Source organism: Strix uralensis, chromosome 3 (genome assembly GCF_047716275.1).
Source record: "Strix uralensis isolate ZFMK-TIS-50842 chromosome 3, bStrUra1, whole genome shotgun sequence".
In the NCBI taxonomy this organism is placed as follows: Eukaryota; Metazoa; Chordata; class Aves; order Strigiformes; family Strigidae; genus Strix; species Strix uralensis.
The window spans coordinates 20,223,447-20,511,804 of record NC_133974.1 but is presented as its reverse complement, the minus strand read 5'-3'; the positions used below and the strand labels follow the sequence as shown (position 1 = coordinate 20,511,804).

The 288,358-nt window shown below is 38.6% G+C and overlaps 4 protein-coding genes and 1 long non-coding RNA gene across 12 annotated transcripts; 1 reads left to right on the top strand and 4 right to left on the bottom strand.

The window, feature by feature from the left end:
* Positions 1–65,203: 65,203 nt before the first annotated feature.
* On the bottom strand, positions 65,204–81,574 carry LOC141940572 (uncharacterized). The gene is made up of 3 exons (XR_012628016.1): positions 81,272–81,574; positions 79,518–79,650; positions 65,204–69,760 (listed from the first exon to the last, which is right to left on the bottom strand). It is a non-coding gene; the product is annotated as an uncharacterized LOC141940572 (long non-coding RNA).
* Positions 81,575–111,952: 30,378 nt separating this feature from the next.
* Positions 111,953–203,328, bottom strand: EIPR1 (EARP complex and GARP complex interacting protein 1). 5 transcript variants are annotated; one of them, XM_074861632.1, is made up of 9 exons: positions 203,221–203,328; positions 189,083–189,166; positions 181,197–181,329; positions 157,986–158,142; positions 140,936–141,035; positions 129,396–129,532; positions 125,830–125,997; positions 124,421–124,588; positions 111,953–114,208 (listed from the first exon to the last, which is right to left on the bottom strand). In XM_074861632.1, the coding sequence occupies exons 1-9, from the start codon at positions 203,260–203,262 to the stop codon at positions 114,034–114,036; spliced, it is 1,164 nt and encodes a 387-aa protein (XP_074717733.1). In that variant the 5' UTR covers positions 203,263–203,328; the 3' UTR covers positions 111,953–114,033. The 5 variants fall into 5 exon arrangements, with proteins under 5 accessions (XP_074717733.1, XP_074717734.1, XP_074717735.1 ...); XM_074861633.1 differs by lacking the exon at positions 125,830–125,997; XM_074861634.1 differs by lacking the exons at positions 157,986–158,142; positions 181,197–181,329; positions 189,083–189,166; positions 203,221–203,328 and adding an exon at positions 154,578–154,737.
* A 50-nt stretch (positions 203,329–203,378) lies between these two features.
* TRAPPC12 (trafficking protein particle complex subunit 12) lies at positions 203,379–258,843 on the top strand. 4 transcript variants are annotated; one of them, XR_012628015.1, is made up of 13 exons: positions 203,379–203,453; positions 204,117–205,321; positions 210,564–210,680; positions 219,219–219,332; positions 220,171–220,309; positions 232,317–232,429; positions 239,147–239,219; positions 242,911–242,984; positions 250,743–250,841; positions 256,144–256,244; positions 257,036–257,123; positions 257,944–258,041; positions 258,551–258,678. XR_012628015.1 is itself a non-coding variant. In XM_074861631.1 (12 exons), the coding sequence occupies exons 2-12, from the start codon at positions 204,122–204,124 to the stop codon at positions 258,743–258,745; spliced, it is 2,313 nt and encodes a 770-aa protein (XP_074717732.1). In that variant the 5' UTR covers positions 203,379–203,453; positions 204,117–204,121; the 3' UTR covers positions 258,746–258,843. The 4 variants fall into 4 exon arrangements, 2 of the variants coding, with proteins under 2 accessions (XP_074717732.1, XP_074717731.1); XR_012628014.1 differs by having other exon boundaries at positions 258,503–258,634; XM_074861631.1 differs by lacking the exon at positions 257,944–258,041 and having other exon boundaries at positions 258,551–258,843.
* Positions 258,844–267,681: 8,838 nt separating this feature from the next.
* On the bottom strand, positions 267,682–274,424 carry ADI1 (acireductone dioxygenase 1). Its single transcript, XM_074861629.1, has 4 exons — positions 274,228–274,424; positions 273,675–273,794; positions 270,870–271,049; positions 267,682–269,164 (listed from the first exon to the last, which is right to left on the bottom strand). The coding sequence occupies exons 1-4, from the start codon at positions 274,345–274,347 to the stop codon at positions 269,042–269,044; spliced, it is 543 nt and encodes a 180-aa protein (XP_074717730.1). The 5' UTR covers positions 274,348–274,424; the 3' UTR covers positions 267,682–269,041.
* Positions 274,425–277,199: 2,775 nt separating this feature from the next.
* RNASEH1 (ribonuclease H1) lies at positions 277,200–286,508 on the bottom strand. The gene is made up of 8 exons (XM_074861628.1): positions 286,345–286,508; positions 286,114–286,241; positions 285,369–285,563; positions 284,691–284,790; positions 284,157–284,211; positions 282,937–283,021; positions 280,166–280,290; positions 277,200–277,671 (listed from the first exon to the last, which is right to left on the bottom strand). Exons 1-8 carry the CDS (start codon positions 286,452–286,454, stop codon positions 277,585–277,587), a joined length of 885 nt encoding a protein of 294 aa, XP_074717729.1. The 5' UTR covers positions 286,455–286,508; the 3' UTR covers positions 277,200–277,584.
* Positions 286,509–288,358: the final 1,850 nt, after the last annotated feature.

Here is a 288,358-nt window from a genome sequence, read left to right as displayed (position 1 = left end):
AAAGATGAACCAAGCGGTTGCCCTTTTACTACCAGCAATTTTATCCGGGAATGGATTATATGAGAGGTTTCAGTCTGGCTTCAGGAAGTACCACAGTCCTGGGATTGCTTTACTTAAGGTCACAAATGATTTATCACCAGCTGCTGATTCAAGTTAAATTACAGTACTCCTGCTGATGGATCTTTCTGCTGCTTTTGATACAGTAGATCTTGGAACTTTGCTGAATCGTTTGAAGCAATTGCTTAGCTTATGAAGCACCATCCTGGATTGGTATCGTTCAGAATTGATGGTGTATTATCAGGTTGTAACTTGGCAATTGTGGATCAAGTTCTGCCTCACTGGTCACATTGCTCCTCAGAATATAATATCCTATAATTCTCTCTCTTTTTTTATTTGCTACAGATGTGGACAGAATTCTCTAGCAGCATAATATTAATTTTCACTGCAATACAAACAACATATAGATGTATTTGTCTTTTACAGTTTAGCTTCTTGCTGCAGTTTGGACCACACCGTTTGTTTTACCAAAGAGTGATCTTGGATGGTCACAAATGGTTTGAAACTGAACTGAGATAAAATATAATTGCTTTTGGCAAATCCTCCCTGTCTACTAGGTGGTTCTTTCTAGGCAATCAAAACTATCTATGCATATCTAAAGTATGCATCTGGAGCTGATCAGAACATTTCTATTGAATGAAATCTCATCAAAATATGCTGCTTTGTCACACCCAAAACATGTCTGCTTAGGTGAAGGTTTAATCAGGGAGGTATTCAAGATTCAAAGCTATTGGTCACTTGTGATGGCAGAGACAGGGAAAGCATGCAGTCCAGTTTGAAAACCCAAGATTTTTCCTCTCAAACAAAGCATTTCATAAAAACATTCAAGAGGTTCTGATTTTTTTCCCATGCAAACTCAAAACAATGTTGACACCACAAAAGCTGCCATGAAACAGAATTACCATCCTCTGAAACGGAGGCTCAGAAAAGCTGTACCTGCATCATCACATCAGCTGTGTGGTCCTCCTCCACAGAGCACCACATGTAGGTTACAGTGAGTTCAGAAGCTGGAGGGCTGGAATGGCGTGGGGCTCTGACGTGGTAATTGGCAGTTTGTTGCTGATCTTTCACTGCCTGCGAAATTGTAACCAACAGAAACATCTGCATTGTGATGAAAGATTCAGGAAAAAACACTTTCCATCTCTGAAAAAATAATTCCTAGTCAGAGAAAAGATAAAAATTCAACATCTAATCTTTTCCAGAAATTAAGATCTGGAGGAAAATTATGTGGTCTATCAACATGCACCAGTACTTATAAATTTTAAACATGTTTTTGATATTCCAGTGGTTTTTAACTGCTCAATTAAAGTTTTAAAACTCGCTGTTATAAACTTTTAAGAGAGAGAAATTATCACATAAAAATGCTTAATCTCTCAAAATCTCTACCAACCTTTACAATTTGCCACCTTTTAGCATTTATTCTTAGAGGTTTGTGTCTTTCCTAATCTCAAAAGTATGCCCACCTGAATTCTGCCAAAGAGAAGTAATAGACACTTGTCTCCAGGAGAAGGGTCTAGCTATGACTCATTTCCCCAAGTTCTGGACAAATGGGATTCTTCAGACACATTTCTGTTTCTGCTGCTCTTCATGGAACCCAGCTTGATGAGCCTGTTGATCACCCCATGGGGCACACTGCCCTCCCCAGATCCTGCAGCCACAAACACAGACCTTGTGAATCAGGGTGCCGGGACTGTGCAGCACTGCAGTGCTTCAGGAGCTGCAGCTCCGTGTCTGGAAAACCAGCACCATCTGTTTCAATAGACCGCTGAGATCTTCAGGTCAAGTGCTCACCTTCAAGCAGAGGAGCATGACTGCTTCACAGTGTTTTAGGTAGATTTATCTCCTTTAGAAATGGCAGGTAGTGCTTTTAGCAAGGCCACTTCAAGATCAGCCAGTGAACAAAAGACCTGAGCAGCAGACAAGGGTGGACGCAATCACAGTTTGAAGCACAGAACTGATTGCTTCCCCAGACCGATGCTCGCTCTTGAGGCACGGACATACATAAGTCCCTTTTATCCCTACACTGGGTCAGTTAACTGAGGCACTTTTCTTGTGGGACACAAGGGCATGTTGGGAGAAGGGCAGGAAAACCCCTTAATCCCCATCCTGCCCCTTCCCCAGGATGGGTAGAAAGCGTGCAGTTCATGTGCTTTGTTGTACACTGTTCAGCAACAAAAATATCTGTATATCAGATCAAAACATGTAAATAATTGCCATTTGGAGCATGTCACAAAACACACAGCAACAGGCTGCTTGGGCAAACAGCTCTCTGAATAATTTTGAAAAACCAAGATTGCAGAGGAATGGAAAAATAGTTTATCTTTACATACATGCCACCCCCACATAGCTGCTGATGGCCACCAAATGCACAGTTCTGCTTTGCATTAGCCACAGTCTACAGGGTCAACTGGTTGTTACACACTGGAAAAACATTGCAGATGCCTCATTATAACTCAGTGCATTAACACTAGCAGTCCGCCACTAATCCAGTTATCCACATTGCTCAGCACCTGATCTTGAAAGGATTAGAAACATGAAAAAAAACCTAAAACAAATTGCACTAAAATATTTAAATATAATGACTAAGAAATTCATAAGCATATTAAAATATTGCAGGGGAAATATCTCTAACGCATTTTTTAAAATTCTTGCAGTGGCTTTATTATTTTTTCTTTATCTTGACTGTTGTACAGTCCTGAAGATCCTCATGTTTTTCTTCCTGGTTGTATACAAGGTGCTGCAGAGCCCACGCTTAGTTTCAGGTTGCTTGATGTCAATCACTTCCTTCTTGTAGTTCCAGAAAAGACTACCCACACCTACTACACTGTGAAACATAACAAATGCCAATAGTAATTCATTACACTTCATTAACAGGCATTCGTATTCTACTTTATAATAATTTAAGGAAGCATAGTTTAAACAAACACAAACTGTATAGGGGACTGGCCATATTGGGTTTATTCTAAATACTGGATTATTAGACTAGCTATAGTCCAGAATATTTTAGAAATTAAAATCTCCCTATTCCCACAAAATTTAAATATCATTCTGTACCAGGTTGAACATGCACTTTCTTTTGTAAAAAATGAAGGAGTTAAAATCTAAATTACTAAAACAACAAGCACTTACCAGATTTATTTTTTTTCTTGCTACATGTATGTAGAAATAAACAACAAATCATCTTGATTCTATGAAACTAAGAGCAACTTGACATGAGATGAATCACAGGAAGAAACCTTTTCATAATTCCTTACCCACCAAGTACAAATTGGTGATAGTAGATATATTTTCCCTATATACAAACCTTACTCTTACTGCATGATGGGAATAAGTCCATTAATAGCAAGATGCATGGGGTTAGTCCTGCCAAAGACTGGGAACACAGCTGCACAAGTGGAATTAGTCAAGTGGAAGATTGCACAACTCTCTTGCTGCTAGATACTATATTGTGTTTCAGCAACAAAGCTCATGTCTTGTACCCTACATTACCCCATCTTTCAAAACAGTTTGATTTTTAGTACTGGTTGAATGGTTATGTTGACTCCAGACCATCTGAGTTACCCAGTTTGGTGCACAGAACCATAAGTATTTACTAACACATCTGAGGGGGCAGTAAACTGGTCATGGATCTTGGGAACTTTCAAGCCAGCTTTGCTGCCAAAGACAACATATCACATAGTGACACCTCCACATTTCAAACCAAGGGTGGTGAGGCACTGGAACAGGTTGCCCAGAGAAGTTGTGGATGCCGCTGCCCTCCCTGAAAGTGCTCAAGGCCAGTTTGGATGGAGCTTTGTGCAACCTGATCTAGTGGAAGGTGTCCCTTCTCATGTCAGGAGGGTTGGAACTAGATGATCTTTAAGTTTTCTCCCAACCCAAACCTTTCTATGATTCTATGATAAGCACTGGAAGGGCAAAACCCTTATGAATTGTCTCCTTGGTTAGCTCACTGGCAGAAACAGTATGTCACCCTTTGGACATTTTCTGTCCTTATATTTGCTCCCCCCCATTCTAATTCATAGTTTTCCCCTTCGGTCTGTTTTCCCCTTCAGTCTCTGAGATGATACTCTTGCTCACTGGCTAAGTCTAGCTTGATAACACATAGTCCAACACTGCTATCAAGAGTACTGATTTAACTGCTATGGACAAAGCATGTATTTTATTTTTACATCAAGTGGTCCTTTCTGCCCTCTGTCTTCACTGTTTGCTGCCTTGATCTGGTTTTACACTCTGTTGTTCTAGTTTTATTATTGCATTGCCTAAAATCATCGCAGAGAGCAGTATTCCCTGTTCTAATGCCTCATCTTCTCAAAGTTTTCTATTGGAATATGTAAGTGGGATTTTCCAGAAGTATTTAACATTGACAGTACCTTTGACATCATAATTTGAAAAAATAATTTTTGTATTTTAAATCTTAGCTATGTATTTGAGGGTGTGAATTGATCAAAACTTGGTTTTGTCTTTGTTGTGCATTTTGATACTCCAGTTAGGCACTCCGCTGATAATGACTTGATTTGCTTATTTATACAAATTACTTCTTATACATTTCTCAAAGCCATTTACAAAAGTATCAAGCATTATCATGGTCTCTGCAGATGTGGAAAGGAGCTGGTAAGAACTGACTTTTTTGCACAGTGCCTGAGTAGGAGACTCCAACGCTATTGCCAGTCCAGTACTTTAACAGCTTTTGAACTTAATTTGTAAAAGTCCTTCCCAAGATTTGGGTATGTCAAGAAAAACAGAAATCAATGAAACTTTCTCCATTTTGAGAAGAACATAACTAGTGTATTTGTGGGGGTTAGGTGAGCAGAGTAATTTTCTGGAAAAATAACTAATCACTGAAATGCCCAGTGGAAATAGAGTCCACATAGGATGGTTAAGCATCACTGTCCTACACAAAAGACATAAGGAAAAACATCTGACAAGCAGTTTTCTGTACTCTTCTCAGTACTGCTTAGTAAAAATAATTATGGAAGAAGCATAAGACCAGAAACTAAGCAGAATTTCACTCTCGTCTCCCAGATATTTTTCCTCTTTGGGATCTTGACTTAAAGCCCAAAGCACCACAGGGCAGGCACTGCTTTAGGATGATTCTAGTATCATAATAGTGTTAACGGCTCAGAAATGAATAGCATATGCCTGGCTGGACCAGGCTGGCCAAACAGCTTTGAGCATCAGACTACCTGACCCTTGACACTAGACAGGTTGATTTATTATACTGTTAGGCCTCCTGACAACATGCACTGTGGGCTTGGCACTGTCTGGTCATTTTTCAAGCTCTTTGCACATTACTGGCACCTATAGCCTCTAACATATTACATCAGACAGCTCAGCTACAGAATGCTAAAAGCCCCTCTCTTCCTCCATCACTCCCTCTTTCTCTCTCTTCCTGCATCCCTCCCTTCCTCCCTCTCTGTTTTTTTCAAGTAGTGAATGAATATGTGAATCTAGTGCAGGATAGGAGGTTAATGTTTGTATCAGTGGAAAGAATAAATATGCATGACGTAGGTAAGGTCAAAAGGATGAAGTAGAGGGTGTTATGATAATGTATTTGCAATGATGCTTATTAAGTGATGTCCAATTACCCATAAAAGATGTTCCCTGATCCAGGAAACTCACAGTCTCATAAAAAGTCCTACTTTTTGTCTACCAGAGAATAATCCAAGACAGGGGCAACCCAAGAATAGATTTGTGAGTAAGAGAGTCACAATATCCTCTACATTTCAAAGGATTAAAAACTGCTACTGTTCTGTAGGAGTAAGAAAATACATTTCATCAATGGCCACAGCCAGAAGTACCAAGTTCAGAGACCCTAAGGATAAAAAGGCTTACCTCTACAGCAAGGATGAATATCTTATAGCTCTTGAACTACACGCAGCTTGTAAATGTGGTTTCAGTATTCATCATACACACCATGTTCCTGTGCTACATCACATGCAGGGCTGGCACAGGGCCTGCTGAAGAACATCAGTCCACAGCTGCAGGAGGAAATAAGTCAGTTGCCGCTGTTAAGACAACCATCGTTGGACCATCCTCCAACTCATTTTCACATGACCAGGCCAACCACACACCATAACAGAGTTGTTCCTTGTGTAGCCACTGTTTAAGTAATGAACATCCTCGCTCTCTGAAGAAGACTTTGCACCAGCCACACTGACATCAACTGAAATTCTGGCCACCACTTGCTACAAAAAAGGCACAAACCTTGGTGTGGTCCTGGACAAGGCATGCAACTCAGTTTAGGAAGTCACTGCCAAAGAATTGTTCTATAATGCCAGGGTGAACTTCAGCATCCTTGTAAGAGTGAAAAAGAAAAAAGAACCACTCTCAGTCTAACAGCACTGAGATTAAAAGTAAGGAATTGCATAGAAATAAAGAAGTCCACTGAAGGCAAAAAAGAAGCAGCTAAAGGATAAAATGCTTGTAAACAGCAAAAGAGACTGTTTTAAGACATCTCAGTGAAAGCACACTACACAGCAAAAATAAAGTCTTTTTCCCTCAGCCCCACATATATACATATCACAGAAGGATGGTGAGAAGACAGCCTGCTGAAAATAGAAGCTTTGTCCGAATAAGGAAAATATGAAATAGAATAAGCTATAAATGTGAATGTAGAATGGCCATAAGGAAAGCCAAAAAGAAAGCAACTTGTTAAAGGCATGAAGAGTATGAAAAAACACCTCTTTCCCAATACAGAAGTAGAAAGCTTGCCAACAGTCACGCAGTGGTGATCAAAGTGTCAAGGCGAAGTAAAAGAAGACAAGACCATAGCAGACTAGTTAAATGAATGGTTTGTATTACTGCTCATTATACAAAAGTTTTCCATTTTGCAGCCCTTCTCTGCAGAGGACTATGCTAAAGAACTCTTCAAGGCTGAGGGTCAGCAGAGAGATTCCCAGAACAGACCAGCCCAGACTGTACTCATTCACACCTTCTTAAAAATCTGGGTATTGTGAACTGTAATTTAATATTTACATTAGCTTTGGCACCGAAACATGATGCTAATTTTTTTAGAGATGTCAGAGGAACTGGAACCTGCACATACCAATTTTCATACTAGCTAAAGTGGTTACACCGAAAAGAAAGCACAGAATTAGAACACGTGTTCTATTACAATACAACAGGTAAGTGTCTAATTGACTTTTGTACTAGGAGTCATGTCTCGCAAATCGATTAAAGTTCTTTGAAGGAATAACAAGCAGGTGGAGCAAGATGATAAAAAAGGATCTGAAGACATCCATTTGCAGAGACTCTTAAAGAAACTAAACTGCCACACATTACAAGGGAAAGTCCTTGCATACATAAATAATTTTTGAAATGACGGGGAAAAATGATCAGGGACAAAAGGCCAGTTACACATTGGAGGAATTTTACTAAGGTAGTCTCACAGGCTGTGCTGCTCAATGTATGTGTAAACAGCCTTTAAAAGACCGTTGATAGTGACAAAGTTTCAGGATGACAATACATTCGCTATCCTTACAGCAGAGGCTTTCAAAACGTCTCCAGTCTTCAGCAAGTGCCCAGCTGAACTGCAACACTGACACGTGAAATCATCATCATGGGAAAAACAGCACTGATATATTGATGGTATACATGTTAACTACTGCTGCTCAGAAACATGTCATAAGAATGGCCTTTCTGAGTCAGGTCCATCTAGCCTAATATCCTGCCTGACTGAGGCCAATAACAAAAGTTTAGAGAGAAGTATGAAAAGGCAGTTAATGGTCCTTTCTCAGCATAGTCTCCCAGCTCCTGACCATCTGTGATGCATGAACGTCCTGAAGCAGCAACATTCCTTCTGCATTATTTAATAGCCATTTATGAGTTTGTCTTTCATTAATATCTTTATTTTTTAATCCATGTAAATTTGCGGTATCTGTACTATGCTATAGTAACAAGTTCCTCAGTGAAATACTACATTTTATGAGAAGAAATTAGGACAGTTCTCTGAAAATGACATCTCAGTGGCCTGCAGTCATCAAATGAAGAAGCTGTTATTATAAAGGGAATTAACTGGAAAGGTGTAGCAAGCAAAACAGGAAACATCATAATGCCACTGTGCTGATGCGAGGCATACCCACATTTTGATCTCTGGACCCAGTACTGGACATCCCAGGAAAGATAAGTTGGAACCTGTAAAAGAAGAGTGTAGGGCAACAGAAAGATTACCATATGGGAAGTCTTTCATAGGAAGACATTTTAAATAAAATAAGATAATTCAGCTTGTAAGAGAGATGAGGAAGGAATGATGTGATAGAATTATATCAGAACAGTTTGAAAAGTTTGATTCAAATGTAGGAGTGAGAAACATCTCTTTGGTTTCCATAATTCTTAAGTTTTCACTTCTCCTAGAGACTGGGTTTTTTTTAGATTTTTCAAGAAGAGCTGGAATAAGAGGAGGACAAAGCTGCAAGCAGTTGCCCCTGACACTTCAAGTTCTACTGCAGGAATTGGGAAAAATGGAAAGAAATCCTAGCTGTAGTTTCTAGTATTCCAGAAAGCTCACAGTGAGACAAAGGGTTTCATTAACATGGACTTTCAAAATATTTTAATAATCAATATGTTTAATTTAACAAATCTCCATGCCTCACTAAAGGAATGTGCCTTCTGATTTGAAAGTTCTTGTCCCAGACAGCAACAGCTTCACAGTACTTCTAACCCAGCAGTGTATACAAAAGTGTTTTACTTTTTCAGTATATTTTTTCATTCTGTAATAGCCATGCAAAGCACTCAATGGGAAAAAAAATTACCTGTTCTGCTTGAAACTTGGGTACTGTGACTATATTTGGAGATTCCTATCATGAATCAAACCAGATGAACCACAGGATACCAGCTAAGGCATGGCGGGGAAGCCAATAATCCCATCATTTATGCAACACAAGAATCACTATATGCCTGAAAGAACTGAGGTAAAACTATTTGCTGAAATCCTTAAGAAATACCCATTTGATGTGTTTAGAAATACAGCATTGTCTCTGCTCATGAACTTTTATACAAATGTGATTTTGTTTCTTCATGAACAAAGTAAATTATCTAGCTAATCTAAAATTCTCTGAGGATTAAGTGCATTTGCACTACACGGAAGAAATAATACCATCAAAAGTTATACATACTAAGATATAGAAAATATGCTGAATGGACATTACAAAATCATAGACATGTTTTGATAAAAGATGAACATTCAAGCCTTTATCATTTAGTGACAAAAGTCCTGAGGAAGAGATTCACAACTATGGATTTTGATGTATGTGTGGGGACAAAAAAGGAGCATGTAAGTATCTTATCCCCATTTAATAAAACTCTTAACTAATCGTAAGGCCCACAATTTAGAAAGAAAAGCAAATCCAGTCATTGTTTGGTCTGGGCCCTGCCAAAATGATGTAACAACACTCTGCAAAATCCATGCTTGTAGACATGTGCTAGTCCATTAACCCCATTCTATTGACAGTGAACCTTATGTCCTTGGAACACTGATTTCCACTAACTATTTCATTCCTTTGCATGTATTTCTCTGGTCACTCTGTGCTGTTTAGTCACAGTCCATTTCTGCATTCTGTTCCATCTTTTGCCCTTCAGCTTCTCTCTTTTACAGTTTTCCATGGATACTTGCTAACAGCTGACACTTAATAGTTTAACCTGGAGCTTGTGCATCTTCCCTGTACACTTCCTTTTCCCTAGTTCCCTCTCCCTGATAATACCCTGGTCTTTAGAATAGAATAGAACAGAACAGACTAGAATAATTCAGTTGGAAGGGATCTAAAATGATCATCTAGTGCAACTGCAACTTTGTTCTTTCTTCTGGATCTATCATGGACAAGCAACATTCAAATCATATTACTCCTTCTCTTCCTAGTCATATTCAAGTCCAATCCATGAATGGTGCTAAGAACTACCTCCATCTCTGATATTTCTGGCATTCTCATCAGCCCCATCAATCCACCTAGAACATTAGCAGTCTTTCCTCCTATAAATACTGACATATTTTCCTCCTCCAAAAGGTCACACTCTAAAATTTTTGTTATGGTCCTTTGTAATTCTGCCTCTGCTGATATGATAGAAATTCACCTCAGTCCATTTGTACATGTATACACAGATCTTCCTGGGCAATGTCACTTTGGGAACCTACTGCCTGTCTTCACTTTTGATTGTAGTTTTCCACACTGCCCGGACATAGAACACCTTCCTTCCCTCATGCTCTTACTGCCCCTTTCCCTCTTGGTAAGCTGATTTCTGCTGTGATGAATATAAGCAGCTACTTTAGAATCTAGATTTTTCTCTATGTTCCTCCAAAAGGAGTTGCTCTTTGGGGCAACTTAATTTTGTGTGTACTGGACAGATAAAGCACTGTTTAGAACAGTGACTGATAGCAGGAGTAGTAGCAATAATAATAATAATAATAATAATAATAATAATAATAATAATAATAATAATAATAGATTTGTGATCACTCCATTCATTTATATCTCTAAAGCTCTGATGATAGGCAGCTTTTGAAAATGTTTCACTAGTTTTATCTGGTCTCGGCTTTGTTCACTATATATTTTAAAATGCCTAGTTTGCATTTCTCATTTTTGTAAACTAAACCAAATTCTTCTGAATGTGTTATGCAGTCATGAATCTTGCATTTTCTATGTGACAGATTCATTCAAAGAGTTTGTACAGAGCTCAGTTCTCCAACAGGGTATTTGCTGCCCTGTTTTTCTAGAGGGCACCCTCTTGATCCCTTGGAAAGAGAAAAGAGGTTGGGAAATTGAAAAAGGAAATACCCATATACAGCTGTGCTATGAAACTTTCTGAAAAATCTCTATAGTCCAGCTGTCCTCCACACAAACAAATATTCAGAGAAGGTTTAGCTAAAGTAAACTGTAGCATTACTGGGATGTAGTAAGAGGAAATGTTTATGTATTTAAAGAAATTTTTTCAATGTAAATTTAGTATTAGAGGTGTGTTTCTGAATCATTGCCATACCGAAAGCACAAAGCACTGGGGAGGAGTGTATAACCAAAAAGGCTTTTTCTGTCCTTGCTAATTTAAATTGTAAATGCATTTAGAATCACTCTTTTAAAAGAGTGCAATATGGTCAGGAAAATATGTAAGGAAACATTTGATTCATGTCAGACCAAGATGTGACTCTAAGAAGATATGTATGATGTGAATGTTGTGTATCATGTGTGATGTGCATCGTGTGAGTGATGGATGATTGTGACCAACACTCCAGTGTATTCTATTTCTCTTCTCCAAAAGCTACTAATAACTTTAACAGAATGGTGCTCCCTTCTCTAGTCTCATGATGATTTTCAAAATGATAAAGATTTGTGTTCACCAAAGAGTTTGACTTTTTGTTAACCAACTGCCAATTAGCTGAAGGTCCTTTCCATGTTTGTAAAGGTTAGGTTCTCCCCATGTATGTGGTGCAAGCTACAACCTATATTTTTGTTTCACTTTTACATTTCCTTTAGCTGCTGTTACTTGGGAACTGAAAGAAGAAAAAAAAATCTACTGCAGATGATTTTTATGGCTTCGAACACCAGCTGTCATTGAACAAGTTATTCACGTGCTAACATTATAGCAAAAAAAAGTAAGAAGAGTACAAAGAAAATTCATAATGCCCAACTTCCGTTAACTAAGTCTTTACATTTTCTATACATATGGCTAAAATATGTCTGAACTCTGATGATCAAAAATGCCTCCTAACCCTTCAGTATACTACTTTGTCCTGACCATGTGTGTTATGACAGGATGGGGATGGTTACCATCCCTCCGCATGCCTCGACAGAGACTCATGTGTCTAAGTTGGAAGCAATTTGTGGTCCACTGAAGAAAGATCCACTCCCTTATCTGGTAGGATTGCAGGACACACAGGTGTCCTCGTTTCAGCCAGGATAGAGTTAACCTTCCTTGGGCTGAGAGGGAGCAGAGCTGGAGGGCCAGGTCCTGACTGATCATTGGAGCATTCCATATCATGTGACATCATGCTCAATATAGAGGTGGACACGTGCTCTCTCACAGGTGTCTTTTTCAGTTTCCAGGTCAGCATGGTGGGATTTTTTCTCATGCGGTTGGATCACTGCTGGGGATGGGCTCCATACCAGTCGCCACTCGGTGAGCCACTGCTGCATTTTACCCATTTTGGACTACTATTGTTACTGTTGGTTTTGTTAGTATTACTAAAGGGTTTTTTATTCAACCTACAAATTTCTTCTTTTGTCCCTCCCCTATTTCACCGGGGCGGGGGGTGGGGGGGAGTAAACAACTGGGCACATGGCGATTTGCTACCGGCTGAGTTCAAACCACAACAGTTTTTGGTGCCCAACGTGGGGCACAAGGTTTGAGATAATGACAGAACGGGTAGTAATGTTGATTGCTTGGCTCCTTAAGATTTTATCACCTCATTTGCAATATGTATTTCCCATGCTGTTGCTCACAGTCTGTGAGAGTTGGGTTAAGATTTTGGTTTTGCTGTACTATGTGATGCTAATCTATGATGGGGTGCTGTCATCGGCCCTGGGGCTATTTACAATTGTGTTTGAGAAATTCAAGAATTTCAGATACCTTTGGAATGTTGATATTAACATGGTCATCTTACTGCTAGGAGCTAGTGTATTTCTGCATGTGGTTCAGGTCTTGTTCAAGGTTAAGCAACTATTTAAGAGTATCCCTTGGAAAGGGTTGGAGAATTATGAGTGGCTGGGGGTGTGGAGTAGCATGGGCAAGTACCTAGAAAGTGGGCACCTCTGGTGTATTGGAACTTCACTCCTGCATAGGTGCACAATCTTGACTAACTAGTAAAATATTTTGAAAAAGTATGTTATCAGCCGGGTAATTCCAGAGAGGCACAGCTCACTGCTACATGCTGGGGCATAGCCCATGCTTACCGAGTGCTATTAAACACTGTTCAGCACCCTCAAGAGGAAGAGAAGGGCTCTGGATCTGGTAACCAAGTAACAGAAACTGCAGCCACTACAAGCCCGAGGACAGGCGCTGCAGCTGAACCAGAGAACCAGCCCATGACGGTGTCAGTTGCTCCCATACATAAGAAGAAATACACAAGAAAATCCCTTCACAGTGTACAGCGTGACAATGAACCAAGCCCATCACAAGAACAGGAAGAGGAGGCAGACCCAGTAATAGTCACCTGATCTTTATCCCTGAGTGAGTTGCGAGACATGCGAAAAGATTTCAGCTGCCATCCAGGTGAGCAACTCGTTACCTGGATGCTCCGATACTGGGATAGCGGGGCCAGTAGCGTGGAATTAGAGGGTAGGGAGGTGAGGCAGCTAGGATCCCTGTCTAGGGAAGGGGGCACTGACAAAGCCATTGGAAAGAAGACACAAAATCTCAGTCTTTGGAGGCGACTTCTGTCAAGTGTGAGGGAGAGGTATCCCTTCAAGGATGACTTGACATGTCGACCAAGTAAGTGGACCACTATGAAAAGAGGCATTCAATACTTAAGGGAGCTAGCTGTGCGGGAGATGGTTTACTATGGCCCAGATAATGCATGGCTATCCACAGATCCAGATGAAGTCCAATGCACCCGGCCCATGTGGCAGAAGTTTGAACAGAGCGTGCCATCATCGCATGCCGATGCATTAGCAGTAATGGACTGGAGAGATGAAGAGGGACCAACAGTGGATGAACTGGCTCGCCGACTATGACAATATATAGAAAGTCTCTCTTCCTCCCTCGTCACAGCTGTGGAGAAATTATCTCAAGAATTCCAGCAATTTAAAGAGGACATGTCCTACTCCCCACCTGCACGGACTAGAATCTCAGCTACTAGGAGTAGTTGTTTCTCTACTTGAAAAAATCGATACACACCATGGGGGAAGCTGTGACATTGCCTGCGTGACTATGGAGAAGACATGAAGAAGTGGTATGGAAAACCTACCTACTTCCTAGAAGAGCAGGTATGTGAGTTGGAAGGAGGAACAAGTACAAAACCGGGTTCTTTTAGGAGAAATGCTGCTCCGGTTTCCAGTAATCAAGTGCCCAAACAGAGCACAAAGGTCGAACCTATGAGAAGAACTTATGACTTGTATTCACAAGAAGTGAGTGATCAAGATGAGACCGAAACCCGTGCACACCACACTAATCCATTTTTCATTAGCAGGTATTATGACCAACATTAGAGGGCCTCCAGCCAGGTGAAGGACAAGGACAATCAAGTTTACTGGACCATGTGGATTCGATGGCCTGGCACATCTGACCCCCAGCAATACAAGGCTTTAGTGGACACTTGTGCTCAATGCACCCTAATGCCATCAAATTTTAAAGGGGCAGAATCCATCTGTATTTCAGGAGTGACAGGGGGGGTCTCAACAGTTGACTGTATTGGAAGCTGAGGTGAGCCTAACTGGAAAAGAGTGGGAAAAACACCCCATTGTGACTGGCCTAGATGCTCCATGTATTCTTGGTATATATTATCTCAGGAGAGGGTATTTTAAGGACCCAAAAGGGTATCGGTCGGCTTTCGGTATAGCTGCCTTGGAAACAGAAGGAATTAAACATCTGTCTGTGTTACCTGGTCTCTCAGAGGATCCTTCTGTTGTGGGATTGCTGAGGGTTGAAGAACAACAGGTGCCAACTGCCACTACAACAGCACACCAATGACAATATCGCACCAGTCGAGACTCTGTAATTCCTATCCATAAACTGATTCATCAACTAGAGAGCCAAGGAACCATCAGCAAGACGCACTCTCCCTTTAACAGCCCCATATGGCCAGTGCAAAAGTCTAATGGAGAGTGGAGACTGACAGTGGACTATCGTGGCCTGAATGAAGTCACGCCACCTCTGAGTGCTGCCGTGCCAGACGTGCTAGAGCTTCAGTATGAACTAGAGTCGAAGGCAGCCAAGTGGTACTATGCCATGATAGATATTGTCAATGCATTTTTCTCCATCCCACTGTCAGAAGAATGCAGGTCACAGTTTGCTTTTACCTGGAGGGGTGTCCAATACACCTGGAATCGATTGCCCCAGGGGTGGAAACACAGCCCCACCATTTGCCATGAACTGATCCAGTCTGCACTGGAACAGGGTGAAGCTCCAGGACACTTACAGTACATTGATGACATGAGCATATAGGGTAATACATCAGAAGATATTTTTGTGAAAGGGGAGAAAATAATCCAAATCCTTCTGAGAGCTGGGTTTGCCATAAAGCGTGGTAAGGTCAAGGGACCTGCACAGGAGATTCAGTTTTTAGGAGTAAAATGGCAATATGGACGTCGTCAGATTCCAATGGAGGTGATTAATGAAATAACAGCTATGTCCCTACTGACCAACAGAAAGGAAATGCAAGCTTTCTTAGGTGTTGTGGGTTTCTGAAGACTGTATATTCCAAATTACAGTCAAATTGTCAGCCCTCTCTATCAAGTGACCCGGAAAAAGAATGATTTTATATGCGTCCTGGAGCAACGACAAGATTTTGAACAAATTAAACAAGAAATAGTTCATGCAGTAGTCCTTGGGACAGTTCGTACAGGACAAGATGTTAAAAATGTGCTCTACACTGCAGCTGGGGAGAATGGCCCTACCTGGAGTCTCTGGCAGAATGCACCAGGGGAGACTCAGGGTCAACCCACAGAATAGTCACAGAATCGTCTAGGTTGGAAAAGACCTTGAAGATCATCCAGTCAAAGCATTGACCTAACACTGACAGGTCCCAACTACACCATATCCCTAAGCACTAAGTCAACCTTACTCTTAAACACCTCCAGGGATGGGGACTCCACCACCTCCCTGAGCAGCCCATTCCAACGCCTAACTACCCGTTCTGTAAAGAAATGCTTCCTAATATCCAGTCTAAACCTTCCCTGGCACAACTTGAGGCCATTCCCTCTTGTCCTATCACTTATTACTTGGTTAAAGAGGCTCATCCCCAGCTCTCTGCAACCTCCTTTCAGGTAGTTGTAGAGGGCGATGAGGTCTCCCCTCAGCCTCCTCTTCTCCAGACTAAACAACCCCAGTTCCCTCAGCCGCTCCTCGTACGACATGTGCTCCAGACCCTTCACCAGATTTGTTGCCCTTCTCTGGACACGCTCGAGTAATTCAATGTCCTTCTTGTAGTGAGGGCCCAAAACTGAACACAGTAATCAAGGTGCGGCCTCACCAGTGCCGAGTACAGGGGTAAGATCCCTTCCCTGTCCCTGCTGGCCACGCTATTTCTGATACAAGCCAGGATGCCATTGGCCTTCTTGGCCACCTGGGCACACTGCTGGCTCATGTTCAGCCGGCTGTCAATCAACACCCCCAGGTCCCTCTCTGACTGGCAGCTCTCCAGCCACTCCTCCCCAAGCCTGTAGCACTGCTGGGGGTTGTTGTGGCCGAAGTGCAGCACCCGGCATTTGGCCGTATTGAAACTCCTACAGTTGGCCTCAGCCCATCGCTCCAGCCTGTCCAGGTCTCTCTGCAGAGCCTCCCTACCCTCGAGCAGATCAGCACTCCCACCCAACTTGGTGTTGTCTGCAAACTTACTGAGGGTGCACTCGATCCCCTCGTCTAGATCATCAATAAAGATATTAAAGAGAAGTGGTCCCAAAACCGAGCCCTGGGGGACACCACTCGTGACTGGCCGCCAACTGGATTTAACTCCGTTTACCACAACTCTTTGGGCCCGGCCAGCCAGACAGTTTTTTACCCAGCAAACCGTGTGCCCATCCAAGCCGCGAGTAGTCAGTTTTTCCAGGAGAATGCTATGGGAAACAGTGTCTAAGGCCTTACTAAAGTCAAGGTAGACAACATCCACAGCCTTTCCCTCATCCAATAAGCGGGTCGCCCTGTCGTAGAAGGAGATCAGGTTTGTCAAGCAGGACCTGCCTTTCATAAACCCATGCTGACTAGGCCTGATCCCCTGGTTGTCCATTATATGACTTTTAATGGCACCCGAGATGACCTGCTCCATGACCTTCCCTGGCACCGAGGTTAGACTGACAGGTCTATAGTTTCCTGGGTCCTCCTTCCTGCCTTTCTTGTAGATGGGTGTCACATTTGCCACCCTCCAGTCCAATGGGACCTCCCCAGTTAGCCATGACTTCAGGTAGATCATGGACAGTGGCTTGGTGAGCACATCTGCCAACTCCCTCAGCACCCTTGGGTGTAACCCATCCGGTCCCACAGACTTGTGTGCCTCCAAGTGGTGTAGCAGGTCTCTGACCATCTCCTCTTCAACTGTGCTGATGTCAGTCTGCTTCCCCTCCCCATCTCCCAGCTCAGGAGGCTGGGTGTCCAGGGAACAGCCAGTTCCACTGCTAAAGATTGAGACAAAGTAGGTGTTGAACACCTCAGCCTTTCCTCATCCTTAGTTACCATGTTTCCCTCTGCATCCAGTAAAGGAGGGAGATTTTCTCTAATCCTCCTCTTGCTGTTAACCCCTGGGGTTTTGGAGTCGGGGATACAGAGGATCTGAGGACCACTATACTCCAACCGAAAATGAGATACTGGCACCATATGAAGGGGTCCGAGCTACTTCTGAGGTGATTGGGACTGAAGCACAGCTCCTCCTGGCACCCCGACTGCCAGTGCTGGGCTGGATGTTCAAAGGGAGTGTCCCTTCTACACACCATGCAACTGATGCCACATGGAGTAAATGGGTTGCACTGAACACACAATAGGCTCGAATAGGGAGCCCCAGCTGCCCAGGAATACTGGAAGTGATTACAAATTGGCCAGAAGGCAAAGATTTTGAAATGGCACCAGAGGAAGAGGTAACACGTGTTGAAGAGGCCCCACCATATAATAAACTACTGGATAATGAGAAGCGATGTGCCCTGTTTACTGGTGGGTCCTGTCGCATTGTGGGGAAACATCAAAGGTGGAAGGCAGCTGTGTGGAGCCCCACACAACTGGTCGCTGAAGCTGCTGAAGGGGAAGGTGAATCGAGTCAGTTTGCAGAGGTGAAAGCCATCCAGTTGGCCTTGAATATCGCTGAGCGAGAAAAGTGGCCAGTACTCTACCTCTATACTGACTCATGGATGGAGGCAAATGCCCTGTGGGGATGCAGAGCAACCGGCAGTGCAGAGGCAAACCCATCTGGGCTGCTGAATTATGGCAAGATATTGCTGCTCAGGTAGAGAATCTTGTTGTGAAAGTATACCATGTTGATGCTCATGTACCCAAGAGCTGGGCCACTGAGGAACATCAGAACAACCAACAGGTGGATCGAGCTGCTAACATTAAGGTGGCTCAAGTAGATCTGGACTGGCAACATAGGGGTGAACAATTTATGGCTCGCTGGGCCCATGAATCCTCAGGCCATCAGGGAAGAGATGCAACATATAGATGGGCTTGTGATCGAGGGGTGGACTTAATCATGGATGCTATTGCACAGGTAATCCATGAATGTGAGACCTGTGCTACCATCAAGCAAGCCAAATGGTTGAAGCCCATTTTGTATGGGGGACAATTGTTAAAATATAAGTATGGGGAGGCCTGGCAGATTGATTATATCACGCTCCCACAAACTCGGCATGGCAAACACTATGTGCTTACAATGGTGGAAGCAGCCACCGGTTGGTTGGAAACTTATGCTGTGCCCCATGCCACTGCCCGGAACACCATTTTAGGCCCTGAGAAGAAAGTCTTATGACAGCATGGCACGCCAGAAAGGACTGAGTCAGATAAAGGGACACATTTCCAAAACAACCTCATAGACGCTTGGGTCAAAGAACATGGTATTGAGTGGATATATCACATTCCCTACCATGCACCAGCCTCTGGGAAAATTGAGCGATACAATGGATTGCTAAAAACTACACTGAGAGCAATGGGTGGTAGAACTTTCAAACACTGGGACATGCATTTAGCAAAAGCCAGCTGGTTAGTCAATACCAGAGCATCTGCCAAGCAAGCTGGCTCCGCTCAATCAAACCTCCTACATACCATGGATGGGGATAAAGCCCCCATAGTGCGCATTGAAAATATCCTGGGGAAAACTGTCTGGGTTACTCCTGCATTGGGTAAAGGTAAACCCATGCATGGGATTACTTTTGCCCAGGGACCTGGGTGCACTTGGTGGGTAATGCAGGAGGACGGAGAAGTTCATTGCGTGCCTCAAGGAGATTTCATTTTAGGTGAAAATAGCCAATGAATCAAACTGCCAAATAACCCTGTTATTGCAATTGGTGCCTCGCAACATCCTCCTGCCACATCCAAAGCCTCCTGCTCCACTGACTGAGCCAACTACACCTCATTCATCCAGCCTCAAAGACTGTCATGACAGATGGAACCCAAAGTCATGGACTAAATGAACTCAGTAGACATTTAGGAAGGATGGCCATAGACTGAGGGAATGATATCTATGAAACCTGGGAAACTTAGAACGTATTTGGAACCTGAGCATAACGTAAATGGTATAGAATAAGGGGTGGAGACTGTCCTGATTTTGTCCAGGATAGAGTTAACTTTCCTTGGGCTGAGAGGGAGCACAGCTGGAAGGCTGGATCCCGATCGATCATTGGAGCATTCCATATCATGTGATGTCATCCTCAATATATAGGTGGACGCGTGCTCTCTCACGGGCATCTTTGTTTTCAGTTTCTGGGTCAGCATGGTTGGATTTTTTCTGGTGTGGTCAGATCGCTGCTGGAGATGGGCCCTGTACCAGTCACCGCTTGGTGAGCCACTGCTGTATTTTACCCATTTTGGACTACTATTGTTACTGTTGGTTTTGTTAGTATTACTAAATTATTTTATTCAACCTACAAATTTATTCTTTTGTCCCTCCTCTATGTTACTGGGGCAGGAGGGGTGGGGGGTAAACAGCTGGCCACATGGCAATTTGCTACTGGCTGAGTTCACAACAACAGGAAAGTGTATTCAGCATATATGATAGAGAGAGACAGAGATAATCAACTCCCTGAAGTTATTTCTAAGTAACAACAATTATGAAAAAAGTACCAAAGAGTCAAGACTTTGAAAACCTGGAAAGTTTGAAGTTCCATCACACAGTAATGTATGCCTATGGTGCTTAACATTAGAACAGATATTGCTGTAAATGTTACTAAATTATATCAAATGTTTTAAGAACTAATCCATAAAGTAAAGAGATTAGTATTTCCTTCTGAAACTTTTGTTAGTGATTTCTCACATTATGTAGCAATCTCTGTCCCTCTCTCGCCCTCCACTCTAGCCAACCTTTTTCTTTTTAAAGAAATCCCTAGATATATTTATCCTACTTCTCATATAAAAACACCAGTGAAATTACAGTATACTAGTCAAATTATAATGGTCAAACTGGGCATCAAGACAATATTCCATTAAGTCACCAACAAAGAAATAGACAGAAAAGTAGTGATGTCCAGAATGGAGCCTACTATTTTTCAAAATAATTACAATGTTCTTGTTTTCAAGCAAAGAAGAGGCAGTGATCTAACATATATGGATTTCAGTATCATGTGGGGAATTGTTCTTCAAATTGAAATATGTATGGATTGCTGTGAAGTCTGTGAAGTTTGTCAACAGCGATTTCACTTCATCTGCATTTTCTTCCAGGTTCATTTGAAATGGATGTTACCAAGCCAAAGAGAGAGAGAGAAATAGCAGAATTTGCTAAGTATAAATTTATTTAATAAGACAGATTCTATTTAATATCTTCATTAAGGACTTTTAGAGGGGAAAAAAGGAGGATAGTGGCCATGAGATTTGCTGATTAAACAAAAATGAGAGTCACCATTGAAGCAGAAAAGGACAAGGAGTGATGGATGACCCTGGAATAATAAAAAAGCCGAACAAAATATGAAAGACTAATGACAACAATTTTTGCCATTAGCCCATCAGCTGGATGCAGTGAAGAGCAGGGTAGTGATATATTGACTGATCACAGAAATATGAACCATCAGACAATGTGTCTCCATCATCTGCAGTCTACAGGCAGATGATGTCTAAGGCCTGATGTCCATGTTTCCCCTCATCCCCCACTTGGCAGCTCACAAGCCCTGGCAGCTGCAAACCGACTGCGGTAGTCCAGTGGAAGTGCATGGAGAGAACACAGATATTGCATGGTGCTGCATAGCACTGTTCAGAGGCAGAAAGAGATATGGGATATGAATTGTCTCATCCAAGTTAAAACTGTAATGAAGGCTTCACTCGCCTGGCAAGTGCTGCAACTACAGGGCTACTGCTCATAGAGGTTGAGGAGGATGAAGTATCTGAAAAGTGTCTTTGTAGATGTCTGTTCTCAGAGGACTATGACCTGCTGATAGCAGCATGACCTGGAGAGGTGACCAGGTCCACCCATACTATGTTTTGCTGCACTCCACCTTTCACATTATCTTGGATGTTGCATGACATGCATGCATACAAGCAGACTCTGTACTGACCAGTGCCTGAGACAGTACACCCTCACAGCATCTACCTCAGTGGGACTGTGATATGGTCATCCAATTAATCACCAGGAATCACTGAGTCCAGGAAGAACTATCATCTCAAACTCAATTCTATCAATAGCAGATCTAAGCTGGTAGCACACAGACTTATTCAGAGGTCTCTCTCTGCCATATGCTCCACAGTACCTGTGATATCCAATTTATACCATTTTCCAGGATAACCTCCTCATTACCAGAGATAACAGAGATTGATGGTATTGTTCCAAGGACATCAAACAGGTTTTGAACTTATTAAAAGGTGAAAAGAATGAGGATGGCAGAATTTGAGACATTGATGTTGGGATATTACATGTTTCTACAGTATTGCACAGAGGCTTTCCTTACCAAATGTGGGAGAGCTTATTTATTCCTGGTATACAACATATCAGAAGACGAAATACACCCTTTAGTGTATTTGATGATATTTATTTGACTGATGAACTGATAGCTGGGTCATAGTTTTTAATACCAAAATCATTTTAAAAATCTATAATTTCTACTTTATCTGAAATGGGAAATATAGAGCTCATTTGTCATTTGCTAATCTAACTTTCTGTTGCTGTCACTGTACAGAAACGGCATGTCTTCCAAAAAAGAACAGTGAGCATCCATCTAAGGTCTCTACAAAGGAGATGCAAAAGGTGTAATTCAAACTGGTGTAAACCACTGAGATTGCATTTCAAGAGGAAGCACCTTGTTCAAGGCTTTGCTTTCTACCCTAGTGTTTGCAAAGGGATGGAATTCTTCACCAGCTAAAGAGAATCCTGGCCCTTCTGTCCAAAAATATATCCTCAGAGGTGGCGGTCTTTGGAGACAAAGATGCATAAACCCCCAATGATTATACTTGAAGCTGTTTTAGAACATACGGATGCCAGATTAACAAGGACACATCAACTACTATTCACAAGGTTTCACACCTGGCACTGGTTTGACAATGAAAAGAATGGGCCTCTATAACAGTCTGCCAGATGATTTGACATGTATATTGAGTGAGGAGGGTAAAGAGAGCCCCCACCTAAGTAAATGGTTTTGAAATTTCCCTTTAAGACTGTAGGTTTCATAACCCATAACCATACTCCAGCACATTTAACTTACATTAACTAAACCTCATGGAAATATTTTCCAACTTTTTTTTTTTTTTAATGTAGAGGGAGAAAAAAAAGCAGATTTGTCAAACCTGGAACATTTTGCAGAAATCTTTGATTTCAATAAAAGAGTTCTTGGCCTTGGGATAGATTCTTCTGTCCTTGCGGCCCAGGACATCCCCTCCTGAACAACCAGTGGACACTCAAGCACCACAGCCTCCATGGAGTCCCACATCTAAGTACCTGTGCTATCAGACCATCTCTAAATGAACTTTTTGAACAACGAATATGTAGTTATTCATTGAAAATGAAACAGCACTGACAAGAAAGATTTGGATGTTCCACCTGGAAAACCCAGAGATACTTCAGAAGCACGTTCTTCTTTGTGGAAATACTGTTCTAATTATCTAGTGAGGTGGCATTACCCAGTACAATTTTTAAATATGTATTTTATTCCCTTCCAGCACCAGTGATAGAGCAGGTGATTAGATTAGGCTAGATTTTAAACCAGATAAATAATAACCATCTTACTGATGAGATGTCAGTCTTAGGTAGGGGGATTTTTACTCAGTTTTGAAATACACTATTTATTTTGACAGTCTCAGATGTCACTCAAAATCTTAGACTGGGAGTGGCAGTGGAATTTTAAGTTATTTTTTGAGGTATGCCACAGCTACCCTGATCTGAGAAAATGAAAGTCAGAAACACTACAACCACAAGAAAAATGAGAAACTGCAATACACTAATTTGTAATAGAGCAAGGAGGATTCAGAAGAATGCTATTTAATGTAAACTGTTATGTGAGGATGATATTTCATTTTGATTTACTTAATTAAAGAAGATCCTAGAAACTCAGTAACCATTAATGTCCTCCTAGAGAACTCCAGCAGAAATTGTAGTAGTTGACTGTTCACAAGAGATCATAATTTCTTTCGTTCTGATCAAGTGTAAGTCATACATCTAATTTGTCCTTGTTTAGGTTTAGAGAAAGAGGTCTGTTTAATTCCTTTAGGTTTCAGAAGGAGGAATAACTTTCACTGACACCATTTAGTCTGTTTTTAAACCATAATAGGGTTTCACTGAAACCATTTTGTCATCATAACCTTACATTGTAACGGCTTCATAATGGCACCGTCAAAAAGGTCCTTATAGACTTGCTGTGAAATAGTTTTCCCATAATAACTTCATATCTCTGACTGCATTGTAATGATTCCATCACGAGGTCATGGACTAGCAATGAATCCCTTTTGCCATTGAAATCTTACAGTTCTTCATTATAGCCTCAGTCACTATAGCATTGTTATGGGGGCTCCACTGGATAACAATGAAACCATTTCCTTGTGATACATTAGGCTTAAATAATATTATCACCCTAATGATATAGTCAGGGGTTAGGAAAGAGTAAGCCGTCCCCTTGCTCATTTCAGCATTTCAGTTCAGCATTTGATTCAGGGGGCTGAAGGTGTGCAGAATGGCTACTGAACTACCATCCCTTCTCTCATAATGAAAGTGAATGGTGGCTACGCACCCTGCAGGAATAGGGAATTTTAAAAGAAGAACAAAAAATGTGAAAGAGCTTCTTTACTGCTTTTGGGCCCCAATTCCACAAGCACTTAAGTTCATTCTTCTTCAGCAACAAGTCTAAGTACATGTTTAATTTTAAACCTGAATTCAAATCTCCTTAACTCTAGTGAAATCTAAACACATGGGCAGGTGCTTTCTTGTATCAAGACAGACTCAGGAACATTGTCTGCAGCACTGAACTCATGTTTTCACAGGTCAGACATCTCAAGCTAGCTGGTGCAAAACAAATCCTGAAAAGTGATGCAGGTTCTGAACTCTCACCAGGTGCAGTGGAACTATCAAACCCTACAGATACAGATTTACAGGGAGTGTTCTGCAACAGCCTCAGCTCTCCTGTCAAATCCACAGCTGTCCGATCCCACAGCTCTCACTTCTACAGGAAATGGTACCTACTCTGTTTGTTCAGCTTTTCTACAACATGAATACTCCTGATACAACTTACTTAATCAAGCTGACCTAATGAAGCAGACTATTCCTTCTAGCCTCTCACCACAGGCTAATGTTCTGACAAACTCCTAAACTCCTTGCTGTCCCATTTTCTCTTCCTTGTGGACTTGGAATAGTATAGTTGCAACAGACTTGCAATTTATGCTATTGAAATCTCGAATTACAATGGTTCTGCAACCCTCCCAGTACAAGTTCCACACAGATTGATATTCCTTATGCTGCCACTGCTGTTGCACTAAAAACCTCCTACCTTCACATCACTTGCTAGTGCTGACTACTCTTAAAGCGGAGGAAAACCAATTCCCAAGTCAAAACACAAGTTATATCTACATTATCTGCTCCCTCAGAGAATAAGAAAGTACCCTAGGGATGCTGCTGCATGTGAAAGCCTCTTAGAGCTAAGAAGAAAAGTTAGAACAATATAATTGTCTTTACATCTCCTCAGCTTCTCTAAAACTGATGACAGGGGAGCGGGACAACGAGGGCAAGCGTGGGCACTGCCATTCTTGCCATTGCCTCCTCCAGTTTGACACAGACAATATTATTAATGGAAGTGGTAATGGTAGATAATCTCTAGCTGGTTTTTTTTTTATTTTATTTTACTGTTGAAGCCATGTTAAATGTTATTTTTCTAGGGACAAGCATGGTTAAGCAAATATGTCCACAATAACTTTGCAAACCTGTGTATGCCTTTACAACTGGCATCCACCAAGAAAGTGATAGTCTGCAGAATACACTGTGAATAAGGAACTTTCTAGTTAGTTGCCAAGCTGAAAAATAAAGCAGACTCAGATCGACTTGAACAGAATATTTTTCAATAATTTAACCTAAAAAAATGTAAATGTTGTTTCATCCAACATAAAATGTCTTTTTGAAATCAAAATGAAATGCTTTCTTTTCAGATACCTGCTAAAAAATTATACCATTTATTTGAGGGACATCTTTAAAAAACCTGCATTCTCATTGTTCATTTATTTGCCCAATGGTTCAGCAACCACTGGATGAGAAAAGCTTGGTTTGACAGCTCCCATCAACTCCAAAGAAAATGTTGTCTACTCAGTTTCACTAAGCCCACTCAGGTTTTCTCAACTTCAATGCCAAATTTTTTCCTTCTTTTCTTCAAACTCTTTCCCAACACATTTCTAAAAAAAAAGATAAAGTGGATAGTTTACCTAATACCTTCATTGTCCTTTCTGCAACCTGCAAACTTCCTGAAAAAAACATACATTCATTTACCAAGGACAGTAAGTCAAATTTATGTCTCTTCCAGAATAAAAGAAGAAGACAGAAAACTAATGTTCCTCCTGTGGTTTAATATGATCTACTGGCTCACTTATAAAAAGATTGTTTTAAAGAAATTATATGTAAATCCATAAAGTAAACAAAGCTGCCTCTTTTCATGAGCTCCAGTCAAATAATCTGAAAATAATCCCATGAAAATTTTATTTAGAGAGCTGAGCACTTCCCTGGAAAAACACACACAGATGCAGACAAATGACTTTTAGTTTCAAAGGTGTATCTACACAGTTTTAATCTTTGTATTGACTTTATAGCCAACAACCTTAACTCTGCTCTAATATTTGATAACAATAGTCAATATTCATTATCACCACATGAAAAGAGTCTTCCTGGGCCAGCCACCTACTTAATATAAGCTCTTACCAAACCCTGTTACATTTGGCTGCATAGCTTTAAATATATATGGTTTAAACATTTTCCACTATAAATTGTAGTGCATGGTACATATATCGAAGTCAGAATGGCTATTACATAAAATGGTATCAGCAATCAAAATCCCTAAAAAATTAGATAAATGAAGTCTGAAGTCCAAAATCCTTCTGATCTAAGTGAAAAACACTTTCTCTTTTAACTATATGCAGTTGTATTGACTCAGGTGTCAGCATTCTTCACCTCTGCCATTTTTATGATTCAATGTATTTTTAAACAACAACAAAAAGAGTATAACCCCAGCTGAAAAAAGCCTGGAAAACTAAGGGTCAAAATAATGCAGGATGCCCAAACCCTGGAAGAGGTAAAATGTATTTAAAAAGAAATGGAAATTCTGTAATACTTCCAAGTGTACAGAGAATATAAAGTACTGCTAGACAACAGCATCACCCAAAGAATATTATATAAATGACCTTATGGCTAAAGTACCTGTAGTGAGACTTAATATCAGCCTTTTCTACACACTCCATGGTATTAGACAAATTGAGGAAAAGAAAAAAAAAAAAAAAAGGACCTGTAGGCCAGAGTGTGGGAATAACTAGATAAAGAATAGTTAGATAAGCAAGACGTGTTGAAGTAAGTTGCATATTTGCTGCAGGGTTAGGAAATTCCAGTGCCTTCCTTGGAGTGTCTGCAGGGAGTATTACTTGTGTGTAATTTTGCTTGAGTGTTTACTATCTCTGAGCAAAGCAGCCAAGACTTATGAGCATCTTCAGGTTACTAATTTCTTAACCAGCAGAAGCTGCCACTGGGAAGTGCCCTTTCATACCACCAAGCAATGTTCTGAAAAAGCACATTCCAGAAACAGAAAATATTTGAGACTGCCAGTAGTTGACATTTTAGTCCTGGAGGAATGATATACCAAAGCTCTGCTTCAATTTGAGCTAAGCTACCAGTGAATCCAATATAAAGAATCCAATATAAACAGGCATATCAAATATGCTTTAGCAGCCTAGAAGCACAAACTTCTTAGGTTTTCAGGGAGACCATGTACCTTAAATCATGTAGTCCTTTTAAAAATCTCAACTAAATAGACTTACTAGAGGTTTGTTTTGCAGGTTAGGTGTTTTGTTTTGTTTTTTTGGTTTTGGTTTTGTTTTTTTTTTTTTAGCATAGAACAAAGGAAGAACTGCTTTCTTAAATACAAAACCAAATATATTTTATGATATTTTATGCCCTTCCACCTTTCTGCCCATATCTGTGTACTTCAACACACTGAGATTGGTCCCAGACTGCAAAATCAAATGAACTGAGTCTAAAGTCATACCATAATGACTTAGAAGTGACTTTGCTGACATCAGAGCCATATAAAAGTAGCTTGGGGGAAAAACTGAGACCATTGCAGAGATTTTGAGCTCTATATTGCATATATGCACAGCCACTCTTAATTCTGCACCTTTTACTAAGAAAAGTATCTAAGTGAGGAACAGACAATGAAAACCAATCCCTCCATGTCTCCCTTAAAGTTAAAACAAAGACATGATTTTTCTTGACGAAATTCACATCCTAACAGCTCCAGTTTTGGCAGGTTCTTCCATTCCATGATGCTCAGCTGTTCCCTCTTTCTGCACCACTCATTCTGACACCCACTGCGATGAGATGTAGTGGACATGAGCAGAGATTGCAAAGACAACGTATGCTGAGTATGAGGTAGGAAAATATATTCTTTCTTGTCTTTTCCACCCCAACCAATCCTTAACCTCCCTTTTACGGACACTCAGTAACAACCTCTGTTCTGCTCCAAAAGATGGCTAGTGCAATCCTGCCAGGTGACCAAACATGGTGCTATCATCTCACACATCTGAGAAGCAACATTTGAGGCATCCATACCTTTTCTCTATTTTAGGAAACAAAAAAGCTGGAGGGAAAAAGGAAGGTAAAAATCTCCCCAGGCTGAAAGTGCAGATCAGATATCTTACCTTTACTGTGCTTACCACTCCAAATGCAAGTGGTTGCTAGTAAAACAGTGATCACCCAGAAAAAACACCCCACCATAATATCTTGACAGTAAATATAAATATTAGAGAGAGATGCCGAATATCCAGTGACATGGTGGCCTTCGTAATTTCTGTGAAGTCATGGTGCTTACCTCCTGGAAGGTAAGTGTTAATTACAGTATGTGGACAAAAGCTAATTACTTGTTTTGGAGTTAATGTCCCATTCGAAAAGGATTACTATTGTTACCAACCACATCAAGCAATTAATGGCACCCATAATGCTTAAAAAATTAACAGGGGCAGCATAGTTGAGTGACTATTTTGAAAAACTGGTCAGTCCTTGGAGATTAATGAGCAATTTTCTGTCAGAGTGCAGGATGTACTCTGGTAGAAAAATGACAAAAGAGGCACCATCCTCAGGGAATTATTTTTAACAACCCATTTTGTTGTGCATATTTTAAAGGAAATCTGGTAGATATCACTGCCATTCCAGAAGTATATTCTCATTTATTTTTCACTTTAAAAATTATAATAATAATATATGACAAGTTACACTGGACTGGTTATCAAGAATCTAAAACGACTAATTACAGAGGAATAACCAACAAGGTGTAAAACACTGCATACGGATTGTTTTTCCAATTGCTTTCATTTAGGTTTGTTAGACAAATAAGTATCAGCAATGAAGGCAATTAGGTTTCACTTAAATCAGTCACAATCGATTAATGTGAACTGTTTCACTATTTTTGTATAAGTGTCTCTAAGCAGGTATTCTGTTTAAAGTACAAAGTTTCAGAAGAGACGTGTCTGATTAAAGACATGTAATTAGGACTATAATGAATGTGATTCTTACTAGAAACTTGAAATGTAGTTTTTAATAACATCCATATATTCTTTTTATGAAGAATTGCCCTACTTTAAAACTTTGATTTTTTTTAACCCAAAACTTAGCCAAGATTCTATTTTGTTTCTCCACTTATCAAATTGGTCATTGACTTACACCTGCACAGAGTAAGACTGATCAGGTGTGTAGCACCCAATATTAGTTATTACTTAGCACAAAGTATAGAATGGACCAGCAGCTCCCAGCCATCCCAGCTCACAGTGATATTTCATACGAAAATACTGGCTGTGTCCCAGAGCTTGTGGGGTTACAGTTCGGGTCCAGGTCTGAGTCTTTTTTTTTGCCTGAGGGCTGCTGCTGCTCCTTATTTCTCTCCCAGAACTCACCAAATTCATTAACTTCGGCTCTCCAGTCCATCTGTAAAAAAATCATACATCACCACCAAGGGCATCCTCTGTGGGCCTAGAACAGACTGACATATATAATCAGTTTACAGGTAGGAGGGGAAAAGTTTCAGAGTGAACATACTGCAGATCGATTTCTGTTGTCTTCACAAACTAAGCTACTCTTCCAGAGGCTGCAGAATTGTTACAGCTGTCCACGTTGTTCCTCTGAGCAGACCCCATCCTGCCATTGAGCCTAGGTCACAGGAGAAACAGTAATGAACCAGCTTCTGGAGAAAGAGGAGTAAGGGTGGAAAAGATGAAATAAAGAAATCAGGAGCTACTGACTCCCTCAGATAAAATTCTGTAACTGTCTAGGCTTTCCTGAGAATGACCAGGCAGTGAGAAAAGGAAAGCAAAAGGGAACTAGGCAAGTTTTAACAAGGATGTTCAGGGCCACTTGAGTAAATTACTTTCTTTTCCAAGGACCTTTCTGAAAACAAGTCATTTTTCCTTCTTTCATTCAGGATTTATACATTGTGGTCCCTAAAAGTAGACCAGCACAGGGTCCCTGACAGTGTGTTTCTGAGTAGCCTCTCTCCACCCCTTGCCTTGGCTGTTGTGGCTTTAACTGCGAGTCTTGGCAGTGGTCCACAGCTTTGTCCCAATGTTCTGGCGGCCGCTCTCCAGCATATGGTCTATTCATTTTTCCCCAGCTGTTGCTCAGCCAGGGAGAGCATGCTCTCTCCTAGCTACAGACCTTTGTTCAGAAACAGGGAATCAATTTTCCCCTTATTAAAGGGGCATGAGGGCAGAGAGGAAGTGAGCAGATATTTGCATCAACCTTACGCATCTAAGCTGAGTGCTGATACTTTTTTGCTTTCACTGAATAGTCAGTCAAGCCTTCAGAGGGTGATTCAGACTATTTGGTGTGGAGCACTGTTTAGGAGTATGTGGCAACCAACCTCCTCCACCTCGCCCCCTATTTTTCCAACTCATTTATCCTTCACATTCTCCTTCCTCCAGATCCTTGGTTGTCCTGGAGGCTCCAATGACTCTTTGGAAGCTTAGATTCCTTGGGGACTAAATTGTATGGTGCCTATGCCAAAATGAGTGCTCATATGAACCTAAAGTAGAGGGACCTTCTGTGTCTTTCTATAGTGGGCAAGGTCACATGACCAGAAATAAAAAATTGACTCATCTGTCCTTGAATTGCGGGGATGTGATTTGACTAACCAGTTAAAGTAAAGCCATAGAGCAACAGTGCAAGAAACTTATCAGACCTTACCTAAGAATTGCCTTAAGCACTCTGCAAATAAGGACAGCTAGTTAAAACATATAACACCAGTTGACAGCTGGAAAAGGTACATTGAAAGGCTCTCTGACTGGCCCACACCTCACAAAGCCAATGGAATAAAATTCCAAGGAAGAAAAGGTTGGGGGTGAGTTGAAGAGGAGAAAAAGTTGGTGCAGCAGGGGAAAACAGATCAGGTCTGGAATAAGGGTGATTTTTACAAACTCCCATTAGAAAATATTTTTTCTACATAAAAGAGGGATATTTCATGACTTGCTCACTCAGCAGCTTGCCACTAAATGAGCAAGACTAGTAGCTACTGGAGTTGTTGGAAACTTCTTTCAACCAAGAACTTTTTTGTTTGTTTTCAGTTCCTTCTAAATAAAATTTAAAAAAATATATCAAGCACCAATAGTCAAATAAAAAAGGGTGAAATTTGCACATAGATTAATAGGGTGTTGAATTAAGAAAGAGAAATTACAAGCAACAGAATAAATCTCCTCTTTCTCTCAACCATATAGTCAGAAAACAGAAGGATCTGAAGTATAACAAATATCAAGAGACAGTACCTGGGATTTTTACATTGTTTGGGACAGTGCTGTAAGCATAACAGCATAAGAGTCTGCCTGAATAATAAGTTTATGAACAGAAAAATGCAAGGGAAATGGATCACAAGCTTCACAAACAGTTCAGTTGTAGCTGGAGTAAACATTTTCTTCCACTCTTAAAATTTTCACATGTGTAAATGTGTCTTACATCATACATGGCAGAGGCTGAATGAGAGTCAAAGGGAAAGCCCCTAGTATCTCCCTGTAACTCCACCTGAGGTGACCCAGAATATAACAGTACAATAGTTTTTCTAGAATTTATTATATATACTATCTGGAAAATGTTCCCACTCTTGCTGCTGTTTCTTTAGTAACAGTCACAAAGTTAGTGGCAGCCATTTACTGGTCTGTGACTTTGACTCTGCTGCTTCTTTCTCCCATAGATATCATCTCCAGTAGGTCCTTAGTACCTTGCCCAGCATAACTTCCAGGTCATCAGGTCATGTCAGGTCTGTTTCTTCTTCCTTCTTCCTCCTGCTATGAGACTTGTCAGTGTTGACCCCAGATCTTCACCTGAAAGGGAGAGCAGCCCCAAAGTTTGTGGATGATGGTACATGGAACAGTAAGGAAAGACTGTTCAAACCCTTGGTGGATGGTCAGTTGCCAGACTTGTCCATTCCTATGGTTTTCAGAATTTACACCAACCCCTATTTCTTTTGTCCTAAAACAAATTGAAGGTACTTTACCATCCATATACATTTCTGTGCTCTCACTAAATACATGCATTAGAATGACACTGTGCTTTGCTTTGACAGTACACAGAGATGAAACCAAACTACCAGGATAAGAGAGCGGGACAGGCCTATGTGAAGTTGCAGTGAATAAAGCAATAACTCCAGAGCTGAGTGCATGCACTGGAAGGACAATGCTCTAGTTTTCATTATTAGAAGACAGCAAGACCACAAGAGTCAGTGACCAGTAGAAAGCCAGTGGGGAGGAAAGAAATCTTCTCCTTGGAGTGGCAGATTAATTTGTGCTGCAAGAACCATGTCAGGTTCATGATTCAACAGATAAAGGTTTGCTACTGAAAAGTGTACTGACCTTTTCCAAGGTGTCTTGAAGTCCTTGGCAGGATGCACAGTGACAAATTTTGCCTGAGTCCCTGAATCCCTGAATTAGGAATCTTGGCCTCTTGTACAATCAGTGGAGGGTCCAGAGCACAACTCAAAACATTTTGTTATGAAATACTGTGTGGGAGCAAATGGCAACAATTATCTTTAATCGTGAAGTATTTTTTCCCTGTCATCCATTTCGCTCTTCCTGCCCCCGGCTCATTTGCTGCCCATCTCCTTCTGGATGTTCCACTTGGGAACTCAGGCTTCTAACTCAGCTTTCTAAATTAGATGGCACAGATAAGATACTTCAAGATGTGTTTATGTGTGCCTAGTGCACAGACCAATTTTTGTCTTTCCTTTAGAGGTTGGCAGAGTCATTCATATGCTTTACCTATAAGTAACATCATGACTGACTTGCCAACCAGTGTTCTGGTCAGCAATCACCAACCTCAAACATCCTTTTTTTTTTTTTTTAATGTCTGGGCTGAGACAGATTCTGCTGGTTGAATATGAGGCAGAGCATCTGAAATTAAGGTTTAAATGGTAACCATACAGAAACACATATGCATTGAGTTTCTGTTGCAGGGGGAAGGAAAAAAGTCAGAAATTCTCAGATATAGAATAGAATAGAATCAGAGGAACAAAGTGAGTTTCACTCACATGCTCACTGCAAAGTAGATGGGCTAGAACTGTTCTTAAAGCACAGCACAGACTTTATCCTATAGCGCTGTCTAAGCAAATATGGCAATATTCAGTGGTCAGGCAGGCAAGAATTTAAGGGATGTGAATAGCAGGGGGGGGATTTGGAGTAAACCTCAGATAAGAATGCAGATTTCGCCTACTATGAAGGCATATCTGTAGGAACTATTGAGATTTCTTCCCCCCTGTACTTTTTTCTGGCTCCATTCCTTTTCAAACACAATTAAATCTAACCAAGACTGTGGAAGTTTCACTAAAATTAGTCAGAACTCTCTCAAGTAGTTCCACTAGTCTCAGTGAATCTGCCTGCAGGAGCAGGTGTTTGTTAGCAAGAGAAGGCTTTTCATAATCTGAACTCTACTTATTGAAAATCAATTTGCTGCCAGGATTATTAGAATCCCTGCACTGAGGATAGAGCACAACACTGGACCTTAGAAAATCTGTTTGTTACAGAAATAGCAAATACACAAGTTCACAGGAGATATGTGAACCAACACAGAGGTTTCTTTCACCTCTTCCAGATCAAACCATTGTATCTTAGATAATGTCTCAAAACTTTCAAAGTTGTGTATATACAAATTTGGGGCATATTTCCTAATTTCTCCCTTGTAAGATAATCAATGAAATCTATTCTCACATCTCTCTAACCTTCTCCCTGTACTATCCAGAACTTCCAACAGTAAATATACAGAAATCATCTGGAATTCAGAGTCCATCACTTCTGTGAATCCCATAGTTCTACTGGAATATTAAATGTCTGGGTAGGAGTACACATTCAGCAACGTTGCTTGTTTTCATTTTCTACTTACAACTGGAGTTTGCCATGGCCAGTCTATTTTCTAAGGTTCACTGCTAGAGATATTCTAGATTAAACATCTCTGACATATACCCTTGTTTTACTGTGCACCACAATAACATGCTACTAAGTCAGTTTCCTCCAACAGTTCTACCATCCCTCCCCAGTCCCCCAGGCTTTAACACTACTCACTGAAGGCCACCTTGCTCAGACTGCTTTGGAGAGACTTCATTGAGCAGACTGCTTCTCAGTTTTATCAGAATGAGTATAAATACAGACTATCTCAACCCAGCACGCTAGCTGTTCCTTAAAGTACTGAATTATCTCTGTTGTTCACTGTGTCAGCAGACTGAGAGATAGCAGCCCTGAGAAAATGAGTCCATCTCGGTATAACTCTAGTTTCCATGAACTCTTGGATCCTTGTATTTTGAATTAAATTAAAATACACTGATTGATACTGGCATACTGGAAAAAAATCAATATTTAACACAAATCCCTTCAACAGTAGCATGCTCAAGTGTTACAGTGGTTTCCTCTGGAGAGCACAGATTAGATTTTGTATTCATTCAGTCCAGAAACTACAATATTAATGGAATATAAATGTTAAGAGTTGAACCCACAAATGACAGGTAGATCAGAAATAAAGTTGCTTCAGTCCATGTCCTTGCTTTCTGTCAGATGTTAGGGTCTGAGTCTATATAACCACAAACCAACAAGCATAGTGTTCAGTGCAACTGAGCAAGCACTAATTGGTTTATCAAGTTAACCAGGAGAAGATATAGGAGTCCTTCTTGTGCTAAACATGCAAACTAAGTAAACTAGTATAAAAAGATCCCTCTCTAGTTGCCACATCATGATGAAAACACAAGAGGAAATAAACACATCACAAGAGAGGGAGGAGGGAGGCACAGGGGACCATAGTGTGAAGAAGAAACAGAAAAAAATCCATCCTTCAACAAAACTCCACAAAATTCCTTCACCCCCTTTGCCTTGCTGTTTGTGCTGTTTTGCTTTGGCCTTGTTAGCAGTTGTCTTCCTTTTCCTGGTGCCATTCTTATTTCTTCTCTCCCTCCCCTTTTTTTGTCATTGCCACAGTGCACAGGCTAACAAGTTCTGCTCCCTGAGGCCTGGAGCATGTGTTTTTCTTCTTTAGTTTTTGAATATTCAAAAAAAAGGGGATTATAACTTACATCCTTTCTCTGCCTCATGCAGTGTCCCTCTCTGAAGCCTAATATATATTTATTTACACAAAACAGAACAGCTTTGATAGAAGATAGTGGGGGAAGCAGTCTGCAATAGCAGCAGTTGCATGGTTAGGGCACTTGTTCTACCTGATGTGCACCACTAACTCGAACCAGAGACCAAGTCAGTCCCCCTCACCACATTTTTTTCTCACTCACAAGTTGAAATATTTTAAATTTTAAATTGAAATAAAAAAACAGCATTTCCTTTTTGTAAATGAAATTTTAAAATTAATGACCAGTTCTATTCACAGGAGGAACAGAAACATAAATTAATCCCTGCTTTTTAGATTCTTGTCAGTTACAGAAATGATTAGTATAGATATTGCAACCCCACTTCTTTTTTTTTTTCCCCTAAAAATCTTCTGGGATTGGCTGGTGTGCTGGAGAATTAAGAACATCTGCCAATTATAAAGCGTTAAAGCAGTCTTCAAGCAATATTCTATCACACTGGTTTTGATATCAGAATTACTTAGCTAAATTTAATTGACTGCTTTATAAGTGGTTTGTAAACTTTTCTAACATAATTAGTTAAAGTCATGTTCCTCAAAAAAATTTAAAGTTCTTCAAATCAGAGGTAGGCACAGACATCTTGTGAACTCCTACCCAGGCTGCCTCACTGAGGATTTCCACAGAATCTAAACACTATATATATATGATTGCATATAAATAGTAACATATTTGTACTATATAGTCTTACTATATATTTTGTGTGTGTGTGTGTATGTATATATAAGTATTTGACACTGTGCCATACAACATCCTTGTCTCTAAATTGGAGAGACATGGATTTGAAGGATGGACCACTCCGTGGATAAGGAATTGGCTGGATGGTCACATTCAAAGAGTTATGGTCAACGGCTCGATGTCCAAGTGGAGAGCAGTGACGAGAGGCGTTCCTCAGAGTTACAGTGTTGGGACTGGCACTGTTTAACATTTTTGTCGGCGACATGGACAGGGGGATTGAGTGCACCCTCAGCAAGTTTGCCAAGGACACCAAGCTGTGGTGTGGTCGACACACTGGAGGGAAGGGATGTGCCATCCATAGGGACCTTGACAGGCTGGAGAGGTGGGCCCGTGCAAACCTCATGAAGTTCAACAAGGCCAAGTGCAAGATACTGCACATGGGTCAGGACAATCCCAAGCACAAATACAGGCTGGGAAATGAGTGGATTGAGAGCAGCCCTGCGGGGAAGGACTTGGGGGTATTGGTGGATGGAAATCGGACTATGAGCCAGCAATGTGCGCTCACAGCCCACAAAGCCAACCGTATCCTGGGCTGCATCAAGAGATGTGTGGCCAGCAGGTAGAGAGAGGTGATTCTCCCCCTCTACTCTGCTCCTATGAGACCTCACCTGCAGTACTGTGTCCAGCTCTGGAGCCCCCAACATAAGAAGGACACAGACCTGCTTGAGTGGGTCCAGAGGAGTGCCACAAAGGGCTGGAGCACCCTGAGGACAGACAGGGAGAGTTGGGGTTGTTCAACCTGGAGAAGAGAAGGCTCTGGGGAGACCTTATAGTGGCCTTCCAGTACTTAAAGGGGGCTACAGGAAAGATGGGGAGGGACTCTTTATCGGGGAGTGCAGTGATAGGACAAGGGTTTTTAAACTGAAAGAGGGTTGATTTAGATGAGATATTAGGAAGAAATTTTTTACTGTGAGGGTGGTGAGGCAGTAGAACATGTTGCCCAGAGAGATTTTGGATGCCCCCTTCCTGGGAGTGTTCAAGGCCAGATTGGATGGGGCTTAGAGCAGCCCATGCCAAGGTGTCCCTGCCCATGTCAGGGGGGTTGGAACTAGTTGACCTTTAAGGTCCCTTGCAACCATTCTATGATTCTATACATTACTATATATATAGTATGGTAATATACATCTATTTATAACCTGTATGTCTTCTAAAACATTAAATTTACCCAGGTACCTATGCTCTGCTCAAGAACCATCTTATGTGTGGTATCATTCAACAAACACTCATTAGTTTGGGACTCCTATGAAATGCATCATTGAACACTTCTTTCATAGAGTGTTTGTCACACAAGAACTATTTTTCACTTGCCTTTGTTTAGGATTCGAAGCCTGGCTATGCTGTGATCTGTTACGTGAGCTTAGTCGAGTCATCTCAGATCTCTGTGCCAATGTAAAAGAAGAATGACACTTTCCTATGCAAACCACTTGGTCCAACTCAGTAAAGCAGTCTACAATAACAGAAAATTCAAAACCATTAACATTGAAAAAATAAATAAGCAAATTCCACTTAAATATTAATTTTCTTTCACGAGAGTTATTCCTCATCCTTTCAGATTTTGGACTGTATTGTAGTGCATCCTCTGAAACAACTCTCTTTGTTTTCAAAAAAACCTTGAAGGTTTCTCTTCCCTACCACAGAGGTGATCCTGGGTTCTAACTGCTTCTTCACACTGGTTTGTCACCCTGTCAACTGCAGCTCATAATTACAGAAAGCCTAGTGCATTGGCATATAGGTGCTATTGGCAAATAGATCCCACCAATATGTTTTAAGTGCGTTGGTAGATCAAGGCCAAAGTAGCAACACCCTGTAGGATCACATTTGGTGGGCTTTAATAATGCAGGAATCCTGGAAGCCCAGGATGCAATTGATAACAGGAATGCCTTTGCTGACTTTCCAAAAGGCACTTCTGCATTTGCATAGTAGCTTAAATACCTTCCAACCTGCAAATAAAAAGCAGATGGAACATTTATCTTATATATATATAAAAGGTGAGGTGACTGTTTCTTCTCGCTTTTTTTGTTTATATTTTTCCCTAAACAAAACAGTAAGTGATTTGGTGCAAAGGACTTTAAGAATCAAAAAAATAAGTCCTTAGCTTCAGTCATTGTAAAGAGACATGATTTGGGAATGAGAGATTCCCACCACAGTCTCAGAAGGGCATTGATTGAATGGGCACAAGGTTAGACCTTCTATGCAGGCATGCATACATGTTAAGTGAAACAGGAATTTATCCAGTTTGAGAGCTCAGTTCTGAGAGTATGGAGAATGAACATCAAAAGGAAATTGAACTAAATAGAGCTGAAACTTGCAGACAGCAGTACAGGGTTTTTTGCTTTAACTTAGATGTAGGGATTTTTAGGGATTTTTTTTTTGGTGATATATCCAAATTAGTTGAGGATCACTGCCTTATAATGTCAATGACCACTTGAGACATTACATAATTTTCCTATCTGATCAGGGAATGGTCCATTCTACTATAGGCTCCTGCTCCTGTCAGGAACAGATGCATCACAGAAAGGGGGAGAGTCACAAATTATTGATTTGTAGAATAAAACATGTGAGTTTATACCTATCACAGACTGCTCCTTAACAAAATTCACACCCATTATATTCAAGTCTTTCTGATTTTTTAGGATTTAGTGGCATGGGTTTTTAAATTTTCTATTTTTAATGTGGAAACAAACAGCAATAAAACTTCAGCCACAGTTTTGTTGTGCCTAAAACTCCCCTCTGAGAAGTGCATTACCCAGCTTCCTGGTTTTTCAGAAAGCCTCTCTTTAGGTCACTGCTACTTCTGATGCATGACAAGTTATGAGTCATCAGGAACCTACCATTAGTATAGCTGGGTGAGAAATGACATCCTCTGCCCCTTGACAACTTCAGGATTTCAAGAACTGCTCCACATTTTAGGGATATTTTTTCCTTATGTTTCTATGTACTCCTCCATAGCTAATAGGCCAGTGATTTAAGGGGACCACAACCTGAAAAAGGACAGACACGAATACTTTGTGTCTTCAAGGAGACCTGGAACACCTGCTATGAGTGTAGCTCAGCATTCACACATGTGCTGTTATTTTGAATGAAAAAGAGCACAAAAACCCTACCTGTGTGTTTGAAACCTTATAGTGTCAATAAAGTGTAAAAATCTCTGCAGTTTTGATGCAATGATATTGCAAGTACCACTTGTATTATTTTTGTGCAATGTCTGTCTTTCGATATTCCTATAGTGCTGTTCTACTTGCAGCAACAGACAATAGGAGTTTCTTAGCAAAATCACATACTAACTACTAGCACCAGTCTGGCTCTAAAGTACAAGGTCATTCAGATCCTTTGCAAATATTTTCTTCACCAAGGGCAACCACTACTAGAAGCAACCCCCTAGGTTGTTAAAACAGCAGTTCATTCCTTATGGTACGTTAGAGGCACTGACATTTGGGGGAGGAAAAAAAAAAGACAACCTCATTAGGTTTATTTGCATGAAAAGAAAATCACAAGTCTTTCCTTTGTGCTTCTAACAGAAATGTTTTAATTCCATTAAAGGAAATTCACTTAATATCTGCATATTTATCAGCTACTATCAGTTCTCCTAGCATATAAAGGCAGAAGATGCAATATGTTTTTTTATCCATATATATATATAACATGAGAGATCTGGAACACCTGTTACAAGTGTAGCTCCACATTAACTTCTCAAAAGGAGTTAAACTATGCACAGATCACTTTGAACACCCTGAATAAACACTTGTCAAAATAGAAAAGGTGCAGTATTTTCACCAACAAGAAAGGGTTTTTACAAAAATTCGTTCCATTTTATAACATACATAATTAGAGTAAACAAAGGGAAAGACAAGATATTGGAATTCTTTTCAGTTTGTGGACTTTTTTATTTAGGGGGTTGCATTGAAAATACTTAAATGCAAGGTATGATCTTTTTAGTCTATTGTATTTCATATCACAAAAATATAAGCACATGAAATAAAGGTATTATCAGGGCTGATATGTGATATTTTAGGCAGAGCTGGTGAGGGATGACACTTGGGGTTTCGTTTTCATGTCAGGGACAGAGTGGCTAAAGAAAGACCAAGGCAGCTTAAAATAACCAAGTTAGAAGAGTTACAAGCACTGTCACTTCTATTAACAATTATCGATGAAGCCCAGTGAAGATCATCAGCCCAGTCACGTGGCAAGAGCCTGTTACTACCATCTGCATGCTCTTTTCTTGCTATGACACTGCTCATATTGCCTGATTTGGATAAAACAGTTCCACACGAACTATGCTTTTTTACAGATATTTTAAAAAAATACATGATATTATATTTTTATATTACAAAGAATTATAAAGAATTTAATATAAAGAAAAAATTAAGACTTTTTTCCACCTCCACTGTATTCAATGCCAGCCCTCTACCTGTTCAGAGGGCTGTGGGGTGAATCAGATTCCCACTCACATCACTCACTACAGAAGCCAAAATCTGTTTAATGAGTGTGACAAGGAAGTACAAAGAAAGAAACATAATTCTGCATGCATTACCTTGAGGAGTTAGGTTTTACCCTTCTTTCTGCTACGGAGTTTCTGTGTTACACTGTCAGTGTACAATTCACAGAATCACAGAATCATCAAGGTTGGAAAAGACTTTGAAGATCATCTAGTCCAACCATTAACCTAACACTGACCGTTCTCAACTACACAGGTCCCTATTACAGAGGTCCCTAAAATCAGACCTCTCTTAGGTGATAGCATGCTGCTCATTTTATGGCCCCCTCATGGTCCATGGAAACTGTTTTATAGATAAGGTAAGTGCTCAGGGTTACTCCTCATAGTCCATGGGATCTTTGCTGCCAGCTCACACCAATTATGAAAACAAATTATGAAAACTAATTATGAAATTGTATTATGAATACAAATGATGAAAAAAACACTTCTTACCTTGTTTTAAGCATGTTTGAGAATCTTGACTATAGTTTTTCTTTAGTTTAGTTCTTCCACCTGTAAAACAGGGATAATAACATCCTTTAACACAGGAACACAATGAAGTTAAATTAATAAACAGCTAAGAAGCACTAGGACACTAGGCAAGAGTACCATAGAAAGTATGCCTACACTGACAAGGTCAGTATTTCTACATTCAGGATTAGGTTTGGATCTTGCAAAGGAAACAAAAGGGAGGGCCATAACTCAAACAAAGAAAACTAAAGTAATATTAAATTACTACTCATTTTGTGGGTACCAACCATTCAGGGTGTTAAATTATGCAGGGACTGTTATATGAATTATATGAGGTCTTATAATTTAAAACACTTTCGCATTATACATGTTGATTGCAAAGCCTTCTAGCATTTTCCAACATTTGTGTTCTTGATTTTGCATCCTCAAAGTTCTCCAAATGAAATCTTTCATAATGCTATAGGATTTAAATAAATTATAAAGGTGGAATAAACCAGAGTCCAACATGTTCATCTTTCTTCCACTGATGGGGATTTCAACTCTTCACAGGAAGTCTCTATGCTCTTACATCTCAAAATTAGTTGAGAGTACTTTGATATTCATTGTCCCCTTCTCATCATGTTTTGATCATGGAAACAGCTTTGAATCAATAGGTACAAATATATTCCACCATAACATGAATAATGCCAGCCTAGAGGAAAATTGATAAATTGGACTTTTGTATTCCACTGAATAGATAAAATATACTAATGCCAATAGAAGTACAATAGCATAACTTAGTGGAAAATTAAATTCTATAGCCTAGATCCTCAAAAGCATTTTAGTTCCCACTTCTCACTGAAATAATTTTGGAGGGATTTTGCACCTCAACAACTTAAAAGATATGTGCCTTTAAATTTTTGTTGCTATTTTGCATTTTATTTTTGAATGAGTAACTCAGACTGTTAGGCAGTAAGACCACATTGAGAGGGAACATACTATTTTCTGTATGCCATAAGGTAAACACATGTGGCAAAATATCTTTTCATATTTTTGTTGACCATAACCTTTCTGGAAGGGCAGAAGGGAGAGGAAAACAAATGGAAGATCCAAGAAAATGATAATCTAGAACACACAACAGTCTGGTAAATAAATGCAAAATACCTTAAGAAGATGGAGGGAATGAATTTTCTCCCACCCTGCGGCAATCAGGTTATTTCCGGAAGGATGGTATTTCATAGATTGCCAAGAAATAAAAATAGTATCTGTTGTAAAATTATCTATCCCTGTTATTTTTACTGGTTCTTTTCCTGGGTAGTCATTTCAACAAAATGTGTATAATACATCCATGAATATTTTAAAATTCAAGTTTCTCCTTCACCTTTTTGCTATCTGTCAATGTATGGCTATTTTAACCATGACTCACGTCAATAGTTGAGTGTTTTGCAATCTTCTGTTTCCAATAACCCTAGAGATAAAACTATATCCATTTTATAGACCAGACAAAAAAATACATTGAGAAGACTAGAGGGGCAAAGGCGATAGGTGCCATAGCACTTATGGAAAGTCATAGACTAAAGTTTGGCATTAAGCTCCTAAAAAATGCATGGAAAGAGCCTGCCATCCCACGCTGGGATCTGTTGGGTCAATGTCCTAGTCAGGAGTCACTTCAAGCTAGCTGATACTGCAGAGGTGTGCTAAGTCCCACCACTCTCTAGTGATGAAGGAATGCTATTCTTTCTCTCTCTGACTGCATGCCTTGGTCCCTTTACCTTCTCATGGAGTAAAATCAGCCTTTTCTCCAAAATACAGTTGGAAGACTGTTGTACTGTAGATTCTGCTGTCCTTTATCCAATGCCAGTGGTTAAAGTGCTCAGCTACCCTGTGGGAACATACTTTCAGTTCCTTTCTCTAATTGTGAGGAATTTGAAATTCCCAGGTGAATTCTTCTACTACAGAGTTGCATAATGTCATGATATATGATGTTTGTAGCACTGTTTGTTGAAGCTGCATAATTTTGATTGGCAAAATATAGAAGGAAATAGTAAGCGTGAGCATGGCTGGTTAAGTGCACTCATATGAGGAAAGGCTATGAACCAGCTTCTGCTGCTCTGAATACTTAATACAAGAGATTTAAGCATTCATTGAATTCAGATAATATTTACTTAAGACATTAGTCAATATTTTCCTCATTAAGGATGGCAGAATTTGACCCAGTCTACAATCAATCCAGTGGCACCATGTAAATAACATAGTTTTTAAAATCACATCTTTCAGACAGAAGGATTCCTTAAGCAAATAGAATGAAATTTACAGATGCAGCACACATAATATTTAGATGTAATATTAGCTCCATCAGGAAGAAAAAATCCTGAAAGTTAACAAAAATTGATTGATGCTCCCTGACTGGAAGTGTCTGTAATTCTTTGCACAATAGCTATATGGAATGTGTTAACTCCATGAACACCAGTGTCTCCTCTGTAACTGCTGTTGCTATTCTAACCACATTATCAACCTCACACATGTTTACCTCAGGGATATTTAGCCAGCCATAATTGACTTTTGCACAAAAACAAAGCTGCAGGCAAGGTTTAATCCTTTTGGGCTTGCCCTCTCACTAAAATAAATAAGTATCTAAGAGAATTGTAAGTAGATCAAATATAAAATCAGAGGATGGGGTGAACCTGTGCAGTCTTTTTCAATTTCATATTTCTTAAAATTTTAATAATTAGAATGTCTGGAAGCAAACAACCTCTTTGCGTGTAAGATGGTACAAATAAACAGAGAACTCAGCATTTCCACTTCCAATAACAGTATTTCTCTAATTGTTATTTAACCATGTCAGATTCCTTCATGGAGGTGGAATTTAAAAAAGCCTCATTGCTATACTGATATCACACTAAAATTCAGCCGATAGGGTTAATGCCAGGTAGTGCTGATTGCACATAAACTCTAGGTGAGATTAATCTTGCTTAATATGGTAGGTGGTGTCATGGTTTAACCCCAGCTGGCAACTAAGCCCTACACAGCCACTCGCTCGCTCCCCCTGGTGGGATGGGGGGAGAGAATTGGAAGAGTAAAAGTGAGAAAACTCTTGGGTTGAGACAAGGGCAGTTTACTGGGTAAAGGAAAAGCTGTGCACAAAAGCAAAGCAAAACAAGGAATTCATTCACCACTTCCCATCAGCAGGTAGGTGCTCAGCCATCTCCAGGAAAGCAGGGATCCATCACGCATAACGGTTACTTGGGAAGACAAAGTGCCATGACTCTGAATGTACCCCCCTTCCTTTTTCCCCCAGCTTTATATGCTGAGCATGATGTCATACAGTATGGGATATCCCTTTGGTCAGTTGGGGTCAGCTGTCCCGGCTGTGTCCCCTCCCAGCCTCTTGTGCACCCCCAGCCCACTCACTGGTGGGGTGGTGTGAGAAGCAAAAAAGGCCTCAGTGCTGTGTAAGCACTGATCAGCAATAACAAAAACATTCCTGTGTTATCAACACTGTTTTCAGCAAAAATCCAAAACATAGCCCCATACTAGCTACTATGAAGAAAATTAACTCTATCCCAGCCAAAACCAGCACAGGTGGCTAAGACTAGAGTTCAACAGATCCTTTAACCTGGTGCTACCAAGGGAAAGAAAGCAGTCCTGCATTACTTTTACTCACACCTATTCTTAGTCCTGCACAGATTTGTCTCTTCTGCTGATACCAACATTTGTACAGCTGTGTGGTAACTTGTTTCAGGGAGTTGATCTGGCTGAAAACTAGTAATTTTCCCCCCAGGTTAGTTTTAACTCAGATCCACTCACCACACAGTGCATCACGCACTTTGTGATGAATACGTGAAGAGAGGGGAAGACTCCAGGACTGCTTCTTCTGACAGCAGAGCCAGCTTGAACTGATAATTCATCTTTGTCTTCAGATAGGTGGAATGAAGCATATTCTGGACTTGCATCTCTTTTCTTCATTGACAACCATAGAAGCTCAGAAAACTATCCTAAACAATTTTCTACATGCAGATAGTTGAAGTGAGAGGGATCTCATCCATGAGCACAGCTGTCCATACTAGGATAAATATTTAAATCAAAGTATTATATTAAGAGTTAACATCCTATGTCAGGTCAAGTATCTCAAGTGCAGGTAAATGCAATGAGTGCTAGGCTATGCTGTCCAATAGCTAAGAAGGTAGGACACTTGGGATAAAATTGTTGCTCCACAGAAATGAATGGCAGACTTCTTATTGACACAAAGCACACAAGAATTTTATCCTCGTGTCCTGTGTTTGATCCTGCTTTTATCTGTTGCTTGGCTTTTAACAAATCTCTAGCTGTAAAGTGGTCATTACTGGGACTGTATTTGTAAAATGCTTTCTAATAGTACATATGAAAGAATTATTTAAGTGTTAAGTATATTATTATCTACTGACAAGTCATCTGCTGTGCTAGGAGAGCAATTACAGAAAATGTTCTATATGCAGATAAATCTAGATTTAAGTGAGAAGATTGGAGGGGGAAAAAAAAAGAGTGCTTTCCTTCATTCAGTCTTTCATATATGAAACTTTGTATAAAAGCCTTTGTAAACTGTTCTCTGACCTATGTTAAGAATTCTATTTCATGCAGGAAAAAGGAAAAAGAAACAACTCAGGCCATATCCTACTCGGGTATATGGACAACTTTCATCACTATAGTCAAGTAAGTGTGGTCCAACTGAATACATATGTGGAAGTAAGCAGCAGGTTAATCAAAGAATGATGTTCTACACTCAAAGAGATGAGAAGAAGTTTTATTTTCTAAATATAGCAATTTCAGGTGTTCCTAGCAGATATAATATTTTTAAGCAAAGGTGTGTGTTTTGGGTGAAATGTTGTAATGAGTCATGACATTAATGTTTTAATCAATAAGCAACAACCATGGTATGAAAGTCTATAAAAAGTTGTTAGATACCATGGGCTTTTCCTATTTTGTTTTTACTCATTTATCCCTGAAAATCTATGAAGATGTCAATGAGTAAAAGATCTTTGAACTGCATGCCTTAAATTATTACTGTTGCTCTGCATAATGAAGAACAATTTTGCTTTATCATTAGTATACTGCACTCAGAGTCAGTGTTAGAGCAACTGAGTAGCATTGGAGAGGGAGTAGAATGCCAGTACCATGGGAAGTCCATGACAAAATTCTGCCTCCCTTCAAGGAATTCAGATACTACTCAAAGCATGACAGGAATGGGTCACAAATATTTGAATATTCAAGGCTGGAGGGGGCTGAAACTAAGATGGAAGCTATAAGAAGGGCAGTAACAACTGTACTGTGGTTCAGAAATAGAAATCTTTTCTAAAGGATGGAGTGACGTATAAGAAATCCAAGAGTCAAGCTGTAGAAAAAGTAGTCAAAAACCAGTATGCGTGAGTACAGAAATCCATAAGGATGTCAGCTCTAACAAAATGTACACCTTCAATATGTAGTTACAGCTGAAATCTCAGAAAAGTACAAAGCACAGTCTGGTATGCATGTTAGAAGAAAATCCATGTTTCTCTCACTGAGTGTACTCAGTAGTGATGAGAATCTCAAATAACCATATCTGATGAATGAAAATAAGCCAGTGTTCTCATGAAATGTATATCCACACACATCTTATTTTCTTTCATCAAAGTAACTATAGGTTCATAGAAAGGTTGAGGTTGGAAGGGACCTCTGGAGGTCATGCGGTCCAACCCCCTTGGTCACAAAGGGTCACCTAGAGCTGGTTGCCCAGGATCATGTCTAAATGGCTTTTGAGTATCTCCAAGGATTGAACAGATAATTTAATGCCACAGCTCCAGAACTTGTGTCTTCTCTACAGATACATTTGATTGTCATTCAATAGAAGGATGAGGAATACTTTTGAAATTTCCTCAAAATCTTCTTACAGTCCTCCGAAAAATCTAGAGTATACTAAGCCACTATGTCAAATAGTGTTGGGACAGGTTCTTTCTCTCATTAAGGGTGCAGTAGAACCCCTTGCTGACTATGAATCTGGCAAATGAATGCTGTAGAATATATGTAAGGAATGTGAATATATATCTCAGTCCAAAGCCTTATACAAAAATGAGACTAGGTGTATTGAAATTAGAGGGATTGAAAACACAAGAAGTTGAGCCTGCATTGAACCAAATGTTTCACAGAAAATATGAAGAGCTGATACTACTAAAAATACTGAATTAAAGATAAAGACATATTATTACTCATCACCAATGTTTAATATGTCAAGATTTTTCTCATGTTTTTATGTAGTGCAGACAACTGGAAATAATTTTTGCTCAGGTTCTTAACAGAAGGATTACTCTTATTTTGGAATCTTATATGTCATCACCAGCCTAAAATCATTAAGAGATGGTCACCTCTTTTATTACTGTGTTTCTATAGCAGGCCCACAGTACTTGCAAAGCTAAAGTTTGTTTTCTTGTATATGAAAAGATAACAAACTTTTCACTGTATTTTAAATCATATGTGAAGTTGTATTACATTTTAAAATATTAAATCAATCACACATCGGTTTAACAAGTTGTCATTCACTGGACTGCTGTTATTTAGCAATGAAAAGGCAGAAGCAGCAATTTAGCTAAGTAACATGTAAAATGTTCCTGGTTTGTGAACAATACTGCAGGTTAGCAAATTAGGGCCATTTTCAACGTAAATGTCTAAACATCAGAAACACATGCTGGTTGTAGCACGCAGTGGTAAGTAGTGTAATGGAGTACATATTCTACTCAGCATCCTCCAGTAAGCAAGGACACAATAGCATCCTGAACATTCTCTAGAGCAATGCACAAGGTTCCTTCAATATTCTTTACTAAAGTCAGTCTGCTGCCATGCCTATCTGTTTATTAGCCACACTGAAACTGAGGACAGCATGGCATTGCTGGTATTTCATTTGTTATGGAAATATACCCTTTAATGAGCAAACATATGAGAAAGTTACACTTTCTTCCCTCTCCAAACCTTCCCACATGAGTTATAACATATTTTGAGCCTATTTTTCATGTAGGTTGTAAAACATCCAGTCCCTTGGGAACTATTCTATGTATGAATAAATAATCAATTCTCTGTATGCTATAATTTATGTCTGTTAATGGCACCACAAATCTATTGATCTCAACCATCTACTTATCAACATGGTTTTCTATGTCAACATGTGTGTAAAAAATTGCAGTGGACAATAGCTGGCCAACCACTTAAGACAGAGAGAGGAGAAACTTGTAAGGAAAGACTGTCCCTGAATTTGCATAACTGCAAGCTTCACAGACTGTTAAGTCTCCTGTCTCTGCTTCTCTTTTAAATTTCTGCCCCATAGCATGATCAAGAGGTTATGTGTCTGGATCCTTGTTTTCCCATATGCTAGCCAGAGTTCATCTATTTGTTTGCTGGGGTGGCTGCTGGCTTTCCCCTCCTTATAGCCTTTATTCCACTTTCAGCTGCCCTGAACAGTGATCAATAAGTTACCAGTCTATGCTGCAATCAGTTTCCTATCTCATTTCTGCTCCTACCAAAAAAAAAAAAAAAAAAAAAAAAAAAATATCTTTTTCTTATTCTTTTTAAATTTTTTATTACTCAGATCAATACAATCAGAGTTCTGTGTCTGTCTAGCCTCCACTCACCAGAGCCAGCCACTGTGGGGACCTGCCAGTCTCTTAGTAATGTTCATGTCAAAAGGGTGATTTTTCTCTCCCACACTAAGTTCATCTTAATTACTTCCTCTGAGATGCTAGGGGTGGCCTCACTTCCCTTTGCCACGACTCGCTGTCTCTGTCCTGCCATGTCTGCTTTATAAAATGACGCCTTCCAATTTTAGGCCCATTTCTTTTCCCACAAGTAGTGAATGCTCTGTTAATCTTTAGGAATGATCCTCCCAAGAAGGCTGTAACTTCTATTTTAAGGAAGATTTCAGTCTGGGTGGATGATTTTTATGACCACAGTTAGTACTATTTCTAATCTGCCTTTGTTATCTAAGGTTTGGTAGAAGGTCATGGAAGTTTAAATTCTGGACCACCTTGTCAGAAATCATCTGCCTGAAGAGTTTTAAACTGCCCATTCTGTTACAGAGCTGACTCTGCATTACTCTGAGTGTGTTCTGGGTTTACAGAAGCCCTCATCTCGATAGCAGAATTTTCTGTTAATATTCCGCACACTCATCAGACTTGGTATACTTTCCTCCTCTCTGCACATTTGGAAAAACTATTTTTTTCATAATCTCAATACAAGATTCTGCCTAATAGACAGCAACTAAGAAATACAATTCTAGGCATTTAACACAGTATGTACAATGTTTTCATCAGAGAAATTGCATAACTATAAAAGCAGCTGAAAAGAATCCATGGTGTTACAACTCAAAATATTCTGGAACAAAATCTCCTCTTCCTCTCTTCCAAAGAATCTGAACATAAAGCTTGCAAAAAAATAGAAGTTCCTCAAGAGTTAAAGGCATGTCCTTTATTTACAAGCATTTAGGGAAAAAAAAAAAAAAAAAAAAAAAAACCAGAAATCATGCACTTAGAACATTTAAGTAGGAAGAAAAAAGTGCTTTCATTGCTGTCCCAACAAACAGTAAAGAAGTGATGACAGATAAATTGAGTTTCAGTTGTGTTTAAGCACTCTCAAGATTACTTCCAGTAACACAAAAACCAAATTCTGAAATTAGAGCTGAAATTTAATTGGGAATGGAGTATCATTTTCCCTGAAAAAAAATGTACATTTTCAGTACATCTACAAACTGAAAAGAAACCTGTTTGAAAAAATGATCCTGGATTTGTATAAACACTACAGTTTCTTAAAAATGGGGTCTGATTTTTCCCAGCATCAGCTTATTCAGTGAATTATAACTCCTTTCTTATATAGTACATTTAAAAGAGATCCAGTTAATCTAGCAAATCCATAAATATATTATTTTTTAAGATTTTGGTGTTAATATGCCAATAACATAACAAATATATTCTATCATTTTTTGCCTGTTGTATTCCCAGATTAAATATAAACTATAAAAAATAAATAGCTCATTTAATGCTCAACTTTTCTTGTATAAACTTGATATTTGAATTATATTTTAAGGAAACTCATTGGAAATCCTATAACTTCCTAAAAACAATCAGTTCAATTCGATGTCTAACAAAAGGCAGAGCACTATTTCAAATTTAGGAGATTAAATCTACTGGACATCTGAATCTAATCCAGTATTTACATGATTAAAATTGATACCAAGAAAAAACAATTAATAATTTATGTATATAACTTTAGGTACCAAATTTTGAAAAATGACCTAAAAATCTACGTAAAAGGATGAAAAAACCCCCAATCAGCATGCATAAGCCTTGGCTGTCTCTGATAGATGACTGTGGTAAAATAAAGGCACTAGGTCAGGAGAATATTTTTGCCCTGAGCTGTCCACCACCAACCTGAAAGCCCAGGTGGTAGTTTGAGGACCAGAAAGACAATTTTTTTCCGTGTCAAGTGTGTTATGCAGTACAGGTATTCTCATATGCATTGATCTCGGATTAACAAGTAATTAATTTCAAGTTGAAAAGGGTGAAGTAACCTGCAAAGCAGCACAGGATCATTGTTTACTGCACTTCAGGGTGAGCACAGGCAAACACAATTCAAAAAATTACTCTTCCAAAATCAACTAGAATCAATCTTTAAAATGATGTCACAGGAAAAAAATTTCTCATGAGCAACTAGATAGGATTTCCTCTCAGTTTTATGTAATGAAAAGCAGCAACTGTATCTAGCTTCACAGAAGTGTATGTCACCATACAGGAGAAACCCACATCTAATTATTCACCAGAAAATGGCCTCCCTGACATAAACAGGGAAAATTGTTTCATAAATCAATTTTGCGCTAACCTTCTAAACAAAAATGCACCACACATTTGAGATGCAATTACTTTGCCTTGTACATCACAGGATAAGGTGACCTGATATTCAAGGGAAGAAGAGGTGAGAGTTGCTCTTTGTTCTCTACACTGAACATGACAATCTATTTTCAGAGAAATTATAAACATTCACAATAAATACATCATCCTCGACCCTCATGCACAGGCTCTCCTGTAACCCCTCCATGTAGTATTTCTTCTCACCAGGGCCAGTGACAAGCTCGGCACTATCCTACAGCATCCTACACCTCCCACTGATCATGCCACATTAATAATTTAGGCCTAGCCCTTTCTGTTGTGTATATGGTTAAGGGACAGTTGCATCTGCTTTCCAGAAGCTTCTGGAGTGAGGACTGCTTAAGTCAGAAGCCCTGATTTTTACTATTTTATTATTATTTTTACTTATTATCTTCTTCAGATAAGAAAATAAGCATAAAGACAAATCAGTGCTTGCTTATAAAGAAAGAAGAATGATGCAAGCACTACTATTTATACTGTCTTAATACTACTGTACTATTTTTCCCACTTTCCAAAATTGTGTTAGGGAATTTCAAAAGAGGTACCTAAATGAAAAGCTCTTGCCTGGATTTCATAGAGCGGTATGAAAAGACAACCAGGGATGGGAGGTGGGAAGTCAAGCTAATGGTGTACAGCAATCAAACCCAGCAACTTCAAAGGGGTCTGGAATGCTTTTGCTTATTCATGTTCAGTTTAGATGTATTTTTTTATTCTGGGAGTGTGCTCTAGCCATCATGCTCTTTTGCCCCTTTACCGCACTTGTTTCTTTATATCACATGGAAACTTGCTTGGCTTGGTCACTCCACATGACAGGGACAGTTTGGCTCAGATTCTCATGGAAGTGAGGTTATTTAAAACCTGATTTTCTCTCACATCACCAAGAGCGGGCAAGAATGAGTCCTTGACTCATGCCAAGAGCCAGCCATGAATCCAAGCGCTGAAAGTCCAAAGCTGCCTTGGGAAGAGGTTGCTTTTCATCGTCTTGTAGCCAACAGAAAAGAAATAAGCTGTAAGGAAGTGTTTTCTTGATGAGACGGCTATAAATCAATAAATAAAGGATTAAAGGGATATTCAAAACTAACGTGTCAACATGGGAATGCACAGACAAGTCAGTGTGGATGAAGGAGGCTGGTGGGCTTACCAAAGACGATGCCATTTGCATAATACATCAGTTTATACTTTCCTGAGGATAAACATAAGCAGGGAAATAAATGTCTGTGGCAAGCCTTGTATTTGCTTAAATCCAAGCTTGTTAAATAGTAAATATCAAATAGCAATAGTTAGCTTAGGTAATGTTTGTGGAGGAGGGGTTAAATTTACAAAATTGTTCGGTTTCGTCCTGGCAAATCTGACACCAGCACACTAACAATTTCTTTACTTCATTACTAATTTTGGTTTTAAACCTTGAGGCCATGATTTCTTTAGTGCAGTGTTGTGGTAAACCCACCACTGATTTTGAATATATAATTCTGCATCTGGCTATACTATTTGCAAGTTATAATATTAATCTTTTTAATGCTGAAGATAAATTAATAAATACCATTGCTGGCATGAAATAGGTGAATGACAAGGGTTGAAATATAGGGATTGTGGCCACTTCATCATCCAGTGTCAATGCAAAAAGCACTGTGCCTTTCTCCATAACGTCATCCTATTCCACTTTTGTCCTTATATATATTATGTCTGCTTTTTTTGGCATGTGGTATGCATTCAATTAAGTAATAGCACTCCAGATGTGGTAAGTGCTCTGCTCTAGTTTTACATCTCAGTACAATGTGCCATGTATTAGCAAACTAGACAATGATCTGATTTACTATGTGTATTACTCTAAATGTGAAAACACTGCTCATAAATTGTATTTTTTGTATCTATCACTTAGTCTTCCACTGCTATTACCTGACTTCAAAAACTGTAGCAATTACACAGTGAAAACAACTTGAAAGTTCATGGTATCCTGCAGGAGACAACACATTGTAATGCATATACTCAATTCTCTGCAGGATTCAGCAGACTGCAAATCTGTCAGGGCCGAGTCTATAGGGAAACTGTACTTTTCAACTGTCTCTGCTGTATATAATCCACATTATATGATGCAATAAGATATAAAATTGTCAGAAGAGCCCAGAGTTGTTCTCTCTTTACTTAAAATTATATGTGCAAAGACAAGGAGACAAAAGTAGAGTTTCTATGTTTTTGGAGCTGAAATCATATTGGCAACATGATGCTTCATAAATTTTAAACCATCAGCTGTCATGGCTGATCTTATGCAGGTGCTGAACAGTAAGATTTGTGCTAAAATAATACCATGTTATATATCACCCCTGATAAGTGTTGGCCCATGCTTTTATCTAGTGCTGGTAAACAAAAATAAACAAATAAATAAGTATACAGCATTTCAAACACTCACAAGCAGATACATCTTTAAATAAATACTTGAAAATAAAACCTTAATAATACTGACTTTAGTAAATCAATAAAGAACTTTACAGATCCTGGACAGATGGCTTTGTCCTACAACATTTCTTTGGAAAGTACACTGACACAGCAACATCTCCAAATTTTGGCAAATGCTCATTGTGACAGAATCATCAGCTCCAGCTATAATTCAGATCTTGGTCCTTTCCTGACTTCTGTCCACAATCCCTAGTTTAAGGGTTTTTAAGTAGGATCATCTCTCACCTTCCTTGGAAACCTCTCAGACAGTGAAGCCCACAGAACCCTTAACAGCTTCTCTTTGGTACCAGAAGGAGAAATGAGCAGCAAAGGATGGGCTGGATAGGAACTGCTTGATCCAGCCCTGCTGCAGCCAGAATAGCCATGTCTGGCCATGCCTTTATGCAGAACTTTAAATGTAAACTAGTTGGACCAGGTGGGGTGGAGTTACTGGAGCTGTACTGAGTAATGTTTTGAGAGGACAACCATTTCAATTAAAATAAACATCAGTAACCTGTCTCTCCAATTTGCTCCAACAAATTGCTCCAACTGCCCAATAAAATGCTGTGCAGAACCCTAATTCAGTTTTTCAGACCTGTATGGGGTACCTGACACAGCAAAGGTACATCATTGTTCATAGGACAATTAGATTAGCCAGCACTATTCTGGGTTTGATGTTCCTTCCAGAAGTGCAGACAACACCACAGTGCAAGCCCAGGCAGATACCCTCACTCCTGCATCTCCCAGGCTGGGCCAGCTGCAGCCCAACGCTATCACAGAGAAGAGACGCCCAGTAGGAAACATTTCATGCTCACATCACCAGTTAGTGTCAGAAAAAGAAACTGAACCTTGAAATAATGGGAGCCAGATGACTAAACAGATCGTTAGAGGTAACCAGCTTGTCCACAGGTGATCAGACTGGGAGAGATATGTATAAAACACACACACACAGGGTAACAGTGGTTTGGTTTTAGGGAGTTAACATATGCCACTCTTCAAATAATAAGACATGGGAAAAAAGGAAGGTTAAACTGAGGATTTTATTAAAATAAAGAGTATGTTCTTTAAAAATGTATTCTTATATAATGGTGACCATGCTCCAGTTCAGAGGCTTTTCAACTTCTTTTTAACATGACTGAATAACGGACCTTCTCTACTATATATTTATAGCTTGACAGATATAAAACTTTTAATTTGAATGACTTCACATTTTTGGCCATTATTGGAGGGTTAGAGGTGCAGAGGCCAAAAGGTGACAACTTCCATTACATGGTTATTATCTACAGCTCATGCTGAGAAAGTGGCTCCAGAAATGAAAACCTCAGGGCCACACCTCATACCTGTCCCTCAGTTAGTTTTTTCTCCCTCCCAAAGAAATTTAAGCTCATCCCATTAGAACAGTAAATGATTTATAATACAACAGCAGTGCTGGTACCAAAAGAAAATCTCTACTTCTCTTTCTTTCCTTTTAAATATTGAATGGTGAATTTGGTGCTTGTCAAAATTACTGGAATCACAGCCTGTTTACACTCAGGTCAGGCATCCTGGTTGCAGGACTGGCAGAAACCAGGAGTTCCCACACCCCATTCCACTTGCTTTGATTAGGTGTAAGGAATGGCCACAGGAGTAGTTGTTTATCAGGCTGGTCCAGGACAAGCGTTTATATTCGCTGTATGGAACACTTTTGCATAGTTGTAGATCAAAGAATTACAAACTCTCATGTAATTTAAGAACCAACCACTGATTTCACTGAAAGCAATGATTATTTGGTTGTTCTTGTAATGGGACCAAGGTTTATTCTTAATAGGTTAAGCTACAATCATTAACTGACTGGTATCCATAACAGGGAAATCAAAGGACAATGAGTAAGGCCAAGTAGGTGATTTCTTACTCTGATTTAGTCTCTGGGAATGGGTTTGGAGCTATCACAAGAGTGAAGACAGCAGCTTAGTATTTGTAGATCCCCTCTGACACCCTTCCAGGCAGAGCTATGCTGGCTGTACAGGTTACTGATCCTGCCTGTCCCGCTGCTGCAGCTCACCAGCTCTTCCAGCCTGCTGGCAGAAGGGTTTGTGCAGCCACCTCCCAGCCTTCCCTGGCAGAACCAGCCAGGTTAGCTGAGACTAATTATTTCAACTTCTTAAGGTTATTTGGTTCATTTTGACCAAGATGGGTTTGGAAGCAATTATGCCAGCAGGGCTGTGGGAGAGGCAGCCCTCACTTCAGCAAAGGGATGGTTACAAGGAGCTGGGGGCTGCCTGGAAGCATCAACCTCTTCAGCTGGCCCCAGTGCACCTGGAAAGGGTGTACAAACACCAGGTGAGTCTCGCTGGGGGAGCTCGGTTTGAACTAATTACTTCACAGGCAATCAAACAATCAGCTAATAATCACTTCTGGATATTGTGGATCTGACTGATTCAAACCAGAGACCAGAGCTGAAATTCTCTGTATTTGATAACTGAAGCTCTGAGCCAACTAATTCCCTCCTGTTAAAACTGCCTACATGTGCACACACACACACACACACACACGTTTTCTCTCTTTTTCCTTTGTCTCACACCCTGAGCTGTAGTTGCAGATGTGAGACAGGGCAGGCTGAGCGCTATATTCTCTGCAATTACCCTGACATATAGTAAAACCCACCTCTAGCTATTAGGGCCTGGAACATCAGTGATGGTAGAAAAATAAAAAGTTGATGCTGTATTTTTCTAACCCAGGCAAGGCAAAAGCACTTCTACAGTAAAAACCTTACAATATATAGCATCAATGAGCATAATATATATTATATTAGTAGGCTTATTCTTTTAAGATGCAAGCACAGGGGCTCTGGTGTGTGTCTGCAAAGCAGAGTACTTAGCATAAAAAGATTATGTCCTGTTTATGCAAGAGGAAATGGACCATTCTTTACTTTCCTGTGGCATTACATTAGGCCCTAATTGTCTATCACTTTCTGGGTAGTAAATTACTGCTTCTTTAGCAAAGATTCAGACCCACTGGCCTTAGCAGCTCCCTTTTAAACGTTCAACAGTGTAATTAGCTTGAATCATATAATAAAAGTTACATAGCATGGTAGCACGCAAGTAACAATGGCATTAATTCTACATGGCCATAAGTTTTAGAAAAGGTAATTTTTTTAGAAGGATCCAAAATTCAGTTGCAAAAGCGAGCAGCAGCAGCAGAAGAGAGGGCCTGGGTGATGAACTCTTGAAAGTCTCATCTGTGACACTCTAGGTAACATGTATGGAGTTTTAGCAGCTAGGAAAAATGCAGGCACCTCTCCAAAGAATTTAACAAGGTAATCCGCTCCCCAATGAAATAAAATTTTATTAAAATTAAAATTTTTTATTATTATTAACTTTTTTCTTTTTAAATTGCATGTGTGATGAATCCGGGTTCAATACCTCACAACCAGCAAAATCTTTGTTGATTTTTAGCAGCTTCAGCTAAAGTCAATCAGAAAGCACTCAGACATGGATCCCAAATCTCTTCTCCTCCAGACATGAGCTGGAAGGTTTCAACCAGGAAGTCAGGAAAATACAGAGCATCTTTTCAGTAATGTTAACATGGCAAGCCCTATCACTGGTTTAAACCCAAGGAAAATCAACTTGTAAGATGGTTACTGTTGTCTGTGCAATAATGGAACACAGCGATCCATGAGGTCATTCCCAGCCCAGAGTCATTTTATCTGTGCAAGCTTAAATTTACTTACTTTGAGTCTGCAACTCACATAAGTATGTATCTATGGCTTTGCAGGATGAAGGGCAACAGGTTCGATTCCGCTCCATTAAAAGCAACCAGCAGATTTATATAGACTTGAACAGGAATAAGACAGTCCTAAATTACTAAATCAAAGTCATTAAAATACTTGCGAAAGAATAAAAAAATTGCTCATTTTTCAAGGAAGCAACTGAAATAGCCATACAAATAGATAAAAAATTACCAGTAGCATTGTTAAAGTGTTTCTTTGTTTAAATATGGATGCATCAATGTCAAGTAATATTTTTGAAAGCAATCAAATGACTCGGGAACTTAAGATCATTACATGTTTTTGAAAAACTTTATATTCTAAATCAGATTGAACAAAAATCTGTGAAAGTTTCAAGGGATGGACAGACAGATGGACAAATGGATTTCTTTTCTGCATTACTTGCCTGCAGCTTTTCCCTCTGTTGGCCGCCTTTTTTTACTCTCACTTTTTGGGAATTTAAAAAAAAAAAAAAAAGCATTACTCAGGCATGCAGGCTGTTTCAAAGCTCTGGTGGGTAGCAGAGAAATACTTCAGAGAGCAGGTGAAATGAATTCAAGACGAGTGAAAATGGTCTTTGGTTCTGCTCTGCTACCTTTTACTGAAGATTCACTGCAGAGACGTGAATCATTTCCATCCACACTGTGCTTGCTTCTTGCAGGCATTTTTCACAGATTCCTCCTGCTTCTTTTGTCTCCTAGTGTCAGACATGGTGATGTACCATTGGTCACTGTGGCATTAAGGGTTTACTACCGGTTAGAACAAGTGTAAGGGAAGAGGAGCCTGCTGCAAAATAAATAAATAAAATAATGCCAGACACCTTGTAATAAGGAATAACAATTAGGTAATAAAGTCAAGGAAAAAATGGGAAAGCACAGCTTCTGTTCACTTAGCTTACAGCAAAAAACCAACATTTTTTACTTTAGATCAGCTAAAGTCTCTGCTTAAAGTAAACTGAGAATACCATTATATACAGGCAACTGGGGTCTTAGTCTTTTTAGAAAGAAATCTCCTTCTTAGACAGAATGAACAACAAAATGGAAAAAGGGTAAAGAAAATATTTTTATGAAACCATTAATAATCAGACAGACATAACTGTACAAGACACTAATAGAAACCATTGTTCAGGGAAGAAGACAAACATCAACATGATAAAATGTTGTTTTTATAAAGTATATGAAACTTCCATTCACTTCTCCTAGTTACCCCCTTAAAAATAAATAAAAATCATGTCTTGAATATAATAACTGTGATTCCATTTAGAAAATCTAAATCACTGTTTTTCAGAGAATTTGAAAAACCTAGGAGTGGTATCTGCATTCATAAATTTGATTCCTTCCTTTGGGAACTATAACTAGTTTCTGTTTATGATTAAATAGATGGCAGAAAAAACAAGGAATATATAGGAGAAATATGTATATTTTGAAGTAATGTACTTTACTTGAAAAGGAGTTTTGTCTTCTTCATTTATGTATAATAGCACAGAGATCCCTTACATAATATTAAATTTTAATGCTAATAATATGCTAAGAAAAGCATGTACCACTAACTGTTAAAGCCAGTTTCTAATCTACAGACTCTACAATACAGAAAAGAATCAAAATCACATTTAAAGATCTCCCTTATTTTTTTCTACACTCTATAAACTTTTGAAAGTGGCTCTGAAGTCTTTTAGACTCTCCAAAAAGAGTTCAGTCAAACATGGACTGCACAAGGGCCTGAATGGAGCATTGAGTAAAATGTAAAAAAAAAAAAAAAAAAACAAACCAAAACCAAGGTAGGCAATTATTTCTGAAACTTTTTTTTTTAATTCTGTTGGACAATAAAACTAAAATTACAGATGATACTGTGTTCCATTCCAACAAATATCATCATGTTATGGGACTTTCTGATAGTGTTTAAAATATTTTCTAATATTTCAAGGAAGCATTAGATAAAAAGGGCTAGTGCTGATGCGTCATTAGTAAGATGGCCGTTATTTTCAGGGCAATTCATTGTGCTTGTGATGGTTTTAAAGTGTATTTCCTGAAAGATATTCTTCATACTGTCATCCAAGAAACTATTCCAAGTGAAGAAATTTTGGATATAAAAAAGAAGCACTGTCTCCCTATAACTTTTATCACTCATACTTTGTGCCTTTTTAATAAGCATAAATGACCTAAGGATTTAGTTTATTCTGTCCCTAAATTAGGTGGAAAAAAACCTCTTTTATTATAGAGTTCCAAGGAATCTCTGAAAAGAGGGGTTGCACTGGAAATCAACAACTTTGGTTGTTAAGTTGTCAGACCAATCCTTGACATACTTTGGGCATGACTCAAGACAGCATCACCCAGAAACAATTTCCAAAGACATTTTTGAGGCAGTCTCTCTGTTTCAGAGCACAAGAGAGCTCCTCTTCTTAATTTTTTTTTTTTTTTTTAAATCAGCCTGGACATAAACTGCTATGTGACAGACGCTCTTGTGACCAAAGAACAGTCCATGGCATGTCCCTTTTACTAGTAGAGTGGTGGCCAGAGGCTCCCACACACCACAGCCAAGCCCTCCCTCAGGTCTGTGACATCCCTCCTGGGATGAGGCTGGGCTGTTCATCCCAATCATTGCTCGCTTCTTTATTTCTGTGGACTACAGGAATTATTGCTGAAGGCTACCACTCTGGCTCTGTTGTGGAGACAGATCTGAGCCTTTTGTTCAGCCATCGAGTATATTGTTCCTATTTTAGGTAACTTTCAAATTATTTCCTAACAGCAGGAAAAGCAGAAGATGGAGAACGCAACACATGGCACGTGTATATCCACTTTCAGTCCCCAGGACCCCCTTTGCAAATGAGATCTTGTACTTTATAGAGCTTTGTTTTCCCAGTAGTAAACTATTTAAATGAATAACCACATTTAAGCTACTCCTGGGAAAGAGCCAATTTAAGGAAAACCAACCAGGAATTCACTGCAAATGAGATGCTGCCTCTCCAAAGACTCTGTTCCTTACCATTACAATGACAGGTTTGGGATCGGCTTCTAACAGAGAATACCAGAAAGTTGGGAATTTGCCCATTATAACTTAAAATTAAGATGGTTGGAATGACATAGACAAAAAGTGGTCTTCCCCCCCCAAAATAACTACATAAGTATCTTTCACAGCAAATAAAACCCATTAACTATGCTATAAATACTGAATACAGCAAAATAGTTATGTTTTACAGTCTTTTCTTAGAAAATAGAACCATGTGATTAAGGTGCAATTCGTTGGCACTGTTAGCTATAAGAGATTCTTATGGATTCTGTATTGCATATCAATCACGGAGAAGTGGTCCCACACCTGTCTGTGTTTAAGAGGCATTCAGACAGTCTCCTTAATACCATGCTTTAACTTTTGGTCAGCCCTGAAGTAGTCAGGCAGTCGGACTAGATGATCATTGTAGGTCCTTTCCAAGTGAAATATTCTATAGCTATATCTAGCTTTCCTTTAGATTTTTACAGGTTTCTTTAGAACAATTATTTCCATGCTGTTATTACCAATATGCATTTATAGTTCAGTTGAAGTCAGCAGCAAAACTGCTATTGATTCAACATCAGCAGTTTTGGGATATCAGCTTTAACATGTGGTTTGCATCCCCAGTGGGATCTATCCACAGGTGTTCTACAGGTGTTGAAACTTATCAGTCTACTGCATAACAAAAACTAAGTCTAGTGTTCACTCAAAATTTCTAAAGGGCACTAACTAGTCTTGTCTGGATCATCCATTCAGCTGTTCAAATTGCTACAATGCAAAGGAATCTGCTGTTTAACAGAATCCAAAAAGTAGTTCCAAGGAGGAACTTGGCTTTTTATCTGGGGGGAACAAATGTAATGCTCATGGTACACTATTTAGAAACAATCAATCTGTGTTAATGCACAGAAAAGTTTCTCTCAGTGGTCATGCATACCTGCAGTTGCAAAATGTGTTTAGCCTGGAAAATGAATGGATGCATAAATATCTCTTAGGAATTTTGGGAAAACTCTCTGTTAAGTGATGGTAGGTCTTGTCCACTTCTGTAGGTCTTGTCCATTCACTCTAGCTTCCTCTTGCTAAGTGTGTACAGGCATACATTATGCAAGAAATGAGAATACTACCTACTGCAGTGGTGAGGTGCCTCAAATTAGCCCAATGGCTTAACTTTCTCTTCTGGTTGTTCTAAATTCAAAAGTCAGCCACAGTGAATATGTTTATTTTTGATGGATTCAGTAGTCATTACCATTGCATTCATCAATTGGAGGCATACCAATGTCATTGAAGTGTGTTAATTGTAACAGGTCAAATCAGCAGTCATCTCTGGAATTGTTCCTTTTCATTTTCTTTCTTCAATGAGCTGGCCTTGATGCCTTCGATTAAATCACTTGAATACTATTTTTATATTATTTTTAACTTATGCCACTATTCTGCTAACATCCATCCATAAGTGATCAGAGCTAATTTCCATCTGTGGACATTTGAGAAAGACTCATTTATTCGTTACTGTTTGCTCTTCAAAGAGTGAAGGTGCTTCCACAACTCTTCCCTAACTCTGGAACCTTGGCAGCTTTGCTACAATTTTCAACACGGTTCATGTGAAGAAGAGTTGGGTATAGTGAATAAATGCATGCCAAACTAGCTACAAGTCTATGCAGGAGGTCCACTGAGATTAAAAAAACTTGTAGGTCAAATGTAAGTAATTCAAAGAGTCCTTCATTCTGCACTTTCAAGGTTTTGATTACAGCTCCCTTATCTACCAAACTGAAACCTCACTCAGTACAAGCAGAACTTCAAAAAGTAAAGCTCCTACTTCATGTAGGTATAGCATCTTTCCTTCCTGAGCAACTACTGACCTTCTGGCCTTAGTGCCATGAAGAAATACTAAATATATTCCCACTTCCCACACCAAGGCAGAGATCAAATCTTAGATAGTACCATAAACAGTGTTACACAAATCAAAGCCTCAATCTTTTGGAACCTGTTAAAAATTTTAAGTAACGCATTTGCAAAATATATTTTCTGTTTGATTGTGGTGGGAATTTGGGAATGCTACTGTATCACTGCACATTATTTGAAAATCAAAGAATATATATCTAGAGTGCTGGTCTACTAGTACACCATGATAATTAGCTAAGGATTCACCAGCCTGGCCAAAGTCAAGAGCCATCCTTGGAATTTAAGAACCTTTTTGATGTTGCCATTTGACTGACCTTTCTTGTCTTCTTAATGTCATGCGAGGCAGTGAACTGAAGAGTAAAGTTCAGCTAAATCCAAAACTGTGCTAAGAGCGCTATACACGCACTTCCTTCAATTTGGTTTTCTTCCTGTCAAGCATGATGAATTACTAGAGCACTCTGAAGTTTACTGATGCAAAGCAGTCACTTAGATTGTCTTCCAAATTCAAATGAACAGTATTCTTCTCTAGATCTTGATAACACTTTTATGAAATTATGAATAATTACCCTTCTGGTTTCTCTGAAATAAAGGTGAAACCAATTCAGAAATACACTTCAGTCCTCTATGCTAAAGCCACTCAGCCTCTCCTGCCAATCACCGAGAAGAAAGCTTATTTCAAGACCTCCCATGTCACCCATATTATAATCACAGCTTATTCTTTGTCAGATATGGTAATTACAGGCACAGCACTGCAGATAGATACAGACTGGTAGAACAAATCCTTCTATATGTACCTACCTGACTGGACACAAACCAGCGTGAGTACAGAAACTGTCAGACTAGTTGTTAGCATCACATTATGCCTGGACCAGTAAACCTTGCATTTTTTCAGTGGTCATGTCTCCTAAAGTATCCTTTCAAAGAATAGATCCAGTATGATTGAGTGAGGCTAGAGAAATTAAATACTCAGCTACTATTTTACCAGGACGTGACAGCCAGATACTGGATTAAATTACACAAAACCCTAGAAACAAATTCTCACTCTGAAATATTTTTGCTGACACTTTTCCAATTCAGACATTTTAGGAGTTCTGCAGCCAAAAAATGGGTTTGTTGGGTTGTTTTCTTTTTTCCTTTAACAGGCAGGCTCACAGCTGTGATACATGGAAAAACACAATCAAATTTACTGACTATCCCATGGGAATCTGTTCTTTTTGATAATTCAGCCCAGGCTAAAGTTTACGTTCACCAAAGCTGCAGAAGGCTTTACTCAAAGCTTGTAGGCCATGTTTTAAAAAAATCAACTACAACTTTCTTAGCATGTTTTTTTCACTGTAAAGACTAAATCTTAAATGCTGCTAAGATATACAAGTGTGCTAAGCTTTCAGTGGGCCAGCAATAACCGGTGAATCAATCTTGCAACTCTGCTTTCATTCAAGCTTGTTCAGCTTGCAGTCCACCAAGATCTTCAGGTCTCTTCACCAGAGCTGTTCCCCAGACTGTGCTGTTACAAGGGGCTCTTCCTTTCCAGGTACAGGACTTTGCACTTGTCCCGATTGAACTTCAAAAGGTTCCCATCGATAAGGCAAATGAAAGATCCACAAAAACCTTAACTGATGAATACCAATACACATTTTCTTTTTTCCTTCCTTCCTTGGTAAGTTCTTGCTAACATTATCTGCCTTTACTTCATAATCAATTTAAATGAATTCTTAATTCTGCAGTATAAAAAAAAAACCCTTTAAAATAAGAATTAAACAGCTATTATTCCAAAATTGTATTTAAAATAAAACCAATTTCTTATTTATAAACTTGTTCACAGCTATTGTGAATTTATGCTAAGACACCTGGTGTTTAAGGAGGGAAGAATGAGTGGGACCCAAGTACCCATACACAAAGAAGAGTAATACTGAAAATATTATGGTTCTTATAATGAAATAGTTTAAATAGCTCCAATAAGAAAAACAAACATTCAACAACTTTCCCTTTATTTCTCAGTTCTGCTGCAGCATTTTTCAATAACGATAACTTAAAACAGGAGAAAAATAATCACCAAAAGATTCCATCATAAAATTATATTTTTAGGTGTTTGGGGTTTTAGTAAAACCATCTGAAAGTTGATTATTTCTCCTTTATGGTCCTTTTATCCATGATACTTGGTTATTTGGGCTTGAATTTGAGTTGTTCTGTGGGGTTGGAGAAGACAGGGTATGGGGTGATTTTGTTCCAGTTAAGGAACTTCTGTTATAGAGTAGCTACGATACAGTGAAATATTACTGTCAGCACATGAATATTCTGATATTTAAGTGAAAGACTCATATTCCATCTCCTCTTCCACCCTCTAATTCAGTTTTTTTTTAAAGAAAAAAAACAAAACAAAAATACTTATCCATGAAAATGTAACCATTTTAATAGGAGTAAGATGTTCATCCCCAACATAATCTGATGATAGGGTGGAGATAAGCCCTGAGATATCAGATAAATTTGAAACCCCTCAGGAATAAGAAAAATAGGAGCCATGTCTCAAAGTAGGTGGGAATGGTAACTGACATAATGCTGGATAGAAAAGGAGATGCAACTACTCCTCCCCTGCTTGAAAGATGGTATCTGTCACCTTCAGAAAGAGTATACACTACCTACATTTTCAGGAGAGAATTCAAGGATCAGAATATCAAAAGCCCATTTTGGATTTAGGTTTCCCCCGTGATTGCAGTTCTGAGCCAGTATTGGACATCTCAAGTCCAGGTCTCTCTGTGTCTTCATTGTTGACCCCAGACAGCAAGGAGAAGCTGTCCAAAGGAAGAGCTGCACAGAAGTCAGTGGGCTTTAGTAGCATTGTAGTTGACTCAAATACCAAGTTGTAGTTAACTCAAATTGGATGCTGAAAATTAGCAAGCTGCAATGACAGCAATTTATCTCTATTCCGCTTTATAGAAAGATAACAGTAACAACCTCTCATATGTGAAAATACATTCATTCTTATTTGAAGGACACATGAAATAAAACAGTGACAAACACCACTGAAGAGACCCAATGGAATTAGTAATTCTCTCTCCATAACAAGGCTTAGCTAGCCAGCCATGAGTGAGGCCTGGGAATGCATAACAGGGAGAAGAAGAGTTTTGAATAGCTACCTTACACATGTATGGGACTAGTGGTGCTCACTGACTGGTAAAGTGCCCTGTGAAAAAAAATGGCCAAAACTATGTAATTAAACACTCTTATCAGGATGGACATACACACAGGAACTGAGTTAAAACTGCACAGGCAACCTTAATTATGATTTTTCCTGACTTTGCAATCCTAATCATGTTCTTTTAATCTAGTTCTGTATTTGTAATTTCGATGTCATTTGGCAGTGGCACTATGAAAAAACAGGCACCATGCTACAAAATGAACTTGACCTCAGCAGAAAAGAGAACATAAAGACAAAACATTTAGGTGAATATTTTTTATTTCTCGTAACAATATATCTTGATGAAACAACAGTGAATACAAACATTTCATAAAAACTGTTGATTTATAATAAAGAAGCCATCTTCAAAAAAACAGCAGCACCTATACATCTGCTTTTTCAGCTAGTTGTTTCTTCTCAAACTACGTTTTCATTGCTTATCTATTCCACCTACATATAGTGCCTTCTGGTCTTTTAATTTTTGCATTATTTACCTAGGTTTTTGGTGAAGAGCACAGCCAACATACAGATTTTTTTAAAATCCTAGGGAAATAAAAATATACTGTTTGATTCATCAAAGAATTTATTTCCCAAACCTGACTTAAATTATTTGCCAAGTATAACTGCTCTTTTAGTACAATATAGTCTTAATACTGATTGAAAGTCCTATATACATGTTAAGAGAACACAGATACCCCCACACCTTTCTTGTTCTAGAATAGCTAATAATGGATGGACATTTCTGAAACACCCCTAACCAGCCTGAATTCAGTCAGCAAGAACACTCCCCCACATTTAATGATATCTGAAACAATGGAAAATTTCCCATTTTGCAAGAATGTGGATAGGAACGTGAACCTGAACTGTTAGCTTCAGGTACAAACAGGCATGGTGAAGTCTGAGCAGAAGCTATGCTACATGACAATGAAAACCATCTCCAAATGGAGAGCCTGAGACATTCCTTACATTACAGCAATTTGAGCACAGAACAAGAAAACATGGAGATTAACAAGGGAGCATTTGAAAAGAAGAGAAGAAAGCACAGGAGCATAGGACTGGCAGAAAGCAGACTCAGATGGGAAACTGCTGCCTGTTTTTTCCTGCTCTGCTCAGGAAACTGCTGTATAATCTTTGCAAAGTGGACAGAAAAGACAGATAACTTCGTACATGAGATAACACTTAATGGGAACAGGCATTAGCATCATGGCATGATTTCAGACCTATGGAAGAAAACACCTGAATTTACAACTTGCAATTATTTCCTTGTTTCAGTATGAATTATATGTGTATCTGAATTTTATGAAGGATTGGGAAATCTGTGATTGGCTTCTAGGTGGATAAGAGCTTCTCCAAGAACACATATAAAAATGAAGGGCATTTTTCTTATCTGTTACAGTTATCTGCTACTGCTGGGCCTTGTAAAAAAGACAATTATTGTAGCAAGAATCCATTCTGAGGCATCATCTGAAACATGCTGAAATCATAAGAAAGGTTTCCAAAGGCTTCACCAAACAACAGGCAAGTTCCTCAGTTTTTGCTACTAGCAGTGTCCAGAAAGTGCAGGACATGCTCAGTGTAGCCCTCAGGTAGGAATCCAGTCAAACTAGAATTTGTCCCAAGTCTATTTTCTAGAGGTGTTGTGATAATGTGCGTGTCCCCTCTGGCTACTCCTTAATTTGGGCTGTAGCCTCTGGGGAGTGGGATGGAAATATATTTCAAGTTGAATGGCTGACTTTATAGAAGAATAAATTATTCAAATTAATTAAGCTTTGTATTTTGTTGTTTTCCCCCCTTTGTGAATTAACCAGGAGCAGCTTACAATTTTAATGTTTTCACATAAATCACAAATGTATTAATTATTCATTGAGCAATTTCTGTAAATCAGAACTGGGCCCATATAGTCTGATCCCGAGCAAGTTGAAAAAAATTGTTTACATTCAAAATGTGCACTTTTATTACTTTTCATTGGCTGCAAATATCAGGTTCTATTTTTTTTCCTGTTGCCTGAATGATTAAATATAGGAGGATAATTTTACATTTGAAAGATATAAAAAACTGATTTCCACAAATACTTACTCACACGGATTTAAGATTTACTGTTTCTATGAAAAATTCTGCCAGCAATGCTTTTCAGAAAAGGGTGTCCCAAAGTAGGTGGAGGTGGGGAGGACAAAACCTTTGAATGCAAGTAAATATCTGAAAGCATTTTTATGCTGTTAACCCATATTCCCTTATTTGCAAGGGAAGGAGCCATTGTGTCAGGCACTGATAGCAATCAAGCACAACTTGTCACAGATGTCCTGGTAAGTTTTGATACAATATGAAATCAGAACTACCTAGATAATTAAAGTAATGACTTAGTAAGGCCATATTTCTTAAAATGCGGACTCACATTTTTAAACGTTTCATTTTAATCAAAGGAAAGTTTGAAAGAAACAAAGAAACAACAATTAAAGAGCAGTTCGGTGTGCCTGAAGCGGCAGCCTAGGGGCTTCATCCACCTTGCAGGCTGCTTCCATTCAAAAAAGATGTAGAAAAGATGTTTGGGAGAATGACAGGACGCTGCTGTTAAAATTATCTCCTCCTGCATATACAACCTATATACCAAAGCGTATATACTTACCAGCTCAAAGCACCAATACCAAGGGAAGCTGGGGGAGTGGAGTTAGAGTCACAAGTCTTCTGTATCTGCCTGGAGTTCAGCTGAGAGCAGTCACAGTCAGAATAGCCTTTAAGAAGTCCCTAAAGCTAGTAGATCTGGGAAAGCTGCATGACCATGGAGAATATGTACGCACCAAAGCATGCTGTGAGCTTTATGATGTACCTTGTTGGAGTTCGAAAAGACAGCCCCCCGCCACGCTTTTATAACCACCCATTAGCGATGTGGATCATGCTTTCCAGATCAAATTCTTTCAATCCATATATTTAGATAGTTATTTCAGAATTTCCCTAGTTAAGGCAGCAAATGGATACTAGTCATGAAATTGTTTCCACAAAGAATCTGCTATTTTGATATTTTTTTAGCTGTCGTCTTCCCAAAACTTTGCTGGCACCTCCTAGAATTCAGTACTGTATTCCTCCTGGTGACACAGATCCTCCTTCTTGTCTCTCTAAAGTTCATGTTTTTAGAAACTTTGCTTTTAGACAGTTTAGTTTATTATATGGCATTATGAACCATGCCATTCTTTCCCATCTGAACTTGATTCTGTATCAACAAGACTAAACAGCTGTATAAACACCTCACTTTTTAAAGCTGTTTATTATCTTTATTTATTCTTACGAATTGGAATTACTTCATCTGAGTACTTTGGAGCAGGATATCTACCTACTTCTAAGTCAAGTTACAAACAGATCTTGGTCATGAGTCTGTTTTGTGGCACACTGCACTAAGGTAGACTTTACAGACCTGCACTTTTTATTGGCTTCCCATCTCACAGATTAAGCATTTCACCCAATCTTTTACATCACATAGCTATCTTTGCTCATTATCTAACTAGGTGCATTAACCAGTATTTCTTATATGGAATAAAAACATGTTATTCTGACACTGCGGTTACTGTCTCCTAGCAACAGAACTTCTTCTTAATAAGGCACTTGTTATTTTCAGGGGTCTGTCATGAATACTTTAAATAGCCTTAATTTTCTGTATAGATTCCCTAACGTAATCAATCCTTTTCTTTGTAAGTTCGATGACCTATGAAAGTGTTTTATTATTACCATAATACCCCAATAACTTGATCTCTAAAATACAAATACCTTCAAATCCCACTGTACTAATGTTTTATTTCAACACTGCACTTTTAAGTGGAACACAGTTCTTTTCTCACATAACCAGGAACTTCTGTTTAGCCAGTTTTTTGCCCATGAGTACAAGTTCTCATAAGCATCTTTGTAAATTATTACAGTAGATCACAAATAAGCGTATCATAAAAAGTGAGATTCATGTTGTACTAGTTATTTTCAAATAAAAACAATGATCTTTCTGGCTTTGATCGAAACATTAAAAGTACATGTTTGAAGAAAAAGAGACAGTAGAAAAGAAAATAAAGCACAAATCTGAGAAAATAATGTGAAAACCCCTACTGAAATTACTTAGCAGTTTGTTTTATATTCACCAGATATCTAGATAGCAAGTCTAAGGTAATAGAACACAATATAATTGATATCTGATAGATATTTTACAAGAAAGAAATCATAAAGTTTTTCTCTCCTTGTCTATCTTATAATATTAGATGTTCTCAGGGTAATTCTGGAAATCATGAAGAAATAAGTGCAATATTATTTATAAAGACAAATCATTCTTTTGTGAGAAATAAGTTTGGAAGAGATAATGAAGGTATTTATTACTTCCATAATTTTTAAGATTGGTTGAGGTGTTCTAATGTTCATATTGTTGGTGACAACGTAAACCGGTAGACAGTATTGCAATCATAGTTTGCAAAAGACTGAATATGCATCTTAAAGTTATGTATTTCATTAATGTACCCAGTTCCAGTGTCATTTTACAAGCTGTCTGACTGAAAGTATATCTTCACAGATGGACCTAAGGTACATCGATATGCTGAATGAGGCATCTGAAGGAAAAAGAACTGAACTGTCCAGCACAAAACACACAGACTTACTGCAAGGTTATGAAAGCTTGCTTGTGGAGATAACATTCACAGAGCATCCGAACAATCAGGACATTTTACAAGCAGGACAGTTTTCTTCATCCCAGAAGTGAAAGAGTAAAGATGACAAAGAGCGATTCCTCTAGCAGTAACCTCCTTTGGTACCTCTGACGCCTTCCCAACCTGCTTTCCACTGATCCTGGATGACCTTAGGGTGTTGAAGGAGGGGAATAACTGGAAAATTATGTCATAAATGTCCCTTTAACCTCAAGAACAAGGAATCTGCTAAATCTGTAAGGCTAGCTGTGGGTGAGCTAAAATGTTGGTGGAGGACTGAGAGGTAGGTTTTGGTTTGCGAAATACTCAAAAGTCTATCATGATAGATGAAGTTTTATGCTTCAGTTGGCCCCATCCCTGTAAAATCTCACTCTCCAAAGTAATAAACATAATTGGATAGCCAGGAAAGTTTTCCATTCAATAGAATATAGCACAAATATTCTGTTGTGAGACTAGCTTACATAATAACATAAATCAAATCACACTGAACCTTTCAAAGAACATCTGTAAAAAAATAAATAATGCCCATCAATGAATACTATCTGCTTAAGTAACAGGCAAGAGGAATTGAACATATTCATATATAACCCAGTGGAATGGATCATAATATTAGGACACTGAAATTTAAGTTTACCAGTGACTTAGTACGTCACTGTGTCTACATCACCTTTCCAGCAGATAATGTAGAATTTGAGAACTCTGACTCACAAAACCAAAGATGGGATACTGGAGGTCATCCACTCCACTCCTTCTAAATAGCATGTATCATTAGAAAGCAGGCAAAATTTTCCTTTAAAGGCTGTCCATGATGTGTAAGAGGGGGGAAAAATATTCTTATATTGAATGTCAGTCTGATAAACATTTTATATTTATAGACGATTCTGTGACTCTGTGATTTTTAAAATAGTACATAATAATTTGTTTAAGTAAGCATGCTCAGCACCCAACAGAGGTAATGCAATACTGAGTTTCACTGACGGAAGAGTTAAAAACTGACTTTAAAAGTCAGTGGATGAATTGAAAAATAGTTATTATGTTGCATTTACTTCCTTCAAGCAGCATGTGGTACAGCAAACACTAAAGAACACAATAAGAACTTTTAAAAAGGGCCAGTTTCTCAAAACTTCAAGCAGCTATCACCATATGTGTATTTTGGGAGCACAGAAGTATCAGAAGTATTAGTGAAAACTGGGAACAAATTACACATACATTACTAGTTGCCTCAAAAGGGGTAATGTTTCAGACATGACTAAGATCATGATAGTTTAAAAAAATATAATTTAAAATTGCTTTGAAAGAATTTATGGAAGAAACAAATATACAAATAATGGGAAAGGAAAGATAATGACAGTAAAATTTATTATTTTTAAAGGATACATGACTTTATCAAATTTTCTTAATTATTGCTAAATCTCGAAAAAACAGATGATTTCTACATGATTACACAAATGTAAATTTGGTTCCACAGTTAGGAGTTCTTCAAAAAGTAAAAAAAAAAAACAGGGGGTGGTGGTAGAGGGAGGTAGTGCTGATAAGGATTTAAAGTCTAAGTAACCTGATATGGCTCCTAAGATATCTAAACAGATCATTGAAAAATTACTATCAACAAAGAAATAGATGCTAAAAACCCCCCCAATTTCAGTCAACAAGTTCCATGGTAAGTAGGTCTTGTCAAATGTATCACTAATCTTTTCTCACAGGATATGAGTTTGGATGTTAAAGACATTTTTGTTGATAAAGTAATTGATTTAAAAAAAATAATTACATAGTACTAAGTGACATCTTGATTTTTAAAATCTTACTGTTTCAAAAATGACAGTATATGGACATAGCAACATTCACTAAAGGTATTAAAAACTATTTTACCAGCGCATCTGAAAATAAAGTGACTGGAAAAATATTAATGAATTGGACAACTAAACAGTGATGTTCGTCAAAGATCATTTTTGGTCCTATTCTCATCAATATTTTTAACTGATGATCTGAGGATATTTTTGATGAATGAGAATAGATAATTTTTGATGGTTAAGTGCTTTAGGTGACAAAGATTCACGGAGCGGTGAGTAATGAGGGAGCTGGTTACTGCTACAAACAATCTGAATCACTTGGCTAAATGGACACAATGCACGGAAGTGCCTTAAATAGATCCTAACATGCACACAAAAAATACCTTTGTGAAGGAACAACACAGGTTACAGTTACCAGGCGGGATTTCTCAGTTCGTTACTTTTACTGAGCAGAAGACAGAGATGATCTAGTTTTACAGGCTTTTTTGCCTCATTTTAAAAAACAAGCTGCCTGTAAGGAGTTTACATTTAGACAGGCAAGGACAAAACAACCTTCAGTGACTTAAATCTGAAGGGAGACGAAGATAACTTAATAGTCCCTGTTTTACAATGCAGTTGCATGAGCTTCCCATTTTCCTGAGTCTGGCGATGTTCTGGGTACTATGCCTTTTTTGGAGGGGGTGAAGGGGGATTCTCCCACTTGGAGCCTTCCACTGAAACACAGGTTACCTATTCCCGTATTTTTGGCAACTGCAGAAGAACCAGGAATTCCTCAACTGAGAATGCAGCTCTGCACAAACTTCCCATTCAATGACACATGCTCTATCTGGCCACTCTCCAGTCCCAGACAGGAGTTCAGAGTGGTCCAAGTGTGTGCAAGAGAGCCGAGCGCCCCTAAAAAGCATGTCACAGCAAGGACAGCAGTGACAACATATGGGGGCCAAATACAAAAGCTCGATGTCAAAGGCAAAAAAACCCTCAGTGCACTAGGCCCAGATGCCTGAAGAACCAACTGTATGCTTAAAATACTAACTTTGCTGTATTGTCTACTTAATTTCAAAGACACAAAATAATCATCTTGCATATGCTGGCATCAGTACTGTTCTTACAATTACATTTGAAAACCAGAGAAGAAATTTAACCATGTTGAGAGACTTGAGAATACATATTTGAGTGAGAAATTTGCATTTTAAGTCAGTTTGCAAGGTCTAATCAAGTCCCCAAACTTTTACAGAAAAACATAAAAGTGGTTTCCACTACAATAATATTTACCAACTTCTTTAAGCTGTAACCATCTTTGAGACCTTCAAACAAGAAAGAAAAAGATAGAAACCATATGGCATATCAAGAAGCTCATCAATAAAATTATGGAAGGCACGTCTACAATGTGGATGGATAGTGCTTAAACATCCAGACAAGTGCCTGACCATGCTCATTTACTTGCTTTGTTCAGTACAGCATCACACAGGTGAACTAGCCCTGGTCCAAAAGCGTTAACACAGCACTTCACTGGAGCTAATAAACCTCCTCTGGTGGAGCTGAGTAGCTCAGGTGCAAAGCCACGCTGACATGCCTATTCCACTTCCATTCCTGGTACTAACTCAGATGTTGTTACCCTGGGCACTGCAAGAGATTTATTGACTTGACCAAGAGGTGCCGTGACTTACAGTATTAAGCACCGGCTGTGAAGGAGAAGGATGTGTTTCTAGTCCTCAACCTAAAACCTAAATCTGCTTTCCTGTCCTTTTGCAAGCATTGCTAGAAAAAGCAGAGCTGTGTTACACACCCATGTAACTAACACAATGCACTGGGGAACACAATGTATGCACTGCTAGAAGCAGACATCATTAGCTGAGCCTGAAACATTCTTGTTTTGAATTAATGACAATTTCCATTTCATTCCTATATTTAATATTTCTTCATCTGACTCAAAATCAAAACAAAACACCACTGCAGATGTGAGAAGGTGGAGGAAACGTGGAAAATTCTAGTACTTAGCTCATTAAAATGAACAGAATTTTCCAAATAGATATGTTATACTACAAATTTCTCTACTCTGGATGAGAATCAGCAGAGAAATAGTCATATCATTGAGGCAGTGAAAGCTTTCTCTACCGACAACAGTGGGACCAACGTTTAACTCAAAATGTCTGTTAAATCACATGGACAGAGTAAGATTTATCACATCTTTAATTTCTCACTTTTTAAGACTTTGGCATTGGTTGTTGAGGAATACACTCAATTTACGGAAGACTGTTACTTAGCAACCATAATTGGTTTTAAAACAAAGCTTTAGCCTGTGCTTTTTTTCAGCAAAGAAATAATAGATCCCTATCCTTAAGTGTTTCTAACCAAATTAATAGAGCAAACATCTAGACTGAACATCAGTGGAAGGCCATAAGCAAGCTGCTTATCAAAGCAGCATCCTTACATAGTTTGACCCTTTCCTTGTTTTTGCATTGATGGAAAAAAACCTCTCAATTCTTAAAAAGAAATAATAATTTTTTTATAACCAGTCCACTTTCCTCCAGACACTAACTGCTGGCTTATATAGAGCAGTCACGTCCACAGATATGGGAAAAGTGATGCTTTTGTAAACAAATGGGAAAAATAAATAACTGGTGGGTTTCATTCTCTGCAATAAAAGTGCAGAAGATAGCAAGAAAAATCGGGGAATATGGAGTAGTTCACCCTCAAAATAAAATATCAGATCAGAATAGCTTCTTACTATGCCCATCTAAGACTCAAGCACAGACTCCACAAAGCTGCAAATTATACTGAAGGTAAGCTGGCCCCAGTCGTATACTCTGAAAGACTTTGGTGCTCCTAATCACTGTGCGCAACATGCTGAGCTACCCAAAGGTTTCAAGAAAAGGACAAGGCAACAACATATGGCCTAAACAGGCTGTTCATGTCTTTCCCCAAACAAGGCATAGCTTCACCTTAGACTGACCTTGCAATTACAGGCTACTGGGAGCAGTTATGCACTTGAAAACAGTCAGCACAACAAATAGCAGGGACAGGAAAAGACTCAGAAATACTGAACGCAGAGAGCCCTCAATAGGCAAGCTATGTATCCTGGCCACATTGCCTGAGACAATCCTGCTCTGTTCAGGTCATTTGCTATCTGAATCTTAAAATGCAACATGGAAGCAGAGGAATCCTTTATACTATCACTTCCTATATATAATGAACAATGATAAAAGTTCATCCAGAGGTGTGCTTTTAGCAATTTGTGGTCAAAAAAATCCTCCCTAAAATAATAAATTTAAATAACTGCAAAGTAAGCAAAGTAGATTAACGTGCCAGCTTCCTCCAGCAGCAAGAGCAGAATTAGTTTTTCCAGAGCACGTATTAGGTAGCTAGGGAAAAAATGCAATGCCACCTCAAATAACTCATGCCTATATGACTCAGTTCAGGAATATTAATAAAATCCACACATCCAGAGCCTGTACTCATTAGAGTTTAGGAGATACTGGATTCGAGCAATAACCTACCAAATTTACCACAACTATTCTGTACCTAGTGTCATTTTTGTGGGGCAAAAATAACTTGTCAATTCTTGACAAACCCCTAAATCTTAGAAATTTGTTATGTTTAACTGTGAAGTTGTTTTGGCTTTCTTGACTACCCTTGAGTACAAAAGTTTAAGGATAAGAATGTCTTTATATCACACTTACACCACAAATTGCAGTTGATGTATGATTTCTTTTAAAAACACATACATCAACATACATGTATTTGATGTGCAGGAAAGAAACATAATAAATATTTGCAAATATACCAAAATCCAGACTGCTCTTGTAATTTAGTGGTGAAATTTTATATATGCTGACCAATCTACAGGACTACAACTAGCAAGTATTACAGGTAATTTCCATTTCTTGACAGAAACTTATTTTTCTCTCAAATACCCTTCTTTTTTGCCCCTCTAAATCAGAAGTGGCTTGATATCAAGTGTGCAATCTCAGATTTCACTGATTTCCTTCTGAGAGTGCTACAGGAGATGACAACATAAGAGAACAGATTTCAGATTTATTTAAAAAAAAAAAAAGGGGGAAAATAAGGAACTCTAGAGTTTAGGAGAGCTAAAATATGTTTTCCTCTGTCTTATCCTTGTGTTTCATTGTGAAAGGGTTTTTCCTCTAGTAACACAGTAACAGCTGGTGGCTCTTTTTCCTCCATGGTTTCACAAGACACATTTCTCACTGGAGCTCTCAGCAATTTATTCTTAATGTCTTGCTGATTTGAGTAAGTTTTTTTTTTTTTTGGACAGGTTCAGTACTGTATATATAAGATATGGGGAGGAAAAAAAAAAAATCCCTTTAATTCAACAGGTTCCATGAAATGCCTCTATGCCAGATGATAAAGCCATGGCTGGGTTTTGGGTGCAGGGAGGGCATTTATTTCATTTTTAAAGGCACAATACATGTTGGGCACAGTGCTCATGTGGAGGCTACTGATTTTAAAACTGCCGTTCAGTTTCCACCTCCATCAGATCAGGTCAAGAATCTTGGAGAATTTATCTCAATGAGCCAGGAAAGATATCAGCCCATGGGGGAAAGAAAGCCCTTAAGAAAGATTGCTATCCAACCACATCGCTGTGTCAGAGCACACTGGTGCTAACAGCAGAGGCCATTAGCCAGGGTTTGCTTATATTTGTATGGGTAAAAAACAAGGGGATAAAATTCCACCAACACAGCACCCTGATTTAACTTTCATGAGTTGCTGAGTTTAAAAAACATCAAGTGTTTGGGTTTTTACATCCTAAAATTAAAATTACATCAATGAATTACAGCTTCAACTTTGAGGACTCTGAGCTGTCACAGCCAAAGACAAGAAAGGAGCCCCCAGAGGGCCGCCTAACCCTTACTTGTTCATTCAGAATGCGAACACTAAATCTCATTGATCTTCTGATCACTACAAATTATTGGTAAGCTCTGCATTAAACCAGACTGCTGTAAATTGGAGTTGACAGTATTATCACTGAAAGAAATGCATGAGCTCTGTGTTTGCCAAAGTGTGACCTACACTAGTGGTGTAGCACCGTAGCACTGCACGGACTGAGATTTCTGATCCAACTGCCATTCTCAAGCAAATTATTTCAATCACACAGAATTAACTTTGGTTAAGAATGTTTCTTCACACTAGACATGCACCATCACTTCACAAACAGAAAAGCTGAAAGGATATTATTGCAACATTACCATCTCCAGGTGCAAGCTCAGAAGACTCAGCTGCATCAGGACATTAATGCCCTTCCAGACAGCCTCCTCCAATGAAACCAGCCTCAACAGATATTTTGACACTAGCTTGCATGCGAGCAGAATAAAAATTCAAAAGAATGATCCCAAAAATTAAACGTGAGTGTTAAGACCAAAGGAGGAACCCTGCCAACAAGGTTATCAACAAGCATTTTTATATCATAGGAAGCAAAGAGATTACAGAACGTAACCGACAATCAATTCAGGAAGTTGGCATGGTTGCTAGGTTTGCTAACTGACTGGAGCAAAGACCTTTCTCTGGTTTTGTCTTTTTTTTCTTTGTATACTTGAAGATGGCACATATATATTGTTCCTCAATCCGAGCCCTTTGGCATCACCTCAATGGTAAAGAATTACTGAAGGAAAGCAAGCAACAAAGGATACAGAAGGAAAGAGTTACTTAATCCTTTAAAGGTCATTTGTTGACATGGGCCAATGGTGACATTCAATGTGAGGCAAATTATATGGTTAAAATGATAAACAAGGAAAATTACTTTGACAACAAAAACTTTTTCTGGAACTGTGGGAGCTGCCGTACCATGTCTGAAAGGTAGGCAGGTACCTGGGAAGAAACTGAGAACATCTAGAGGTGTTAACAACTGCAGAAGTTTGCAATTTTTGTACATTATCTTCCACTTCAAACATCTAATGGAAATTGCGTAGCATACTTACACACAAACATGTTCACATGATTAGTGACATGTTTATGTTATATTATCTTATAATCAAAATAGTTCAGTTGAGTTTGAAAAGCCAGAAGAAATTATCTTGACAAGTAGTCTCAAGAGATATTTATAGATGAACTGAAGAATATTGTCTTTGGTTCGTAATTAAGGGATAGAGACAATAAATGCCTTGGGAATCTGAAAGATTGCCACTGCAGTCCCTAGTTATTTTAGGCGGCCCGTGTTACAGAGTCAGGAATCTTGTTCTGGGCACAACTCCCTCCTTTCTTGAAGGATACCCTGAGCAGAGCCTACCAGTCATCCCAAATGACACCCAGTGCCACCTGTGCAAAAATTATTCAGCTCTTTGGGCCACAAACTGAGCAGACAGAAAATAAGGCATGACTCTGCAGGCACAGGGTAAGGGGCAAGGTCCTATCTTCTGACTCCTGCTGCTTTGGGTTAGACTAAAAACCAACCAGGTTTAATAATCTATTTCCTGCTAGGTCTAGTAGGCCATAATTAGAGGAAAATATAAGAAATGGGATGAGAATAAAGTGATCCTTCCTGGACATGTAGTGTTGATTGCCCCAAGTTAGAAGGGAAAGGGCTTTCTGAGTCAAAGGTTGCAACTGCGGCAACTTTTAACAGCCAAGGTACTCTTCATGAATTCTTCATGAATCCCATTATTTTGGCTCTCAGATCATACCATGGCACGGAGTTTCACAATTTCATCTGTGCACAGTAACATTTTTTTAAATTTGGTTGCCTCTCAATTCTTCTAGTGTGAGTAATGCAGAATAACCATTCCGTCCCTTCCGTAGGACCCTCTTGAGTGCAATAGCAGTTCCTTAACTGCTGATTATCTTTGTTACCCCCTTCTCTAGTTTGTGTAACATTTCTTTTGAAGCAGGGACACCAAAGCCGTAGGCAGAATTCCAGATATGATGCACCACAGATTTATACAGTGGAATAATGAGGTTCTTTCTTTTGCTCGTCATTCCTAGCCTAGTATTTCCTAACATTTGATTTGTCTTTTTAACCTTTTCTGAGCAGTAAGCTGGTATTCTCAGAGTGGGGGGAAGCCTAAAATTTCATTTTTCTTTACTGTGTTCTCTTTTCCACACACATCCTTTATGTTCAGAAAACAGTGCTAGAAACAAACAAAAAAAGGTCAGTTCTCTTCATCCTCAAGTTCAACAACTCACTACTCAAATAATTAGCCCCCACAGGCAGGAAAGCAAAGAATTCTGATAATTTCTCTTTGTCAAAATACGAAGCAATTTATAGTGATAGTCAGGTATTTTCTGATAGAGTGCTTTTCTATAGTAAAATGAGAATTCAACACTCAATTTCCTGAGGAAAAAAAACAGGGGGAGGTGACCGAGCTTCCTACTTCCTCTGCAGCTCCTCCACAGCCCATCGAGCAAAAAACCTAAGGACAAGGCACAGGTTATGCCAGGTTTCCAGCGACACCAGGCCACAAAGCTTCAGAAAATAACCATATTAGATCCTTCCCAACCTGAATTAAAAATAATATTTAAGAAAACCCTCCTTACCAATGAAATTTTGCACATCAATCTTGAGCTTTTGGTTACAAGTTTTTAGAAATACCAAGATTACATCAGGCACCTTGACTGATCCCTTTATGGTGCTACGAGGGAAAGACAAGCCCGGAGTAGACTCCCGCTTGCATCTACAGTCAGGAAGCCAACAACTTTATTGACTCAGCACATTTCGGGACAATGCCACATATATATTCTCCCCTTACACGTCAGTAGATGGCACTCTCTATATTTACTATCTACATATTTTGCACACTTGCCAAAAAAAATGCTGTGTCTCATGGAACTGTAGTAGTACATCACAGGCCCTTAAACAGCTTCCCTTAGTGGTTAGCTCTGTGCTTTATCTATCCTTTTGTGCAGATCTCAGTTTTCCCTGGGCACACAAGCTGGTCAAGTATGTCGATCAGGGCCCATAAACCCATGGAAATATGAACTGTACATATGGTCTATACTTTATGCAGTTACTAGACAATCTACTCTCCCACCCATAGTGTAAATAAGCATTAAAATTGACCCTCTCTACAAAGGCCAAAAAAGGTTCATCATTAACAAAACATCTGCATATGATACCAAAAAGAGGTTTATGTTGAAACAGAGCCCTCTTCATTTACCTGGCCAACTCACCATTTAGAGGTCACTCATCATTTAGAATCATATTGACTTCATTTAGTTGTTTGTCCTTTGTATTTGTATAGCCATCAGAGTCATGAGAAGCCACTCTGAACACCTCTTCTGTGCACATCATGTACATGAATCCCTTTGAATTAAAAATATTAAAGTTTTATTTGCAAGAACAATAACTAGTTTGGGGTAAAAGCTAACAGTTCCACATGACACACTACAACTCAAAAATAGTTCAGAAGAGAAAGCATGTCTAGGGCTGATTGCTTGCCAGGGCATTTGGGGAAGGCAGGCTGGTATGAATTCCTCACACACCACCACCCTGCTGTGCAGAGCACTATTTTTACGATGTGGTCAGGATTGCAAGTTTCACACCTTTGAAAGAGTCGTACATGGGGGCACTTGGTTTCTATCAAAGCCTGCTTCATACAGCAAGTTAAGAGTTATGAATACTGAGCAAGTCTAAACCCTTGTTGATCCTCACAGATCAGATGAGATCAGAAACAAAGATGAGAAGAAAATAAATGTTTCTCTTTTACTGTGCGCTATTACAGTAAGCGCCACTCCATCAGCCCAATGGTATGAACACATAACACTAGTATAGTCCTTTAATACTTTCTTTTTTGAAAACATTTCTAAACTATAATAATATATTAATTTTGATAAATACAATTACTACCAACATTTGGTTCTTGATTACAATCAATTATATTTCTGAAACAATCAAGCATCCTACAATTAAAAATAATTGATTCATTAGCACACCCCTACTAGACAATTACACAAATACATTATTTATGTAATTAGATGCATTTACAGTTCATTATTGCACTTTTTATTCTATTGTTGCAAAGCTACAGAAGTAACACCTTACTTCTTAATTTTCCTTTGCCTTCTATTGACATAGAGACTGCATTTATTTTATTTACCCAATTTCAAATTAGAAATCAAAATCTGAAATAGACTCAAGCCCTACAAAACCAGTAATTAAAGCTCATTTATTTGTCATACAGGTGAAAAGTAAGGGCAACAAAGTACTTTCCAGGGGAAGTCTGCTTATTGAGTTGAAAAAAGAAGCTGTAAGCAACATGCTTTTGGAGGTTTCAAAAATATAAATTAAAATATCTACATGTCAGGCTCTTGCTTAAATGAGAATTTAAGGGTGAGCATGAAAGAGAAGCTAGTGAAAAATTATTGTGATCAGAGCCGCTTCCAAGCCCAAAAGTAACTAATGGTCATGTTCTTGTTATTCTGTTGTGGCAGGAAAACCAGTTCAGAAGTCTTGACAGTCATGACAACAGATTAAGGATCTAATTTTTAGATGTTCTAGTCCTCCACATATTTTACCAACTTCACTTATGGCTGTGAATATCCAAACTTACTAAGAAAATGTAATAAAACCCACAAACCTATCATCACCGAAAAACATTCCCCCCCCCCAAAAAAAACCCCATAACAAACCAAACCAAACCAAACCACCCTGTTATCTAGCTATTTAGTTGAAGTGCCTTATGTTGATCTGACTCTATTCTTACTACAAAAGTCCCCAAGTACTAGATTATTATACTTCATACTAATGTACTTTTACCATGTAACTCCAGTTGATATTTCAACTTGCTTGCAGATGACTAGGGCTGACCAGGCTGCCTTACACTTTTCCAAAATGAGCATCCCACCAGAGAACCAAGAATATCCTACAGTTAACCTGTACGGACAGTTTTCTAGCCCTGTTCTGAAAGCTACATAATTTGACTTACCTGCAAGCAGAGTGTCCATCTTGGGTTTTGATCAGCTTCTTTTCCATCTTCTCCATACTATTCAAAAGTGCTTTTTATTATTTAAGAACAGCCATACCTGGTCAGACTAAAGAAGGGACAGATGTGTGAGAACTGGAAGGGGCACCTCTGGTCTGAGAAACAGGAGAGGTGCACACTGGAAGCTCACCAAGCAAGGCATCATGGCCTGCCTGCTAGTTGATGAGAGTACTGCAATAATTCAGGAGAGAAATATAGAGAAATACAAAGACATTTTCCCCTCATTGGCATACTACCACCATCCAATGGCCTCAGCAGACTTCAGAAAACAAGTCTGCCAGATTTGTTCCCATGGAGTTCTAAAGCAATGGCTATTAAAAGCTCCCCTCTGATCCCTCCAGACTGAACGTGGGGTGGCTGCCACACAATTTTGACCCCAAGATTCCTGAAATAGTGACCAAACGAAAAACCAAAACAACAAGAGTCTGCAAGCTTCTATGCTTAAGTTGCAGCAACCCTCATTTTCCAACAGCATTGCACTTCCACTTCATACAAATGTTTGTAATGTTTTTATCATTGCTTATCATCTATGCATTTGCATTTTTTTTAAAAAAAGGAAAGATTAAAAGAGTGAGTTTATCTATGTGTTGCTGGTTTTACCCTTCCTAAAGAAATCTATGTAATAAGGCCCCCAGGGTTAACGTAGAAAAAAGGTCAGAAAAATTACTTTATTGGTAGAGTTCCCAGGCAAAATCCTTCTCCAGAAAACCCTCAGACAAAACAGAAGATTTCTTGGAGAATGAGCTGACTACATAAAGCAATCACTGACCAACAAAGAACCAAACCAGAAATATTTTAAAATAAGCATGCATTCAGCCCTGAGTCTACCGAATTGAATTTAACAGAAATGGACATAAATTATATTGGGTTTATGTTTATATGTGTCCACGTTTTCTGATTGGTCTCCTCACTTTTCACAAGTTAAAAACTTCTCTTTTCTTATGCTTATTTTTCTATGCTTATTAAAGACTATAAAGCAAATGAAGAAGAGTATCTACCTCACTGCAACTCTTCTTTAAATCTGGTGTTCAGACTGAGTAGGAATTTCTAAATCCAACGGAGGTTCAGATTTACACAGCTTCAAAGAAACTAAAATATACTGGTCTACTTACAGTCCATTGTTATTCCTCCTTTTGTCTGGGCCTCACTTACAAACCACTTCAAACTTCATCTGCAAAGAAGCATGGCTGCCTTCAAAGTCATTACGTCTTAAAAATAAAAGGAAAGTTCTTCCAAGTGTGTTTGTTTAATCCAAAACATTAACATGCTGACAGCTGTTGAGCTGCTTCATTTAGCTGTCACAACAGACCATAAAGCACCAGAGCAAAATGGACACTTCTGTGTATGACATCTGCCACTCTTCTATTAACTGCTGCTTCACCACAAACATTTTACCGAATAATTAATTTGGCGAGGTGTATGCAACAGAGTATTTTTTTAATGCATTAAAACATCTGGGGTTTTGCACTGCAAGGTTCTGCCTAATGTAATGAAGTCCAAATAGAAGATTTTAAACTGCCATTTTTGGCTATGACACGAGAAAGATTCCCGCAGAGAGATAACATGCATCATCTACTCAGAAAAGCATATCTTCTGTAACATAAGTTGAAAAGCCTTACTAAAAATATTAACATTGTAAGCTTTAGTAGAAATAAAAATTCTTAGGAAAGCTTCATCTCTACAGGGCTGTTCTTGAATCCAAAGTATCTGCAACTCAGTGGGAAACACAGGTTATATGAAAGCAATTTATAATGTGCTGCAGCAGAGGCAGAATAGAGTATCCTTAATATCAAGGAAAAAAATCATCACAGTAGACACCTTTGCAAAATCTAATCCTGAGAAATGTAAATTACTTGGGACTCTTAGGAGAGTCTGTAAGAATGCCTGAGAATCAGCAGTTCTCAAAACCAGGTTGAAAGTCAGGAATTCTCCTACTATCAGAAAATCTTAAGTCTGGGTTTGGAACTGACTAAAGCTCAAATGACAAAGTCTCCTTGAATCAAATTTGCCAAAATTGCAAGCTAAATCACAGAATGCCACCAAGATGCTCACAAGTAGTACCTGCAAACCATAAGACTGCATAGCAAGAAACAACCTTTCTCTTTCACCTGGAGATGATGATGAACTATTGCAGAATCTGTATTTTCTCCACTTTGTAGGAAGTAGAGTGTCTCCCCAGATTTAGTCGAGTACCTGAAACTACAGTGTTGCCTTTTAAAGACTAAAATAAAATAGGTTGAAGGAATACATTGAATATCTAAGTTTTCTGTTATTGACATCTGTCTTATCCAATGGACACATTTGAAGTATTGCTTTTGGCTTTTCCAGATGCCTGTCATTGGTTGCCAAGATAACCACCTTGCTTGGAAACAGAAACTAAACAGAGAAAACCTACAGCTCTGCTCTGCACATTTATACATTTTACAGAAATGTTTAAATCCAAAATAAAGTTAAAAACATAACGAAAATCATTCTTTCCCAAGAAAGCAAAATATATTTTGCTGGCAATATCTTTGGAAGGTATCCCTCAAACGCTGCTACATGATACCCCAAAGGTGCAGCAGATTAGATTACTGGAATTGTATCCTTTGGGAGTTTGCAGTCAGCTCAGAGGGTAATTCCAAACTGGGAACTCAGCAGAACCTGATTTACTGTCATAGGATAGAAAGAAAGAAGAAAATATGAAGACTGGGACTGCTGATTTCTACATCCCACCCATGACAACATTTCTGGCTCATTTTGGAGATGTTCAACTCTCCACTAGACCTGAGCAATCTCATCTAACTTTGAAGTCAGTCCTGGTGTGGGTAGGAGGTTAGGCTAAATAACCTCCCTTCTGGGAAGCATATCACAATAGGTACCAGAGATGGAGGTCTCCAAACAGAGAAGTCATCCCAATTACAGTAACACCTAACCCATATCAAAGTGCTGCTTTAGATCTAGAGTCACACATCCTTTTGAATCATTTAATAGAAATAAGCATAGTAATACTGGGATCACTGCACTCCTGCATATAGGCAGGTGGGACTATTTTCTTGATTACTAACAGCTTCCCATTACAATAAGAATCTTTTCATGCTTTTTTAATAGGCTGAGATCATTGTTTAAGTTTCCTCTAGTATCACTGGAGAGAAACAAGTACTTTCACAGGTCAATTCATCAACATCCTAAGATAGATGGGGTAACTTGCTGCTTCCAGCCATCCCTTACTCTCCAATGACTACAGAACATACAAATGACTACTTCAGTCTAGAACTCTGGCTTTCGGACAGACCAAATTCAGTGACAGAAATCCCATTAGTTACTGGCCAGGGCGGAACCAGTAACACCTTCCTGGAACAAGGTTCTCCATCCCTCTCATTTACACAGCTCTAAAGAGGGCAGAGAAAAATAAGTGCCACCTAAGAGCCATATCTAGCCTTTTCATTATTCAGAGGTGGAAGGAAGAAACATAGCTGTTGTGGGTTTAATTTCTGAAGTGTTAACAATGAGTACATTATAAGGCCAAACTATTCATAACTACAATATGCACATCTTCCTTGTGTGCCCTGGAAATAATTTTCAGGGTTAAATTCACCAATGATACAAGTAGAAGCAACCTCAAGTGCACCCTTTAAACCTCCTTAGACTATTAGTTCGTGTTATTACTTAATTTCAGTTTTCCTCAGCAGAATTACAGCAGAGAGATGTTTGGTACATTATGTTTATCAAATATATTACCACTGAAATGTTTTATCTTAACAATTTAATGGAAAACTGAATTATAGTGGCTTAAAATGGACTTTGAAGGGGTTTAAGCAATTTATAGGGTGAAACTTCAGGAAAAAAAAAAAAGGCTTGTTTCTTAATTTGCTTTGGTACTTTTGAAAAACAAAAAAGGCAGTGCAGGTGTTGCACAAACGTCTGCATCTACCAACATAAGCAAAGACCCTCTTATTTTGGTGTAGTTATATCCTCTGCTTTACTACAGTCTTTGTACACTGGCTACTGCCACTCAGGGACAGACACAGTCCCAATTTAAAAGGAGTATGCCAGGTTGTCCAATGCTAATTGGACAGTTTAGACTTCTTAGTCCTTCTCTTCCCTGTAAATCCATGCCTGTATCAATGAACAAAACCACTATTTCACTTGCATTGATGAGAACTGTTCAACAGTCATCACAGAAGTAATTCTAGGTTTATACTGACACACAGAGTAGAATCTGCTCCAATGTTTTTTAAAGAAGATCGACAGAGCTGAAGCTCTGCATTCATACATTTTCAAGGCTCTTGCTAGAGAGGAGGTTTTCAGCAGCTGCACAGTGCTGCAAGTTGGCATAAGTTCTTGTTATACTGCCACAGGCTAAACTCAAAATCCTAGTTTAACACTGATGGCAAACTACAATTAGTACTGTTCGTATACTAAAGAAAATAATCCATGAAATCCATCATTTTCATAGCCACATAAAAATTTACCATGAAAATGTTCAGCTTTGCCAACTTCTGTTCAGTCCTGCTAATTTCTTCCTTTGGATTTCATATGAAGTGCTATCTTTTATGACAGGGAAAAACCAGCCAGAAAACCAAATTTGTGTAAAATTTTAGATTGGGACAAAACTTCTGTAATTTCCAATTCCTCTACACATTTGTGGAAATATCAACCACAATATACAGACTGTCATTCCAGATGACAACTAAGGTTCATCTAGTTAAATATTCTGTCTTTGACATGAGATACCATCAGACATTCAGAGAAGGACACAACAAACCTGTATGTTGTAAATATATGTTTTAGTTGTTTGTGTCCTGGCACAAGAAAAGAAATTTACCCAATGCAATTGTTCCCATTATTCCTACAACAATGTAATACACTTTTGACACCTGCTTCAATATCTTCCTGCAATGAGTTTACACTACTAATATATTTTTTCTAAAAATACCACAGCAGTAGAATATTTTATCTTATTTTTCCAAATTTGCCTCAGATTATTTTGAGTACTCTCTAGATCTTTGGTAATTTACCAAATAATCTTGCACTTCATCACAACAGTGAAGCCAAACTATTTTCAACAAGAAAAGAGTCTGCACAGTAAAAGCCTTTTACGTGTTGCTTGAGTGTCTTGTAATAATTGAGGTAAAGTTCCTTATCACATAATCCAGTTGTAGGTCTAAATATGTTCTATGGTTGGCAGTTCTTTTCCAAGATTATACATGAACATTCAGAACAAAATAGTCTAATTATACATAATTTTAAATAAAAGTCTTCTATGTCCTTCTTCACTGATACAGTCAGATCTTATGTTCTGTTCCAGTTTCTTCTTGAAAATACAAACAAGTAGGGTTCAGTATAACAGGTCTGCATGTTTGGAGACGGAGAAGGTGGGAAATTCATTACTTTGCAACCAACACTAATTTATTAATAATTTGCAGAGCCTGATGAGTTTGAGCAATAAAAGGAAGCAATTCCTAAGGGGATATAAATAACAGTCAATAAATTTTATAATACACAGAAGACCAATGAGGACAAACAGTACCACCATAGCCATCTTTTTGTTCTGTGTCTACCTGCAGCTGTGAGCCACGCCCAATTAGGAATCTGAATACCTTGACTATAGTCCTGAAGCATACTTGAAAGAAGAGACACCATTTGTGTTCCAGTGAAGACTGGGAGGGAGATGTCTGATTCAGTGATGCCTGCTGGTATAAACTTTTAGGAAGCAAGAAGGAGAGCTAAAGGATATGGTCAGATACACATCTGTGATCAGGAGGATGCCAAAGGATACAAAAAGCCACTATAACAAACCACTTAGCTATACAGAACAGAGGCCAGTAGTAAAGAATAACGTGGCAATTGCACAGGGAAGAAGCTGGTTGTTAGTATCATCTGAAGGCCAGACAATGTTACAACCAGAAGCCGTGAGTTTAAGAGCAAGTACTCCATCCTGGAGAAAGTTGGGACTGAACCCTATGGACGTATCTGACCTTTCATCCTTGAAATCAGGCATTACTGCCTTTCCCAATGCACAAAAAAAATAGTAAAATAGGGAGAGGACACAAATTCTGCCCACCTCCATGTAAAAGAACAGAAGTGTTGTAAGAGACTAGCCTTGATAAATCATGACTTCCTCATTGACCTCAAACACAGGAAAGAAGATTATCAACTAGGTCAGATCACTAAGAGCATAAAAGAATAGCACAAGCAGCTGGAGCACAAGCAAAAGGTCAAGACACAAAACATGACCATAAGAAACAAAGGGACCCTATGATTCACAGCTAAGCAGAGACCAGGTCAGGCACACTTCTGAAGTGTGAATCTGCCCATAACCTGCCCTTAAAGTGAGTGCTCCAAAACACCAAAGTGCTTGCAGCATCTAAACATGAAGTAGAACAATGTAATTTTTTTAAAATAGGAAATTCTCAGACTAGTCAAGTAAAGAATTAAAAAGCTTTGAAAATGAAGCTACTTTCTCCTTACCATGTCCTTACAGACCAAGTTTTCCCTCTTCAGTCTTGTTCTAACCCAGCAGCCACTATGCCCTGTCTAGGTTTACAAATACTTCTGCTGCCTCCTGACCCCTGTGTGCCTGTTACCTGCTTGTCTCATAAGTCTCTCACTCTCCTCATTTGTTCCATTTCAAACCCTAGCTGCCACAATCTACCTTCTAGAAACGTGTCCCTCCTGAGCATGCTCTCAGGAAATGAGCAATCTCCCTCTCCAGAGATTTCCATACAATTACAAATTCAGGCAGTCACAAGAAGGGAACTATGCAAGCTATAAAACACAACATAAAGTATCTACGCAGTAAGCTGTGAACAAATAAATAAAGCAGGTATCAGCCTTTACAACTAGAGAGACTATATTAGCCAAGTATTCAGAGAGAATGGACAGATGATGCAGAGAAAGCCAGAGGATTTAATGACTTTTTGCATTAGTCTTCATGAAGGAGATCTACTGGTGTCAAGCAGAATTAATAGCAACAACAGTCAGAGCTCAATTGAGAACTGAGATTATTAATTACATTTTTCAAATTTAGTTGGTCTGACAAATATCAGCTAAGGTATATAAAAAAATACTTGAACCAACGTGAGAAGTGATAGCAGCTCTGTGATATCTCATGGAAGACAGGTGAAAGAGCAAGCGTATTGCCCATGCTTAGAACAAGAAGAAAGACGAGCTGAGAAACCACAGACAACTCAAGCTGAACTTCAGATTCAAGAACATTTCTGGATAAAGCAAACCATTGTGTGCAGCTATATGATAACACAGACATAAGTAGCAATCAATACAGATTTGTTAAGAACAAACTAACAGAACAATACAATATCTTCCTCTGTGTGCCTAATACACCTTTTTAGTAGAAGAGGAGTAATTGTCATACATCTTGACTTCAGTAAGTCCTGATGAAATCCCAAACCAGAAATTAAATAACTGTACCCATGGAGGACCAATGTTTCACTGTCAAATAGAAAGATGTATTGAGTGGGTGCTTCAAACGGTCTGTTCAGTGTCCGGTCTCTTTCAGCATTTCTCTTAACAACCTAGATGATAGATAGAAGAAAATATTCCTGACAGTAAGATGAATTGCAAGTATGTTGGAGGACTGGAGAAGGATTGAAATAGGTTTTAACAAGCTGGAGAAACAGTGATTATTCAATCACAAATATAAGATAAGGAAAGCCAGTTAGTAACAGTTCCACTAAAAAAATTTTAAAAGAAAAAAAAGGAGGCGGCATTGTCACCTGGGGGCTATTTACTATCTATGAATCACAAGCACAATGGTTTTGGATATTCAAGAAAGATGTCAACAAAGAGGACATTCAAAAAAAGAGTTACAAGAACTATCAGAGCTGGAAAACCTGAGCCACAAAACAGGAGAAAAAGGAAGAAAATAATCTGTTCTCCATACCAGTGATGGACAGAACAAGTAGTAATGGGCTCAAATGTCAACCAGAAAGATCCAGAATAGATTTTGGGAAAACCACTCAATTGAGAATAATAATGAAGTACTGGAATAGATTGCCAAGGGAAGCTATGGGTTTTCCATCACTGATGATCTACAAAACAGAAATGACAATCTGATCCTGCTTTGGGCACAAGGATGGCTTTTCCAAGTCTCTTCTAAGGCAGTTTTCCAAAAGAATGAACTGCTGTCTCCTGTCTTAAGGGCACCCTGTCACACATGTACATTTCCTCTGTATAAACACAATCCATTGTACATGGGATACTGTTTCAACACTTTTCATTCTAAAAGAGTGGGTTTATGGATCTGGCAGTCCCAAATACTGGCAACCACTGTTTGCATCTTTGAAAGCAAAAAGCAGGGGGGAACCCAAACAAGACCCACAAATATCGAGAAGAGATACACATTTCAGTTTTGCTCTTTTAGCAGAATGGAACTTATGCCCCCACCATTTTCCCCTTTCTAATAACGTGTTTTCTAGTAATGGCTTGGTTTTTACTGCTAAGTGTGAATCTCCAATATGATTCAGAGTTTCGAGCCTTAAGATGGGTATTGTTAGACTTTACCCCAGAATTTTCCCTGATGATGACCTGTTGTTCAGGAAGTCAACTTCCAGAGCAAAACTGGAAGGAAGAAGCACTATACCATTAATCATATCAATAATACAAAACTAATAAGCTGAGGTTCATACCCTCTGGATGCTGATGGAGTCAGATAAACCTGCTCCGCCCAATTTTTTAATCAACGGCAATGTTTGCTGAAGGCCATGGTAGCATAGTTTATAAATATATAGATGCTTTACTCACTTTACAAGTGAAAACACAAACTAAGAATTGATTAGACTCAACAGAGAAACTGTTAACTTCAATCCTTGGAATGTATCAAAGCCAAAGGAGTTGGTAGACAATGATAAGATGCTCCAGCAAACCTTTCTTATTTCATTAAAATTGTTCTAAAATAATTTCCAAGTATCAGGGAGATACAATATCATTCCTTGTTAAGCCTCAAGATTTCTCTCCCCAGAAGTTCGTGGTAGATGTCCAATTAAATTAATTTGGTTGAGGTTTGGCACGCCATTCTGTATTGCGGCATCCATACTGAGTACATCACAAGCAAGCGATACCATGGCAGCTCAAAATAATGTGAGAGGAAGGGAAAAATGAGTTACAGAGAAAACATGGCAGGTGGAGCGTGACCTCCAGACAGAGATTCCCAAAATAATTACACTCAATTATTCACCCATTGCCAAAAGTGCCTGCATTAGAGTCCTAAGGTAAAAGATTTGCTACTCGACATTTTCCTTTATGTATCAGATTAGAACATTCTCTATCACAAACACACAGCTATTCTCATACTAGTTTTTCTTCCCACCACTGGTCTGAGTAGCAAGCTGCCTTCTGAAAACCATATCATTAGGCACCAAGTTTTCTTGCTTTATGTTTTGCTGATGACAACTGAATTCTCTGATTATTTTCCATTTTGGTTTAAAACAGAGGACAGCTGGGTTTTTGTACATAGTCAAATCATAATTTTAAAAAAATCTCTCATTCAAATTATTTAAATAGAGAAGTGGTTATAACACACCTTTGGTCCCAAAAAACTTTTCATGCACAATAACTGTCAGCTTCAGTGAATGTTATGTATTATTGACAATCCTGAAAACTCTTAAGATACAGTTTTGCTCCAGCAAATAACTACAAAAAAACCCCTCATCCAACAGGCTATGTTCTCACACTGCAAGGTTTCTTTCTCAATTATTCCTAGCCCCACAAACTAATCTGAAAATCAACCTGTCATACAGATGTGTTTGGAATAACAAAGGTTATGTGATCATGGAGTGATTTATAAATAGTTAATAAATAACCAGGAAACTATTTCTTCTAGTCATTTTCCAGAGTAAAATTGCCATTTAACTGCTACCAGAATTGCAACACAACAAAAACCTAAATACACAACAAACAAAAGGAACAAGTCTAGAAACTGTGCTGTATGATGCCTTTTTGAACAAAAGGTGTACTCTAAAATGTTGAATAATTTGAAAATGCATTTATACAGCTTTTCCATAACAATTTTTGTTTATTAAGCATGCCAGTTTACAGAACTGATTTTTCTTTTAAATCCCTGTCTCCTATTTAAATCTATTTTTGGACTTAAATGCTATTAACTGAAATTCTTAACACTGAAATCAATGGAAGTCATCTCTGAGCTGAGACCAAGGAATGAATGTCTTTAAGTTCAGTTGATTTACTGGATTCTGATCATAGGACAGAGGTAACCTCAGTTCCTCAACCATCCTATGTCTGGTGAAAAACAGGTCCAAGAGGGAAAGATGTCATATATATTCACACTGGGATAATAGGAAAGAAGCCAGCTTGCACATCTCCCCACATTGACTCCTAATATGCCTGAGTGCATTTAGGGTCAGAAGGAGGAAGCAAACTAAAGATGTCAAGCAATGTAGCGTTAACTCCCAAGCACCCAAGGAGAATTTTGCTGGGCTGAATATGGTCTCTCCAGGTCTCACAGCAATATTAAATTGATCAAACAGCACAAGCAGTCTAACTATTCAACTTACTTTGTATTCAGTGTACACTTTCCTAATTGTTTCCAATTACTGTGCTTTTTTTTCTGGAAACAGATAGTGCTTGTCTGTGCTTGGAACCTATTAACATTGCTGCCTCAGTCACTGGAAAGATAGCGGCTACATTGCTGTGCATGTATCTGTGGATGCAAGACCTGATTGCATTGAAAATGTGCTCGTCTTGCCTGAAACTTGCAGTTTTACTCTCCTCAATGAACAGACCTGGCTCATTTTTCTAAACAATGAAGAATCACCCCCTCTCATTTTCCAATAGCATCATGGAGCTTTTCTCAAAAGAAGCTGGTGGATGTTTTGAGTTTGCTAATGAGATCTTTTATGCCTAGCTGGATATTTTTATGTGCTCATGACAGTGGCATCTAAGTGCATTTTCCAGATGTTAGTTATTTACACATTCATCATTCTCCTAAAACAGTCATTCCTAACTGCATGTTAAAACATATCTGTGGAATAAGACTTAAACCAACACAATATCAAAGGAATATAGATGGTTGTTTGAAGACTGAACCAATAATCTCACTCAACATCACATTTAGAGATGTGATTAGGAGATGTGATATTATGCATATTGCTTGTATTATTTATATCATATTTATATGGTGGTATAACTTCTCTCCCTTTCTTAGTTGGATGTATTTGAATTAAATTTTGAGTATATTGTGCTGCTCTGCTCAGTAGAGCAAGTTGGTTTATTCAGTTTAGAAGATAATCTGATTGATGCCTTAAAGGGGGTATTAGAGAGACCTGGTTATAAAAAGTCTCCCTCTCAATTTTGTTCATTTTCTCTGGGATAAAATCAGTCATATTCCAGTCAAGGTCTGCTTGGGACCTCTGGAGAAACCTTTACTTCCATGTATGGATTTGATTCACTTAAGCTTGTCCTTATAAACACCACAAATTTGCTAAGCAAAAGAGTCTGTGTGATTTTGACAATAGATAATGGGTTTATTTTTTCTACAGTTAATTCCTCACAATATATTATCTCCTCAAAAGAACTGTATTTCAACTGACAAAGAACATTGCCTCATAGGCAATTTTTAATACATTTTTGCATAAACAGGAGATCACCAATAATAGATAACCCTTCAGGAGGGGACGAAATTACTTTACAGAATACTTTAAGAACCCCTATGAGGAAAAGTATCACTTACATGAAGATAACTTGTAACTTAAATACATACCTGATTTTGTACATAAGTACATTTATCAAAACCTTTCCTCTACTGTAGTAAGAGGAATATACCAAATTCTTTTCTGACAGATTTCCAAAAGCATTTCCAATGGCTAAATGTAACACAACACAGTTAATTTATGCAGGAGGAAAAAAAAAAAAGGGTCATTTGAGACATTTAAAATTGCTGACCATTTTCAAAGCAGGAGGACAGTAGTTCAAGTATACTGTTTTAATGTTGTTAGTTGTGAATACTGCAGATTTCTGTAAGACATCAGCCTAGAACTACCTGTGTACCAGTAACTAAAATCCCTTTTTCCCAATAAAGGGAATTGCACTAAGAGAACTGTCTTATAACTAGAGCCAGGCAACTCAATTTGACTTCTGATTAATACTACTCACTGTTACTACGAAACACTGAGGTGTAAAATTTTGTTCCACTTTCTCTGATTAGTACATTTTAAGAAATAAAAAAATTCTCTTTCTTTAGTGTCTTCTGATGAGCCCTTCACATACGTGCCTTCCTATGAAAAGCTGTAGTCTTTAGCAAAATGTAGTACTTTTTAAGAAATCTGGATGCATTAAAGAATTGTAAACGGTGACCAGTGCCTTGCTTTCTCATCTAAAACTGATGCTTCTGTATTAAACAAGTTATCTTAGCATCAAGATTGATTTATGGTGATTTAAAACAGAAGTTAAAAGGTTTTTAAAATTAATTTCAAGACATTTAAAATAATAATAAAAAAAGAATATTCCTGGTTTAACATGCCTCAGATAATTAAGTACAGGGACTAAACTCACTATACAGAAGCAATTAAAAATACCACCTGTAAACTACAAGACTTTTGGCTTCTCCTGCACTGTCAGACATGCCAGGTAGTTTTCACATACATATACTGCAGCAAGGTTGAAAAATAGATTATGATGACAGAGTAGTACAAATCACCACAGAGCAGCACAGTGGTCAGACCAGTAATAAATGTGCAATTGCTTTCACTGTAACTTTGATGGCCAAGAAAGCAGAGGATTGGGGAAGGAAAAGGGGATAAATCTCTATTATCTAGCTGAAGACAGCCTCAGCTTGCTAAACAAGGAAATGTTACTTCTTCGTCTTGCTCTGCTCAATGTAGTACCTCAATATATTATTACACCTTCACTAAAAAAAAAATCCAAATTAAGCCAGAATGCCTGCTTATATAACTACTAGCATCAAGGGAGATAATTTCTAAGTCCCACACTTTCTAATGTAAATTCAATGTCCATTCATTTACTACTGAGAATTACATATTGACAAACGAGCAACCAGCGCTCTGATGCCTGAGTGCTGTCTAACGGGCAGGGAGCTCTGTGCCTCTCAGTAATGCACCATGTGCCAATATGCCATATGATCCATTCTTTACTATCAATGTTATTCTTTCTCTGGCAAATAGTTTAATACCAACAGGAGCCACTGGCTCACACAGAGGCAAGACCTAGCTGCTCAGCAGATTTTCAAAACAGCAGCTCCCACCTCACATTCCTGCTTAAGAGGAGCAGCCACCTTATATAGGAGTGAGCTGGAACATTGCCTTTGCATGAGAAAGCAACTCCTCAATGTGACACCACACCTCTTTGGCACTGGCTCCACCTTTATCATGTACTAGATCACACATACTGATTTTTGCAGGAGCAAAACCATGATATTGAACAGAATAGGAAGTTTTTATTCTCATTCCAGTGAGTTTCTGTTTACAAGCTTTTATTATTTAAAATGCATGGCCTCCTGCTCATCTGACCCCAGCTCACAATGAAAACCTCCAGAGTCATCCATGGACTGCCACACCTTCTAGGTATTCTCCAGATTCTTCTCAGAATTTCTTCTTCCGTACTTTTTACCTCCCACTTTCACCACTGTATTGTTCACATGCCAGGTAAGAGCTTAGCTTTCATATTTCATCTTAGTTACATATTAAATACTTCTTTAAACACAGTGGCCCTCATTTACTGCTGCTGGCACTTTAAGTGGGGCAGAGTTTTATTTCCAACATATGGCCAAGTGCTTCTATATTCCAAAAGAGTGCTTATCATATTTAGATAATATTCTGTCTCTCCTGTGTTAACTGTTAGTTTTTTCTTTTAATTGTTTAGCATATACAACTAAAAGAAAATTATGGCTATTCCTCATTGCATGAGAATTTATCTAGCTGCACATAACACTGTTACTGTACAATGACTGCTCACATAACTTTCTGTTCCTGAAGTAATGACAGCTGGGGCAAAAAATTAAAGAATGTGAAAATACAATGGTGACATTATTTATCTAATCAAAGTAAGAGAGTTTTTATGGGCATCCAAAGAATGAGGGCTTTACTGATACATTCTTATTTTACCACACAGCCTGGATTCTGTATCAAACCAACTGTTAAAAATGCATCTTTTCTTGAAATGTAAACCCACCATCTACAGCAAAAGTATTCCTTATTAATTCTCCCAGTTCACAAAGACAGACTTTTTTGTGCATTCCAAAGAAACAGAAAAAACAGTGAAAGCCCCCAGAACTGGGAACTGTGCAAGGAGAAATCCTAACAGAAATTCAACATCTTGACATGAGGAATGCATATAGAAGACACTGTAAGCTCTTAAATGAAGGTTATTTTTTTCTAACAGAGGTACAATATCCAGAAAAATGTAAGCCAGACTGTTTTTACATACTGGTATGATAGAAATTGACCTGTGATAACCAATCTAATTTTGAGGTTTGATTTCAACTCTTTCATTCAATTTTGAAAGTTCTAAATTTTAGGTTTTACAGAAAACCTGAAAAAAAATCAAAACTCTTGCTTTCATTTACTAAATTTTTTTAGTTCAGCACAGTATTATGGAAAAAATATCAGAATGATGATACAGATCAGAATTTTCCCACACTCTCTTTGAGCAAAGTAGAGGCAAGATTGAAACAATCTCACAAAGAAATCAAATTTAAGTAGCTCTTTTTTTTAACAGAAAACTTCACTATGCATTGTCTCATAAGCAAATTCACAGCTGGTGAGCAAACCTCTCCTTTAAGACCAACAGCTGTTGGCTTAGCATATCCCAGTTTGACCTGGATGATTTGGGCTTCAGCTTGTTTGCTAGGTATTGGAAAAAAGTTTAGTCACATCACTACAAGTTCAAGCATGCCTCTTTCTCAACAGATATAGTATAACTGACAAAACAAGCTGACATGTCCCACCTTCGATGTAATTCCATCCCTAGTTGGTGTCCTTTTGAACCAGCTAGGGAAATGGTTCCCTGCTGTAGACTTGGCTCTGCCTCCCACAGCAACACCTTCAGAACTAAAGTGGAATAGGCTACAACGGGACCAAACTGATACTGCAAATACAGGGCAGCAAGTATACAGATCAGGATAAAACAGGAAATCTGCAGAGCTCAGCAGTGAACTGCATTTTGCATCCCAAGCCTGAGGTGCTAGTTACTGATGGCTGCTACTGTGAGGAAAGAAAGACACGAGAACAAAGAGGTAATTGAAAAGAGGACCAAAAGCCCAAAGTGTCAGGCTTGTTGCTCTGCTCCCCACTGGAAGCATGAGGGGCACAGGCCAATGACTCTACTTTGGGTAACAGTGGCCTCCCTCCTCTTCATGATGATGGCCTTGTCTCCACTCAGCTTCTGCTGCTGAGACGAGATGTAGCAAGCCTGGCTTTCTGGGGCTCTGGACTACACAAAACTGTCAGACCCCCTAAACTGTTCTGCCACCTTCAGCAAGCATCTGCCCCAGACAACACCTCAACACCTAATGTGCCTAGAGCCAAGCCTTGGGTCAGAGCCTCAGAGAAGCACCAGAGTTCAGATTTCAGCAGCTGCATGCTGGAAGAACAAACAACAGGATTACATCCCAGAACAGTCAGCTACAACCTCCACAAACTTTTAAAGCTGGAACTCGAAGAGAGTCTGATGTGAGCTAGTGCAAATCCTTCATCCCAGCTAGGGTATAATTATATCATTCTGCTTGACAATGTGACACAGAGGGGGCAATAAAATATCCATTTCACAGTAAGGCCAGTATGACATGGCTACTATGGATGGTTAGGCTACTTAATTTATGTTTCAGAACTCATCTGAATTCATTAAGCATTTTCTACTATATTCAGCCTTGTTATAGACAGCTGCTTATAAAGGTTATAAGAAATAAACACTTTAGGCATGGGCAATTTGTTTCTTCCTTCAACCTGTCTTTTGTGAAATTGCATGCTATAGACCAATAACTACAATATCTAATTTATAGAAAGCATGAAAACCAAAGACTTCTAACTGTTGCAAAATGATAGAGTTGCAAATACATTAGAAGAAGAATGAAAACAAACAAACAAACAAACCACTTAAGGCACCAAAAGGTGCCCTAAAGAGTGAAGATCAATGTTTTACATTGTTTATGTATTTTTCAAGAATTTTTTCAAGAAAGCCACTTACCACTTTCTGTGTTTTTTGCATTTGAAAAATAATTAACCATGGGGTGGGATTTTTAAAGAAGACAACAAGGCAAACATTTCCTGAATTCTTACAAAGTGAGAAGGCAAATATATGAAAACTTAACTGGAATGAAAGAGAATCCATCAACTCTGAGTGCATTGTTTGCTATCCTTTAAAAACAGGCTAACCCAGTGTGCAGTTCATTAGTATTCTAATTGTCAAGTAGTGCTCAGTGGTTGTCTCAGGCTGTCTGATTAAAAATTAAACAAAATTAATTTTTTTCCATTGCCAGATGCACTGAAGTCTTTTTTTTTTTTAATTAAACTCCCTTCCCAACACTTAAGATCACATGCCATCATAGCAGAGCAGTAACTGACCATATTTTGCAAGAGTTGATCATGAAAGACTATTTAATTCTGAATTACAGTGCAGAGATTTTATTCTTATAATGCATTGCTGTTCTTCTGTTCATTTCAGCTGATCTTTGTGTTCTCCAAGGGTGAAAGAAAAACTGATAGGACTGTGATCACAGAGCATGGCAAACAGCTCCATGACCTACAACCAGCTATGGAGCGCACAAGACAGCTTGTTTCCATCTCTTAAATAGATATTGAATAGATATTGTGCTTTGGTGTTCTCGCAGACATGATCTTGGCTGCTGAACTGATGTGGTGGTGCAATTCTTACACACACACACACCCCTGCCCCTCTTTGTTGAGCTGCTTGGTGCTAGGTGCAATTCCACCCACATCCCCCGAGCTATACACCAATCTGTGGAGATGAGGACTGACAATGTTAACAAGCCTGGCTCCTGCCCCTCCCGATTGCTCGGAAATGGTTAAAATGGCCCATCAACTCCTAAGGGCCTGGCACACCTGTGCCTGGGATGTGGTCAAATGGGAACAATAACAGAGTCGCACATTAATCAAATTCTTTTGTAACTGCTGGAAGGCACCAGAAGGTATTTGACAAAAGTCAATTCTCTTGGACCCTATAAATTGTGACCACCAGGGAGACCCTTTGAGCTCTCCTGGATCGCAGTGGGCCTGTGACCAGCATCTCCCCTGAGCTGGGACGCCTCTCGGGTACCAAACCCTTAAGGTGTCGTCTGCTCCAGACGGAAGGCCAGGGCGAAGTCCCCCGCTCGAGTCTCAATTATCGCCCGTTGAGGAATGCCAAGGCATTGTGAGTATTTGCTCTAAACTCGAGAGGGAAATTTTCTTTGAGCTAGCTTCTCTTTACTCTGTGTGTGTGTGTGTACGTACACTTGTTTCTGTGTGTGTATGTCCATTCTGTGTTCATTCTACTGAATCCAAACACCTTTGTTTCTGTGTTTGTCTGTTTTGTTATGTGCATGCATGTGTATATATATATATATAGGTACCGTTAAGTAAGTTAGTGTGAATCTTGTCATTTTAGAATCTGAATAAGTCGCTTTTCTTTCTTTTAGTATTTCTAAATTATTTTATAATAATAAATTGCTGTTAGTTATTAGTAAACCTAGATTTCTTACTAAATATTACCGTGTCAATACTTTCATCCGTGACAACTGACTCCGACATTTAAAAGTAACATCTGGGCACTAACCATTTAACTACTCTCTTCCAATTACACATTTATCTAACATAAAACTGTACCAACAGTACCTGAATCATGATGCCATTAATAAATATCAACAGAATGTAATGTTTCTATAATGCTAAAAAGGATAACCTAAAGACTGAGTTTCTGGACAATCTCAAGACCCTGAGATACATATTCAGGCACATCCACAGACATCTTCTGTTCAATTTATCCAAGTAAATCACTTAAACCACCTTCTGCCTTTGTTTCCTGTTATTACAATGGGGATCCTTCTTTCCCTCTGTTACAGTTGGGTATTATGCAAACAAAATTAATCGTGTTATGTGTACAGATACTGTACTTGTAGAGGACAAAACAGGTTCTATATTCAGAATACCAAGATTAACAGGACCAAGAGCATTCCCATGATACAAGAAAAATATACAGTTATTTTAAGCTACAGCCAACTAGAATAACATGCCAATCAGTTTGATCAAGGACAAGAGAGGAATCATGTTAGACTCAGGGTTTATTGAAGATTAGACTATGCCCTCTTGTCTTATTTGTTAAGTATGCTGTCAGTGACACTAGCTATGGCATTTGTAAAACCATCTTAGAGAGCAGCAAAAGGAAAAGTAGTGAACGTGCTAAAAAGCTGTAGCGAACATGCTAAGGTTGCATTAACAAATGTATCAAAAACTTCATAAAAAATACTGAATGAATCTATGCCAGTCTCTAGCAAGACAAAACTACTTTTTCCCTTGTAACCAGGGTCTCTTACGCTGGAACAATGTACAAAGGCAATCACAAATAATGTGATCAAGTTAGTTCTTTACACATTTTGGAATTGTCACGGTTAAAAATGATTGGTGGCAACAAACCAGAGCTGAAGAATCACAGAAATTTTTTAATGCAAATCAATTTATGCTCTCCTCCAGAAATTTTTGAGTCTTCAAGTACCACTATGATATTCAACTTTCTTGCAATATTTCCATGTGGCTTCTTTACTCTCTTAAGCAGTTGCAGGTACACAGCCAGAGACACTAGAGGTGGGTTCACTATCTTTTAGGTAAGATGCAACTGAATTCTTCTTGCCCCATGGAAATGTTGGTCTTATTTGCAAGATTATACATAAAAAAGTAAAGACAAAGACTAAGAAATTAAATTAAAGCCCAAATTTGTTCTCTTGCAACAGGGGCCATCTTCTTATGAGAAGTAAACATGCTATCTGCAGTGGTGGACTGGAGCAGATGGGAGAGGAAAGCAAGTGAAAGAATTAAAAGAAATACTTCAAGAGTATGAAAGAACATGGGCAATTCAGAAGTATCACCTATTCAGCTCCCAGCAATCCAAGTAAAGACTTTGGAGGTGAAAGTTCTGCGGGGACTAGTTGTTATGATAACCACTCCCGAAGCTACTGTCAATGAACGTACCTAAGTCTTTTTAAAATTCTTTCTTCCTTTGAACCACCACCATCAGTGGTGAGTTCCACCATGAAAATTATCTGCTACCTTGTATTTTTCACTGGACACATTGTGAGAAAGACAGAAAGAATCATCACTCTTTGTTTTACTCTTCAGCATTTATTTCTCTTAAAATAATTGTGTTTTATGGGCTGCATCTCATAGTCGCACAGATAGTTAATATACATCTGGGGATATTGCTAAGGTTGAAAAAAGTTTTCTGTATGTGTGTAAAGAGGATTAAAGTTTGTCTTAGCTGTTTTTCCATTTATTCTAACTTCTCACAAACTTTTCAAATCAAATTCTTCTCAAAAATAACAGTAATTTGGAAAAAAGAATTTACAACCACCACCAACCCTCAACCTAAATTACAATTTTTAGCAATTAAAATAGCTGCCTTAAATGCTTTGCCTCCTGTTGAAGTGTGCATGTCTCAGTGATAGGAACATAAACCATGAAGAGTTTAAAAGAGAAGCTGTGTACTTCAGAAGTGATCCAGTGACCACGGATGCTTGCAGATCAGGTGCTTACAAAGCCTGATGGGTAAGTGCCCACACATTTTTAAAGACTACCACTTGACAACCTTTAGTAGCGTTTAAATAGGTGATATATCAGGCTCAAAGTCAATATAGTATTGAAATGTAATTGAAAGGGATTTTATTATGAAACTATTAACAGCAATTCACACAGGATATTTAGTGGCAGTTAAAACTTGTACTCTTACAAAATACCTTAAGTATGAATAGCCATACTAAGATAAATGTCTTGGTGTTTGGAGATAAACTTAGCAATATGAGCTTTCATGTCTAAATGTAACGTATCATGATCAATACGTTGCTGATTTTTCAACTAAAAGCATTCTTTACTGCAATGAAATAGTCTTGGCACCTTAAAAAAAAAAATTCAGCAGCTTTAAACTTTCCCAATATCACCTACTATACTTAAACACTGTATAATTAACAGCTGAGTAATCCAAAAAAGCAGAATCAAACCATGTCCAAACTTCACCCACCTGTGACTTCATTCCCCAGGCTGTGACTTTGCAAATTCTTTTTCAGGAGGTGAATTAAAGCAAACGGTGTTGGATTTGTAGTAAAGGGCACCTCTCTAGCATTACCATTTTTCACCAGAAACACCTACAGCTTCCCATTCCACCTATAAAGGAAACTGCCTACATTGCGGAGGAAGAACCAAGAAATATTGGCCTGCCCTGATGTTAAATCATTATGGCTATGACAGGCATTCCTACACAAGATGCATGTGCAGCTGCAAATAAGGTCACCGTGTTGTTCTCCTTGGCAGTTAACACTACGTGCTGAACATCTCGGCTTCCATTTTAAATTTACACTAGCTTCACTCCCTTAAAAATTAGATGAAAAATTTGCAAAGTAATTAGATTTCTATGTCTAATTAGCGAAGACTTAATTCACTACTGATATATTTCACCTTTCTGTGAGCTACTTTAGCAATGACTTTCACATATTCAGAGCTTTCCATACCACTGAGCTCCAAACTAATTTACAAACTTTGGATATTATTATGTACTGTGACAATAAATAATAGAATCCCCAGATTAGAGGTATGTTAGATCCAGCTTCCCTTAAAACATGCACATTTTCAGATAAAAATCAGAGCTGCTGGGCTCACCACAGTCACAGTGTATGTACAACCCAGGTCAACACCATGTATGCAGTCAGTTCTGTGTTTCTACAGCACATGGGCTTCATCAACAGCCTGGCACGGATAACAGCCAAGTTATATTATAATTACTGTGAAAGCACAGAACACCTGGCAGCGTATACACACACATTTCTGTGAGAGTAAATGGGTATGGCACTGATAAAAGTCAATGGCAACAAGCTTATTTAAAACAGACAGGGACCTGGTCTTGAAGAACCTACCCGTACCAATTACATGAATTCATTTTAGCAAAGCAGTGCTGTACTTTCTAAAAGGATCTGGTTAGTACTATCTTAGCATTAGCTTGGCTATGTTTGGAAAATTAGGATTCAATTCGCCTGCTTATTGCAGTAGGATGGCCTAGCAAAGACAGGATTCACTAAGAACTACTGTTGAAGACAGATTAGTGAGAATGTGCTGATAAAAAATATTATTTAAATAATCTCACTACAAGACAGCATCTCTCATCATGGATGCTGGCCAAGTGCTTCCAATATTTTGTGAGTTAGTGCAGCCAGAGGCAAAAACAAACCCAACAGTCAGCAGGAGGATTTGCGGGGCTTCCCCTGGTAGCTTCCCATCAGAGTATGATGCATGCTTTGTGAGATCTGATACTACGTGTGGCAGGGCTGCTGCTAAGAGGGTCACCACGGGATTATTTCAGTGTTCACTGAAATGGAAGCAATTTATTACATACTGCAGTAGCATCGTTTTCATTCAAATTATAAGAGGTTGCAAGTAGCCTTTTAAATCTGCTTTGCGTTTCCCTCGGGTACCAGCTTACCTTCAAGCTTCTTGGAAAGATGATGCTCTGTGAAGCAGGCTTCCGGGGTTATACTAAGAACAGAGCATTCAGTAAGTACCCTCTTGACCTCCCAGAGCATGCAGGGTTAGAAACATACATCTGCATGCGTAAACTGGGTTTCCCCAATGGCCTAAGAATGGGATGCATCTGAGGAACAAGTTTTGCACTTACTTGAATATTATCATAAAACATTTACATGATTTAATTAGATTATGTAAATGCTTTACTCCAATTTGAAGCTTTGAAAATCATAATGTCATGCTCTAAATTATGCAAGTACTGAAAATGCTTTTCACAGCAGTAGAAGGAAAACCACAAGTGAGACAGTCCTGCCACATGCCCTTCTGCTGTTCACTACTCACCTAAGACCACACAGAATGCATTACTGGAATTCTGACTTTTCTATTAACATTTTCTGCATAGATTGTACTTATCTTGTGCCCTGATTTTATGCTAAGCCCCAAATCCAAATTTTATTTAGAAAACATTTTGTGGTTTGTATCTACATCCCAACTAAGCAGCAGGTTTTTCACAATGTCCTCCCCACCCTTCTCTGACACAGCATGCACTTCACGGCAAGGAGATCTCAGCAAGGAGATTCAGTAAGAGTTATTCATTGAAGCATCAAGATAACTGCTGAGCAGTGAAAAAGGAAAGTAGATAAAAACCTTAGCAAACGTTTTTCTTCTAAGTTAACTTACTTCTACTGTACTCTTGTACAGGACAGTGCTGCCACAATACTGAGCACATGTCACTAAGAGATCCTTCATTCTATAAGGCATTCTTTAAACTATACAAAACAGGCATTTATACATTCTACAGAAATAAGTTACAGCAGATAGGGATGGTGCCAAATTATTGGGAGACAAAAGGAACCACCATTAGAAACAAAATTAATTAATTCCAGGAATTAACATGCACTCACAGAAAAGTCACCAACTTGGGTAGCTGAATTTTAGCAGAACTTAGTTACTCAGAATATCACTTATTTTCCAATACAAACTGTGTGTACCAGCTTCTTCAGTACAACTGTTCAATGTGTCTGAAACACCTAAGTCTGATCTACCCCACCACACAGATTGCTATAAGAGGCTCTAAAGCACATACCACTTTACATTAGGGTCCTTCTGTGCAGTCAGAATACCTCACCCCCAAAATACTGGTTCCCCCATATTCTGACACCCCCTCCCCCCAAACGAAAATCATGACAGATAACTAGAGATCATGAACAGAATAAAAAAAGAAAATAAATTTCAAGCTTATGAAAAATCCTAAAATGTTTTGAGTTCCACGGCAAGGGAACTTTGAGAATAACAGCTCAGAGAGATATATACTTCTTCTTGTTCTTTACCACATGGTGAAAGGACCTACCCCACAGCTCTGCAGCCATGGGTGACCAGAGAATAGTTCATATGCAGGCCACGTTATGCCACATGATTGTCAGTATATCCATGCTGATACAAACCATCTGAGGTAATGCATATCTCTAGCAGCAGCCTACATTCCTGGCTCACCATAGAATAAACCTGCCCATATTTATCTTACACAGATTAGGACTCTTGGGAAGACTGCTGTCTCAGCAACCTTTTGTCATTTATGGCACACTGCCCAGCTATGGTTATGACTTCTGAAAAAGCTGATGAATTGTGAGAAAAGGCTGTATGAACATCTATGGGGAAAAGCCAAACACGATAAACATAAAATTGCAGACAGAGGTAATACTGCTGTGGTGGGAAACATTAGCAGCTCAAGGATTCAATAGGGAAAAGACACCAAAAGGCAAAGATATAAAATCCTAATGGGATAAATAGAGGTGGAAGTTGGCAACCCTACAACTCTGTTCCAAGCAGCACAGAGAACAACCCTTCCCCAGTCCTGACACCTTCCTGACCACGAAAATTCACTCCAGGTGGCTTACCAGACACAGTGAATACACTAGCGCTAGACCCAATAGCCTGTTAAGTTTTTGCCTGTATCCTGCTTGCAGAGTCTCTTTGTACATTTCAAGATACCTGAACTGACTAACACAGAGACAAGCCATTGCCTTTTCCCACATACCCTCCCCTGCTCACAGCATTATTATAAATATCTTGTTCATGACAACAGAAAGATATTTGTCTGCAACACACTTGCCCCAATGGCTCCCTAGCTCTGCTTGCTAGGCCTTTCCATTCTCTACCAACCTCAGCCAGTCATCACAACACTGTAATCTGCTCACATTCCAGCACCCTTTACATTCAGTACTCTTTCTAGGACAATCCACCCAAACGTTATTCTTTTTTTAGCTATGTGGGAAAGTTACAGCAAACAAATGATAAACTCGAGGGACAAATTTATTTTTTTAAAGTTTCGTATAACACTCTTCAGGGACGTATGGGTGCTCCCTTCACTGTAAGGATAGAACTGATGCTGATTGCCACTCCAGAAAAATTCACAAAACCCAGAAGTGAAATATTCATAAAACTTGTCATCTGAAAATAATTTGCTACAAACAAGCGTAAAGAACAATGCCCTCCCAACCGAACAGTAAAGTGGTTTTCAAACACTATATAGTAAAACTCTCATTACCCTTCCCAGCAGACATTATCCCACAATGCTTAAACCAGAACTGACTCAGCCTCTGTCACAGGCAATACCAGAAGAGTGAGCTCAATGCACTTACTCTCCAGTTCTGACAGGTCTTAACTCAGCTCATAAGACTGTCATAGAGGCCTGGCAGCAAAATTAAGTTGCTCTTAGTCCAGGTTCCACAATGTCTTTCCCATGATAGGAATCCTTAAAATGAAGCTCCCAATCCAAAATTGCACCCTCCTGTGGTTATTGAAGAAAATAAATTGAGCACAGCTGACTGAAATTATTCTGATTCAATTATTTCATGAACACTTCAACTAACCACATTTATCAGCCTCCTAAACTCATAAATCATAGCAATCTCTGTTGGGAAATTTGAAACTGATGTGGCCCCGCCTGAATGAGAGAAGGCAGTAAGCATCTGACAGCCTTGAGGAGCAGCCTTGTGTGAGCTGATTGGAATTTCTAGCAGTATTAATCTTAATAACCTCAGGTAGCTTCCTCCCCACAGCCTATGTCTTTCTGTGCAAGCAGTAAGGGAGGGAGCACTGCAACAATTACTTCCTCATTCTCTCCAGCTGACTCTGTTTTCTGATGAATATGAACATGTCAGTCACGCTCAGCCTTCATCAGTAGCTCTTCTCAGCAAAGACCAGTCCAAAACCTGTAGAATTTAAATTGTGATTTGAGCCTTGAGGTATAGCACACAGGAATAGAAACTAGAATACCTCCCGATACAGCAGCATGAAGACTTAAAAACAAAAGTAGCTTTTCCCTCTGTCTTACAAGTGCCTGTGAACTGCAATAGAAAATTGTACAGCATTTATACAAATCATTCAAACAATAGATTGAAGATATTCAAATAGTATTAACACTGAAAATAGATGATTAAAACATATATCAGAAATATGCAATCTATCTAGGAAACCAAATCCAAGTAACCGTCACTCAACTGACAGGATGGTCAGAACAGTTGTTGAAGCTCTCTGGTATTTGCTTTGTGAGGGATTAAACAGCACCCATTGTGATGAAGCTTTCATTTGTGCTTTTCCTAACAGACTTTCCAACAACATCTACCAGATTTCTCCCATTTTACCCAGACTGACTTAAAGAAAAAAACAGGAACAGCATCAAAGTATCTATGGCTCCATCTACCTACCAGCTGCTATGAACAGACATGTATGCACCCAAGCCTAACTCTTTTGTAGTTGCAAATAAATGTGTTACACAGCCACTCTCCTGACAATAAGGAAACATTCTTAAGATGTTTTCCTGTTTGTACTGGTATATCATTATCCTGAGTAGCGTAGCCCTTTTTTGGAAGCACTTTTAGATAGGTAACTTCTGCTCAAAATTTTGATATGTGTATACTGAGACACTACTGAAAGTACTCAAGTGAGTGTTTTACACCACAAACACATCATTCATGTTCACAATCTCTGTAAAGTCAAGTTCCAGGTATTCTCCCCACTCCCTACTTTCCAGGCACAGAGTCAAAAGACAGTTCATTATTTTCTGTAGCAGCAACTCTTCCCCGTGACGAAAAACTAAGACCACATATGGTTTGTTTTTTTTCTTTTCATGTTTGTTTGAAGGCAAGTTAAATTTACCATTATATACTAATTTCTACCCATCCTCTTCAGAAAACAGAGAGGTGTAAGGGAAATCATACAAACATTTGGATTATAATTCTGGCTATTCTGTGTAACACAATGGATAATCCACACTTTGTTGCATGGATGCAATCCCATAATTTCTGATATTTGCTAGTATTTTGACTGGTGTTTACAATAAAAAAAATCTTAAGAAAAAAAACAAATAAAGCATTCCTAATTTGGCTAAAATTTCCTCACTCTGAAACACGTTTCCGTATCCAACTCAGTGCACTGCTGTTCCACATAGCTGCAAATATCAATACCATTTCTGCTGTTTTCCAGTCCTTCTTGTCTTCTCAATCCTCTGAAAATTTTTAGAAACTGGCAGTGGTTCAAATAATTTGTCTGCCAAGTCTATTACCACCCCAGGATTCAGCTCATCTAGACTTGCCGATTAGTATGTGGTATCTTCGGGTTTTCCAAGGTTTCCCATTCTCTTCTAAATTCATTCTGTTTAAAAGCTTTTCCATAGATCCCCCTGCCAAAATCCTGAACTCAGGGCAGTGTCAGAATAAATGGACAATTTGCTGAGAAGGTACATTAGAGGTCTTCCCTGCTCAGCCCAGCTGCTTGGCAGCCGTCGCTATAGCTCCAGGGCAACAGCAACCCACATATTTGCCATGTGTCTCCACACTGGGAGCCTGGCTCTTGGATTTAGTAAGACTCATTCATCTCTTTCTCCCCAAAGCTATCTTCTGTGCTGGAGCATTAAAACCCCTTTATGAAGTTGGGGCTGCTGTAGCGTCAAAACAGGGGATTTTCTCAAGAACAGGTCAAAATTCTTTTCCTGTAAGGTAAATCAGCGTAGAAGGAAAGATGTGCCTCAGATACTTTACTAATCACATCTAATGTTTTGAGTTTTTCTTACTAGGACACACCCCTAAAGTCATAAACAGAGGAATAAACAGTATCTGTCATGAACAGATGCTTTTGCAGATCTAAGTCGTGTGACTCAAGAAACAACCTACTTGAAATTTTCTTCCTGCCTCTCAGGACATGGCTGCCTTGGTGTTGATCACCTAATCTGGTAACTGCACTGAAATGGACTACAACTGCTCACACATGCAGTTGCAATGTGATCTTTGAAAAGAATAATGACCAGCTAAAAATCCTGACTCCTTAAAACCTAGAAGTTTGGACTAATAACTTATGGATCAACAAGAACTTGACAACTATCCTGCATGAACCATCTCCAATATCAGAACTAAAATGCTGCAATATAAAATAGCAATGCTTTAGCACTTAAATCTGTTAACACAGGGAGATTAACATGGAAGAATTTTAAGGACCTTCAACGTCATAGCCAAAACAAGCAAACAAATTTTTTTTTTTTTTTGCTTTTTACCCCTGTATCTTTTTCTTTAATTCATTTATTGCCAATTTTTTTACATCCTTCCTATTTGTTTTCCAAACTGATCTTTCCTTGATCTTGTCTTTTCCAATTCACTTTTCAGTCTGTATTTGTCAGCCTTCCTTTTACTTTTTCTTTTCCTTTGTCTTTCTCCAAATTTATGTGTCATTTTCTTCTCACTTCGCTAGCTCCTCACTGACCAAAGTGGCAGGTGGAATGAGCAGGAGCAATGTGCAAATTGTTCTGGAGAGCATCATGGCTTCACACCCACCAGCTCCCTTCATGGGAAGGCCAGGCTTCTCTAAAAACTGATTTGCACTTTTCTCTAAGTCACTTCACTTGCTATTCCAGAAATCACAGGCCTTCTACAGGCTCAGAACGGCATTCATACCACAGGGACTACAACAAAGTTTTAAGCACTTGTTCCATATCCCCAAGCAAAAAAATCCCCTCCATGTCCTCTGTGAAGCCAAATGACAGCTCTGTAGCACTATGAACTTTCAACTTAATCATCATTACCTACCTTCACTGCTTCAGTAACGTCAAAAGCATATCTATCTCATGGTGTCTTACCATGTCAGGCTATAGCTAGATGATACTGTTGAAAGACATCTTAAACAAGCTGCAGAATTTCAGTCTCAAATAGTGCAAGAGGTACCAGGCTGTAAGATGTGGGAATTCTGAATACAGAGGCAAATACAGAACTAATGCTCTTTGTTGTCAATTGGAAAATACAATGGTCAGGCAGCTTAGTTGTTACAACGCACTGTTTTCAACTAATTTTAGTGTTGAGCATAATCCAGATCATATGGCTTCTTATTTCCCCTCACATGACTTCTTATTTCCACGCACCTTTGTGCAACTGAAAAGGTATGAGGTAAGGAGAAATGGTCTAGAGCAAACGTCAAATCTACCCATGCCATCAAATACATGTTCTTCATTAATTCTAATATTGACAAGCAGTTTGTTAACTTCATGGGCCTCAGTACAGGTCAGGCTAATTTTAGTGCTGACACCACAGACAAAGTCCAGGTCAGTACTGAGGTTCCACTTCTTTGTGTTTGGTGGTGGTTGGTTGGGTTTTTTTTCCTAATTTGAAGTTAGCACCATTTCTAGTTCAAGTGAAACTGATTGTTATTTCGAGCTTCTCATTAATTGGCCAAGACTTTTATTGACTTTAGTCAGTTTCATTTAGACCAAAATCTTATTAAAAATATTACAAATCCCTTTCTCTTTCAATAATTTACTTTCTGTGCAATAAAAATACCATATCTCAAGCATTTTTGTAATTCCATACCAGACAAATACATTAAATTGGTGACAAAGATTTGCAGCACCAAATCTGGAATAAAACAAGTTTTTACATGGCAACATTGACAAACTGCCATTTTTAAAGAACAACATAACTCACTTTTTCAAAACTAAGACCTCTTAAAGCATCTTACCTCGATATAGCCTGCAAAGAAAGAAAAATAATTTAAGAGGTGTTTGTTTGAAAACATAATTACGTGCTTACCAGTGCTGACATGTGACTATACACAGCATTCCCTATGAGACACTGAAACAACCCAGTGCTGTGAGATCAGTTAGACTATGATTTGAATTTCTGAAGTGGTGACGGACTTCTTGCTGTACAAAAATCTGCTTGCCTCCACAGTCTTACTGCCAAGGAGTGTTTTGCAACAAGATAGTTTCCAGAAATAATACTGGGATTCTGTAAAAAATTCATCTGAGACATGAGTGTTTTCTGAAAACCCCTAAAACACAACTTACAACCAAAGTAAGCAGTTGTGAGAGAGAAACATGAAGGAGCAAGGTGCTGTCTCAGCACTACAAACAAAGCTTTAGAGAACAAGTTACCGGTTTTAACTTCTATTTTCTACCTTCACCGGCAAGTAGCACATGTCCAGGGAGGTAAGTAAAGACCAGACAAGCACACAGGGATTCTCTACCAGTACTCTTTGTAGTGTCCAGTGATTCATGGTTCAAAAGGATTTTCTAAGCCAGAGATGCTGCGTTTATATTTAGGAGCCATTAATAGATTTGTTTTTCAAGTACTCATTCAGTTACTTTCAAGCCATAAAAACTTTAACATTAATGAGGTGTTTTTTGTTTCTTAGGGTGTTTTTGTTTGTTTTGCAGGGGGAAGGGATTGTTTATGGAGAGTGCCATAGTTCACCTTCACACCTGTGGAGACCACCTCATATGCTTTGAGCCACCACATGCAGATTCTGCTTAATAACCTCTAGTTCTGGCATCAGGAGAGACAGTGAACAATCACTCCCTATTCATCCTCTCCCTCTGCCATTTGTGATTTTATGGACTTGTATCATTCCCTCTCAACCATCTGCCTTTCGGTCTATTCAGTCATCCTCATACAAGTGTTGCATGCTATTCATTATTCCTGTCACCCTCCTCTAAAGTCTTTCCCAGTTTTACTACATAGGGCTTGAGATGGAAGAAACTAGAACTACACACAGTATTCAAGATGCACATACACCACAGATTTATAAATATATATTATTTAACAGATTAATAATGCCTTGTTTTCTTCTCTATTTGCTTTCCCAACATTTTAATTAAAATTTTAACCTCTATTAAGCTGACACTTTTAAAGATCTATGAAAACCCTAAGAACTTACTTCCAAGTAAAAGCCTTGTATTGATGGTTCCCAGTAGTTACGTAGAATGACTGCTTTCTTCCATATCCATTACTTCACTTCTCCTGCACTCAACTTCATCTATCATTTTATCATCCAGCCACTCTGTGAGGTAAACCTTTCCATAATTCTTCAGTTGTCATTACTACTCTGAACAGTATCTGCAAACTTTGCCATATTTCTATGCAGCCCTTCTTCCAAAAAGGTCATGAGTACACTGTGAAGCACAAGCCTAGGCATAGATCCTTGCAGAATTGGTAATTTCTTTTTGATGTGAAATGTGATGATTTATTTCTGCTTCCTATTTCCGATCTTTTAATCGGTTATTGAACCATCTTTGAACCCTTCCTCTTATCCTACAGCAGCATGCTTTCTCTAACAGCCTGGGATGAAACATTGTCAAAAGCCTTCCCTTTCTGAAGGTCATTTCCACATTGCTGCCAGTGCTATACGTGTAGCTCAGATCCCACTTTACAAACAGCTGAAAATGATTAAAACTTGACCCTTCCTGTTCCCTTGATTCTACTGTAATGCATTTTATTCAAGTTTGCCCTGCTACTCCCTTCCTTCCCAGCTTTCATCCCCTCCTTCCCTATTGAGTGATAGACACATTTAACAAAATTGAAACAAAAGAAAACATTTCTTCATATTATTTGTTTACAGAGCTTTCCAGCTTGTATAAGCTTACAATATTAAAGGAAATACATTCACATAAAAATTAGTCTGAAATCTCTCCCACATTTATTACATGTTGAAAATCAAATCAGATCCCACATACTGTTACATAATTTCCCATCACCTTCACACCGCAAGCCATATACATTAACAGACAATAAAGTTTCATTAGACCTTTATTGCTAATGTGAAGAAAGTTTTAAAGAGTTCTACTGCATACTAAAGATATACTGCAGGGGTTTTTTGGGGGGATGGGAGGTGGGAGTGGGGTGGGTGGACTATGGACAGGACAGGACCCAACAAGTTTTTGTGTCTGACGATTGAAAGCTCCACATATAAAGCTACAGCTCAGCCAAAGATTTTGATATTCAAATAACTGAAGCACTACTGATTTAGAAATGTAATTTTTCTTACAGTATACAGGTGAATAGCTCATGCCTAATTACAGATGGAGACCATTTGAAATAACACAAGTTTAAAATCTTAACGCAGAAAATCAGACCACCAGAATTTCCAATGAAGCATTCATTCAGGAGCAGACAGACAGCATCATAACACAAATACAAACAACAGTACAGATGATTTAATTGGATTACTTCACTCCTATGAATTCTTCCAAACAAGCTCTTTAAGAAAACCAGAAATAGAATTAAACTTTCATCTTTTCTGGATGTTTTGGCCTATTGCAGTCAGTCATGCTCTCAAAGCATGTTCGCAACAGAAGCAGCTGTGTATACACAACAAATCACATTTGGACATGTTTCGATCCAAGAGTGGGTAAGGACAAGCAGAGGTGAGCAGCAGGCTGTCCCTCAACACTAACACCAACAGTTGCCATAGCAACAGGAAGAATCATGGGAAGAGGCTGGTATTGATCTTTCCATCCCATGTTCATTGCTATTTCTTCAGAGTGGTCTTACACAATGCTACCACAACCAACACCGTTGCACATGCTCAGGTTCTGAAGTTAATGGAACGTAAATGATGAAAAGGAAACAGGGAACAATTACTGCTGCGGTTCGTCTGAGTACACAAAGAACAAGCAGCAGAATTTTTGTCTTAATGCAAGCTATGCAAAGGGAAGGGGGGGGTGTCAGTATGTACAAGCGTGTTTTACCATGCCTTCCATCTACGGTTCAAGTTTTCTGTGCATTGTCCTACAGGGCAGCACCTGTCTGTTCTCAGCATTTGTAACAAGACATTCACCAATGCCTCAGTCAGGTATTGTAAAGAGTAGGATATAACAAAGGGTATTTTGTGCTTAGTTGAAAGCCTGCTACATCATGTCAGCGTACTGCAGAATGGCACAAAGCCAAAAGGATAAGAAAGAGAGACTACTTACAAATACTATAGAGATTTTTCAGGTTAACAATGGAATAGCTCCAGAGTCCCTCAAAATATGTTACAGCACAACTAAGTCCTATAAACATGGGATAATACATTACATGAGTATATAAAATATTTCAATGAAGACTAATATTGTTTCCAAAAACAACACATAGCTCAAAATTGCATTTAGTTTGCAAATTACAGGATGGTGCTTTGTTGATACTACCATAAGGCTTAAATGAAAAATATCTTTTGAAGGTTTCACCTTCACAACGTTTAAAACGTTAGACTGAATTAAGAAAGCCTTAAGACCATTCCCAACTGTATTTATGAACACTGAAGAATGACCGGAATATTTAGCAGAATGTGTGTGGCTCTAGCTAAGAGCAGAAGGCTGCTTATATCAAAAAGATAAAGTATTGTTCTTGTAAACGAATATATCACTTCTGCTACATGCACCCTACATTGTCCCAGTTTTATAGCAGCATAACACCTCTGTAATCCACTATATTTGCATAAAGCTGAAGTAATGAAGCAATAGTATGGGAAGTACCCAGTATCTCCAGAAACTTTATAATTCAAAGTGATTAGCCCCTCAAAGACAAAAATTCAGAAAATGCATTGTAGTTTTCAAAGGCAAAAGACAAATTAAGTGTCTATATTAGTACAAATATTCTTAACATAATTCTAGCATTTATACTTAATAAAAACAGATCCTGGGGAAAAAAAACCAAACTAAACAATACCTACCAATTGTGGACATCAAGATAACAACTCCACCATAATCCAAACAAATTATAACAGTATGTGATATTTGAGAGCTCTGGGAACCCTGTTAATAACAAGTCTCCCATCATAACTTAAAGAGGCAAATAGCCATGGGTCTGCTGAGGACCATTCAACTGCATATACACTATCTTCATGTTCTTCATAGGTAGCTATTACACTGTCCTGAAGGGGCTCTTTAATCCTAAAATTGGAGGGAAAAAAAAAAAAAAAAAAGAAAAATAGTAAGGATCTGTGAACACACTTGATTTAAAAGGCAATATTAAGTGTCACTAACATCTAGATAAGCAACCTCCAATTTAAAGTATAAGAATGCAGTAGTAGGCTCTAAGGAAGTATTTCATACCAGATGTCTGCATGTACCTATGCTTTAGAAAACATAGAGTCAAGACAATGTTAAAAAACCTGTTTGCAGGGACAAAGTACCTCTTATTCTCAACTTCAGTGCATTTCCAAGGCTCTCAGAACCTACACTAAGCATCTCTCTCTCTCTCTAAATCAAGTTAAACTACAGGGTATGATCTAAATGCACTTAAACACACATTTTTATCAAAATCTTTTCTCTCACCATGCTCCATCTCTTCCTTGTTAACTGAATTCTTAAAATAGTATACAGTCTTATTAGAGATATGTAGATAGGTAAGAAGTTGCAGCCCTTAACATCAGTGTGTCTCCTGTGCTGCCATATTGGACCCATTCTCTCCAGAGTAATCCAAAGAAGATAGAGGCACCACTCTGAACACTTTAATTTTTATCTCCCATTCCTAGAGGTATAAGAACACCAGATTCTTATCTATTATTGTATACCTCACCTCTCACTGCAACACCCAAGCTCCTGGTCACCTACATCATGAGACACAGACATATTCACTTTTGCATTGCAAATATTTAAGAACAGATTCAGGCAATTCTCTGAAGTTCAAACCATCCAAAAGTCATTGATTGTGCTCTGATAGCTGAGAACAGCCCTTTTCTCCTTCACTCACAGAGCCAGTCCCTCCTCTCAGAGCAACACCACAGCACATTATTCTGTAGCTACAGGGTAGGTGAGTTTTCAGAAGATGACCTCAGAGCTCCTTCACCCACAGAGGATCACCTCTGTCTGACAGGAATCAGCCAGTCTTTCAGAAGCACCCCCCTGCCTCCCAGAAACAGCCTTGTATTACAGCTGAAATCCTCCTAACAGAAAGCAAAGCCGAAGAGTGCTGTGAATGCCACTCAATCATTTAAACAGATGCTGCTACTACAGAAATGAAGTGGTGTTACTGGCTGTCTTTGCCCTTTACTGCAGCTCTCTGAAAGCACACATCTCTATGATCACAAAGTGTATATGATAACACATTTGAAACGCTTGCAGGATATCGCTGCTCCACCTAGCCAGCCTAACCAGCTGTGAATCTAACATTGCAATTAAAATTCAACTGAATTTAATGAATAAACCAAAAGCAGTCTGATACTGCAGAATAGCTTCAGATATTTAGTTTCAAGGACTTTTATCATTTACTTACGTTACTTTTAAAGTCAACTAACAAAAAGAGGGTCATAGCACAAGCAACATGCAGACCCTGGTAAATTACAAAGAGCAGACTTGTTTTGCAGTTCTCCTGAATATGTACTTTGATACAAACCATCTAACAGCAGAGAGCTAATAAACACACACTCACAGACACTTCATCTCCTGCAATGTGTTTTTCTAACTTCCTGTTAACTGACATGCCTGGTTAAGTGAAAGTTGGTCATGTCCCCAGACAGCAATGTGCTTCATGCGGTGCTCACCCACTTACCCACAACTCCATTATTCTGAAGGTTTCAGATGTCTCTCCAGATAAGCAGGGGAGTAATGCACGGTGCACATGGCTGTCAGGGGACACGACCGACTTACAGTTAACCAGGAGCCTCAAGTTAACCAAAGGTTGGATAAACAAGGACAAATAAGCTTCTAGATTATACTATTTTCTGTATGCTCAGAGTTGTTTCAGTGTTTCATTTAAATAACACAGTTCATCTAATTTAATTTAGAAAAATCACAGGGGATAAGTGTTCAGGAAAGAAGCCCGTAGATGAACTTCTGTCTGGCATTTTCATTTATGACTACAATTAACTGTCATTTATTATTGTATATACACTGAATTTCTTCTTGGGTATGTAAGTAATTTTTTGCCTTCACAGAAAAAGAAAGCTTGTTATTCCATGTGGTTCTTTAGGCCACATGAGTTCTGTTTTCAGTGTGGGTTTTTTTCATTTTAAATAGCATAGATCTATGATAATATTATGTACAGACTACCTGTGCATAAGAGCAGTATAGCCTTGAGATAGTTATTCAAAATCTGAGAAAATCCTTATGGAAGTGATCACTTGGTGTAAAAGAGCTAGATCTATACAAGATAAGCAGGATGGAAATAAAATCATCTCAGAATGACATGTGTGTGAAGAACAATACAGAAGATTCAAAAGAAACTGTCCATGAGAATCCTTTACAAACATTATGAATGAAAACAGATTAGCCTCTAAATTATGTAATGGGTAATGAGCCCAGAAGGATTATGCTACTGGAATAAAGAGCAGAATTATTTCATGTATATGAAAGACTGTTAAAAATAATTAAAAAAACCAGAAGGAGCAAGGTTGTTTGTGGTGGGTTTTTTCCCCCTCACAACAGGAATCTTTTGGAGACAGACCACCTTACCCCATGCTAAGAGATTCCAAGAAAACACCTCAGATCTGTCTGCATTTTGGCTATGTGCATGCTTTTTTTTGGTAATCCAAGAATAGGCTGAGGATACTATTTTTGAATCTATATGAATCTAGAATATTTAGAATTGTTCAGTTTCCAAGTCCCACAACAAACTACTTACTCTCAATGAAATTCTACACAGCTTTTGCACATTTTTATTTATTAAAGAATCAGCTCAGACTCTCCTAACTCCCCAGACATTTAATAGAATTTGGTTAATGCAAGAAGTTACAGACTTAACAGCTATGACACTGACACTTATTTAAGGTAGGTAACAAATACCTTTTAAATATAAACAGTCTATGAAAAAAGATTATCTTGGTCACAGCACATACTAGCGGAACACATACAAAACAACTTGTATTTATCTGAAGGTGTTTTGTCTATGTAGATATTTTAATTATCCTTCTGTTTTATCAGCTGCTACAATTTTATTTCCCCTTAACATACAGTAGGTAATTACAGAGCCTAACATGTCATAGCACTGACGAGTATATTTTTTCTATTACTCTACTCATAATGTAGCAATGATTAAAAGAATACCTCTGCACTTTCACGTGCACTATTCTTATCTCAGAAACCTTCCATTTCATAGTTACCGACTCCTGATGACAATGCCCAGGTTATTTGCCTTAGGTTAGATGCCTAACACCGGAGACAGAAGAGGAGAGCATTCAAAGTGGGCTGGATACTAGGACAGATAGCAGATCTTTGGTGGGTTTTGGAACAGGGGGCAGAGTTCATGACCTTAAATTTCTTTCCAGTTAAAGAAGTTCAGAAACAGGAAGAGTACCTGTACACAGGTGGATATGAGGTAAGCTTTCTTCTATTTCTTCTATGCTACTTCTATGTATAATTCAGGTTGTTGTCAAAACACAGAGATTTCTGTTTTTACATAAAAGCTGGAGGTTATGGGTATAAAAACACAGTTGCTATCCTATAACTAGTTTAGTGTACCACGGGTGTAGGTCCTTGGTCTACTGATCCCTTGACAGAGCATTCTGACTAGACTGTATTTCATAAGCATACTTGGTAATCGCTTGTTATGCCTGGCAAGCTTAGTAAACTATTTTCTTCCTTGTCCTAAAATCTCCCCACCCCTTAAAAAGTCCCTTTAGTTTCTCATTTTTCTGTACTATTTTAAAGACATTTTTCTCTCCTTATGATCTTGCATTGCGTCAATTGACAAGGCATCAAACTCTTATGTCATCAAGAACTCATGGTAAGAAACAAGTAATCTCTACCTACATCCGGCATAAATTTGTGTGCCACAGAGCTGAAACTGGACTGCTTTCTCTTTGTAGTCTTATTCACATAGCACGACCTGTACCAGCTTCTCCTATGAAAGGAGAAAAGCTTTCATTTTACTAGATAACTTTGAGGTTAATTGTGTTACAGACTTGAGAGAGAAGCCTGTTAAGCCCTGGGTAATTGTTTTCATGTAGAGAGCTGTTATTTCCAATTACTTCTCATGCTAACAACCACTTAAATTTGCTGTGCTTGTGATTCTGTTTTGTCACCACAACGTTCAATACAATATGTTTTACAGAGTCACCAAAAATCATTAATTCCTTATCACAGCCAAAATTAAATCCTCTTTAATCTAAAAATTACTACGAAATAGATGTGATTCAATAGACCAGCAACATGTACTGCAGCGTCCAAAATGAATCCTGAAAAGCATGGCATTGGATTCCAGACAAAGCCCTGTGGATGCCTCTTCCCTTTAACTGCAGGAGAAAACTTAGCACTCTTAAGAAAACAGAATTCAAGGATGTTTATACTGGAATGCAATTTTTATATATAATAATTGGCCATTCATACTACTGTAAGCATTATCCTATTTTTTTTCCACTCAAAAACAGCCTTCTGAACTGCTTCTACAGGAAAATGCCACCTTTAAGAACAGGAAATGCATATATTAATATAACAGGTTCCATACTTTTCTGAATACACAAAAGAAATTAAGGAGGGTATATCTGTTCATGAGGGTTAAAGAAAGAAATAGTAAGGAAAAAACATATGTTTTTAAAGCAAAAGAGTCTAGGAATTGGAAAGTGCTGCTGCACTAGATTTGGCCCAACTTCATACATATCCAACCAAGTAAAGTCCTAAATACTGGCATTCCACAAAACAAAAACTATTTAAGCTCTTTTAATTAATTGAGTCTCTTGGTTAATTCCATAGCACAATCCTATTTCTAGATTTCTCTGAGATATAAATACCACAAGCAAAATACCATCCAAATTAACACTATTGGCAGCTCTGTGGTAATACCCTGGAAAGCCTGCCTTATTGTGAATGTTTGGCAAATACTTTTCAAAATATCAATGCTGACAATTCACTCTCCTGAAGTCATGCATGTGTATACGAAGGTGTTATGTTAGATCACACAGTTCATATGTATTATCATGAAACCACAGGATTTACTATTGAAAAGTCACCAAACCACATTTCTGTCATGAAAAGTGGAAAGCACCACCTGCTTTAGATTGAATTTTGAGGGAAATCTCTTTCTACAGAGAGGACAGCTACCATCTTCTCTCCAGTCTATTCTGATTGCTGAAGATGTTCCTACACTTAAAATCTCATTAAAAACTTCGTTATCTCAATGAGATACTCTGTAGTGGGAAGACCAATCCTTTACACTTCTCAGCTTTAAATGCAAAATGGTGATAAGCGCTTGTGTCGGATCTCATTCTGTTTCTATCAAAGGACAGTGCAGTTAACATCTATGGTCAAAAAGATGTAAAAATATGACTTCAGGAAAAACACTAAAAAAAAAATTTCCTAATGTGAATTTCTGGTACAATCTTCAATAGATAACAAAGATAAGGATAAGCCTAGAACATATTGCCAAAAAATGTAGCATAAGGGAGAAGGCAGCATACTGACCCTAGTAATCAGTTCTGCCATGAAAACACAGCAGACATCTTAAGCCTGCAAATCCCAAAGAGAGCTAAGGGAACCGGTAGCCTCTTCTGCAGAATTAAATTTAAGGATAGCTTCCTTTTCAGGACTGATGTATAAGCTCAAAATGCTATTGACAATATAAATCTTCCCATTGGTATGGATACAGAAAAGGCTTTTTCTCTCAAAAAGCAAGTCTTCCATTATCAGTTGAGCCTTGTCACGAAGCTCTGGCCACAGAAGCCGTGAAGAATGAAAACACTGCTCTAGATGCAGTGTGTACCTTGCTGTTGGTGCTCTAAGGTAGCGAATGGTCTTCTCATGCTGCATATCATCAGCATACCAGAGACCTGCTGAGTTTAAAATTCAAACCTATAAGGCAAATAAATATATTGCAATAACTAGAGAAAAGGAATCATAGTTGGCAAGTAAAGATGGTCACTCTAAACTGCAAGAACCTAGTAGGGGTCTTTTATTGTTAGAAATAGCAATGTAGAATTAAAATGACTGTCAGACTAGTTAATACAACCAAATATAGACTCATTGACAAGGATTTTGGATAACCAAAGAATGAAGAAAGGATATGAAAGTTGCCACCTCCCTTTGGAGAAAGACAATTCTCAGTGCTCTGCAGATGTCTAAAAGTGAACTGACAGACACCTTCAGGAGCTTTGGAATTAAGGCAATTTCAGTGTTGCAGGGAGGAAGTCCTTGCAACGCCAGAGTGCAAAGTCATTAAAGAAAGAGAGGCCAAGGAGAAGCTTGGCTTAATCGGTTGCATCCACAGATGTGGAATGACCCCATATTTTAAATGTTTTGTTCAAACTGAAGCATCAAAAAGCACTCCCTATGTTCTTATCCAGGCACAGCAGCTTTGCTTTGGGAATGAAAGCTAAACGCACCCCAAATACTCACTTCATCTGTTCTATTTTCATTTGTTTTGTGCACTTTTTTCTACCTCTGGATCAAGGTGCTAGAAATTAAGCCAGGAGTACAGCATTTCATTCCCCATTTCTCAGCTAATTTTTTTTTCCATATTTGAATTGTGCATTAAATTATCCAGACTAGAAACTTGACCAGAACACACTACAGCTCTCCTCTGGCCACATGCCTATACCTTCTCTCCTCGGACAGCTTGATCCTCTTTTTAGATTGCCTAACTTTTGACAGTGGGTTTGGGCTTCCCAGACAAAAAGCACTGAAGCCTTTCCTTATTCAGTGCAAAAACTAAACGCAGTTGGCATGTTTCTCCTAGACACATTTCACAAAGGCAGCACGTGCACAGCTAGCATGTTTCAAACAAACAAAAACACAGTCAGTGAGAAGAGATAAACTCAAGAATATGGCTGATGGCAAAAAAACTAATCCTAAAGGGAATAATCAGACACAGGCTAGGGAGACCTTTGATATGATACAGGCTGCTCTTACATTTTTATGATTGATGAGAGAAAAAACAACAATAGCAGTTTAAAAGTAGGGAAGAGACAGCAAACTAGTTGCTTTGATCTGAATCAGCAGTTAAGAGGAACTGAAGGTCACTCAATTACGACAAGAGACAGATCCTCATGCAATAGTCCTAGTTATGCTTATGCAAGTGTGTTCTGGTCTCCAAGATGGGAGCATATAAACAATATGGGAGCACATACATGGGATAAACACCTAAAGGAAAAACCTCAAAGAATAATTCCTTTAGAATACAACAATTTTTGGTTTGTTGTCTATTCATTATTCACAGTGAGCCAATGTATTTTTGTTTTCTCAGTCATGAGCCTTAAAAAGTAGGTAGTTAATACAGAAAATGTCAAGAATAAATTGGTAGATTCATGCATAGTTCTACATGGTTGAACAACGAAGGGTTAAACTAACGTATTACTTGCTTTTGTCTCCAGCCAAGAAATACAATAAAAATTATAAAGTTTACTCCAAAATATATTAAAAATTAACATGAGTCCTAAAGACCTCGGAAGTCTTAACTGTATAGACTAGTACTACAAGTCAATGTTTTTAAAATATGGGGATTTTTGCTAAGTAGAAACAAAAAAAACCCCACCACGCTTTGAAGATACAACTGATACATACTCTTCATTTTTATATTTAATCCAAGGAGTATTTTTACAAGTTATTTTATCCAGAACATGAAAAATAGGTAGCCCATGAAGAAAGAGCCTTCTTCCTTCCTTCCACTTGATACTTCAACCTTCTTTTCAGGGAGATTTTGTCACTCAGTCTGAAGGTGACTGGCTGGAGATACTAGTTGTACACACACCTGCTCTTCCTGGTGTATTTCAAGATACACCCAAAAAAGACATTTTCTTTTTAAATATTTGTGTGCTATTTAATAGCAAACCAGATGTCCTTCAGAACAGGATAAATATGAACCCAGTGAGAATATAAGACTTCCTTAAAAGTCTAGAACATACCCAAGCAAAAAAAACCACACACATACACACACACCCCAACCCATCAAACCATACAATAACAACCTGTGTTTTACAGAAGAGACAATACCCATGGAACAGTGCAACAGACTTTTCAAAGAGCTCTCCAGGAGGGAAAAGGGTACTAAAGTCTAAATATTTGGCACTAATGGTTGACTAACAAGAAGTATTCCCAACAGCTGTTATGCCTGCTTCATTAGTGCGCTCAGAACTAAACAGACATTCACCTGGCAACAGTTCAAGGCTGGTGAGCACCTTGCAAACATCCTTCTAGATCAACTCATAACAAGGAGGGGGAAAAAAAAACCCAAACAAAAAACCAAAATACAAAACAAGACTCTTAGAATACTAAGCAAGTGTTAAAAAAGCTAATATGCTTTCCCAGGTTTTATAGAGAACAGATTAGCAGCTGAAAAGCTTATACTTAAAAAGTAAATGCAGTATTGATACTCTTGTAGCCTCTGGGAACAGGCAAGGGCTCTACATCATTACTATACAAGTCACTCATGATGTGTTTTACATCCATCCCATAGCCAAAAGAAAAGATGCATTATATTTGTTGTATCGCTTTGCATATTCTTGGTTTCAAAAATTCCTATTCTAGAAACAATCACTTGTGTTTCAATGAGGCAACCTACATGGTCTACAATCAACAGAAGCTCAGAACTCCAGAAAACCAACTATACAACATCTGTCAGAACACTACTTGTGATATTATTTACATTAATACATTCCCATCATATAAAAAAAAAATGTAGTCTCTTTCTCACTTCCATTAATGCTATTTATCTTCCATCCAGAACAAATTGCAATACCCAGCCAAATGTAAGGAACTAAAAGGTACATCATATTTAAAATGCTGTAGTTATGTTCCAGAAAGTATGTACTGTTGATGTGAGCAACTTTGTGGGTATGTGATTTGATACACTTTGATTTTCCAGGCATTTACATCACCTATTGCTTCTAGAGACATCTTGTACATTTAAAATTAACCGCTTCTATATATTGGATAGCTTTCATATTTAATGTTATTAAAATGGTTTCCAAGTCCTTTATGTGAAACCAAAATGTCAAAACTATATCTTAATTAATAAAATAAAGGTGCAAAAGCAACCTTAAAAATGCAACTAGAGAAGTAACCTCAGCTTCATTTAGAATTTTAACTGAAACATCTAGCAAACACAGCCGAGTAACTGGGGGATCTTTTTTGTAATTTCCTTGTTCCTCATCCCATCTGACTATTCTTCACTGAAAACAATAGTTCAGGAGGTAATCTGCCTATTTCATTGCAGACAGCTATGTATCTTAAAATACATTAACAGAAGCAAAAAACCAAATGATCAGTGCAGACGTATAGAACATGGTTATTCAGCTGCAAAGAACAACAAAAATACAGACTAAAACCTGTTGGTCTCAAAATATTTTACATGACTTTCAGTATCATTATCTTAATTTTGTAAAGGAAGAGTTTGCTCAAGATCACCATGTAAACTAGTCACAAAATTAGAAAACCTCAGCCTACACTAGATCTACAGAACTCACTCGATACATATATATATTCAGAAAGAAGTACAGAGATGAAAACAATCGGCACGTATTTCACAATGAAAAAGTTGAAAGCAGACAAAAATGGAAGATAAAAGATTACTATTTCGGCACTTCAGTTAACTCTTTACTAAAAACCACATCCCTCCAAAATTCACATGCAAAACACGTGATTCCTCACACACCCAGGTGGATGGTGTTTACAAATGCTTGCAATAACATGCATTAGTTTACCAAGAGTGTCAAAAACAACTTCTGTTTTGCTTGAAGTAGATCTGATGAGTTACCAGTTTCTAGAGCCGTCAGCAACATTAAGAGCAAAATTTACAAAAAATAATGTATTTATACTTCCTTTCTGCTGCCTGTGCAGAAGCTCACCATTAGACTAGTAACGTTTCCTAAAGGTTACAACTCATACACAGAAAATGCAGAAAGCAGATTTTCAACTCTCACTTAACCCAGTGAACTTGTATGTGCTTGACTTGATCAGAGCTCCCTTAAAAGTGAATCTTTCCATTGATCCAGTGGACTTTAGGACTGGTCCTCCGCATCACCATCCCCTTCCTACCAGTGAATATACAGCGACCGTGCCAATCGGATTTAAAGCGTGTATTCCACCCAAGGCTCTGGGTAAATGAAGTAGGAATTAGAACTACTTACCTGAAAGGCCTGTATACAAAAATCCTAGTCAGCAAAAAAATAGCATGTTAACCATTAAAATGAAAAGACAAACTATAAGCATCTGCATAAAACCCAGGAAACTCCATACTTCTCTTCTTGATGCTGGTCCTCTTGGTCACTTAGTTCATCATCATCTACCATATGCCCAAATGGTTCAGAAGAAATTGATACCATATTAGACAGGATAACTCTGCTATCACTGCTTCCTGTAAGGATCAGCTGATCATGAGAATGATTGTATCTGACATTCCAGACCCTAAAAAAATGAAATCAGAAAGAACAAGAAGCTATTTTAGGCAGGTAGTGCATCAATATTAAGTGATTTTTTTTTTTTAAAACAGAACTAAAAATTCATCTTTGACTTAAATGTTGTAAGTACAGATAGAAGTGACATGCCTCATTCCAAAGACTGGTTTTTGTCATCTTCACCTGGCTTTTAAGCTTCCATGTCATCTGTTTTCTGTGAAGTGTCTTTAAATTCAAGAAATAAGTTTGGAAAAAAAAAAATCCAAAGAACAAAACACACCATTCAGTGGTATTATTCCTTGAGGGTACATGCCAATTCATTGTTTAGTAAGTCAGATAAATATTTAAGTTCTAAATATAAAAATTTCCCCAAAGCAAAATACAGATTAGAAATAACCTGTTAAACAAAAAACTCACAACATTCTTACAGTAAAGTTTAAAATAGACCCTAAACCAAAAATAGGATTATATTTATCTTCAATTTCTACATTTTACATATCAAGTTAATACCAAATGTCTCATGGTTCTTGTTTTATTCTTTTTCTTTTAATCTTCTGGAAAAAAGTAAAAATGCTGCTTCTGTTAATTCACATCTTCATTCCCCTCAAAGTAGCTTCAGGGTCCAGATTTATTTTGCAAGAATTACTCCAACTGAAATTTTATAAAATACGAACCGCTCATCTTTTCTTAACCACTGAAGTCTGCAAATGTCAGACAAGATTCTCTCCTTGCTCCAGCCACAGGCCAGAGCTGTAGATACGGGCTCTAAATATTATCTCAGAGAATAAAATTACTCACTTGCATAAGCTGGCTTAAGGGCTATGAAGAGCATGAAGAAAGTCGGCCTGAATTATTGAGCATTGCAACCATTCGACAGTAGAAAGATAGATTGCAGCCGCTTTTCTGCACATCAGGTGCAGCAGATCAGGCACAATTTGGGAAGGCACACACCTGTGTCCCAGCTGGCCCCTAAAAGCCAAGTTCTGTGCTGTGCTTCTCAAAGGTGTACCCTATCTCCCAACAATGTTAATGACAGTTTCTTGCCAATTAGACTAACATTGTCTAAACTCTTAATTTACAATCACACAAGGAACATTCACATGTTGAAACCTTTCCTCTGTGCAGAAAAATGATTATTCACAATAGCATAAACATAGTTAGTTTGCATTGTTCCTAAACAGTAAAATAATTAGCTGAATAAATTACATAAGCCATCCACCCGCAAAACAGCATGCAGATAATTTGTTCTACCAGTGGGAATGCTCCTCTAGTGTCTTCACTGGTTCAGTGACATTTCTCGTGTCCCAGAATTTCACCTTGCAGTCATCACCACAGCTAGCCAGGTAGTACTGTTTATTGGGATTAAAGTCTAGGTCTCGTACCAGCTGTCCGTGTGCATTTTCTATGCAATATATCTGTCTGTAAAACACATTAAAAAAAATTAAATAGTCTATAAAAAGCTAACTGCACTCCACTGACAGGAATCTGTTTCCCTGGAAACTTGCGTAATCCCCTTAGCACCTGCAGACCTAGAGTTCCCAGTGCTAGTGCATAGTTTAGGGAAATCCCAGCTGTTAACAGCAGTGACTTGTATAGATTTCTCAGTTTGCTTTGAAGCTTTGCTCTTTCCTTGTTTGCATTAGGATCATCTGGAGCTAAAAGGAAACAGTTGTTCCAGATGATTCTAGCACAGCTCTCTAACAACTGTTATGAAATGTCTGCTACTAAACCACAACATTTTCAGGTAAGAGCTTCTCCATCCCTAAGTAGTTATACTAATTCTGTATTTATGGCATCTCGTTCTCCCTATATGAAAAGCTGAGATGCAAGGGATACAACAGATATGAACATTATTGCTCAGTTTGAACTTACCTTCTTGAGCTCTGGCATTTATCATTAATTTACCTGTGGCTCTTAAACTGCTCAGCCATGTGCATACTCATCCATCTGGACCACTTCAGAAAACATTTGTAGTACTGCTAACAACCTAGCATCCTTATTCAACACATCATGTTCCATCAGTTTGTCTCCCTACCTCGTCTCTTAAACTTGGGGGTTGGGGTTTGTTGGGGTTTTTTTGTTTTGTTTTCATTACTGCATTGCCAGCTTCCTCAAAAGCCTCCATCTGCCAAAGTGCTGGTCAGATTTGATAGTCTCCTACAATCCTCACTAGAACTTGTAAACACTTTGTGAGCTTTTTTCTTTTTTTAAAATGAAAAATGTTTCTCTTCAGAAACATTGACTAAAACTTTGTATTTCTTGCGCTGTACATACGGTTTCCTGTCAAGACCATATAGAGAAGTCTCTTGCTGTTAACACCTAACTACTAACACAAAGCAAAGTAGCTCCATAAGGAGAGATCCAAAGTATACCAGGCCTATACTAAGCCCTGTCCTGACAGCTATGGCAGTCACTTGGAATAAAGGACATTGCTTAGATATCCAACATCAACACTCTTCTTAACCTCTCAAACTCTGAGAATATCACTCAGGTATGCCTTTCTCCCAGGTATTCTGGGAGTCAAACTCAGTATTTCCTCTTAATTTCTTGAAATATCTTTAAGGCAAAATTTTTAAATGTCAAGCATGCTTGCAGCAATAGAACACTTCTTCCATCCTTTATGTCACCTTTCACTTCTTTTTTGCACTTCTTATATTGCTCATGGAGATATGCGTAAAAAGATGCTTAAAAAGAAATACCACTGTCCACCGTATATTCAGTAGTGCTTACCATAAAAACCTTTATCCCAATTTAACTATTATTCTGACCACTTGATCCCTTTCCTTCCCAAATATTCTTTCCTTTCACTCTATCAGCCTACCTACAGCAACAATATCCACACTGAATTTCCCAGTTACATTATAAGATTAAGGACAGACCACATGAACATTTTCTCCAGCTACTGGCTCCACCTTCTAATCATCATCATCTTCCATATTTTTTTTAGAATTTATTCTTGGAGTCTGAATTTTCCTGATACAATTCTCTCTCTAAATGCATTCATCTCAGTGTCTTGCCTTCTCTGCTTCACAAGCGCTTCTCTGATTAAGATTGCTTCCTAGTCTAGTCCAGGAGTCTTCCCACTAACCTCTTTTTTCTTCTCCTTCTTTTATTTGCTATGTCCAAAATAACTTACTCCCTCTATTTTACAGCTATCATAACTGCACTCTTGTGGAAGTAGCTATTTCTAGCTATCTCTTTCGTATCTCTCTTTTCTTACTCTTTGCTGGTACAGCAGTTTTCTGTCCTTGATTTCTGCTGCCGCCTCCCCCCCCCCCCCCATTTTTGGCTTCTTATACTGCCCTAATTTATACTGCCCTGACTTTAAACTCCTACTTCTAGCCTAACTAGTCATTATTAAATATTCACATCACTCTAGACATATTACAGTGTAATTGCAGACAAGACTTATTCTTGCACGTATTTTTTATGTACACTGCAAACAGTTCTTCGGCATAGCCTAATACTTGTAAACTGGTTCAAGGACTATCTAACCTGAGCTTCACTCAGGTGGGGTTTGCTTTTGTTAACCAAGCTACCCTTCCATTGAGGACCTTGCTAATATCTGGACTATGTATCTTTCATAAAAGTTACTCAGAGTATTCATTCACGCAAGAGAGAGATGCTTTTTCTAATGAGACCGAGTATGAAGCAGACTTCACAATAGTTAACATTTTCTACAGAGAAACAGAGGCTTTAATCTTAAATTCTGCATGCTATATGTTAAAAATAGGATGATTACAAAAACATTACAAAAGGTAGCTTTAAAAAAACCACCTCTCTCCTTTGACCTTTCTTTCCTCTCTTGTATGTTTCATTTAAAAGAGTCTTCATAAATGAAAGTATACTCATATATATGAAGGCAGATTTTTATGTATCCTTTTACAAGGCAAAGCACAGGACTTTCAAACCTGATGACAAGCATACAGGAAGTGAGTTTTAATTATTTCATTTGTATTTTTACCTTTTCTTTCTTAAATTAAATAAACCTTTTCGGCAAAAACACACAAAGTTGGCAAACAAGGGGATTTATTACTACACCCCTGAGCTGGCAGGAACCATAGAACTAAATTTAAAGTCATCCCCCTTTAAGGCAACAAAAGTTATTACAAGACATCAGTCTTCTCGGTTTAGTGATAAATTACTATGTGCTAAGGGGATAAAGCGTATCTTAAAAAAGCTTGCACAGGCTTTAGTAGTCATGGCAACAGATGTGCACAACATCACTCCTTTGCTTATCAAAATCACAACTGAGCAGGGAGGAAAACACCTTATTAGGTATATTCAAAGCTTAATTGATTTGGTTATGATTGTGATAGATTCAGTAGTTTCATATAACTAGCATATTACAATCTTTAATATAGTATGCTATTTGTTAAAAATCAGAAAAGTAAGAAGCAAACTTAACCTGTGAATTACCTTCAGAGAACAAAGGTACCTTTAAATAGTATGCTGTGAAGACAGTTCATAGCATAGTCAGGACTGTTGTTAAATCATTTTCAGATTGAATTACAGAACAGCTTCGTTCAGGTAATGCCTATGTATTGAACAAATCATCTTCAGACTAGTACACAGTTCAGTAAAACTCAATATACAAGTTACAATTGAAGCTGAGGAGGAAAAAACAGAGAAAACCCTTTACTAAATTGTAAATATATCAGCTATGCAAGCTCAACCATTCCTTTTATAAGTGATAGCTTTGCCACATTTCTAATCTTAAAAAAAAAAAGAAAAAAAAATTATGTTAGGAGCAATAAAAAAATGTATCTCCGAAGGAGATTGTTTTCTTTGAGAACAAGACTGCAATTTCTTATTACCTCATGCTTCGTGTATCCCATCCTCGAACAGTGGTATCATTGGCTGTTGCAATCTGTGTACAATTGTGGTGTGGACTCCATCTTCCAGAAGTAAATTTTAATTGTCCTTTCCCTTCCAAGGCTGCAGAACTAGAGAGCTAAAATAATGAAACAGAGCTGGCAATGTTTCTAAATGTAATGCTAAAATGAAATTAGTTCTACTGAAGAGAAAAACTGCAAAATAGCCTATTGTTCCAAGTGTAACAGACTACCAAAATCCTAAAATTAAAAATATAGAAAAAAAAAAAGCTACAGCTGATTTTGTATCTCACAAAGTAATTTTTACAAAGGCTTACATAATGTATTCAGAAATATTAGAAGTACTGTACTCCTTAATAAACTAAACAGTTTCAGATCATGTGTTGAAACAATACATAGACAATATGGGCACATTGCACAGATTAGTAGCTGCCTCAGACAAATAAACACATGCATTTAGTTTCATGAACAGTCTTACAAGACTGTTTTTCCATGTCAAAATGCCAAATTTTATTTGTAGGAACAGAATTATAGTGTCAAAGACTCTTCAATAAATGTATAGCAGCTTTTAAAAAATAATAAAAAAAATAATCAAGGCTTAGGTGCCCATGTCATAACATACATGCCTATTAAACTAACAGCAGGTACTAGATCACAAATTTACAATCTATGAGAATTAAAGGTTTCAGTTCCAAAACTAGGCTTGCATGTCACTGAGCAGACAGCTCTGCATCTCCACAGTTAATGAAAAGAAGGTACAAAGTAGTCAACTTTCTCTTTCAAGTTGTACAAATTATCCTCCAATTTCATGTGAACATGGGAAAGATGGAGGTGCAGACCGTGCAAATGATTTTACTTCCAATCACTTACTGAAACTGATTGTTTAACATCTAAAGGAGCGCAGAGGAATCAAAATACTTGCATTTTAATTAGATACAAAATCTATACAAATTTCAAGCATCTAGGAAGACTTAGTCATCTTTCACACAATGTTCATATTTCAAAATGTTTCATTAATAAGTATTTCACAAAAGCAGATTAATGCACTGGATTGCATTGGATCCCTTTACCTAAATCCTAACACATCATAAATGTTCTATTAAATAGAAGAATAGAAGAAATATTACACTTTGATGGATGAAAATGACTAAAACATACATACTGCTTACGTAAACTTTAACTGACATCCTGTCAATACAAGACTGCTTAAATCTATTTACATATGGTACCAATGTCCATTTTGGTATTTTACTAACTTTTACTATTACAGTTCCATCAAGAGTATCGTATTTATTTAGCATTCAGATTAACAATCTAGAAATTACAATTCCTCTATCACTGAAGTCTATCCTACCTAAAATGTGTTGTCTTCCAAAAAATTTTTTAGATTTTTTTTTTTTTTAAAGAACGTAGAATTCTCAGTATGCAAGATCATATATTGCTCATCTGTTAATGAGTGACATAACACTGTGGCAAAACCTACTCCTCTAGCACCATTCCTCCTCAAGTCCAAATACTGTCTGAAAGTCCTTCTACAACTTCCAGGTTATTAATATAAAGAAAAATACTGCACAGGACACTGGATGCAAGATAATAAAATAAACCACACTGTTTATTTTTTGACACATACAAGACTCCAGGCACAAGAGAATATGCAAAGATTGAGTGGGTCATTTCAAGAATTAAACTATATTTATTTAGTAAGCAGTCTTGGCCGAACAAAGCTCAGACTGTGGGGAGAGAAGGAAAGCAAATATTAACACCGACAATAAGATAGTACCAACAAAAAGAGTATTTCTTATCAGGTATTTCTAAGATCTGTAATCGAGACAGAAAGCATCACATATCCAAAATATGACTCAGGGCAGAAGGTCTTTGTCAGCAGTAGAAAATACTTTCTTCAACATTCCAGTCATTTTTTTGTTTGTTTTTTTTAAGTCTTCATTTCAACTTTTATCATGTAAACTATTACAAAAAGATGACAACTTTTTTCTTTTCAAACAAAAGTTTAGTGGTGAGGCCAGCACATGCATCCTGCGCTATTTCTTAACAACACATATGAAAAAAATCACATACATGTCAGATTGGTCAAGTCATCCTTGCCTTTCCAAGCAATTCTTAAGTACTTGCAGGAATTAAATTACATCTTTCCTCATATGGATGTCCAACTATGTATACAGCCAAGTTCCAAATCAACTCATGGCAGACTTCTGTTAAAATGAAATCCCAGAAGTTACTGAGTAAGACTTTGGTCAATGTTCTTCTGCACGTCTTCTGTGAACCTGAAAGCAACTGCATGGATTTAAAGGACAGCTAAGAGGTAAGGGAGGGAAATTTTCAGAGAATCACAGAATCATCTAGGTTGGAAAAGACCTTGAAAATCATCTAGTCCAACCATTAACCTAACACTGACAGTTCCCAACTACACCATATCCCTAAGCGCTATGTCGACCCTACTCTTAAACTCCTCCAGGGAGGGGGACTCCACCACCTCCCTGGGCAGCCCATTCCAACACCTAACAACCCGTTCTGTAAAGAAATACTTCCTAATATCCAGTCTAAACCTTCCCTGGTGCAACTTGAGGCCATTCCCTCTTGTCCTGTCACTTATTACTTGGTTAAAGAGGCTCATCCCCAGCTCTCTGCAACCTCCTTTCAGGTAGTTGTAGAGGGCGATGAGGTCTCCCCTCAGTCTCCTCTTCTCCAGACTAAACAACCCCAGTTCCCTCAGCCGCTCCTCGTACGACATGTGCTCCAGACCCTTCACCAGCTTCGTTGCCCTTCTCTGGACACGCTCGAGTAATTCAATGTCCTTTTTGTAGTGAGGGGCCCAAAACTGAACACAGTAATCGAGGTGCGGCCTCACCAGTGCCGAGTACAGGGGCAAGATCACTTCCCTGTCCCTGCTGGCCACGCCATTTCTGATGCAAGCCAGGATACCATTGGCCTTCTTGGCCACCTGGGCACACTGCTGGCTCATGTTCAGCCGGCTGTCAATCAACACCCCCAGGTCCCTCTCTGACTGGCAGCTCTCCAGCCACTCCTCCCCAAGCCTGTAGCGCTGCTGGGGGTTGTTGTGGCCCAAGTGCAGCACCCGGCATTTGGTCTTATTGAAACTCCTACAGTTGGCCTTAGCCCATCGCTCCAGCCTGTCCAGGTCTCTCTGCAGAGCCTCCCTACCCTCGAGCAGATCAACACTCCCACCCAACTTGGTGTCATCTGCAAACTTACTGAGGGTGCACTCGATCCACTCATCTAGATCATCAATAAAGATGTTAAACAGGAGTGGCCCCAAAACCGAGCCCTGGGGGACACCACTCGTGACCGGCCGCCAACTGGATTTAACTCCGTTCACCACAACTCTTTGGGCCCGGCCATCCAGCCAGTTTTTCACCCAGCGAAGCATGTGCCCATCCAAGCCATGAGCAGCCAGTTTCACCAGGAGAATGCTCTGAGAAACGGTGTCAAAGGCCTTACTAAAGGCCTACTAAAGGTAGACAACATCCACAGCCTTTCCCTCATCCAATAAGCAGGTCGCCCTGTTGTAGGAGGAGATCAGGTTTTCATACATAAAGAAGAAATCCTCATGTAACAGAAGGAAGTCTGCAATTTTCCTTTCTGGAAATCCAAGAAATGAGCTTAAAGGAAACAAAACTAGTCATTTGGAATCACAAATGCCTGTTCAAAAAAACCCTTTAGCTTTAGTTTTAATTCATGCCTAAATATACAGACACGTAAGCAAGTTTTCTTGAACTCTTCCTTCCACTTCTTTTAAGGCAGAAAAGTTGACTACAGAAGGAAAACATGAGAAAGGCATAGTTTAGACATCCATCTCACATGAGGATTTGGATTTGTGCTATCCAGAAGATGAAGACATGCAGCTCTGATGGCATCACTGGATACCGAAGGAAAACAATTCATGGCAATATTTTATAAACTCAAAATGTGACTTACAGTAAGGAAAAAGAAATCAAAGGAAGTGATTAAGATCCCATGTCTACTTTTAGATCACAGAATTAGGTATTGTTTTTGCATTGTGCAAGGATGACACATTGACTTTAGAAAAAAGTCTGGACGAAACAAAATCTTGAACAGTGTAAAATGGTATTCAGAATATTGATGGATTTAACATTGTTTCTAAGCGCTTAAGTGGATCAGTGCCTAAAGCTAGCGACATAAGAACAATAATAATGATATTATACTACAATTGCATGAGAGCAATGATTTCAAGTAAAAATAAAAGGTTCTGAAAAAAATTAAGCAATGCAGTATGATCGAAATAGAGATGTCTATGTTATTCTCAATGAAGGACGGGGTTTTACAAAAGCAAAGTATCTGAATATAAAAAATTCTATCCTAGCTTTGAAAGACTAATTTCTGTGTGTTCGAATGAAAATTTCAATTACTCCAACTTATTTTTACGAAAACATCACTAAGATCTGAGATGCCTCTTTTTCTGCTTCAAATTTTGATCTCATAAGGACTGATTTGGAAAGAGGAAAGGACAGGCAGTATCCTTAAAAAAAAAAAAAAACCAAACTGTAAACAACACATTAACCTCTAGAGAGTACAGAAGTTATCTAGAAAAACCACAAGCAGCACGGAGACAGTGAACCAGTTGTTCATGTTCTTTTCCAAAAAAAGAGCTATGGGCCATCCGAAGCCTGTAGGGAGTCAGATTCAACAGCAAACAAAAGAAAGTGGTTCTCCACTCGATGGACTCCTTGACAAAAGACACTTGAATACATAAAGCTTACTTATGTCCAAGAACACAATAAGAAAGTACTTGGAAAAAAGACCTATGGAGGATTACACTAATTAGACAAACCCAACCAGGCTCAGTAAAGAGTAGAAGATTGTCTGAGTGTTAAGGGTAAAGGACCCAATACATTTGCTCCACTGGACTCTTCCTTGGAGTCTACAATGGCTGCTGTTTCAAGCACAATACTGGGGCTGGATGGACTCGAGTATGGACCAGCATAACCATTCTTAGAACTGAGAAGCATGAAGCAGACGAGTGGCCAAATTTATCAATTTTTCTCCTGAGGTGGCTGACGGGGCTGTACTTTTCTTCTCTCACAAAATATGAAAAACAACGGTAGAGGACCAGTTCTAAAGTTCTCTAAACTTCTGGATGAAATGGTAACTGGAAACTGGTAACTGGAAACATGTAGTTTTGTTCCCTCACTACACTGTATCTTCATCTAATAAAGAAGTTTTTATAGTTTTTATATGCACAACTTGGGTTTGTTTTTCTTTTTTTTTTTTTTTTGTTAATGTATGAACTGAATCTAAGGTAGAAAAACTAAAAATTAATAATTATGTCACGCATTTGGAAGGTCACTTGTTTCCCTCAAACTTTAACACAAAGCATTAGAAAACATCTCCCAAGAACAAAATATTTTGAAAACAGAGAATGTTCTAATGCTCTAATTTGATTAATTTTGAGTTTCATATAACATCTTTCTAGATAACAAAAAAAGTACCAAATTAAAGTAAATGCTACATTTCTTAGTATACATAAATGATTACCAGTGAGACTCAAGCAATGTTCTCATAAGGAAACAAAGGCTAGAATAAAAATGTTAAAAATATGAAGTTTTCGTTTCTGTTAATTAAAATCAATCCACTTAGTAGAGTGCAATATTAGCCCACAGATTAGCACCTTAGTTTCAGAATTTTCTCATTTGCAAAAACTGGATTATCAGTCATTACATAGGGAGAGCAAAAGATGCAAATTTCTATGTAAAGCTTAACAACTGCAGCACTCTACTAAATATTTATCGATAGATTGATACCCTGTATTTTCTTTAAGGAAATTACTTTGTTTTCCTTTCTTGACAAAAATGGTCATTACAATTTGAAGTACACAAAACATATTGTTGGGGTTTTTTTAACACTTAGAAATTATTTGAAATACAAAAAAAAAAAAAGTAACTCTTCTTGTCTCCTGAACCATCTTACAATCATTTGCCTTTTCAAATAGCCTCATCATACTGGCAGCTCAGAGTCATTCTCAGAGTAGCTAAATAACAGAATCTACAACACAAGATCTACAGAATCTACAAGAACACAAGAATCTACAACAACAGCAAGAACATATTTTTATTTCTTAAACACAAGTTGTGTGCTTTATACTACAAAAAGGAAACTAAACATCAAGTTCACCCTCTGAAATATCTTGTTATTCCTATATACTGATGATGCATTCCAAGTTTCTACTATCAACAGTTTTCATCATTTCACTCCTACTTCTATGCTATAGTTAAGGAGGCCATTAAACAAAATTGATGCCAACACCAACTCTTTGAGAGCTAGTCTTCTATCTTCCTTCTGACACAGTAATTTCTCTTTCATTTTTCTTCAGACAGTTTTTTGCCCTCCTTTAATTAATCTATATTTAATCTAGTTGCAGTAATTATGGGGCACTCTACAAAGTTCTCCTTTAAAGTCCACAACGTATTTCCTGCCTTGAGGAACAGCAGCCATCTTGCCAAGAAAGCATCTCATGCTTATTCCTAACATCCTCCTACATTTGGATATGTTACTTTCATCCAGATAGACTGTGAAATCTTCCCCACAAGATCTTCCATCTTGCCTGGAATGCCACTGCCAGATATCTTCTGTTGTTCTGAATTAAGATCACCTATACATTAAATGCTACTAAAGAATCCAGATTGGACAAGAAATCTAAAAGGAATCTAATTAATCATTTGGATAAAAATGATCAAAAGCACACCTCTACCCTCCCCTTCGTGAAAACATAATGCAAACATAACAATATCTGTATTTTAACATCTCCATTCCATCCTGTTGCACTCATCTGTCATTCCAAACACACTGCATTTACCCCAAGGAAGAGTTCTGGTGATTTGGTGACATCTAACCTAAAGTCTGTGTACAGAAATATTAACTGTCATCTTTTCAGAAGAATCTACCCAGACCTTGTGGATTGGTTGGGCTTCTCTTGGGTTCAGCTAATGATTATAAATGGCAAAGAATAGCTAATTTAATTGCAAAAGGTAATGATGCAGTGAGCATAAGATTAGTTTCACCCCAGAAGGTAATGTCCTCAAAACAATAACAAAGGGAGTGATCAAAAGGACAGGAGAAGCTTGTCTTAATGCAAATACACGTAAATATTTTGTATTAAATACTGTAATGAAGAAACAAGTTAGCAAAAAAAGTTGGAAGTGGAAAAAAAAATGCCGCAAACCCACAGAACTGTATAGTAAGTTATGGTTAGTTAATATTTCTTATGGCAGGTTGACCAGATAATTCAGCGAATGAACACACCTGTAATTTTATTACAAAGCAGCTCTGAAAAAAATGGGAACCCTAAAATTCTTCAGGCTAATTCTAATTAAACAGTGCGACTTGTAACTCCCAGGCAGATAGAGTAGATGAACCCAATAAAAGATTCTGAAGTTTTGATCAGTGTAGACAAGCAGAAATTTTGGTGTATGCAAAATTTTAAAAACACAAATATCTTCAGTTTTTCACCAGTACTACATCCAAGTTTTAGATTAACTTTTTCACAAACATAAAAGTCCATAAAGAGTAGCATTGGGTTTACCTCTTGCCATTATAATTAATATTCCCTATAATGCATACCTATCCAAAACCAAAGCAACTGAAATGTGTTCTTAAAATATGAAGACCAGTGCTGCACCAGTGTAATTAATACCTCCTTACTTCTATTACCTGACACAGATACAGTGGACCAGATCCTACTTTTAGTTAATGATGATGATGTCATTCAATTTGAACACCATCATGTTTTTGACAAAAAGGGAAAAAAATTCAAACACACTGGCATTATTATTATCTTAATTCTAGGCTGTGGATTTATTCAGTTAAAATAATGTATTCACACACAGAGGTACATGTTTTTTTCACTTATAAGTCTACAGCAACAGGAGTATTTTGTAAAGACTTTTTCCCCCTCAACAGTCCCTACAGAATATGCAAGTTTGCTAGTTACTGTGTTGCCACTGTTTGCTAGAATCAAATAGCATGGTAGGTGGTAAGACATCAGTGGCTAAGACACGCCAAAGATGGTCAACCTTTTATCCCAATGAGCAATAAATACGATGTCTCCTTTCATTTAAATAATCTCCCTGTGTATTCTTATATAAAGCAAATGTGGACATTCTGGCAAGGATTTTCTACACAGCACCGACAGACACCTTAGGAACTATGAACAGTTTCCATGGCCTCTCTTCAGAAACGCCTCCCCTCTTTTTTTTTTAAAAAAAAAAAAACAAACATACATGTCCCCTTTTTAATGCTTTTAAGAGTTGATTTTTTTTGCTGTAGGCTGTTCTATAGCTGTTTTCAAGGCCAAAAAAGTTCTTTTTATTAATACCCCAGAAAACTGTGTTTTTACACTCTGACCAAAAAGCATTAAAATACAAATCATGTGCTTTTTAGGGTTACAACATATTTTGCATTCAACAATCCCTTATAAACAGGATATGCGCAGAAAGAAATTTCACCAACAGCTTATTGGCCTATAAACACTTCTTGTACATGGTGATAACCAAATGGAAAATATATTTATTGCTTACCCCTATCAACGTTGTCTTTTAACCAACCTGTTCTCACAGATTTCTCTCTCACATTCTAAATACTATGGCAGCAAAAGGTGGGTAGAGTGTTACATTTTTTTTTGTTTTTGCTTGTTTGGGTTTGTTTTTTAAACAGAAAGCCATCTCAGTAATGAAACATTTCTTTTTCCTCATTGCTTCCTGTAACTGTCAGTCCTACACAATTTTCTGCATATAGAATTGCTACAGAGTAACAGTTATTGTTTTTCAGCCTTCTAACAGTGAGTTAATCTCTTAGGAAGGAGGTAATTTTCAAATATTTCAGAAATACACAACAATTGCTTCTAGGCCTGAAAAAGCCTATGATACTGGATTTTAGGTTGTCATCATTTTGATTACTAAGAAGTCTATGGTAGGCATTTTAAGAGATGCTCATGCTTTCCTCTTGTTCAGGTAGGCTCTGGTTAACTCAGGAACCAAAAGACATGTTTGAGACAAATTTGTGGCAGACAAAAATTCAACAGGAATGCAACAATACCAGTCATAGAAGAGATTCACCTGGCTTAAGATTTAGATGCCTGGAGGTATGTTTTCTGAGAGTCAAGTTTCCATGGACTCTCAGTATTAATCTTCACTTTAAAAGCAGTCACTGACTCAGTGACGAAGCAAATACCATCTAAGAGTAACTCAGAATTGTTGGAGCAGAAGACTGATAATGGTAAACAGTTATTTCCAGGTAAAATTTTAATCACAACCAATTCTAATCTACAGCGCACTGACATGAGATACTAGATTATTTTAGACAGAAATATAGAGAATCAGTCAAATTCTGTATCAGGTCTCCTGAGAGCCTAACTGTAAAATCTAAATGACACTCCTAATTTATGCAAACTAAGATTTTTAACAAACACTTGAAAATGCTCCTATCTGAACATGTCAGTCAAGACTTGATAGTTTTCATAGTTTTAGCTTCATTAGATAAAGCAGGTTTTTATGATGCAGAATTTCACTTTTGGTTTTTCTTGTTTCCTTTTATCAAATATAAGCATATAACAAACATCACAGGTTAAATCCCCTTAGTTCTTTTATCACTTACTTTGCTTTCTGAAGACTTTATTTTGCTATCAATATTTGGCATATTTTAAAAGTAACAGAATAAAAGATATTCTGTGTAAGGAACACTAACTGAAATACTAAAGGGATCAGCAAGCTGAATATTGCTTTGAGGACAGGAATACTGATTTCAAAATCATACCGAAATTACATAGTTTGGTGAGGAGTCTAGTCCTCTCCAAAATTATGCAGATCACAATTCTAGCAATGGAAAGAAAAGAAAATGGAATTCATAGTTACATTCACAAATATTTGTGTGACGGAGTGAAGAGGTTAGTTCTGAGGAAAGGAATAGTAAAAGGAAGACACAACATACAAGATTTTAGTAAATACATCCCAAGCAAAATAAAATGAGATAAAAAAATGAAAAACTTGGCATTCATTACAAGATTCCCACACATACAAAGAGACTGGTAACACACTGGACAGCATTCCAAAGGAAATCATATTTCAGAGATTAGGAAGAAATTTGATACAGTTATGAAAGGGTGGTTGGGACAGTGGAAAAAAAACTAATTAACATTCAAAAAAACTTTAGCAAGAGATGACAGAGCTGCCCAAAGAGAGAAAGGGATAATGGTGAGTAGTCTAAAAGTCCTAGCACTTCAAGGAGGCATGAAGAGCTATAGCATGGAAGCAGCACCACCCTCAAAACTAGTTTTTCAAGAGGTTTAAAGAAGGCATTCAAAATAAGTCTGTGTGTTATGCAGGCATTAGAAAAGAAATACTGACTAATGCAGGAGTAATGCAAATCCAGTGGATACAATACCACAGACAAGCTCGTAGAGGTGAGCCTTCAGAAACTCTCAACATCAATTTGATAAAACCAAACACTACTTTGAAGAAGCCTTGGAAGGTAACATACCCCTAACTGAAGTTCCATGCGAAAAAATGCTGGCTTCGTCATCTAGTGAAGGAACCCAAAGGGCTTAATTATGAACATAAAGGATTAAACTATATTACATTACATTGACACTATGCAAAATCTAGCAAAACCGTAACAACTCAAGACATCATCTGTTTGCACACAGTTAGATGGTACAACAGGGAAGAGTTTATGGCTAAGCAACTGCCAGTTGAAAAATGTGATTCTGTAGCATCCAAGAAAAGAAACTAACCCTGAACTGAGGAATTCATTCAAGAACTGAAAACAGATCAACTTAATGTCCTTGACATAATCAGTTTCCATTTTTAAGGACAGTGACCTAAATGACTCTATACAGAAACATTCAAAGACTTCTATATACAATCTATATCATTACACATAAATGAGCAAACCGTGCAAAACAAGCAAAGGTGGCATAATCAGACAGAAATCTATTCCAGTGACACCTTTTTATATATGTTCCTTAATAAGAAGATTTTAATGAGTGAAATAATCTGAACAGTGTAATAGTAATTTAATACTGAAAACTCAAAGCAGTGCATAGTATATAGAGAAATTTATATTATGCTTTTATGTACAACAAAGGTTGCAAATTAGAGGGCTGCATGGTATTAACATGAGTTAATATTCTGTTATCTGAATTTAATAACCCTTGGCTTTACCGATCACCAATTTTTCCCTCATACATGTTTATCAAAGTAGCATTGCTTTATTTTAGATTATTCACTGTAAAATCGGTAGGAAAGTAAGGGGAAATCTAGAAAAAGGAAAAATATTTAATCACTAGCAACAGATAAAAAATATTACTCTTAAACATTCCTATTCAAGACAACCAATAGAGTATTAATTTCCCCATCCGTGTTAAATGCAACAAGATATTTCTGAAGGAGTAGTTAGAGGATTAGCAAATTCTAGGCTGGTGGATGTTTGTACTATATTCAAGTATATCATGATTTGTTAAAAAAATTTCTTACCACAGCTGTGGATGAACTTTCCTGTAAATCCCACAATAATATGTTATTATCAGCCAGTGAAATAATCTTTTTACCGTCTCCCATTGGTTCCCACATAACACTGTAAAACAGAAACAGAAAAGAAAGAAACAACCTAACATTAAAATCAATCAGAATTTGCACTAGGAAGCCATTTTAACTCTGTGAATCTAATCTATTCCAAAACATATTAAACGATATTCCTTATGGTTTCCTTCAGCTAAAACCTGTCCCATATTTTAAGTGCAAAATCTGCCATTAACTAGCAATCTAGCACATTTTACACATACTAGATGAACATTATCACAGCATCATTTACTTAAAAGCTATGTGATTCCAAACCTAGGCTTGCTTATGGAATCTTTTAGTCAGTGCTAATGCACACATCCTTTTCGAGTGCCCTTTGACATCCTGCCCAAATCTATCGCAAAAAGGAATGCCATCCAGTTTCCCTCGATGCTAGCCTAACTGTAAAAAGAGAGCTTCTTCAAATCCTTACTCCATTTGACATCCAATCTGCATCATATGGTGATCATGCAAAACAATGATTACGCCATTGTAGCAGTCATTCAGCATACATACACAGAAAAAAATGGAGACCTCGACACACTCACTTTCAAGTGCTTTACTGTGAAACCTCAAAGTTCTTCATATGTAATGTCGTGCATCCCTTCTTAAAGATGCACCAAAAATCATAAGCCTCAGAGCATTGATGCAAGCCTCTTCCAGTTCAGCAGCTGTCATTATGACTCAACATATGCTTTTTACCTGTGATTCACCAGTTTCATGCAATACATGAAGGAATGCAAAAAAAACCAGTCCTCATGTCTAGTTCTGTTTTGAGAAGCAGCATATTCAAGCCAGTCAGTATGGGCAGCGCAGGTAAATATATGCACTATAACCCTAATAAATTTGCTGGAGATAACACAGTAAGGTTAAAAGAATAACACTTTTCATTTGATGAGAATAGGCTTCCACACCCAACACTTCCTTGTAAGAATTGTGCAACCTCCCAATTATCTTATGGCTGCAACACAATATAGTTAAAGGCAGAGATCACAACTTTAGTAACAATAGCTACATGGAGAAATGTCTCCCCATCTCTAGAAAAAACCTTGTTACTCAAAGGCATTTGATGCGCTGCTCTCATCCTCAGTGCATATATGAAGTACCTCTTGAGGTTTGTCAACAGTCCATCACCAGACATAAGTTTAACAGTATGTTTAGCTTTTTGCATCAATCAATTCAGTAGCTGGATTGAAGAGATGAAAGGAGGTTGCATGAGTAGATGCAGCCTTGGGCAAGTGAGTCCAACATTAGGCAGCCACTAGCTGCCTTCCTAACTAAGTGCTGCACACTATGCATGCTCCTATTTTATCCCCAATTTTTCATTACTCCTACCTTCCTAAGGCAGTGGGTATGACCTGGCTTGCCCTAGATCTAAGCTATGGGACTCTACGTAATCTTATGGTATAAAACACAAGGAAAAGAAAATAGGAAGTTGCAGGTAATACAAAGAAGTGACATAGTGTCATTTTTTCACACCATAAGTGAAACACAACCTTGGTTATTCTCAGCAGATATCTTCCTCTCAAAATCCTCTTGCTTCTCCTGTGAACAGTTTCATTGCTTTTTACTCTGCACAAGCAGATGACTGCACCCCTTTGCTGTTACAGAGAACCCAGACTATGCAGACAAAATAAAACTATGCCAAAAAAGAAAATTAACACCAAGTAAATGAAAAAGCTGGAACTATAACTAAAAGGGTGTGTTGGCTGACTGCTCCCACTGAACTTCTCCCTAAGGCAACAGAGCAGATAAAAGAAAGGGCTAGCTTCTGCATCTATCTTCTGCTGGAACCATAACCTTCATCCTTATTACACTGTCAATCCATGGAAATTAACTAATTCTAAAAGTTCATTTGTAATGAGCTGTTTTGCCAGTTGACGGGGTCAAAAGAAAGGACACAGACACCAAGTTAAAAAGATAAGCTTATTTTACTTTAGTTTAAAGCAGCAGAAAGAATAAGCAAGGTAATGCACCCAATCATTACTACATAGAGTTAGCTATACTGATTAAGAAAGATACATCACCAATTGCCCTAATACTTTACCATCATCCAGATGGGTGCTTCAGCTAGGGAGCCCCGTCACAGCGAAGGATCGGAGAACTGCTCCTGGCAATTGGGAAGTCCTACGCAGTGCGTCCACTCATAGGTGAGGTCTCCATCTTCGCTGTGAGAGGGTCCTGCTTTTATACAGTTTAACAAACAAATCATATAAAAAAAGGGCATGAAAACACCAGGTAGATTGGCTTCACTTCACTCAGGCGCATCCCGGATCTGGCCAGGATCCCAAGCGTGTCCAAGGAGTTCCTGTCTTCTAGGAAACAGCTGGCTTAAGGTCCAAAAATATATTCTTTATCTATAGTTTTCAGATGATATTACCATGGTCGTATTTCATGCTGAAATGATGCTGGTCGGGAGCTTCACTCAGAAGTCAACTCTGGATCGAGGCCTATGGTTCAGGCCTTTTTATGTCATAAGGCCTCTTGTATTAGGACAAAAATCACTTCATTTAGCACATTAAGGTATCATCATGTTTTCAAATGTGTTTTAACAAGGACACGGGACCAGAATGATTCTACAATTTGCTTTAAATTGGGCTGTTTTGTCTGTGGTATTGTCAATCTTTTCAACAGCATTTCTTGTTAAAGTTGTATGGAACAACTTGGGAAAACTTACAAGCAACTGAAAATGAGTGTTGATAATAAAAAGGAAGCAGTACCAATTATCCATTCAATCACCAGTTGCCCATAATAATGAGAAGTAACCAACTGGCACTGGCATGGGTATTTCAGAATTCCATATAATTCTGCTGCACAGATATATCAATTAGATCCTTCAAAGAGATTAAAACATTTTATGAACACATACAACAGGATTAAAAAAAATGAATGCATTATAACCTGCATGTGATCACAGCTAACCTTCCACAATCCAGTTTTCCAAAGTAAAATTGAAAGACATCAGGATCATCTCACAACTGAATGGATAACTAAGAAATCTTAATAAATGTGACCAGAATCAACTGGAAGTCCACCATTTTTTTTACATATTGCTGAAAGTATAACTAGCATTTGGTGTTGATATATGTAGATATATTTTTAATTATAGATAATGAAATCTGGTTTGACCAATTAACCTTAAAGAGTTCTTCCAGCCAGAGATCAATATTCTTTATGTCTGTTGATGTATTTGCAGCTTTCCTGCACTGATCACTGAACTTTCAGTTATAAAAGCTTGATTGGAAGCACTTTCTCTGATGTTTTCAAAGGTAGGAAGAAATCTCACATCTTTGAGTGTCACTGAGTTTCAAGGTAAAGAATTTTTATAGCTGAATACAGTGTGCTAATTAGAGCCAATTATAACCCAGCTGACATACCTTGGAATGAAAAGGTCTCTCCACATTCACTCTGTCCTTGTGAGATGCCCATTGTGCTTCTATTTAATTTGTCTTTTATGAAAGTTCATTGTTTTATGGGTGTGGTTGTAGTGATCATTCAGATTTTATCATCTAAGTGAAGGTTACTCAAATCACTCTTTGTAACATGTTCAGCTGTATTCTATAGTCATGACTGAATTTTAAACATGAAATACTGGGGAGAAGGTGGGGGGAGGAACACTGGTGAGTTGAAAAAAAAAAAAAGGCTTTCAAAGCAAGAAAGAAATTTTTGAAAAACTGAAGTTTTCATTTAGAACAATTTTCAGACACTCCTTTAAAAAGGAAAACAGATAAACCAGGCAATACCATTTTCCTGAGTGTGCCAACAGTTGCTGATGCTTACAGTTTTTGGAAATGGACAAGATAATTGTCAAATTCATAGCTGCCACTCAGAAATTGAGTGTCAACTTCACGGCTGCTCTTTAGATAATCTATAAACAGCAGACAAGCAATTATATTTGTTGCCTTTTACGCTATTGTGTTATCATCTGACTCCCGATGCTTCAAATTAGATTCTAGCTGGTAGTTTTTGGTAAAAAAATTATGTCTACAGAGAACATTTTCCTAGTAAAGAAAAAAGAGAATTTAAAACATTCACTCAAATGCACACATGAAAGGACTCTATTAGCTGTATTTTATGCTGAAAAGATAGTTAACACCATCATTTATTAACGTACTGAGCTTTTACAAATGAACAACTCAAAGTTCTCCATTATAGACTAAAGAAGAATAAAGCAACATGCAAACACTTTCATAGATGTGAACCACAGTCAGCCACAATGTGTTGGACAAAGCAAGCATTAACTACTGCTTAACCATAATTATAGAAGTGACAACCATTTATTTCTATGAGTGGAAAAATTTTGCTAGACTGAAAATTCTCATGCACAGCAAAATGGAAAATACACGTAAACATTTGGCAACTCAGCAGAACATCCTGCAGCCTCAATGTAACCCATCAGAAAAATTCATGTATTATGGACTCAAATATCCTGCCTTCTTTGCAGTACAATAATTCAAATTTAAAGATGACTCTGCTAATCAGATAATTAGGACATTATTAAAATAGGAAGGAGATTGGACTGAGGACAACCTAGAACCCACAATTCTTACTCCTTATCCAAGCGCTCTACAGAGTGGCCACATTTCTGAATGAATACAGTTCTGGTTATTTTGCAATGCATTGAAGTTCATGATGCAGGAAGCACATGTAAGTTATGCTTTGTCTCAAAATTCTCAGCCACTGAGATATATTTTGGTGTCCAACCCCGCAAGACACAGTAAAACAAGAACCATACCTTCCTAAAAAACTGAAAGATAAGGTGAATTTATTTTAGCCTCTTTTTAGCTAAGAGGTTGCTGAGAAGAATGAAAAATTAAGTTAAAGATTATTTTGGACAAGAACCCCAAAGACAGCTGGGTTTTATTCTGGTTCTTAAATTATTTTTACATTCTGAAAAATAAAACTGCTGTACAAATACAAGAGAATTCACTGTGTCCTTGTGGGGTGACACAGAAAAAGCACTTAACTCTAAAGTACTTTTAATTTTTTTTCCCTTAAATTATCATACTACAGTGTTGGCAACCACATAAAGACTTTTTGAAAAAATCATAAAGCAGAATGCACAATATTTGTATTTACTACATCTCTTTGTCTACCACACTGCGATTAAACACCTTTATAGTGAGAAAAAGAATTGTGATTCTTGCTTTACAGGCCCAATTAATTTCAGCATTGAAAAGGTAAACATAATAAAGACATCCTGAATCCTAGGAGTACAGAGTCTAACAGAAAGCATGGTAGTGAATTTGTTACAAGAAAGCAAGATATAGGACTCATTGATTTTAAGTAGGAGTTCCTGGATATCCATTTTGTAGAAACAACTATTAAATTCCTGTTGAGCTATTAATGATTTAAAGTGATGACCAACATGTGAACACCTGCATAGTTCATTAACAATCTCAGATTTATGTCTGGTTAGCCATGGGTTTACATATTAATAATGCTTAAAACAGCAAAGTAAAATCATGCAAATTGATTATACAGACTCTACATATGAACTGACAAAAGCTGTTACTGGTAATATTTCAAGTCATGAAATGGGAATTAACATCTCTAGTCTGTAGTTTAACCAATTTACCTACATTCTGTATATACTTGCAGCACTAAGAGTAATTACTGGTGGACGCAAAGCAGGAACAAGCTATGTAACTAAATGTGTGAAACAGTAAAGAGCAAGATGTACTTTCTAGAAAAGAAGCCATGACTAACCATTTTCAGACTCGAGACATCAGTCAACCATGCTCTACTGTGTGTATTTTATTGTTTAAAAAAAACCATCACCAGGTTCTATACACAGACAGTTCCTGTAGAGTGTGTGGTGAGATTTCTTATGAGTGTAACTACAGTTGTTCAGACTGCAGTAACCTAAGAAATCCTAAATTACTTCCCATTGACTTGTGGGTGAAGCAGATTCTTTCTTTTGTGCTCAGAGAGATAGTCCATATGAAAATCCCACAGAGTAAGAAATATGGGTAGCACTAATTGGAATACATGCTATGAAGTAGTCTTGTAGCATGGTCTCATCAAGGTCATGGGGGTTCTCCATGTTTGTTTGGTATTGCAGACAAGTCGATTAATGATATTAAGGTGAATTTTGCCTGTTTATTGTCACATGTATTTATTCCAGACAGATGAGGAATATTAGTTCATCTTTCCAGAAAAAGTTCTGCTTTCAAAGACGTAAAAGATATGCTAGATTTTTTAGGATGCTGCCTTCTCCTCTAAGGTCCACCTCTTACTAGCATAACCAGCATATTACCCGGATTTTTGCTCAACTTTATGCTTGTTGGGATAGACTGTTCCTGAGTTTCAATCCTTGAATATTAAATAGCTTTTTTGGACCCCTCTTACCTCTAGGACCCGACCACTTGGGACTTATTCAAGCAAATCCCTGAAGAGGCCAAAGTCTGTCTCCCTGAAGTCAAGGGCTGCGAGCTTGGTTTTTGCCTTGCCTCCTCCTCTCAGGATCCTGAACTCCACCATCTCATGGTCATTGCAGCCAAGGCCACCTTTGACCTTCTCATCCACAACCTGCTCTTCCTTCTTTATAAGTAAGTATGAGGTCCAGAAGACTTATCTCTCCTCATTGGCTCCTCTGTCACTGAGGTCAAGAAGTTATCAATGCTCTCCAGGAACTCCCTTGGCTTGCTTATGCCCTGCTGTGTTGTCTCTCCAGCAGATACTGGGGTGGTTTACTCCACCACAAGGACAAGACCTTGCAAATATAAGGCTACTTCTAGCTGTCTGCAGAAGGCCTTATCTAATTGTTCTTCCTGATGATGTAGCCTACTGTGCCATCTGTAGCAGTCTGCTCTTTAATCCTTACTCACAAGCCCTCATTTGTCTCATCATCCATCCCCAGATAGAGCTCCATGAACTCCAGCAGCTCTCCCTCAGAGAGGACACTCTCTTCCTCATCATCCCAGCCTGTCCTTCCCAAAGTGCCTCAGTACTTTTCTCAATTCTGTCTGCAGCTATTTTGTCTATCAAACCTGAGTAACTGACAAATGAATTATCACATACAGACAACACATTTCCTAGTCTTTTAAGTGGTGATAAACAGTTATAACAACACCAGGGTACAAGAACAGACTATAACCCCTGGCTTCCCCTGTTGTGTTGATTTCCATTAGGCTGGAAGTTATAGCACTGGTTTGGTTTGACCAGAGCAGTACTGTTAAATACTAATGTGTCTTCAATTAAGAATGCACAGTCACAGGATATTTCCATAACATCTCTACTATATAAAAGATAGCTTACCAACAGATCTCCCACTATTTTCTTGGGGTTTTTTTGTTTGTTTGTTTCTGTGTGGTTTTTGGGGGTTTGTTTGTTTGTTTTTTAACTGTAACCTAGGGGGCTGTTTTATTCTTATTTATTCTCTTTTGGAGGAGAGAGAAGAGCTTTTTGAGGGGTGAGGGTGGGTGTTAATTAAAAAGGTTATGAATTGTTTCTGAAATTCTATGAAACATCAAATACAATCGATTGTATTCTTCAGAGTAAGAAAGTTAGTACTTCCTCAAAGTAATGAATACTGGATTACTTAGAACAAGAATACTTAAATATTATGGCAGAAACACTTGCAAATAACACTTTAAGGCAAATACACAAAACCCTTTTAACTTTATTATGTTTCATCCATGCCTTCCCATATTCCTCAAGTGCTAAATACACGTCCACACATAGGACAGCTCTTGCAAAAGTTACGTTAAGTTTCTGTCACATTACCATGATGAATATTTTACAGTAGTATTTTAATTATCCTACTGATGGCTAAAATATCTGAGGACTCAATGGCTATTTTAAAACATTCTGGAAGTTCTTTTTCCTTTTTACAAGTGTTTTAGAACAAGTCCATGTGAGATAGGTGTGCTGAGACAGCAGAATGCATTATAGCTGTAGGGTTTTTTTGGTGACCTATCTATAATAACAAAAGGTCTAGAATATATGCAGTTAAATTACTATAGCAATGTAGTGTTTTGGCAGCATAATGATACCTGTTGAACTCCATATCCCATGCCAGAAAAAGACTTTATTAAGCATAAAGCTGTTTATCTGGTTGGAGGATCTGCAGATACTTTTACACAGACAAATATTTTTAACAGTTTTAGGAACAATTTACTGAAGAGCTGAAACCTATTTATTAATATGAAAATGAATCAAGTGACAACACGCTTTGGACAAGAAACATGTCCAAAGAGGAACTGTTCGAAAAAGTATGAATATTTTAAAGATCTACATGAGTATTAAAAGTTGTTTTCACCTTCTTTCTTAACACCAAAAGGAAAAATGCTTCAGAGTAAGGAGTAACACATTTCAGACGCTGACAACAGATTACTATTACCCAGAATTAACTGCTATATACAATGAACAGCACATGTGAAAGAATAGAACCTTCCAGCACATATGAGTTTCTTCAGTGAAACTGGAGGGGGGGTGGGAAAACTGTGTAAGGCTAGGATTCATTTCCAAAGCAGATGGACAGAAGTCACATAACCTCTATTGTTCTACAACATACTGCTTGTGGAACAGCTGCTGCCATGGACACCATTTCCATTCTGTTGCTTGAACAGGGCTTAAAAAAAAACTCGAAGTGAATATTATGGATATGTGACATGTCGTGAAAGAAACATATAGCCAGCTCATCTGTCAAAGATCAGTAGGTGGTCAACCTAGGAAAAACTTTTTAGTAGTATTAATGTCTGGCAGGAAAGCACACAGCAAGCTGTCAGGTAGAAGTCCTGTCCAACCTCTGGAGGTCACATGATGCCAATAGTTTTTTCCATGTACTAACATAAAGATTAAGGGCTGAAGCAAGCTTGTTTGTGAAACTGCTGGAGTGGGCAAAAGCAATCTCTGCAGACTCGTTAAGGAAACACATATCTACTTGTTGGGGGGCAGACATGGCAATTTGAATATTTTCATATGGCATATTTTAAAAGATGGCAAGATAGATATAGCATATCCTTACTAATTTATTGCTAATTGTAATAAACAAGATATGCATGGTTGGAGGGGCGGGGAGGGGGGGGGCAGGACAGGACACAGACACACAACACCCAACAAAACAGAATATTCCTCCAAACACACTCCAATGATTTGAAACACATGCCTAAAAAAATTAGGATTGCCCAGGATCTGCACTGATAGTTGAGAAAAGTCACCACTCCTTCTGTTCAGAAGAAGAGCAAAACCAAGAATGATAAAGGTTTACACGGACCTGGCACAGATGTACCCTCTCTAACATCCCTAATCCAGCTACTCTGGGTACTGGGGGAATTTGAGGTGAACAGACTACAAGAAGTAGCTGTGACTCTAGCTAGTCTGGTCTCACTAAATAACCTCTCCATCACCACTGCCTGAGACTGAACACTGGGCTGGATGGACTGTTTGAGGCTGCAAAGCACCTCTTAACTCTCACATACATTTTACCAAATAGATGCACTTAATTACAAATGTACAAGGATCAATTTTTTCATCCAACAGACATTTCAAAGACCTGAATTTTTAACTACCGTGTAAGCACTCTAATCATCCCAGAATATTGTGCTAGGAAAGAATTCTACTCTGAGGAAAAAACATTCTAAATAGTAAATGCTTAATGGGGTTTTGGAGAGCAAACTAGAGTCCGAGACCAAGAAGACAGGGACACCTGTGCAAAGCTAGTTCCTCACGAACATTTATAGTTCTCCTGTATAACTAATTTTTTTCCACAGTTCTGCAATATTATTTTTTTAATGTTTCCCACTAACTTTTTAAGCAATTCAATAAAAACTGAAAATAAAACCAGCTGGTATCTATTTCACCTGAAAAATCAGTTGAGGCAGACTGCAACCATATTTTTTTTTTTGTGCTAAGAATAGCTAAAGTGGCATTATAAATAGGAAAAAAACCCTTTTAAAAATAGCTCCGTTATCTTTCAGTGGAAAAATCTCAACTATTTTGGCAGTAAAACTAGAGAATATGACAGCACAGTGAGAACTGAAGCAAAAAACTACTTTCAAGTTGGGAAGAAGTGAAATAGTACTCTACAAAACGATTATTTTTTACTTGTAGAGCAACGCAATTTCTGTACTATTTTCTGTATCACAACTTATGAATGGAAGGTAAACACAAACAACTGCAAAGACTTCAACAAAGCTAATTTTCATTTTAAGCATATGAAATCTATTGAATTTATCAGAAGTGGTCATAAGTGAACTGAATACATAGAGCAAGTTCACATAGAAGAAATACAACATCTTTTTCCCTTAGTGTTTGCTTCAATGTCTGATTTTACTTTCATGAAGTTTCTCTCATCTTTACAACACTAGAGTCAAATAAATTCTGATCAAAAATTAACATAATAAACTGGGCACATAACACAATGTTTTAGTAATTCACTATCCAATTAATGTATTGCAATTATTCCCTAGTAAATGTGATTAAATTGAATAGCTTAAAGTTTTAAACTTACATAATACTAGCCACTCAAAATTACCAAAACCAATCAAGGGAATGAAAGAGAGACATGACAGTTATAAATTACTCTACTGGTTCCAGACACATTTTAGAGGATGATAAAAGGGAAAAATGAGAGAGAAAATGTGAGAAAGAAAACAAATGGTTGAACATTTGGATTTATATATAATACATGGATTTATTTACAATAAATGATAATCAAAGATTCAAGAGAGCAAAATCCTGTAACGAATTCAGGATATCACAGAAGAATTAATAAGGGGGAAGAGAGAGAAGTAGAACATAAGATGCAGTTAAAATTTTTGCCATTTTAGAAAGGATCAGAATATAAAGGGGTGAGTGACAGTACTGCTAAGCAACTGTAAGTTACATTCCTAGTGAAGACACTTGTCATATAGTAAGTTCTTCCAAAAAACTTTCTCTGTACCTCACCTTTGTAGTACCAGAGGTGGCTGATGGAGAATGTAAATGCATGGAATGAATCAGGTGTGAAAGAATTATTCTTAAATGCTGATCATTTTTTGAATCTGTCACTAATTATTAAGCTTCACTGATATGGTTCTCCTGATAGCTCTAAAATTTTGTGCATTATGTGAAAAAAATGAAAGGCCTACAGTACAATTAGTATCAGCTGGGCAGCTGTTAAAAAAAAAAACAACCAACCACCACCAAACAACTAACCTAAAAGCACCTGGAGTTCAGTTTATATCCCAGCCCATGCAATTGGCACTCCTGACACTCTCAAAGAAACCTCTACACAAATATCGAAGAGATCTCCTTCCTCACAATTATATTTCTGGTACTGGGACATATGAAGAGTTAAAGTAAAAGAAGGTATTCATACCAAAAACATTATGATTGCATTTATCACATTCTTTGCTATAAAACATACCATCCTCCTAAAAGGTGTGTTACTTCCAGGTTTAAATTCATTAGATATAGTCCAATTATTTTGGTCTTTTTACTTTTTAAATGAAACACTAAAGGCAGAATTTTAACATATAACCTGATGCCTATCAGAGGGGTACTATAGAAGAATTAATGTTACCAACATCATGACAGGAAATGAAAGTGTTACCTGAATGCAATGTGAAAGTGTTAGAACTATTAAAAACAGCATTTTCACTTTTCTTTTGAGTTTCAGATTCTCTTACTTCTTGGCTTTTTTATTTGAGACAATGTTTTGTGGTTTGTTGGGTTTTGTTTCTTTCTCAAAATACTATTTTAAAGGCCAAAAAGAATAAGTAAAACACTTCTGGACCTCAATTCTGAAATACACTTACTCGCCTGTCTTCAGGAGATCAATTACAGATGTGCTTAACTTTCATCAGGTGACTGTGTTCATTAATGGAATGAACATGATGAAACTGAGGCAATAATATGTTATGTACAGTATCTTATGTATCTTAAATAAAGTAAACGTCCACTCAAGTTGAAAGGACTGTTGTAACAAATTTGTGGTTTTGTAGAAAGCCAGCCTTAATGAGGCTGCTCCACACTGTGCAATCACACAGTCAAAGAAGAGATGGTATTTCTCAGTACTCTATCTGGAGGCCTTAAATGAAATAGCAAATAAGATCTGAGTACTTAAAAGTCTGTAGGAATAGCTCTTTTATAGTAACTTTCTCCTTTGTGAATTCAAAATTATAGTTTAATATTTTAGTGATAAACATCCCAGAGTTCTTGAAACATCTGTGACTTTTAAAAAAAAAAGTGTAATTTGTCTTCCTCCTTAATTTCTTTTAGATGTGGTAATATTTGCAAATCCATAGTTAGGATTGATTGAGTGGGAGACACTAAAAAAATTCAACTTCAGCAAGCAGAGAAGCTTAATGAAGTAATCTATCATTATTCCTAACATATTCATACCTTCCCAACCTTTTTTAGCAGCTAACTATTGTTTTCCATATAAAACATGAATTCTTCATTTCTCACCTTTCAGGCCTCCCACAATTGAGCTCTCACTTTTCTTGTCAGTGTAATCTCCATTCATTTTCCCTTTACAGTTGTACCTATGTTGTCCATCTAACGCTCTCCCCTTATTTATTTTGCTTTTATTTTATTCCAAATTTACTCCATGGACGACCATCCAACTTAGTTCACTTGTTCCCCCTCACTTTTGAAGGGCACACATTGCTACCGAGCAGCATCCACCCTATTTTATACCTGCCAAATTTGGAAAGCAAAAAGGAGGCCATTAAGCAGATATAGGCAAGCCTGCTCCCAGCAGATGCCAGAGGAGAAATTCCATCTTTGCGCCCTTACTTCTGACAAAAGAAAAAGTCCCCGCTGAGTTCCAAATTCAAGATCTCACAGATTACACTTCCTCTCATGGCCTGTAGTATCCTCCTCCTTTGAGGACTATCCTGTCACATCTACTATCAAAAAAGTCTGTAGGAAAACTGAGGAAGTAGAAGAACAGTAGTTTACTCCTAAAATGTAAGTCTTCAGGATTTTAACAGACAGTTTTAGGGATTCCTCCAAGCTACACTCGGAGGAGTAATCAAAATCTCATTAAATACTGTCCTGTTTCCTTGGTCTCTCCTATCCAGGCTGTACCTTGGACTGCTTCTTGCAAGATACACAGTGGCAAGTTCCTTTAATTACTGAATCTTAAAACATTTCATAGAGCAACATACCTGTGGTTATACATGTGTAACACTGTGTGAATACATACATTTATCTACAAAATTAAACAAACAAACAAAAGCTTTTTCTATAAACACACAAATCTCCATGTATTTTTTTTTCCCCCACTGTGGAAGTAATTCACTTGGGAATTTTACACTTGAAATCTTTGCATTTTGTCTCATGTGAGGAACAGTAGGTAAAGGATGAAAAAAAAGTCTTAGGCTTGAACCAAACAGAGCAATTAACAGACCTATTTACCTAATTTAAGCACCTGCTTAATTTTCTGAACTCTACTACATACAAGAGTTTGAGTAAAAGTTCTGACAGGTCCCAGATTCGAAGCTTAGACACAGTAAACAATCTCAGTAACTGAAAGTGACTAGTTAATGCTTAATTTTTAAATACAGTAACTCAAGCAATCCAGATAAAATAGAACAGTAGAAAAGCACATTTCTTTTTCACTTGCCTGTAATGTCTTGGAGATCATATTTTTGTCAAAGGTTTTGTCAAGACTAGAAAATTATTTCCAAAGATCTTGAGCAGGAAGGGCACAGTGTTCAAACATGCGAGGAAAGTTTAGGATTTTAGTCACAATCGATTGGAAATGCTCTTTTGGTCTTGATTCACAGAAGAGAACTGGCATTAAATATGTCCCTCCTAGTTTTTAATAAGAAATTTCAGAGACATTTGAGCACAGTGTTCCATAAAGGAGACTAGATAAAGGTAAGAAAACACAGGATCAGTTGTTCTTCACACCAGTAAGCAATTGAACAAAACCAATACCTGAAACGCCAGACCTGGAAAAAAAAAAAAATCCCCCCTTGCGTTACCTAGTACACAATACTAGAAATAGAAAAATCTGTGAGGCGATTTTTCAACTATCAAGCTTTCTTAATGGAAGAGGAAAAACAATTCAGAAAGATAAACCTTAAAGAAAAAAGTTAAGAAATAAAGCAGAGCAGGGAACACATGAACAACAGTACAAGCAAATAAAGCCCAGACACAGGTAGTAGATGCCACAGTACAGAGTCAGATGCGTTTTCAAGATATTTTGGTTTTTCCTTTTAATTACAGTCAAATCTCAATTACTTATAAGCTGCAACCCAGATTCATGAATATTGTGAAGCACCTATGGTATGGATGCCAAGACACACAAAACCCCTTCCCATGAGCTACTAGCTGGAGTCACAGAAGTTCATACTAGGGGATGCAAAGGCCGATACCAACATTACACCCTGCATCGCTAAACTGTACTATCAACTATGGCATTCTTCCCTGTCTAGCATCAGAAGATGTGATAAAAGCCCAGTTTATGTTTTTACACTTTTTTTTTTTAAGCATGCACTCTGACTCATTTTTAAAATTAACTTCAAAAAATTAAGTCTTTATCAAGTTTAAAATGTATCATTTCAAAAGCTATCAAGACTTCAAAACTCTTCCACCCTTAATGAGGGTAGCGGTTGTGGTACACTGCTCTACTGAGCTCTGTGGATTAAACTATGTCCTTAAAGTTCATATAGTCACATTGAACCCCTGGGTTCAGTGTTCAGTCTGTGTTTTGCGAGTAAAATGTGTAAGAGTATGCTCTAATGGCAAGGGAAGTGACAGAGCCAGAATAAGCGTTGCCCTTCTTACTGTGAGTGTCAGGTGCCAGACCACCACTGATCTCATACAAAGCAACTGTGTACACCAGAATGTTGGTTTCACATCGAGGCTTGAAAAGTATTTACACTTTGCATTCAGGAAAATTGCTTTTCATTTATGGTTGGTTCTAATGACTGTACCATCAGTGTCTAAACTAGTTTCATCTGAAATGTATAATAGAAAAGAACATCTAAGTTGCTATTCATAGTCAACACACTACTCAGTGGGACATGGTCTGTTAAGTGACACACATTTGGCACAAGACGTTTATTTTACTCATTTATGTGAGCTGTTTCCACTATGATTGAGGCAGGAATAGAAAAGCCTGCTCTAGAACAAGATCCTCTACCTCAGTTGTGCTTGCCTGAGATGATGTGAGAGGTATTAATGCCAAGTATTCCATTTATACTTTTTATCTCTCTGTAACACAGGACATTTTCAAATCTTTATGTGTATATATACACACATACATAGTTAACGGGTATTAAATGGTAGCAGATATTTGTGATCACTAGTAGTGAACAAAGTCAGATGACAGGAGACAGAAAATTACACATGAACTTACTACAAGCTATATTAGAGAAAAAACCTGATTTTTGGCATTCACATAAATGATATGAAGCAGTGATATGGCCCCTATTCCTCCTCTGGTGATCAGGCTACCACACAGAGCTCTGGAATCCCAGCATCAGATAGAAACAGATTATGGAAAATTAAAAGACAGTAAGTACATATCTTAAGGGGTAAAAGGTGAAGATTAAAACAAACAAAAAAATAATTAAAAGACACTACCATGAAGAAATTTAACATTCAGGAAGCCAAGATTTTAGAAAAAAGTAGCCTAAACAACACACTTCTGAATACAGTGATACGTCTAATCTTGTCCAAGAATCACCTAATAAATATTACCTTCTATTTACTTCTTTTTTTTAGTTGAAATTTAATCTAAAAGTCTCAAACTAGAAATTAGTGCCTAGAAATAGATGCTTAAAACTTATGGTACAGTGTATGACATAATTAATAATCAACTGAATTAACTATCACTTCTAAAATCTACCTTTTTTTACTAGCTAGCTAATTAAAAGAAATTTTTATGCAGCCAGATTTTGAAAAGGAACTGAGACTCATTTTAAGTATTGTTCCCTTTTGATATAACTTAAAATTACTCCTACTAGAATATATTTAAGTATAACGAGATTATGATGGATACCTTACACAGCAGGTATCTGAATACAGAAACCAAAGAGGCCCTTTCCACTCTCATGTAAGACATTCACAGCAATATACAGCACTGACATTGCATTATCCTTGTTCGGCTTCAGTTCAGAGTTGTCACATCTCGTTTACAAAAAAAATCTGCTCTGTTATTCCACATTTTTTTCTTAAAATTCTCTGATAATTGTGAAAGGGACTGTAAAACTTGCACAATCAGCTCCTACTCTGTATTCTTTCTGACGGACATTCCTGGGACTACAGCAGACCATATCCTTATGGTTTCAACTTTTCCTGCCAGTGGAAGATGATCAGGTGGTCTCAAATGATGTGAAACAACACTGTAGTTGGTAAAATATGGACTGAGTGTATTAACATTTCTTTGCCCTGCATCTTGTTCAGGAAGCAGTGGGAACACATCACATACATACCCATAAAGCAAAGAACTTGCAAATACGCAGTGGACAAATTTAACTTTCTTTTACGTAACAGAAAGGAAATGGAAACAAACCTCTGTAATACCCTCTGCAGTACTGCAACTCTCCTTGTCTTTTTTTTTTAGGCAACAGAAAAGGGTAGTTAAACAGGACCATATAATATAATGAATTCTTACCCTTAACAAACAATAAATTACTTGCACTTATGCCAAATCATTTGAGTGAAGACTGAAAAACAAAGACTGAAGTGCAACATCAAATTTATATTCCATAAAAAGATTGCAATGCTAAGTATTATACCTTTGTGCAACAAAGGTTTTAGATGGGGGCAGGTGCGGAGAAACACATTAAAACAGTACACAGGCTGTTACTCCATATGTGTTTGCAGGACTATAATAAATGTTTTTAATCTATGAAACATCTGGGACTAAAAATCCAATTTGTACCTTTTTTTTTTTTTAAAAGAAGGAATAGTTTTAAAGTGTATAGCATAGCTTCTACAATATAAATCTGCACAAGACTAACAGCACAGGTCTATCCTTTAGGTTTTTTCTAGGAGTATAAAATATGCAGAATCCTACCAGGCCATATTGCCATGGGCTGTGTTGTCAAGGTGACAGAGTAGCTCCAGGGTTTGAGTGTTGCTTGATGAATCATCAGGGGATTCATGACTGCCTGATTCCAATTCCTTCGGCATCCTCCAAACAGCAGCACATGTCATGACTTTACTGTCTGAAGCTAAGCAACAGAGAATAATGTCAACAGATCATTGTATGGGAGACATATTTTGTATACAGTGCATCAACATTTACACAAATCTATAAGCACTGCACATCTGCTGTTTAAAATATTTAAAAATATTATACCAAGATAAATTCAAAGAATGCAGAATGTGGATACAGACACAGACCTCAAGTTAACAGCCAAGTTGCTGCAAAACTCATAATTAGCGCGCATTTAACGTGCTTCTCTCTGTTAAAGGGCAAAAGTCAGTGCTCATGAAAACATAACTCTTTGGGAGGCAAGTTTTCCAAGCTTCATTCCCCATATTGATGTTAATGAAAATGAGCCACAAGTTACATTGCTCAATTTCTTAGAAATAACGATTGAGACTTTGTTTTAGCATTTTCCTTTTAAGGGCTAGCTTCAGTTGAATCTATACCATTATGTCATATCTTTCACTACCAATAACTACTTATTGCAAAATTAATTTTTTCATGTAAGTACGTTCCTCTAATTCTAGCAAATAAAAACAGCTTCCGAAAGACAAACTGAACTTATAGGCATATAGCAAAATATTACAATGTATGATGAACAAGCCAACTGTAGATTGAGGAGAAAATACCATATGGTCTATGCACATATGGCATAGCCCATCACCCAACATAGCAATTTGTAGCAGTGCAAAATGGGAAGAGACCTAAGCAGCACTGCATATGGTCATGTTGTTCCAGCCACTGGTCCAGGGTTCACAGAAGATGAATAGGTCAGCATCATCCACTACAGCAGGAACAAAGAAGCCTTAAGCAAAAGCTAGGGGAGCGACTGGAGGATGTGTTAAACGAGAAGTCCAGAGGAAAAGCAGCAACGAACGACATGTTTTCTGTTCTGAGGTCATTTCGCATGCCTCTCTCTCACAGTTCTGTCTCCAAGTACGTTTTAGCTGATTTTAGTGCAGAGTGCCTGATTACAGAGCCATGAGCAGACGTGACCAACTTACATCAGTGGAAAGAAAAACAGGAACGATTGTAATGAGAGTGTTTTCCAGAGGAAGGACAGCAACTCTGAAAAAGGCCCTCTCAGGCTAAAATTACATTGACAGGGGGGGAAAAAAGTCTGCATTATAAAGGTCACCAATCTAGATATTCTATACACAGAAAAGGCACCCAAACAACAGAGAATAGGACAAAAAGCAATTCATACGTAGTGATACATAGTAAATAAGCGCAAAATGCAAGAATGGAGACCTGTTTAAAAAAATAGACACATGAAATAAAAACCATAGGTAGTTAGATCAAACCAGTAAGAGAAAAAGGGCATTTCTATGAGAAGGAAACAGGGGTAGAACTTTAAATTAAAGCACAGAATTCAGAACACACAAGCACTGGGTATTTGATAGATTGTACTAAATATAAAATATATGTACAATGCACATAACTGTTCTACGGTAATTTGGCATATACAAGTTGAATACAGTATCAGGAGACCATACATCTAAATATGACAGATAATCCTTCATTTATTAATACTTTATAGAACTTTTACTAATTGCAGTGCATGCTAACTAAACGGCTATTTGCAAACCATTTGAGGCAAATCCTTTACTCTAAATCCATGTGCCACTAAATGAAGAGGAGAAAGCAGCAGCAGATGGTTACACTTCTTTAGTAAAGGGCAAATCGACGCACAGCATGCATTGTATGCCATACAATAATAAATAACATAAACTGAAAGTGCAATATAGTTCAAGAAGGTGAGATTTATTGAATGTTTCACCTCAATACTCACTATGTGACAGAACATTAAAGAACACCACAGAGAAGTTGATTAAGATTATAATTACAGAAAGGTCTGTACCATGCATATAAAGTATTAGCTTTTCCACTACCACGAAGAACTATGCAGAGAACCATAAAAGCAAATAATGGAAAACAAACTACATGTTTCTCAAGCCATCCCTCCTCTCAGCACAGCACCACGAGTCTCAAGACAGCCTTGAAATGTCATTTTAACTTCTTAAAACTGGAACATCTTGAAATTCTGATGATGTGTTCCTACAAATAACTTCTTAAAAAAGGTTTAGTTTCTTGCACAATCAGATTTCCAGATTGAAAACCCTAAAACAACTAAACATGCACTGGTTTGAAGACTGAAGGAGACTGAAAAAAAAAACCCCATTATAAATCCACCTGAAACTTGATGTGACACAGGTTTCTATAACACTTCGGTGTTTTGAAAATTGTCAAAAACCACCAATGAAATGAATCAACTTGAATTTTTAATGTGTGAAGCAATTTTACACAGATTTTATATTTGTTTTCAAATTATCACTACAGATGCTGTTAAGGAACAAGATTGAAATGTACCTTGATGCTCCAGGCAGAAGAGTAGTGAAAGCAAGTTTATCAGATTTCTGCATTTTGCAGACCTATCTATGCCATTCTTTGGAGCCCAGCATATAGTGTCCTCTCTGGAAAGCTGTTCGGTTGCTCTGATGATATGATGTGTATGAGATGTCATTTGCTCTTCCAGAATGCAAGAGAAGCTTGTCTTTTTAAATGTAATTTGACCACAGTAGATTTGTCTATTAATGGCTATTATGTAGTTAGACAATTATTTTTTAATATTATATTTTTATCATTTAAAAAAATTGCTCTAAGCCTTGTATATTAGCATACATCTTTAAAACACAACTCTAAAATTAAGCATACTTATCAAACTTACTAGGGATCCCAACAGCGCAGTAGTCATTCATTCTTTCTCAAATAGTGGAATTTAGTTGTTACTTTCCTCTGCCCATGTTTACAGAAAAAAAAAAATAGTACCTACTTTTAATTAACATTAAGAAAGGCTCAGTGAGGTAGCTGCCACTGCTTTTCACTATTAATAGAAAAATTTTACTTTTTTTACTTCTCATGACTAATTACATTTTGGTATTTACTAAAAGTTTCTTCTCACATTGCTGTCGCACATGTATAAAATAAGCTCACTACCTCCACTTTCTCTTATAACATAGAAATTCCTGTAAACAACTGGTAACAGTAAAAGGAGTCTGAAGTACAGGTTGGCACAGAATTTCACATGCAGAATCTTGTGCCATTCCATGCCTTTATCAGAACTGGTGGTGAAGGCCAAAATTCATTGTGCATCAGAAAGAGACAACACTGCAAACCAACATGTACAAAAATCCTCAACACTCAGCACAGATGTTATCCTCTGCTTTCAACTTGGTTTGAAGATGCTCATGGAAAATGACAGACCACTTCCTAGCTGTTGAATGACCATCCATCATTAAGAACTGTATGTGTATCGCAAACCTTCAGATTCTAATTCTGAACTCTGGACCAATTCTGGGATTAGATACTTGGCTGAAGTCTGTAGAGCTGAAACTTGATTCAGAGCTGTGTTAATCTCTCCTTGTACTTTTTATGTACTTATCTACAGTTCTGACACTTTATTAATTCCCAGATGTGTGAAACCAAAATGTAATTGCCACAGCCTCCCACAGAAGTAATTTTAGATATGGTTGCCCTTCAGAAAGGCTTAATTTCCCTTTATATAAGGAACTTCTTAAAAGACACCATTTTCTCCCTGGTAAAAGAGAGGGCAAACACTAGTGCTGAGTGAAAGGGTCCCTCCATTATGACAAATTAAATGGAGCTTTTTTGTGGGTCATGATTCCTCTTAATCAAATAACCACTAGCAACAAACCTACAGGAATCCATAGACACAAGATAACTCTCATTGCATAGAAATGCAAGTCCCACAACAAGCTTCTCATGGCTGTGTGACATGCTCACAAGCAGTATACAGTATTTGTGGAATTACCCATATAGCCTTATTTCCCACGTGATCATATTAAAATTTAAAAACCCAGTATTAGTGATTTCACTACCACCTTTGCAGTGTCATTGCTTACCTAGAATACCTACAGGCATAGAGAAACTCCAGATTTTCTCTTCTTTTACTATCTTCACACCACCCTACCAAACATATACATAGAAAATTACAGTGTTTTTATCTACCACCTCTCATACTATTTCTTAAAAACTTTAAGAGACCAATATGAATGTAATATTGAAATGACAGTGCCAGTTATTCTGCAAAAGAAAGAAAAACAAGGAAAACACATAGTGCTTACTTAAGTCATGGTTCTATGCCTGCCTTAAAACTATTTACATAGTTGGAAACCACTTTTCCATCCCTACCTCATATTGAAACCAGAATTTTTATGTCACAGCACCAATGCAGAAGAGAATGGGTAAGATTAAGCTAGTTTCTGTTGTAGTCTTATCACTGAATGTATTAAGAAAAATGTTATTGGGTCTAACTAAGCACTATCGAACCTGTCTTGAGAACTTGAAAGTTACACTTTCATAGAGAACAAGTGAAAGGTTTGCAGAAGGGAGTCCCACTGTATTCCTAAAGCACTGTTGACATAAAATGGTCGAGGAATGAGACAATGAAGTGTTTAACCTTGGTCACATTTGTTCCTCCTCATTCAAGAGAAATCCGTTATCTAATCCATTGTGCATCTACCGTATACCTTCTGCTAGGTATAGCTAAGAATGGAGCTAGATGTACTGTTCCAACTGCAACAACTGCCTGTTAAGCACTGCTTCCCCAAATTCATCAATACTGTCTGCTGGACAGAAAATACCGTCTGCTAGAGTAACTGTACAGTTTCATCTACCCAGTACTGTTGAAGTGATCCTGGTTTACAAACAAACCAACCAACCAGAACTCAAGGAACAAGCAAATAATCCCACATTTTGACAGCACTGAGTTAGGAAGCTACACATGATGCTGTCAGCAATGAGGGTGCAGTAACCAACTGCAGGACACAAACTTTAGTCAGTTCAGTCAAAGCTTTAGAGAGATAACCACGGCTACAGAACATGAAGCCGTCTTTAGATGCCTACTTTACAAGTCGAGCAAGTGAGAAAACTCTGCATGCAGAGCGTGCGATTTGCAAAGGGTCACAACTTGGTCAAATCGATACCAATTTTCACTGCAGCACTCAAAAGGACTTCTCAATGAGGGCTATTTCCATAACAATTTTCAGTTTTCCACTGCCAGCTGTTTCAACACAGAAAAAAAAGTAGAAGTTGTAGACAGATGAAGCATCCTATTTATCTTCCTCCAAACACTGCTCCACTTGAAGAGTTGTTCCAACTTAAAGTAATAGCCTCTGAGAAAGAAGTAAGTCTGGAAAAAAAAAAATCTGCCTGAAAGGTAAACATAACAGGAAGGAAGTTATTAATGAGAGTTTGAAAAGAAACACGTATGTTAACTACAAGTACTTGTTACTCTTTTATAGAGTTATGTCACACACAACAGAACAATTAACTGTACTGTTGCTGCTGGAACGAAGTAGCCTGCAGACATTCCTTAACAACTATATAATCGTTTTGGGACTAGATGCAAAAGGAAAAAATGTGGATATAAGAACACAGACTGCTGATTCCACATGCAATATATTTGCTCAGGACACTGAAAGTCATTCCTGCCCTTGTAGAAAATTACTAATTTTTTATGAATTTGCAGATTTTTAAGCTAGAAGGGATTGTATACTTCAACAACCCTTGATTTTGCTTCAGCAATTCCTACAGTTAAAGATTTACATAAGGAAAGAAGTGATTTCTGTCACATCTACAGATTTAGAGAGAACCTAAAATTTTAAGTCAATTATTATAAAGATTCCTTCAGAAAATGCCACAGACTGCAAAACTACAAAGAATGCAACTGAACATCAAGTATCACAAAAATCTGTTTATACAGACTTCTTGAAAGATACAGTTTATTCTCTTTAATAAGTAACAGCTTTAAAAAGGACATAACATGCAACCTCCATAAACATACTAAGAAACCAATTGATATCTGGACAACTTATGCAATAAATCAGAATAGATGCGCAGGAAAGACGCAGTCTAGTTTGTCACTGTACAAAGTAAGTGTTCTCACTTAGACCTCTATTTGATTTTATACTATTGAGAACAAAAAAGCCATACTTGTTACATTGGAGCTGTAAGTGATTTTCCAATTGAAAACAACCCAGTAATTTCATTGTTTTCTCACACTGAATCCCTTTACTGAAATTCTCCCTCCCCAAATATGTTTTTTGGAGGGAAGATAGAGAAAGAAACTATTCTACTTAGAAGCTCGATGATTTGAGTTTTAACAACAAGAAAAAAGAAAGGCAAAAAAACCCCTACCTGAAACTACTCTGGAGACACTTCCATCAGTCAAGTATTATTAAAACAAGTATGAACAGCAAAAAGAATATATGAAATATAAAAACTAAATCCTCATCAGAAGTGTAGATGCTAACCAATACCCTGCAGTTTCAACAACCAGGAAGTCTGAGTGCATGCAGAAACCCAGGGCTCTGTTTACCTTCCTCTTTCAGGTGTGGATTGAGGCACACCCAGAACTTAACAGAACTCAGTAACTACTATCACTTATCCATGTTCTTCCTGCCACCAGTTCACCCACTGGAGTCATTTCTCTAAAAGTAAAGTTAGTACCTTTTACAGGCAGTAAATAGAGACATTAGAAAAAGTAAAGGAGACACTTTAGGTAAGTGTCACCATAATATAAAGGGATAAGCATAAGAATAGAATTTAAATGGAATACAAGAAATACTGTCACCTGCCCTCCCATCCAACAGACTCAAGTGGATTTTGATCCCAGCTACACAGGTCCACATCACCCAACATTACAGTTCACTGTTGGTCAATCATCTACCTTTCATTATTCTGGCGCCACTTGCTGAATAAAACCTACCATGCCACTGAAGTAGGCTCTGACATATATAACAACCGCAGTCTTGACCTGTCAGAAACTTACAGCAGTTACCCAAAGCAGACCAGATCCAGTTCTGCTCAGTCCTCCCTAATTATATAATTTTACAAAGCTTTTTAAGCTTTGTGTTCAATCATTTTTTTATGGTCTTTCTTAGCTAAACACATATGATAAATCACTCTTGATTGTTTTTCCTTCTGCCAAAATTCAAGTCTGTTATTGCTAGTCTCCTGTTCTCTTTCTGAATAATTTCAAAGCACATTTTGTATGTATGTTAGTAATTCAGCATTTTAAAATTATTTTTCTATAATCAATAGCTATACACATCAGATGGTAGTATCTACAGGAATGATGTTTTCATTGTACTTTCTGCTGTCATTCTATTTCATTCCCCTGTGTTTAACCTTGAAACCCGAATGACAATGCTTCCTATATCCCTGCCTGCAGACATTCACACTGAAGCTGGAGGAGCTGAAGTATCAGTGCCTGACAGGGTTTGCTCTTTGATCAGCTCAGGTGGTGCAAAGCCAGCTGGCTGCAGTTATTCTGTTGCCCAGGGAACAACAACTGAAGTGTATACTTCCTAAATCTGCACAGGAGGCCCTTCTGCAGCGTTGCCACAGCAGCTCTTGCTGTGCAAGGCTGAAGTGGTGAAGCTGCTATAGCTACAGCCCAGCTGGTGCCCATTAATGCTCTCGGTATGACAGGAACAAGCAGCACTCAGAAGCCTCCTCCTCTCCATTGACAAACAGTTATCATTCTTACTTATTGATCAACGTAAACATCCTTCTCATAGTTTAATGAAATGAAGACATAAAACCCAAATTACTCCAGTATGTTGGGGGTTTTTTAAAAAATAACCTTTTTAGGCAATTCATAAAAAGATAAACCATATTCCATTTATTCAACAACATGTCCTTCACAGGCAAAACAGGTGGAAAAACAGCACACCACTCTTTCTGGGTTAAGAATTTAATCTTTTGTGCTAAAAGCCTGTGTAGACTTTCATCTCACATTTTCTTCTGAAATACATGAGGTGAGATATATGTAGAGAGTTGCAAGCAGTTTAATTTTTCTTTCCATCACTTAGACTTTTTAGCTACTAGAAAACAGCCTTTGATTTTTGAAAAAGGTAAACATGGAAACAAGGCAGAAACATAACACAACAGCTCACTCTGTATCCTAATAGAAGTATGTTTTCAAGTGGACTCAAAAGTAGAAATAATTAGTAGAAAAACAGTAACATGCAACAGTCCAGACATATTCACACAGGGGATATCTTCCATACTTAGCTGTTGTCTCATTACTCCAACCTATGGAAAACACTGCTTAAACCACAGCCTTCTTGTTAGCGTGCAGATCGTAGGTGACCATAAATTCACATTTACTGCACACCAATACAACACAGATATGGCTTAGATCTCTAGAGAACAGGCTCCCATGTTTGCATTGTATATACAGATATCTAAGGAGGTTTTAAAAACCTTACATGCTGGACAGTAATGCAGAGAGAATGATCTAAGAGCGTGTGAAGGCGTGGGGTATGACATGGAGAGACGACCAAACCCATCACGTTTTATGCACCCTCAGTAAGTTTGCAGATGACACCAAGTTGGGTGGGAGTGTTGATCTGCTCGAGGATAGGGAGGCTCTGCAGAGAGACCTGGACAGGCTGGAGCGATGGGCTAAGGCCAACTGTAGGAGTTTCAATAAGGCCAAATGCCGGGTGCTGCACTTGGGCCACGAGAACCCCCAGCAGCGCTACAGGCTTGGGGAGGAGTAGCTGGAGAGCTGCCAGTCAGAGAGGGACCTGGGGGTGTTGATTGACAGCCAGCTGAACATGAGCCAGCAGTGTGCCCAGGTGGCCAAGAAGGCCAATGGCATCCTGGCTTGTATCAGAAATAGCGTGACCAGCAGGGATAGGGAAGGGATCTTACCCCTGGACTCGGCACTGGTGAGGCCGCACCTCGATTACTGTGTTCAGTTTTGGGCCCCTCACTACAAAAAGGACATTGAATTACTCGAGCGTGTCCAGAGAAGGGCAACGAAGCTGGTGAAGGGTCTGGAGCACATGTCGTACGAGGAGCGGCTGAGGGAACTGGGGTTGTTTAGTCTGGAGAAGAGGAGGCTGAGGGGAGACCTCATCGCCCTCTACAACTACCTGAAAGGAGGTTGCAGAGAGCTGGGGATGAGCCTCTTTAACCAAGTAACAAGTGATAGGACAAGAGGGAATGGCCTCAAGTTGCACCAGGGAAGGTTTAGACTTGATATTAGGAAGTATTTCTTTACAGAACGGGTTGTTAGGTGTTGGAATGGGCTGCCCAGGGAGGTGGTGGAGTCCCCATCCCTGGAGGAGTTTAAGAGTAGGGTCGACATAGCGCTTAGGGATATGGTGTAGTTGGGAACTGTTAATGTTGGGTTGATGGTTGGACTGGATGATCTTCAAGGTCCTTTCTAACCTAGATGATTCTGTGATTCTGTATGGAAATGGAAGACAGAACCTGCAGAAAGCAGGCAGTCAGCAGGCTGAAAAATTAGAGAAGGTATAAATTGCACTTCTTTATAGTCTGATGTTTTTTATGTTATCCAGAGGTGATTTGAGGCAATGTTCCAGCACATACCTTTTTGGGGGGATATACTCTGCAGATATACATCTATTTGAGGGAGCTCAAAATTTACTGTTGGCATTTCTGGAAATCCACCATATGGGGACAGCCCAAGTGAAGAGCTGCAACCATTGCTATATCGATGAGCTGAACTTTGCTATTCAGGTATAATTTGGCTGCAACACTGTGAAAGCTGCTCAGCAGCACAAATAGGCATGCTTTCTTCCTGACACTTCACATGACCAGATCTCATAAGTCACAACAATGGCTTATGGCTTGTTTGATACCTGAGATATATCTCTCTAGGTATTTTAACAGAATAGAAAAGAATGGAGAAACTAGCACTAACTACATGCTTTTGTTTGTTTGTGATAATCTTCCTGCTGTTGTTTCCACCAGCACACTGTAACCACAGCAGTGGGAGCCCTACAAGAAACAAGGTATCAGCTAGCTATGTAAAAAGCATTATGAGATTTAACCCTGTGCTGAGGAGAGCTGCACAATACACCAATAAAAATTAATGAACCATATTTACATGTTGGCTTCCATCATCACTAAGGCTAGTGAAGCTGAACACCATTATCAATGCTGACACTTTTACACACACAAAAAAGGGCAAAGAGAAAGCAGGAGTCTCATTGAAGGCACTTATTTTCATGACCAACACAGTGGCTGTCAGTAGGACTAGGTGACAGCAATGCACTAAGGTTCCCACTTGATGTTTCATGAAGTATTAAAACTCTATATTCCTTAAGAAGCTAATGGGAACTGCAAACCACTTAACCCCTCATCGAATCAGGCTCCTTACTAGACAGTTGCATTTTTAACAGTCTATCTAAATAACCTTTAGCATTCTTGTTCTACTCTATAGGAGGAGTTCCAAAGACAAATGTAAATGACTTGACAGTTCATTGAAATCTACTACAAACAGGACAAACGTCACTATATCCAACATAAGCAGCTTATGTGACTGCCTCAAGCTTGCCAGACCAAGTTCTAACAACTAGCTGAATTTGAAAAGGTAGGTTCACTACCCCTTAAACCAGCCTTTCACAGTCTCCACTTTGTACTTTTCCTCAACAAAAGCCCAGATGTCTGGTCACTATTACAGAATCACAGAATCATTCAGGTTGGAAAAGACCCTTGGGATCATCGAGTCCAACCATCAGCCCTACTCTACAAAGTTCTCCCCTACACCATATCCCCCAACATCACAGCCAAACGACCCTTAAACACATCCAGGGACAATGACTCCACCACCTCCCTGGGCAGCCTATTCCACTGTCTGACCACTCTTTCTGTGAAAAATATTTTCCTAATGTCCAGTCTGAACCTCCCCTGTTGCAGTTTAAAGCCATTCCCCCTTGTTCTGTCACTAATCACCTGTGAGAAGAGACCAGCACCAACCTCTTTACGATGTCCTTTCAGGTAGCTGTAGAGAGTGATGAGGTCTCCCCTCAGCCTTCTCTTCCTCAGACTAAACAGTCCCAGCTCCTTCAATCTCTCCTCATGGGATTTGTTCTCCAGGCCCTTCACCAGCTTCATTGCCCTCCTCTGCACTTGCTCCAGCACCTCGATATCTCTCTCATATTGAGGTGCCCAAAACTGGACACAATACTCCAGGTGTGGCCTCACCAGTGCAGAGTACAGGGGGACTATCACCTCCCTACTTCTGCTGGTCACACTATTTCTAATACAAGCCAGGATGCCGTTGGCTTTCTTGGCCACCTGGGCACACTGCCGGCTCATGTTCAGCTGCTTGTCAATTAGAACCCCCAGATCCTTCTCTTCCACACAGCTCTCCAGCTACACCTCCCCAAGCCTGTAGCGATGCATGGGGTTGTTGTGGCCCAAGTGCAGGACCTGGCACTTGGCCTTGTGGAAGCTCATCCCGTTAACATTGGCCCACTGATCCAATCTATCCAAGTCTCTCTGTAGAGCCTCCCTATCTTCATGCTGATTGACGCTCCTGCTTAACTTGGTGTCATATGCGAACTTACTGATGATACACTCTATGTCCTTATCAAGATCATCAATAAAGATGTTAAACAGAAATGGTCCCAACACCGAGCCCTGAGGAACACCACTTGTGACCGGCCGCCAGCTGGATTTAGCTCCATTGACCACCACTCTCTGGGACCGTCCATCCAGCCAGTGCTTGATCCAGCAGACCGTACGCTCATCCGGGCCATGAGCAGCCAGTTTTTCTGTGAGAATTCTATGGGGAAATTGATACAGACAAACTTTCTTCCAGTAATAACTTGTGACTCAGAGCTTAGATCTCAGAGTCATCATCTGCTTAATACCTTTACATTATCTGGCCAATTTGGGTAGCTAACTTCCAGATGTGCTCACACACCAAGCACTGGTAATTCATGGAAGAAAATAGTTATGAATAAGTAGTAGCTAGATACAGTATCATTTGATTTTCTGTTCATGAAGTCAGTTACAAATGCTACAATAAAAAAGCTAATTTTACTAATATAAGAAAAAGTGAGTTACTCCTATTTGGGGTTCTTTAGTTGAATTTCACTTACCTGACATCAAGATATCAACAGCTAGCACATCCAGAAAGTCCACAGAAAGAAAAAGAATAAATATAGCCCTATGCTAGTCCGCATTTTTCTCAACTTGGGGCATTCAAGCAATACATTGTGGTTTTAGTCAGCTGCTCACAACTATGCAGTTCTTCTCATTTGTTTACAGCTCATAAGGACTCATGGGAGAGAAACCCCACCATAGGCTTTTTATTAAACTTGACTGGAGAAGAACATATAGCCCTTCTCTAAAAAGCTTATAATTTAAGAAGAAAAAAAACCCATGAAAATATAATCAAATAAATAAAAAAAAAAACCAAAAAAGCCTTGGTGGATTTTTTTAAGCCTTAAGCCATCTCACAGTCAAATCTTCAGCTCAGAGATGGGATACAATCTCTTTGCTAGTACTGACCAAATACACCTTATGTTTATTCCCAATGCAGAACTTATTGGGGTGAACAATCTCACTGGGATCAGAGAAGCATGACTCTTCAGAAGGGATGGATCAGGGAAGTGAGAGGGAGAACTGCCCTTTATGAGCAACAGCAACTAGAAAGCATGGAGCTCTATGGGGGGATGAGGGCCAGCTGAAAGCTTACGGTTTAAGATTAGAAGGTAGACCAATGTGGCAACATTGCAGTTGGTGTCTGCTACAGGAAGGATGAAGCAAAGGATAACACAACCTTCAGACAAGAAGAAGGAGCTTCATATTCATATGTCCTGTTCCTCATAGGGGACTTTAACCACCTCAGCGTCTACTGGAAAGGAAATGCAGCAGGACACAGGAGGCTTGTGCAGTACATTGATAATAACTAACACCAGCAATCAACAAGACTATGGGGAGGAGTTCTGCTGGACCTCATAGTTACAAATATCAAAGAACCGCTCAGAGATCTGAAGGTTAGGGGAAGCCCGGGCTACAGAGCTCATGAGATGGAGGAGTTCATCTTGTCCCCTGACGAGAAGGAACAAGGCAAACAGCAGAATTACACATCACCCTGGGCTTCAGGAGAGCAGACTTTGGCCTGGTCAGGGATCAGCTTTGAAGAACCCCATGGAAGACAGTCCTGGAGAAAAAAGGGGTCCAGGATAGCAGTTGATTTTCAAGGTTTATCTCCTCCAAGCTCAAGAATGGTCCATCCAGATGAGTAGGAAGTGAAACAGAAGTGGCAGGAGGTTAACACAGGTGAACAAGGAGTTCCTGACTAAATTCAAACATAAAAAGAAAGCATACAAGAGGTGGAAGAAGGGACAGGTGGCTTGGGAGGAATATGGAAACAATATCTCACCAAACAAGAATATGGTAAGGAAGCCAAAGCTCATCTGGCAAAAGTCAACAAGAAGGACTTCTAAAGATATATCAGCAAAGGGAAGACTTGAGAAAACATGGGCTCACTGCTGAATGGGGCAGGGGAACTGATGACAGAGAACGCCAAAAAGTCCAAAATACCAAAAGTTTTCTTCACCTTGGTTTTTACTATCCTCAGGATTCAGGGATCCCAGGCCCCCAAGACCAGCAGGAAGGTCTGAAGCAAGAAAGACTCACCCTCTATAGAGGAGCAACAAGTTAGGAAATATTTTTAAAAAATGGGACCCGAGCGGATGCATCCACAAGAGCTGAGGAAGCTAACCAATGTAATCATGAGGCCACTTTCAATTATGTTTGAAAGGTCATGGTGATGGGGAGAGGTTCCTAAGGACTTTAAGAAAGTAAATGTCATTCGTACCTCTAAGATGGGCAAGAAGGAGGCTCTACGTGCTAAACAGCCTCCCCTCAGTCCCTAGGAAGGCAATAGATTAAGTGAACCTGGAAAACACATCCATATATAAGATGACTGGGGGCACTCAGTACAGATTTATGAAGGCGACATCATGCCTGACAAATATGATTGCATTCTGCAGTGAAATTTAAATTGAAAATACAGGCTCTGCAAACAGAGTGACAGTAGGTGATATTGTTTATCTTTACTTTAACAAGCCTTTGGTACAGTCTCCCATAACATCCTCACAAACAAGCTAAATACAGGTGGACAATGTGGTGGGCTGAAAAGTGGCTGAACTGCCATTCTCAAAGGGTTGTGATCAGTGGCATGAAATCCATCTGGAGGCCAGTCACTACTGATGTATCCCAGGGGCTGACGGTGCTGGCAATACTGGTTGGCATCTTTATTAATGATCAGGAAACCTTGGAGGGACTGCAGCAGGCCAGAGAAATGGACCAACAGGAACCTCATGAAGTTCACCACAGTGAAACACAAGTCTGATTCTGCTTCAGATAGGAGGTTGAACTCTAGTTCAACATCCCTTAAAACCCTCTGACATTCCTTACAACCTGAATTATCCCATGATTCTTAAACAGTGGAGAAGTGCTGTTAGTCTACTAGATGGCATATGCACCCGCAGTGGACATCAGAAAACTATGCAGAGCTGCAAAATAGTCTTTGCCATGTCAGAAAAGGCACATAAACATTAACTTCAAATTCTCATACTCCCTGTAGCTATCTGTCACTCAAGGTACAGTAGCAGAAACATCTGCAATGGTTAAGTTCTATGGCTAATGGTCAGAAATGTTGATGCTTGTTTAATGACACATGAAGTCAATATAATCACAGTTTCACTTTTAAAACTTAAAAAAAATTTTAAAGTTTTCACTTTTAAAAAACACACAAGAGAATTAAGGTTGCAAACTACCACCTACAAATCGGGAAAAAACTTCAAATTGTAATAATCTTCAAAACATTTTAAGATATTTTCATATAAGCACTACAGTTTTAGTGTTATCAGAGAACAAGATCGAACTCTAGATTTGCCACTTTATAAAAAACTTATCAATTAGCTAAATATTTAAGACATGCCTGGGACTTGAATTGTGGTGGTGATGTAAGTCAGCAGGAGAATAAAAATTAGAAAAAAAAATCTTTAGCGTTCTCTTAACAGTCTATCAAGCAAGTGACTCTCCTTCAGCCTCTCCAGCTTTCTAACAAAGATGAGATAGATGACATATGGGGAGGCTAAAGCAGGCTATCTTTCCATGGTAGAAAGAATACCACAGAAAATAGAATGCAAAAAAAGGTGAGGTCACAAAATGTCTTAACATTTACTGGAAGGAACTTGCACAGTATACTTCATTTCACTGGCATGATTCAGGAATAACTCCGAAGTCTAACACAAACCAGAGAAAAGCTAGTTTCTAAGTGTCGTGGTTTGAGCTCAGAGGGCAACTGAGCACCACAGAGCCGCTCACTCTCCCCTTGCTCCCAGCACTGAGGAGAGAATAAAGCAAAAGCCCCTGTGGGGCCCCCACAGGCTGCAGGCGGGTCTCTGCTCCACCACAGACCTCCATGGGGCAGCAGGGGTGGCCCTGATGTCTCGCCATGGGCTGCAGGGGGGTGCCCTATACAGAGCCCCTCATCTTTTTCTCCTTTTTTCCACTGACCTCAGGGTTTGCACAGATGTTCTCCTCGCACCTTCTCACAGCTCCTCCCCGGTTCCCCTTCTTAAATACATTATCACAGAGGCGCAGCTAATTGGCCCAGCCTTGGTGCAAACGAAGGTCCAACTTGGAGCGGGGGGAGCTTCCAGAAGCTTCTCACAGGGAGCCACCACTGTAGCCCCCTCCCCCGCTACCAAAAAACCCTGCCACTCTCTCAAACCCAGGACACTAAGTTTCACTTATTTAACAAGCTAGTTAGACAAGAATGCCTAAACACATACTATAAGACCTTATGTGTATCTGCAAAATGTTATTTACTGCAACAATAGCATTCACTGGAGATTGAGAAAGAACACATTTTCCTTCAATTTATTATAATAGTTCAGTTCAATATTTTAAAATTTTGAGTTAAAAAGGTATTTGAAATTGGAGAAGGAAAACCATTTTTCTTGTTCTAAGCTCAAAAAAAGGGGGGGGCGGGAAAGGCAATGAAACCTTCTAATGCTGAAGAACAGAGCAGCCTGATAATTCAACAGATTCTCTCCCAGTTCTAACTGAGAAGCATTTCATCCACTTTCTGTATTTTAAAAGCACTCTTTCCAACATCATGACCACCCTGTAATACTTCAGTCATTTTCTTTCTTCTGACATTAGCTCTATTTTGCTTCATAGCACAAACATTACAATTATCCTGATAATGGTTGTCAAATAAAGTTGAAATCCTAAACCAAGGGATAACAAGCATCTGTGCTTCAAGTTAATTATATTATATACACTGCCCCAGTTCTTACACTCTTCCCTATGTATCTGCTCTTACACACTGGCTGAGACACTACTGAGCTTGACTCCTACAGCAGTCTAACATATTAATAAGATTATAACACCGACTAAGATAATACAGCTACATCACCTGTCATTTAGCCTGAACTTGATATACCTCTATGCACAGAGGCCTTCAAACGTGAACAGCAGTTAACATGGAACAACTTCTAAAGCCATTCACCATTCCTGTAGTGGTTTTCCATCATATGGATCAGATAGTCAATCATTTCACTTAAAACCTTATTGAAGAGTACTTGTAAAGGAACACTACAAATTACATATAACACCCAGAATTCCTAGAAAAGCAACACGTACAAGCTATAAAGAACATTAAGAGAACACCAAGCACATTTATTTCTTCCCTCAAACTATGGGAATAAACTTTCTTCTGCACATCCTGCCACTACTGCCGAGAAGAGCACTGGGGAATATTTAGGGATACGTTCAACTTCCCTCCCCATTTTAATGACTGAAGCATATCACATGGCTGTACCAATGATTCCCCTACGTGGAGTGTTTTCACTACACCAAAGTAAATTGAAACCAGTTAAATCAGTGTCACCTGCTGTCTTCAATACTAAGCAGTTGAAAGCATCACCAGCAGCGTATTTCCAGTGCCCTTACTGATAAATTTTCTTTGCAGCAAGTTTGCTGTGTGATAAGTGCAATGCATCAGACAGCCATAACTCATAGCAGATTTAATGTTTATAAATTAATGGAATTTAAATGCAAACTTTTTTCTCCTTTTCATCAAAATTAAACAGCAGTTCTGTGTTTGTATGGTTCTGTGTTCTGGATCTACAAACTCAAGCTATTTAAATTGAGTCTTCATAGCTGCTGCACAGTGGCACCTATCTTATTTGGAAAAAGAAAACAGAAAAACAAGACGTGTGTTTGCACATGTGCCTGCCTGCATGTGTAAAGTGCAGATAACAGCTTTCGCCACTCGCACTTTCTTTTGCCCTCTGGTGGCTTTGTATGTCCCTACATGTAATGGAAGTGCAGAACCTATTTTTGCAGGAGTTGAAAAAAAGACATTTGCACTGGGAAAATAAATCGGTTTCCACATATATTAAATAGACTTGAATAAGAAATTTAATTCTTAAGAGAAGCAGTGGCAAGCACAAACACAGAAGATGACAGTAACATAGAAAATTATTTTTCAAGTATTTAATTTCAAAATGGTCTGGGAAAGGTTTTTAACCAACCTTAGGAGTGATGCCTCCATTAGTCACTCACTCTACAGATAGAATCTATTTTTGTTGCAGTGGTAACAACCTGACTTAAAAAAAAAAATCTCAATATTGTTATGCTTGAGAGAGATTTTGCTTTTAAATTTCATTTTTCCTCTTCCTAGTGAGAGGAAATCATCTAGCTTTATCCCATGGATTTAAAACATGGATTTATCTGAAAAGCTAAAGTTAAAATCAGAAGAGGCATTCCACCGTGAGCTCCACAAATAGCGTTATTAGTGCCACAGTGTCAACTCCTAGTTTTACAGGAGTTGAAACTTTAAGGTAATTTCATGTCATGCCAAAGGCAAGAACAACTGAAGGACTTCAGAAGACTTGGTGGTTAAAAAAGCAACAGATGAGCTTCTCTGTATACAAAAGACTTAGTTAAAGCATGTAGAGAAAACCAATTTAAGCCATTCCAACATGATGCCGCACTTGGAACTGATAGTTAACAACTCAGAAAAAAGCTCTTTGTGTCAAGAATGACAGTTCTCTGAACCTAATGTGCAGCAGAAGCTACAGAAGGCAGCAAAACATTGGGCATCTTTACAAAGGGCACTGAGAATAAAATAGAAAGGATTGTTTCACAGCCCCATAAAAATTTGATATGCCCGTATGTCAAATGGAGAGTGCAATTCTAGTGTTTGCATCTGAAGAGGGGCATAGCAGGGTTGGAGAAGGGTAACATAAATGAGGATGATAGAACAACTGTCTTACTAGATGTTCAACAGGTTAGGACTCTTTCATTTGGGAGGAACATGACCTAAGTTTACAGAAACGGAAAAGCATTGGCAAGGTGAAAGAATTCCTATTACAGGCCAAATATTGCAATCTTAGAACTAAGTGGCACTCACTGAAATAGTACAAGGTAAGTTTAAGAAGAAAGGGTGGGGAGTTTGGCCAGTGAATAGTAGACTGAAAATTTGTTACAGAAGTTTATGGCAGAAGGTGGTCTCAGCTGGTTCAAAAGGGATTAGAGACCTGTCTATAAACCTGTCTACACTGTTCTGCATAGGATCTCCTGTTGTTGCTCTAAGAGTCATGATACTGGTACAGATGAACAAATCATTGGTGTGATCAACAGGCTGGCACTATTCCATTTGGAAGGAAAAGGTAAAGGTAGTTCCTTATATACTTAAAGTTAACTCTCACGGAAACAGTGGCATGAAGGTAAAATGCCTTGCTGCATCTCACCCATCCACTCCATACCAAAAATAGTTCACACTAACAAACAAGAGATCATTGCATCATTCCTCTTTTTCCCTCCAGCTCTGTAGGTTTTCCACTAAAATGATAGTTATGTCCAAGAAAGTTTTAATTCTATACAGGCAAAGGTTACCCTGATAATCAATATATAATGATACCTTAATAAAATATCTTGAACAAAAGAACACAGAGCAGCATTTAAACTAACTTTATACATTGTTTAGAGAATGTAGGTCCCAAACTGCATATTTAGCAAGGATTTAAATTTCTCTGTGACTTTTTGAGAACAAGAAAGTTATCTAAGCCACCTTACTTTACCTTTTAGGGAAAATTGCTTTTCTTGAAAGCATAAGAATTTAAAGGGATTGCAGAATCAACATGCCAGTACGTAGTAAATATTCTGATGGGCTTTATGTAAACGGGCAGTAGGTCTTATTTGACCTGTCTGCCAAAAATAAGATTGGAGAGTCTGCCTCCAATTGTTGAAATATGCTGTATTTGACACTTTTGACAGATCTTGCCGAGAGTTTCTCAAAAATAAAAGCTCATCTCAAAACGACGACTGAATTGGGGTCACTTGAAGTTTAACCATTTATGGGTAAAAAAATGCCTGAATTTATCAGAAGTCAGCACTTAAAATCTTGTGGACAACAAGGAAATTAATTTTCACTGACACAGAAGCCTAGCTGTTATGAGTCATGAGCACATGACATAGCTCTTCAGTAGGTATACCAATAATAATAATCTACATTTGAAGTTCTACCTCCTTATGCCTCTTTCATTTATACATGTCAAGGACAATTAAAAAGATTTCACATATCCATGAAGCAGGGGGGGGGATTGTAAATCCCCCAGAGAGTGACAGGAGCAGATTGCTTCTAAATTAGCATCACTCCTTTTGAAAGATGTTTCCTACCTGTATGATTAAGGGGAAAAAAGGCCTTATAAATATGACTGGAAGCAGATGCTGTATATACATCAGGGGAAAAGAACCTCTATATATATATACATATCCACATACACAAAGAAAGCTTCAGAACTGTTAAATCCCACACCATCATGCTTAGAGGTAGCTAAAATGCCTTTTTTGAAGAAAAAAAATAAAATCACCAAACCAAAAAAACCATAGGAACTTCTCCATCTAAGAGGATCTTTCAGCTTTTGATTAAGAGCCCTCTTACATCAATTCAAGGCCTCTCTCCACTAGCAGGAGAGACTTCCAAACGTTATTACATCAGCATCTTTTTCAAAACCCACAGAGAGCTTACAAGTTTCCATTTGATTCTTGACCCCACAAATAACCTACTGCTACCAGCTGAATACAAATATCAGTTTCCCTCATGCAATTCTTAGCACTCAACAAAAATTAACAAAAACCTTAGCGTATTACATCATTTTGCTACATTTTATCCCTTCAAGAGAGAAGCAAATAACATCAGATCCCTTGTATTTCAAAACATACAGCAAGACTGCCAGTGTCATCTTTGATTTGAGGCAGTAGAACTACCTGTCAAGTAGTTAATTATGTAAAAAAAAGTTTTAATGTCTCAGTAATATTACAGGGGATAACAACAACTGCATACTGCAGAAAGATTTTTTACCGCATTTTAAAAATATTGTTTGATTAAAAATAGGAAAAGTAGCTAAAATCTAGGGAAAGTATGTTTAAAAAGAAATCTTTTGTCTTGCATAAGTCAGCCCTAGAAAAAGAATTAATCTGTGGCCTGAAGAACAGCAAATCCAGATGACTGAAACACTAAAACAAACAAAATATTCAGGAATCATTATTTTTCTGTATTACTAGCTGCAAAATGCTTTTAAAAAGTTACTCAAGAGTCAAAAATCTCTCTCCAAAGCAGGTACACATCATTACTCTCTCAGTTCAATCATTATTATACTCTGAAAATTTCCTATATGAAAGGCATACTTCACCTCTTAGATAAAAAGCAAAGAGCTGTGGAAAAAAAAGTGCTCTTCTGTTTGCACCTACTAGATCTTTTTTTCATGAAGTAGTGTTACTCATACGTTGGTTATGTTAACTATCTGTAAGTATGATAAAGTAAAAGAAAACTCAGTATCTCTCCCAATATAAAAGAGAAAATTTCAACGTTTTTTCATTGAGTGCATCACCCTATTCCATTAGCTTACTTCAGTGAGCTATGAAATGCAAAATATACATGATTCCACTTTTCTTCAGTACCACATTTCTCCACTTATTTAAGCAACTTCAAAAAATAGCTATTACTGATGGACACACATCACATTTCTTCTGTCTCCCAGTTTCAACAACAGTCAAGATTTGCCAGAAGTACTGGGCTCAGACACAAGAGATGGTCACAATACCAACAACTGTTCCAGAGAGCATCATCTCATTTGGCTGGTACTTCAATTATGAAACAGTCAAGAGTCTTTTTAAAAATAAGAAAACAAATGCAATACATAAAACTGTTTTAAAGGTTTCCATTGCTTAATTTGGTTGCATTAGTACTTGAAATAAGTTGCCCGCTAAACTCAATATTCCTTATTATTAGAACTCCACGCAGTGTGCTTTCTCTTCTATACATTGCTATTTAGATGTGTCAGTAATCATTTAAGAATCAGATCTTGTTTTCTGCAGAAAGTTTATGGCTGATTATTCTAAATGAAGATGCACGAAGAACAAATAATAAAGCTTAATGTTCAGAAACTAGGTAAACTAAATCTAGAACACAAAGAAGCTAGAATAGAAAACATTCATATGAATTAATAAGCCCAATAATGGAAATCAGAAATCTCACAGAAATTTAGAGTTTTTGGATAGAAGCTCAATTCTAGCAATCTCAGTAAGTTCTCTCCCAAAGAGGATTTTCAATTAATATGTATATTGCTATAAGGAATTGCTATAACATGCTATAAATAACAGAAAACTTAAATATAGGCCTTCTTGAAAACAAATAATTTTATACCCTTTTCTCACTATACTCTCTAGAACAATACTTGAGCTCAAAAATAGATACAAATTGAATAAATTAAGACTGGTTAACATTAAATGGTACATTACATACATGAAAACTGGACTTGATAAGCTATCTCATATCATCTTGGTGTTCAGTTATGTAAGGAAGAAGAGATACATAAATTCTTTAAAATGTTTCACACTATTCCATGCAGCGCAATATTCTTTAAGGAAAAAAAAAATTCAATCAACTCAAAAAGGCTGAAGAAACTTAGAAACTCAGTTTTGTTTTCTTTAAAGGAGACTTCAGACAACTTTCTCGGATTCTCCTCTGAAACTACCCAAAAAATTACTAAAACAACTTTAGAGTTTCAGGCCAGATTACTGCTTTCTCATTTTCTCCATGAATCACTGGCAAGGTGAGGAAGTTATGCCCAGTAAGTCAACCAGAAAGTAACAAGTAATCAAAAAACAGGTCAATACTATGTCAGCTCTCTCTTAGTCAAAATGCCCACAATCTTTTTCAATTTAGAAAACAGAAAAAGCTCTCTATTACTCTACTTATCTTCTATAATTGTCGAAAGATTAACATAAGATTTGTGAAAGAAACTCAAATTTTAGTGCTTATTTCAATCCAAAATAACTACAAGAAAAAAAATCAATCCTGGAACCTTCTCTCTAACACAGCCACAAGGTTGGGCAGCAGGAATTTGCATCTCCATAGCTGTTCACAGATGCAGAAAGCCTGAAACTCACTACCTTATTCTTATATTCTTGGACTGTATTTCTATGAAAGAATGGACTAGTATTTACTAGAATAAATAATATTTATTCCAATTGACAGCACAGATTTCTTGCTTGTCAGAGAGAAAAAGTACTCCTTTTCTCAAGTGATGCAAGTGGATTTTTCAAGCCTCATGACAGAAAATCCTCACACCCGCCTCATCTAGGAAATGCACAGAGATCCTTAATCTCAACAGCTATGCACTTAGTGTTGGGTTACACAAGGAGCATTCCTACTGTTTCTGATGAGATATTTAGATACGAACCTATAGTTCTCTGTGGGCATATCTGCATTTAACATATGACAAACAACATTATATACATACTTCACCTGCAATTTTAAATAGAGCTTGATGCTGGTATGATGTTGTTTTGAAAGACATTTACTTCCACTTTCAAAAGCAAACATATAAAACAACAAAAAGAACGACACCTAAAATAACAGGAACATTTGCCATACTTTGCATTAATCGGGCAAGCAATACTTTTACTTTGCTGCTTTCCTTGACATGAATGCAGAAGAGAACTTCTAAACAAGATGACCTAAGAATACAAGACAAATGAGGTATAGGTAAAGGTACAGCAGATTTTTTTAAAAACACCTGTGTTGATAATTCCTATTTAAAGTGTTTACACATACCTAGATGTTCAATCTTTGCACATTCAAAAACATCAAAACACTTAAGTTTAACATGGTTAGAAAGGACTTACTTTTATTGTAGCAGGTTGCTAGTACACCTTTATCTGCAGGACTGGTACTGATGTGCCAAATTTCACCCACTTGATGAAGGAGAACATTTTTGTTTATAATGTTATTTTCATCATCAAAATCTATGATGTGAATCTGCAAAAACAATGAAAGAGAACATTAGGGTTTCAAATGTTTTCCTGTGGGTCTTAATTATACACAATGACTGCACAGAACAATTTAACGAGAATTTTATAACAGATATCTACTTTAATTAATTGTTAGACTAACAATTTAGTATATCCTTCATGAAATGAAGAACATACTTATCTAGAAAAACAAAAGCAATTTCCCTGTTTTGAGGAAATGCCATGTTTATTCTCCTCAATTTTGCAACTTAAGGCGTGAAGGTGATTTTTCATTTTATGGCCAATAGTAAAGAAGCCACCCGTATTTCAATTCCACACTACAGCGATAAACAGAAATAACAACAGTACAATCCTTAGTCTGAATGTCTGCACCAATTCTGTATCCGAATCATCGAATGCAAACATCCTATGAAGAAAGAAGGGGAAAAGAGGGAAAGGACTCTCACTTGAAACAAATACTGTAAACACATTAAGAAACTTTTTTGAGAGTTCACTCCAGCGATCACATATCTGCACCAGTACATAAATCTGTAGTACTTTTTATACTATATAGAAAAATAAAACATTGAACGAAAGATGAAGAAAAATAATAAAATATATAAATAAGATTTTTAAAATACATACAGCTAGGTTTGCTTTTTGTGACTGATTTTTGTTTGTTGCAGGTTTTTTTGGTGGTTTGTTTGTTGGGGTTTTTGGTTTGATTTTGGTTTCTGTCGTTGGTTGTTTTTTTAAAATATGTCTACATTACTCTCATTCTTCCTCCCTATTTTTAGTTAGCCGTTTTTCTATAGTTGCCTCAGAAATAGAAGAAATTCAGAAAGATCCTAGCCTAGCACAACAAACACAAGTAACTTTACTCATGGGACTAATTTCACTAAGCTCAACAGTGAACAAATAAATTCCAGAAGACACGATTTTTAGAGAACTGTATCCACATTAAAAATTCATTAGCACAGTCAGGTGAACAATGAAGAGAAAAAAAACAAGAAACATCCTATCATAATGACTGAATTAAGTCTACTGAACTACTGAATCACTGCAAAAACCTTAGCTACACAGTATTACAGAACATTTTCTTAAAATACAGAAGCTACTAAACAGGTCTCAAGTTAGCCTAAATTGGTAATATTACACACTATTTTTTTTAAAGGGCTGAGCTTACATGTTATCTTTTTCTTTCTCATCCAAACACTGTTATCAGCAACTCCCCCTTTATATATAATGTTGGATCCTGTATCGTTCTTCCATTCTGCAATCCAATGCATATAAGCACCTCTGCAGTCGATTATCAAGTCATATTTTCAGACTTTATTTGTTGCCCTGAACCTAGAAATCTACCTAGGAATCAGGACACTATCCATCTCCGGAATCCGGGCATTATCCATCTACCCCAATAACTGTATATCCATCTTCCTGTCCAACTTGAAGAGTGACCCTCCCGCCTTTCAAAAGTCTCCAGAGTAATATCACTTCGACCTATCTACCATTTTGCTTTATTTTGGCTTTCTGTACATGCCCTTTCTGATCTATTTGCTGTATCCTTACTGAAGGGCTTGTGTCTATACAGAAACGTCTTGCTCATTTCATCAATAAAGATCAGTTTAACCTTATCCCTTGTTTTTTAGTTTTGTTTTTTTAAATAAAAATTGAAAGACCTCAACTATTCAACCTTCTACAATGCTCTTATCGGATACATTTTGATGTACTGAATAAACTTACAACTCAAACTGTTGACAAGTCAAATAGCTACTTTACAAGCACAGAACTGGAAGATAAAGAATACCAACATATTCACAACTGTAAGCTAAAACATTTTCAACATACTCATGGCAAGAAGAGTAACTCCTGTTATTGTTACACAGCAAAATATTGATAACTGGCTATTGATAGAGAGAGAAGGTGATCTCTCAATTTACTGAAACAGGTATTTAACAGAGAAACAGTGTGAAATACGTGAAGGTCTGTCACAGTTTAAAGATTAAAAGTTATTTGAGTTTCCCATGTAAGACATCATATCATGCTTGTTTTCAGCTATCCTCCCCCCAAAAAAATAAAAGAAAAAGGAAAAGGCAGGGAAGGCAACCTTCCATTTTTCCATTGGAGTCACTGGAGTCTCCTTTGGCAGCTCAACACAAGTCCCTGAAGATGAACCACGAATCTAAATCCCATTTATTACAGTCACATACATCCTCTACCCACACTAACCAAGTTAATAGGGTCACTTGGCACATAAGCTACGGGTGTGCTCTTTACCCTATCTGAAGCCCTTTGAAGGCACAGATAACCAATTTCTTCTCAGCTGTTGTGTTTCTGCTTCAGCTGACATCATAGATAGCTAGAAACTGCTGGAACACACAGTTAATCGATTAAAGGTCCAGACTGAGACTTTTAGGAAATAAGAAATTTAATTCTTACGCAAGGGTATTGTTTATACCCTTCTGAGTTGAAAACTGACATCTTTCACAGCTATGTCAAACAACACAGTCTACCAGAACAAGTTGATCAGCTTAACAGAAAGAACAGCAAAAGTTCCCCCAATGTTTTTCTGCTAAGGATCTTCTTAATCATGTCGATTTGAATAGCCAGTCAGAGAGGTACCTGGGGGTGTTGATTGACAGCTGGCTGAACATGAGCCAGCAGTGTGCCCAGGTGGCCAAGAAGGCCAATGGCATCCTGGCTTGTATCAGAAATAGCGTGGCCAGCAGGGACAGGGAAGGGATCTTACCCCTGGACTCAGCACTGGTGAGGCCGCACCTCGATTACTGTGTTTAGTTTTGGGCCCCTCACTACAAAAAGGACATTGAATGACTCGAGTGTGTCCAGAGAAGGGCAATGAAGCTGGTGAAGGGTCTGGAGCACATGTCGTACGAGGAGCGGCTGAGGGAACTGGGGTTGTTTAGTCTGGAGAAGAGGAGGCTGAGGGGAGACCTCATCGCCCTCTACAACTACCTGAAAGGAGGTTGCAGAGAGCTGGGGATGAGTCTCTTTAACCAAGTAACAAGTGATAGGACAAGAGGGAATGGCCTCAAGTTGCACCAGGGAAGGTTTAGACTTGATATTAGGAAGCATTTCTTTCCAGAAGGGGTTGTTAGGTGTTGGAATGGGCTGCCCAGGGAGGTGGTGGAGTCCCCATCCCTGGAGGAGTTTAAGAGTAGGGTCGACATAGCACTGAGGGATATGGTGTAGTTGGGAACTGTTAATGTTGGGTTGATGGTTGGACTGGATGATCTTCAAGGTCCTTTCCAACCTCGATGATTCTGTGATTCTGTGAATACATCATAAATTGTTTTTATCATATGGAATAGTGACTTTGCTAAATACTAAGGACAAAAGAATTTTCATACAAAATATACTAGTACCAAATACTGTACTGGTATGATGACATGAAGACAAGAATTTGCAGAAAAACATATTCACCTCTAATAACTGTCTGACAGAACTGTATATCGTGGTTTGAGCCCAGAGGGCAACTGAGCACCACACAGCTGCTTGCCCATTCCTTACCCCTCAGGAATGGAAAGGAGACAATAAAGCAAAAGGCTCAGGAATCGAGATAAGGACAAAGAAGGATGACTCACCCGTTATGGTCATGGGCAAAAGACAGACTCATTAGGGGAATACAAAGAACATCATTTAATTCAAACACCACCAATACTTAATTTTCCAATCAGAGTAGAACAGTGAGAAATACAACCACATCTTAAAAACACCTTTCCTCCACCCCTCCCTTCTTCTCAGGCTCAGCTATGCTCCTGATTTCTCTACCTCCTGCCACTCAGCAGTGCGGGGTGGGGGGACAGAATGGGGGTTGAGGTCACCCGTTGTTTCTACTGCTTCTTCCTCCTCAGGGGGAGGACTCCTCGCACTCTTCCTCTGCTCCAGCATGGATACCTCCCACAGGCTGCAGCTCTTCCCAAATTGCTCCAGTGTGGGTCCCTCCCACAGGCTACCATCCTCCCAGCGATGAATTACAACAGTGAGGGCTTCCCTCAGAGTCCCAGCCTTCTTTGGGTACAGACACCTGCTCCAGTGTGGGGTCCTCCATGGGCTGCAGGTGGGCATCTGCTCCACCATGGGCTGCAGGGGGGACAGCCTGCCCTCTCACCACGGGCTGCAGGGAAATCTCTGCTCTAGCACACCTTCCCCTCTTCCTTCTCCTTTCTTCCACTGACTTCAGTGTTTGCATAGGTGTCTCCCTCACAACTCCAAACCCTCCTCTCAGGTTCCCCTTCTTAAATATGTTATCACAGAGGCACAGCCACCATCACTAATTAGCTCTAGCCTTGGCCAGAGGAGGGTCCAACTTGTTGGAGCTGGGGAAGCTTTGAGAAGTTTCTCACAGGGGCCACCTCTGTAGCCCCCTCCCCTGCTACCAAAAACCCCACCACACACACAAACCCAACACACTGAACAAACTTCAGTTCTGCATGGCGTTATCAATCAATTCTTGAATCACGACTTATCTTTTCCTGATGGAGCATAGAAATGAGCGTTATGATGGACTACTTAGTGCAGCATATGGACACCACAGATGAGGATATGGAAAAAGGTAAGTATAAGTCCACACAGAGAACTTTCTCAGCATGACTGTACTGTAATGGTTGACGATACATGTAATCATAACTCTTGTGGAACATTATCCTTGTGGAAAACACCTCTTAGAAATTACTTGCTTTATTACCAGTAACTAAACAAATGAGTTACTAATCTGCTCTAATTACAGTGGGAAAAATTCCCACTGAACACAAGTCTAAGTACTGAGGAAAAAGTAGTGAGATTTGAATGAGAACAAAAAACTATTTCGTTCTCCTCAAAATCCGGAGGAATTGCTAAGGAAATTACTAAGGAAGGGAGACTAAAACTAATCAATTTCAACACAAAATATCTTTTTCTTCAAATATGCAATTTCCATAACTGATTTTCTTTCAGCAGGCACTCACGTGCAGCAGAGATGGGAGAACTGTTTTAGTTTGGCCAATGCCCTGCTTTGTGCCTATATAATGCTATGCATTAAAGTAAACCATGAAAATAAGTGTTCTAGGTTCTAAAACACAAGACTGAAAATAACTTGGAGAGTTGTGAGAATGAGATGGGAAAAGAATGTGACATATACTTCCTTTATATGTTTCCAAAGCATACAGTAAATGCATCAAACTAAGAACGCTATAAAAAGCCACAATTTAGCAACAATGAATGTATTGAGAACAAAAGTTCCAAAAGATACAGTGTATAACACAGTGCAAAGAGAAACAATTTCCAGCAAGTTATGAGTACCAAATGCCAAGTACTGTTAATATCTCAAATATTGATAGAATATAAAAATCTTATAAACATTTTCATTTGCTTTGAAATACCAGTGTTAATAGGAAAATATTTTCACTGGGTCTCCTTTGAATGCCTAAATTGCTTCACACAGCAATAAACCTCAATGAGGCATAAGTTACTATACCAGCTGTACAACTACTGCTCTTACATTTGTTCTACAGCTACCCATGACCAGGTATAGTGCAAGTGTGCATTCTGCACATGATGGTACTGCATAAGAAACCTCTCACTATACAGTATTTGGTTAAGCATTAGAGGTTGCAAGCCAGCTCAAGAGTTAGGTTAGTAACTAAAGTTAGGTTAGGTAACTAAAAAAGTTTTTAAGCAAATCTAGAGAACCTAGTGCTGAATTAAGCAATAATGACTTCAGGCCTAGGGCACTTTTTGGGGATTAGCAACTAGCTGAGAGGAGCTGATGGCCTGAGGCACAGCTAAAGGCCAATAACCCCCAAACATTTGTTAATACCCTAGGAAGTGTCCTGCATTTCTATTATTAATGTTATTCATTAGAAAAAGAAAAGCATATTCAATGCAGTTGAAATACGTGTAAATATTTCTAAAATGTGTAGTATATGCCCAATCAACCTACCTAAATCAGGACATTTAAATTATTGAAGATCTGCTGGATATTAACTTATAAGTGAGAATCATTCTCCAACTACAGTTTTGTATCAGGATTTAATTAATTGAACCAAGAAGTAAAAAATCATGTAGAAATCACAGTAGAAAATCACATCATAAGCAAGTGTCTGAAGAACATCTGAGACAGCACAATCAGAAATATAATTCTGTGCATTTATTTTTAACTAAGTTTGTCTGAAACTTCTTTTGTTACTGGTCTCACAAGTATTACCTGAAATGTAAAGAAACCAAATACTCCATCCCCCTTTTGTCTTTGAATATTTTTTTCCTTGAGCCTCATCCAGTATTACTGTTGAGTAACGAACTCAAAATCTGACTGGAAATTATCAGCTCACATCTCCCAGAGCTATGGTTCCAAGTTCATTTTGTGCAGTCCATTACAGACCAGTTTCAGAAGAGCTGGTGACTGTATCCATTCTAGGGGCTTCTGTGGTGGGTGTTAGACATGGCTAACAGCCAGACTCACACCCAGCCACTTACTCCCCCCAAACAGGACAGGGGGAGAAAACAGTAAGATTAGGAGTGAGAAAATTCATGGGCCAAGCTAAAGACAGAGAGATCACTTACCAATTACTGTTGTGAGCAAAACAGGCTTGACTTGGATAAATTAATTAATTTATTGTCAATTAAAATAAAAATTTAATTACTAATTTGCGTACTGGGAAAGAAAAAGACAAACCTTAAACCAGCACCTTCTCCTCCCCCTTTCCCAGGCTTAACTTCACTCCCAATCCCTTTAAGCCCCTCCAAGCAGCACAGTGGGCTGTGGGGCAGTGGTATGGTATGTATGTTCAGTACACAGCATTTTCTCTCTGATGCTCTATCCATCTCACTTTTTTCCTCTGCTCCAGTGTGGGGTTTTCATGGGCCATGGTTCCTTCAGGAACATCCATCCGCTCCGGTGCAGGTGCTCCACACGCTGCAGTGGATACCTGCTCCACCACGAAGCACCTTCTATTCCTCCTGACCTTGGTCTTCTTACCTTTGTCATTTCTTCCACTGTTTCTCAGTCTTCGTTCCCTCCTCTCTTTCATCCATCATTTTCTCCCTTTTCTTAAAAGTTTTCACAGAGGTGCCCAGGCTGACTGGCTCAGCTGTGTCCTGTGGCGGCTTCACTGGAACCAGCCACGTCTGGCATGGGTGACCCCTGGCCTCTTCTCATAGACGCCACCACTGCAGTCCCCCTGCTACTAAAGCCTTGCCACCTGCACTCAGTACAGCTTTCTAATTCTTCTGGCCTTAAGATCTTCTTTCCGTATGAATGAATTTACTGAAATTTAGTCACAAAAAGTAAAATTGCTGTACAATTAGAAGTGGTGTACTCTTAAGTGCTGAAGAAACAGCCAATAGAAATGGAGATGTGAAAGTCACTCAAATTTTCAATTGTTGTTAAACTTATTATCAGAAAAGATATAGCTGATTGCCAATAATTAATAACAAAAAATCCAGTTTATGAAGCTTCACATAGTCAGAACCATGCATGTACCAGGAGTCCTATTAGAGGCAATCAAGACTTAAAGACTTTTGTTTCACTTTGCATCTCTTCTGTGGTTTAAAGATACCTCCAGAGAATCTATAGATTTAAATTAACAAAAACAAGGCAGTTCCTTTACTAAAGCAATCTGATTTAGTCATACCAATATCTTTACATTCTACTCACAGAAGTCTTCACCTTGACTATCACTTAATGTTCAAATTCAACAGGGGGTAGAAAGCAGGAGGAATGATATTGGAACAATGTTTAAAAAAAGAGGAAAAAAATTACAACTGGAGTTTGACAGAAAAATTACCTGATTATCATATCTAAGAGACTGTGTTCCAACCAAAAATCTTATTGCATCCGTTTCTGCTGTCTGAGGTGTTAAAGCTCGTGCCTAGGGAAGAAGAAAGCCATTAGAAAGTTCCAATTAATACAATCCATTAATTTCAGCAAAAATCTTGAAGTTTATGTATCAATTATCATTTTAAGTATTACATTCTTACCATCCGCGTACTTTCCTGCCCTTTACGTCTATTCTAGTTAATACATTTTTTTGTGCAGTTTTTCACATTTGTGAGGTGTGTGGAACATACAGGTGGTAAATACATCATCTGGCCTTCATTATAACAGTCACAATATTCAATATTATAGCAGTTCTTCCGAACTAATTCTCCTTTATCAACTGAAAAGCTTGATTAGCTACAATATCCAGGAAAGAGGTTGTTCTCACATAAGTTTTCAAACCATCCAGACTGAAGATGCCTGCATAAAAATTAATTCTTTTTCTCACCATTAATCTCCAAGTTTAGAAGAAAGTTAAAATACAAACCCCTTTTCCACTCCAGGCTGCTAAAGATAAGAATTGTCTGAATGATAGAAGAAATAATTTGTTATCTACCTGTTAAAATTTTGCCATAATCTTATTATTTTGTTGTATTACTGTTAATGAGAATGCAAGTTGAAGAAGCGAGGAAGGGAGTCTAGCACCAACACCAGTCTGGGAAGCAGCAAAACAAAACAGTTAAGGGCCATGGGAGACATTGAGAAATAAAGAACAGCTTGAACTAAAACCACAATTGCTAGTTTGCACTAGTCATTAGTAGAGACTCTCTTAGCTAATTTTGAGTAAATGGGAGGTAAACTAACACTCAAAGGCACTTTTAGCAGCTGTAAGTAAACCGTGAGGAATACCCACTACTTCCTCATGCAAAGGATACCCTAATAATATCATTCAGTATGAAGTTTTTGCAAAACCTTGTTTTTCTGTTTTGACAATTCACATCCTATTTGGCATAAAATAGTTCAGATCTCTTCAGACACTAAAGCCTGTATTGCAAGCAAATACTCCAGAAGGATTCGGGTAATTGTTGAAGGGCCCTTCTTACTGCCATCCCGTTGTGCAGCTAGCTAACGACATTCTGGATTCAAGAACATTTAGCTTCAATATAGTCCTGTTTGAAACTTACTTTTAAATTAATATCAGAAAGATGCCTAGAAGCTTGGAAGATAATATTTCAAATACATTATATCACAATACATAAATTGAGAACAATTTAATTCTAGAATACCAACTTGAAGAGATTTGATTTTTCTTAAATAAGGCAAAGCAATCCAAGCCCTTGTCTGGCAGTAACAATCAGAACCAACTCATTTAATAAACTCTGAACTCCTACAGAACAGATACTTTTATATTGCATCTGAAATGTGTGATTTAGACAATGTAACAGTTTGCTTAAAATTAAGCATAAAAAGTTAAAAAATGCAATGAGCTCAGTAAGTATAGACTAGTAGTGTAACATTATATAGAAAAAAACCACTGGAGACCACGATTCAGTGAATAGTTTGTGTTCAAAACATACTCAAATGCAGATCAGAGATCAGTATGAATCCGTACCAGTTTGTTTGCGCTCTCCTATTTATGCAGCACTTAACCTATAACAAGCCCAGACAGTGTTTCTGATTGACAGAAACCACTAAAGTTCACCAAGAAGATTGCAGAAAAGCTTTTATTTTGTCTCGAACAAAATTTACATTTGCAGATCTTTGGCAAGAGCTCCTTTTCACTTCAGATCTGCTTTCAATTATTTTGAAGAAAACACTAGAAATAAGCCAACAGCTATGCATCTCTTCCAATTAAGCAAGCTTCTATTGTTTCTGTAAGTCAAACAGAAGAGACCTCCAGGATCTCCAATAAAATAAAGAAATAAAGGGGGTTTTCACCCCTTTTAAAGCCCTTCAAGTAGGTCTTATCATGCTGCTTTCAAAAACGCATCAGGTTAGGCACAAAATTCCCAAAATAAAATTATGTCAATACATGGTAACATTTACGTCATCAGCTTCTCTATCCCTTATTTAAAGTATTTTTAAATTACTTCCCATTTTGCAGAAAAAAAAAAAGGCCCATGAGATGTACTTAAATATTTTTCTCAAAAAAAAACGACACTATTGTCTATTCTCCTTCATAATAGACTACAACATCCATAGAAGACAAGCTTCAAACTCATCAATAATTCATAAATCAGGAAGATGCAATTCATAACAGAAGTAACAGTAAAATGGACTTTCAGTTGTCTCATGCACAAAGTTATGACTAATTTTGTCTACTTTGAGTTAGTTTTAGAGAAATAGAAGTTATTTCAACAGATGATGAAGACACTGAGTAACCCTTGTGATGAACAACATAACTGAATTTGGAGTGCCATCAAGATCAAGAAAAGTGCCTTAAGTTTGTCATCTTGTACTGTAACCTGCCAGAGCAAGTTGCTAATAACATCTTTCATAAAAGCATCCTGCCTCATGACTGCAGCTACTAGATAGAAAATAAAAAGCATAGTATAATGAATATTGATTAAATTGATAGAGCTTATTATTTTTATAAAAAGTTAACATCCATGAAACACTAAACTGCATATAGTCCCAAAAAGAGTTTACTACCTAAGATATTAAGGTATTATTTACTAAGAAAATTGTTGTGATGCGTAGAAAATTCCCAGAATGCACATCTGAAAGACACAGTGAGAAAACAAGTTGTCCTTACACACACTGCCACAGCAAAGCCCCACCTAACTGATGCTTCTAGGCAATGAAACAACATAAATAATTAGATCATTTCATTTTCAAAGAAGGCCTAAGACTAGGAAAAAATTATTAGAAAGCAAAGATTAAAACATCATGAACTACAAAGAACCTTTTGTTTACATGTCCAAATTTCATATTCACCAACAGCTCTATGAGGAAATGCACATGGTTTAAAGCAAGTAGTTTTATAAAACGGGTGATACAGAAGCAACTTGATTGTGACTGATGCTCTAACCAAATATTCTAACAGTCTAGAAGGAAATTATAAGTATGCAGTCAAAATTCCACTCAGCTAACACACAGGAAATCCTGCCTTTGGAAAGCAAAGACAAAGACTTCTCAATGCCATTCAAGTCTGCCAAGGAATCTGAACAAACCACCACTCCTAGAGGCTTTTCAAAGTCTATGTATGTATTCTGCATAACAGTCTGTGGCTTCCCCAGTTCTCATTTATTCCACTAAATTAGGGGTTGCGCACAATCACAAAACAGAAAACCAAAGGAATGCAACAACTATCAATTTATCCCTGCATTTTCAGAAAAAAACCAAAAATCTCTATGGGTGACAGCAGATGCTGAGCAGCTGTTGCAGACATGCAGGAAATAGCTTCACCGTGCTCCACAGGCATTCCTGACTAGTGCTCTATACACATAGGGCTAGACACTCTGAAACAAAGAAATTAACAGTCAGAATCTAATATAACGGTTAAGCAGGTATTCTTTTATTAGCAGCGCTGGGGTCACCCTGGGGATTCTCCACCATAAGGGCTCCCAAAAATTAGCAAGGGACATCAGTCTACATACACACAAATCATACATATTCATCAGATTTCTTAGAAAGGGGTGTCTTATGATAACGAGTTCCCAGAATTCATTTACATAGTCTGGGCGTGCGTAGTGAAAATAGGGTGAGGGTCTTCGGTGGTTGAGGGAAGATGTAAGTACTCTTCTTCACAGTGTTCACTAGTTGACCCTCTTTCCAGAGCATGCGCTGTGAAGTAAAGTCCAGGTGTCTCTCCTAAATCAGCAGAATCATTTTCCTATCATAGGGTCTCTGTGTCTCTTTGTTCGAGCCCCTCTTATCTCATTCTAGGAGTTGTCCAAGTGTCCACCGAAGGCCTTGAGTCTGCTACCAGTGATTTACATAGGGAGCCTAATGAGTGTTTTAATCTTACCTAAACAGACAAAGAGACCTAAGGAAACAGTTGAGAAGTCAGGAGTCCTTGAGAAACAAATGAACCAAAACACAAGCAAAGCTTTGAAACAAATGAAGCAAAGCACAAGCAAAGGTTTCATAGATCACATCACAGTTTAGTCTTAATAACTGTCAGAAATTCGTTTGAGCCCTTTCATTCCCTTTCAACTCTTAGCCCCACTGAATCTTTCAAGGTGACAAAAGCAATTTGGAGAAAAGTTAAGTCTGAGGTAGGTAGGAGAGGAAATAAGTATCTTAGGATTCCAGTGTAAGGAATACTGCATGTACTCAAATACTTAAATTTAATGTGTTAATGAGAAATACTAGGTTTCACATGCCATATTCAAAAGAGACGTCTTCATTTTTAAAAGAGCATGCTGGCCTGCTATAGTACAGTTAAAACTCAAATACTCTTTTCTTCTTTTTTTAACTTTCTAAAACAAGGTGTGAATTCATACTTAGAAAGAAATACAAAAGTGAATAGCCTATAGCAAGCAATGGTCACACTGAAGTTCAGTATGGGTTAGAGACAGAATCTCAGAATGGTCAATCAAACATAAACTGGCATTTCCATTTACTTCCTTATCAAGTACTTTATAGAAATTACATACCTAGAGGGGAATAACCATATGCATGCATTCAAAAACAAAAATTTTAAAAAGCATTCACAATGCATCATCTGTTCCCAAGATAGTACAGCTGCCATGCTTTTAGTAGCAGAACCACAAATTCTGCATGAACTTTGAAGATGCTATACTTCTACCACCACAGAAAGAAAATAAAACTAATCTCGTGGAGGAACAGAGATCAAGAGAGAGGGGTGGGAGTGGTAATGAGTCACCTAAAGCAGAGTGTAGGAAGTTTTACAAAAAAAGAAAACAAAAACTTAAATTATTTATTAGTTTTATACATGATTGAAATCCTGTGTTAGCCTTTCCTACTGGAGATGGGAATCAGATTTAAGATTTCACAGCACCTCCCCATATGCAAATATGTAAGTAATGAATAATATAGAAAATTTTTTATCCTGTTATTATCCCTACTGTGGAAACTGTAGCTAGTGCACATGTAACTAGAAAACAAACATCACCTACCCCAGTATCAGAAGACAAGTCCTTTCTTTACTGTGCATACTGTGGGATTAGGGACGTGGAAAAATGACTGTACTGCTGCACAGGTGTCCACACTCATTCTTAGACTGCATCACTACTTTGGTTAGACATTCTGGGCTTAAATTTCTTTTACTGACCTGAAATGTAAGGGTATTTATTTTTGCCTCAAAGTTGGATCTTTGCAGTCATACTTCAGCAGCAGTTACTGCCCATTCCCAATTAGTTACCATTCTTACTCTACCATGAAAGCGAAACATGGAGGACTCCTTCATTTCACTTGGAAAAATAAACAAGAACAATTAAAAAAAAAAAATCAGTGGATTAGTTTAAACTGTCTAAAGGGAGGGTATAGAAAAGACTGACTCTGAGCTGCCCAGCAACATGATGACAGGCAGTGAACATATGTTGCAACATGGAAAATTCAGAGTAGACATTAGGAACAAAATTCACAGAGAGGGTAGCTAGACAGTGGAGCAGGATGCTCACATATGTTGTGGAATTCATCAACTGTGAAAATACTCAAAACTCAGTTGGACAAGGCCCCCTAAACAACATCATCTATTGAATCTACTTTGAGAAGGGTGCTGGAATAGATGATCTCCAAAGGTCCCTTCAAACCTACATTAGTTTGTGATCCTGTGAAACTCTTGCAATGTAAACTGAGCTGGTCACGCAATGTGCACAACTATTATCATCAGCAGAGCTGTACAGACTGTCATGACAGCTCCTTTTGATGGCAGCTGACATAACAAGATTCCCATCTATATCTCCAACACAGTCAATTACACACCCACTGGATGAATACACCTTACCTCTACAGTGTGCTTGTTTGAATACAGTGATTTGAGCAGAAACATACTGCCAATGTATCCTTCATGTTGCTTATTTCAGAGAGGTGACTCTGCTATTGAAAGCTTAACATCCCTTTACGCTCTTAGTTGAATCTGTGCCGCAGAATTAAGTAATTTGTTAATCCACAACAGAGAGTATCAGATCCCAGAACTGCTAGCAATTCTGATATCTAGTAAGTCTACAAATAAAATTGGCAATTAACAGACTCATGCTAGACTGCACTGCCCTTGGGCCCCTCACTACAAAAAGGACATTGAATTACTCGACCATGTCCAGAGAAGGGCAACGAAGCTGGTGAAGGGTCTGGAGCACATGTCGTACGAGGAGCGGCTGAGGGAACTGGGGTTGTTTAGTCTGGAGAAGAGGAGGCTGAGGGGAGACCTCATCGCCCTCTACAACTACCTGAAAGGAGGTTGCAGAGAGCTGGGGATGAGTCTCTTTAACCAAGTAACAAGTGATAGGACAAGAGGGAATGGCCTCAAGTTGCACCAGGGAAGGTTTAGACTGGATATTAGGAAGCATTTCTTTACAGAACGGGTTGTTAGGCGTTGGAACGGGCTGCCCAGGGAGGTGGTGGAGTCCCCATCCCTGGAGATGTTTAAGAGTAGGGTCGACATAGTGCTGAGGGATATGGTGTAGTTGGGAACTGTTAATGTTGGGTTGATGGTTGGACTGGATGATCTTCAAGGTCTTTTCCAACCTAGACAATTCTGTGATACATCTCACTAACAAGACATAGAAAGGATATTCATATGGGAAGAGAAAAAGGAATAGAAAATGGGTTAAAAAAATTATAAAGGGTTGAATATTGATATCAATAAAGAATTATTGAAGAGTTTGAAAAAGTCCACGCGAAGGCTCCAGAGACTTATTCCAATATATTTTTAAAGACCAAATTTATAACAATATGAAGAATGCCTTGCTATGTCCATCTAAAATAACTGCAAATTAATATTGCTTATTTGTGGGCAAATGAAAATGAAAGGAATAGCGTATCACTTGTCATGAACTGGCTACCAGTTTGTAAGATCACCTGTGAAAATGATTCACAGAAGAAAGGCCTGAGTTTGGAACCAGTCATGCACCTTTGTGAATCAGGTTTTGTGGAGCACACTGTGGGCCAAGGACAAAAATCCTGTTAATATGCAGAAGCCCGCCAAATTGCCTGATGAAGATATAGCAAAATATGCTTGAGAGGAGAATCAAAAAGATGAGATACATTAATGGAAAGAAATTCCAACTGTTTCCTAGAGCAAGCTTGAACTTCCAGAGAAAGCCATGCAGTATAAGGCTAGGAAGATCCAATCCTGACAAGAATGTTTAAGATCAATCTAAGGAAGAGAATAAGGCAAATGAGAAAAAAAAAAGTTGTCCTAAACTGTGGGGAAAAAGTTTAAATTCTACATTAACATCACATATTATTCTCAATGGGTAGGCAGAGGGAAAACAAAAAAATACCACCAACAAAATCACAACTCACAGGAAGCTTGTAGGATGTTCCCAGAAGTTCACAGGTTAGGTAACCAACTGTGTAGTCTGGTTTCCATGAGACAAGAAAGAAAAGTAACAAGGAACATGACCAAGCTGTTTTACTATTTTTTAGCCAGTGATGGCGTTGCAGAAACAGGCACAGCTAAACATCGGGGACAAGTCAATCTGAGGAAAAAAAACTGCCATGAACTGTAAGGAAACAAAGGCAGACTTGATCAAACTCCTCCTCCAAAAACACCCAGATGTACTCTTCAAGAGAAACCCTGTCCCTCAAAAGTTATTCCTGCCAGGCACACATGCTTAACAGATCCTACTGCATGCACAGTAATTATGGTCAAAAGAGTAACAGGCTCACACTGAATTAAGACACAGCTTTGACTCCATATAAGCTCGTTGCTCCCTTGTCTTAGAAGCAGGTCCTGAAATGCATCACATGTAAAGGAAAGGGACAACTGCAAATACACTACAAAAATAGATATTAATTTGTGCAATGCAAAGGGTATGCAAAAACCTAGAATACAAGCATGACAAACAGCAGTATAAAGATAAAGCAGAAGAAACAGCAATCCTTGTGCCAGAATGCAGGAAAGACTAACTGGAGACTGGGCATCATGTCCGTGACTACACCAAACTCAGTGTGATGTTGGACAAATATCACCTTCTACCCTACCCTGACAATTTAGACCACCTGCAGGATAGAACAGAGCCTACAGAGAGAAGAGACCTTGCCAACAGCAAGAGGTGACCCAGGGGAACACAATGACAAACCTCGAAAAGATAAAGTAGGTTGCTTTAAAGTAAGTGCATCATGGAATTGTAATGCACTGAATCTCTACACTTCATTCATAAGTTCTGAAACTTTTCCTTCTCTATGTATTTTGAAATACCAGCCAAATACACAGTTAGTTACTTTTTTAATTAGACTTACTATTTTAGGCATTAATAGACAAAGAAAAAAGGATCGGTACTTCCTTCAATACATATTTTGTTTTCCTGATGCATTGCACGAGTTTGGTATCAGCAAACAAGAAAACATACACTGACCCCAACATTGAATATTTGTATTACATTTAATACAATCAAAAGAATTTCTGCAACCCATGTATCATTTTAAATTCATACAATCAGTCTGTACTAACAAGCAGTGAACTTGCAATATAAAATGTGAAGGATGCAGTATTTGGCTTGCAGTCCCCAAATCTGAATTTAAAGTTATTTGATCATCTGCCTATGCTGAAAACCAGATAATACTATACTGCTACTTGCGGCGGGGGGGGGGGGGGGGACGGGGACGGACATGCGGGGAAAAGGGGAAGGGGCTGGCTTTGCTGATGCCTCATTCTGGAGTCAAAATACAAGTTCCTCACCCCCCCCCCCCCAAGAGAAGCTCCAGGCTGCTAATGTCATGAATATTATTTTTGCCTTCTGGCATAATTCCAATTTTCAAGTAGGTGCACTTTGATTTTTACTTAGGTAGGACAGCCCTGTTTCTCCCATCACAGTAGGAGACCCTCTATCATTGACTGTAATAAGCTGCAGTGACTCTACCAGTGAAGAGGCTGGCAGCACACATGCCCAGGTGACCTTCAATGCTCTCAGACAGCTGCTTTCTCCAAGTCTTTCACAGCACAAGAATTCCCACCACTGATGTATTTAGTGCACTGACCCTATTCCAAAGACTGACAGATTCTGTAAACCCTCACAGCAGCAAAAGCAACCCTCACACAAAGCCTTGCATATCACAATCATCTTTAGAAATCCCATTCATTTATCATAAGACATAATGGTAACAATCACCTTTTAACAGCTCCTTCAAGTTCATGTAACTTTATCTTCATATTATTGTTAGTCTGTACCATACCTAATATTAGCAAGATCCTGCTAATTGCTTAAGGGTCCTAAAAGAAAGAGTTTCCACCTTTTCCACTTCATGTATTATGAATATCTCTGGGGGATTAGTTAAGAGAGTTTTGCCACTTATCTACCTTTTTTCCCCTAGTAAAACTTTAAACCTAACAGTATGTTAGATTGAAGTTCCACGAGAAGTCCTCGCAACTGAAATGCCACCCTCAGTAAGGGTCCTGAAGAAAGAGGTGAATAGAAAAACAAGTGAGAGAATGAACACTCACTCAGCCTGGATTAAAATACACGGGACTGGGACTCATGAGCAAGTAATCTTAGAAAAGAAAGAGGAGTGAAACAAAAACTAGGAGTTTCACTAAGACATTATCATGCAGTTTCTTGAACTGATTCAATTTTCAGAATAAATCCTCAAAAAACATCTCTAAAGCTGTATCAAAATTATCATCTACATTCTGTTTAGGCCATTGTCTCTCATATATCAAGAGACTACAAAAGGTCTCCCAGGGAAGAGAACTCCACTGGCAGTAGGAGCTATAGATTCCACACCTGCTCCACTCCCTGGAACACAGCCGAACCTGAAAGGTTGCCCTGGTTGCTGCACAAGTGACACATGTCTTCCTAAGAAGTCCCCTTCCCCCCTCCTTCTAATAAATCTACACCTGCTTTCTACTCCACCAAAGGTAGGTCAATGGAGCTATTCTCATACATACTGATATTATACACATACACACATTATATAAGACCTGAGACCAATCTATTTCAGTTGGTATTTTGCACTGCCTTAAGATTCTTATTCTAAGAAGTCAAATTTGGCTTTAGTGAAATTAAATTTCACCTTAGTCTTGCAACAGGCAAGAAAGTCCTAAAAATCAATAGCCTCTGTTCAGATTCATAAAACCTGTTAAATGACAACACAATATGGGCCAAGTATTGCTTATTCAAGATGAACAACAGGACCACAATGCTGTACACAAACTCTGACAAAGTATTAGCGCACTGGTTTTTTTTAAGCCTGCTTCAGCCAGACCTCATCTCAGGGTGCAGTTGGAGTTGCCCTTGTGTAGTACAGCCCAGCAGTCAGCCAGCAGGCTTCCCACTGTCCTTTCCTCCTGCTCATTGCATTTCTCCCTTGCAAGTCTATGTACTTTTGACATGTAACATGCAGTAAGAGTATCTGGCATGCTGAAATTCATCTCACTATTGCGGTATTCCCAAAATCCATTAAATGTGCCAAACACACGCTTCATAATTATCACTCTCTGGCACAAGCAATGTTCCTCCTTCCTCCCCCCATGATGCCAGCTAGCTTCTGCATGTTTTTAAACAAGCAAGACGTAAGATGTCCCTACAAGAATCATAGTTGGCATTGCAACTCAGCCAAATACCTACCCTGGAAAGCACCCCTCTACACAGCTCATTTCCATAAGCATCATCCAGTCAACCTTAAACTAAGGCAAATACAGTATGTCCAGACATTCAACAGTGCTTATACATCTACTCAAAACATCACTGTTTAAACACTCAGAACAGGATGGGGAAAATTGTGAATCCCCGAAAACGGAAGCCTGTTCAACACAGGGTAAGCATACTGCATACTCCAGGTTCGATAGTAAACATAGGTCAACTCTACACCGGAGAAGTAAGAAGCACATAATTTCACTGATAAAAAGTAGCACTTAGCAATAACCCCGGGACCCCATTTACCACATTCTCATAACCTGGGAAACTGGTGAAGTCTACCAAGGTTCCTTTTAGAAGAACGACCTTTCAGTATTGAAATGTTCTGTAGCTCCTGCTGTTGCCCCATATTCATCACCATGAGCCACAGACACATCACTCAGTCCTCAATTCAAGCAGCATGTCATATTTTCACTCACTACCCACTCTGTAATTTTCTCATTTTCACTACAGTTGGATGACCAGAGCAACTGTGGTGGGATATTGCCTTTAAAAAACCAAAAACTGTCACAAAAAGAATCACACACCCTAGAATTCACACATTTCATATGTCTGTACGACGTTCATATAGCTCACAGACACAATAAAGAGACAAAAAACCCACTTCAGAAAACTACAGGTGTTCATAGAACCCCAAAAACTTAAACAGCAGCTGTCTAGTAAAACAGAGGGAACTAATGAGGTCAAAAAATTAACTAATTGTGCAGAAAACTGAATTCATCACTAGCTTTAATCTTGTTTTGCTGTCAGATGTTTAGCTTCCCCCCTCTACCCCCCAAAAAAAAAAAGCCACCCAAAACTATTTCTCTCTGTTACTTGGTAAAACTTTTTGTACAGTAGTTACACATGCAATTATATATGGTTATATAAGGGCTCAGGATTTGTATCTTTAATTTCTATTCTCATCTGTCAGAACTGAGAGTGATGTGGTTCTTCTAAGACTTCCCTGTTCCACTAAGCCTCTTTTTGATGAAAACTGTATTCAAAAAAGAGAAATATGTGTTTTTTCCATTATTCTAAGTTACCCAAGTTACTTATGCCAATACATCAAAACACACTTTGCACATAAAAATGAAGAGAATTTATGCAGAAATAATTTTAAGTTAGCTGGTGGATAGCACCCTAGGAGGGATCAGCTTTATGTTCTTATAAACCTGGCCACACTGGATGAAGGTCATATCTGCACAATTACATTCTCTCTGGCAGTGGCCCAAGACAGATTCTTATTTACTGCTGGAGCCACATGTAGCTTCTTAGTCTGCAATCCCTCGTGTAGCTTCTAGATGTCACGGTTGTGTGACATACAACTTTTATGCGTAATAAGAGTAAGAAGTTCCCTCCATCTTTTTAAATAGTTCATAATTTCAAATCTCAACTTTGAAATAAGCTTGTCATAGAGCTGAAGTAAAGATTGGAAATAACAAAAAACCCCACCAAAACCCAAACATAAGAAACAACAACAAAAATTCTTCAAACCGGGCTGAAAAACTCATCTGAAGAGATGCTTTTAGGCACAGTGCTTCTGACACACACTGGAAAGAAGCAGTAGTTGTGATGATGCAGCTAGCCATTATTGTCTATCAACGTAGAAGAAGCCAGGCTTAAAAAGAATAATAATCTTATTAGACCTGGAGATGCAAGTTGGAAGAACCAGACCAATTTTAAGTTTAAGTGTCTCCACCAGAGCCTTCTTCAGAAAGCACAGAGATACAATTTGTTTTAAAGCCACACTGGCAGTTAAAGGAGATCAGAAATAGAACCTTCATCTCTACACTCCTTTTCCGACGTGGCCATAAACTATGTTTTCCTTCCCCACCTTCTCTCTAAATTAATCTCTAAATAAATCTCTATATTTCTCTATAATTCCCTCTAAATAAATCTCTACGGTATTAACTGTAATTACCTCTGATTACAGCCACTTTTAGTCCTTTTGCTTTATCCTCCCACCAGATAGCCCTGTAATACACTTTGGAGAAGAAGAGAAGAGATCTATAGAAGATGTAGGATTTGGAGCAGTGGCAGGGGCACAGGTCCATGGAGGTCCCAGACTTACTATATATGAGACCTACTAGAAAGAAGCTATGAATTTTATTAAGTAGAGAATATATATTCTAGTCTGCAAAAGAGATGTAAGTTTTATTAATTTTGAAGTACGAGTTACAATCATCTCTAGCTAATCACAAAATGATAGCATATTATCAGAGTTCAGTAGATTCAACATTTAGTACAGGCGAGTATTACACACTAGGTCCTATACAAGAGGAAAACCAAACAAATATACAATTTGCTAAGGAGATCTATTGTTATAGTCAGGATTACAGAGCACACCACTCACTAGCCAGGACATCCAAACCTGTTACAAAGAACCTATAAATATTACTTTCCACGAGCACTTTTGTAAAGGTGCCTAAAAAAATAAGTCGATGGGTACACATTTATACTACTACATCTACTGTAGAATGGAAACATTGCTCTGTGAGCTGCCGAAGAAACACAGCGCCTCCTGTTACCACTCTAATGGCAACAACGATAAGCCAGCTGTTGTCAAAGAGAACACGTAACAGCTGAGTAAACCCTTTCTGTGGAAAAGAATCATAAATTATGGTCCCTCTCACCCATACAGCTACCTAGATGTTTATTTTCCCAGAACTTATAGAAACTTCATTAAACACAAGACCTGTGATCCTCTACAAAGATGATCAATAAGTTCCTAAGTTAGACAGTCCTATTTCCTTATAACATTAATATGATGGACAGATTTGTCTTATGGGACAAATGTGGTCATGGAACCCATAGCAAAAGATCCCACAAACTTCAAGCACCTTTACAGTTGGATATAACCAACGAAAATTTGCAACTTATTGGAAACAGTTTCACACCCTCTCCTCAGAAAAGCATTTTTACTTTTTTTTTAATTCCTGAAAAGAAAGAAACAACTGCAAGAATCTCTTTGAGGCTGCCGGTATTTTCCTACCGCCCCAAAGTCAGACAAAGACTCCTCCAGAGGTGGGCCAGGGTCTGATGACAGGGCAGGAGCCCTGCCAGCCAAGCTGTGCACAGCCACGAGAGAGACCACCTCTGCCCTCAGCCCCTGCACCCACACTGGCCCACCTGCCCTGGAAACAGCAAGTTTTAAAGCAGGGATCAACTCCTGCACCCTGATCAGCCGCCTTTAAAACCCCCAACGTGACGCGCAAGTGTCAATAACCATCACGAGACAGTGGTGCCACGGGTAGCGGCTCAGGGGGGCGAGGGGACGCTGGCCTCCCCCTGAGCGGGCCCCACAGCTCCCCCCCGGCACTCCCCTACCTCGCTACACACCCCCAGTCCTACAGCCACCACCTCCCCAGAGGCAGGACCGACATCTGCCAGCCCTCCTTCGGCCTCCCTCCACACCCACCTGGAACTCCAGCCCGTAAATCACTGGCGCATCGTCCTCCATCACGGCCCCGCCACACGGCACCCCCGCTACCCACCGGCCTTTCTGGCCCTCGGCGCTGCCCGTCGCTCGCCGCTTCCGGGAGGTGTGCTCGCGCGTGCGCACTCCCGCACGCCCGGCCCACGGCGCAGGCGCAGTGAGGAGCGGCGCTCGGCGCGGCTGCGGAGAGGGGGTGTCGCCGCCGCGGCGCGGAGGTGAGGTGAGGGGAGGGGAGGCGAGGCGAGGCGAAGGGAGGGCAGGGCAGTTTGCTTGCGTGATTCTGTTGCTGGCTGAGGGGCGCCCGGGTAGGGGCTGAGGTGGCCTCGGGGTTCTGGCCTTGAGGAAGGGCGGCGCCCCGCCCCCCCGCCGCGGGCTGCGCCAGGCGGAGGCAGTGAGGGAGGCCGCGCCCACCCCGCCGCGGCGCTGTCAGGGCCGGGGGTGCCCCGCGGTGCTGCTGGAGGCAGAGCCGATCCCCGGGAGCCCGCGGTTGCGGGGCGGGCGGCGGCCGAGGCCCCGGGCTCAGCAGCCTGCACCGGTGGCAGCCGTAAACGCGCGCTTTCCTTTTCTTAAACGGGAACCGAGCTAGATTTTGCGAGCAGAAGAGCAAATATCGTTTTATCTGTGTTTAGGGGGAGGGGTTCGCTCTTTTATCCCAATATTTTTGCGACTTGCTAAAAGGATAAGGAGAAAACCTTTTTCAGAATTAATTTATTCTGTGGACATATGTTAAATTAAAGATGTCAACTTGTGAAACTACTATATTTTTAAAGCAAGAATTTCAGTATTTCTGTAATAATTAGAAGTTTCAGGGTGACACCAGGACAGTACCTTAGTAATAAAACTAATACTTGTTTTGGTGGGGATTTTTCCCTCTTCAGCTGCCATGGAGAATAATGAAAATAAAGCTAAGGATGCGAAGAGCACCTCGGATGAAGATGACAGCGGAGACATAGTTCAGCAGAAAACTCGTGAGGAAATTCTTTTTCATGAGGAAACCATTGATCTTGGTGGAGATGAATTTGAGTCTGAAGGGAATGAAACTGTATCAGAAGATTCAAATAACTTTGTAGATAAACTTAATGAACAAATGATGGAGAGTGTAATTATTTCTGATTCTCCAAACAACAGTGAAGATGACACAGGTGAACTTGGTTGTCTCCAGGAGATTGTAGAGCAGATGGAAGCTAAAGATAATCAAAAAACACAAGATGAAGTGGATAAAGAAGAGTTTTTAAGTAATGGAAGTGAAACTGAACATGAAGAAACCCCCAAAGACGTTTCTGAGATTGGAACAGATGATCAGGAAGAATCAATTCAGGAAGAGGTGAAGGAGGAACCAAAGTTGGGAGACAATGTTCATGTTGAAACAAAACCTAATAATACTGATGAAAGTAAACCTGAGGATGAGATATTGTCACCTGGTACCAGCAAATCATCTTCTGAGGTTGAGCCTATTCCTGTGTGTACCATCTTCAGCCAAGCAAACAATGTAAATACCCAACCACAGTTGTTCCTACCTGATGGTTTTGAGCCTCAGATGGTAAAATCTCCCAGTTTTAGTAGTATAATTGAGACTCCAGTGAAGTCAAATCCGCAGGTGGTTCAACCAAGTCCAAGTCTAAGCAAGTTCTTTGGTGATACTGTTAACACTAATACTTTAGCTTCTGATTTTTTTGATTCATTTACCACATCCAATTTTATTTCTGTTAGTAATCCCAATGCAAGTTCTTCAGTTCCAGAGCAAATGTCTTCTCTTTCTAATGGTGGAGACAGTTCTTGTGCTTCACCTAACCCTGCTTTCTCTGTGCGAAATGGGAGACCTGAAGCAGGTGGTCCTCCATCATCTGTAGAAATAACTCAGTCCCCCCAGCCGTTCTCACAAATCCAAGCTGTTTTTGCTGGGAGTGATGACCCATTTGCCACAGCCTTAAATATGAGTGAACTAGATAGAAGAAATGATGCTTGGCTTCCTAGTGAGGAAACCAGAAATGTTCTCATTTCAGTTGCCACACAACAGTACAGCACGGTGTTTATAGATAAAGAGAATCTCACCATGCCTGGATTAAAATTTGATAATATCCAGGTAAGAGTCTATTATTGTATCTTAGTGTATGATTATATTTTAGAAATATTATGTAAGAGCTGTCCAATTATCTGTATATCATAGTGCTTCATATTGTTGCTGATGGTCACCTTGTGTGTATTACTTCAGTCCTTATTGGAAAATTTAATGTTGCTGCCTACTTATACATGAAGGCGCTAAAACTACATTTGATTTATTCATAGTGAAATTTGCTGGGTCCGTTGAAAACCAGTGTTGACAGTTTCCATAGAATCCAAAGCTGGTTGTATTTTTAAGTAGCTTGTTTCTGGTCCTCATAGTTTGTAAGATAATACTTGCATTTGGAATATATACAAAATTAGTATGCTGTACTACAAAGTCTGAAAGTAGACAGCTTTCATTGCTTCTGGAATTCATTGTTGCAACCAAGTGGGAAATAACATTTTTCGATGATGTTCACAGTGGTCTCAATAATGTTAACACTGACTGAAATTACATCATTTGTATGTGCAAATGGAAAGATACGACCTCTAAGAAAGACTGAGAGCTGGAGCAAGCTACTGGGAATGGATAACCCCAAAATTAAAGGGAAATCTCCATATGAGATCATGAAGGAAAAAACATAGTAGCAAAAAATCATTTCTTTGTCTTCTATCAAAGTTCCCAACTGGTGAGAAGGCATAAAAAGTTTTTTCAGAATTTGAGAATTTCACTGGGCTCTGTTCAGTAATTCTCATGAAGCAATTTTATCCTGGCTGCTCAGGCAAGGCTAACTATTGTAACGGAAATTTTTTTGTTTTTTGAAACAGGCTAGCCCTACTCTTTTGTATCTATGTCTCTGAATAATAGAATTGTCTAGAGATATGGCGTTGACGGTTTGGATGCTTTAATCCTTAATTGTAGCATAACAAAGATTATCAGTCAATAGTCAAATACAAGCAGAGAGCAGTCTCCAGTAACTTCCCAATCTGCAGGAACTGTCAGAAAAGCTTCTATAGTGAATCAGATCCAGATCTGTAGCTGAATTATCTGACAAATCTCATAGAATGTTTTGGGTTGGAAGGGACCTTAAAGATCATCTAATTCCATCCCCCCTGCCATGGGCAGGGACACCTTCCACTAGATCAGGTTGCTCAATGCCCCATCTAGCCTGGCCTTGAACACTGACAGGGAGGGAGCAGCCACAACTTCTCTGGGCAACCTGTTCCAGTGTCTCACCACCCTCACAGTAAAGAGTTTCTTCCTTATATCTAATCTAATCTTAGGTTTCTGTCACAAGCAACAAATGATACCAGTTTTAGACATATGCCATGCTGCTGCTACTTCTTGGATTACATTTATCTTAAAACACTTATTTGTCATCACAGAGCCCAATAATTGGTGTGAAAGAAAGCACTGTAATAGGAAGCTCCTATTCTCCACTCCTCCCCAAAAGAATGGAAGGGTCCTTCCCACCTTCCCCAAAAAATCTCTTAGACCTTGACATGTAATTCAAGAGTGTGTAGTATTTCTCTTCTGACAGCTAATGGGATGGACAGAAGGAATGATCCCTTCTGCTGGTCCCAAGGGTAAGGGCCTCCTTATTGCAGGCCTCCTTTTTTACAAATAGTTCTCTCTCACCTTCCTCAGTCCAGTCAAGGATTAAAGGCTTGTTTGTGCTGATGATTCCATGAATCTGGGCACATGCATATATGCAGATCTACCATTTAGTACATAATTGAAAAGGAGACGTTACAGCAGTGTCCATTGTGATGTATTTCCACAGTAAGACCTGATGTCAAATCATCAGTGGAATTAAAGGGTATTCCTGCTGCTTTCTGCATCGATTATAATTTATAAGCAGTCTCACAGGCATGTCAGCAGGGACAAGTTTTGAAGTGCTTTATGTTTATACAAGTTTCCTCACTTCCAGTTACTGCTTTTCAGTGGCCTGAGTGCATGCCTTGACTGACCTGACATCCCCTACTTTGGTATCATTGTTCCATACACTTCTAGTACTGCAAATTGTGTATTTACCTGAAATTATAATTGTAGAGTACTTGAAATGTCAACTGAAACATTGTGGGAGGCATGTTTTCAGCTTTAAATCAGCTTCCAACAATGGTCATTAAAGCTTTGGTATGAATAGCTTGCTAATGCTAAATGTTAATGTGAGATGTTAAACCAGGCTGTGTGCAGTTCACAGAGAAGTTTGTTTGAAAAAGCATTTACAGTGAACTGTAAGTTCTTCAGTGAAGGACTGAAACTTTGTATGACATACTGAAGAGTTCAGTACTGTTTTTTTTTCCTCTGCTCACTCAGAAAGTGTATCCTAGAGTCATAGAATACCAGGCTAGAAGGGACCTCAAGGATCATCTGGTCTAACCTTTCTTGGCAAAAGCTCAGTCTAGACAAGATGGCCCAGCACTCTGTCCAGCTGAATCCTAAAAGTGTCCAATATTGGGACATCCACCACTTCCCTGGGGAGATTATTCCAATGCTTGATTGTTCTCATTGGGAAACATTTTTTCTCTTGTGTCCAGTCAGAACCTCCCCAGGAGTAACTTGTAACCATTACCCTTTATCTTTTCCATGTGGCTCCTTGTAAAAAGGGAGTCTCCATCTTTGTTGTAGCCACCCTTTAAATACTGGAACATGGTGATAAGGTCTCCCCTAAGCCTTCTCTTCTCAAGGCTGAACAAACCCAATTCTCTCAGCCTTTCTTCACACAGCAGGCTTCCCTGTGCTTTGATCATCTTTGTGGCCCTCCTTTGGACCCTCTCCAGCCTGTCCACAACTTTCTTGTATAGCAGGGACCAAACCTGAACACAGTTCTTATTACAAGTGTGTTGTTTTAAAAGCTCACCAAGAAAAATATAAAATGTTCTTGATTTTAGCTGTGTGATACTTTTTGCTGATCATTCAAGAAACATTTTTTTAAACTATCTTGGATTGCATATGGTACAGATTATCGGTACCTGTGCTCTCCAAGTGTGGGAACAAGTTGGAGTGCTGCTTTTTATGTTCTTTACATTATGCCTTTCTTCATCAGTTACTGTCTGCTCTCATTATGCCCTTTGTTTCATTACATTCATTTGTAATGTTTCCTTCTCCAAAGTACTCTGGGGGGGATTAAAGATTCTTTAGTATTTATGTCATTTTGCACACTCTGTCTCTTCTTAATCTTCAGACTCTTCTATCTGAAAGGTGGAAATCTTGTTTATTCATAGGGTAAGTGACAGCATTTACAGGTAAAAATTTTCCATGTAGTGAAACAATAGTTGCAGTCTCATTCCTCAAGAAACTAGACAGAAAACACAAATGTATTTCCCATCACTGTCTGTGGGCAAAGTGCAAACATTTAATATCATTCATCTTTCCCATAGCTAAGCTTTACTGTATTTTATGCAGCTCACCTTTTTTTAGGCAGAAGGCTCTGTGGCTTTCTTCCTGCTCTCTGTGCTAAGAGCTTGCTACCTCAGTTCTTCGAGTGAATGTTTTCATGATCCTTTAGAGGGATATTTGTAAATATTCCTTTGTATGCTTACATTTTTGCATAATCACTTTCTGCTTAATAACATCTTAAATATTAAACGCTTGTTCTAGTTACCATAAATCTGAAAAGATATAATGGAATTAAAACAAATTGCAGGGAGAGGAGGGATAGTAAGGAGTGCAGAGGTTGTCTCTTGTGAGTGGTATCTAAAAGGAAGAGAACCTTTTGGTTTACAAGAGCAATAATGATCTAAAATTCAAAAAGAATCAAGGTAAGTAGAGGATTATGATTTGCTGGTTTTTATAGCAAAGGAGCTGTTGAATAATAAGCATAACAAAAGGAGTTACTGTTCTGCAGCCCATGTAACTGTTTTTAAGTTGTAGACTTCACTGCCCTCGGATGTACTTTTGTTCAGAAAAACAGACTGAAAATGAGCACAGGTGGACCATAAAGTTCTGGTTGCTTTAAATTGGGAAAGACCAATATGAGCGTATCCTGTTTCTTACACTGTTTCCACGAACATCTGCTGTTCACTGACAGGATGGTGAATCAGATCTTTACTCTGGCTGAATGTGGATTATAAATTACTTTCTGTTTAAAAACAAAAGATAAGTATTTTGTTGTATATTGCTGATAATTTTCCTTATTTTCAGATGTTTGCGTTTCTAGAGTAAAAACATAAGATTGGCAAAAATCTTACAGAAATAATTTCTGTTACCTGCTTTTGGCACGTGGTGACTTCTGACACCATAGGGGATTCTCTTGTATACAGTAATGGATACAGTCCAGGCAAGACTAGGACACTCCCCCCCGCGCCCTGTCCTGCACTGTGTTGGCAGACATGGTACCTGAAGAGTGCGCAGGCAGTAGTAGCACAGTTTTCAACATCTGGCAATGCATGGTCTACAGTTTTTCAGTAGGTGCTTGATATTACGTTTGAAGTTCTTGACTGCCTGTTGAAAATCTCTAGTACGCAGAACCACAGGGATGTCAGCCAGCAAATGGGAAGGCACAGAAATTGATAGCTGAACAAAGATTAGAAGGGGAAATTGAGGCACAGAGGGTGCCATGTACAGTTATTCTGTTTATTGCTAGCAAAGCTGGAAACAGAACCTGGATTTGGACATTCTTCTTCTTAGCTGCTCCATGTTGTAAAATGTAGAATTAATCTTGTCTAACTTCAGAAAACTCTTTCAAATGTCTACTTCTCAAGTAGTCTCAAGTCTTCAAGTCACTCATCTCAGATAACCCAATTTCTCTGACTGATTCCTGCAGTTAATTCTTTGAAATTAAGAATACTTGTTGCAGGGTTGCTGTTTTCCTGGTTTTATGATCTCTCAAAGTTAATTTTCTGTGGGTACTTAAGGCTAGCTGATTATGTGCACATTTAGCTTTGATCAGTAGATTGCACCTTTCAACAGTAATAGTCATTATGAAAACCTGTAAAACTTGCTATGTTTTGTAAGATTTTTGAGGAGCATTTTGTAAGTTCTTTGAAGAATAATATAGGAGAAGCAAATAAGCCTGAATGTTTCTATGCTAACTGAAACCTAAACATTGGAAAAGAGAATATAGCAAATAATGTAGAGTAAATCTGGAAGTTTTCATTAAAGTGCTGTAAATATATATGCATTTGTATTAATTTCACACAAAGAGTATTGGAAAATAAGTATTTCTCAAGGGGAAGAAACTATGTTGCTCAGCTTTAATTCAACATTTTATTTTCCTAAAATAATGTTGAAAAGTATCTTGTTATGTTTCTTCTTTTTCTGTTCCATGAACACCAAGGGAGATGCAGTAAAAGACTTAATGCTTCGTTTCTTGGGGGAGCAAGCTGCAGTGAAGAGACAAGTTTTAAACGCCAACTCTGTAGAACAGTCATTTGTAGGCTTGAAACAGCTAATTGTAAGTAATGATCTTTGTACTTCGATATATTTTAAATACCATGCTTCCCTCAAGATAATTGGGAGCTACTGACTGCGAGGAGAAATTAAAAAAAAAAATTCTACATATCCGGCTATTCATGATCCTGCAAATGTACTAGCCAAAGTACAGTAGTTTTTCATGGGAATGATGCTGGGGTTTAAATATTCGGTTTTAAATGACCTAGTTAACTTTCAATATGCAAAAGTTAGAAAAAAGGTAACTTTAAGTTACTGTGAATTTTATCAGCTGTTAATTTTTATGTAATGTAAATGGTTGCAAAACATTTTAATCGTGCTTTTGCTTAACTGTGTATGTATTATTTATGTTTTCACCTTAGTGTTTTACAGAAGGTAAGACATACCAGTTGTTGTAAATGGTAAGCAAAGCTGATGTGATAATTTCCACTGCTTTAATTTTTTATTTCAGTGCAGGAAAACTAAACTAAATTACTTCCAATGAAAGCTTAATTTTCTCTAAGTTAAAATCCTTTCCTTGATGTAAACATTTTGGACCTGGAAATAGTTGCATCTAGCTGCTTTGTGAACCTTGCCTTGTTCTTTAAACCATTGTGTTCCTGTATGAAACTCATTACTGTTACATGACTGAGCCTTACTTAATCTGTTGAAATGTAAAAATATTTTAGGCTTATTTTATTTATGAAAAAATGGATTAAAAATTACTGAGGAAAAGCAGTGAGGAATTATAAGCATTAGGACAGTCTGTATTTAGTATTTAACATCTTTTAATTTAATTTTGTTACATTACACGTAAAGCTCCGGAAGAAACTTTGTCATGCTAGGAAAACTCTAGGTGGTCTCCACAAGCATTGTTAAAGGAATTCAGAGGTAATTTTGGAAACTAAACCTGAAAAAACAGATTGTAATCTCCATCCTGGAGACAGGCTTTTTTTATTTGTCTCAATGTTTTGCTTAACTTGGGAGTTTGGAGGGGAAAAAAAAGGTCTTACTAAGAAGTCTTGTCCCCATCAGTGTCTAAGTAGGAAAAGCCTTTTTCTGCACTTCCTTTCCCTCTTGCAGAAGAGAAGTTTTGGCGTATGGGGAATGTTTTTCTATTTGGCCTGGTAGCTGTGTCCATGCTAAATGTTCTTCTGTGTTGCAGACCATCTTGTACCTTAAATACAGTGCTGCCACTGATAATGTTTTAGCTTTGAGTGTGCTCTTAAGCTCCAGTGTTAAGGCTTTTAGGATCAAGGCAGAGAAGATAGGAGGCAATCTGCAGCTATCACACTTTTTGCTACCTATAGCAGATTTTTTTTAAAACTTGTCTTATTAGAAGGGTTTTTTTGATAAAATTGCAGCCATTCAGCCAGAAGTTGGGATGTTCTTCAGCTTTCAAGGCTTCCAATCATTATCTGTTAGTTGTTCTTGAGTATGCAACATAACTATTTCTCAGATTTGTTTGCAGATCTGTTTCTTTTTATGTAAAGTAGTTTTATTATTATTATTTATTATTATTAAAAAATAGGTTGGTTTTTTTTTTTTCCTTGCAAACATTGCTATTTTTCTTGAAATTCTTAATGTTGAAATTTGTTTTCTGATTGGCAACAGTATTAAGGGTAAAAGGTATTTCAGACTTAGAAACATTAAAATCCCATGCTAGATTATTAATTAAAAAGATGTGTGCTTTTTACATACACAGTAGTCCAGAATGACATATAAGTGCTCTGTTACCAGCCACCAATTTTACTTTCTTTATGAGTGGATTCCTGACCAGATCAATTCAGTGAATATATTTTTTCATGCAAAGACCACTTACAGGGAATATTTTCATTAACATCTGGATAAAAACTGGTGAAAGTTGGGAATATTGCTGTACAATTTCCATAAAGTTAAGATTTTTTTTTTTCCTTAGCTGTTTGTTATCAATATGAACTATACAGGAACATAAGAATTAATGAGATTGTTTCAGTCACCCAATTCAGTTGCTTGTAGCGATGGACAGAAGAGAAATGCATAGAATTAGGATAGACTTCGGCTTCAGACTGATACCTATTATTTAGGTGTTTACATGTGAGCTGATGTCTGAACTCTTAGGTCAAAACAGATCTAATCAGTACATTTACTGATCACATCTAAATTTAGATGCGTAAATCTGGGATCCCATCTAAAAGGTTCAAGAACTATCACGTGTTGTAGGAAGACACCAGTGGCAGCTGAAACCAAAAGTGAATGTTAAGTCCTGTTATGAAGAAATTTATTAGGTTAAAATTCTTAGATGATCTTGGGTGAACTCTCTTGTTACGAGAAAAAAGCAAAAGAAAAAAATACAGAAGCAGTATTCAAAGCCTGTCAGCTCCAGAGGAAAATGCTTCATTTGTATCTGGTTACTGTTTTAATCCTGTACAGATGGGAAGAGCATGCTAAATGGCTCATCAGTATCCCAAATCATCATACCACAGGTCTTCAGCTGCAACTCTGGAGCACCTCTATTCTACCATACAATTGCTTCTGTTAGCTTATTTGACTGTTTTAACAAATACAGATACATTGCTACTACTTTCGAAGGCTATTCCAGAACTTCATTCCTTTGGTGGTTAATCAAAGGAATTCTAATCAATCCTCTCTCAAAATCTTTTTTTCTAATCAAAGATAAAGTTGTTTACAACAATTTAAGTGTTTTGATCTCGTGTTGCTTTTTAAGTCATTTTCTGTTCTCAATATTTGCTTCCTCTCCCCTGCTATTTTGTATGGGTAGACAGCAGTGACATTTCCACTTCTCAGATTTTCTTTCTAAAGGCAAAAATAACTCTTCTCTAGTCATCTCATCATGGATGTCTTCATAATCATCCTCGGATCTCTTCTCAGAATCTCTTCGTATTGAAGCTAACATCTTTTTATTATAACTGTCCAGAACTCAGCATGTTATATTGTAAGTTACATGGCTTTCCAAGCTAGTGATTGTGTTTTACCTGTTCTATTACTCTGATACTGTAAATCATCTGATCCCTTTTTAATGCCGTGGTCCTTACATATATTGACAATACGATTACATCTACAAATGCAGATACCAGCTCTGTTCACCAGCATCACAAAATAATATGTTAAATTGGATTGATTCCAGTGTACATCCTTAAGTAGTAACTTCTCACCTTCCTTACAGAAGTTCCAGTAAAAACCATTTACTTGTACAAGTTAAAAAATAGTTCTGTGGGTAAGATGAAGTTAGTGCTCACAGCAAAGAATGTTGGAGACTGAAGTCCTTTTGGGGGGATCATAGTGCAAAGTCTGCAGAAGTTTCCTCAAGTACTATTAGTTGTCAGAAAACAAATGTTATCAAGAATGTAGTAAGCTGAACTTCTAAAGGTGCACCTTTTCTGAGGAGACCACCAACAGCAGCATCATTTCTAAGACTAATAGTTGTTCACCAGGAACTGAACTCATTAAACTCAGCTAACAAAATTGTTTGCTCAGCATGAAGTTGGTCTCTCGTTGATTTGAGTGAGATTTGTACCAGTAACCCAAAGATGAATAAATGGTTTATTGAACAACTGTACTTTCACATTTTCAGTTTCTGCTATGGAAAGGGTAACAGTGGATTGGAAATGCTTTACTGGTAGGGTAATGGTGCAGAGGTTGTGCGGTTGCTAGTTGTAGAACTTTGAGGCTTTTAAGAGATATAGGAGTGCTGGAGTGGTCTAGCAAAGTAATTCTATAAATGTGTTTATCATTGAGGTGATAACTTGTAAGTAGTTACACATCTGTAGAGGATAAGTGTTTATATTTTTCAACTGAAAACAGAAAATCAGAGTTTTCAGTTTCTGAAAAAATTTATTAATCTGGTATAGGAATATTTATTTACCTCTAAAGCAAATAAATGTAAGCAAGAGCTTATCTTCACGGAGTTGCTTTGTTTTACAGCGGGAAATAAAAATTATGCATACAAGGTTCAAGCTGCAATTATGTTAGCTCCTGTTCCACATTTTAGATTAATTGTTTACTCTCATTTGAACAAAGAGCACAGTATTTCTTGTTAGAGACCTTTCTGGTATTTTGAGTTGTAAGTTGTTGGCAGCCACAGGAAAATTATGTCTTTGATAGTTGTCATACCTAAAAGAAGACTACAGTGTCTTGCCACTATGAATACGCAATGTTTGCCCTAAGTATGCAATCATTTCTTCAAGCTACTAGACCAGGAAAGGGTTACTAACTACATTTTCTTAACTGATGTGGAAGTGCTCTACCAATGTAATTTACAGGGGAGAAGAATGTCATAGCTAGTGGAGGAGGACATTTTAATCACTTTAATGGTGTTACATGTAGAGTTAATGACTCCCTTTGAGTCTATTTTAAAAAAAATCATATACTGTTACTTTTGCACGTGATTAATGTTGTGCCCTTACATATATTTTCAAATATAAAAAACTTGGATACAGTGGTATAGCATACATATTCACTTTAATAAGTTAGAAATTATCCTTAAAAATACCGAGGGGTGTGTTCCTTTATTTCTAAATCAGTGAACAATTTCCAACGTTTTTGTAGCTGATTTGAGAGAAGATGTGAGACACAGGTAGCACAAACAGTAACTGGACGCTTGTGGGAGAGGTTGCATTTCTACACTAAAAAGCATCAGTTTATTGGAAAAAATTTCAGTGACTTACCTCTGAGTCAGAATTGTTTTCCCGAGAGACTGAATAATGTTATAAATTGTCTTCATGTATCAGGTGAGTTCCCTCTCTACTGAACACGTTTTCTGTAGATGTCCAGTCTGCTTGACAGAAGAATTCCACCTGGGTATTAGTCCTATTTGTTTCATCATCTAAGCTTCACTGCTTTCATTCAGGAAGACAGTGTACAGTATTGTATACAAAGGAGAAATACAAACACTTCTGCAATCATATGTCTAAGATCTTTGTTCAACAGTAATTTAAAAAATCAAGCAAAATTGACCTGCATGGGGAGACTTCCAAGGAACAGTTGTATATGTGAGACAGTGGTATGCAGCTATTCAGTAGTATTCCTTTCAGTCCAAATCTGAATATCTTCATAATAGAATGAAAATGCAGTCTTTCAGATATAGTGAAAACTGATAATTAAAGTTATTATGACACTTTATTAGAAAAGGAAGAAATGTAAAAAATGTTTTTTCATACAGACTGCAATTTTGGCTTGTATTGGGATGTTTTAGTCAATTGGAAGTTTTCTTCATTTCTGAATCTAAAAAATATAACATCTTCAGTGCTATTCTTGTCTTTGAACTATTAACATTCTAGTGTTAGTCACTGGAATTCTTTTCTACCCTACATCCCATTCCTTCATCCCGCTTTATAGAAAATAGGCTTATTGAAGGCATTGGGATGTAGAGAGTATCTGTTACTTTTAACTTTGACCAAATGGACTAGAAGCATTACCAGATCTTTAGATGTGGATTTATCAGAATTTATAACTCGTATTGTTGACTCCATTTCAGATGGTTTTTAGGCTGTTTCCTTTTATTGCTTTAATAATAGGGGATCATCATAGCCTTATCTGGGTTCTTATTTTGAAAACGGTGGAATGCAAGTCAGTAAAATGAGGAGTTGAGTGTTGATCACCTTACACCTTTTTTATCTCTTAAAACTGCAGATACAGTATTTGATTAGGTTGGAAGTGCGATCAAAAGAAGCAGTAAGATAATATACTGTATTTGTTACAAAAAAGGCATGTCAGATTTGTGTGCCAGGTAAGCTCTCATTGAAGGGGGGAAGAGTGGGCATGGAGGGGCGCTCTAACACACAAGTCTATCACCTCAAGCTCCATAAAACTTTTAGTTCTTACCTCTACAGGGTAATAGCCTGACAAAATCCTGTCATTACTCTTTACTTTTTTGATTTAAACCTAGAGTCATTGTATTCAAATCTCAGACATCTTAAGACGTTCAGTGAAAGACAAAAAATTATTGGGCTGTTCTGTCTTTCGTGAGGAAAAATATAAATCCTTTTTATTTGAAACCGGTTTTACTATGCAGTTCCCCATCTGTATGTAAATCTCCCCCAGGACCTGTTCTGATTTTGCAAAAAACAGAGAAGTTCTGCAAGAAATAATGCAGTTGCTTTGTCTGTTGGATGGCTAATCTCCTTGTCCTGGCTTTGGTGTGTGTACAACAGTCAGTACTGAAATACTTTGTTTTTTCTTAATTTTTGGTTATGTTATATGGACCAAAAAAAATCCCTTCACAAGTTAATCATCTGGACTAGTAGTGTGTAAAAAGCACAGAAACCATATAGGCTCGTGTCTTTCATTAAAAGAACAACAGCTCCATACTTTTTGTGGAAATAAAGATTTGCTAATATCATGTGTGAAGTTCTCTTCTGCCAGGCTGGTCCTGCGTTAGTGAACTATTTTGCAATAATATTTGGTTGACGGTATTTCTGTAGGAGAAAATAATTATTTCATACAATTGCTGCTGGACAACCATATCCTGATCATCATAGAATAATTATTTTATTCTTTGAGATTATTCATCAGTATTTTTAATGGTATATCTGAAGCTGTAGTAGCCATATTTGCTTTGAGCCTCTACTTACGACTTACAAACAAAATTCATCCCTAGTACTTTCAGGAACAAGGGACCCGGGTTGTTAGGACCGTGTGGCTGTAGACAACAGGAAATGTGAAAGTGACTGAACTGCAAGGTTTTGAGGGGTGTTTGGAATAACTGGATAAAGATTTCTGGTGGGCTGGCAACTCTGGCAACTGTAAGTCTTGTACAATTTGCCAGAGATAATAATGTGTCCTGCTAATTTCAAATTAAGTTATACTGCCAGCAGCCTTCTATTAAGCTTCCACAGAGAATTAAGCTCCATGACCAGCAGGCAGCTCTAATTTTAAAATCATAAATATCATGTTTCATTTTCCAGAAAAGACTTTTTACGGTGGTTGTCAGACTTGCTTCTCCTGGCTGTCTTGTTCTGTAGAGAAAAAGTGGGTTTTGTCCATGCCTGAAATAGAATTTTTAAAATTGTAGCACCTAAGTTTGTCATAAATGTTCCATTATTATTTTTGGATCCTAACTCTCATTTGGGAAGAAAAGTTGAGTGGCTTCAGAGTCTGTGTCCACTTCTGTTCTAAGGATAATAAATTAATTTGTGTCTCAGAAGAGGAATGCATTTCAGGTAATCCATGTCAGTGTGTCTTTCTGCTTTTCTAAATTGATACAGATAAATGTTGAAGGATATTATAAATGCATTATCAATTCCCACTCTTCCATAAAAGCATAGATGTCACAGAAGCTTCTATGCTGCTCCGTAGTCTTGCTGTCAGCCAACTTTGTCATTTTCAGTGGAACTCAAATTTTTATCTGGGATTTGACAATGCAGGGCAGAGAGAGATGAGGTGGTCAGTGCATGGTGATGTCTGTAGTGGGCCTTTGAACTGTAAGGCTGCAAAATGGGGGCCAGAGTGTATGAAAACTCTTCAGCTGTTACTACTAGCTTTTCTGTGTAACTGCTGCATTGACATGTTTTCTAAACTCTAACCATTGGAGAGAATGTAATATAATACCAATTCAAGGTCAGTACCTGAACTTTGCCACCACCAATATAGATACATTCTATTTCTTTACATTTCATCAGACAACATGACAGTTTTCTATTACATTTATTATTTTTTTGTATGTATTTAAGAAACTATTTGAAAAAAATTACTTTCAGGAACAAGATGCATATGTTTTATAATAACCTGCTGGATACATGTCTCTGGAAAAACTTCTATATGAGAGAAAAGTATGATAGCTTAAAACCTGTGAAGTGTTAGTCTGTGTTTTAAATTTTTGGTGGTGTTAGCTATTTACATGGCTTCATTAGCATATACAAGGCAGAAACATTAATAGTGTGACAGTGTGATAAGATGGTTTGACTTGTCTAACTAGGAATGATTTGGTTTATTAATAAAAAAATATAGTTAAGAATATTTTTAAGTTAGACATGTAGTGGAAATTCAGGTGTTTGTATTTTATGTGTGAAACAATTGTTACTGTTCTGAATTTATCATTTTATGCATTGTATTGTTTCTTGTCCTTTGTTATTTATTGATAGGAATTCTGTGTCCTGGGCAATGTTAGGAAAGTCTATTTTCATTAAATGAACAGCACTAGGGGTTATAATCTGAAATACTGAAGTCAGTGATGTAGGAATAGGCGTTAAGTATTTTGTAACAGAGTAACTTGGGCGTAATTACTGAAATATGGCTGGCATTTTTCTTCTCCTTTTGAGGATAAAACAAAATTGTGACTATTATATTCAAGTATATTAGCAAACATGATATAGCTTTAAGTTTAGAATCCCATATGGTGTTGTATATTATTTTGTTTTAGTGATCTGATGGTGTTAATGCTTGATTTCACTTCTTGCCTAATTAGATGTGCAGCTTTGACAAATGACATTCTGCTTCTCACTGGCCAGCTCTCCTGACCTTGTCATTATTACTGATGGGTACATGTAGCTGCTTCAGGCAAAATAAGCAGTTGTACATTTTAGGGACTTTATGATTTTGCTACTTACTCTTTTCTTCTTCCCAGAGCAGTAAAAACTGGAGGGCAGCAGTTGACTTGTGTGGGCGGCTCCTAACTGCACATGGTCAAGGCTATAAAAAAAGTGGGCTACCTACTAACCACACAACAGATTCTTTACAGGTACGTTTAAAGATACACCCTTGTTTTCCAACAGTATTCACTGGGATTTTTTTTAACATGATCAAACAACTTTTGCTAATTGTTACCAAAAAACTGAGCTTATGAAAGCATTGTAGCAAGTCACTTTTTATGTTTGATTGAGTAGGTCTTCCTTTAAAACATATTTTTTGTTTAAAGTAAAATTATATCTTGATTGTATGTTTTTAAAGGTAATCACACTAGTAAAAAGGAGTGTGTTTTGCTATCTTGGAAGACTCACTGTGCTAAAGTTCATGCACACTATCTAGGTTTTGAACTTTGTAGTAGATTTTGAATGTTAGAAGTATGTTTCATGATGGTAAGAAAATAAGAACCCAAATTAATAAAGGTTCATGAAACATAACAAATGGTTGACTTAAAATGTGACCAGATGACAACACATGCTTCTGGCTCTAGTAACTATAAAGCTCATGATCTCACAAAAATCATAACAGATTTTAAGAATTGCATAAAATTTGAAAAACAATTAAAAATCAGATTGATAATTCTTACATGTTAGCTCAATTTCAAGAGAGATGTTCTAATTTTGCAGTAGGCTAGTTTTTAAACTTCATCTTCAAAATCCTAGTACCTTTACAAACAGTTAAAACATCAGTCCTCTGTGTTTTATTTTAATGATCTTACGAAAAGTATTCTGCAAAACAGCATGTAAATATAAATCCTGATTCTTATCAGTAGGTAACATAGAAATTCTTTATCAGAAAAACTTAGAAAGTTGAAATTGTATTTGGATGTGGCTTGTGATTGAAGCTAATAACAGACCTTGTCTCTTCCTTCTTTTATACGTATTAATTTTTAGCTGTGGTTTGTGAGACTAGCACTGCTGGTAAAATTGAATCTATTCCAAAATGCAGAAATGGAATTTGAACCATTTGGAAATTTAGACCAGCCTGATCTTTATTATGAATATTACCCTCATGTATACCCTGGACGGAAAGGTAAGATACTTGATTTATAAAATGCTTTATATTTTTACCAGTCATTATAAAATAATGGATTCAGGTTTTTTTAATTCTAAAGCATTGTTGAGCTTTGGCTTATTTTTATTTTTTTTTCCCCCAGCATAATATGATTAACTACTGTGTTAAAGTATTGTTTGTGTTTTGGAGGTAGCAATAAGGAGTAATCATAAGGGGTAAAACTATTCCATCAAAATATACGTAGGCAGTGTATTTCATGATACTGATACAGCGTTGATTTGAAAGAGGATTGTTTCTAACAAGTAAATACAATAAAGTAGTTTAGTTCTAGGATATTGAAAGTAAAAAACCCACAAACCTTAATAGTTTATTTTAGCCAGAAACAGGCTGCAAAAGGTGATGAGAGAGTTTGTGGAAACAGAACCTATAAGCTTTAAGTTCATCTAGATACTGTCAATATACTCTTTTTAACACACACATGTCTGAGCATACATCCTAATGCAGGTGTTATTTTGTTAGGCTTCCTGGTTTCTAGGATCTTTTAAAAAAAAAAAAATTAGAGCTAATTTGATAGTTTTCCTTAATAAAAAAATGCTTAAATGTAATATTATTTGCCTAGTAATTGAATCTATATAAAAATTAATAATTTACTATGTATCCCATTGTTGAAGGGGCAAAAAGCCACCTCCAGCCTCAATTCTTTGTAAGTGGTTTATCGCGTTATAAATGCGCTACTTCACACAGCTCCCAATAGCCCACAGGTTAACCAAATAGTTCCACTATCCAGGGTATTCTAGTTCTCCAAGAGTCTGGAGTTGACAAATTGCTATTTTTAAGAGCAATATCACTCCTATTCAAGCTATTGTGAAATTTTATTTTTTCTAAATCTGTTATTTAGAAATAAATAACACTCTGATGCAAGTACACTGTGAGTGGTCTCACTGTTCTTTGGCTTTCGTATTTGAACCACAATGTATAATAAAATGCTTGTAAGTAACAGTTGTAATAGGCAGTTCCACTATCTGAAAAAAATATAGTCCATTTTACATAAGATGCTGGTGGTCTCGATGGGGTAACCTAGAAAGATACTGAGAATTTGAGGTTGCTGAGGAAGGGAAGTTGGTGTCAAGAAAGTTCAGGATCTTTTGCAGAAGATTGTTTCATCTGTTTAGTGATGCAAAGGATCAGTTGTAGCCCAGCAAGGCCAGTATGGACTGCCTAGAACAAGTCCCTCTGACCTTACTCATCATCTTTCAGGCCATCACAGGCCAAAACTTCCTGATTTGCCTTGAATATATTCAATCCACTGAGAAGGAACTGTATTACTCTTAAGAGTGAAAGAGGTTTTGGCCATGAGGTTGGACAGCTCTTTGGATCTGGTTATATTTTGGCAGCTTTGCACGTAATGCAGTGGTGCACAGAAGTAGTCTTCCCCAGGCCATATGTATGTTTCCACATCTTTTTCAGTATTAAAAATAAGTTATTTTGCCTAAGAAAAGAATCCTTGCAGGTCATGTCAACATTTGAAGCATTTCATTCCTCATGCCACAGAGCACACAGGTAGCAACAGTTCTGGACAGCCTGGCCAGCTGTTGCACACACCTGTCCTGTGACTGAACCTTGGATCCAAACTGTCTTTGCAGCAACTACTCAACCGCTACAGCTATTTCATAGAAGTTATGAGGGTATCTATGGTAAAAAGGTGAGCATAAGGAGAATATTCTATTTCATTATTATATGCCTCAGTTCATTTTTAACTGTTGAACATACCAACTGGGACCATCATCTGTAAGGAAAATAAGATCAAGGTTGGATGGATCTGACCTGCTGGTTGTAGATATCTCCTATAAATACAATGTGATTAAGATGTGGGAACAGCTATCAAACCTTCCTTACATAGTTCTGAGGAGAGAGAGATGCTGTTTGCAGGGATGTAGGAGAGAATAAGCAGTTGTTTGCAGGGATGTAGGAGAGAACAAGCAGTTGTTTGCAGGGATGTAGGAGAGAACAAGCAGTTGTTTGCAGGGATGTAGGAGAGAACAAGCAGTTGTTTGCAGGGATGTAGGAGAGAACAAGCAGTTGTTTGCAGGGATGTAGGAGAGAACAAGCAGTTGTTTGCAGGGATGTAGGAGAGAACAAGCAGTTGTCTTCTGGCTAGCATTAAACTACGCAGTGCTGGATTATGGATAAAGAAATTTAGTATACATGCATCATTAACCAGCTATTTTAAATAATAAAATAGATATAAATCATTCATATATTTTGGTTGATATGTATTACTATGAATCCACAATCCACTGCTGTTTGGTAATTTTACATACCATTTTGTGGTGTAACAAGCATAAAAGGAAGAGTTTTGTTTCAACATTTTAATTTTGATTCATGGTATATAAATGGAGTAAGCACTTAAAAATCAATTTAAGAAATGAGGGTATAGATATAAATAATGTACACATTAATTGTAATACATATAATATTTTGCATAATTTCTTTGTATTCAAAATATTCATTATAAGAAAGGTAGTAAGTTAGAAAGTCTTCTGTGTCTTCAGTGCTTGAAGTAAGGAAAGTTTATACACCTGAGCTTCTTACAGCAGTGAGGATAGTCCCTCATCCATTAACCTCGGAGAAATATACCTCAAAGAATTTAAATTCCAAGTAAATGTATGAGGAGTGGAAGATGTTTTTCCATTAATTAACATGGCCAACACAGTCCTCTTAATTTTCCTCTGAAGCTCTCCCAAGGCTCTTTCCCTTTCGGCAACATTACTAATCTCTGTGTCATCCTGAGTTTTTCCATGGCATTTGCAGCCATGCTGTTGTCTTCATCATGGCTGTAAGATCTAATCTTTCTGAAATCTTCCTTTCCTGATTTCTACCATCTCTTTCTTTGGTCATCTGCACTGCCTGTAGGTGATCTGGGGTGTGGAATCTGCTGGAATCCTTGCATCACCCAGTGAATTAGTTCAGTCACTCTTTGATCGTTCCTGTTTGATAAGGGGCAGAGACCAAACCATTCTCATTTTCTAGAAAAATCTTAAAGTTATTCGGTTATAGATTTATTTCCTCTAAATTCATCTGCAGAGAGAAGACAAAAAGTCCAATTTTATGTTTTGGTTTTTTTTTTTTTTGGTTTGGTTGTTTGTTTTTTTTTTTTGTGATGGGTAGGTACTTAGGTCAGGAACACTGTTCCAGATTACTTCTGGCACATCTCCATTGTACTCTGTGGGGTATATAAGGCTGGATTTTGTCATTGTTCTTATGAGTAATGGATTTCGGGAAATTTTTTTTTTTTTTTTTTTGTATTTTGTCTTTATATTTACACAGTCTGACCCACTTCTATTCATGTTATTTGTTTCTGTTCTTCATTATTCTTCATAAACTCTCTCATATGATAGATTGGCTAACCTGAGATATCCTTTCCATTGGTAATGCCTGTGTATTTCTGAAAGAGTGAGAGCCAACAATTAAAATGGAACATTAAAATGCTATTTCATTCTTTTACGAGATAATTTGGTCTTGTTTCTGATTAATAGACCAAAAAGTTACAGAAAAGTTAATGCCACCAAAATCAGTGTTCTAAAGCTACAATAATTGAGAATAATTTATTTTGAATTACAAAGAAAAAAACCACCACTGCTCACAAGTGAAAATAGGGCTGTTACTCCCCTGACCAGACGTTTATATGTATAGGGGTGGGTTTTTTTCCTTTCCCCTTTTCATTCTCCTTATGATGATATAGCATCATCTGTATTCCTCTAACATGAAATCAGTCTTCTATTGTCTGATGGAAAGTGTCTAAATAAGGAACATATTGTTAAATATTTCGTTGTATGTGCTCTAGAAACTGATTTCATACTGTACACCTTCCCATGTTACTAATCCTAGCACAAGTATTTTTCAAAGTGTGGCTGTGTTGCAACCATAGGGATATACTAGTGTGTGCTGCAATAGGCTGACACGTTCAGATGGATAGTGACAGTTTAAAAAAAATGTGTATATTATATATATTTATCTCAAAGTAGTGTGAGTCCAGACATCACAACTATTGTTTTAGCATATTTCACTAGGTCTGTGTTACTTTTATGACTTTACTAATATCCACTGTAGTTAGAAGTTTTAGCAGAAATACATGAAAAAAGTGATACAAAAATAGTTAGCTGTGTGAGATTTCATTTTTTATGTGTCTTTATTTACTCAAGCAGTGCTCTTAATTTGTTTCTTTTATTCAGTTTTGAAATTCAGATCCCACTAAAGGAATCCTATCATATGTGGTTTAGAATTGTCATTCAAACCCATCCTGTAAACAAGTTTTCAGTGCTGATGTCTAAGGTGAAATGTAATAAACTATTATTAAATTTAATAAACTTATAAAATAGCAAAAGACCTAATAGGAAACTTGGTTTATGTCTGTTGACGCAGAGACACTATACTTACTGTGGAAACACCCATCCAGAATTTTTCTCTTAATACCTGCAGAAAGCATTTTACAGACGTCTTGACTGTATGTAGTGCAGAGGACTGTGCACAGCTTCAAGGTCTACCTACTCTCTGAAGCTTGGTACTGCTTCTGAATGTTAGCCTATGCCATAAGGAAGGACAGGCATGGATTGGGGAAATTATCTCCTATATGCTTTCACAGTAAACGTAGCGATGACTCTACAGTGACGTTTGGCCACTTTGAGTTTACTGTCTTCTGTTCTTCTCTTCTTTCCTACTTGTCTATGCTAGTAGGAGGCAGTCTTGCTGAAGCTTCCTCTCCTTTTTTCTCAGCATGGTTTTGGATGATGCTATAAATTAAATGCCCTTTGTTTTTTCATCCTCATCAACTTGTGATTAGTAGGAGAACTGTAGCAGAATGGGAAATGGTGTGGGGAAAAAAGAAAAATAATTGTGGTGGGTGGGGAGGCAAAAGGGAGTAATCCAGGTAAGAACAGAGATAAGAGAAGAAATGCACAGACTAAAGAAATTGTACCATATATAGTGCTCCTATCTGTTAATAAGCTTTGCAGGAAAACAGAATTAAAAAAGGACTCTAGTCGTTGTTATATGTAGTATTGGTTTTCTCATATGTTACCACAAATACTGCTGCGCCTGAACTTACACTCCCATGTCAGACTTCTTCAGTCTTGGCAGTTGCTCAGAAGAGTTCTTCATTCAAGCCCACACTGACAGTAAAAAACATACTAAAGCCTCTAGAGGAACTGGTTTGCCAATTATTTTATTTATAGTACTGTGTACATCTCTATTGTCTCTTTAAATTCGCTGTCTGTTCTGTTGCTTCAGAGCTACCTTCTACCTGTGAAATCAGCTAATACAACTTGAGTAAATACCACTCAAGTGTTGTGTTTCCAGATGACTATTCAGAGTAGTCAGACTTGCAAATACATTTTTTTCTGAAATAATATAGGTACTTTAGTCAAGAAATGTATGTATAATTTTATGGGGGTAGAGTGCTTGCTAAAATATTTAATTGTGCTTTCTTTCCTAAGACTTTGTAGTCTCAGTGTAGACAGTACTGGCTTTACACACACTGTCTTAAACATGAGCAAGTAACTTACTTCTAGATTCTGCCTTACTGCAGTTAGCAGCAGGTAAGATTTATGGTGATATCTTTGTGGTAGGGCAGTTGTTGCAGGGTTTTTCTGCATTCTTTCTCTTATGTTTTCCTTGCTTCAGTGCAAATAAGTAGATTACTGAGAAAGTATTTTTGAAACCTTTCAAAACCAGACCTTAATTCAGAATATCCATATTCTTAGGTCTTGTGCAATTAAATTGTGAAATAATGGAAACATGCAATTCCAAATAAAATTTTCAAAACACTTTCTTCCAATGGTTACAAACATTAGGCTGCTATCTCTTTTCCAGTCTCTCTGGAATGAAAGTAATAAACCAAAGCTTGGAAACTAGTCTGTTGAATCTGGATTTTTAAGTGTACTTTTAACTGGCAGTGAGACTAGGGTTCAGAGTTACTACATCATCCCTTAAAAATCTCCTTATAAATTATACTGTTGTGTTATTTATGATACAGCAAATATGCTGTTGAAGAAGTATGTAAAAGTGTGTGTGTGTGCATATAAAGGCAAGGATATACTTCTCCGTTTGTATATGTACGTATAAAGCAGAATATCTTTCTGAAACTGGATTTTCTATATTTCTCTTCTACCCAGTGAAGGAAGGGTTTGTTTCTTGTTTTTGTTTTTTTTCACTGTCATAAGATCCCACTTTATACTTTCAGTAAATGATAATTTGCCCTACTGCTGCTTTTTGGTATTTAAGGTTTGTTGAATAAGCTGTAGAATGCAGATCAGAAAGCATTTCTAGATTTTGCAACAAGAAAATATGAAGATAAAATGGCTAGCCATTGGAATCTTTTCTGCTCTAAAAGGGCTGCAGATGAGGGCTGCAGTTTGAATTTGATTGACCTGAGGTGATGTTTATGTTATGACAGTTATGAAAATGTGCAGCTGTTCATAAAGAAATAGAAATTGAAATCTGTGGTCTTCGATAATTCTACCTGATCTTACTATTTGTTCCATCTGTTCCCATGCTTTTAGAGTATCCATTTTCCTTTCAGCAGACCTTTTTTCACTTTTTAGTTTTGCCTTTTGTATGCTGATAACATATATATATGTGAATGAGATTAATTCATGCCAAAGTGACAATCAAAAATCATACTCTGAAAAAAATTCTCCCCTATATTTAAGTTACAGCTAGAAAAGAATTGTCTTAAAAGTAAACCATTTTTCCATTCTGAATTTTTTATAGATAAAATTATTATGAAACCCCTGAAGAGGAGTAACAGAGGTCAGCTGTAAAACATCAAGCTAGAATAAGACTCACTTAACTTAGAAATAAAATTTCAATATGTAGCAGTAATTGTAGTGTATTGTCTTTTGTTGACATCATCTAAGCTTTGTTGACATAGTGTTTCTGTGTAAGAGGGCATTACTTCTTTAGAAATCTGAAGCATGAAGTAGAGAGCAAAATCCATTCTCCTGTGCTCTTAAGTAAACATTTTAATTACAGGATAAGCTGCTTGTTTTAAATATTTCCTTGACATGTTGCCTCGTTAAATCAGTACTGAGCAAAATATAATGGAGATCATGGGTTTGATTCCAAATAGTTTTGCAAAAGGCCGCATGTGCCAAAAATCCAGTCTTTATGTAAAATTCCCTTATCCCTAGTGGGATATCACAGGAATATATATGCCCACTTGTATAGGAGCCTATTATAAAGAAATATGTGTTACGCTGTGTGCCTTAAAAATTTGGCCTAACAGTAAGCAAGTAGGTGAAACCTTTCAGACAATATAATGTCCTTCTTAACCTAACAAGCATATGTATTTCTGTTACAGTTTCATGTTAATGTAGTCAGTCTTACTTTCTTACTTTGTTTTTTCCCCAAGGTAAAGGTGTTTACTGAGGCAAGTATAGCTTTTTTCCCTGCTGTTAATCTACTTTTTAATTAAATTTTTCACTCTGAATTCTACAATCTGCCTATCCAACCTTCATAACACTATTATTATTGATCTACTAGAGTCATCAACAAATGTCATTTACTTCTTCCCAGTTATTTCTTCTTAACCTAGACAATGTAAAATGAAAATTACAGTGTTCTTTAAAATCTCAGACAAGCCTTTTTTAGGTCTCAACTTCTTTTCATTTGTCGCCATCTTCATATTAAAATGTTAAGGAATACTTATCAGAAGGCTAAACTCCTGTGTCTTGCAAGACAGAGCAGAAGCTGTGTTTTTGTAGATTTGTGTGCAGTTTCTTTTTCTGTCATCAGTTTTTTACAACAGGAATGGGTTCTTCCATGCTGTTGTTCTTTCAGCAGAAAAAGCCTGAATGACGAGCCTTTGATGCAACATGATACGGTGATGTCATAGAACAACAAATCTATGTCCCATTGTTTAGACAAAAATTCTTAGTGAGCTCAGAGTTAACTGTTCCAAGTCAGCACTTTCTGTGATTCTCTTATTTTTTGCTTTTTACCTTTTTATCAGTGAACTGATACGGCTTTGATGAAGATTCACCAGAGTCATATCACAGTTTGCCTCTGCCTTTCTCATCTCCCATTCACCCCATGAAGCTCTGCTGGGCTGCATTTCAAACCCATTGTGCTCACAATGTTCTCTTCCACCATGGTACACACACGGGTCACCTTGCTGAGCCGTGAGAACAACGGTTCATAACCATCCACCCTGTGAAGAGCTTTTTAGTAACTCGCTATTGCTTCTCTCAGTCTCTTACTTGACATCTTTGTTTCAGACAGGTTGAAAGATGATTGTTCCATTTTCTTAGATGGAGAAAATTATAGATTCAGATTTTGGATGCTGGAGACAATACAGTGATAGAGAACTCGGGGTAGAAGGGGTGTGGTGTTGTCAGTTTTTACAGAACTGTTAACTAGGAGTTAAGAGAATTGTTTCAGTGAACAGATCTCTTCACATGCATTTTCTATTACTGCCATGTATTTCTTCCTGAGAAGTGTATGTAAATTGTATTAGCACTTTATATAAGTAGCACTCATTGAAAGCTTTACCACATCTAAAGTAAATTTATGGTCATTCTTTTTAAACCACAAAATCAGTTTATTAATGTAGGAACTGAATTAGATATGTCATCCATACTTCAAATCATTTAACTAAGAATTAGCTTACTTGGAAACAGGAACATACCTAGGAAAATGTATTTAACCAAAAATCTCAGAGTTTCTTTTTTATAAACAGAGTATTCAAGGAGTATGTTTGGATGAGTGGCTTGGATAAGTGCTGCAGGTTTTCTGTGAGCAATTTGCTCATCTGACTTGACTTAAAAGTTACAAACTACTGTTTACATGGAGTGGTAAGACAGCCTTACCAGAGGAAAAAGCTCATTTTTTTTCTCTTCTGTTTTCCCCAGTTACCACACTTTGTTAGAGGACACATATAATTTTGTGCTTTCTTCAAAAAAAACCCCAAACTTCTGCTATTCAGAAGGATTACAGGGAAACTGAGGAAGAGGGCAGAAATGGTTGGTGTTTCTGAGATTTTAAATAAAGTTAGCCTGTTTAATAAGCACTAAGTAACAGAAGTTCACTGGATACTTACAATAACATTTCTTGCAGGATACTAGTTATGTCATACATTTCAAAAAGAGAAGAAACAGATACTAGATTTTTAGATCCTGCTGTGTGAAATAGTAATATAAATTGTGGTTTGAAAAGTCATTACACTGACTACCCTTACACTGTGGCTTCCTTCAGGTTTTGTTTGAGAGATCTGTCACCACACTTGATGTACCCACTGAGGATCACACCGGAATGCTTTTTTGTCACATGCTACGAAGAAAATACTAAGTGGTTGAGAAATAATACATCAATAAAGTACATTTCAAAGTAATATAGTTCTGAATGCCTGTTACCACTGAAGTCTTAGTTGTGATAGGAAATAAATCAGATTCTTATGGACTCTAAGTTGGCCTGGAGTTGCATTCATCATTCCGACATCCTCTGACACCACTTCTGATGATGTAGATTGGTAATGGGTTATTCCTTCCCCTCGCATGGATCATAATAGTGTGGCTTCATTCAGCAATATATAAGATCAATACTTTACAAAATATGCAATCCCAAAAAGTGTTTTACAAAACATTATATAAGTTTTATAAAAATGGATAACGTAAGATATTTAATCTGTGCTCCATTAAATACCCGTCTTTCTGTACATTGAGCTGTTCTGTTACAAATTCAGATTTTCTGTATGAGTATTTATCAAGTTGACCTTTTGCTGCATTTTACAAGAGAATGTAATGATACAAACTTTTTCAGAGTTGAACATTCTAGAACACAGTCATTAACCAAAAAAGTTGCTAAAACTTTAGATTTCTTTTGGTTTATATCTCAGGTGTTCCAAAGCTTTACTGATGAACAAAATTTTTCCTTTTTTAACCTTTGCCTCAGAAATCCTGCTGAGTGCAGCAGTAGGTGCATGGTTCGTGTACTGTCAGTAAATCAAGACTACTTTCTTCAGAAAAACAGTACCAAACTAGCTGGTTTTAGGTACTGCTTTTTTTTGGCAGGACTACTGTTGGATGGTGGAATTAGAACTTGGTCACCAGAGAGCTGGTAGAGATGGAACCAGCTGCAGGTCATGTTTGCTTCTGTAGGTTTGCAGTGCAGGTTCTCAGGTTCATAACATGTCTACAAATCAATTTTTCTGTGGTGTCCTGGCGCAGAATTTATCTTAAATCATTTTTGCCTTCCTTTTTCATTGTTATTCACCCCCCACACTCTTGACTGTGTGTCTTCACTTGTGTCATGTTAAGTACTAGTCTGGATACATACATAAAATATTTCACATCTTTTTTTACTGGTTGAGTAACCTTTTACACTTCTCTTAATAGAATTTCAAAGACAGTTTTGTTTTCTTAATCTCTATTCCACATATGGTGATGCATAAAACTCATGTGTACATCCGTTACAGGAACACAGCAGTCACGGAAGCCATGGGGAATAGTTAGCACTGGCAAAAGAGAATTTATGTAGATGGAAGTAGCTTACTCTGAAGGTCATAATTAGTGAGCTTTGTGATTAAAATTTTGTCAACCTTTAAAAAAAAAAGTCTAGAGGCAGTGACTCATTGTATATAGCATTTACCTCTTTGACATACAAGCCTGTTAAGAACAGGTGCAAAAGTCTTTCTGAAAAGCTCCTGAGTCCTGTTTTTGAGGAAAGATGAGGCAAGAGGTGACTTAGAGGGAAGTCCCCTTAGAATATGTCTAAAATAAGCAAATGTATTATATTAAAATATTAGAACTGTAGCATGGTATTTTGCAAGGCCTATTTCCCCATTATTCTAGCTCTGATTTGGTTTTAATAGTATCATTTAGTTTATGTTCAGTATTACTGTTTGTGTGTCAGGAAATGCAGTTATCTGAAAGCAAGATGTTGAACCCACTAGGATTCCCTAAAGCTCCTGAAACTGCCCTTGATACTCGTAAACTTAGGGGATTGGATCTTTGGTAAATGTTATTATAATAATAATAAAATAAACTAATGTGAAAAGGAAGAAATTTCTTTTTCTCCCCAAATACTGCTTAAAATTCTTTCCCTATTCTTTGATGTTTTCAATAAACGAGAAAATACACAAAATACACCATCTTTATGAAGAATCAGTCTCACAGTATGGAGTCTTTTTGTGACTCTTTATGGAAGAGCTAACATTAATGAAGTAAAACTGGGACTAAAAGTCATCTTTATAACAATGGGATGGTCTCTGCTCAGCATAATGGACTCAGACCTTTACACAAACCAAACCTATGGATATTAATAGAAAAAAGAAACAAAATATTTTGTAGTATATTTTAATTTCCTAGAGGACTTGATATATTTTTAGATTTATTGTGTCTGTTATAGTATCATTATTTATGTTCTTCATTATACTGGTTTTATTTTGTATTTCTTTTGACTCATGTTGGTTTTCTGTTCTTACTTTTTCTTCAGTAATATAGGGGCCCTTCATATTAGCTTTATTTTTAGAAGGATTATATAAAAGTGGGTTTGCATGCCCTGTTTATGTAACTTTTTCACAAGCATGCTTTTAAGGCCAATAATTCCTTCTTCCTTCTTCTGCATTGATTGTAAAATATGCATATTAAATGTTAAGAGTAATGTTGTAGCTGCAACTTGAGTAAACTTCCATTTAGTTAATCCTTTATTGTAATTAGTTTATAAAAATCCTTAATGAAACATTGGACTTGCGTGCACCAAAATGTGATTTTGAAAATTTGAATTAGGTACACCTTTTTTTTGCCTTCTTGATTGTGGTTACATATGTGATTACCTATTTAAAACATTTTACAGTATGTCACCTGTTATAACTATTTTCTCATCTTTCACATCTTTCAGCAGGAGAAAAAGATACAAAGGTAAAAGGGACTTTGTGTCATATACAGTAGTGAGAAATACCTTGTGTAACGTAGACAAATCACAAACTGATCATTATAGCAAACACATTTAATAAAATTAATTATGTTTCTAGGTTCCATGGTTCCTTTCTCCATGCGGATTTTACACGCTGAACTTCCTCAGTACCTAGGTAATCCTCAGGAATCACTTGACAGACTGCACAGTATGAAGATAATCTGTGCCAAGGTAACAGCTTCTCTGTGCACTAACATTTCTGAATGTTTAAAGAGTATATTCTGTTGTCCTTATAAAGAACATTAAGTTTCAACTGTTACATTTTTTTATTCCATTTGATACAAATAAGGAACTCACTAATAGAAGTTAAGTGCCTCTTCCATTTTAGGATACATCCTTTTCTCCTCTGTGGTAACTCTGACTAAAATGAGTAAAACAGTGGACAATGTACTTCTCTTGCTTTCGTGTTTTTGCCAGACAAGACATGGACAGGAAGCAGATGTGTTTAAGGGCAACTAGGAGAGCTTTCTTCCCTCATTCAGCTGTGTCCAGATAGCTCAAAGCGCAGTTGTTAATGATCTTGTTCCTTCAAAAATAGTCTTGATCCATCAGAAATAGTCTGAATAGCTGGTTTTGGAAATAATGGACATTTGGGAATATAAATACAACCTGCTGAGTTTGTTTTGGGGTTTTTCTTTTGTTTTGTCAAGTGCTATAATACAAAATTATGGCCTAAATTATAACACGGGATTTGTCAGTGCTGAAATTGGAGTGATGGTGTTGTGTGCACAGAACTTATCTACTAAACCAACACCCTGACTGTTAAGCATTCATCCTTAAATGTTTTTTTACAGAAATCTTTCCCAAGTAGTCTTAATGCAAAGTAGCTGTGACTGTTACAATGTGGCAAACTCTAGAAGAAATGCAGCTTTATTGTTTTATGTGTGACATTTGAAAGTTCAAAACTGTATATAAGATAAAGTGATTAATTTTTATTTTCAGTATTCCTTGGATTTTTCCTATATTTACTCCTGAAAATAACTTGGATAACAGAAGTGAAGGGATTTGGTAATTGCTAATTGTATAGCTATAATGGCTTTACGTATATAAAATCAACTTGCTTCTAGCACAGTAATGGCTAGGATAACCAAATGTTTACAGTGAAAAAAACAGTTCTTTGTATTATGAGGAGAAAAAGGTGAAAGGTTCAGGTAGTAAGAGATGAATGTGGCATTTGTTATAGAGTTGGAAATAATTGATCTGGAAACAGTTGAGAGATATATCTAATTTGGCCAAGAAGTGCTACTTTTTGGCACTTCACAAATGCTGCTACCTGTTCATGACCATGTCATCTAATAACATTACTGGCAGGATGTTCTCTCTAGCCTTTTCCTTCATAAACAGTCCTCCTCAATTTGAAGTCATTTTTTTCTTCTATGAAATGCCATACTCCTCTGTTGCAGGATTTCACAGTGCTTCTACTGACATTTGCCTGCCCTGGTCTGCAGCAGATCAGCTGTTTCATATATTGTTTTTATGCGATCTGGTATTAAGTGCTGCATGTCTCCCCTCAGTCATGAAGGTGCCACTAGATTCCAAAAACTTAACTGGTTTCTGATTTCCTTTATTTTGTAACAGACAGAGAAAATTGTATGAATGTGAATGAGGAAGTGACTGCTGAGCAGGGTGTTCATCAGCCATCTGGCTAACTTTATTGAAATGGCCATATCTCGGTTACAGTGTGATCAGCCATGATTCTCCACAGATTAAAGATTATCAGTCAATAGAGGAATGAAAGAAAAGGAAATTACCCCCACCCCCCGCCTTCTTCTTTACAAGACCTTTAAGTCATCTACAACCTTGAGGTGCCTCTGCCTACGCTCTTTTCCTTGAAGTGCATATCCTTAGAGCATACCCAGTATATCAAGGAAGCTTCTAAACTGTAATACAAGATTTTGTTTGAACATGAACTAGACATTATTTCTTTTAAATAAGGGAAACTGCATGTGCTGGAGAAGATGAAATGGGAATAAAGGAGGTTTACAAATTAATATATACATATTTCCCTGCATGCTAGATTCTTGAAGAACAGGTCTGTTTACTCATTTTCTCACTCCATCAGCTGCTAGTGGCCTAGTTCATTACAAATTCTGTGTGATCCCTTCTGCCTTTGGGGAAAGCTTCTTTGAGGCTGGCTGTACATCTTCCACTAGCTCTTCTGAGGAGTCCCCTGTTCTCTGCACTTGCTTTTGGTTCACGGATTGCCATCTCTTTCTCTCTGCCGCCTTGTGTCTGAGTTTGCGGAGCTTGTCCCAGGTTAGTGTGTTCAATTGCAGTCAGGAAAAAGAACGCTCTCCCTTTGCTTCTGACAGCTTCCACTAGAGACAGGATATAGTAGCCAGGACAAGCCATTCTCTGTGCTGATGGATGCTCCTTTTTAAAGTACAGTACACAGAAAACTACAAACCTTCCTTCTCAAGGGAATATTTCTGATCAGTTATTCTAGACACCTCATTGCAGATTACTTCATTTGTTTGCATTCAATTAAATACCTTGTCTTTTGGAGCAATTCTAAGACAACTGTAGAAACAAGAGTGTGAAAAAGGACAGCTTGTAAACATAAATATGTTCTTAAAAGACAGCTGTAAATTGTTGATAATTTAACCATTTGAAGTCAGCATTGGCTGACAAAAAACATTTTTTAGATATATGTTTTGATTTTTTTCTAGAACACAATTAGTCTAATAATCTCAATCTCACATGGAGTGTTCAAGAATGAGGTTCATAATACTTACGAAAACCCATGGCATAACCAAGAAAGTAACATAAAGGATGTACAGTCATTAGTCTTAATATTTGTATAAGACACTTGGGAACCATTTCAGTTATAACAGAATTAATTGGGGAGCTTTCAACCAAAACCCTCTAGTGTTTTACTTCCCTATTTTAAAAAGTGGAAAAATAATCTTTGGTCATCCGTATTTACAGAAGGGCGTACGAATAGTCATTATGTAAATGAGATGATCTTGGAGTCATAGAAGCTAGAAGAGAGAAAAGACCTATTAGCTCACCTAGTCTGTCTCTCTGCAACACAAGGTTGTTTTCTAGTTTTTAATGAGCCAGCCTACGGAGCTGAGGCCACATCCCCTGGGAGGCTATTCCAGGCTAATGCTAATGCATTCTTACCATAAGAAAATTTGTCTTTCTGTTTTGTTTCTCTTCCTCGATGTAATTATGCTTTTTTTCCTGATACTTCCTTTTAACTTGCTAAATTCCCTTTTGCTTTTTGTTGTCCGCATTCTACAGACACTTGTCAAGTTTGGATTAGCCATTCAACTTAAAGATCTAACCATATTTACTTTGTCACTATTTTGGTAACTTGGTCTCTTCAGCCCCCTTCTACTTAACATATTTCTGCTACCTGAAGCAGGCTTGGAGGTTGAGTGCAAAAACATCATTTTCATTTTCCCTGGATAGAATGTTTTTACCTTTTCCAGTATTCCTGAAAATTTGTAATCAAGATCTGGTTGGATATTTTACATCTCTGTCTAAACATTCAACATTTGGGAAAGAAATATCTGTAGCACCAAATGAGTATTATAGCTTGTGGGAGGAATCCAGTGAAACTGTTACTGTCTCTGTGTTATTGCTGGTCTTTGCAATGTGAATTGCCTCAATGTGTTGTTGCCCTTATAAGTCCGCCTTCAAATACATGGTCTCCAAACAGCCAAGCAGTAAGAATAACAATAGTAATTTAAATCACAGAAGGGTTTGTTCTTTTTAAGTATTCATTTAAAAACATAGGCGTGATCACTTTAGTGCTAATAATGCTGAGGACATGCTAATAAATGCTTACCCAGAGACCAAAATATGAAAAGAACAACAGTCAGGTTTAATCTAAACTCCTCCCTTGTTTGTGCCAAAGCTTCCTAGCTGATTGAGGGAGAGCTCCTGGAAATGCACACATTTTATAGTGCAGCATATTTCGCTTCTTAACCCTAATCCTTCAAGTGGCAGAGCTGTACTGGGCTCTTCTACCAGGTGGGTGGAGCAGTGGCAAGTGGGTTAACAGTCTTGCTTCCTAAAAAAGCCTCTGCAAAACTTTTCAAGAATAACTTTGTGACAGTTGTCCATCAGCCACTCCCTCTGTAGTTCCACCACTCTCCTTCATGAGTAGTTATGTTCTTCCCTGGCCCTTCCATACACACTCTTCATATCTCCTGGTCTTCTGTTTTACTTCTAAATTGATGAAATTTTCAGTCTCTTAGCTACTGATTGGTTTTGGGGTTTATTTTCGTTCAACTTCCAGTTCTGGCTCAGTTACTAAGGTCACGTAAGTATTCTGTTTCTCATACGTTACTTCAGTCTAGGGGGTATTTGTCTTAGCGCCTTGTTTGATGAATTTGTAGAAATGATCCTGCACCAGTCTGAGTACTCAAAAAGCCACAATTGCAGAAGCACCAAAAAAAATTATTTTGAGTAAGAAGCTAATGCTGGTGAAAAGTTGTGGAAGAAGAAATGAAGTATTAAAAAGAGATACCTAATGATAGGAAACTAGGAATGCAAATGGTGGTGTACATAGGTTAGTGTTACAGTATACAGGTGATTGATAGGGAATGAAACGGAAGAACTCAGTGAAGTAATACTAGCCAGTGAAACTATTGCGTGTGCATTTATAAATATTCAAAACAAGAAAAAGCATAGGTCATATGTAAAACTGATGTTTAAAGTAAATGGTAGAAGTGTTCAATCATATTTCTCTTTATAATAGGAACAAGCATGTTTAGAGCTATCCCATGTGATATTGCTAGAATAAACAGTTTACCATCTGTAGAAAAGTGGGATGAGGGGATTTGCTAAAATTAAACATTTGATATCAACTAACCCAGATAGCTTACACTGAGGAACTACCTGAATCATTAATGTTATCATTAAACAGTTCTTGGAAAACTAGGGAAATGCCCAAACACTGAAAAACTGCAGATGATGTTCCTATCCTTAAGAAGGGCAAAAGGAAATAAACCTAGGGAATAAAACAATTAGCCTCAAATCAGCACCAAGTTCTGTTTTAATTACGTTGAGCTTGAGGTGACAGCTAGATATCCCCAAGTAATGTCACAGTATGGTTAATATAATACTCTAATTGTATGCTAATATTTAATTCTTTCTTTTTTGATGATGTTAACACGTTTTCAGAGAAACCCATTGTCTTTTTGAACAAGACAGCACACCTCATTGATGAAGGTACCTTGTTATGTTTAGACCATTTCAAGAGTAAGAATTTCAAGCCTTATTGAGAGTGAGGAGTGATCACTAGACGTTTTCCAGAGGAAGAGAAAGATGATGGGTTTTAGACTGGACAGAAAATAGATGATACGGTGGTTTTGGTTTGTGGGAGAGAAGAATAGTTTTTTTTCTCTTGACAAGGTGCCTCATTATACACTAGGCATTTAACACTGAAATGTGGTGCTTTGGTTTCTAAGTGATTTCTGAGTGGCTACACTGCTTTTGAAAGTGGGACTGAGATTCAGTCTTGCAGGCATGCCGCTGTGATCTCATAAATTGCCACCTATCAACTAAGCTGCAGTATCTACTGGTGTACGCTTATAGCCTCTCAAAATCTGAGGTAAGGCAACTTAGCCTAGCCCTCTGTGAACGAGGTTAACACTAAATCATATTACCTTGTATTCGTCATGGGCTAACAATTCTTATTGGGGAAAATTACCCTGGCTCAGCTGGCATGTGGTAACTGCTGTCATTTCATCGTATGTCTTTCCTTGCTCTTAAGTTCCTTGTAGCTACATTTATGGCACCTAACTTCAAGCTTTCACTCTAGTCTGTGAAGAGCTTGGTATCTCGGAGAGCAATTCCTAATGTCTAAAATAGATGGCATGAACTGACTTCCTGGAAGTACCGGTTGCTCTTCACTGCCTGTAGAAGGTACCAACACACTGTCTGAAACCAGATTAATTCTACCTGTCTTTCCTTTGGAGGATTTCCTGTGTTGTTTTTAAGTGTTTGCTTACAAAGCACTGAGCACAACTGCAATGCTTTGCTGGTGTAGGAAAAAACAATTACTTCTTGTACTGGCAAAAGCTGAGAGCTCTGTGTTTGGAAGTGCACTCAGTCCCCAGAAGAGACAGTTCTTTGTATTTCCCTAATTGGCTAACCACAGCGACTGATTAAAGAGCAAGTGGCCTTAACGTTTTTTTGAAGGAAATCTCAAGCATTGTTCTATAACAAAAGTTATGAATCTGTAACAGGAAAAATGGGGTGATTGTGGGAATCAGAATACAAATTTGGAGAAACTGTAATGGGATTAGAAAAAGAAAAGTTGACTTGCATTTCAAATGGAGCCTTGCATACATATTTTAAAAGTGCTTAAGACGCAAGCTTCAATAAGTATACATTTTCATTCTTCATTCCTCCAATAAAGCAACATTCATTCACTCAACAATTTACATGATTTAAAATCTATAATAAATAAAAAGAAGCAATAAACCCCAAACTTTGAGAAGGAAAATGCAAGAGGAGTACCTCATTAAGGACAAAAGGCTGAAACCAGAGCCTGTACTTAGGATGGGGGAGTCAAGAGGCAGTGGCTTTCTGTGGAAAATCAGTTTGACTTTCTTTGTGGTCATTAACATTCATTCTCTGGTGAAGCATATTTCATGTTTTGCTTAACAAAATATGTATGTCCCTGGAGTGTGCTGACATTTAATGTTCTGTAAGTATCATAAACCTGAACTCTAACATCCTTCTACCGTAGAATGGCTTTCTTTGTGCAATTTATCTAGATATGGTAATAATCAGTAATTTTGAACTGTACCTAAGCGAAGCATTCCTGACTGAATTGGTTTACATATAGACTGTCAATTGTAGATAATCTGCATTAAATATATAGTGCTGTTTAAACTCATGTTCGTTACTTTAAAAAATTTACTACAGATACTAGAAAATTTGGAACAAGGCTTAGCTGAAGATGGAAGTATGACTAACATTACACAGGAGAACAGACAAGGTAGGTATTCTTTAAACATTTTTTTCACAGGCAGTGTGTTTTTATCACTTGCCTAAGTATGCCAGAATTTTCACAAGACTGCCCCAGAGTTGGTAAATCAGTACTTTTATAATCTCATAGCCTACTTAGCTTCTGAAATGATACAGCTTGTACTTTTATTTGCTGGAATTAATTTCACAGTTTTGCCCTTGATCAAACTGATGCACTAAATCAATTTTTTTTCCTACTTAGAAGAAACAAAGAACATGGCTGCTGTCCTTTAGTGATTAATATATAAATGTATTGCTGTTGCAGCTAGATGGATGTTTCATCTTAAGCCTTGGCTGACTGGCTCCTCTTGGTCCTCATGTCTGAAATCCACTAAATTTTTTTAGATCGAACTGCCGTCATACAAGGGCTACACTGGCCTAGGATGCTGCTACATAAATGGCTGAGTCTCACTGTAGCTGCATGGCACTTAGACTCCTGAAATACCTGAGTCACTTTTTAGAATAAGATTTAGATAATACTAATCTACGTTGTCATTTTCATGGTTTCATATGCAATTATGTTTTTTTCCTGTTCCTTCTTAGTTGTTTAACTGCAATAGGATAGGATAAAGAAGGCTCATCAGGACAAATTAGTTGTCCAAACATTTTTTTTAACAGTATTTATACTAATGAGGTCATCTGAGTACACTTAAGAATTGGACAAGAGGTTTTCTGCATTGTTACGGATTACATGAACCACTCCTGGTGCCTAGCAAGTTAAAAACTTCATACAAAAAAACCAAAAACCTTTCAGCTTCAGCTAACAGTCTAAGGAGTCTTACTAGCTTCTTTCTGGGATAACATTCACCTAGAGCCTGTGGGAAGTAAAAGTCTGCCTCTGAGATAGGAAGAGGCAGAGTAGAAGTTGTTAACAGAATTTTAAAATTATTATAAACAATTCCCTAAAAGAGTGTCTATATGGAAGGGTGCAGACCTGTCTGAACGCTTCTGCCTGGTCAAGTGCGCTGCGTGTAAAGCAGTTTTAAATGTGTTACTGTACTTGACTTAATGCACCATCTAGATATGCCCTAAAAAAGTGAACACACATGTGAACAGCATATGTCATAAAGGTATTTGCAAGTATAGTTAATTGAATACATTTACTACTCTTCTCAAATGGGTTAGGGAAGAAATAATCTGATATTGAAGATTTATCCACAGCATTCCAGGAGTTTCTGTTCTTCTCTCCTTGAATCTATTATTCTTCTTGTCTCTGTTCTCCTACTTAGTTTTCCCTGTTATCCCCTTTCTACCGTCAGTTTTGTCCTTCTTATCCCCACATTCTTTTCCTTTTCACCCCTTTAAAACCAAGCTAGTGATCCCTCTAACGTACAAGGACTTCTTACTAGCTGTGTCATAATCCTGCGTCCTGCAGCCTGCCTCACTCATGAGTTTCTGCCGCCTTGCTTTTCCTCTCTGCTGCTGCTTTAGAGCTGAGATGAGCTCAGGAGGAGGCATAGTTGGAAAAGCAGCAGCTAGTAGTTACCAAGGGACAAGGCTGCTGAAAATTTGGGGAGATCTTCATGTGTCTACTGTGCAGCTGCCTGTAGGTTTAAGACTGCCAGAAAGCCCATGGGACCTGTGCAGAGTATTGACTGCTATTGTCTCTGGAGGTCAGCCAGGTCTGCTCCCTGTCTGCTTCTTTGCTGCATTTGGAGCTCCAGGAGGCTGATAATGGGTTTGGTTTTTTTCATGTGAAACTAGCTGAAGCAAACCTTATTAACTTTATATGAAGACAGCCTTAATTCATTATGGGGATTATGCTTAGCCTGTAATTTCCTTATTGCTGGTGTAAGAAGGTGCCACACCGATCGAGTTACCATGTACATCTCCTCTAGTCTGGAACAGAGCACCTCATTGGCCAGTTTTTCAACAGGCAGAGATTTAGCGTTGCACCACTTGCCAGGTAACACATTCTGTAAGATGCCAATTTTGCAACTTCTCAGTGCACAGAGCTCCTATTGAAATGAATGACAGTGTGGAGTACAGAGTCCTTGATAAATAAGTTAAAACAAATGCTTAGAGTGGAGGCATGTCTGCATGGACCTGCAGAGTGGGTTTCAGACATTTCAGTAAGGCTGTTGGGTTTTCAGTTTTGTTTACTGCTTTGCAGGTTTTCTTTAATCCCTTTCTGCCAGTGCTAAGAAGCCTTATGCTACAGGGCTATGGAATTTCCAGACCAGGTTTCTGTTCAGTTTATGTCACAGACTGAAAACATCCGGTCTGTCTGCTTTGCAGTCCTTTCTGAGAATCATAGCTGGTGCTATTCAATTGTTAACAGAAAACCTAGATATCTCCAGTGCAGGAATCAACATCTAAATGTTGTCACCCAGGTCCTAAAAATCTGAATGTAGTTACCAAACTATGAGGACATGCAAAAAGGAGAGATTAACATAAGTAAACTAATAAAGGATTGTTTTTAATTATGTCCACAAGAAAAGAAAAACAGAAAAGTATCATAAAATACTTGCTCATGGTTTACAGCATCCTCTCCATTAATGTAGGGCGTATGTGGTCAAGGGGGAATTTCTAAAACAAAAGCTAGGAGTAATGAATGATTTTAGGGTACGGTGGATGAAATACTGGGTTCAGTCTTGGGGCCTGTATTATGCCTCTCTTTGACAAAGATAATTAGGGAATATCCATAGGTTGTTTTTTTGTTTTGTTGTTGGAGAGGATTGAAGAAATTTTCTGTTTTAGGAAGGGGAGTAGACATTCCACCAAGCTCTCTTATTTGTAATGGCATTTATGTGTGCTGGAAGAATTATCTATGTGACCTGCCATGCTTTCATCAGAGACTACATTACTGATACAAATGAGTGGTCTCAGTTATCACAATCTCATTGAAATAGCCTCTTCTCCCTTTCCTCCTCCCCTTTCAAATCATTACAGTGACCTTGACAGCTGATTGACTGAGATACATTTATTTTCCAAATGTACTAAATTAATACTCCTAGTGTTTATTTTTGAGGATTAGAGGAGTATTTGTAGCATTGATCTGTGGTACTGTAACACAAGAGAAAATAAGGATCTGTGTGAACATCCCTTACATCAGGAGTCTGTCTGCAAAGCAAGAGAGAGAAATCTGCTGCTGCAGCTTTTAATGCCTGCAAGCTCCAGGAGCATGGGGAAAGCAGACAGGCTTGGCAGATTTTTTCCAGCACATCTCTAAGCCAGAGGCAAGCACAAACAGTCCCAGACTAAGACAGTTCTCACCCTGCATGTTTTGGCTCTGAAATGACATTTTAGCTATGTTTGATTTTTTTAATTTATCACATTTAATGTTGTAGATTACATGTTTTTAAACTGATGCTCATTATCACTTGAATCTTTTTATGCACCTTTTGTTCTGATACTGGAAAATGTGTGGCCTCTTTTGGTGTTTAATATTTGGCCTGAGCTCAAAGCTGAGCGGCTGTCTATTGCTCTGCATTGTTGCATTGTGTATGGTACCCAGAGCTGCTTGAGCAATTCCCTCAGAGAGGTGCAGAATTTTCTGTCTGATGGTGCAGCATGGCTGAGAATTAAAAATTCTAGGCTAAAACCCAGTGGTGTTAACGAGGGAGATCTTTCAAAATCATAATTCACAGGACCAATAATTGATGGCAAGAAAGAACCTCTAATTTATTTGTGCAAATTCACAAGCTGCTCTTATTTTGCAGCCTCTGTTCAGCTGTGGAGGTCACGTCTGGGCCGGGTGATGTACTCCATGGCAAACTGTCTGCTAATGATGAAGGTACGTGGGTGGCAGCAACTGCAGAGGTACCGTATTTTCCAGAATAGAATGTCAGAGAAAGTGCAAGAGAATTTCTGGTGCATAGATAAGGGAAGACTACCTGACTGTAAATGAAGGTTTTGCTTAGTGAAGAATTAATTAGACTTAATAATGTCTTATTTAATAGATAACTATTTGCAGTAATGTTCTTTGGGAACATATCTGCACTTATTTCTCCTCAAATCATCCTAGAGAACATGCAATAACAATACAGAATTTGCATTTTTAAATTGAATTTTTTAAACACTTAACTAAATGCTGTAATTAAAAGCAATTATGTGCTCTGTCTTTTTCAAACTGTGCACTAGGAATGTTGCTCTGTTTGTGAGGATTAACAATACTGTAGCCTTTGTGTATGATGAAGATCCAGAATGTCTAAATACATCCTCCCTTGTCAACCTATCTCAATTGTAAGATAGCTTCTTTCAAGTTTAAATCCTCACTAGTGGGTAGGGGTGGAAGAGAAAGGAATAAAAGCAAAAGTAACTAGCTTCCACTGTTGGTTTTTTTTCCCTTGATTCCTCCTTACATTTTTTTTAACCAATCCTGCTCCATTTGGTGCAACACTCTTAGCTTCTCCTTGTATTCAGGAAGCAGAAATAAAACTTCTGCCGTTCGCTGTTCACCTCATTGTCAGGAATACAGGGATATCGCCATTCTTGCAGCAAACTGCTGTTATCCTGAGCTTAACTGTACTTCACAAATCAACTAGCAGCAACAGCCTCGGAGCAGAGCTGTCAGCAGTATAATCTTCACAGACCAAGATTTGTGCTCCTTGCTCCCTGCTCTTTGATTGCCCAAGGTCATGCCAGACCTGACCCTCTGATGTTTACTAAGCTGCTTCCCAAATGGGAGACTGTTCTTAATATTACAATATCTCAAAAAGCATGTATTTTTTACATAAGATCCAGTTACCCAAATACTACTTTACATGAAATGGAATATCCTTTTTATGAGAATTGAGGAAGACAGAAATTTGTATCCATAATGATACTGTGATCAGAACATTTCTGTCTTGAATAGAAATAATTGTCCATTAAACCATGAGGTATTTTTAACAATTAGTAAGCATTTGTGTTTTGAAGTAGGTACTTGACATAGTTTCATATTTTTAAGGAACTTTCTTTTTCAAAAATCAAGTGGAGAAAAGCATGAGTTGCCACGCCAAACAAAGCAGCATATATAAGTAAGAAAATGCTGGTAATGTATTTTTTCAAGAAGTTCACTTTACTTTTGGCTGTGAATTGTTTTTAACACTTTCAGTATTTTTCTGTGTACACACAAATCCATGTGCATGCACAGTTCTTACCCTTTTTCTGGTTTGGTCCTGTTAATGCTATTCTAGTAATAGAAATATATTTGTGAATACTGATTATAACCTTTTTGGAAATGGTACTTCAGAAATACTGCAACTTATATACTTAAGACCAATTATACTTGGGGCCTATCTCACTGCAATTAAGTTAGAAATTTATGGTTCCACAATAACTTCCAGATTACCCACAACCACATGTTAATGCGTAATTACTTCCATCTGAAATTTGCATTTCAGTGCATTGGCTATGGAGTAGTTGTAAGTCTCTCCATTTTCAGAAATATCCCTATATGGAGTAGTAGAGAGTTTTTAAGAAAGATTTTTCAAACATAGTCGTGTTGCAGTTAAAATCAGAGTAGTATATGAAGTTAATTTTTCTGCTTGTGACAGATCCTCTGAGAGAGAATTATACTGGTTATTTATAAATTTAATATTTTTAAGACCATTCTAACATGAAGCAATGCTATAATCATCTTTTCCACCTTCTAGAGTATTCAGTATGGAACTATTTGTTCAAATAATTTTTAAACGTGCTTTTGTTAATTCTCCCATGAACAATTATATTAATTGAACAGTCCCACCTTTTTTTTTTGCTGTTGTGTAATACACTTTAAAAATGGCATTTGTTTTTATTCAAGTATTTCATGTGTACGTAATTTTAAAAAAAAGCTGATTTAATTCTCCAAGTCAGTGCCATCTATTGCCATCTAGTGAACATTTGCAATATTGCAATATGGTCATATTAGATCCCCAAGTACTGTTAGGTGAATGAAATAGCTTGTGCTATTAGTAGATTAATAATCATTTATTAAATTAAAACTATGTGACCGGTATAAAAAAAGAGAAACTGATTATCTTTCACTAACCTCTTTCTTTGGCCAAAAAACTTCGGTAGTATTTAATAGGGAGCAATCTTGTCAGGATTGACTCTTGAAAATAAAAAAAAGACTTTGATTACATGGTGGGCCTATAACTATTTAGATCTACTTCAGTTATCCTCAGCTCTAATTAGGTTCATTTCATGTCATATCTCTTCTGCATTATAAATCTGACTCAAGAAATTCTGTTTACGTAGCACAATGGTTTTTTGTCTTTTTAAATATGGCCTCATTAGTTTCATAGCTAAACACCTCATTAAATTGAGATGGAGGGGTATATTTTTTTGGAGGTAGTGTGTGAGATGCAAAGAAGTGATTCACCCAGACTTGCGCAGGAAACCTGTAGTGGGACATGAAATTAATCACAAGTCTCCTTTACCCTGGGACCATCTTTCATAGGTACTGAATTCTGCCTGCTGTGTCCCTTTATCTGTGTGACCAGTGATACAGTTCGGTAGCAGTTTAAGGCAGCCTTACTCTATGTTTTTTTCCTGTTCGTCCCCCTTTCTTTGTACAACCTTTCTTAAATGTATTCTAGCTTCCTTTCATGTACCACTATTGGACTTAACCAACTGACAAAAACAAAGAAATTATGGATCTCAGTCGTATCAACTGAATTGGCTTTTCCCATTTCACATAAACAAGGGTTAACTTAAGGGAGGAAGTGGAAATACAGCAGGAAGGGAAGGGGAGACCATGTAGCATGTGTCACTGTAGACTTCCATTTACAAGAACCGGGGGCTTAAGTAACTATGAAAGTGTATCCTGAATATAGCAGCATGAGGGAATATTCATTTAAAATGCAACCGATGATGCGCATTGCTTCATTTCAACAATCTAATTGCAAAACGTCTGTCATTTTACTAAACCACCATGGAAGTGTCTTGAAAACTTTTTAAGTTCTTTTCATCTGAGGTAAAATCGCTTTTGACATTATCTTACCAGACTTTTACCTCTCTGAGGAATAAACACTTAAGTACTTTCCATATATATTATAAATGCACTCTAATTAAAGGCACATTTTGCACTTTTTAGATTTTTTTCAGTGTTGTCTTAGCTTTTGTAGAACTTGCCCTTCATAAAAACAAAAGCATTAGAATTGATTTTAATTTGGGTCTAATACAATTAAAACTGTACAAAGAAGGAGGTAACAGCTTGTACTAATGACACAAGGGACTGATGCCTAAGGACTTTGGTTCCTCTATGATTTAAAGGAGAAAGACTACCTGAATCATTGCGTCTTTTACCTAACTGTGCTGCAGTACTGCTCTTTGGATTCATAACACTGTCAATGTCTGCTTTCATAACCCTTCCACAAGAGCACTAGATAGAGAGGAAGGATAAGTTATCCCTGTTCTCTCTTCCCAAAATACAGTATTTATGAACTATACATTTTGTATAACTAAAGCTGCTTTTTAGTCTGTGGTTTATTGAACCTACTGTCATCATTCTACATATCATGGTCATTTATGCTTATTTCTAATTATCTCATAATTAATATTTTAAGTACTTAAGGTGGTGGTGAGGGAAACATGAAAATGTGTAATGCAGTGATGATGAAGGGGAATACAGTTATACTGCAGTGCATCAAAGGAAAAACAAACCCCACTTGCCTTCTTTGTGCAAGTAGATCCAATAGCTTACTAGAAGTATTTTGGATGAGTATGTTTAATGTTAGCTCCAAAAGAGATACTCAATTATAAAACAAAAGGCCAGCTCTCGCTCATATCCTGAATTGTATAACCTCAGTCCTCCTCTGGGGATTTTTTTATGAAGGTATGGAAAATCTGAAGGCTTGCAATCTTTAGAAATTAAAGACCATGACAATACATCAGCCCCATCTTTAAGTCTTAAGATCACAAGCTGTAGTCGTTGGGGTTTTTTACTGGTAGTACCTCATATGTTTTACTCTTCACAACCACAACTTGTATCAACCAAGACTTTGCTCCTCTGGGAGGGTGTCTATTTTTCATTCTCACAGACAATTTTTCTTATACAATGTCACATTAGCAAATCTGGGAATGAAAAGTCTTCAGTAAATGAGAGCAAATCTTATCTACTTTACAATATGCTCCTTCAGAAGGAACTGTCAAATGAGATGCTTTTATAACTTACCATGGAATAATATCATTCTGTGTCACATGTAGATTTCTAGAGTATCCTACTACTGCTTCCATGGTAGTTGTGGGGGGAAGAGTAAATGCATATAAATCTCACTGTGGGATTCTGGAGTAACTACAAAATGAGGTTGTATTTAGAAGTGAACCTGGATATTGTGATAATGTTTTATAGCTTCATACTGGGGCCATCCTTGCCTATGTTTAGGAGTGACTTTGGACATATAATTTAGTCTCTTGCCATCTGGAAGAAATGGGCCGCACTCCTGTGATAAGTACTGCAAGGCATGGGGTAGATAAGCACAGATGCTATGTGCTGTGCCATCATATAGAAACAGGGTGCTATATCCACAAATACAGTGCATAGACTCTTAATGCTTCGCCTCTACTCTCATTTTAGGAGGCGTGAGTGTTTATGTACTCTTGGGTATAATGCGTATGGTGATGTACAGTCACTTGATAGGTAATGCAAAAGGGGAGGAAGGTTTGTTTGCCTGACCAGGCCAAGTCCATGAAGCCCTCGCAGAGTGGGCCTCCAAGACATTACTTGGCTGCTTGTTCCTACCAAGGCTGGCTACTACCTACACTAGGGAGCCTGTGGTGTTATAATTGTGCAAACAGTGCCCCCTCGTGCAGTTTCTTCTGGCCAAGACTCTTCCGCAGTCACATCATGCTAGGCTGTAAACTAAGCTGACAGAAGCACTTTTCTATCAGCTTAACTGCACGATCTCCTGGGAGTTGTTTCTACATCAGTTTGGGGATGTGACTGTAGAGCCCCCATCCCTCATGGTTGTACTATGCATCTTTGTTGTGAAGCCTAAGCCTTAGAGTGTGCATGAGACTGAGCGCTGGGTAAGGAGCAGCTTTAGACCGCAGAATGGAAGACGTTGAGCACAAAAGCTAGAATTTGATATAATAAAATTATTTCTCCAGTGAGCACATTCTATGCTTGAAGGGATAAAATTCACAATCATAGACAACTCTTCAGATTTTATAAGTGATGCTCTTGCCGGTATTAATAGCTAATACAAGCGTGGCTGCGGTTCCTCTCAGGAGCCAGTTCAGAGGGTCCCTATTCCAAGTTTTTTATGCCTGCCTAACATAGTGGGACTCCATGATCAATAAAGTCCTTTAGTGAGAGCTGCTACAGTGAAAATTGAGTTTTTTCAAAATCATAAATTTATGAAAAATTTTGGTAGCATAAATTTCATCACATTTCAGTTCTGAATGCTAAATAAATTTGAATGTAAATAAATATATTTTTGGGTGTATGGCCTGTTGTCTTTGCTCTGAACTCTTTCCATGCCCGATAATAAGCATGAACAGGGCCTGGCATACTAGATTTTGAATAAACTCTAAATGTTAATAATTAACTGTTCAGATTTAATCATTATACCCACAATATACAAGTTGTTTGCAAAAGAAGGGTCCTGCAACATGCCTCTGGGCTGTTTAACTCAGCCTCTACTATTATAAGATGTGTAATTTCTTGCATATACAGGTCAGACTCCAAAGACTTCTCTTGATTTTTTTGTGTGTATGAAACAATTAGTATGTTTCAAAGGGTGACCTGACCTGGTGCATGGGTCAAGTAGAATCACAGAATAGTTTGGGTTGGAAGGAACCTTTAAAGATCATCTAATCCAACCCCCCTGCAGTGAGCAGGGACATCTTCAACTAGATCAGGTTGCTCAGAGCCCCGTCCAGCCTGACCTTGGGTATTTTCAGGGATGGGGCATCTACCACCTCTCTGGGCAACCTGTTCCAGTGCCTCACCACCTTCACAGTAAAGAATTTCTCCCTTATATCTAATCTAAATCTACCCTCTTTCAGTTTTAAACCATTATGCCTTGTCTTATCACTACACTCCCTGATAAAGAGTCCCTGGAAGGCCGCTATAAGGTGTCCCCAGAGCCTTCTCTTCTCCAGGCTGAACAACCCCAAATCTCTCAACCTTTCTTCATAGTGCTCCAGCCCTCTGATCAGTTTTGTGGCCCTCCTCTGGATCTGCTCCAACAGGTCCGTGTCATTCCTGTGCTGAGGACTCCAGAGCCTCAGGAAAAGAAACTCATTGCCTCCTCAGACCGAACAGGAGATGAAAAAAAAGTACCTTTACCAGTAGCTGTGATCATATTAGGACAACTTAAATGAGTATTATAATTTGACCAAGAAAAATGGTAGGTTAGAGAGTATCCCAAGATGTTTTGAAGCAGTTTCAAAATATTATTCTTTGATGTCTTTTGCTTCCTAACACCTACCACAAATTTGTGTATTAAGTTGAAGGGCAGGACTGTCAGGAAGCACCAAATTAGTACAGCACAGAGAGTCTTCTGTCTTTGCATATGCCCGGCTTCTATAAGCAAAGGCAGGCTTGCTTTGCCTCTGCTTGGGATTTCTCTAAGAAGCTATAGCTGAGGCTAGTGCAACCCTGTGAATGTACCTACTACTATGTGTCTTCCAGTCAGCATAAACAGCACATGCAAAGTTTCTCGTGTGTGCCTGCCAAAGACCATGTAGCCAGGCTCTAAAAGTCACTTACTACCCAGATCATTGGATTACTGCGGTTTAACCATGAAGCAGCTGGACTGCAGTAACCAGTCACAGGGGCTTTTCTTTCCTGTAGGAAATAGGACCATGATTTTGTTTAATCTTCTGTCACTGGTCATTATCTGGAGGGTATGGTTGCACTGCATCTCGAGCAGGCAGATCTCAGACCTGCCACTTGCCAGCATGGTCTTTGTGCATGTGTGTGTGGGTCACCTCCAAAGCCTCCTGCAGTTCAGAACCAGCCCATCCCACACTTCGTTTTAGCCCAGATCAGTTTTCTATTTAGATTACCTGCTCATTTTTCTTCTACATGGTAATGTAGAAGGGAACAAGGATTTGGGTGGAGGAATAGAGTAGTGCTAGTTTGTCATCTGAAAATGTGTGTGAATTGCTTATTCTGACACATTATATTTTTCACAAATTAAAAGCATGTGCACAAGCAGTTCCCAAAGCTTCGGTTTGTTAAACCATGTAAATTATACATATATTTGAAACATGAGACACTTCTCAAGTATGTATACCCCCGTCACACAGAAGGCTTTTTACTTTCATCCTAAATCATAATCTAAGCTGAAGAGTAAATGTTCAGATTTTGTTTTTCTTGGCATTTAGCTACAAACAGAATATGATCCAGTTGGGGGGGAAAAAAAAAAAAGGAAGATCCCTGTGTATGTAGTTCCAGTATACCTGAGGAAAGACTAACGTAGTCAGCTACTAGTGCCTACACTGATAGGTAGAAATTCTGTCCCACTGACAAGTTGCAATTACTTTAATTCTGTTTGAATATGTCTTTAAAAAGAAGGCGGCAAAGGCTGAAGAATGCTGAGCTTAAGTATCTGGTCCTGTGCTTTTCACCCCTTAGGACTATGTGCTTGCCGTAGATGCTTATCACACCGTCATCAAATGTTACCCACAGCAAGAGCCTCAGCTGTTGAGTGGAATTGGAAGGATTTTCCTTCAGGTATGCATTTTCTTTTAAATATGCTAGGTAATACTGCTGTTGACAGCTACGTAGTGAATAATTTATAGGGCACGTATCAAATTGTAGAGGCAGTGGTCAAAACAAAAAAAACTTCTACCACGTGATATTAGATGAAATTAGGAAATGTAAAGCTCTTACAATATTAAAAGTACATGCATGCACGCACATTAGTGAACAAAGATCATGCTGTAGAAAATTATGCTAATAATTTAATCAGAGCAACATTCTGCTTTCCCTAAAACTAATGGTAAAGCTCCCATTGACTTCAGTGAGCCAGAATTTCATTAAAAATCTCATTTATACTGCCTCGGACTGCATACAGCTTTCAGTCACACTGCTTAACTGCCATCTTCATCTAGAAAAAAATCGAGAGTTTCTTTTGTCCAGGTTATATGCTTGAGAAGACAGGGGAGGGCATATTAAAAGAAAAAACAGGACTGCACAAGTATAATAAATTTCCATGTAGCTATGTACTTACCATAATAAGTAAAAAAAGATGTCAGTACAGTAGTATTAGTTTGTTTATCAGAAAATGATGCATCTAAATAATTAGTGTCTTAATTGCTTTAATTTTTAGTATCTCACAAGTTCTTTGGAGTTCTTTCATATTTCTGATACTGGTATTTCAAAGTTTTCCTTTTTTATCCTCTTCCTTTTATTATTTATTATAAATCTAATTTTGCATTGTCAAGTATTTACAAACAATTTTATTTGTGGTATTCATGTTATATAATTATATTGAAATGGAATAATTTACTCTTGATAGATAATTAAATCATTAATACTGTTTTCTTGAAATCATGGAACGTCATTCAAACTCGGTTATGGATTTTTGATTCTCACCAGGAACGTGTTTTCACAGTGTGGTAGACATGTTTGTCTTTAAGCCTCTTGATTTAAAGTGGATCTCCATCGCTATGGAGCAATTTTATGATATTGGCTGTTTGCATTAATTATTACCTAAATAGGCAACCTAGTAATTGTGCATAATAAAGAATGGTACTGTAAATATGCATAGTACTATTGGAAATACAAGTTATTATAGTTCTGGTCTTACTGGGAAAACAACTGGGTACGTTACTGGTACTGCCTTGCTGACAAAGCATGTCTGCCCTAGTGTCACACTCTCCAGTCTGTTGGTAGCTCGGTTTGCTGTAGAAAAATTTTCACTCTCAGGAGGAAAGCATCTCCTAACTTTGGAAGGAATTATGTTCACCCAATTTCTAAAGTGGTGTTTACAGAGTCGCTTGAAGTCGTTAACCTCCAGAATGTTAGCTGTGACAACAGGCCTTTACTAGTTTTACTGTCAGAACTGGACATAGCAAAAGGGAATTTGAGAAGCCCTTGATATTTTCATGTGATCCTAGATAGTCATTAATAAAAAGCATCACTTCTAAATTCAAATGTTTTCCTTTCTTCTGGCAGCTGAAGGACATAAATTTTTATTGTTTGGCACATTGTCGGGTTTTTTGTGACAAAATCTGCAGCTGTGACTGCAATAGAGCAATAGATGTAAGATTTTGATGTATTAAGAGTAGTAATCAGTGTGCAGGTAAACAAACCCAAAAAGTTCAAATCAAAGAAGGAGAATGTGTTGCAAGGCTGGGCACCATCATTTTGGTAAGACCATGGTGTGGTGTGTGTGCACTGTTGATGAGGCACTGTGTAAAAAAAATAAACCTCTTGCAGGTAAAATGGGAAAGCAATTTTCTCATATTCAAATGTCACGGCTTCTCAAAAACAGGTAGCAATTCCCAGATAACCTCAGACTGTTCTCTTAACTTTGAACATTATCCAAGAGAGGCACAAGGAAGCCAGATTTTAGCTGCTTATCAGTCAGAGATACTGTTTGACAATAGACATCACACATATGAAACAAAGCAATAATGTAGAATGAAGTGTAAGTTCAGGAGTTAAATAGTAAAAAAAAAAAGTAACCTTTTTCAACATATAAAACCTTACCTTGTGTGTGAATTTTTTTCTTAATTAAATTGAGCTTACTAGTTTAAGATACCCTGTCTTCTTTATCTTCACATGTAGCGGGGCATAAAGAGGCCTAGATCTGATGTACATCCTTTAGCTGTTGCCTTAACATAGGAAAGGAGGATGAGAGAAATGAAGAATGCAGGAAAAGACAGAGGCTATTGCAGAGAAATTTTCAGAAGCACTGTGATTCTGTGAGCAATCACCTGACCTGTAAAGCAGAAATTCACATGAAATGGGGAAACAGTGAATACATTTTAGTCTCCAGGATATTATTGTGTGTTGCTATTAGTCTCTGCTTGCTGCCTGACCTATCCAAAATTGCCATTTAAATAACTACATTAAAGAATTTAGAAAGTGGAAAGCTACCTGACCTTACCCTCTGTGACAGATTGCTGCAAAACAGAGTTGAAAGCAATAAATAAATCCTAGGAGTACTTAAGAAGAATAATATTGGTTTACAGACAAACAACAAACTTAAGCTCATAGTATATTAGAGGCTCCTTGTTAGAGGATATGATTATTTGAGGTTAACAGAGGAATTTTAATTTTTTATCTGAAGTGCTTATTAGATACTGAATTCATGTTTTCTGAACTAAGTTAAATAAACTTAAGTGATGAAGACCACTTTAAATATTTAACATTTTAATGACTAATTAAAACTAATTCTTTCTTTTAAATGTTCTGCCAAAAAAAACCCGCCACTGTTTCCCCTCAGTGGTAAAAAATGAGAATTAAACATTTGCCATGTTTATTGAGAAGATACAAAATGCTGCTAAGAAATGAGAACTCTTTATGATCACAAATAAGGTGTGATTAATCTCAAAGTATATTAGATTTGGACTCATCAAGCTCCCAGTGGAGCAAGCTGGTAGTTTGCTTTAGAAATGGATTAATCTTATGGTTAGGGGTTCCTTTCTAATTTCCAGGCTAAAAATATTCAAGGATGGATTCATTTACACTTGTGCCAGCATTATCCTTTAGTTAAAAGTAACTATTTTCTTGGTGGTTTACACCTTTATTTATGGAAAGAAATTGTATCTTTTGTCATTATAACTAAATGTGTAAGTTTTTAGAATTAATAATATTTGTTTTGTTTGAGTCCAGATATGCGAGAGAAATTCATGTGTTTAATTAGCTAGAGTATTAATGGGTATGCCATAAATGCTCTGGTAGATGGACAATGGCATCTTTGAGTGCAATTGGATCATCCCCTAAATGTAAAGAAGAAGAATTTCTTTAGGTTGTCAAGGGAGGGGTCTTGTGGTTAGAGGTAAAGCAGTACCAGTCATACAATTGATGTTAGTAGGGCTTCGTATACTGCCATTATGATAGTCCCATAAGCAAATTGGGAAGAAATCTAGATGAAACCTTAAAATGGATGTTTGCTGTGTCTGAAAAGTGTACTGGGGAAGTCATTCACTGGAAGACTAGAAGGACTTGCTAGATGACCTTTTCCACAAGGATCCCTTTAGGGTTTGCAGTGTTCTTATTCCTCAGTTAGGTGCTTGTATGATGAAATTAGAAACGTGCTTGTAAAATGTACCAAGCTCGGAGTGGTACCGACACTACGAAGGGCAGGATCAGAATGTAAAATAGTCTTGACAAGTTGAGAAACTGAAATGTTAAATTGTCTGTGATTCAAACAGCAAAGGCAAAATACTACCAAAGACTGGGAGTAATAGACAAATACAAAATGGGAAACAACTAATGAGATACTGTTCTGTAGAAAGGAATTAGGCTAGGGTTAAGCAAACTACACATGGGTAAACAAATCGGACTTCCAAAATACTGTGGCATAAAAGCAAACTTCATATGTGAAACATAAAGCAATTCTTCCATTCTTACTGCTGGCAAGAGATCAGTTGGAGATCAGTGGGCACTCAGGGAGGATGTGAAGTAACAGGAGAGAGTTCAGAGAAAAACGGCAGAAATGATCAGAGAATCCAGAAAGCAGTATCTATGAGAAAGGGGTGAGCACTGATTTGCTTGAAAATTGATTCTCATTCTAGAAGAAGAAAGAAAGCGCAATAAAAATTTTCAAGTATGTAAAAGGCTGTTAAAAAAGAGGAGTTGTAGTATCCTCCCTGACTATAGATAGGACAAAATGTTGGGGTAAAAAGTGCAGCAAGATAGAGTGTGCTGTGTAATACTATGGGTGTGTAAGAATCCTGGAATAAGTTTCCTGAGTAATATTCACCATCCGAGAGCTTCAAGGAGACTTCAACACATACGTCACAAACATTTTTGGTAATGTTGGTCCTGTTCTTGAATAAACAGGTGATCTCTTGAGGGCCCCCTGAATCTCCCCACCTGACGGCTGCCTGGTTTCCATGGCTTTATGCTCCTGAACAAGTTTAGTTTGACTCCTTTTGACAGATTTATTTTACCAAGTATTAAGTTTTCTTCTCCTTCCATCTCTCCAGCCCAAAATTGTTGTGAAACCTTACCAAAAGTATGAGTGTATCCTTCTATAAAACATACATTGCCAACTTACTTACCAAAGGGGTCTCTTCAAAGATTTTTTTTTCATCCCAAATAGCAATGTATGTGACATACCCTTTGGTGAAATTCCCCTTCTTTTCTAGGAATCCCTTTCCCCCTCTCCCCTAAAATCTGCTCCTCATTATGTCAGCTTTGAAAGCCCTCAATCCTTCAGCCTGCACAATCCACTCACCAGTATTTTTCAATCTGCAAATGGACTGTCTCCTCGATAGCCTCAGTGACCTTTTTGCATTGGGGTTGTTTTCTGACATCTTACGATCTCATGCACTGAAGTCATCCTGTGGTCCCTGGCTGTGACCCCCAGGCTGTGGGCTGACCGAGTATGGGTCCTACACTAGCTACCAGGCTACTCTATTCCAGTTATGCCTATTGACAGCTTCTGCCTGTGGGCAATGTCTCTTTGCTTCCTGCAGCGTAACACGCAGTCTCACCGGAAGTAATTCTGACGTTTTCTCCTTTTCAGCCAATTTTATCAACTCTGCAGTCAGTTACAACAAAAAAGGCAAATGAGGAGGTGGGACACCCCTGTCATACAGTCCATGAATGCTCCACAACTCACAGCTGAGAAACACTGCCTTAGATAAAACTACACGTGCTTCTGGGGTTCTTTTCATGACCTTAATGTGGTTGTTCAAATAACTTGTTTGGTAACTGGTATTACCCAGTCAGCTTGGTGCCAAACAATTAATGGACTTTGATATGTTTTCATGTTCTTATCCTTTGTAACAGATATAATCAGACTGGATCTCTTTTCTTCTTATTGTGGTAACTTTCTTATGATTTTACTGTCTAGATTGGAGACATAAAAACTGCAGAAAAATATTTTCAAGACGTTGAGAAAGTGACTCACAAATTGGATGGACTACAGAGCCAAATTATGGTTTTAATGAACAGGTAGATAATTTAATAGCTAAATGAAACTTTAAAATACAGTTTTGCAAAGTATGCATTGTGAGCATTAAACTACCCTTGAGACAATCCCATTCTATTTCTCTCTTTTATGTAACTACATCTGTCATAAGTGAGACTGAATGGCATATAGACCCAGGAGATCTGTGTTACTCGGTACAGTCATATTATCCTGGATTGAAATTGTGATCCTTCCATTGATTTTACAAAGCTTTTCCTCATTTTTCCAGGCATTGCATATTTTCACTCTGCTTTTTCCATATACATTTGCATAAATAACTCTTAGGAGAAGAGATGCTATTTTGGGCCCTTATCCTACAATCAGATCTGCTAAAAGGTACCACCTGGTAGTTTCAAAGAATGCTGAAATGTATTGTAGTAAACCAAGCTGCATGTTGCAGTTTGTAATGGTTAGCATATTGGCTTAATATATTTAGAAAATACTATTCAAAAGTGCACGGAAAATTATATAGCATGGCTAATTTCATAAAGAGAAATAATTCCAGGAAGAGAGTATCTGCATTTAAATTAATAAAAACACAATGGACTCTTGCTTTGGTCGGCAGAATATATAATAGCCTAGTGATCCAAGTTGTCATTCCATTTGTCTGTAAATCAGTTTCTCCTTGCTGGTTGTAATTACACCGTGAAGAGCAAATGTCAGAAACTCTCACATCTATAACAGGAAAAATAAAAAATGGTGTCCATTCTTTTTAAAATATATTATCACCTTGGGTTTTTGAGTAGAACTCATTCATATGTCACTTACTTTCTAGAGCATTTCTCCACCTTGGTCAGAACAATTTTGCAGAAGCTCATCGATTTTTCACAGAAATTTTAAGGATCGACTCATCAAATGCTGTGGTAAATCTCCAAATTGCTACATTTATAATGAACACCTAAATTATTCTCGTAATGCTTCATGCGTGGATTTAATTAGTACCCAGAGTATGCTCAGAGCTATATAGAAAAATCGGATGTGGCATGTGTGCCAAAGGGTTTTTAGTATACATAAGGATAAGATACAAAATGGGATGGGAAATGAAGAACCAGTCTGTATGAAGGGCATGAATACTTAGGCGTGCACGTAGAAATTCCAAAACATGATGTTTTACAGGATCTTCGCAAAAGCACTTTTTTTTTGCATTCACTGTTTTTAGCGTAGACATGTGTGTCAGAAAAAGAAACAGCAGCTGCCAACATATATAAGATTAACTTGATTTCACACAACATTGAAGGGATACTGTAATTTTAAACATGACATTTTTAACACATTGCATATCGGAGCCTTGGATTCCCATCACAAGAAGAGATCAAAGAAGAGCTATTTACTTTTGGGTTTTCTACATTTGACAGCTTTCAGGGCATGGTCATATAAGAGTGTTCCCAAGAACTGAGACAGCTTACCCCCAGTAGCCTGATCCAAGGCCATTTAAAGACTGAGGGGACAGAGTTTAAGAAGCACATGAATTGCATCATTTTGCAGGCTGTAAAATAGTATGTATTATAAATCACATGAGATCAGTAAGGTTTCCTGAGGGAGAGAAAAAGGATTTTTTTTAAAAGGCTGTGTTCTTCCTTATCCGCAGCTTTCAGAAAGCATGAAAGTTTCTGCTGCTAAACATGTTATATGACTTTGTACTGTTGGAATCTTTCGGTAACTCATAAAACCTGTTTTGTGTAGAGAAGAAAATGGAACCTGACTTGATCATTTATGATGTATTTAGACTGCTCTATCTGCTGAATTTACTTGAAGTCAGTTGTAGATGCCTTTGTGATAAGGTAATTTCTTCCTGTTGCTTATGTGGATCTTCTGTATGTAAGCCAGAGAGAAAAACACTTCTGAAGATATAGTGAAGTCGTTAAAAAAAAACTATGAAAATGACAGCATGCAGAGGCTCATGTAGTTTCTGAAATCTGTTGCAATTGACTTTCAAAATTAACTGACTAATGTCCTATACTATATATATTTCATTTTAGACTCAGTCTTTTAGAGTTTCAGCTTTTAGGAGTCAGCGGGTCCTACTGGCACAGGATAAATCTTGAGAACAAGAAGAAAAGGATTGATAATGTATTTTAGTTACTTGCACACACAAAATAGGAATTCTTAGCACATAGTAAATCTGTTGTAACTCCAGATGCCAGACTTCTTTTCCTTCTCTCTCATCACTAGTAAATACATACATACATATATATATATATACACACACACATTTATTTATTTACAATATATTTTTCTCTAGGCTAATAACAATGCTGCTGTTTGTCTTCTTTATCTGGGAAAACTGAAGGATTCCCTCCGGCAATTGGAAGGAATGGTTCAGCAGGACCCTAAACACTACCTGCACGAGAGCGTTCTCTTCAACTTGACAACTATGTATGAACTGGAGTCATCTCGCAGTATGCAGAAGAAGCAGGCACTTTTAGAGGCTGTAGCTATCAAAGAGGGCGATAGCTTTAATACTCAGTGTCTCAAGTTAGGATAGATCATTTCAAACTAATTTTTTCCAGCAAGGCTGATTTTTTAAATTGTATATACTCTTGCTAATGTGTAAATGTGAAATAAAATCTATTCAATTATGTATATTCAGTGGCATTACTACAGAATCTGTTGTCTCTAACAGTCCTATCATTCTGAAGACTTTGTGCTGACCTAGAGCCAGCTTCATCCCTACAAGTCTATTACTGTTTAGTTATTCTTCATTACAGTGTACTAGATATATATACAGTCAACTACTCAGATTCTTTTGATAAGAAAAACTGAGTTTGACCCTATATTGTCTTGATGATTGCTACAGTTTTTCAGTAATTAGTGAGCAAATCACATGAGCTGATTTCATCAGCTAAGAGTTATTGACAGAGTATCAGTATGTGTATTATAGAAATGAAATTCTGAATGCACTTCTCTTCACTTGCTTCTGCTGTGTGTGTCCTATTTTGCCCCCATTCAGCTACTGAGTATTACACCTTTGTATGTCCAGTGCTCTCAAAGGCGTTTGCTCAATAACCACGATACAGAATCACAGCATGGTTGAGGTTGGAAGGGACCGCTGGAGGTCATCTGGTCCAACCACCCAGTCAAGCGGGGCCACCTAAAGCAGGTTGCCCAGATGGCATGTGAGGGAGTCATACAGTCCCCCACAGCATGAATGTCCCACAGTATGAGGGACTATATCATCTGAATGATACTAAATGGTCTCTCTATACTTTCTTGGTTTTGTGATACCATTAAATCTTTCAGGTTAAAGCATTTGGATTCTGGAAAGCTGTGGATGGGATTTCTCTATTCCCAAACTATTGCTTGCTTCTATACTTTTTTCCTCCCTCCCACTGTCTGGCCAACAGCTCTACTTGGATGTCACCAGGAGATGCCACAAGGTTGTTCTAGGAACAGCCTAACTTGTGCATGTGTATTTCAGCTCTTAGTATACTACAGCTGTCTTCCTCATGCCTACCCTAGAGCCTGTGGATTCCTCTCGGTGTAGACAGGCGTAGCTGCTCCACTCTGGCATTCTGCTGGGTAGAGAAGGAGCACTGCCAGTTAGGCGGAGTGGAAGCACAACCCATTTCAGCTCAGTTCTTCTGTTACCATGTGAAAACACAGTGCAGAAAGTATTTCCCAGGGAAATGGATGGAGAGACTTGAGGCAGACGTATCTCAGGGTTAGGCCACACAGAGTGGAAGCAAATGGGGAGATGCAGAGCAGCACACCAGGCAGTTATCATTGATGTGACAGGATCGGCATACAGTGATTTTGACCTCCCTTGGAACACAGATTTTTGGAATCACAGTACCACTGTGGTATCAGTGTATTTCACATCTCTCCCCACATTTCTCCCTTCATCTGTATTGTAAAGATTGAATCCAGATAATCCCATTCCTTGTACATGAATATAATATATAGATCTGTTTATTGTTTTTTATATTGTTTTGAGATTTAATGTTTAGCATATGGAGTAGCTTCTTGTCATAAATCACTGCCATGGGACAATTCCAGTGTATTTGTTACTTTTTTTACACCACATCCATCAGTTAATTCTCACTGTCTTTAAATACCCTCACCTGTATTTTTAAGTAACTAATGACTCATTTTTATGCTTGTCCAACTGGAGATATTGACAGCCCACCCAAGAGGAGCCAAACAGTTGTCCTCAAAAATCAGGTGGTTTGAAAACTGCTGCAAGCTGGACATGCAGAAAAATGAGAACGCCTAAAAATCACCAGTCACCTCAAAAGCCATAAACCTACAGCTTTTCTCATATACAGAGAGAATTTGTCCATTTTTATAGGATATGTATGTTTTACAGGTCATACTTGTGTACTGGAACAATGGCTAGTTACGTACCAATGAACTGAAAAAATTTAAGTCGGTTGATATTTCTGTTTCTGCCTTGGCCTCTAGGTTCCACAGCTGGATCTGAATTAAACTTGGGCAGCACCTGGGTAGACTTGGAATTTTCTCCAGCACAGGTCACTTTTCTTGTGCATGGGGTTTCTTAGGAGGTAGAAAGAAATCCTGGTATGTAACCACCATTGTTCTTGAAGACTTTGAGAGCACTGAAGAATTTACGAGGGCATGTAGTGACAGGACAGGGGGCAATGTGTTTTAACTGAAAGAGGATAGATTTCGACTGGACATAAGGAAGAAATTCTCTACCTTGAGGGTGTTGAGGCACTGGAACAGGTTGCCCAGAGAAGCTGTGGCTGCCCCCTCCCTGGCAGTGTTCAAGGCCAGGCTGGACGGGGCTTTGAGCAACCTGATGTAGTGGAAGGTGTCCCTGCCCATGGCAGGGGGGTTGGAACTAGTTGATCCTTAAGGTCCCTTCCAACCCAAACCATTCTATGATTCTGTGATTCCAGTCTATAAAAATTTATAATGATATGTAAATTAATACCCTATAACGGAGATTCTCATGCATTTAGCTGAAGGTCAGATGTCACGTTATATTGTTATACTATTGTCTATGCTTTCAGAAAGCTTGACTTGTCTTTTCCAATTTTAAGTGCAAGTTCCATGATCCACTATCATCCAGCATGCTGAAGCCACTTGCCTCTTTACAGTCGAGGAGTAACATGCTTCCTTTTTTGATTCAGTAGTGCCTTGTACTCACTGCACGTGTAAATGACAGCCTGTGTTCTGATCGGCAGAGAATAAAAATTTATGATCCCAGTCGAGTCAAATAACCATTAAAAAAGAAACATCCTGAAAACATAATCCCCTGGTCTCCAAGTTTCTCTAAATTCTAATTCATATGTATTACTACATAGGTCGCACTTCAGTATGTTTGCTGTGTTCTTATTAGTAAAAGCTTTTATTCAGATAAAAACACCAGTAGAGGAGACTTGGACTGGGTGACCCCTAAGCTCAGTGAGCCATTAAGCAAGTGACATCCTGGTAGACTTGCAGAATAATTAAAATTTAAATGCAACTGCATATTATCACTGCTGGATGTATGCAAATTGTTAACTGTTTATAAAATGCAAGAAAGAATGTCAATGTCACTTTATGGTTTGGATTTAACATATATACAAGTTAAGTGAATTTCATATATTCAGCCAGTTACACATCTGAATGCTGTATATGGTGTTAAAGCATTAAAGCTAAGGACAAAATTTGTCCTCAAAACATTAATTACACCAGGCAATCCTGTTAAATTCAATGAATTCAGTTGAATTTAATGAGGGTTCCTGGTGTAAATGAGGGCAGAGCTCAGTTCTAAAACACAGCATGCATGTGTCATCTGGCTAAGTGAGAAAAGCTGTGGAAAGTATAGCCTGAATGAGCTGATTGTTGTATTCAAGTCTTAAAGCTTAATGTGCCTTAACACAAGTTTTGCATTTAAATTTCCTCTTTTATTGAAAGAGGAGCAAAGAAGCTGTACTTGAGACATTCAGATAATTACATTATGCACAGAGACCCTGGTCCCCAAAAGGACTTAAACATCTATCTGCCATTCTAGTACCTAACTGCAGTTCAGGTGATAATGGCAGGCCCTAACCAGCTGGTCATTTACATTTTCCTGGTGCCTTGGACTGGACCCGTTAGATGTTTCCCGGAAGGCATGTGCAGACATGCCTGAGACTCCACAATGGACTTCAGCCCGTGTATGGGAAAGGATGATCTTATTTCCACCTACCTCATCCTTCATGTCAGCAAGAGCACTCGTGCAGCCATGCGCAAGCTGGATGAGCTCACTGACATGGTGGAAAAACTCACCAAGCCAGCAAATGCCCCCTTCAGATTCATCTTCATCCTGAGGCTTTCAACACAAGGATGTGCTGGGAATTTCCACCCTGCCTGAGTAGGCTGCCAGGTTTTCTGTACTACAGCGGCCTAGGGAGTGGTAGAAATACAATCCTTCTCTGAAGCCTTTGCTGCAGGTGTCTTGCAGATCAAACTGGAGAGGGGAATAAGCAGTGTATAGTCTGCATGCATAGCTAAGTCATTCTGTCCAGTTTGTGTATCAGCTGATGCACGTAATCAACCACACGCACTGTACCCACCCAACAGAAGACTGCAAGATGTATGGTACCCCCATCTCCAGCTGTATTTAGCTGTTAGTGAGAAACATACATTCTCTCTCTGCTTCAACTTGCAATCAAGAATTGTGTGAAAACAGGACTGAAGCATCAAATACAAATTTATTCCAAATAGGTAGAACCACAGCAGCCAGAGTCAACCTCTCTGAGGTTGCTGAGGTAGCAACTGAGATTGCTGTTGTCCTGAGCATGGCCAGGGAAACTAAAGATACTGGAACAAGGTGGATTTCATCCATCAGCTCATAGCTATAATACAAGCTCAAAGGAAGATGCTATACACCCCTTCCGCTGTGCTTTCTACCCACTTAAAACCTCAGGGAAAAAACGTATTTTACCAGTGAGGTGCTTTACATTGTGGGAACCTGCACCGAGTTTTTAGCATTTGAACAGCAGGTCAGTAGCACTGAATGCAAACAAGCTCCAGCACTAAGTCTGACGCAACAATAGTGGAAAGGTGCTTTCCTGCTTTGTTCCCCTAGTCAGTTTGGGAATTACAAATTTAGAGATTCTCACCTTCAGGGAGTGTGTGAGATGGTCACAATCCTGGTGTCAGGGAGAAACAAAGGTGCGGGTGGGCAGAAGGACCCAAGTGCTGCCTTACCCAAGCTTTTCTGGATTAACACCTGATCCAGTCCTAGCTTTGGGCAGTCATTTGCAGATGTTTATTATGTGTAAGTCATTAAAATGAATCCATCTGAAAGCCAGCAACAATGGCTTGTAATTTGCCCACAAAGAGGGAAAAAATAGGATGTTACTCGGTTGAGGCAGGGAAGGAAGGCGAAGGTTCCTCTCGGGCTTTGAAAAACTGTCAAAACTGTCAGTGGTAAACTGAAAATACTGAAGGAAAAGACTGCAGAATAGAATTACTAGAGCTGTTTATTAAAAAAAAAAATCCACTATTTGCAGCGCAAGATGTGAGCAAGTACTTCAGATGCTGGCACACATTTCAGTGACAGGCAGCAGGACTGAGCCTGAGCCCACCCTGGGGCTGCAGTAGCAGCCTGTGGGCACCCCTTTGTGTCTCCTTGCTACAGCATCACCAAGAAGAGTTTCCCTTTTTCCCACCAACACCAACAGCAGGTCAGCTTAAGTTGCCTGAATCATTTGGAAAAAAAAAATAACGCTGAGGGTAGACCCAAATCAAATTCTCCAGGTTCAAATGCCTGTGATCACAGGGGAAACCGGAGCCCAGAGCTCGGCTTGGCTCCTCGGGGCTGCGTCTGCGACCAAAGGCAATCCTGGAGCACCACAGAGGCACGGAGCATACACAGCCCAATTTTCTACAGCTGACAAGGCTCATTGACAGGCCCAACAGTATTAATCGGTATCCTGAGAAGCAGCATAGAAGGCAATCAAATGGAGGGGCACTTTTCAAAATTGGCGCAGGTATCCCAGAGAGAACTGCAGTGGGGGAAGCCATCATTGAAAGAGATCCACAGCCCTTTACCTGCTGAATCTTTCCTCAAGCATTTTGGTTTTCGAAATTTTGCTTCTTTGTCTTATCTGGGTATTTATACAGTTAATAAAAAATGAGAGCTAGTGACTCAGTCGCATAAAAAATAGGTTTTTCAAATTGCAGGTATAGCAGAGTACCTTTTTGCAAACACAAAATGTTTTGGGAATCAAGCTGTAAAATCACAGTGAGTGCATCAAATCAGATCAAATCTGGATCTTTGAGTCAGGAATATTTAAATTGTAACACTAATTCATCCCCTAGTGAGTTGATACGTTTATCTGGCTTCAGAAAATAATAGAAGACAACTGGCAGTGACCCTATTTTGGGGAGAGGAGAAGGAATCTGAGAATTTCTATCATTTTCACAGGGAAGACTCCCAAACGGATGGTGTAATTTTTGAGCATAGCACAGGTCCACAGCCTCTGCCTCGCCAAATATCTAAATCCATTATTTGGCCACTGGGGATATTCTTCAAAGCAGTGCTCAGCTGCCACCTCAGTCTTTATGTGCATTGGCGTCTGCCAGCTGATATTAAATGATTGCCTTTGTCAGGAAGGCGTCCCTTCTCCTAAATTCCTAGTTCAAGCTAAATCCTGGAGTCAGAAACCAGGCAGGAAAGTGCCTCTTCTCCCACTAGGATCTGATGCTCTGAATGCACAAAGATTTTATACTTGTCAAGCTCAGCAACCAGGCCAGGCAGCTGCCGGCTCCTGCAGCCGGCGGGAAGCAGCGCAGCCCCTGCTCTCGGCAGCCCAGGGCCAGAGACCCCTCGCCGTCAGCATTTCCCTTCACCCATTTGTAGGCACCCCAAAGTGCCTGGCGTGAATGTCACTAGTTAACTACTAAATGGCTGTGAAACATCTTTGCATTAAGATACCCGGCCAAAGACGCTTGCCTCAGGAGACATAACAAGGGAGGGCAGCATCACAGATTTTGCAGCCATATGGTTGCCCACCTTATTTATTAAAAAGCCCACTCACCATCAACAGTTTGCTCTGAGTCCATTTGCAGAAAACAAGACCACTGCTCTCTTAAACTGGTCATGAGAAACTGAGGCATATGCCACTCTGGAGAAGTTTAGATTCAAGTGGAAAATAATACATAGGTACCAAAAAAGCTATCTCAAAACCCCTCAATTCAGTACCATTTCTCCCACCTTTTTTTTTAAAAACTCTAATTCTGGAGGAGTTGAAATATTCCCCTTGCCTAAGTTAATGCTGCCAACGTGATGTTGCTGGAACCACTTACATAAATTTTCATACTACATCAATGCACTGAGATTTTCCACTAACTGCAGTAAAACAGACGCATATTTTTGGACCAAAAATCGATTTCACTTTGCACTTCTGCATATGTGGTATGTGGAAAAAAAAAAAAGAAAAAAAAAACAAACACAAAAAATTGCCATGAAAATAAACTGCGTTTTTCATCTGAAGGAACGGTATGTTCTTCCTCCCTCCTCTCCACTCTCTGGAGCGTTTTCTATTAATATTAACATTTTTCTGCCCAGCTGTTTCCTCCCAGTGTAATCTCCCATGTAATCTCTTCACAGGTGTGGAGTCTTTATACCAGCCCCAAATTGCTTTTTTCCTGGCTGACAAAAAACATTTTCAGAGAGCAAAGCTTTCACCCTTTCAAAGACACCTATAGCACTAAAGGGCATGGACTCAAAAGTGTTGACAGTAAGACCCCCACAGCCCCCGCCACCTCTCAGCCGCAGAATGCATTGTGCTATGAAAATGATGAACGATCTTCAGCGGGGTGATCATGTGTTATTCTTGACAGCCAGGAGATGGGAGCTGTACCAGGTGTATATATTCCTCCAGAGAAGCAACAAAACAAGGTGGTTCAGTCCTGCTTCTCAGGTCACATCCTACATCAGCAAGCTCTTGAAAGAAATTGCTGCGGGCTACCGCTGTACTGTCCATCCCTCATCACTGCCTCCAAACCATTAATCTCTCCCAAGGAGAGTGCATTACCTGCTCTCTCTTCCCAGTCGCTTCCCCAGTCTGTTATGGGATGGCTGTGCTGTAAATGGGGGTTCCTGAGAGCCCACGCTGCTGACTCCACACCTCCTTTTGCAGAGAGAGAGATCAAAACTGAAAGGCCCAGAGGAGAAATGAACAGTGTAATGCTGACTTCTGTTAAAAAAAGAAAACAAAAGCAGGAGGCGGATGAATTAGATTGGATACCAGGGACTGATGCCAGCACGGGGAGAAAGCAGTCATTTTACTTTACATTCGGAAACACAATTTTCTGTGGCATGTAAGTCAAAGGAATAAAACTTGCCACCGGCAGTAACTGTCATTTATTCCTGTAGCCGTACCTTGAAAAATCCCCAAAGTTTATTCTGGGACGAGGATGCCCCAGTGTGCTGTACAAGAGGACACTCAAGTGCTCCTTCCAGGCAAGTGGCACACAAATCCCTGAACTGATGAGGCACGTGACACACAGTACAGAGTCCCTGCAAGCCTACTCGATGTGTGTCTGACTACAGTTAAACTTCGTACTTGCTACAACACACATTTTTCAGCCAGGCTTATGAACCAACGCACAAAAGCCACCACAGGCTGAACAGAGCACCGGGGTGGGCTTGCATTTTGCAAGCGCGAGTTGTGCCTGCACCCCCTCCTGCAAATTGAGCCCCCACTGGCAGAATGAAGGGTCAGCTGTGCCCATGCATCTCATCTAGCTTGCAACACAAGACTAAGGCAGGAAACGCATGCCCTTTTTATTCAACCTTTCCAACTTTTAAGATAAAAGCTAATACAACTTCACTTCAAAACTGCAATTTCGTTTTCAGAAACACTTAAAGAAATAAAGCACCTAGAAAAGGTTCAAAGTAATGCTGCTACAAAGTGAGGAAAACCTTGTCTGCTGAAGCAGGGCTGTGTGCACACCCATAGGGAAGAACAATGGGAAAGTTCAATTATCTACAGTCTGCTACATTAGGAAAATTCATGTAAGCCCAAGTTCCAACTTCTTTCTAGAGCCACGGTTTTTTTGAAACCTGCAAGGTAGGAGCTTGTATCATATCTGGCTGAAATCGGCACACAGGCTGCAGCCAGCACATCGGGCTCTCATCATCCATTGAGAGTTGGAGCAAGCAGTACATCTGCCCAGCTGATGTAATTCTTCATTGTAAAGAGCAAATTCATACCAAAAATGCTTCAGTGCCCATTGCTGAGGAGCTACATGTCCTGCATAACCACAAGGCATTTACTGAAAACTGGACCAGCATGTCTAAACCTACTCTTCCCCATCTCACAGCTAAGGAAACTGAGGCACACAGTTAATGATTTGTCCTGTGTTACAGAAAGCATCAGTAGCAGCACAAGAAATAAAAGCTGATTAACAATTACAGTAACACTGTTGTTCAATGTGTCCTTAATGTCAGCACAAGAAAAAAAAAACAACCTAAAACACTCAAGTCAAAGTAATTTTATTAATAACTCACAAGAGCAAATTGCTACATTTTACTGAGAGAAAACCCCAGCTTTATGTACCAGAGCAGAACTTGGGAAGCTGCATACTAAAATGCCGATTATGCAAATTTATCTTATGAACATTTTTAGACAAGAATGAAGCAGGGTTTATTTTCTTTAATTAAAAACAGAATCCTACATAGTTCATTAGCATGGATTCAGAACAGAATGAATATTAATGTAGCCCACCTCTCCCAATTCTATCTGCCAGAAATATCAAGGAAAAAAGGTTAGAAAATGGATTCCTGAGCAACTGTAAATGCAACTAGCTAATGTCACTGCAAGGCTGCTGGCATCTTTGAAAGGTCACAAAGATCAGGAAAACCTTTTTGACCAGAAAAAGGTAAATGATGCTGCCATCTTGAAAAAGGCAAGAAAGAAGATCTGGGGAACAACAGGCTAATCAGCCTCACTTCAGTCTCCAGGAAAATTACAGAATAAGCCATCACGGAAGCTGTTCCAGGCACATGAAATACCAGGTGATGGGGAGCAACCAGTCAACACCAATTTCCCAAGGGTGCAGTCTGCCTGCCCATCCTGCCTGCCATCCAAGAGGCGATGGCTGGCTCTGTGGAGGAGGGGACACAGCAGATGTGATTCACCTTGACCCCAGCAAGGCTTTCGACAGCATGTCCCACAGTAGCCTTGCAGCTGGACTGAGGATATGAACTACAAGGTGGGTGAAAAACTTCTGGACCACTGGGCTCAAAACAGTCAGTGGTTCAAGTTTAACTGTCAGGTGGTTACAAATGACATTCCTCAGTAGTCAAAACTATGGCAAAGTGTGTTGAACATCTTCCTTAACAGAAGAGAGCCCAGCTAAGGACACTGGTTTGTCCAGCCTGAGGAAGAGAAAGCTGAGAGGAGACATAACTGCAGTTTCCCACTAGAGAAGGGACTGCGAAGGAGACAAAGCCAGACTCTTCTCAGGCATTCAATGAAAGGGCAAGAGACAACAATTGCAAGCTGCAGCCAGCAAGTTGGCCGTGAAGAACAAACGCTTGCCCATGAGAGCAGGTAAGTGCTGGAACAGGCGCTCAGTCAGGCTGTGGAACCACCACCACCAGAGGTTTCCAGACCTCAAGGCCTTGAGCAACTTGGTCTAGCTTTAAAGTTGGCCTGGTACTTTGCAGGGTGTTGGACTAGATGACCTCCAAATGACCTTGCAACCTAAATTTTTCTATGATTCTATGATTACAATTGTATCTGTAAATGGAAGAAGTTGAATCAGTGAAAAGCCACCAGTCACATTTATTCTGACAGGGCTTCAGGCTGTTCCAGCTGTCAGGTCTCTGACACCATTACTGTGCTTCTTCAGCCAAAAACTTCATATACTGTTTCCGAGCAGGAAAATCATCAGCCGGCCTGTTGTATGCTGTCCAGACAGGTTCTCCAACAAATAGCCTCATTGCCTTCACGTAATTCTGTCAAAGAACAAGAAGTGACAAGTAATTTAAGAGCTCCTTTCTGAAGTTAATGTTTCATTTGCACCTCTGCAGAAATTTTTGAAACCATTTCAAGATGGACTGAAAACTTCACGTGTTCCAGAAAATTATAGCACTGTGCTGGTATTCCTGCTCACAGCTCCTGCAGTGGGAGATTTTACACCTATGCAGTGATATACTGTGTCACAGCCAGTGCCTCCAGCTCAGGCAGAGACAGTATTTCTCCCTGTTTCAAAGAAACCAAAAAAATCCTGTCTTATGCAAATCTTTTCCACTGGATCCACAACACTGAGCAATGCAGCATCTAAATCCTGCTTGCTTAGTTAAACAGCAGCAATCAGAATACCCAAGATGGCTACACAATGCTTTTGAGGAATACCAGAAGCTTCAAAGTGAGAGCCATAAAAGCTGAATGGGGAGTGCATAAACTAGCCAAAAAATAATGCTAGGGGAAGGGAAGTCTCCAGATTCACCCAGGAAAAGTAACAGCCTCTGCCACCATCTAAGAAAAAGTATGCCAGGTGCAAGGTACAGCTGTGGCAGCAGAAAATGGGGTTTTACATCCTGCAGAAGTGCTCCCACCACTGAGTTATGGGGAACTCTCCTCTCTTCTGTCCATTACGCTACAGATTTAGACCCTACCTATTTTGTAAACACTGCTAAGGGCTTATCTTGCACCCAGATGCTTAACAATGCCAAGAATAAAGTTAGGTATATAAAGAATTCAGCTGCAAAATGCAAGGGTCTAGAAGCACCTTAGGAATTTACTTCAGCGATGGCATTTCTGGACTAAAGTTCCTGAAGTGGACAAACCTTTAAGACTTCTTGTGGATTCAACCCATAACCCCTGACATTTTGTCTATGTAAAGAAAAAGCCTTAAACCAGCAATTGTAGCTGATTCACTGTGAATCTTAAAATGCAGACGTGAAGTCAGGATTTTCACCAAAGCAGCACCTCCCTTTTTTACATATATGGTAACTGCTATCTGGACAGCTGATTCAAAATGACACCGTTCTCAAGACTATGCCAGAGATGGGATTCTGCCACACAGGAGACAGCACACATTTCCCCATTTTCCAGGGGTAATGCTGAGGTTAAAAGCATATTTATAAAACCCCACAAGGACAGACACACAGATCAGGACTACATGTGCCAAAAACAGCCTCTGAAAGCAGGTCACCTCCTGTGAAGCCAGCATCCAGTCTAGCACACGCTAGCTGCAAGTAGTGGCTATGGACCCTTAAAATCCTTCATTCCTTGAAGGTGAATTTAGCATTCCTGAAAAATCCCACAGTGGACACAGATACGCTCTGTGTATCCCCACGAAGATACACAACAAGGCAACAGAAGGATCCATCTACACCATTTCCACCTCAACCGACAGCAGGGGCCATTGTGGGAGGGACAGCCGCAGGGCTTGGCTCTCACGCTGCTGTCTCCTAAGATATGCTACGGCTATCACGTGGCAATGACTTGCAGTTACAGCTGACAAGAGGAAGCTGGATTTGTGACCTGGAGATGAAAGGTTCAGATACTGTGAATTATTTAGTATTTTTCATATTCCTGCTTCATATTTAATATGTTTTGCTAATGAACTGCAAGTCTCAGGGCATGTAGTTACTAACGTGATCTGTACTCACATGGACTTGTCATCAAAATTTACAGTAATCTATAACAACATACGTTCTCATCCAGTGTAAATCGGTGATAGATGCCAGCAGGGAGGGTTATCATGTCTCCTTTTTCCATGGAAATCCGGATCCATTTGTCATCCTTGTCTCGAACATCAAAATAGCCAGATCCATCTAAGATGTAGCGAATTTCATCGTCTAGGTGTAAATGTTCTTCATAAAATGTTTTTATCTAGGAATAGCAAGTATCTCTTAAAACCAGTGAACACAGAAAAACTGCAAAGAAATCAGGCAGAAACATGTGGCAAAGCAGACAAAGGCTTTCAAAGGGTAACTGCCCAGTGATTTAACTAACAGATGAGACCAACACGGTTAAAATGGCCAGTCCAACCAGCCAGACCCTCCCTCGGGTCACTTCCAAGCAGCCTGCTGCACTTCCTTTGGAAGACGGGAATTTCTCTGACAATAAACAGCAGCTATAGCTGCACATAACCAGACTCTGAATAACAGTAATGCTTACACCCATTTGAGAGAGAGGTGGGTAAAACTTCCCACCGCATGATTTAGTCCTCACAGTTGTTCAGTTTGATCATTTTGTGCATTTTTTTTCCCTGACGTGTAAAAATAAAACAGAGCTACAGATTATGCCCCCTCTTTTACATTGGTGTAGGGCTGACTTAGCCCCACAGGCTACTACAACTGTATGTGAAAACGCAGTTATTGCCAAACATGGCCTACCTACAGCAAACTGATGCAAACAGCATGTCACACCTGCCCCCACACAGTGAGCCCCAGCTCCAGGCTCTCTCCTCCTGGGCAGCAGCAGCAACATTCTCATTTTTTCCAGAATGGTGAATTCTTTGTACATTTCACAGCACAGAAGAAAACATGCTTTAAAGGTTCAATTAACAGAGACCTGGGTGGGTTAGTGCACAGAGAGCAGTGCAATGCCATGTAACATCACCTGCTCAGGTCTAGATGCTGTTTAGCCACAGTAGTGCAGGTGTCCCTGAGCCAGTGCTGATCCAGCATGGCAAGATGAGCAGAAGTCCACATGCCCTGTCAATACCAGCCCATCTTTGTGTCAGGTAGAGACCACTCAAGCAACCTGAGTTACTACCTAATTCACCTCATCAACTTAAAACCAGTATAACACAATGGGCTTAAAACAAACTGGTGTATTGAGTTGGCGTGGCAAGGTTTTGGTAGCAGATGGGCTACGGGGGTGGCTTCTGTGAGAAGCTGCTAGAAGCTTCCCCCATGTCCGACAGAGCCAATGCCAGCCGGTGCCAAGACAGACCCGCCGCTGGCCAAGGCCGAGCCCATCAGCGACGGTGGTAGTGCCTCTGGGACAACATATTTAAGAAGGGCAAAAAAAAAAACCTGCACAACTGGAGCCAGAGAGTAAAGTGGGAATATGTGCAAGAGCCCTGCAGACACTAAGGTCAGTGCAGAAGGAGGGGGAGGAGGTGCTGCAGGCACTGGAGCAGAGATTCCTCTGCAGCCCGTGGTGCATCCCATGGTGCAGCCCATGGTGAGGCAGACTGTGCCCTGCACCCATGGAGGTTAACAGATCTCCACCTGCAGCCCGTGGAAGACCCCACACCAGAGCAGGTGGATGCCCAAAGGAGTCTGTGACCCCATGGCAAGCCCACACTGGAGCAGGCTCCTGGCAGGACCTGTGGCCCTGTGGAGGAGCCCAGGCTGGAGCAGGTTTGCTGGCAGGACTTGTGACTTGTGGGGGACCCACACTGGAGCAGTTTGTGAAGAACTGCAGCCTGCGGGAAGGACTCACGTTGGAGAAGCCCATGGAGGGCTGTGTCCTGTGGGAGGAGTCCTCCCCCTGAGGAGGAAGGAGCAGCAGAAACAGGTGATGAACTTACCACAATTCCCATTCCCCATCCCCTTGCACTGCTCGGGGGGGAGGAGGTAGAGAAAATCAGGAGTAAAGTTGAGCCTGGGAAGAAGGGAGGGGTCGGGGGAAGGTGTTTTAAGATTTGGTTTTTATATTCTCATTATCCTACTCTGATTTGATTAGCAATAAGTTAAATTAATTTCCCCAAGTTGAGTCTGTTTTGCTTGTAACAATAATTGCTGAGTGATCTCCCTGTCCTTATCTCAACCCATGAGCCTTTCATTCTCTTTTCTCTTCACTGTCCAACTGAGGAGGGGATAGAACAGCTCTGGTGGGCACCTGGTGGCCTGTCAGGGTCAACCCACCACAACTGGTATATGGAAATTTAATGAAAATACGGAAGTGCCACTGGGTTGCTGTCCTCAGATCAGAGCAGCACACCAGCACCCGGAGACTGGGAGGAGAAAGCTCCTTCTAGGAGGCTCATCTGAAAGCCTGGCACCATTTGCCTTCAGCTGTTATGAAACAGTCAAGGTACCAACTTCCCAAGGTAAAAAAATCTTGTATGGGGAATGTATCCCTCCGATTCCATGAGGTTAACATTCACTTTGAAAAGTTGTATTTTGCAAGCAGCCATTAGGATGTTTCAGCCTCCAAAGCCTGTGCCCACCTGGCAATCACCAGCCTTCATTCCAGGGAGGGTCTCTGAGAACAGGTCAGCATTGGCAGGGCTCTGCTGGTAGGAATATTAGTTTTGAAATGACACAGTGATGGCAACTACCCTTAAAAACTTCGAAGGCAATCCACAGAAGCAAAAGGCCTCTTCTCTTTCCAAAATAATAGCAAAACTGCTTTTTGAGTGTAAAGGACTTCAGTACAGGATGTATTTTACACCTGGAATTCTCATCTCTGTCCCTGCCCAGGGTGTGCAGGTGTTAAGAAGCTGGCTGCAGCGGTAGGTTTCAGGGCGCAAAGCCCCTTTGAAAGCAAAAACTTGCATACCTTTTCCTCATAATTTGGAAGCTTGTCTTTATGTATGGTTATTATATCCATCCAAGAATAATTTTCCGCTCTCCGAATCTCTTTCAGACGTGGATCAGTCTCATAGTTATCAGCATCCAACTAAAACATAGGCAGGGGGGAAAAAAGCATTCGAACACGACTGCTGAAGACGCCGTTCAGGCACTGAGGTGCAAAAGCCCGAGGAGCGCCACTAGCGGGGCCGGTCGCTCCGGGGGCAGCCAAGTTGGCTGCCACAGGCACACGAGGTGTGACAGCCCCCGAGGATCTACCTGCACCCGCTCCCCCCGCCACGAACACGGCCTAGGCCCCTCCTGCTGCCTCCCCTTCCCCCGGGCTCGGCAGCGCGGGCAGGCACGGACATGGCCGGCACCGGCTCCCCCGCTCCGCGGCCTCGCACCGCCCCAGGTCCGCCCGCCGCCCTCAGCGCTCTCCCCGGCCCGGCGGGGCCGGCGCAGGCCCGCGGCGCCACCGCACCCAGGCCCTGCCGAGCGGCGGGGCCCGCCGCGGCGCCTGGCCCCGCACACGCCCCTACTTTGCGGTAGGCGACGCCGAGGCGGCGCAGCTGCTCCAGGCTGACGGCGTGGTTGGGCCGCAGGCGGTGCGGCGCCCGCTGGTCCTCCGGGGACTCGTCCATGTACCAGGCCTCCACCATTCCGCCGCCGGGCGCTGCGCTGGGCCGGGCCGCGCTGGGCGGGAGCGCCCACCCCGGCGGGGCTGGAAGGGCCGGGGCAGGGACCGGGAGCGGCCCATCGGGAGAGCCTTAAAGGGGCACGGTTTGCAACAAACTCTGCTGAGCAGGCAGCGCCTGCACGTCAGTGTACGGCGTCAGGCTGCAGGGCACCGGCGGAGAGGTGCCCCTGCAACGGCGGGGCCGGGGCCCCCCGCCCGCACGAACCCTCCGGGGTAACACGCCCAATCGCCAGTGTTTACAGAGGGTGCGCCCGGGCAGTAACGCTCATTCACCGGTGAGTCTCAGCCTCAAAGACCTGCATTGTAACCCCACAATATGGAGAAATAAAAAATAAATCAGGAAAAAAAAGGAAAGGAAGTGGTAAGACATGCTGTCCAGAAAGCTTGCATTGTCTCCATCCCTGGAGCTGCTCCCAGCCTGAGCGACCTGCTCGGGGTTGAGCTGGGGTGGACAAGATGCACACCAACGGCTCCCTCCAGCCCCCATGGCTCTGTGATTCTGTACGGTTCTGATTCTATACGGTAAATAAACCAACAGCCAGCTAAATGTAATGTAAGGACAGAAAAGCTACCGAAAAACAAACAATCCCTCCTTTAAACGTTTTTATTCCTAAAATGTGTTATACTTACCAAAACATCTTAACATTTCTAAGAATCTGAGAAGTAGTTGTTACCAAATCCCTTTAAGGTATGGTATTTGATGTATAATGTATGGTATTTGATCATATTATTGATTCTGGATAGAATGTAAGTCCCATAACATCACAAGTAAGGTGGTCTAACGCTGGTATTGGCCACATTTTTAGAAGCACATACAAATGCAGGCAAGAAGGTCAATGCTTAACCCCTGAATCTCATGGCTGCTACATGCCAATACCCCCCTAAAGTTTCAGTTGCCTGAAGAGAATTACTCAAACAGCCAACATCCTCTGTGGGTCCGCGAGCCCCTATTAAGTATTATTTGCTTTCCATCCTTTAATCAGCCTTAACCTTGTAACTTTTCTCTCAGCTTGCTTTTGTCATGAATTTCCAGAGTCAGAATGATAAACACTGGTATCAAATGAACATAAAACACTTTCCTACTAAGATTTCCTATTATAATTGACTTATTAGATTCAGGTAGTAAAGTTGCTTGCATTCAGTATTACACTGATGTTTATGACTTACCACTAGCTACACTTTTTCTCCAAAGCTGCTGCTTCAAAAAATACAGATTTCAATACATACGGTAAATATGATCTACACGTTTACCTGGAGATGTACAATAGCCAGATTATTAGACGCTACCTCTGCAGTACGTTGTTTGTCACACTGTTCTGCCTCAACTACAGATCTGAAGAGGGATGGTGGGGTGTTTTCCTTCAAGCCAAACTTCTAACATAAATAAAGAGATGGATAATTGTGTGCACATATACAAAAGGCGCAGAGGGGGAATAATCAGTGCAGTACCTTACCCCTAGATGAGCTTTACTGTGCAGTTTTGAATGAGAGAAAACAAATAACCTCAATTCATCTATTAGCTACTAGCTAGCCAGTTCCCTCATTTTATCACAATTTGCACGACTCTAAATACGTAACAGCTCATACTTTGCCTCAGTGAAGAAATTACAATGCATGCAAACTATTAAGAAATCAAGCTTTAGCAGCTCCACCATTCTGTACAGCAATTAAGAAATACAACAAAAATTTCAGTGACTTCTAGTTTAAGCCCTACTATTCAATGATATGAAGGCACCTTGCAAAGAAGTTGACAAATGTAACATCAAACCTGTTTGCTCTTCCCATATACATGTGTAGAAAATAAAACTATGTTGATTACTGGTAATTACACTCTAATTCAAGTACACATTAGCCATTAAATTAATCTCATCATTGACTGAAAAAAAAATTAAATAAAACACTTGACATCTGGAAGATCTGGAGAAACTGATCATCTTCTAGTTCCATTTCAGATAAAATGGCCAGTTACTACCTTTGGGACAACACAGAAGAGGAACTAACAATGTTAATGAGCGTGCATAAAAAAACTTAACAGGAAGCCAGAAACCAAGAGCTTAGACATTAAGCAGCTAGAGAGAGGAGAACAGTAAAAATTAATTGTTCAAGGAGCAAGTGCAGAGGAGGGCAACGAAGCTGGTGAAGGGTCTGGAGAACAGATCCTATGAGGAGCAATTGAAGGAGCTGGGACAGTTTAGTTTGAGGAAGAGAAGGCTGAGGGGAGACCTCATCACTCTCTACAGCTCCCTGAAAGGACATTGTGGAGAGGTTGGTGCTGGTCTCTTCTCACAGGTGATTAGTGACAGAACAAGGGGGAATGGCTTTAAACTGCAACAGGGGAGGTTTAGACTGGACATTAGGAAAAAAATTTTCACAGAAAGAGTGGTCAGACAGTGGAATAGGCTGCCCAGGGAGGTGGTGGAGTCACCATCCCTGGATGTGTTTAAGGGTCGTTTGGCTGTGATGTTGGGGAATATGGTGTAGGGGAGAACTTTGTAGAGTAGGACTGATGGTTGGACTCGATGATCCCAAGGGTCTTTTCCAACCAATGATTCTATGAAGTTCTCTTGTGACCTGTTTAGTTTGTTCATGCTACCTTGCAAAGCAAGTAACATTATAAAGACACCTACAGATGCTGTAACTGATGATGCTGTGAGGCACAGGTGAGTGTCACAAGCCCATCGGTAGAGCAGTTATTGCTATTACCAGAATGCCAAAGCACATTAATGGACATCTCCATGTTAGGTCACTGACCTCTTACCAATTCAACCAACCCCAAAGTCCCCCTGTCCCCAACTATTTTGGGCTGTTAATATATACCTCTGTACAAAAAATTGATTTATTTGACAAAGAGGAAAATACAGAACACTTAGAATAAAGATTTAATATTACTTCTTCAGAAGTCTGTCTTTGCGGTGAATTCAGAAGTCTACAAGATAGCTAAAAACACTGACCATGGCCCTTCAGTAAGACGGAGAAAAAGCAAACGCTCTGCATCTTCAACTAAATACTGAGGATTTTAAAACAAACACTATAGAAGAAAATGTGGGTTCTTTATCCTCAGAAGTTGGTATATGTTTAACACTCAGGCCCGAAAGAAGTATAGTTCAGAGTTCAACTCCGAAACAATTACAGCAGTTCTAGTTGTTACTGTGATGTTTGCCCTTTTCCTCCCACTGAAACAGTCTCTAGTGCCAGTACGTCAGGACTTCTGTTTGCTAGCTCCTTCTCTTGCTAGTCTATCAGCTTCTTCATTTCCTTGGAAGCCAGCATGACCAGGAATATGCATCTGTCAGGACAAAAGGATAGGAGCATTAGATATGCAAGTAATCAAGAAAAAAGTACATACATGAAATTTGATCACACAACACCCTTTCATTCATAATACAGTAGCACCTCTTTAGAGGCCCTCTCCTCACATTTAATTTTTATGTGTTTTTCCCAGGAATGTTCATAGTTTCCCTTCCTCTAGGACAGGCTTGCCAAATTGTGAAAATCATCTTTATGGGAAGTAGTGGACTGGACAAGGCCTTTAAGAAATGCAGACAACAGCTCCAACTCAAAATTCCCACTTGCAGAGAAGAGAGAAAAACCTATCTGCATTCAGTGCTTAAACAAAGTTAACCTGTTCCCAGAAAGCCAGAGACCTCCTATGCCACTAACATAGCCTGTAACACTAACTAGCCTTGGTGATTACAGTACACACTTAGGATATACGAACAGGGTATGAAAAGAATCTCTCAATTTTCAGATGTCATAACTGTCCATCCTTCAATTAGGAACTGAAAACTCTTTCAACCCTAAACCCATCCTTGTCAGAAGTAAGGGTGGAGGAGTGGGGGGGAGGAAGAATAAAGTCAAGCTTGCTATTTGACAACATCTGAGAGGGGACAAGCATGAAGTGTGTGCGAGATGGTATTAAGTTTACATGGTACCAGCTGGGGGCTGCAGGGGTGGCCTCTGTGAGAACACACCAGCTGCCCCTGCACTGGACAGAGCCAGTTCTAGCTGGCTCCAAAATGGACCCACTGCAGGACACAGCTGAGCCCATCAGCAAAGCTGGTGCCTCCTCTGTGATAACGTATTTAAGAAAGGGTAAAAATACTGCACAGCAGCTGGGAGAGAGGAGTTAGAAGATGTGAGAGAAGGTCAGTGAAGAAGGAGGAGGAGGCGGCGGCACTCCAGGCACTGGAGCAGAGATTCCCCTGCAGCCCGTGGTGCAGCCCATGGTGAGGCACCTGTGCCCTGCACCCATGGAGGTTCACGGTGGAGCAGATCTCCACCTGCAGCCCAGGGAGGACCCCACACTGGAACAGGCAGAGTAGTGTAATAAAGTGTATGTATACACTGGTCCTCTTGAAATAAAAGTCTGCCCAAGTTTAAGAGATTCAGGTGCAAGAAATAGGCATGAAGTATTTTTTTTTATTATGTAAAATACTCTAAGGACAGCTGAACTTTTAAGTTTTTTACACTTGTCCTGGTTTAACCAGGATAGGGTTAAGTTTCCCCAGCAGAGGGGGGGAGCTCTAGCCGGGTTATTCAGATACCATGCAGACGTCACATCCTGGCAGGTCACATTTTCCTGGCGCTGAGCGCGGTGCACTCGTGGTTTTGTACATCGTGCTTCCCACTGCTGTATTTGGTAGCTATTTTGCTCTGTTAATTGCTATCACTATTACTGTTATTGTTATTGTTGTTGTTTGTTGTGTTGCTATTGCACTGTTGTATTAAACCTCTCCTTATTTCAGTCTTGGGGCTTTGTATTTCACTCCCTTTGTGGGGGAGGGGCAGCGGCCGCGTGGTCTCAGACCCCGGCAGAGGCTAAACCACCACAACACTTTCTTCTCAATAGACAATAGCAGTTGTTATATAAATTCTGGACAGACTAAATTGGAGTCGCCAGCTCTGGCACACAGAACATGATGAATGGAAGAATATCTGCAATAGATTTCCCATAGAAAAAGTGCACATTAAAAATCTACGTCATCCTGGTTTCTACAGAATAAAGACAGAAGCCCAATAAATATGCCTTTAGCAGCCACGAAGTCAATGGTACAGGGATTTATTTCTAGAATCCATAGTCTTATACCACAATTAGAGAAAAATTTAGAAGGAGGGGAGGGAAGATATCCCCTACAGTGTTTAGCACTGATGTTAGAGGTTACAGAAAAATAAATTTTACCCAGAATACCTGTATAGAATTTGGTTTACATCTTTACTGGAGAGTGAAACTATTTAAAACTTAAAAATGGGTATTTTAAAGACCTTTCTGTGCCCAGTTTTCTTGGAGAAAAATGCAGTTAAGGTATAGAAAGCTAGAGTTAGTTTATTTGGGGTTACATTCTCTTAGTTTTCCCAGTTTAAAGACACTCATGTGATTGAGTTACACCAACAAACCAGCATCTTAAAGAGTTCTGAAAAGCAAATCTAGGAATTCAGCTATGACTCAGAAAGACACAGTTATGTCTTAAGATTACATTTCCGGGAACAGAAATTTCATCTACTAACAAAGTAAGAATAATTATTGCAGGCATTTTCTAGGTAGTAACAAGAGACAGAAAACAAATATAAACACACATTTTAATAAATGAAATACCGGTTCCAAGAGCCTAGGTTAGTTGCTTATTTGCTTTAAATAAAACAAGCAGCTTCTCCGTATTTATGGTTTTACTTATGTGTGTACAATATTACACTCTATAAAATTCTTTATTATGGTCATACTTGTAAGTTTTTACAATAAGCATGCTTAAGATGTCATTAAGAATAAGAAATGAGGTACTTACCCACTGAATTTCTATGTCTTTTGATAGATTATCAAGTCTTTCAAAATCTTCTTTATTTATTACACTTCCTCCTGAACTTGTTCTCCAGCCATTTGTTTTCCAGTTGTCAACCCAGCTCGTAATACCTATGCAAAGGGAGCATTACACAAAAATGCTATTAAAGAAGACAGCAAGGATAAGATGGAGCAAACAGCCTTTTAACAAGACACTAACTCTGTACCAAGTCTCAGGCAAAAGACACTGGAGACAGAATATATACTTATTTGGTTTCCTACTACTGTCTTTCAGGATTATATTTTTCCATTATCACTTGAATTACCCGACCATGCTTTCCCAAACAGATACTTAATTTAAAGACTACAGCCTTCTATATGCATTACACACAAAATTACGACATGAACTTCAATAAACTGAAGCTAAGGATTTGCCTGATGGTACAGTACTAGAACAAACCTATGGCTTGTTTTGAGAAACGAAGAAGACACACATGCATAGAGGAAAAACAGATGGCCACCTGTCTTATGGCTTCTGCACACTAAACAGAATCTTTCAGAGAAGGACCACGTAAGCTGATTTCTACAGAGCAAGACTTAACGTTCTGGCCATCCCTTGCTGGCCAGAAAATGTACTATATTACTACTTAAATAAAGATCTATTCTTTTTTATAACTTTGCTGGTCTCGACAATGTAAAGCATCCTTTCACAACAAATCTGAACCAAGTAAGAGAATCACCAATTTGGCACACAAAACCTCCTAAAAAACCAAACCAAACCACATCCATTTGTACTGAACTGCAAGCCTCCTTCTCCAGTACCTCTCCTTCCTAGACACAGTTACAAAATAACTTTGATTAAACAAGAGTGGAACCTGAACCTCAGGGATCCAAAATGCAAGAACAAACTGCAAGCAAAAATAAAGAGACCAAGACATTGTACCTAAAGATTCTTCTTTTTCTCCCTCGTATGTCTCACACCTAAGTTTAACAGGAATTCTACCTAACACAGCAACTTTTCCTCCTTCGTAACACCAGTTTCACAGGTAAGATGGTATAGACTTTTCTCCCACAAAGCAAAGAATTGCAAAGATGTTTCTTTGCTCCTTTATGCTTCGAAAAACTTGCTTCTTGCAACAAATTATGCACTTGGACTCTGTTGATCAGCATGCAACACCCAGTCCTGAAGAACACTCTTCCTTTTACTCTTCTTTTTTTTCAGAATGCTTCTAGCAGAGTAAAAAAAAAAAAAACAAACCCAAAACCAAACCAAAACAAAAAACCTCCCAAAACCTGCCACACACATTCCGCTATACCTATTATCTTTTGGGGAGAATAAGCTACTCAATGAGAGATTTACATGATGATCCCTAGGGAGAAGCAATGGAAAAATCCCTTTAAGTTGTTTCTCAACATTTACTCTCCCTTCCTCAACTCATGAGCTAAAATCAGCAGAACAGAGTACAACTTCTTGGCACTTTTCACTTCTGGACAGAACCTCTTTCATGCACATGCAAGCAAACAGGATTTGAAACAAGCAGTGAGTGACAGCTCCAGCAACTTCTTCCTTGACTAGCAGTCACTTGTTCCTACTCAGTAGCTTTCTGTCCTTTCTAGGGTATTGCTACTCAAGGCAACATCAGAGTTTTTCAAGGTAAGTTTTGCTGTACTTCTAAAGATGAGCCACCCAAAAAAGAAACTCATGCTCTTCTTTCGTACTCCTCCACTTCCAGAAATCAGAGGTGGCTTCTGGAAAGCAGAATGACTTATTTGGAGGTAAAGATATAGAGATTTTTAACATACAAACCATTTATTTGCTTTACTAATAACAAGCAATGAAACAGATAATTACTTTCAGTGTTGTGCTCAAGTATAGGAAGTTATGTTAAGAACAAGATACTCACATTCCCCTCTTGCCTCCCCCCCAAAAAAAACCCAGAGCGTGAAAGCGCAACATTTAATTGTCAGTCAAAAGTTGCAGGAAGTTTTTGTTTGGTATTATTTCCAAAAAACCCAAAAACCTCAAAACCAATGCCAAAGTGATCTGGAAACAGCAAACACATGTACTCCCTTTGTGAAAATGTGAAATACAAGGAAAAAATGCTTATGCAGTTCTGAATTGTCATGGGAGTAAAATCTGAAGATCCCAAGGAAAAAGGAAGAAGTTTTATTCAGAAATTAAGTCTTACTGGCTGCTTTATATGGTATTTATAGGGAATAAAATTAAGTTCTCCAAGTCTTTGGATGAAGGTGAAACTTTAAATATATACTCTGAGGACATACCATCTCTGGCTAGTCTTCTAGTGGATCCTGAAAGCTTGGAAGTGAAGTCTACATGTAAAAAGCCAGAACTTGAATGTACTTCACATGTGTGTATTAAGACAGCCTCTCCAATCCAAGCAAAACAAAACAAACCTACAGAATTACTACACCAAATTTGAGTACTTTCCTGAGTACATCCTTAACAGAGTATACATGAACAAGATTATTTTTTCTAGACTTTGTGTCATACTGAATGCCTTAAGACAAAAATCCTGTAGTTACTTAACAGCCTTTACTGTAACAGGCACTTTGTCTCTATTTGTATTTTATGCAGTTATCAGGTGATCCCTATAATATTCTGAAGATTTTCCACAAGCAGCCATAAGTATTGAAATGTTATGCATTCTCTTCCTTTTATGCCTCTCCCCAGGACTCAGTATGTTCTGTGAGCCTTATGTGATAAAACAGCACACATTATGTCTTTAAGATTCAGGAAAAATAAAATCATTAACTTACCATTAATAGTGAACTTGCTATCAGTGTAGATAATTAGTTTCTTGATGTTTTGACTCTTTGCTTGCTCTATTGCTTTGCAGGCTGCCTTAAGAACATTTCAGTAGAATCACAGTTCAGAACAGGATTTTGAATGCATGGAATTAAAATACCAGCAAAGTACCTGATGCTAACACAGAACTACAAAGAATATTACTACAATCTCTCCATCAGTGAGCATCAACACGCTTTAGAGCAGAGGTTCCCAAAATTATGCATACAGATGACCACTTAATAAAGGCAAACAGGGAGCCACTGAAGTTTCACTAGCAAAAAAACCCAAAAACATTCTGCTGTTCAACTCTACTGAAGGAGTAACACCCTGCCCAATTTTCTATCAAAAATTATCTATCAACTACACACCAAGTTTTAGGCATTTTCTCCATAACTTTGAGGAGGAAGGAGTCATACCAGTTCCAACAATCTGGAACACCAAAAAGGGACTTTTTTTTTTTTGTAGCGGTTTTTTGGTGCTACGAAATATAGTAAGAGGGTGAAGTGGCTGGGTCTGGATATAGAACTGGAAAGTTCTTTAGTGACAAGTCTGATCCCTGGCACACCACCATTGTCTCTGCTTGTCCTTCACTAAAATGAGCTTCCTGTAGTTTTTAAGCAGATCAGTTACCCATTTCATTTCATCTCCAAACACACAGTGCAGGGCAGCAGCAGTACCAGAACTAAGATGAGGTGAGAAGGGAAGATTAAATCTGCTGTTGCCAACAGAAGTTTACTTCAGAAGTAACAGAAGTTACTCCTGAGAGCCTAGAATTGATTGTTATATTTACCTAAGGAATATGATACTCCGATTCTACCACAGTAAGAAGCTGATTCTCCTCCTAACCAGTACTCAGCAGCCCTCACCCCAAGCTCTGAGATATACACATTAAAAATGCAAAGCATACTATACAGATTTGAGAATCAGCCTTTCCTAATGCAAGACTGTTTTAAATCTCTGTGCTTGGCCTGATGATATTTGGGAATCCTCAAGGTGAATTACCTTGTTCAGAACCAATAAAGATCAGTAAAACTTGAAGAGAACGATTTGTTTCAAGTCATAACTCCCGGTATTTTGTGTGCTTCCCTCACAGATACATAACTGGTTTCTGAAGGCCAGAGTTGAAATAGTCACGAAGATGCTTCTGCAGTCTAACGTGCAGAAGCATTTTAGGGCATTTACTACTTACATGTATTTCTGCTCTTTGATTGGTCTGCCGTCCAGGAAGTCTTTCACTGGTATTTCTGTGTCCAAGGAATGAATAGTAGATTAGCTACCCCAAATATTCAAAATGGTGTATAATGACTACACATTAGAAAAATAAATATGAGCGTGCTACTTTTTGTAAAGGAGAATGAATAGATCTAGCTCAAACTTCCAGCTGCATAGTGCAACCTGCATATTTGGACCTGCCACCAATATGCAATCACATTTGTTGTCTTCTGTGAACACCTACACCTATTTCAAAAACTTTCTGCATCACTTGAATTATAGCTTCAGTCCCTGACAATAGTATTTCCAGTTGATGTTCCCCACATTATTGCCTCCCAGAGAAGCCTATTTATCTTTTCAGTAACTCACTAGTCTCATAGCACTGTCATTAAGAGTCTCAACAGCAGGGTTTCGTATTCAAAAGGAGGCTGGTATTGTAAATCACACACAAAACAAACAGGAATATATTAAAACAAAAAAACCCAAACAAACAATCCATTCAGCTACTTACAAAGGGTGGCCTGGTCCCCAATAGACACCTATTCCAGCACGTGCCCTATTACGTCCATTCCCTGAGCAACAACCATCTGTATAAACAACTACAAAGTCACCTACAAAAGAATTACCAAAAGCAGAAGTTTAAGGACTCCTTCAAGGACATAGACTCTACACAAAAAGAAATGTCTGCCAGCAGATTAATCCCCAAAACCTCCCTCCCCAGAGAGCCCTTCAAAAAGGTAACTACAGAAGGCATGTAAATCAGTAATGCAGAACACCAGAAGTCCCACTGCAGCTTCACACCCTCACTGGTATCAAATTATTCAGCTTCAAGAAGCACCTCTGTCCCAAGTTCCATATTCTCACTATAGTTCCTGTCTTCTTCAGTCAACTTTAGAACTTCCCAGCTACATCTCTATATTTAAACATTGTCTGTAGCCCAGACACACATAAAATCACACCTGTAACGGTAACATTAAGCTGTATGTTGCTACCAGTTAAAGCCAATTAAAATTGCACTAAAGACAACAGGAACAAACATACCATGGCTCACATTTCCATTTTAAAGAAACAATGTTATGCTGGGCCTGATGCTGCCATCAAGCCTCCCTAAAAGCTTTCTAATAACTACACTTGTTACTTATGAAAAAGTGCAAAGAACTGAAAAGAACTACAGGAATAAAGACCTCACCCATATATGAAAATTTATCTTCGCTGACTGTTGGCATTGAGTATACTTCATCTTGTTTTATACGCTTTGCAATGTGTTCTTCATTTGTAGACTGTTCATATGGTCTTTTGCACGTATTGCAACACAGGATGTTTATCTCTGGTTCTTCTCTCTGGCTACCATTTTCCTGTGTTACAGCTAGAGGACCATGTGCCCCTCCAAAAAAAAAAAAAAAAACCAACCAGTTCGACTGTATACAAGGTCAAATTTTATTTGAAAGGACTGCTTCTAAAGACAACAGTTGCTATCACCTATTAGCAATGCTAGTCTGTTAGCTATCACCACTCCAAGGTACTGTGCAAAAAATACTATAGTATACAGCAGTTATTCGTGATCCTAGACCAAACTGAAGAGGAGGAGACACGCCATGTGTCAAACAGCTCTCAAAACAGACACAGTACAAGCAGTGTTCTCCAAGCACCTACAGAAATACTCTCCTTGCACAGACACATCCATCGCTGTGTCCGGAGGGCAGGGCCACCGCCGTACTTACCGCCACGGCGCTCCGCCAGTTACAAGACGCCCACCGCAGGATAAACAGACGCTGCTTCCCACGTTTATCCGGAAACTGCAGTGTTTACACTGAGGCCGCGCAGCAGCTAGGCGCGGCGAGGTCTCCCTCACCCCCCTCCCCCGGCGGGCCGCCCTCCCCTCCCCTCCGGCCCGGGCGGGGGCGAGGCGGGAGGCGAGCAGACGGGCGAGCTACCTGCCGGCTCGAGCAGCTGCTCCTGCCCCGGGAGGCCGGCGCGCACGAAGGCCCAAGCGTCCCTCTCGGTGGCGAACTTCTTGAAGCTGGCGGAGGGGAACTTGTTCACCTGCTCCTGACACTCCGCCCTGCAACAGAGGCGGCGGCGGTGAGGCCGTCCCGGGACGGGACGGGACGGGCCGGGGACGGCCCGGCGGCGATTCCCCGCGCTGCCCCGGCCGCGGCCCTTACCAGGTACGGTAGACGCCCGTCCGCCGGCCCTTGCGCACCGCGTAGAACATGCTGTCGCCCCTGGAGACAAAACAGGAGTGACTGAGCACCGCCACAAGCCACCGCAACATGGCGCAGCCCCGCCGCCATCCGCGCCCCCGCCCCGCGGCCCGGCCCAGCCCGGCCCCCACACCCCGCCGCAGCGCCGCCGCCCCCTCCTCTGCGCATGCGTGGCGGCCAGCGGGGTGACGGCAGCGCAAGCGCGCTGAGAGCTTCCCTACGAGCCGCGAGAGAGGCCAAAATTACTGGAAAAGCCCAGGGCTTGGGCTTTGTAGGTGGTTTTTTTGTTCGTTTTTGTTCCCCCCCCCTAATAATTGTATTTTAAGAGCCATCTCAATCAGCTTTTGTTTTGGGGGAGGGCACGAGATGTATGAGATCACGGCAGTTTACACCAACTCCTCATTCTGAATGCCCCAGCTATTAAAAGTCAAATTAAATACCACAGGTGCCCTCAGCTGCAGTCCTCCCCTGCCAGCCCAAATAACGGTCCCGGTCCTGTGATCATCTCCAGCGGTCCCTTGGTCCCTAATGAGTCACTAAAACAAAGGACTCACCACCTGGGAGCGAACGTACCCAACAAACTGCTGCACAGTCCCCACTTGCCCTCCTCAGCTTGACGAGTACCAGAGGAAAGATTGTTACTGAAAGACGGCACAAGCATCAATATATTTAGTACATCCAAAAGTCCAGAGCTGAAGAAGGTCATTAAACTGGTTCTCATCCTGCTATTTAAATTAAGGGCTCCTGGTAAGCGTGTTCCAGCTGAGCCCCGTACCATGATGGCCTCTGAAGGAAGGAGAGGCTGCTTTGTCCAAGCAGGTCAAAGTTCAAACTGTCACCAGCTGCAACTGGCTGTCACAGATCCTCACAGCGGGAGTGTCATGTACTTGGAGAGCAAAGCCGGGAGGTCTGGGTATGTGCCAAATTCAGTACTGAAGATGAGGACACAGACAGGTATGACCGCCTCCAGAAAAAGCCCAACATATATATGCTGCTGCATTTTCAGCTGCTGGATTTCCCTTGTAGCTCTGATACAGATGTATTGTGACAAAGCCAACCTCAGGGTGCCAGAGCTGTAGGGCGTTGTATTCCGATTTACAAGGGTGGCCTAGTCAAATGCCAAGGAAGTGAAACACTGATGTTAATTTTGCCTTCCATTGCAAAAACAGCAAATGGGTTCAACGCTACTGTGCATATCAGTTGGATGACACCTCTCTTTAAAAAAAAAAAAGAAACAAGAGCTTACTCGTTTGACAGGACTTGGTGGAATACAGAAACAATTTGGTCAGGGTTGTATCAGAATATAATTACTGCATTTTTCTTGCTTCTTCCAACATATTCATGAGACTTCATATTACTCTTACTTATAGAATGCTTACATCTGATTTTCTCACATCGAGATTATTTACATTAATTATCTCTGTAAAGGTTTCCACTGAGACTCGGGCTTTTCACTACTTCCTGCCTGTCATATTTTTATTTTATTGCTCTTGGTTAGCTTTTCTTTTAATTATGGTTTTCTATAGCAGATGAATTTCTTATTCTTTACAGGTTTACACATTTATATTACTTGTATTCTTTGGGCAACACATACTAAAGGAGCAACGAGCAGTAAGTGATGAGGAAAGAAAAGACCTTCTGTTACACTCATTAATTCTCTGGTTGAACAGATTCTTACATCCAATTTACATGCAAGGATTGAAAAGTAACTCTCCTGCTGTCATGATCAACATGCAGAGCTCAGATTCAAACCAAAAAAAATAAAAGACATTTTTGAAGTCTGCTGAGTACCATACACATTACTTTCATTGCTTTGTCTCCCATTTGGTAAAACTCAGTCTGCATATGATCAGCCAGCCCTACCTTTACTTCTGCACCTCTGTTGCTGATGTTTCCTTGCTGGATCCCTTACCTCATGTGACAGCTGGCATTTTCACTGCTGTGGCATTTAGCACCGCTAGGCTAAGCGGTACCT

Coding starts and splice junctions, on each gene's coding strand:
- RNASEH1 (XM_074861628.1), bottom strand. CDS start 286,454: ATGTTGCGGTGGCTTGTGGCGGTGCTCAGTCACTCCTGTTTTGTCTCC. Junction 284,212..284,690: donor TGGGGACCAGGCCACCCTTT/GTAAGTAGCTGA, acceptor CCTTGGACACAG/AAATACCAGTGAAAGACTTC. Junction 277,672..280,165: donor AAGACATAGAAATTCAGTGG/GTAAGTACCTCA, acceptor TTGTCCTGACAG/ATGCATATTCCTGGTCATGC.
- EIPR1 (XM_074861632.1), bottom strand. CDS start 203,262: ATGGAGGACGATGCGCCAGTGATTTACGGGCTGGAGTTCCAG. Junction 129,533..140,935: donor AAAGTTCATCCACAGCTGTG/GTAAGAAATTTT, acceptor TCATTATTTTAG/CTCTCTAGTTCTGCAGCCTT. Junction 114,209..124,420: donor GACCAGCATCAAGAAGAGAA/GTATGGAGTTTC, acceptor CTCCAATTTTAG/GATTAAAGAGCCCCTTCAGG.
- TRAPPC12 (XM_074861630.1), top strand. CDS start 204,122: ATGGAGAATAATGAAAATAAAGCTAAGGATGCGAAGAGCACCTCGGAT. Junction 220,310..232,316: donor TGTATACCCTGGACGGAAAG/GTAAGATACTTG, acceptor TTATGTTTCTAG/GTTCCATGGTTCCTTTCTCC. Junction 232,430..239,146: donor TGAAGATAATCTGTGCCAAG/GTAACAGCTTCT, acceptor AATTTACTACAG/ATACTAGAAAATTTGGAACA.
- ADI1 (XM_074861629.1), bottom strand. CDS start 274,347: ATGGTGGAGGCCTGGTACATGGACGAGTCCCCGGAGGACCAGCGGGCG. Junction 273,795..274,227: donor TCGGCGTCGCCTACCGCAAA/GTAGGGGCGTGT, acceptor CCTATGTTTTAG/TTGGATGCTGATAACTATGA. Junction 269,165..270,869: donor GATTTACACTGGATGAGAAC/GTATGTTGTTAT, acceptor GTTCTTTGACAG/AATTACGTGAAGGCAATGAG.